This window comes from Dasypus novemcinctus, chromosome 8 (genome assembly GCF_030445035.2).
Source record: "Dasypus novemcinctus isolate mDasNov1 chromosome 8, mDasNov1.1.hap2, whole genome shotgun sequence".
NCBI classification, from domain to species: Eukaryota; Metazoa; Chordata; class Mammalia; order Cingulata; family Dasypodidae; genus Dasypus; species Dasypus novemcinctus.
Window position 1 is genome coordinate 78,620,412 of NC_080680.1, and position 235,698 is coordinate 78,856,109.

Here is a 235,698-nt window from a genome sequence, read left to right on the forward strand (position 1 = left end):
TATGTCCATATGAATTTTTCCATTTCATCTACATTGTCTAGTTTTTTTGGCATAAAGTTGTTGATAGTATCCTCTTATGATCTCTCCTATTTCTGCAGTGTCAGTAGTCATGTTTCCATTTTCATTTTTTAGTTCATCAATTCCTGGAGCAACATGGGCAGCTTCAGCCTCCAGAGCTTACAGCACCAATTACATCCTCGATTCCTACTATACAACAAGTAAGGGAGCAATATCATTCAGGACAACTCCAAGTCCTGAAAATGCCCCTACATCACACCTCTTCTTCCCTCTCTCTGTCCTCAGCAATTCCCATGGCCGCTGTCTCCACATTAATGATTCAATTTCTTCCATTGCTAGAGTCACAATAGTTCTATAGTAGAATACCAGTAAGTCCACTCTAATCCATATTTTATTCCTCCATCCTGTGGACCCTGGGATGGTAATTCTCACTCCACCTCTAAATCAAGAGGGGGCTTAGATTCCACATGGCTGATGTATGTGATGCTTCTGTTTTCACTTGTAGACACTCTTGGTTCACCGGTGTGGTGGTTGACCATCTTCACCTCCCTGTTAGCTGACCTGGGTAAGTCCAATGAACCAGAGAGTAGGTATTGCAACTCTGCTGAGGTTCAGGGCCCAGCTGGCATATGAATTTTCCAGAGATTCAAGTCTCCTAAGTATACACCAACCCCAAGGCCAACCACAGGTTCAGTAAAAGTGACAGAAGAGGCATATGTAGAAAGGTCTCATCTGAATCCAACTCTATCACACTCAGGAGCACAGATTCCAAAGTAGGGCCCACTGGCAAGGCACTGAACTCCAGAGCCATCTGCCATGACCGTAGAAACTGTGTGTCTCCATAGCCTTCAGGAGCACCAGTACCTGGAGTTGTATCTACTTTGACTGTCTCTGGGATCCTGCTGAGACATGAGTAAGCACAACCCCTCTGATGACCTCCCAACTCATTTTGAAGTCTCTTAGCCATATAAATTCATTTGTCTTTACCATTTCCCCCTTTTATTCAAGGTCTTTTTCTAGTTGCATCACCAGCTGGTGATTGGTAGTAATCCCTCAGCGCCAGGGAGCCTCATGCTCAGGAGTCATGTCTCATGCTGAGGGAAAGGTAATGCATTTATATGCTGAGTTTGGCTTATAGAGTGGCCACATTTGAGTAACATGGAGGCTCTCAGGAGGTAACTCTTAGGCACCCTGCAGCTGTAGGCCTAGTTGGAATTTCAAGCACACAGGCTCATAAGCATAGTCATCAGTATCAAAGGCCCATCATTGGACCATCCTTCTACACTGGTCTTTGCACTTGCACTTGGGGGATTGTTGCTGTTCCCTTGGGGAATGTGACAGAACTCCCCTAGCTAGGGGGAAAATCTGACCTCCACAGCATTCAGGGCTCTACTTCATGAATCCTCTCTGCAGATGGGCAATCTCCTCTTTCCATACTTTCAAGGATGTTGTAGGATGCTCTTCTGGTCTCCTGGGGCCCAAAAACAAGTGCTTTAGATAGCTAACTGCCCTACAGCAGGAGCCGACTCCAGGAGCTTCTTACTCGGCTGCCATCTTGGCTCCCCCTACACACTTTAATTTTTTTTTTTTTAAGATTTATTTATTTATTTAATTCCCCCCCCTCCCCGGTTGTCTGTTCTTGGTGCCTATTTGCTGCGTCTTGTTTCTTTGTCTGCTTCTGTTGTCGTCAGTGGCACGGGAAGTGTGGGCGGCGCCATTCCTGGGCAGGCTGCTCTTTCTTTTCACGCTGGGCGGCTTTCCTCACGGGCGCACTCCTTTGCGCGTGGGGCTCCCCCGACGCGGGGGACACCCTTGAGTGGCCCGGCACTCCTTGCGCGCATCAGCGCTGCACATGGCCAGCTCCACACGGGTCAAGGAGGCCCAGGGTTTGAACCACGGACTTCCCATATGGTAGACGGACGCCCTAACCACTGGGCCAAAGTCCGTTTCCCCACACTTTAATTTTTTAAAAATATTTATTTTATTTATTGTTGCCCCCTTGTTCTTTGTGCTTGCTGTCTGCTCTCTGTGTCCATTTGCTGTGTGCTCTCTTTGTCTACTTGTCTTCTTTTTTAGGAGGCGCCTAGAACCAAACCTGTAACTTCCCATGCAGGAGGGAGGCGTTCAATCACTTGAGCCAACTCAGTTCCCTGCTGTTGTGTCTCTCATTGTTTTTTCCTCTTTGTGTGTCCTTGTTGCATCATCTTGTTTTATCATCTTGCCATACCTGCCCATTACACCAGCTCACTGTCTTGTGAATCTTCTCCAGGAGGCACCAGTAACCAAACCTGGGACCTCCCATGTGGTAGGTAGGAGCTCAATTGCTTGAGCCACATCCACTTCCCTGCTTTTTTTAAAAAAAATTTCCTGCTTTAATTTTTGACAGATTTTTTTCTTGGAGGGTGGGTTTTAGAATTCTAAGTTGACAGCACTTTAACAATGTCATTCCACTGTCTGCTGGCTTGCAGAATTTTAAATGAGTCTGTCATTCTTTCTTGATTCCTGTTAATCCCATCATCTGTGCTTCTAATTAACTTTTTTCCTCCTGGTTCTGTTATAACATTCTTCTGCTTCTTTGTATTTTTTTTTTTTTTTTTAATTTACTTCATGTCAGACATTGTGAATCCTACATTGTTAACTTTCTGGACTTTTCTTTTTCCTTTAAATAATGTTGAATTTTGTTTTGGCTTGCAATTAAATACTTGAAGATAACATTTTTTCTTTTCAAGACTTGCTTTTAACTATTGCATCAGGTCTAGAGGAGCCTTTACTCTGGGGCTAATTCAGTCCAATTTCTAAGGTAAAACCCACTGGTGGCTTTTACTAAATTTAATGGGATCTCTCCATTCTGGCTGGTTGGAACTTGAACTTCTCATACCCCTGTGTGTTTTGGTAGCTTTCCAGCTTATAGCTCTCTTATAGCTCTCTGACCAGCCTCATGGAGTATCACAGTGTTCACATCAGACTCAAAAGGACCACTATGCATATTTCCAGTTCTCTATTTCCATGTAGATCTTCCTTCTCTGGAACTCTGCCCTGAAAATCCCAGCTGCCTCATTCTCCTTAATCTTGATCTCTCTTCTTTCAACTCACCAATACTGATGTGTTCTGCTTGGATTCTCCCACTCTTGAGCTGAAGTCTAGAAAGTGTCTCCAGGCAGAAAGCCAAGGTGGTTGTTAGGCTCACCTTATCTTTCTTCTCTTAGGGACCACAGTTTTGCACTCTTTGTTGCCTATCTTCTTAAAATAGTTCTTTCTTACACTTTGTCCAGTTTTTTGGTTATCACCAGAGGACAAGTCCAATTCCAATTATTATTTCTAGGTGGAAATGAGACTTTCATTTTTAATAAACTTTTTTTAAAGAGAAGTTGTAAGTTTACAGAAAAGTCATACAGAAAGTACAGAGTTCCTTTACAACTCCTCACATGTGCAGTTTGCCCTATTATTAACACTCTGTATTAGTGTGGTACTTTTTTTTTTTTTTTTTTACAATTGATGGAACAGTATTATTATAATTACACTATTAACTGTAGTCCATAGTTTACATTAGGGTTGACTGTGTTTTATAGTTCTATTTATTCTGGTAACATAAATACAACCTAAAATTTTAACCACTTTCAAATATACAATTCAGTCATGTGACAGTCTGAAGTTCTTTACTGAATCCCAGAATGTCATGTTCTTGGGACTAATCCACTCCTGTGGGTATGGGGCCCTTTGATTGCATTAAATTCAGTTGAGGGACCTTGATTAGATCACTTTAAAAAAATACTGGGACTGGGGATTGAACCTGGATCCTCATAAATAGGAAGCCAGCACTCAACCACTGAGCCACAATGGCTTTTTCTATTTTTTATTTTGTTTGTTTATTTTGTTTTTAGGAGGCATCAGCAACCAAACCTGGGACCTCCCTCGTGGGAAGCAGACGCTCAACAGCTTGAGCCACATCTGCTCCTGATTACATCACTTTTGATTAGATGGCTTTAGGGCCTTTGATTGGACTATTTCAGTGAGTCATGACCTAAGTTAAGTCTCTGCCCTCTTGATGGGGTCTTGTATAAACTGAGAACTGAATGCAGAAAAACACATAGAAAGACACCTGCCATTTTTACCTTCCATCTGATAGTGGACTCCAGGATCTCTTACAGCCAGAGAACCCCTGGGAGGCTGAGAGAGAGGCTGGAGGCTGGAATCAGCAAAGAAGGTGAAGCAATAAGTCCCCTGATCTGGGCCCCATTCAAAGCTGGGAGCCTTTTGTGACATCCAGTATATGAATCTGAGTGGTATTCCCAACTGGGGAATAATATGCTACCGTCAGAACAAAAAGACACCTACCAGCTGTTGTGCTTCCTTTTTAGTGGTGGAGGGTAAAAGATACAATAATTTGTCTTTTATTTTGGAGGGAATGACCCAGTATGCCTCAAACTACTGGACTTTCACAAAACTTACCTCTTGGTGGGACCATGAATGTTCAAAGGGTTTATCTCCCATCAACAATAGCATGTGTATCTTACAAAGACTTCCAATGTATTTGCTACTTTGTACACATCCAGTATAATTAGTATATGGTCCTCGATATAGGGACCAATGTAACATTCTGTGGCATGTAGATGGTCCAAGTCCCCTGATTATATTATGATAGAGTACAGGAAGGTTAACATAGCTCTGGGGCAAGACTATAAATGCATATTTTTATCTAATCCAAGTGATGGTAAACTGTTTTTGATCCTCCCTTTTGAGAAGGATGGAAAATAATGCATTCACCAGCTCACTGGTCACATACTATGTATTTGAGTCCATGTTAATTTGCTTTAGCAAAGATACTTAATCTGGTATAGCAGCAGTAATTGGGGTTGTTACTTTTTTTGTTTTTAGTTTGCCATAGCCCACTGTTATCCTCCAGAATCTGTCTAGGATTCTGGTGAATTAAATTACAATAGGAACCATTACCTCTGTATCCTTTAAATTTCTAAGAATATCAGTGATCTCTGCCATCCCTTCAAGATACAATATATTTTTAAAAAGTACTATCTTAACTAGAGTAGAAGATAGTTTCAGAGGCTTCTATATGGACTTCCCATTATGTTAGAGGTTGAATTGTGCCCCCCAAACTATATGTTGAAGTCCTAACCCTAGTGCCTCAGAATGTAACCTTCTTTGGAAACAGAAGATGTAATTGCAGATATAATGAGTTAAACTAAAAATGAGGTCAGATTGGCGTAGAGTGGGCCACTAATCCGATTTGACTAGTGTCCTTATAAAAAGAGAAGACACAGACAGAGAAGGAAGAGCCATGTGAAGATAGAGAAGGCAGAGATTGGAGTGATGCATCTACAAGCCAGGGAACATCAAGAATTGCTGAAAAAAAAAACCCCACCAGAAGTGAGATAGAAACAAGGAAGGATGCTCTCCTACAGGTTTCAAAGGAAGCATGGCCCTACCAACACCTTGATTTGGACTTCTAGCCTTCAGAACTGAGGTAATAAATTTCTGTTGTTTGAAATTGACAAGTTGTTAAAAAATATTAAAAACCTTTTAAAAATAAATAAAAAATATGTTTTTAAAAATTGCCAAGTTGTGGTACTTTATTATAGTAACTCTAGAAAACTAAGATGTATTATGATAGCTCTTATTCCACAGGCTATGGTACTAATGTAGTAGTTCTGCTAACTAGCAAGTATGTCCATTTCATTTACATTTTTGGGAATTACCATTGGGTGTGCCTGCACACAACGGGTTCACAGTGAACTGAACCCGGTCCATGACTCCATATATTATCAGTTCTTTGTATACCCCATTCTAAATGGGGGACCCTAATGATGTTTTGGGTTCCCTAGTATCAATTTCTTCCCAGACCCTGTGTCCAACAGTCACTGAATTGCTTGGATAATATTCCTCTTTCCACAGTGTATGACTGACCAACTAAATGGTAATAGATTCTTTGGGGAAGGACTGGGGTGTTACTGCCATATACAGTAGCCATGATGTTGTAGGATCCTTCCTCCTGGAAACCAGTTTTCAAGGTCTAAAAACTATCTCTGACCCAGAAACTGGGTAATGAGTCATCCTCAGCCTATCGATCTTCTACCCTTGATTTCTCTTGACTAGGTTGAGTAATATCCTTGTTGGTTATCTTACCTCTAGGAATACCATATACTATTAGCCATCTCCATATCTCTCTGCAGGTCAGGCCTCTCTGTTCCTCATTCATTTTTATAATTATATCTACATTGCTTCTGAAGGTTAAGAGTTGCCATCTCGCCTCATTGTTTAGGGACCCTCATTCCCATGGCTATCAAGGTGCCCAGTTCTAGGCCTTCATTTCCTACTGTTAGCTCTCTTATGCAAGGTCGGCCACCACTGAGCTTCTGAATGATGCCAATGACCTTTCACCAGCACATTGCTAATTGGTTTGGCAGTGGGATTTCTTCAGAGCTCTCCATGGAACAGTCATTTGTGGTTTTTCTCTGGTTTTAAATAGTATATCCACTCTAACTTTTCTCTTCTTTTAGCCTTTTCATCTTTTCTTTTACCATCTCCCATAGAAGCTGTGACTTTTGTTTAATTTGTCATGGCCCATCACTTTCTCCAAACTCTTACAAAAATCTTAGCAGCATGACAGCAACATCTCTCAGGGTCCTTGTTATGGTCTTAAGTCATTTGTCCCAGGGGAATGCTCCCATATTAATAAACTCTCCCTCATCTAATTTAAAATATATATTTTATTTATTTATGCCCTCCCCCCATTGTTTGTGTTCACTGTCGGCGATCCCTTGAGCCACCTCAGCTCCCTGCTTTGTGTCTCTCATTGTCTTTCCTCTTTGTGTCTCCTTGTTGTGTCATCTTATTGGGTCAGCTTGCTTGCTCATTGTGCCAGCTCGCTGTCTTGCTTGTCTTCTGTGGAAGGCACTGGGAACTGAACCTGGGATCTCCCATGTGGTAGGTGTGAGCTCATTCACTTGAGCCACATCTGCTTCACCCTCATTCAATTTTAGGTACTTCTCCTCATCTGTGACAGTTTGAGATTTTTGAGAACACTCCAAAAGAGAAAGATTATGTTTGTACACTAATCTATTCTTTTGGATATGATAGCCTTTGATTATATTGAATTCGGGTGAGGGGACTTGATTAAATTATCTATTAAGATTAGGGCTTTGATTCGACCATGTCATTAAGACATGACTCAGTTTGGGCCCCCGCCTCCTTGGTGGGCCAATATAAATACACTCACTCAAGAGACTCAAGAAAACACACAGAGGAGAGAACTTTGTCATTTTTGATCATGCCAACTGACAGAAAGAAGGCTCAAACAGCTAGAGCTCTGGGGAGAGATGGACCATTTGCCTGACAGATTACAGCTGACCTTCAGAAAAGAGCTGAGACTAATACAGTAAGCCCTGAGAGACAAGCCCTAACCAGGAGAGAGAGGACTGGACGCCCGGAGGGAAAGGAGAGACCAGGCAGAGATCAGCAACCATCTTGCTTTAACACACAGCAACTGACTTTGGTGAGAAAGCAACCTTGAGTTAGATTCTTTACGGTCTTGTAAATGTAAGCTTTTGCCCCCAGTAAGTACCCTTTGTAAAAGCCAACAGATTTCTAGTACTTTGCATTGGCACCCCTTTGGCAGACTAATACACCATCCATGTTACATGTTCTCAGAATCCAGTACCATTTATATTCTCCTGGCTTCTGTCAGTACCTGTTGGTTATGTTTATCAGCTCCTTTAGGTATAGTCCCCTTCCTCCCTTATCAGGCCCTGGCCTTTCATTTTGTTACTTAATCCTAGTTATTGGTCTAATGGCTAGATGGGGAGGTGGGGGTAGATCCAGGTGTGTGGAGGCACATATCTTGTAAGGCAGAGGTTTCTGCATCATTTTCAAACAAGGGGAGAGCTAGAATTCGAAAAGGAGAAATGGGCAACTTACGGTTGCCAAAAGGTATAGAATAGGGAAGTATGATTTTCAGGTACAGTGATTTAGATATCACATTCCATGTCTTCCCTTTCCATTCTTTCTCAATCAGGGTTCTAACCTTGGTGTAGCAGACCTGTTACAGTGGAGATTTCAACCTTCTCTGGAGCTCTGCAAATCTTACAATTAAATCCAGTGCCCTGATCCCCATGCTTTTCTGCCCACTGGCTGCAGATTATAGTTTCTTTATATACTGACAAGAAAGTTCACACTTAGCCTTTACTTCCTATTTTCAAAATATCTGTTATCCCAAAGAACAACTACCCTATTCTCAAATACCTGAAACATTTTGCTTCCCTCCCCATGCATTCTCTATTAGTCAGTCAAAGATATGCTGATTCAAAGTACCAGAAACCTGTTGGTTTTTATAAAGGGTATTTATTTGGAGAAAAAGCTTACAGTTACAAGGCTCTAAGGAATCCAACTCAAGGTACCATAAGAGGTATTTTCTTACCCAAGTCAGTTGCCCTGTGTAAAGTAAGATGGAGAGGCAGGTCTCTCTTTCCTTCTTCCTCTTAAGGCACCATGGGCCCAGCTTCTTCTGATCTCAGCTGTAGGCTGGCATAGAGTTTGTTTCTTTTTGGGTTTCCTCAGCTCAGTTGCGCTGTTCTCTTCAGCTGCAAACTATTAGGCAAATGGTTCATCTCTCTTTCCAGGACTGCAGGACCCAAATTCTCTTCTTTGTCCTATCTATTGAACTCTTTCTTCCTGGGCCTTCTTCTTTGTGTCTTCTTGAGGGAGTGTCTGTTTATATAGCCCCCCAAGGGGGCAGGGCCTTAAATTGAATTACATCCTACTAACTGGTTGAATCAAAGCCCTAATCTTAACATAATTTAATCAGACATCTCAGCTGAATCTAATATGATTACCGGGTATCATGCCCAGAGGCACAGAGCAGTTTAAAAACATATCTCTCTTTTTGAATTCATAAATAATTTCAAACAGCCACACTCCACCCTCTGAATTCCAAAAAGACATTACAATATTAAAAAAACCTTAAATCCTTTCAGTTAGCAATGCTAAGCACAAAATCACACCACAGTTTTAGAAATAGTTTTTCACTTTTTATTTCATTTTTAACTTAATTTAATCTATTTTCTTCTATTCTATTCATTCTCCACCTCTTGCTGCCTGAGCTCACTGTCTGCTCTGTACTCATTTGCTGTGTGTTTTTCTGTGTCTGCTTGTTATCTCTTCTCGTCTTCTCTTTAAGAGGCACTGGGAACCAATCCTGGGACCTCCAATGTGGGAGAGAGGCACTCATTTGCTTAATCCACCTCAGCTGCCTGATCTGCTGTGTCTCTCAATGTCTCTCCTCTGTGTCTCCCTTTGTTGTGTCATCTTGTTGCACCAGCTCTCTGTGGTGCAAGCTGTCAGCTCTCTGTGATGTGGACCATCAGCTCTCTGCAGCGCAGGCCAGCTTGCCTTCACCAGGAGGCTCTGGGAATCAAACCCCGGGTCTCCCACATGGGAGATGAAAGCCCAATCACTTGAGCCACATCTGCTTCCCCAAATACAGTTTTTCTTGGGGCAAAGTCCTCTCTGGCTGTAGACCTGTGAAACTTACAGAATAACTTATCTGCTTCCAATAAACAAAGGGACAGACATAGGATAAACATTTGCATTGCCATAAGAGTTCTGAAAACCTGCAGAGCATGGTTAATTAGATTTCAAAGTCTGAGAGTCATTCTCAGGATGATGGTTTCTTCTCCTCCTTGGGGCATCATGGGGGCCCACCCTTACTACAGGCTTGCACAATGGCCTTTTTCTTGGTTCCACCCTCATTAAGCATCTGAGTGGCAACTAAACTCCAGACCTCAAGGTCCAAAAATGCTGGGGTGATGGACACACTTTACCCAGTCTCTGAGGTAGAGTCTCAACCCTCTTAGTACAGTGAGGTGGTGGCAACATTCTCTCTAATATCTGGCATACAGGCCCAATGTCCTCAGAACATTGAGGTGGTGACCTGGCCTTCCCTAATCTATGGGGAACAGGTCCACCCTCTCATAGCCCTGGGGTGTTGACCTCACTCTTCCCAGCCCTTGGGAAATGTACTTCACTCTCTCTCTAGCCTGGGACAGCAAAACTCTCCTGAACAGGGAGCATTCACCCTCTTCAAATGCTGGGATAAACTTACGCTCTCCATATATATGGGTGAGGTCCTTCTCTTGGCCCAAGGAGATGTCTTAATTCCAATGGTTTTCCATGGTTTTCCTCTTAAAGCTGTTTTCCCTTTCATCTCTTTTTTCCATGTCCCTTCTAGTCCAGGCTGACAGTGGTTTTGTTCATACAGATCTCACAAAAAGCTTGTTGGTTTAGCATGCAGGAAGCAGGGGTCCAAGCCATCAGACAGTAATACTTCCCACAAGTCTTTCCTAGATAACTGCACTTTCAACCTTGGCTTACAAGTTCCAAGTTTAGTTAATTCTTTCAAAAAGGGCACTATCATCTAGGAGTTTGATTTCCAGAGGCTTGGAATTCTTAGAATCAGTTTCTGGTTTCTTTGTGCCCAACAATTCAGTTCTCAGCTTATCTCTTTTCTCTAGTATTTTGCTATAAGCTACAAAGAGAAACCAGGTTGCATTCTCCAAGTTTACTGTGGAAAGCTCTTCAACTAAATCTCCAGGATCACCATTTTCAAATTCTGCCTTCCATATAACATCAGGAGTCAATTTGCTAAGTTCTCTGCAACTTTAAAACACAGATCCTTACCTCAAGTTTTCAATAATTGTTTCATCATTTACTTCAAAGGCTTTATCAGAAGTCTCTTTAGCTTCCAAATTCTTACCAACAGTCTCTTCAAAGCAATCTAGGCCTTTTCTATCAAGCATCTCACAATTTCTCCAAAAAATACCCCCTACCCATTTATAAACCATTCCAGCATTTTTGGTAATTGTAAAAGCATGACCCACTTCTCAGTACCAAATTCTGGATTAGTCAGCCAAAAGGGTGCTGATGCAAAGTACCAGAAATCAGTTGGTTTTTATAAAGTGCATTTATTTGGGGTAAAAGCTTACAGTTAGAAGGCTGTAAAGAGTCCAATTCAAGGTTGGTTTCTCACCAAAGTCAGTTTCCACTGTGTCATAACAAAGTTCTCTCCTGTGCCATCTATGGAGTACTTTCTCTTGTGTATCTTCTTCTGTGTCTCCTTGAATAAGTCCATTTATATAGCTCCCCAAGAGGGCGGGGACTTAAAATGAGTTACACCCTACTGATGTGGTTGAAACAAAGCCCTAATCTTTTATTTTTTTTATTTTTTTAAAGATTTATTTTTATTTTTAAATTCCCCTCCCCTTCCCCGGTTGTCTGTTTTCTGTGTCTTTTTGCTGCATCTTGGTTCTTTGTCCGCTTCTGTTGTTGTCAGCGGCAAGGGAAGTGTGGGCGGCGCCATTCCTCGGCAGGCTGCACTTTCCTTCGCGCTGGGCGGCTCTCCTTACGGGGCGCACTCCTTGCGCGTGGGGCTCCCCTACGCGGGGGACACCCCTACGTGGCACGGCACTCCTTGCGCGCATCAGCACTGCACATGGGCCAGCTGCACACGGGTCAAGGAGGCCCGGGGTTTGAACCGCGGACCTCCCATGTGGTAGACGGACGCCCTAAGCACTGGGCCAAAGTCCGTTTCCCCAAAGCCCTAATCTTAACATAATTTAATCAAAGACTTCTCAGTTGAATCTAATAAAATCAAAGGGTATCACACCCAGAGGAAAAGAGCAGTTTACAAACAATCTCTCTTTTAGAAATTAATAAATCTCAGGCTGCCAAACATTCCTTTCCACATACAAAATGTCCCAACTCATAACAGTTGCATTATGGGTTAACACAGACACTACCTAACACTGTCACTTGAAGAGGTATTTCAGGCTGTCCAATGGCTGGTACTCAAATGTTTCATCGGGTGCTTCCAGTGAATTGGCACTTCCTAGGACAGTGGGCTTCACTTGGGATAAGTGCACCCAGCTGGCAATTCCTTTAACTTTAAAGGCTGTGGGAGTGATCAGAATCATAGAGCAAGGTCCCTTCCATTTTGGCTCTAATTGGGAATGCAATCTGTTCTCTTGCAGGTTTTGATCAGAACCTGGTTTCTATGTTTAACTTTAGGTAGAGGTAACTCATGCTGGGGATAGGGAGGATCTTGTTCCTGAGCCTTTGGACGATTTGCTGAGTTTTTTCTAGATTGACTAAATATTTGGTGAGTTCTTGGGTCTTCTGATCTAATACCAGGTACTGGGTGAGGAAAGGTCATCCATAGACAATTTTGAAGGGGCTAAACTGAAGCGGGTCTTTTGGAGCTACACACAGCCTCAGCAAAGCACCAGGTAGATTAGGGACCCAAGGAGATGTAGTTTCCTGGCAGAGTTTGGCCAGAATTTGTTTCAGGGTTCAGTTGGCCCTTCCTACTCTCCCTGAGGATGGGGGTCTACAGAAACTATGGATATTTAATTCTGGGGGCAGTTGATAGACCTTCGGTTATTTTGATATAAGTGCTAGCCCATTATCACTTTGGAGGGACTTAAGGCAGTCTGAACCTTGGGATAATTTCCTTTAGGAGGGTGTTTACCACCTTATTTGCTGTTTCCTTTCTAGTGGGAAACACTTTCACCCATCCACTAAAAGCATCAACCAATTCTAAGAGGTACTTACATTCCTGGCAAGATGACATGTGGATAAAGTCTATCTGCCAATCCTCCCCAGGGTATGATCCCCACAGCTGGACAGGGGTGTTTAAGGGAAGAGGTTTGTTAAGCCTCCTGTTGTTTGAGTCAATTACACACAAGGAGCAACTTTTGGTGACCTCTTTGTTTTTACTAGGGCCTGGTCCTCAAAAACCCTTTTGGGGGAGCAGATGTGGCTCAAGCAGTTGAGCTCCTGCCTCCCACATGGGAGGTCCCAGGTTCAGTCCTCAGTGACTATTGGAAAAAAAACCCAAAATCACAACAAGCAAAACAGATGAAAAAACCAACTGAGGGAAGCCAATGTAGCTCAGTGGTTGAGCGCTGGCTTCCCACATATGAGGTCCCAGGTTCAATTCCCAGATCCAGTACCTCAAAAAACAAAAAACAAAAAACCCCCAACAAAACTAACAAAAAAACCATTTGGCTAAGCTGGTCAGGGCATCCCTCCCTATGAGTGGCTTGGTGAATCTACAAAGCATCTTCCCCTGCACTGCTCTCAGCAGGAAGATCTGAGTTTCCTTAATAAGCTACCCACTAGCTTCCAGTGTGAACCCTAGGCTAGCCACTCTAGTTTGCTTGTCCTGGGTATACCCTGGAATAACCGGACTTTTTTTTTTTTTTTAACCTCTGCATCAATCAGTCATTGGATGTGGGTTGCTCTGAGGAAGACAGCGTGATTTTAAATGAGGCAGCTCTTCTCAGGTAAGATTGGTAGGGTGCTTAGCTGCAAGATGTCAGCCATCTACACTCTCAGTACCTGGGGAAATGAATGCTTCAGTCCTGAAGGCTAGAGATCTGGGAAATACACTACAGCATCACCAGAACATACTTCCTGTTGTTTGAATCATTTACAATGAGAAAGTGTTCATGTATTTACATAATTTAAAATAATGTTTTTAGAAAACACAACTATAAAGAAAAAAAAACACTCATAATCTTCCTAGTAAGAGTTAAGCACTGTAAATATTTTTGGTATATGCCCTTTCAGAATTTCAAATTCAAAATTACATGCACACCTTGATTGTATACTTTGGAAGAATTGTATGGTATGTGAATAAAACTGGTTTTATAAAAAACGTATACACACACAAACGCAATTATATATACACACATATAGGTCATTTTATAAAAATGAGACCACATTGTACATATTGTTTGTAGTTCTTGTTTGTGTGTGGGTTTTTTAGCAGTTTTATAAGCATCTTTCCGTATTTACATATTTCTATAACTTTATTTTTAAACTTTATTTTTTAGAACAGTTTTGGAGTTACAGAAAAAAATTGAGCAGATAGTACAGAGAATTCCCATATGCTCTCTTCCAATTTTCCCTATTATTAACATCTTGCATTAGTATGGTACATTTGTTACAATTCATGACCCAATATTGGTACATTATTACTTGTTAAAATCCATAGTTTCACTGTTTTGGTGTACAAGTCTATAGGTTTTGACAAATGTATAATGTCATGTATACGCAGTCATACAGAATAGTTTCACTGCCCTCAAAAAGCCCTTTAGGGAAGCAGATGTGGTTCGAGTGACAAGGCCTCCACCATACTATATGGTGAAAAAGAAGAGAAAGCATGCCTGTGTGGCGAGCCAGTGCCTGCATGGCAAGCTGAGTGCCTGTGCAGTGAGTCAAGTGCCCACGCGGTGAGCCAAGGCTCCATGCAGGTGCTTGTTTAATGAGCCGAGTGCCCATGTAGTGAGCCGAGTGCCATTGCATGGCGAGCTGAGTGCCTGCGCAGTGAGCCAAGTGCTGGTGTGAATGCCCACGTAGGTTAGCCAGTGCTTGCATGGTGAGCCGAGTGCCCATGCAAGTGCCCATGTAGGTGCCCGCGTGGTGAGCCAGTGCTTGTGTGGCAAGCTGAGTACCCACGCAGCAAGCCAAGTGCCTGTGTAGTGAGCCACTGCCCATGCTAGTGAGTCACACAGCAAGATGATGATGCAACAAAAGAGAGATGAAAAGGAAAGTCCAGGTGAAGTGCAGCAGAGACCAGGAACTGAGGTGGCGCAATTGACAGGGAACCTTTCTCCACAACAGAGGTCCCAGGATCAAATCCTGATGAATGCTAGAGAAGAAAGATGAGAAGAAGAAAGAGAAATAGATACAGGAGAGCACACAGCAAATGGACACAGACAGCAAAAACAGCAGGGTGGGGGAAGGGAAAGGGGAGGGGGAGGGGAAGAAGATAAAAAAGAGCCTATATAGGAAATGATTTGTTAAAAGGGAAATAAAAAATTAAAAAAGCCCTTTACTTTACCTATTCACCTCTCCTCCTCACCCCACCCCCTCTGAACTCCTGGCAGCCACTGATCTTTTTACTGTCTCAGTTGTTTTGCTTTTCATAACATCCTTTTGATGTCTTGCCTAATATTCTCTCAAGTACATTACCTAGCCAATCCTTTATTGGTGGACACGATGCTGTTACATGACTTAAAGAAAAGACTAGCATGACAACACCAAATCTTGGAAGCACACAGATCAAAGCTTTCTTGCTTGGCACAAGTTTCAATTGCTCATGTGTGTACTTAACTGTGTGTATTGAGATTTCACTTATCTTTGGACAAAGGATCCTTTTAGATCTAACATACTTTCTTTTTTAAAAAAAAGATTTATTTTATTTATTTCTCCTCCCCTACCCCCGTTGTCTGCTCTCTGTTTCCATTTGCTGTATGTTCTTCTGCATCCACTTGCATTATCAGGTGGCACTGGGAAACCATTTCTTTTTTGGTTGTGCCATCTTGCTGCATCAGTTCTTTGTGTGCAGTGCCTCTCCTGGGCAGGCTGTTCTTTTTTCATACAGGGTGGCTCTCCTTGTGGGGCACACACCTTGCGCCTGGCAGCTTACCACACGGGTCAGGAAGCCCTGGGGATTCAACCCTGGACCCTCCATATGGTAGACAGATGCTCTGTCAGTTGAGCCATGTCTGCTTCCCTAACATACTTTCTTGAAAGTCAGTCTGACATTCACCCCGATGGGATAACCAAAGCAAAGTCATTAAAATACCACCTGTCAATTTTTCCTTTCCAAAGGAGCCTTTCTAAATTCCTGGGGCTTTCCTGGTCAAATTGTTTCTCATGGTGTTCTGGGTTAGCAGGTTGGGCTCCCAGGACTCCCCCCCCCCCCTTTTTTTTTTTTTGAGATACCAGGGCTGGGGATTGAACCTGAGACCTCATATGTGAGAAGCCTGGTATTCAACTGCTGAGCCACATTAGCTCCCCTGAGTTGGGTTTTTGTTTTGTTTTGCTTGCTGTTTGCTTTTTGTTTTTAGGAGGTGCCAGGAACCAAACCCAGGACCTCCCATTTGGGCAGGAGGCACTCAATGGCTTGAGCCACATCTGCTTCCTCCCAGGACTTCTTTTTTTTTTAAGATTTATTTTTTATTTCTCTCCCCTCCCCCCACTGTCTGCTCTCTGTGTCCATTCGCTGTGTGTTCTTCTGTGTCCGCTTGGATTCTTGTCAGCAGCACCAGGAATCTGTGTCTCTTTTTGTTGCGTCACCTTGCTGCACAAGCTATGTATGTGTGCAGTGCCACTCCTGGGCAGGTTGTGCTTTTTTTGCGCAGGGTGGCTCTCCTTACGGGCACACTTCTTGCACGTGGGGCTCCCCTATGCTGGGGATGCCCCTGTGTGGCAGGGCACTCCTTGCGCGCATCAGCACTGCACATGGGCCAGCTCACCAGATGGGTCAGGAGGCCCTAGGTTTAAACCCTGGACCTCCCATATGGTAGGCAAATGCTCTATCCCTCGAGCCAAATCCACTTCCCCCTCCCAGGACTTCCTGATGTACAAGTGAATATCCTCATTAGCTACCTCTACTCTGCCTCCTGTAGGTGCCAGCCTCTATTTTCTCAAGCAGGACAACTTTCTATGGATGTGAACTTTGTGATTTGCACAAGGGTACCTGCCTGAAGGTCCAGAGAGAGTTAAAGTCCAGTTATACTCAGTTTGCCAAACTGTATGTCCCTGGGACTGTGTCAACTCAGAGATGGTCTCTTTTTCTATCTTGCACAAAAGCAGTTTAGTCTGATGGCAGGTCTTGTCTTCAGCTCCGAGATTATTTAACTCTATTGTAATTGTCTTCTTCCCTGAACTTTTTTTTTTTTAAAGATTTATTTATTTATTTAATTCCCCCCCTCCCCCGGTTGTCTGTTCTCTGTGTCTATTTGCTGCGTCTTGTTTCTTTGTCCGCTTTTGTTGTTGCCAGCGGCACGGGAAGTGTGGGCGGCGCCATTCCTGGGCAGGCTGCTCTTTCTTTCCCGCTGGGCGGCTCTCCTTCCGGGCGCACTCCTTGTGCGTGGGGCTCCCCTATGCGGGGGACACCCCTGCGTGGCAGGGCACTCCTTGCGCATGGCAGGGCACTCCTTGCGCGCATCAGCACTGCGCATGGGCCAGCTCCACACGGGTCAAGGAGGCCTGGGGTTTGAACTGCGGACCTCCCATGTGGTAGACGGACGCCCTAACCACTGGGCCAAGTCCGTTTCCCTTCCCTGAACTTCTTGATAGCTGAAACCTGGTCCTGTTTATCTTTGTTCCCACTGAAGCACTGGGCTTGGTGTACAGCAGACCACATTAGCTGAATGAATTACCATGGGCACGGCTCTTTAGGCCCAGTACTAGGACAGTCTTCCCACACCATTTAAAAATTTCTAATAAAATTAATTATATTTTACTCAGACTATTCTTACAAGATGACTTGTGCCATGTATCCTGCTGTTTACTCCTTTGTTTTTCCTATCAGGTTCTCCATCTCTCTCATTAATTCTGTGAACTACTCAAAAACTTTTGGGAGTCATCATTGCATCTTTGCTCTCAGACTCATTCTCTGCTCTTCTGAAAACTACATTTCTGAGCTCCCTTAAACTGGATTCTAGCTAGGTTCAGCTAATGGAACGTAATGTCAGGAGACTGGAGGGTGGGAGGAGGGTAGAAGCCAGGCTAGTTCCTCTCTCTGCTGCCTGGGCAGTTTCCAGCAGTGGCTACATCTCTTTCATTGTTCCAATTTCCCCTCCCTCTTTAGTCCCTGGTTCCACTGCCCAACCTCCTTCCAGTCACATTCTACTCTCCCCACAGCTGATAGTTTGATGTGTACCCTTTTAGCCTTTTATCTATGCTTATTTAAACATATATAACTCTCTCTATACTATTTTCTTTTGACAAAAATGGATACGATTTACATTCTGTAACTTGCTTTCTAAAAATTTAACAATATGTTGCGATAATTACTGCCAAATTACTTTAATCAATATTTTTAGATCTTGTCAATTTGTTAGATGAAAAATGGGACCCTGTGTCACTCAAAAAAATTTCAGTGATGTTGGCCATCTTTTCACATGTTTGCTGGCTATTTGTGTTTGTTCTTTGGTGAACTGCCTCAATAAGCTATACCAATTTTAAAGAGAATCATTATATTCTCACTGATTTGTAAGAGCTTTTTGTATATTAAAAATATTAACCCTTTTTCTGCTATATAGGTTAAAATATTTCCTTCCAATTTATCTTTTTGCTTTGGGTATGGGGTCTTTTGCCACTATCAAATCTGTCAACCATTTCCTCTCTGGTTTCTGAATTTGGAGTTATGATTAGAAAAGTTCTTTCCATGCCAGGATTCAAATATAATTCTTCTATATTCCTTTCTAATATTTTAAGTATTGTTAGAGGTTTCCAATAACTAGCAAGCTGTAGCTCAGTTTCCCCTAATACGCACTGGGGAAAGGCTAACCCCATTCTCCATAAGCCTATGTGTGTAAGGCCACAGCACTTTCTCACAGGTTAAATAAAGAAACCACAGAGATGGGAGTAAAGGGAAATGGAAACCTTTCCTACCTACATATCAGAGATAAAATTCCTACAGAACAAAGCAACATCTGCTCCTGCAGCATTCCAAGAAACCATAACTCCCTAACCCACTATCTTCTAGTCACTATCAGGGAAAGCTTTCACCTCTAGGGCTTTCTATTGGCTCCTGTACTTCACTCGGACCCTCAACCCCCTCCCACCAACTATCATTTCCCTGCCTAGGAAAGTTCTGTATAAATTCAAATCCCCCCCTTCCAGGAGTGGGCTGAAGTCTCTCTTCAGACCCCCACCATGCTGTTCTTCAGACCTCCTCCATTGGGGGAGCTTCTCAATAAACCTTTGTCTATAGTCATATCAATCTCCGTGTCCCAGTAAGGGCTGTATTTTCTCCAACAAGTATTTTGTCTGTTTATATGTTCATCCTTTTGAAGGCTACAATCACCTTTTTTTTTTAAGATTTATTTATTTCTCTCCTCTTCCCCTATCCCCCGGCCCCGGTTGTCTGTTCTCTGTGTCTATTTGCTGTGTCTTCTTTGTCCGCTTCTGTTGTTGTCAGCAGCACGGGAATCTGGGTTTCTTTTTGTTGCGTCATCTTGTTGTGTCAGCTCTCCGTTGCGGCACCAGTCCTGGGCAGGCTGCACTTTCTTTCGCGCTGGGTGGCTCTCCTTACGGGGTGCACTCCTTGTGCGTGGGGTTCCCCTATGCGGGGACACCCCTGTGTGGCAGGGCGCTCCTTGAGTGTATCAGCACTGTGCATGGGCCAGCTCCACATGTGTCGAGGAGGCCCAGGATTTGAACCGCGGACCTTCCATGTGGTAGACGGACGCCCTAACCACTGGGCCAAGTCCGCCGCCTACAGTCATCTTGATTCATTCATGGTCATCAGGATAATTGCATCTTTATGTTATATTTATTACATATGGTCTGAGAACTGGAAGGAACCTCAAAGGTAAACAAGAAACCCAAGTCCTTAATTGTAACTGCAAGCTTCTGCAGAAAGAGTTAATATCTGGCTTCAAGGCTCTATATATTCATCCCAACTCTTCTATTGGTTTTCTCAGGAGAAAAGGTCCTTTGTCAAGGGTGTCAGTGACTTTACAACATCAGAACTGTTGAACACAAGCCAAGTCTCTTCCCTTCTGGTCTTTTCATCTTTATCTCCTTCTGCTTTCTTTTCTCCCCTTAATTTACTAATTCTGATTTTTCCTGGAACTTTTCTGCATCCATGCCTCCGTTCAGATTGTTCTCACTGCTATGTGCATCCTTCATTCTACCTGACCTTTAAAGCCTAATTTAAATGTTTCAATTCTCATGAAATGTTCTTTGAGTTCTCAAGTCCACCTGAACTCTTTCTCCTTTCTACTCAGGCATGCAATATACTACCTAGGGAACTCAGGTGGCTTTCTGCCAGGTACCATCATTATCTGTATATCTATTTAATTCCCTCATTGGCCCTCCTTGAGAACATTTTTGTAGTCTCATGCCTGCACATGGTAGGATTTAATCAGTTCCATGGCTGGTGGTTATCTGTCTTTCTTGTTTCTGCTCTCAGACACCCCAAAGACCTGGAGTATGAAAGGAGGAAGAGAGAAGAGAGACAGAGCAGGAGGGGTGCAACCTGGCGCCCCTTCGGTTGGAGATTGCTGCAGGCTTGCAGATGTGCTGACTCCTGTCCAGGTGTACTGGGAAGGAAAGACAGCACAGGGACAGCAGAGGACTGGCATCCTGTTCGGTCTGTTCTGGTGCCTGGAATTCACATGTGGAAACTGACAAGTATGAGTCTCTCCTAGGAAGATGAGTAACTGTTGGCTTTTCCAGATAAATGTCCACACTTCTTTTCTGTTTCTCAGGAATGGGTGACCTCCTTGGGATTTGGGGGGCATGGCAGCTGGTCGAGGAGAAGGCCTCAGCAACCTGGGTGCCACTTAAAGCAAGAGGGCAAGGAAGAAAAAATACTTGGGATCAGGAGACAACTGATGGGGAATCTCAGAAGTCTCTGCCTGATGGGGGAGGCTTGTCCCTGGTCTCAGGGTATCTTATTCTGAAGGGAAAAAGGCCCAGTCCTCCTAGGGTTTTCCCTTCCTTATCCTCCATGGCACTGTAGTTTTCTGATTTCCTTCCTGCTTCTCTGCCCACTACTTTTTCATCTTTTTCTGCTTCCTCTTCCCATCCCCTATATGTCAGTGTTCTAAAGAGCACTAGCTTCAGAAATTTTGATAAATCTGCATTTCTATTCTTCCAGCCAATCTGGAAGAATTCGACAAGTCAAAAACCTTAAAGTCATCCTTGACTCCTCTCATTTCTTCACACCCTGCATCCAATCCGCGAGCAAATTCTTAGAGCTCTACCTTCAAAAATGTAGCCAGAACCTGACCATTTCTGATCATCTTTACTATTACCACTCTGGCCCAAGGCATTATCATCACTTGCCTGAATTACTGCACTGACCTCTTAAGTGATCTTTCTGCTCCTACCCTGCTTGCCTCTACTGTCTAGTGGCTTTCCAGTTCTCTCAGAGTTAAAGCCAAAGTCCTTAAAAAGATTTACAAGGGCCTAAAAGACTTAGCCCTCTTACCTCTCTGGTATCTTCTACTACACTCTTCTTTGCTCACTCCATTCCAGTCACACTGGGCTATTCACTGTTCCTAGAACAAAGGAGGTGAGCTTCCACCTCCTGATTCCCACGTAGGATCTGTTGCTAAGTCATTATACACCCCTTCGGGATCCACGCCTCTCGGATTGTCAGCCTCGGCGGCCTCTCCATCCCCTACGCCGTAGCGTGCTAGTAACCCCCTCCCCCGCCTCTCTCCGTGGGTCAGCAAGGTTCGTCCAATTCAAACGCAACGCCTTGCAGTTCACCGCGAGAGGGCAGTTACGCCACTGCCGACTCTTCCCGTTGGTCCGGGTGGCGCCATGACGTCAGACGCCCAAAGGGGCGGAGCGGTGGGGGGAGGGAGGAGGGAAGTAAGAATTCAACATGGCTGCCGCGGTACTGGCGGTGGTTACGGTGACGGCCTGGCCTGGGGCGGGCAGAGTTGGAGGTGGTGGCATTGGCTCTCCCTAGGGGTCGTCAGGCGCTCAGAGGGGACCGAGCCTGGGCGGCCGGCCGGCGCCAACACCCTTTGGCTTCTGGGACGGTGGCAGCCTCGGCGGTTCAGGTGAGAGGGCCTCTTCCTGTGGGAGGGGGTAGAGAGGGGCGGGGTTGGGGGAAGGGGCCTGTATTGGGAAACGCGTGGGGGAAGGAACCTGTAGAAGGGGCTGGAGGCCGCGCGGAATGAAAAGAGCCTGACCTAGCAGTGGAGAGTGGGAGGGAGAAGGGGCCGGAGATATGTGATTTGGGGTGGATTCTGGGAGAGAGTCGGAGTGAGAGGATCGGAGTTGAAAGGGCGGAGGGCAGATGGAATGTGGAATAATAAATACGGATTAAGGGGACTCATACTCTACAGAAGATAGGTACCGCAGACAAAGTCTGATTGGAGTGAGACAGACCGCAGTAGGAACTAGGTGAACGATAAAGGAGAAGGGTACTCGGATTTTAGTAGTGAAGGTGATGGGGAGTTGAGGGTGAGGTGGGGGCGTGAAAAGCCGATTTAGTTCTCCCTGAGGAGATGAGACTAGGAGAAAGAGAGAACTCCAGACCTGGACTCAGTGAGTTTTGGGAATGTCTTTGGCATTGTCTCGTCTTCTCCTGGTGTATTTATCTTACCTTTTTGGTTTGTTCTTGGGTGGAGATTTACCTGTAGAGTCAATCTGGGTCTCTAAAACAGTTTCCAGTTTTTCTTGTGGAACGTCGAGTATAGTGCGTTTATTTGGTCTGCTGTACCAGTGATCTGTGACCTTTTTGGTGTTTCCAGACAAGCCTTTTAAAAGTATGGCTGGGCATAAAAATACATTTTAAGTTAAACTGAAATAAAAATTTGAGAGTTTTTATACACCATAGAGTAGTGCAAAGCTATATTTGGCAATGGAGTTGACTATTAAATATATTCTGTTCTAAACTCACTAGTGCTTCTCTTTCCTCAGTTCTAATGATTAGTTTTGAGAGTTTGAACACATGTGATGGATAATTCCCTTTTGGATTGTGTTAGATTTGATGGTGGGAAAAACAGGGCACTTACTCTTTAGTGATAGATAACCCTTTCTAGTTAACTTCCTAATGTAGTTAAAGTGAAAGTTTCTGTGTTATCATAAATCACAGAACGTGAAATGTCCAACGTCTAAAGGAATTAAGTCTGCATTTATTTTTCTTTAAATGTAATTTTTAAATTAAATTTTTGTTTATAATCTTTCCTATTTATTCATTCATTCTACTTATTCAAAATTTATTGAATGCTTTCTGTGGGTTGCATCGATAAGATGCATTATGATAATTATGGAAATTAGAAAATTAATGTTTCTTCAGTATTTAGTCTTTAGTGAGGATCTCTATCACTTTACAGCAGTTGGCAAATAACTTACTGATCTATATAACTTATGGCCTCTTTGGAAAAAAAAATGTTATTTTAGAAATGAAGGCAAAGGAAGGAAGCTAAAGTGTGTGAATATAAAAACTTCCTGAATTTCTCTCGTTTAGTGTTTAATACTCGATACCTCATCATGACATATTTTTTGTGTATCTGACAGATTTTACTTTTCATTTTGATTTTGAAGAAGACAGTAACAGTACCCTGATGAGGTATTAGGTCTGTAGACAGTTCTTATTAATGTTGGTTGTTAATGCACCCTTCTTTGATAATGTCACTTTATCTTGTACTCCTTTTCTCTTATCCTTCTCTTGACTATGGTAAGATGCTTAAAATGAAGACCTCAGAACTTTAATAGTGATTAAAATTCTGAGTGTTTTCAGCATTATAACAGAGTGCAGATGCCAGTATTTTTCCTGTTCTATATATTGTTGAATGTGTTGAGGTTTTTAAGTGTAATGTAAACTTTTTCCAATGACTAACCAAAAAAAGAATTAGAATCATCAATTTGTCACTAATCAGGCAGTTCTCTTTAGATCATCTTTTTCAAGAAGTTCAAAGGGTATAATGCAGTGCCTTAAAACATTAGAGTTTTTCTTAGAATAAAAAAAAAAAATCATTGAATTGGAAAGGTTAGAAATTACCTAAGTTTAGTGACACAGTATTCGAAACCTGGCTTCTATACCAGGAAGACAAGTAAATCCATCCTCTTTTACAGTATCTTAATTTTTTATATGTTAGAGAAAGAAGCTTGGTATCACTCTTCTATAGGGTTCTTTTTAGTTCTTGTAATATGGGAAAATAATTTGAATGTAAGAGTAATAAATATTTTCCTTTTAATTGAAGGTTATAATTTCAGGTGAGGATAGCAAGATTTAGATAATGGACATTGTTAAGCGCATTGCGAAATCTCACTTAATCTTCAAAATTTGATTAGGTAGGTAGGTTGTGCTATGCATGCTTTTTATGTGTTGAGGAAATTGAAGATTAGAGAAGTTGAGTAATTTAACTAAGTTTACAGCTATTAAGGTAGAGCCTGGATTTGAATTTAGAGCTCTTCAACCTCGATACCCATACTGCCTCAGTGACACCATTTTGCCTCTCTTAAGTGGTCACAGGGCCATTCCAGTTCCTATAGAATAAGAAAGAAGCACTAGTTTTAATGTAATGCTATTTTAAACTATTCACTTTCATTGAAGTAGTAATATTAAACAGGTCATTAGGGAAGCGGACGTAGCTCAACTGATAGAGCATCTGCCTACCATATGGGAGGTCCAGGGTTCAAACCCAGGGTCTCCTGGCCCATGTGGCAAGCTGTTGCATGCAAGGAGTGCTGTGCCATGCAGGGATGTCCCCTGCATAGAGGAACTGCACGTGCAAGGAGTGTGCCCTGCATTGAGCCACCTGGCGCGAGAAAAGCACAGCCTGCCCAGGAGTGGAGCTGCCAAGAATACAAGTGGACACAGAAGAACACACAACAACCCGGCGGGGGGGGCGGGGCGGTTAAAAATAAATAAAAAAAATAAATCTTTAAAAAAAAAACCAGGTCATTAAAATTTTAGTCGCTTATGACATCATCAGCAATCCAGGAAGATATGAACACCTGAATGTTGTACTTCACAAAGTAAACTGGATCAACCAGACAAGGGACTAACAGGCTTCTGAGTCAGAGTGAACTCAGTTCACTGGGGGCCAAAATTTGTATTTGGCAGTAATCTGCGTGTGTTTTCAGAATGTTGGATTGGTCATCAATTACTTACTGATGACTAAACACTTCCCGTGTTTGAGTCATTGAGTTGGCTTGTGGTAATTGTGAAATTTGTGGTTTCTGTGTAAAGTGCCAGAAGAGTGTGTTTTGGTTGCTTCATTTCCTCCTCAACACTGTTATAGTCAGACTTTTATATAGTTTTTCAGTACAGTGGGTTTGAAAGGATATCTACTGTGTTTATTAGCATTTGCCTAATTTAAGCATCTTCTTATATGGTCATTGGCCATTTGTGCTGCTTCTGTGAAGTGTGTGTTCAAGTTCTTGGCCTAGTTTTATTTTGTGTTTATCTTTTTCTGATCAATTTTTAAGAGTTCTTTATATATTCTGGATACTAATTATTTGTTAATTTATGGGTTTCAAATACCTGCTCCCCAGTTAATGACTTGTCTTTTTACCTCTTCAAAATCTCTTGCTGAGAAAAGTCCTTACTTTTAATGAACTGAATTTTTCCAGTTTTTTTTCTTTTATGAAGTGTGTTTTTTAATATCATATTTAAGAAATCATTTTCTGTAGGTGTCTGTTTTAATAAATACATAGTATGTCTTCTAGACGGTGGCATCTAATCTGACATTTGGTTCCACTGTCTGCTTGAATAATCATTAGGTAAGCCATTTCTTGCAGTAGTTGCATTTCTGTTGTCTTTCAAGTTATAAGGCCAGAAGTTTGTTTTTGTTTTTCAAATTTTTATTGTGGTAACATATATGCAACAAAATTTCCCATTTTAACCAATTTAAACTACATAGTCATTGGTGTTAAAGTACATTTACAATGTTGTGCTATCATCACCACCTTCTACTTTTCCATCATCCCAAACAGAAACTCTGTACCTGTTAACCATTAACTCTCCAGAGGTTGTTTCTTTTTTTAAAGATGTATTTAATTTATTTCCTGCCCCTTCTCCCTTGTTGTTTTGCACTCACTCTCTGTTCTCTTTGTTGGTTGTACACTTATCTTCTTTTTAGGAGTCACTGTGAACCTAACCCTGGACCTCCCATGTGGGAGGGAGGCACCCAATGGCTTGAGCCACCTCCTCTCCTGCTTGTTATGTCTCTCATTGTGTTTGCTTATTGTATCTCTTCTTTGAGTCATCTTGTTGCATCAGCTCACCGCACCAGCCCTTTGTGTCAGTTCGCTATCTTGCTCATCTTCTTTAGGAAGCACCAGGAGCAGAACCTGAGACTCCCAAATGGTAGGTGGGTGTCCAGCTACTTGAGCCACATCCGCTTCCCTCAGGGTTTTCCAAAATTGACACAGCATTTATGAATGAGCTGTGGATTTTACTAACTGTTAATAATGTGGTAGACAATGAGAGGTCTTTCTTGGGCTGACAGTGGTAGATACAATTCATAATGAGTCAGTCTAAACTGTTAGCACTTACAGTATATTCAGAAAGATTTTTTTGATCTGCATTTCTTACAGTGTTGGTATTTATCAAGAGTAGTTGTGGATTGTGGAAGGGATGATGTGGAAGCATCTTGGATTTTTCGTATTATTTAGAAAACTAGTTCCTTGGAGAACTCTTACCTTATAAATTTCACTATAAACTTGGTAGCATTTGATTTTCTCTGTCGTGCAGTAAAGACTCACTCATTAGACTTTAAATAATCTGCAAATACTGTATAATGATGTACAGTATACCTTTTTTTAAAGTGTTTTTTCTTTCTCCTTCCCCCTTGTTGTTTGTGCTCGTGGTCTGCTGTCTGTCTCTATTTGGTCTGTGTTCTTCTGTGGTTGCCTGTCTTTTCTTCTCGTTTTTCTCTTTAGGAGGTACTGGGAACCAATCCTGGGACTTCCACTGTGGGAGAGAGGCACTCAATTGCTTTAGACACCTCATCGCCCTGGTCTGCTGTGTCTCTGACTGTCTCTCCACTGCGTCTCCCTTTGTTGCGTCGTCTTGCTGCACCAGCTCTCCACAGTGCTGGCTGTCAACTCTCTGCAGCACGGGCCATCAGCTCTCTGTGGTTTAGGCCAGCTTGTCTTCACCAGGAGGTCTTGCGGATCTCATATGGTAGATGGAATCCCAATCGCTTGAGCCATATGCACTTCCCCAGTATAACTTTTTTTAAAACATTTGTGAATGTATGTCCTTAGATCTTCTGGAACCTTGTACTACCATAGTATAGAATGTCCCTCATAAAATGCAGAAAAGTATAACTGAAAATTTTTAGTTTACCATCAGATTTTATGGGTAGAGTAGAAGGGGATGGCCAAGTTAGAGATTTGGATGCTAGACTAGTCTTCATCTGCATTTAACTCTCTACCTTTTCCTTTTACACTCACTGGCCTATCCTCTGCCCCTCCTTTAATAACCAGTTGGAGATTCAAGGTCATGCCAGCACGCTTCTCTTAATTTGCATCTTATCGTCTTGATCTTGGTACCAGGCAGAGTTTGCATCCTCCTCTCATTTCTCCCCTCATTGGTAAGAATGGGATCTTCCTAATCCTAACATCTTCCTAAAATTTGGGAGTATTCACATTTCCTTCTACAGTGTGGTGAGGGAGGGTATGGGTGGTAACTCCCAGCTCTCCTTCTGGTATATCATTATAACTTATTCAACATTCCCTCATAAGAGAGGTATCGCCTTCCATGGTGGAATTCAGATTCAGTTGTCAGCCAAATTACAAATTACTATATGGAGTGGATTTTAGGAGTAACTAGTAAATTCTGAAAATTGGATATGTTTAATTTTCTTCTGTCAGAAATGACTGAAGATACTAACTAAACACTGAAGGCCTTGAATTGTTTATATCCTATCCATCCATTTCCTGGAATAGAAAATTCTAGCTAGTTCTTGTAATTTAATAGGGAATCTGAGTTTATCCTTGTACTTTTTATAATAATACTTCACTTTTTTGGCATCTTTGGGGTCCAAGGTATTTTGCATAAGCAGAATTTCAAGGTAATTGACCCATTTGAGAGCTCATATTTAAATTATTTGTAATAATTAAATGAGGATCTTTCATAAATGTGCCTTCTATAATACAGTTCAGTAATAAGGTATGTAGGACTTACTTCAAATATCCATAGGCTGCAAATTTTTTTTTTTTTTAGTTACCAGGACTGGGCATTGACCCTGGGACTTTGTATGTAGGAGGCTGGCACTTAACCACTGAACCCCATCGACTCACCTGAGTTGGTTCCTTTGTCTGTTTTATTTGTTTTTTGCTCATTTGTTTTTGCTCATTGTCTACTTGTTTTGTCCTCACTGTCTGCTTGTTGTTTTTGCTTATTGTCTGTAGTTACCTGTTTTCTTTGGAGGCACTCAGACCAAACCTGGGACTTCCCATGTGGGAGGTGGGTGCTCAACTGCTTGAGCCACATCTACTTCCATTAAGGGTTTTGAATTGTTGGATGTTTGTAAAAAAGTTTTGATTTTGCTCTGGATATATTACAATATACTTTGTAGTAGAGTGTACTTACCGTAATGGAGGCTTATTAACTTAGCGTAGTGGAGGCTTATTAGTTACTAGTATTGTGAGGAATTATATTTAGGCACAGTCTAGTTTGAAATATTCTGGATTGGACTGTCTAATATTGTCCAACTCTAGTGGCTGCTGTATTGGACATTGTAGATATAAAACATTTTCCTCATTGTAGAAAGTTCTTTTGGACAACACTGTTCTAGAATAATGATCTCAAGTTTTAGGGTGTGTTTGGGTCATATGGAGATCTTGGTAAAAATGTAGATTCTGATTCAGTAGTTTCTGGAGTAGGCTTGAGTTTTTGCATTTCTATCAAGCTCTCATCTCCTGCTGATGGTACAAGGGACCATACTTTGAGGTAAGGAACTAGAGCAGGGGTTCTTAACAAGGGGTTGGTGAGCTTGAATTGAAATGAAAGAAAAAACATTCTTATGGGGACGTGTTGGTGCAGGTGTGATATATTTATTAAATAATACACAGTTTAGTAGACTTAGTAAGGGGTCTTTGGTTTTCACCTGACTGGCAAAGGGATCTGTGGAACAAAAAAGGTTAAGAATCCCTGAACTAGAGAGAAGTATTAGGTTGATGCAAAAGGAGTTGCAGTTTCGGGCCGCGAATTTTAAATCATTATAACTAGGCTCTAACACCTCTTTATTAATCAAAATAGGAACCATTACAATCAACACATTTTGCCAAGGAGAAATAAGTTTATTACTGTAGTGTAAAAAATCCGTGTTTCGTGATTCAGGGAACTCTTGGAAAGCATTTTCTGCATCCTGCTGGTTGTGGAAGCATTTTCCCTGCAAAAAGTTGTTGAGATGCTTCAAGAAGTGGTAGTCATGTTGGCAAGAGAGGTCAGGTGAATATGGCAGATGAGGCAAAACTTCATATCCCAATTTGTTCAACTTTCGAAGTGTTGGTTGTGTGATGTGCAGCCGGGCCTTGTTGTGCGGAAGAATTGGGCCTTTTTGGTTGACCAATGCTGGCTGCAGGTGTTGCAGTTTTTGGTGCATCTCGATTTGCTGTGCTTCTCAGTTGTAATGGTCTCACTGGGATTCAGAAAGCTGTAGTGGATCAGACCAGCAACATACCACCAAATAGCTATCAAGACCTTTTTTTGGTGCAAGTTTGGCTTTGGAAAGTGCTTTGGAGCTTCTTCTTGGTCCAACCACTGAGCTGGTCGTCACTTGTATGAAATTCACTTTTTGTTGCACATCACAATCCAATGGAGAAATGGTTTGTTGTTGTGTAGAATAGAGAAGACGACTCTTGAGAATGAGGATTTTTAAAATTTTCGGTCAGCTCATGAGGCACCCACTTATCAAGCTTTTTCACCTTTCCAATTTGCTTCAAATACTGAATGACTGTATAATAGTTGATATTGAGTTCTTCAGCAACCTCTTGTGTAGTTTAAGAGGATCAGCTTTGATGGTTGTTCTCAGATGGCCTTTGGCAACTTCCAATGGCTGGCCACTGTACTCCTCATCTTCAAGGCTCTCGTCTCCTTTGCAAAACTTCTCAAACTGCCACTGCACTGTACGTTAGTTCGCAGTTCCTGGGCCATATATCTTGTTGATTTTGTGATTTGCTCTGCTGCTTTATGGCCCATTTTGAACTCAAATAAGAAAATCACTCAAATTTGCTCTTTGTCTACCATCATTTCCATAGTCTAAGTAAATATAAAGTAAACAAGTGATAAGTCATTAGCGAAAAAACATAACGTGAGAAATGCACTTTAAAATGATGTATGGGAAACGGATGTGGCTCAACCACTTGGGCTCCCATCTACCATATAGGAGATTGAGGGTTCGATGCCCAGGTGAGGGTGAGCTGGCTCATGCCGAATGCCAGCCCACGCGGGAATGTGGCCCTGCGCAGGAGTGCCGCCCCGTGTGGGAAAGCTGCCCCGCGTGGGAAAACCGTCTGGTGCAGGAGTGCCAGCTGATGCAGAGAGCTGGCACAGCAAGATGACCCAACAAGAGACACAGAGAGAGAAAATAAGAAGACATAGCAAGAGGGAGATGAGGTGACGGCAAGAGAGTAATTGCTTCTCTCCCACTCTAGAAGGTTCCAGGATTGGTTCCCAGAGCTGCCTAAAGAGAATACAAGCAGACACAGAAGAACTCACAGCAAGTGGACACAGAGCAGATAACGGGGGGAATTGGGGGGAGATAAATAAAAATAAATCTTAAAAAAAAAAAGATGTATAACATAACCACATTTATTTAAGAATGTATGACAATATCAAATGGCAGATTTCAACAGTGTAAAACTGCAGTTACTTTTGCACCAACCTAATACTTTGGTCTGAATTTTCTGTAACATAAATTTGATTTGTAACATAAAGTTTGGAACTAATTATGAGATTCTTTTTTATTTTAACTTGTATTACAAGACAAAATGTCTTTTGCCATGAGAAGTTGTATTGGAATGGACAGAATTCTGGACAGTGAGTTGGAAGAGCTACAGTTTGGTTTAGGGGGGTGGGTATAGCTTAGTGGGTGAGTACCTGCTTCCCATGTATGAAGTCCCAGGTTCAGTCCCCGGTACCTCCTAAAAAAAATTCTAGTTTAGCTTTCCCACTTACTAATTAAAAACGAATCTTCTCTATGAGCCTTGAATTTTTAATTTATAACATGAGGATCGTAATACCTGATTATATCTTATATAGCCTTGTGTGACTAAGCCAGGGTGATATATGTGAAAGTATTTTGAAAAAAAGTCTTCAACATATAATTTTTGAAAACTATAAAGTTTTCAACTTATGCTTTTTTTTTTTCCCCAGATTTTATTTAATTTATTTCTCTCCCCCCCCACCCCCACCCCGGTTGTCTGTTCTCTGTGTCTGTTTGCTGCGTCGTCTTTGTCTGCTTCTATTGTTGTCAGCGGCACCGGAATCTTTGTTTCTTTTTGTTGCATCATCTTTTTGTGTCAGCTCTCCCTGTGTGCGGCACCATTCCTGGGCAGGCTGCAGTTTCTTTTGCGCTGGACGGCTCTCCTTATGGGGCCCTCTCCTTGCGCGTGGGGCTCCCCTACGTGGGGACACCCCTGGGTGGCACGGCACTCCTTGCGTGCATCAGCACTGTGCATGGGCCAGCTCCACACGGGTCGAGGAGGCCTGGGGTTTGAACATTGGACCTCCCATGTGGTAGACAGACGCCCTAACCACTGGGCCAAGTCCGCCGCCCAGATTTATTTTCTAATGCTAATGTACTGTATTTTGCTCACGAAATCTCAATGACTTTTATTTTTCCTTTATGCTTAATTCTCTCACCTTTAGAATTAATTTTAATGAGATTTTGTCCTGTTAAGGATGTATTCCCAGCACTCAGAGCAGTACTGGATGCATTAGATGAATGAGGCATGAAGCCTGAAAAGACGTCTTTTGCTGTGACCAGACCAGGTTTTCATAGGAACAGCAGAATTTGAGAACCTTTAGGGAGGTGGGAGAAAGAAGTAATTATTTAGTTACTTCTTTCATTGGGAAAAAACATACAAGTTCAATACAGAATTCGATTTATGTAGTTCTGTGTTTTCTTTATTTTTTTTTGACAGTGTTTTAGTAATTGTGTGCATTCTCTTTTGGAATATCATTTTGACATGGTTTAACAATGAAGGTTTAATTTAAGTTTTTTTGGCTGAAATATTTTAAAGTAAATTATAGACATTTAACCCTATGAAACCTTACAACTTTTAAAAAATAAGGACACTTCATAACCACAATATTATGTCACACCCAAACCATTAGTAGTAATTTATTAATATTGTTTTATACCAGTACTTAATTCAAATTTTCTTACTTGAGCCCTAAATGTTTTTTTACAGGTGGTTTGTTTGGTCCTGGATCCATTTAAGACTACTGGTTGATTTTGGTTGTTTTTATCTGTTAGGTTTCTCTTTTTTAGACATTTTATTATGGGAATTTTTAAACATACAAAAGTGTAGAGAGAGTATTGTAATGAATTCCCATGTACTTATCACTCATCTTTAACAAAGGTCAGCATTTGATCTTATTCTCCTTTTTTCCACTACTACTTTTTGTGGGACAGGCCAGGAAGGGGATTGGGAGTATTTTAAAGCAAATCCCAAACATTATTCCTGTAAATACATTGCTAAGCATCTCTAATTGATAAGGATAAAAAAACAACAACTGCAAACCATAACCATCATACTATTTTAACTGGCAAAAATATCGATAATACTTTAATTTAATCTAAACTGTCCATGTTAAAATTTCCCTGATTATCTTAAAAAGGTTATAGTTTGTTCCATTCAGTATTCAAATAAAGTTCATACTTATCACAATTTGTTTCTCATATCTTTTATTCTGTAATAATCACTCTCTTTTCATGTTATTAATTTACTGGAGGAACCAGGCCATTTGTCCTATAGTAGCCCGCATTCAGGTTTTGTCATTGCTTTCTTGTGGTGTCTTTTCACTTGTTGCTCTATTTTTTTAGTAAATTAATGGTTAAAAATTTGATTTTAATTTGTGTTCTTTTTTGAAGAAGGTACAGCATGCTTCAGTGTACTTTACATCACATAATAAGAGATTTATGATGAGTAGTTGTTCCTCTTTTAGTGATTCTGAAATCATTGTATTCAGATAGTGTCAGCCTGATTCTTCCATTATAAAATTTATTTATTAACCTTTCACCAAATAAATAATTTAACATCCATTAGTTATCCTTACTTGAACCAATTGTTTAATGAGAAGTTGTGAAATGGAATTATCTTGCTATTTCTGTTACTTTTATGTTTATTAGGTGTCATTCTTCTGTGAAGAAATGCTTTCCCTTATTAACAGGGTTTATCCTGAAGTTTATTTCCTACTGCTTTATTCTTTTATTTTATTTTTTATGCCCCCCCCCCCTTGTTGTTTTGCACTAGCTATCTGCTCTCTGTGTGTTCTTCTGTGTCTGCTTGTCTTCTTTTTAGGTGGCACCAGGAACTGATCCTGGGACCTTCTGGAGTGGGAGAGAGGTGCTCAATCTTTTGTGCCACCTGAGCTCCCTGGTCTGCTGTGTCTTATTGTCTCTCAGTGTCTCTTTTTGTTATGTCATCTTGCTGCACCAGCTCTCCTGCACGGGCCAGCTCTCCTGTGCTGGCCAGCCACTCCTGCATGGGTCAGCACTCCATGTGGGCCAGCTTGCCTTTCACCAGGAGGCCCCAGGAATCAAATCCTGGACCTCCTATATGGTAGGCAGGTGTCCAGTCACTTGAGCCACATCCATTTCCCTTTTATTCTTTTCTTGTAATTACGAATTTTCCAAGTAAAGAGTTGTTATAACAGTCATCTCTAATGATAGTAAATTTTTTGTTTTCTAAGGATCTAGAATTTTCCAAGGATTTTTTGTTTTTGTTTTTTGTTTTCGGTGAGTCAGCCACACTTGTTATTCTCGGCCTGCAGGTTGTGTGATGCCCACTGTTGGGTCTCACTTTGTCTCCCTCGTAACTCAGCAGCTGCCACCCTGAAGAGACCTTACCCCTCCCCTGAGGGTGGAAGGAAGAGCCATCTGCAGGCTGAGGGGCTTTCTTTGTTGGCCTTTCCTGACCTACCTTGGTCTGATTGAAAGCTCAGCCCCCAGTCTCTGCTGAGGCTGCTATCTATCCACCATGGAGGAGGATACTCTTTATCATCATAACTTGTGGCTTTATACTATGTGTTTGAAACAATTACAGTCATTCTTTTCTGTACACAAATTGTTGCAAATTTGGTTAGTGGGAGCCATTTCAAGCTGGTTGTTTTTTGACATCCATAAATAGTTGAAAGATTTCTTGCTTTAATGCACAAACAGTTGTCCCAGGCTCAATACCCTCCCTCTCCAGATGACTCCCCCATCTGTTTGCTTGTTGTTTTTGCTAGTTGTCTTTGCTTCACCAGGAGGCACCAGGAACTGAACCCCAGGCCTGGTCTATGTGAGAGGTGGGAGGTCAACAGCTTGAGCCACATCAGCTCCCCTCCAGTCTCATTTTATGAATTAATTCCCTCGGGTCCAAAACAGCCATATCTCTAAAAATTAATGCAGAATGGTATTGAGAGATCAAAATCTGGGCAGTGGGGATGCCCATTGCTACTGGGGTGGCTTTGTTTCTGCAGTATGTTTATTTTTTTAAAATCACAAGTTCATATTTGATTTTTACAATTTATTTATTTTTTTTAAAGATTATTTTTATTTATTTCTCTCTTCTACCCCCCCCCCCAGTTGTCTGCTCTCTCTTTCCATTTGCTGTGTGTTCTTCTGTGATTGCTTCTGTCCTTATCAGTGGCACCGGAAATATGTGTTTCTTTTTGTTGTGTCATCTTGCTGCATCAGCTCTCTGTGTGTGCAGTGCCATTCTTTGGCAGACTGCACTTTCTTTTGTGCTGGGTGGTTCTCCTTATGGGGCGCACTTCTTGTGTGGGGGGTTCCCCTACACGGGGGACACCCCTGCGTGGCACGGCACTCCTTGCGTGTATCAGCACTGCGCGTGGGCCAGCTCCACACAGGTCAAGGAGGCCTGGGATTTGAACCGTGGACCTCCCATGTGATAGGCGGATGCCCTATCCATTGGGCCAAGTCTGCTTCCCTTTTTTTTTTTTTTTTTGAGGTCCTGGTGGCTGGGGATTGAACCTGGGACCTCTTATGTGATAAGCTGGCATGCAACCACTGAGCCACATCAGTTTGCCTGAGTTGGCTTTTTCATTTGTTTTGCTTGTTTTTGTTTTTCAGGATGAACCAGGAACTGAATCCAGGACCGCCACCTTGGGAGGCGGATGCTCAACCACTTGAGCCATATCTGCTCCCTTCATGTGTTTTTTGATTATCTTTTTTGGAAAAGTGTCTATTCAGCACTTTGCCCATTTTTAAAAATGGATTGTCTTTTTGTTCTTGTGTTATGGGATTCCTTATGTATTCTAGATTTTGAATCCTCATGAAATATGATTTGCAAATAATTTCTATCATTCTCTGGGTTGATCTTTTCACTTTCTTGATAGTCTTTTTTTTTTTAATGATTTATTTCCTCCCCAGTTGTTGACATTTGTTTACTGCTCTGTGTGTGCTCATCTTATCTTTAGGAGGCACCAGGAACTGAACACCTGGTACCTGGTACCTCCCATGTGGGAGAAAGGCGCTCTCAATCACTTGAGCCATCTCCTTGCTTTGTTGTGTCTCTTACTGGCTTTCCTCTTTTTGTCTCCTTGTTGTGCCATCTTTCTGCATCAGTTTGCTGTGTCTGCTCTGTCGTGCCGGCTGGCTGTCTTCCTCATCTCCAGGAGGCACCAGAATTCAACCCGGGACCTCCCATGTGGTAGACCCAGTTGCTTGAGCCACACTCGCTTCCCAGATAGTGTCTTTTAGTAATACATATTAATAAAGCATACAATCTGTTGAAATGTAAACAGTCCATCTTAAGTGTACAATTAATGGTATTTGTTATATTCACATAATTGTGCTTCCTTCACCTCAGTCTTTAGAGCATTTTCATTATTACAATAATAATAATGAACAAAAGCCAGGAACAAAACAAAAAACCTCTACCCCTTAATAATCACCTCTCAGTTTCTCTCTGCCCCTGCCATATATAGCTGCTATACTATTTCCGTTTTTCTAATTTATTTGTATTTATATTTTGTGTAGACGGAGTCAATATGTTGTACCTTTTGTCTAGTTTCTTTCACTTAGTATATTTCCTTTTTAAAATTTTACTGTTAATGGAAGATTATTAATTTATTACTATACACGACTCCATGTTTTGCTTTCGTTGTATTTTAATTTTTGCCTGATGATAATATCTTCCAACAATGTCCATTTATTCAGTTTCAGAAAAAAATCAGTTCTTATATATGCAATATTATTCATATTTCACATGAGGATTTGCTCTGCTATACAGTCCCATGTTACATTTTTTAGCTTTCATTCTAGTAATATATATGATCTTAGACTTGCCCTTTCAACCACCATCATACCCATATATTAGCGCTGCTATTTAAAAACACTATGACACACTTTCATAGTTTCTATACATTTCCAAAGATTTATGAACATTTTTACCAATTTTGCACAGAATAACTGTCAACTTTCCATTCTCTAAACTTATTCTATTTTCTGGTGCCCCGTATTCAAGTTAGTAATTCCATGCGATTGCAAGATATATTTAGTTCATAGTAGCACAGTCATGTAGTATTTGTCCTTTTGTGTCTGACTTGCCTCACTCAACATAATGTCCTTCAGGTTCATCCATGTTGTCATATGTTTTATGACTTCATTTCTTCTTAAAGCTGTGTAATATTCCATTGTGTAAATGCACCACAGTTTATCACCTCATTGGTTGATGAACACCTGGGTTGTTTCTATCTTTTGGCAATTGTGATTAATGCTACTATGAACATCATTGTGCAGATATCTGTACGTGTCACTGCTCTTCATTCTTCTCAATATGTATCCAGTAGTGGTATTCCTGGGCCATGTGGCACATCTATATTCAACTTCTTTAGGAACTCCACAGTGGCTGAACCATTCTGCATTCCCACCAATGGTTAGTATTCCTATCTCTTTACATCCTCGCCAACCCTTGCAGTTTTCTGTCTTTTTCCCCCTTCCCCTTCCCCCATTCCCCTCTCCCTCACCAACTCTGCTTTTTTGCTGTCTCTGTCCATTAGCTGTGTGATCTTCTGTATCTGTGTCTCTTTTTGTCTTCTCTTTCTCCTCTAGAATTCACTGGGGTTTGTTCCTGGGGACCTCTGATATGGAGAGAGGTTCCCTGTCAGTTGTGCCACCTCAGTTCCTGGTCTCTGCTGTGCTTCACCTTGACTCTCCCCTTCATCTCTCTTTCGTTGCGTCATCTTGCTACGTGACTCACTTGCGCGGACACTGGATTGCCACACGGACACTTTGCTCTCCGAGAGGACACTCAGCTCGCCACTTGGGCTCTTGGCTCACCACGTGGTCACCCACATGGGCACTTGGCTCACCATGTGGGCACTGGTTTGCTGTGCAGGAATGCTTTTTCTTCTTTTTCACCAGGAGGCTCCAGGGACTGAACCCGGTGGTAGGCGGAGGCCTTATCACCTGAGCCACATCTATTTTCCTCTGTCTCTTTAATAGTGGCCTTTCAAATAGATGTGAAATGATATCGCATTATAGTTTTGATTTGCATTTCCCTAATCACTGGTGATGATGAACATTTTTTCGTGTTTTTTTTTGCCATGTGTATTTCTTCTTTGAACAAATGTCTGTTTGCCCATTTTTTAAAAATGCATTATTAATTTTTAAAAGATACATAGATCACACAAAATGTTATATTAAAAAATATAGGAGGTTCCCATATACCCCACTCCCCACACCCCCACTTTTCCCACACCAACAACTTCTTTCATTAGTGTGGTACATTCACTGCAATTAATGAATACATTTTGGAGCTCTGCTACACAGCATGGATTATAGTTTGCATTGTAGTTTACACTCTCTCCCAGTCCATTCAGTGGGTTTTGGCAGGGCATATAATGTCCTGCATCTGTCCCTGCAATATCATGCAGGACAACTCCAAGTCTTGAAAATGCCTCCATATCACACCTCCTTTTTCTCTCCCTGCCTTCAGCAACTCCTGTGGCTACGTCTCCATATCAGTGATCAAATTTCTTCCATTGTTAGAGTTGCAATAATTCTACAGTAGAATACCAGTAAGTCCAGTCTAATCCATATTTTATTCCTCCATCCTGACATCCTGAGGACCCTGGGGTGGCAATGCCCACTCTTACCTTTCAGTTGAGAGGATTTCCCATTTTTTAATTGGGTCGGTTGCTTTATTTTTGAGTTGTAGCATCTCTTTATATATCATGGATATTAAATCCTTATCGGACATGTGTTTTCCAAATAGTTTCTCACATTGAATCAGCTGCCTTTTCACCCTTTTGATAGAGTCCTTTGAGGTGCAAAAGTGTTTAATTTTGAGGGGGTCCCATTGATCTATTTTTTTTGTTGTTGCACAGTCTTTGAGTGTAAGATCCAAGAAACCACCACCTACCACAAGGTCTTTAAGATGTTTCCCTACATTTTCTTCTAGTAGTTTTATGGTCCTGGTTTTTATATATAGGTCTTTGATCCATTTTGAGTTGATACTTGTGTTGAGAGTGAAATAGGGGTCCTCTTTCATTGTTTCCGTTATAGATATCCAGCTCTCCCAGCACCATTTGTTGAAGAAACTTGCTTGTCAACATGAACTTGGTAGGTTTGTCAAAAACCAGTTGGCCATAGATTTGAGGTTTTATTTCTTGTCTCTCAATTCTGTTCCACAGATCAATGCGTCTATCTTTATGCCAATACCATGCTGTTGACCACTGTAGCTTTGTAATATGTTTCAAGGTCAGGCAGTGAAATTCTTCCCATGTTGCTCTTTTTTGGACTGCTTTTGGTTTTCAGGTATACTTTTCCTTCCAAATGAATTCGATAATTGCCTTTTCTATTTCTGTAAAGTAGACTGTTATAATTTTGATTGGTGTTGCACTGAATCTATAAATCAGTTTGGCTAAGATTGACATCTTCACGATATTTAGTCTTCCAGTACATGAACATGGAATGTCTTTCCATTTGTTTGATTTCTTTTACCATTGTGTTTTGTAGTTTTCTGCAGATCAGTCCTTGTAGCAGTTTGGCATTATTTATAAATTCCAACTGGTTTTTTCCTCTGGGCATGTTAGATTTTATTGAATTCAGAGGTTTCACTTTTACTTGGCTAAATAATGCTTAAGGTTTTGATTGGGCCACGTCAGTAGAAAAATTGTACTACAGAGAATGGAGTATGGAGTTTTTGAGCTGGCGCCTGGGACATGAACACACAGAAGAACATAGAGGAATAGAGATGACTCCTTAGACGTGGCAGAAGCCCCAGGGAGAGAAACAACTGGTTGCCTGGTAGTCTATAGCTGGCCTTGTGGAGAGAGCACAGCAGCTGAGCCTGGAAAGAAACCCAAGAAACCTGAACTCTTGGCAAATGTCTGGCAGCCATCTTGCACCAACGTGGTGCAATAGACTTGGTGAGGGAAGTAATTTATGCTTTATGGCCTGGTAGCTATAAGCTTCTCCCCCAAATACCCTGTATAAGAGCCGACAGATTTCTGGTATTTTTCATAAGCACCCCTTTGGCTGACTGATCTTTGGTTAAATTGATTTCTAGGTATTTGAGTCTTTTTTTTTTTTTTTTAAAGATTTATTTATTTCTCTCCCCTCCCCCCCACCCCGATTGTCTGTTCTCTGTGTTTATTTGCTGCGTCTTCTTTGTCTGCTTCTGTTGTTGTCTGCGGCACGGGAATCTGTGTTTCTTTTTTTTTTGTTGCATCATCTTGTTGTGTCAGTTCTACATGTGTGCGGCACCATTCCTGGGCAGGCTGCACTTTCTTTTGCGCTGGGCAGCTCTCCTTACGGGGCGCACTCCTTGTGCGTGGGGCTCCCCTATGCGGGGACACCCCTGTGGGGCAGGGCACTCCTTGCGCGCATCAGCACTGCACGTGGGCCAGCTCCACATGGGTCAGGGAGGCCCAGGGTTTGAACCGTGGACCTCCCATGTGGTAGACGGACGCCCTAACCCCTGGGCCAAGACCGCTGCCCTTGAGTCTTTTTGTTGCTATTGTAAATGCAATTTTTTCATTGATTTCCTCCTCAGATTGTTCAATACTAGTATACAGAGACATTAAGGATTTTTGTGTGTTGCCACTTTGCTGAACTTGTTTATTAGTTCAGGTAGCTTTTTTGTAGATGTTTCAGAATTTTCTAAATATAGGATCATGTAATCTGTGAATAGTGAGACTTTTACTTCCTCTTTTCCTATTTGGATGTCTTATATTTTATTTTTTTCTTATCTAATTGTTCTAGCTAGAACTTCTAGTACAATGTTGAATAACAGTGGTGACATTGGGGATCCTTGTCTTGCTCCTGATCTTAGAGGGAAAGCTTTCAAACTTTCCCCATTGAGAGTGATGTTGGCTGTGGGTTTTTCATATATTCCTTGTATCATATTGAGGAATTTTCTTTCTATTCCTATCTTTTGATATGTTTATCAAGAAAGGATGCTGGACTTTTTTGAAAGCCTTTTTTTTTTTTGCATCAATTGGGATGATCATGTATTTTTTTAATTTCAATTTGTTAATGTGTGTAGTACATTGAGTGGTTTTATGTTGAACCACCCTTGCATACCAGGAATAAATTGCTTTTGGTCATGGTGTATAATTCTTTTGATATGCTGTTGGATTTGATTTGCAAGTATTTTGTTGAGAATTTTTGCATCTCTGTTCATTAGAGAGATTGGGCTATAATTTTCAGTGTCTTTATCTGGCTTTCTTAGGGTGATGTTGGCTCATAAAATATGTTGGGGAATTTTCCCTACTCTTCAATATTTTGAAAGTTTAAACAAGATTGGTGTTATTTCTTAAAATGCTTGGTAGAATTCAGCTGTCATGCTGTCTGGTCCTAGACTTTTCTTTGGTGGAAGATTTTTTTTTCTTAATCCCCCTCCCCCAGATGGTTCTCTTATCTGCTCATTGTTTGCTTGCCTTCTCCACGAGGCACTGGGAACCGAACTCAGGACCTCCCACATGGGAAGTGAATGCCCAACAGCCTAAGTAATATCTGCTCTCCATGGGCTGTGGCGGTGTCTGGCTCATTGCAGTGGGGTGCAGTGTCTAGCTTGTTGCAGTGGGTGCTGGTGTCTGCTTGTCATCTTTAGGAGGCGCTAGGACCCGAATCTGGGACCTCCCATGTGGTAAGCAGGTGCCCAACTGGTTGAGCTACATCCACTTCCCTGTTGGGAGATTTTTGATGATTGATTCAGTCTCTTTAATGTGAGTGGTTTTGTTGAGTTCTTGTATTTCTTGTAGTGTCAGTGTAGGTTGTACATATTTAGGAATTTGTCCATTTCATCTAGGTTTTCTAGTTTGTTGGCATACAGTTTCACATAATATCTTTTTATTTTCTTTAAGATTTACTTATTTCTCTCCACCCCCTTGTTGTTTGCACTTGCTGTGTCTGTTTCTCTTCCCTGTTTCCTTAGGAGGTACCAGGAACCGAACCTGGTGTGGGAGGAAGGCGCCTCGTCACTTGGGCCGTGTCCATTCCCTGCTTTGTTGTATCTCTCATTATGTTTTTCTTCTTGTGTCTTGTCACGTCAGCTTGTTGTGCCTACCTTTCATGTCAACTTGCTGTCTTCTTTAGGAGGCACTGGGAATCAAGCCAGGGGCCACCCTTGTGGTAGGTGGGAGCTCAGTCACTTGAGCCACATCTATTTCCCTCATAATATCCTCTTACGATCCTCTTTATTTCTGTGGGGCCAGATGTAACTTCTTCCCTTTCATTTCTGATATTATTTGCATCTTCTTTTCTTCGTTAGTCTAGCTAAGGGTTTATCAGTTTTCTTGATCTTCTCAAAGAATCAGCTTTTGGTTCTGTTGATTTTCCCCTTCTGTTTTAAATTTCATTTATTTCTGCTCTAACCTTTATTTCTTCTGCTCTTTTGGATTGGTTTACTGTTCTCTCTTTTTTTTTTTTTAAATTTCCTTCCCTGTCTACCCGTTCCCCCAGTTGTCTGTTCTGTGTGTCCATTCGCTGTGTTCTTCTGTGTCCGCTTATTGTTGTCAGCGGCCCAGGAATCTGTGTCTCTTTTTGTTGCATCATCTTGCTGCATCAGCTCTCTGTGTGTGCGGCACCACACCTGGGCAGACTGGACTTCCTTTTGTGCTGGGCGGCTCTTCTTACAGGGCGCACTCCTTGTGCGTGGGACTCCCCTACGTGAGGGACACCCCTGCGTGGCACGGCACTCCTTGCTCGCATCAGAACTGTGCGTGGGTCAGCTCCACGTGCGTCAAGGAGGTCCTGGGTTTGAACCATGGATCTCCCATGTGGTAGGTGGATGCTCTATCCATTGAGCCAAGTCTTCTTCCCTGCTGTTCTTTTTCTAGTTCCTCCAGGTGTTCAGTTCTTTGATTTGAGCAGTTCTTCATTTTTTTCCTGGTTTGTAAAACCACTTTTTTTTTTTTAAACAAATCAATTTTATTTATATCCTTTTTTCGTCTACTGATGTGAGTGGTGTATTGAAGTCTCCAGGTATTGTTGTTGAGATGTCTCTTTCTCCTTTTAGGTTTGTATTTTGGGGCACCCTGATTAGGTGCATAGATGCTTGACTGTTACTTCTTCCTGGTGTATTGTCCCTTTTATTAATATTTAATGGTCTTCTGAATCTCTTACAACTTTTTTACATTTAAAGTCTCTTTTTTTTTATTTCTCTCCCCTTTCCCCCACCCCCCAGTTGTCTGTTCTCTGTGTCTATTTGCTGTGTGTTCTTCTTTGTCTGATTCAGTTGTTGTCAGCGGCATGGGAATCTGTGTTTCTTTTTGTTGCATCACTTGTTGTGTCAGCTCTCCGTGTGTTTGGCACCATTCCTGGGCAGGCTGAACTTACACGCTGGGTTGCTCTCCTTACGGGGCGCACTCCTTGCACGTGGGGCTCCCCTATGCGGGGGTCACCTCTGCGTGGCACAGCACTCCTTGCGCGCATCAGCACTGTGCATGGGCCAGCTCCACACGGGTCAAGGAGGCCTGGGGTTTGAACCGCGGACCTCCCATGTAGTAGACAGATGCCCTATCCACTGGGCCATGTCTGCTTCCCTGCATTTAAAGTCTTAATTGTTCAATGTTAGTATAACTACACCTGCTCTTTTTTTTTTAAGATTTATTTTTTATTTATTTCTCTCCCCATTGTCTGCTCTCTATGTCCATTTGCTGTGTGTTCTTCTGTGTCTGCTTGCATTCCTGTCAGTGGAATCTATGTCTCTTTTTCGATGCGTCATCTTGCTGCATCAGCTCTCCGTTTGTGCAACGCCACTCCTGGCAGGCTGTGCTTTTTTCGCACAGGGCGGCTCTCCTTGCAGGGTGCACTCCTTGTGCGTGAGGCTCCCCTATGTGGGAGACACCCCTGTATGGCACAGCCCTCCTTGCCTGCATCAGCACTGTGTGGGCCAGCTTGCCACATGGGTCAGGAGGCCCTGGGTTTGAACCCTAGACCTCCTATATGGTAGGTGGACGCTCTGTCAGTTGAGCCAAATCCGCTTCCCACCTGCTCTTTTTTGGTTACTATTTGTATGGGGTATCTTTTTCCAGCCTTTCACTTTCAGCTTGTTTGTATCCCTGGATCTGAGGTGTATCTCTTGTAGACAGCTTATGGATGGCTTATGTTTGTTTGTTTGTTTTTTAATTCATTCTGTCATTCTTTATCTTTTATTGCAGAGTTTAATCCATTCACATTAATGATATTATTGCCAGTGCCTTATTTGATTCCACCATTTTATTCTTTGTCTTTCTATATCTTATTTTTGTTTGTCTTTTTATGTTTTGAGTATCCTTTCTCACAAGTGTTCCCTTCAATACTCTTCTCCAAATCTCTTTTTCTGTTTTCTTTATGGCTAAAAGGCTCCCTTTAATTCCTGCAAAGCTGGATTCCTTTTTACAGTGCTTAGCTTCTGTTTCCGAACATTTTAAACTCATCTTCATATTTGATGGACAATTTTGCTGGGCAAAGAATTCTTGGCTGGTGGTTCTTCTCTTCAGTATCCTAATTATATCTTGCCACTGTCTTCTCACCTCCTTGGTTTCTGATGAGAACTCCATACTAAGTCTTAGTGAACATCCCTTATATGTGATGGTTTGATTCTTCCTTCCTGCTTTCAGAATTTTCTGTTTTCTTTGGCATTTGAGATTCTGAGTAGTATGTGTCTTGAAGTAGGTCTATTTAGGTTTATTCTGATTGGGGTACGCTGTGCTTCATGGACATGCAAATTAATTTCTTTAATAAGAATTGGGAAATTTTCCATCATTATTTCTTGAGATATTCTTTCTGTTCCCTTTCCCTTCTCTTCTTCTGGAACTTCCATGTCATGTATGTTGTTGCACTTTGTGTTATCATTCAACTCTCTGAGCCCCTGCTCACTTTTTTCTATTCTCTCTGCTCTCTGTTCTCTTGCTTCAATTTTAGCTGTTCTGTCTTCTACATCACTTATTTTCTATGACTTTGAGTATGGTGTTTTATACCTCTGATGTGTTTTTTAATCTCACTGTGTCTTTCATTCCTGTTAGCTCGTTATTTTTCTGTTTAGGTTTTCATATTCTTCCTTGTGTTTGTTCAGTGTCTTCTTGATGTCCTTTAGCTATATTGTCTTTCAGTTTGTTGATTTGATTTAGGAGATTTGTATGAAGTGCAAGTGAGGAAATTAAATAAATGAGAGGATTTTTTGGACCTTTACATCCTCCTTCCCCCAAGGCCCTAGGAATCAGGTCTGCAACCCATTACTGGGCCCATGGCCCGGATTTGAGCAACTAAGCAAGGACAATTATAAAGAGATAGAATAGGCTGAACCAAGAATCAAATAATGGCAGTTATCACACAGTCTCCTGCCACTAAATCTATATTCAAGGGAAAGAAAGTGAGCATCAGGGTAAACTCACCATCATAATGAGGAGGAAAATATCAGCAAATTACAAATCATACAAAGAAAATGGAAGATATGGCTAAAGCAAAGGAATATAACAAAGTCCCAGAAGAGACTGGACTGTGGGCCCAGTAATGGGTTGCAGACCTGCTTCCTAGGGCAGCCTCACTTGTGCTTCCGTGGTCCACAAGCAGATGGCGCTGTTCTACAGCCCTCTCAGTTCAAACCCCGGTTGGAATATGTTCACTGCACCATGGACTGCAACAAAATGACAGAAGATCCTGCCACAGGGCTGATCATATCCTGGCAAATCAGACTTTCTCAGAAGCTGTTCTCTCTTTGCAGGAAGCCTCCTCCCTCTTCCTGGGTAGGAAAGAATTCTTCCCTCACAGTCTCCTCAACCACCAGTCCTGACCAGTAGTGAGGGTGTCTGTAAGAGCTGGATCGCTTTAGTCCTGTGCTGGCTCCCAGGGCACACAATGGTATGGCCCTACCTGGCCTGGAAGGGCTGGTGGGACACAGCAGACCAAATTTGTTGGCCAAATGCTGAATCTGCCTTAGGCTGCGTTTCTCTGTCCTTTTTCCTGGGGAGGTGGACCCTAGTGGTCCTTTTTGTCTGAAGTCACAGGCCAGAGGCCAGAGAATTCAAAACTCTGCACTAAGGTTAGGGTCATGTGCCCTGGCAGCTACAGGTGAAGATTTTACTCACAGAGTTTTCCTATTGAGTATCTTTTCCTTTGTCCTCTCTCTTCTGGGTGGTGTCCAGAGTTTCCCTGGTGCCCTAAGCTCTGAAACACTTTTTTGCAGGCCTTTTCTGCCTGTCCTCTAGCTTTTTTTCTGGAAGAGAAGTGATTCCTGTGTCTCTCTAATCCTCTGTCTTCCTGGAATTCCCCCTTGATGGTGTCCTTTGATTCACAAAGATTTTAGTGTTGATGATGTCCAATTAATTTATTTTTCCTTTTGTTGCTTGTGATTTTGGTATCATATGTAAGAATCCATTGCTAAATCTGAATTCATGAAGATTTACCATGATGTTTTCTTCCAAGAGTTTTATAGTTTTAACTGATAATTTTTGAGTTACTCTTTGTAATTTCATTCTTTTGCATGTGGAAATCCCCTTGTCCTAGTTTTGTTTATTTAAGAGACTAGTCTTTCCTCCATTGACTTTCTTGTTGAGAATCTATTGGCTATAGATGCGTGATTTTATTTATGGGTTCTTTGTTCTGTTTCATTGGTCTGTACTTTTCTGTACCTAAGCCAGTACCACACTGTACAATTAATTTTTTATATTAATCTTGTATCTTCCTATCGTGCTAAACTTGTTAGTTCTAGTATTTTGTAGATTCCATCAGGTTTTAATAGATTATGTCATCTTGAATACAGTTTTACTTTTTTGAATCTGAATCCCTTTTCTTGTTTTGTCATGCTGACTAGAATCTCCAATACAGTGTTAAATAGAAGTAGTGTGAGTGGACATCCTTGCCTTATTTCCTGAATTCAAAAGGAAAATATTTCATCATTAGATGTTATATTAGTGTGCCAGGATGTTATTTAAAAAATTGCGAAGTACACTGGATGAATTGTATGCTTTGTTAATATGTATAACTAAAATTCATTTACTTAAAAAAAGGACACACACAACGGGTTGGTTTAAACCGTAGGCATTCATTGGTTCACAGTTTCAGAGGTCAAAAGTCTATCATCAGGATACCAGGAAGGCTTTTGCTCCCTATCCAAAGACGGTAGTGTTTTGGTGCTGGCTGCTGGTGATCCTTGGGCTTCCTTGGCTCTCATCGCTGCTTTATGGTGATGTCCTCTCCTTTCCTGTTTGTTCTTTTTGGTTTCCAGATGTGACTCTTCATAAGGCCTACAGTAATCCATATTAAGACCCACCCTGTTTCAGTAGAACCTTATTTGAACTAAAAATAACATCTTCAAAGAGGTCCTGATATAGGAATGTGAATTAAAAGGAAGAGCATATCTAAATTAGGTTATATAAATCAATCTACCACAGGTTTGATGGTAGTTGTAGGTTTTCTTTTTTTTATGCTCATTATGAACTTGAGGAAGTTCCCTTCTATTCCTGGTGTGCTGAGAGATTTTAATCAGGAATGGGTATTGGAGTTCGATAAATGCTGTGTCTATCATGTTGTTTTTCTTTTAGTTTGTTCAATTACTTTGATTTTTAAAATATATACTTTTATTACAGAAGTTGTGAGCTTACAGAACAATCATGCGTAACATGCAGAATTCCTTGACATTACCCCTCTATCTACACCTTGCATCGTTGTGAAATATTTGTTACTTGAAAAAATATCACCAAATATTACTGCTCAGCTATTATCCACTGCTCACATTTGGTATATTTTTTCCATACAGCTGTTTTTAAACACCGTGTGTTAGTATTGTACATTTGGTATAGTTCATGAGAGAACACTCTCATATTTGTACTGTTAACCACAGTCCATCATCCACCACATGGTTCACTTTGTTATACAGTCCCCTGCCTTGAATAATCCATCTAAAGTGTACACTCAGTGGCTCTCACTTTCATCACAGAGTTGTGCAGTCATCGCCTTAGTAAAGTTTTGAAAGTTTTCCATGTACAAATTTTGTTGTTGTTGTTAAACAGTGTTGTATTCCTGGTAAACACCCCACTTGGTCATGATGTGTTATATATTGTTGTATTTGGTTTTTTAAAATTTTGTTGAAAACTTTTGCATTTATGTTCATGAGCGATTTGTTCTGTAGTTTTCTTAAATGTTTCTTTCTGTTTTGGAAATAATGCTCTCATATGCTGAATTGGGAAGTATTTCTTCCTGTATATTTTCTGGAGAAGTTTTTGCACATTTGGTATTATTTCTTCCTTGAATGTTTGGTACATTTCACAGGTGAAGCTATTTGGGCCTACAGTTTTCTTTATGATAGGGTCTTAAATACAAATTAAATTCTGTAAAAGGTATAGACTAGCTAGGCTATGTATTTTTTTTCCTTCTTTTTAATGAGAACAGTTATAGGTTTACAGAAGAATCATGCAGAAAATACAGAGGTTTCATATACCTACCCCTCCCACACAGTTTTCCCTATTATTATCTGACAGTTTGACACTGGCGGATCCCGGAAAATCCTCTTCTTAAAGCTGATCCATTCCTGTGCATATAAATCTATTATAGACAGAACCTTTTGATTAAATTACTTCAGTTAAGGGCCTTTGTTTGGATTGGAGGACACAGAGTGGGTTTTAATTCTCTTACTTAAATCCTTTATAAATGGAGGAATAAAAAGCTGCAGAAAGAGTGGATGTGGCTCAAGCACTTGAGCGCCCGCCTCCCACATGGGAGGTCCCAGGTTTGGTTCCTGGTATGTCCTAAAGAAGACAAACAATGAGCAGAAAACGAGAAAAAACAAAACGAAACAATGAGCAGACAACGAGCAGAGTAGAAAAGACAATGAGGAAAAAAACCCAAGTAGACAGTGAGCAAAAAAAACCCCCGAAATAATAACACACTTCAGACACAGAAAAAAGGTGCAGAGATAGAGAAGAACCGAGGCGCTGAAAGAGAAGGGCCTGGGAGCCAGATACCTGATGGCTTGGAGCTGCAGCTCAAGGAGAAAGTGAGCTTGGAGGAGAAGGTGGAGACTGGCAGACACAGTGATTGTGCCCTGCCAGATGAGAGGAATCTAGGATGACCAACAACCAGTCCTTGGGAAGAAAAGCATTGCCTGATGAAGCCTTGATTTGGACATTTTGACAGCCTTTAACTGTAAGCTTTTAACCTAATAAATTGCTATTGTAAAAGCCAACCCATTTCTGGTATATTGCTCCCAGCAGCTTTTAGCAAACTAAAACATCATTTTGCATTAATATAGTTAACTTCTGTTAGAATTGGTGAAACAGCTTTATTAAGCTATTAATTATAGTCATATGTCATCCATATATCATGGGATCCTTGTATGATGTTATTCATGTTTGTTTTCTAAGTTCACAACTTTTATTATACGTTTGCTTATGTATAAATTCATGTATGAGTGATATATTTCAATAAGTTTTTAAAATGAAAAAAATATATAGTCCACATTAGGGTTCAGTCTTTGAATTGTACAGTTCTATGTGGGTTTGTTTTTTTTTTTTAAATTCTGGTAGCTGCGACAGCTTGAAATTCTTTTATGAATCCCTAAAGGATTATGTTCTTAAACTAATTATTCCTGTGGGTGTGGCACCCTTTGACGCATTAGATATACTTTAGATTGCTTTTGATTGGATTAAGTCAGTGAGGTGTGACTCCTCTTGAGTCTCTGCGTTTTTGCTGGGTCTGATATAAACAGTCACACAGGAAAAGGGAACTCTACCATTTTTGATCTTGACATATGAGAGAGGACTTGAGGATTGCTTAAGCATGAAATCCCCCAAGAGACTGGGCCCAAAGAATAGCTCAAGCCTGAAGAGATGAGCCATATGCCTGATAGCTCAAAGCTGAACTCAGGAAGAAAGCAGAGCTTTCTTTCCATGTTTAAGTTTTTGTAATGTACCATGAGAGGAGGCCTGGTAAGCGATAAGCCCTATGCCTGGTTGCCTGCACCTGAGCTTCAGGAGAAGGGAAGAAAGAGACCTTGGCAGAGATCTGTGACCATCTTCCTTCACTAAGAAAGCATCTCTGCTGATGCCTTGATTTTTTTTTTTTAATTATCTTTTTTCTTCTAAATATACATAGATCACACATAAAAAATATAAGAGATTCCCATATACCCCTACTTCACAACCTCCCTACTCCTCCCATCAACAGCCTCTTCATCAGGGTGGTACATTCATTACATACGATGACTACATTTTGGAGTACGGCTGCACCACATGGATAATAGTTTACATTGTAGTTTACACTCTCTCTCAGTCCATTCAGTGGCTTATCGAGGATATATAATGTCCTACATCTGTCCCTGCAATATCATTCAGGACAACTCTAAGTCCTGAAAATGCCCCCATATCATACCTCTTCTTCCCTCTCCCTGACCTCAGCAACTCCTGTGGCCATTGTCTCCACATCAGTGATACAGTTTCTTCCATTGCTAGAGTCACAATAATTTTACAGTAGAATACCAGTAAGTCCACTCTAATCCATATTTTATTCTTCCATCCTGAGGACCCTGGGATGGTGATGTCCACTCCACCTATAAATCAAGAGGGGGCTTAGATCCCACATGGCTGATGGATGAGATTCTCCTGCTTGCAGTTGTAGACACTCTCAGTTCCCCGGTGCAATGGTTGACTATCCTTACCTCCCTGTTAGCTAACCTGGGTAAGTCCCGCGAACTGGAGAGTAGGTGTTGCAACTCTGCTCAGGCTCAGGGCCCAGCTGGCACATGGACAGTTCAGAGATTCAAGTCTCCTGAGCATACACCAACCCCATTGCCAACCACAGGTTCAGGAAAAGTGTCAGAAGAGGCTGCATAGAGAAGTCACATCTGAGTCCAACTCCATCACACTCAGGAGCACAAACTCCAGAGTAGGGCCCACTGGCAAAGCACTGAACTCCAGAGCCATCTGTCATGTCTGTAGGACAGGGTGTCTCCATAGCCCTCAGGAGCACCCCTACCTGGGGTTGTATCTACTTTGGCTGTCTCTGAGATCCCAGTGAGATGTGTGTAAGTGCGACCCCTCTGATGACCTCCTGACTCATTTTGAAGTCTCTTAGCCATATAAGCTCATTTGTCTTTTACCATTTTCCCCTTTTATTCAAGGTCTTTTTTAGTTACTTTACCAGTTAGTGATTGGTAGTAATCCCTCGGTGCCAGGGAGCCTCATGCCTGGGAGTCATGTCCCATGCTGGAAGGAAGGTAATGCATTTACATGCTGAGTTTGGCTTAGAGAGTGGCCACATTTGAGCAACATGGAGGCTCTCAGGAGATAACTCTTAGGCACCCTGCAGCTCTAGGCCTAGTTGAAATTTCAAGCACACAGGCTCATAAGCATAGTCATCAGTTGATGCCTTGATTTTGATTTTGATTTTGTGACATTTCACAGCCTCAGAATTGTAAGCTTTTACCCTAAATAAAATTCTCATTATAAAAGCCGAACTATTTCTAGTACTTTGCATTGGCAGCCTTTGGTAAACTAAGTAACATATATAGAGCCTAAAATCTTGCGTTTTACCTACTTTGAAATACACAATTCAGTGTTGTTAATTACATTCACAATATTGTGCTTCCATTACCACAAATTTTCTGTCACCCCAAGCAGAAACTCTGTGTATTTATTTCCTCTTGAGTGAGCTTTGGTATTTTGTGTTTTTTAAGAAATTGGTTAATTTCATCTAAGATGTCAGATTTTTGGCATAAAATTTGTTTATAGTGTTCCCTTTTATTCTCTGTATATACATAGTGATATTTCATTTTTCATTCCTGATGTTAGTAGTACTTTTCCCCCCTGCCCCACCTAGCCTTGGTAGAAGTTTATCAATTTTATTTTGACTTTTGTGAAGAATCAGCTTTTGGTTTATTGATTTTTCTCTAGCTTTTTTTCCTTAGTTGGTATTAGAAATAATTGATACTTTTCTACTTAAAGTAACAATGTGCCCCTTGGTATTTTGCTTTTTAACATGTGGGTTGGCTGTCTAGGGTTTCATTGTGCTCTAGGCAGGTTTCCAAACTGCTCACCTTCCTTATACTGCCATGCTTTCTATTAGTTAACAGTTGGCTTGTAAACATTGTTGGATTATTTCTCCATTATGTTGGTAGAGTTCATAAAATTATATTAAGGAAGGAAGAATTTTAAGATTTATGTTTACATTTGTGTTAGAATTGGTTCTGTATTACATCACTTCCACATGTTAAACAAATCCTTTATGTTTGGAATTTCCTAAACACTTTGGCAGTTTCTGCTTCTGTGACAGAGCAAATCAGTGTGTCATATATATGACCTTGCTTTTGGTAAAATTATAGTTACATGCAGAATCACTATTTTTAAGTAATCTAATTCTGGTATTTCTGTTCAACAAGGATATGAAAGGTAATATTACAGTTTTGTTGATGGATATGGTCTACCGTGTTGAAGTTTTTGTAATGTGCTGTGATTTTCCTTTTTAGTGCAGTGGTTTTCCCTTTTTAGTCCAAAATAAAAGATAGAAACATCCTCACTCTTTTCTGCCCTTTATGTGATAGGGAGGTGAGAGAAGAGACTTAACTGGGATAATTTTTTTTCTTAAAGATTTATTTTATTTATTCACCCACCCCCATTGTTTGCTCTCGCTGTCTGCTCTCTCTGTCTGTCTTCTCTTTACGAGGCACCAGGAACTGAATCTGGCACCTCTCACGTGGGAGAGAGGCACTCAGTTGCTTGAGCCACCTCTGCTCCCTGCTTTGTTGTGTCTCTGATTGTCTTTCCTCTTCGTGACTCCTTGTTGCATCAGCTTGCTGGGCCTGTCCATCACGTCAGCTCGGTATCTTACTCATCTTCTCCAGGAGGCACTGTGAACCAAACTTTGGACCTCCCGTATGGTAGGTGGGAGCTCAGTTGCTTTAGCCACATCTGCTTCCCTGGGATAATTTTTTATTCTTTGAGAGGTGGTAGAGTTTTGGTGATTTTCTACTAGAGTTTAAAAAAAAAACTACCTATATATGCTGAAATAATATCTTTAACTATCATAGAGGGTTTTCTCTTGATTATCAGGAAGTGACTTGTAAATCAATATCAAAGTTAATGAGTTTGTTACCACTGGTTGTGGTCTTTTGGTATCAGGTTTATTTATTTATTTGTTTTTAGGTTTCTTTATTCTTTGGTGTAGTAAATACAAGCAGCTGAAATGTGGAATTCCTCTTACCAAAATAAGATTTAGGAAGATGGGGAGGTGCCAATAGAAACTGGCAAGTAAATACTCCTTGCATTGTCTTTTTATCCTGTATTAACCCCCTTTAGATGAGCTCCATACTAAGAGTTAGTTTATTTTTAGTCTGTTGTTATTGAGAAGACTAGGTCAAGTTTTAGTACCAGAGAGATAAATTACAACCCGTTTTATTAGATAACCTATGAAGTTATAAAGCAGTTTAGTCAAGAACCTGCCAGGTGATTTTTGTTACTTTGTTAGAAATTTTTTTTTTCAATTCAAAAATTTTTACTTGTCTTTTTCTTTTAAAGATACATAGGTGACAAAAAATGTTACATTAAAAAATGTGAGGTTCCCCCTCACATTTATACTCCCCCACACCCCCAGAACTCATTTTGTATTAAGATTTCTCTATTGTAAAATATAGAAGGAAAATTATTGCATTTATGCGTCTTACTGTGTTTACACTTCAGCTGCAGAGGTAGGGCTGTATCACAAGTGCCAGTAATCATATCATGTTTATTGCCACATATTAGAATCTAAAGCCAGATCTATTAGTTAGCTTTTCAGGGAGTGAGAAGGAGCTTTTGCTGCTTTCTACCCCCTCCCCCCTGGTCGTTAATAAATAATAGATATCTTGATATCTTTTCTATACTCTTTCTTATTCTAACATCCTGTTTTCCAAAAGGTTTGACTTTTATCCAGCTGTTTGTTTTTTTAACCCTGGCTACAAACTGGCCTTTGAACAGTGGGATTAAATCCTTTCATTGTGATTATAGTTATATTTGGATTTATTCCCTCTCTTATTTTATGTTTTCTATTTACGTTCCTTTTTTCTTACATGTTAAAAAATTTTTTTTATTCTCTCTTTTCTCCTTTTGTTTAATTGGCTGGATTTTCTTAGTTTTTTTTTGTTGTTGTTGTTCTAGTAACTTGGGAGTTAATTTATCTGATTACCTTTTTTCTCTTGGTTGCCCTTACATGTTTAAACATATACATACTTAATACATATTTAAACTTTATTACTTATATATGTGTGATCTCTAGTATATGTATTCCCTTTTCTCCTGTCAATAAGGTAAGTATATTTTACTTCCTTTTCTCTTTCCCTACCTTCTCCCATGTTTATGTTATCTGGGATTTTACTAGATCACTAATCTTTACTTTTACAATAGTATAAGTTAGCAGTTTGCTTGGATTAGATAGATTTCTTTGCTCATTGTGTTTTCTTATGTCCCATATTTTCCCCATCTTAGATTAATTTTATGCTTTGCTAGACAACATCTTTAAATTATTATTTCATGAAGGAATCAGTAGATAGGGAATTTTCAGAGGCCTTGCATATAGAAAGTGGTGTCATTTTGCTTCCTCACTTGAATACTGGGATTCTAGTTTTAAATTGTTACTCCTTTGATTTTTCAAAGATATTGTTCCATTAGTTTATGTTGAAAGTCTTGTTGCTAGTCTTACTCTTGTTCCTTTGTAGGTGCCCACTTTCTATCTGGAAGCTATTTGTTGTTTTGTTTTTTAATCTGATGATGATCTAGACTGTCATGATATGTCTAGATTTCAGTTTTTACCAGTGTATCCTGCTTCATATTGAGCTTTTTAACATTAATAAATGTTATTTATTCTTTTCTTAGAGATTTTCTTTTTCTCACAGTTCTCGCTTCAAAATTCTGTTTTGGGAACTGCTTGAGCCATTGATACTGGGCTTGAAACACTTTTAACCATAGCATCTGTTTTTATTTCCCTCTTTTTTATATTTCGTTTATAGCACATGTTTTTGTCTTATGTTGTCTTCTGTATTTAGGGCTAATTAACTTTTTGAGGAACTGCCACAGTTTTCCAGTGCAATTGCACCATTTTACACTCACCAGCAATGTATGAGAATTCTAGTTTCTTCACACCCTCACCAATATTTGATCTTTTCTTCCTTCTTCCTGTTTAAAAAATTTTAAATTAATAGCCATCCTGTGGGTGTGAAGTAGTATCTCATTGTGGCTTTCATTTGCATTTCCCTAATGACTAATGTTGTTGAATATCTTTTCATATACTTATTGGCCATTTGTATATTTTCTTTGGGGAAATGTTTATTCAAGTCCTTTGCCAATTTTTTAATTGTGTTCATCATTTTGTTAAAGAAGAAATTTCTTTGGAATAATTTTAGAGTTACAGAAAAGTTCAAAGATAGTACAGAGTTTCTGTAATGCCCCTCCCCCAGTTTTCCTAAATCTTAACATCTTACACTACCATGGTCCATGTGTCAAAACTAAGAAATCAACATTGGTACATTATTGTTAACTAAACTCCATACTTTATTCCAGTTTCCCTAGTTTTTTCACTAATGTATCTTTTTTCTAGGTTTTTACTTAACAGAATTTTAGCAGCCAGAGAGTATGCTTTAAACTTTATTGTATAATAAATAAACACTAGCAACTTTATTTGTCTGGATAACTAGAACATTACCAGTACTGTTTGTATACTTGCATGTTCCTTTCCTATCCTATCCCCTTACCTCTTCCATAGAGTTAATTACTCTCCTGAATTTTGTGTTTATCATTTCCCTCCTTTTATAAATCACACAGTATATATTCCTAAGCCGTATGTTGGGATTTATAAAATGTTAAAATATACATGATTTTGTGTGATTTCTCCTCATCCCAGCATTTTGTTTCTAAGATTTTCCTGTGTTATGTAGCTGTAGTTCATTTGTTTTCATTTTCTGCATATATTTCATTGTGTGAATATACCATGATTTATTTATTCATTCTTTTTTTTCAATAAATATTTGGGTTGTATCCAGTTTTTTGCTATTATGAATAATGCTGCTATGAACATTCTTATGTAAGTTTTTCCTTGTTCATATGTGCAAAAGTTTGGCTTTAAGATTTAGAAGTGGAATTGTAGGGTTAGAGGATATCCAGATGCTTAAATTTATGAGATAGTGCCAAATTCCTTTCCAAAATACCTTTACATGTTGTGATTTTTATCCTCTGGGTAAAAAATAATTTACCTCAAAAATAATTGTCTGTGGAGAAAAATAAAATATTTTTAAAGAAGTTATATTGAACACCACAAAGTTAGAATTAGACCTGTTTTGGGATGCAGAAATCATAGGTGCATAGACTTAGGATTATGGTTAAAAAAATGCAGCAGGAGAGAGTTCTGATCAGTGGACATACCAGATTTGAAAATGTACATTGCTTGTGCTTATTGTGATTTGTGACCAGGTGGCAAAATATCACTGGATAAATCAAAACTACTTAGAAAGGTTTGGTTGGCAAGAAATTTCATGCCTTGGGTATAGGAGTTAGAAAATCCAATTGAAAATGCTTTTGGCTGTTGGCCAATATTGTTTTCTCTTATCTCTAAAGAAGCTTTTTGTTGGAAGAAAATGAACCGTTGGTATGAACAATGTGTTGTGTGTGTTTCTGGAATGGAATTAACATTTTTTTGCAAGCCTAGTTTAGAAAGATAATGTTTTACTAGTCAATAAAAAACAGCAATTCTACCAGTCCACTGGTAATTAAATACACAGAGCTGGAAAGCATTTTATAGAAAGCAAAATACTTAGAGAATATAGATACACAAAATTATAAAATGCTTGTAATAAGTGCCTTTCAAAGAAAGCACAAACTCATTTTAATTTATAGAGCCAGTTAAAGCCTTTAAAACATTTAATTGAAAATTGAAATATGCAAAAATACATAAACAAATGATGGTTTCTTTTCCTGAGTATACTAAAGCTATGAAACATAAAGCGACAGGAGGTGACTTGCCTTGGGAGATGAGAAACACACGTGACTATCCTTTTACTTAGTCAATATATGGGGTCACTGGACTATAGTATTGGGTTAAGTCCTGTTAAAAATTAACCCAGTAGAGAGAGGGTGCAAGGATGCACAGCAGACCCCTATCTTGGGTTCCTGACCACCCAGCACAGGCTCCTGATTGCTCAGAATGAACCCTCTGACTGCCCAGCATGAGCCCCCTGCCTGCTTAGTTTGGGCTGCTCTGGGCTGGTCAGTGTCCACACCCTTTCTGACACCCCAGTGTCACGGTGACAGTGCCAGGCTCTTGTTTGACATCTTATAGCTCCATCATGCCCTTGTGTCCTGGCCCTTGCCCAGAGTGGGCAATGGAATGTACATCAGGGTACAGGTCTTCTACTGATTCAAACACACACCCCCTCACCCAGATGTCCTGGGATCTAATGACTCAGAAAATTAATCTCCACCCATACTCCTTAAATAAGATAGCAGGGAAAGAGAAATGGAAACAGTGGATAATATATATGAAATATAGCTAATATAGTCACTGGGTAATGGGCACACAACAGCAAAAAAAATGCAGAAGAAATAATGATTAAACAGTAGGATAGTATTCAGGTTTGAGCAGTGATGTTCTTTTTATTTTTATTTTTTTATTTTTTTAAGAGGTATGAGGGATTAAAACCCTGGACCTTGTACGAGGGAAGCAGGCTCTCAACCACTGATCTACATCTGCTCCTCTATTGTTACTCTTAAGACTTTAATCAGGAATGTAACTTGCCAAATTTGTAATTGATCACATAGAGAAATAGTTTCATAATTGCACTTAATACATATTAGATTAATTCATTCAACAAATATTTGAGCACTGTGGCGATGCCTACATAAAAATTTTGGAATTTTCTTGTAACTTGTGAAATCTTTATGAAATAATTTTATTTGAAAACTGTTTGTAGGGTAAGTAATTAGATTGGTGGTCATGTTGTTGACTTCATTAATTTTATGTACTTACTGTGAAAAATTTTTAAAGATTCCTTTTTATTGCTAGAATATAAATGCTAGCAGCTGACTCCTTGACTATTTCTCTTGTTGCAGAATTAGACCATCATTCTGATTAACAACACACATTTAGGGTAGAGCTGTGTGTCACTTTGGCTAGTGTATGTGAATGAATTAGACTTGTCCCTAGGGAAGGACTAGGGGTAACAAACTGTTGAAGGATAATTTTTAGGTATCAAATCTAAATGATTGGTAGGCTATACTATCCATCAGCATTAATTTTCTGTATCATCATGACTTGTTTTTTGCGTTTTTGTTTGAGAATGGTGCCATAGGACAAATTGACTTAATTTAATTTCACATTCATATTTGTAGATGAAGTAAGGCATAGAGGAATTCCAGGATATAATTTAGCTTTTTAGCAATGTTTTTAGGGAAGATTAGATAAAGCTAATGGGAAAAAAACACTGTGTAACTGTCTAAATTTTAATTTTTTAGAATACAGATTTCTTGTGTAGGGAATTACTTCATCAGCGTTAATCATTTTGTAAAACATTAAGATGGGAAGTTTTATGACAATAAAAACTTTATAGGCAGTCGTAATTCTAATTATTTGTGCTTAACATTTTTTCACTCAGCTAGCTTTTTATTTCTTTATTATTTAAAAAATAAACAATACCTGAATGAAGCATGCCACATTCTTAAAGTGATTACCATAAAAAATACAAAAACATCAAAAGTGTTCTCTAACAACTATAAACATCATTTCATGCCCTCTTCTTACTTGCCTTCTTTCTTACCATAGGTAATCACTTTTAATGTTTTAGCTGTTTATTTTGGTATTCGTGCCAACATTTAAAGATGTGGTCCTTATGCCTATTATTTCCAGATTTTAAATTTAGATATTATCTACCGAATTCCAAGTATAGATGACTGGGTTTTAGTTATTTTATACTCTGTACCTCCTTCCCCCTTTACTTATCTTCCATTATAGTTACTTCTAAATGTTTGATTAAATCAGAAGTTAATATTTAAAAACATTTTCTTTTAAATTTTATATTGTGAGGTGCTTTTTTTTTTTTGAGGCCATAGATTATTTTTTCCAGATGCCATATCACTTTATTTATTTATTTATTAATTTATCTATCTATCTATTTATTTAATTTCTCTCCCCTCCCCCCCCCAGTTGTCTGCTCTCTGTGCCCATTCGCTGTGTGTTTTTCTGTGACCGCTTCTGTCCTTATCAGTGGCTCTGGGAGTCTGTGTTTCTTTTTGTTCTGTCATCTTGCTGCATTAGCTTTCCGTGTGTGCGGCACCATTCCTGGGCAGGCTGCACTTTCTTTCGCGCTGGGCAGCTCTCCTTACGGAGTGCACTCCTTGTGTGTGGGGCTCCCCTACGCGGGGGACACTCCTGCATGGCAGGGCAATCCTTGCGTGCATCAGCAATGCCCATGGACCAGGTCCGCACGGGTCAAGGAGGCCTGGGGTTTGAACTGTGGACCTCCCATGTGGTAGGTGCATGCCCTATCCATTGGGCCAAGTATGCTTCCCCAGAGGGCATAGATCTTGATTGTTTTTCTTTCTCTTTCTCTCCTGCCACCCAAAAAGCTGGGCTTGCGTTAAATATTGAGTGGTGACAACTAACCAGTATGACTAGGCATAGGTAGTTCATAATTTAGGTAACTTATATTTTCATTATATTTTATTATATTTTGGCCAGTAATATCAATTTAAGACAGGTAGCCCACAAATTCATTTACATTATTCACTTGACTTATATGGTTTTAATTTACTAAATAATGACTAATGTGTATAAATTAGAGGAAAAAAAGGTAAACAAAAGAGGGGGGAAAAATCTCCTTTATTCCGCCTTCCAGAAATGATTGCAATGAATATTTTGTTACGTTTCTTCTCAGACTGTGTGTGTGTGTATGTATGTCTGTATATGCAGATACATACACTTTAAAATTGTAGAAATTGTGTAACCTGCCTTTAATATCTATCAGGAACACTTTTTACTGCAATAAAGGCATAAGTACGTAATTTTTAGTGGCTGCAATGCATAACATGTGGGTGTAATATTTATTTAGTTAGATTCTTATTGTAGGAATTTTAGGTTGCTTTTCAGCTTATTGATAATTGTAAATGACACTGTGGTAAGCATTCTTTATATAGACTACCATTCCAGAAGTGAAATTGTTGTGTCAAAAGGTATATATGTTTTTAATACTTTTTTTTTTTTTAAGGTACTGGGGCTGGGCATTGAACCCAGGACCACATATGTGTGAAACCGGAGCTCAACCACCCTTATAGGTGGCTCTTATTTGCTGTCTTTAGTCAATTACTTCTATTGGTTAAAGATGAAGGCTCTTCCAGGGGAGACCAGAGGTGCCAGATGCTGTCATGTATCCACACATCTGACAATCTGATTCATTGTAGGTTGTGCCACAGTAGTGGCCCAGTCAAGGAAGATATTAGACAAAGCCGTATGAATCAGGAAGAGAAGCCTAAGGATGTAAGCCCAAATGTCTTTAGCAGGTACCTGAAAGGGGAGGTCTTCTCTGGTAAGTAAAATAACAGTGGAGCTTTCTCCCATAGGCTCTAGGACATTAGCTGAGAGTGGGCAGGATCTGGGCTTACAATACCAATAGGAGCAGGCCGTATAATGCTGATTGTGTTTCTTTGGGTTTTACCGTCATTTTGGCAGTTATTGTCCCTCTTATTATGCCTTTTGTGCAGTTGACATACTATAGTTCCTTTGATCCACTTGAGAACAGGAAGGTTGGCTCCATTGTTTGACCAGCCTGTTACACAGTGCTTTCCGGCACTATGAAACAGAGCCAGTCTGGAAGCAGTGTCTACAGTAGTGATAAGGAGACTGAACTATCACCAGCTGGTAAAACTACAGGAGTCTTCAGCAGCAGCCTGTTTCCATCCACTTCAGGGGCATGGCCAGGTGATGTTACAGATACCTGTATTGTTTTAGGGGCCGTACTAACTGGCTTTCAAATGGAGAGATACCATATGTGATAGTCGGGGCCTGGTCTAAATGCATGAATCTATTTGAGAGTCCCTTAGGGTATGTTGATTTTATGCATATGCCTGCTACTTTAATGCACCAAATGCAGTCAGTCATAAACAGGCTTCACCGTCTTGTATAATATGAACCAGGCCAGAATATTTAATGGGGTTCATAGTGCCTTAGCCAGGCACCACCCTGTGGCAGCTCCTCTGCGGCTGTTCTTTCTATGTAGCCATAGGGCTGCTTCTTCAGCACCTTTAGAACTAGCTAACTTTATTTCTGCATTCCAGGTGTCATACAGGTACTTAAAAATTTTAGGGAGCTATTAGGTTCTACACAAAGAGTAAAGCGTCTCAGGATTTAGAAATAACAATTAGATATCAGAGCCCAAGAATAGATGTTACTGCTGCAGTAGCTTACAATCTAGGTCCTAATTTCCTTATGAGTATTTTAAATAAAGTTGTTTCCAGAGATCATTAACTACAGACTATGGAACTTTTGTTTCATTTTACTTTTACACTTTTACCAAGATTATGTTTATCAACAGGTAAAACATAACTTAGTTTAGACTTGCCTTGGTTCTCCTTTAAAGTCTCTTTTTGTCGAAGATGAGCTGACTGCATGGTCTTTTAAAGAAGCATCAGAGCTGCTGATTTTAGCCTCTTGGCCGAATTGAGATACAGGATTCTTCTCTACTTCAGTCTGCGGATTTCTCTGTTTTTCTTGAAACTGTCTGCTATAGCTAGCCGGACTGCCCATGACAATGGCCAGCTGATAGTGCACTTAATATCTTTGTTAAACTTCATAATTTTTTGTTTTTGGGATACGTGCTCTATTCCTTTTGTGTTTTGAGGGCATCCCTGTACTCATGGGGAGGGGTTCCACAATAGTCAAGCAATAGGTAACTCTTCCCCATATAGAAGAAGAAGGCCTCCCCAGGATTTCTCTGGATTCCCCAACCCTGGCTCATACTTTCGTCTGACAAATCCTGCCGACTTTGCCCGTTGTCCTGAGTATGGCGAGGAGCTTTGAAAATGACAGCTTCCCGCTCAACCGAGATGGATACGTTGGCCAAAGAAAGACTCGAACAAATCTAGCTTGGCAAGTAATGAACATTTATTTAGAGGGCTTATGTGGGGTCCTTGTCCTTGGCAGCGGAAAGGGAGACAGCGTTTGTGGGTCTTTTTATAATGGTTGCTCAAGGTTAAAGGTACCTACTTTAAAGATGTTTATCAAGACGTGGGGGTGCACATGACTTCTACAGAATGCTTTATGATCAAAGCAACAGATGTTCACAAGAAGAGAAAGATCATATAGTTATAATTTTGCTGGCTTTAAGATTTACTGATTCTCAGGCATTTGTCAGCTGAATCTGGCCTGCAGTTTAAGGAAAGGGCAATAAGAATTGGGGAATGCTAAGTTACCTATGCTTCTACAGAAGTATAGAAAGTAAAAAGTTAAGCCATCTTTTTACCCTGTTCTGGAGCTAATCATTACTAAGAGCTTGATATGGCTCCTTCCTGGTTTTTTGTGCATACACACACACACACACACGCTTTTTTTTTTTTAACTTATTATTTTGACAGTTTCAGACTTAACTAGAAAAGTTGCAGTAATAGTACAAAAAATCCCTCCTATATACCCTTCATCTATTTCCCTAATGTTCCACATTTGTATTTTCAGTCTCTCTGTCTTTATCTCTATTACCTATTTATCAAGTGTGTTGATATTTATATACATATTTTTCTTTCTTTCTTTTTTTTTTTTTGAGTTAGGCCAGTAATTTATTCAGGTAGGGAGGGAAGAGAAATGGGAGAAAACAAGAGAAAATAACAGAGCAGGGGTCCTAGGTAGTGAGGAAGGGGATGAAAAGGGGTGAAAAGGGCTAATTTACAAGTTACAGTTCCCCGTTATAGATTATAAGTCCCCAGGGTTACTTGCATGGCCACATGGCAGAAGAAAAATGGTGACAGCAGCGCACAGAGGACAGGACAGGTATGTCAGCAAGAGTATGGCGAGAGAGCTCCATATTTTTCTGAACTGCTTGAGTGTAAGTTGCAGATAGGATGTCCTCCTACCTCATGATAGTATGTGCTTCCTAAAGACAAGGTCATTAAAAAAATATATATCACTACAATACTAATATAAAAATCAGAAAATTAACTTACCTAGTCACCAGTTGTCCAGTAGTAGTATCCTTATAGCAAAAGAAATCCTGGATTACGCATTACATGCAGTTATTTTGTCTCTTTAATCTGGAATATTTCCTTAGTCTTTTTTGTCTCATGACTAACATTTTTAGAGTACAGGCTGTTTATTTTATACAGTATTCTTCAATATGGGTTAGTCTGCTATCTCTATGATTTAATTCAAGTTGTGCATTTTTGGCAGGTATACCACAGAAATAATGTGTTTTCAGTGTATCATGTTAGAGGTGCATGGTGTCAGTGTATCTGAATACTGGTGGTGTTAATTTTGATCATTTGCCAAGATAAAACTATTATTTTTTTCTATTGTAATTAATAATTATATTGTGGGGATTTATTTGAGACTGTGTAAATACCTTGTTATTCTCATGAAACTTTCACCTACTGGTTTTTAGCATCTACTGATAATTCTTGACATCAATTATTAATATGAATGTTGCAGATATTATATACAGTTTGTATACAATTAAAAAAACTAAAAAGTAATTATTCTGCAACCCCTTTCATTTTGTGGTATAATAGTAGCATCTTTTTGTTTTAGCTCACAGTTTTAGAAAATTCCATGCTCATAAGGTAGGTCCAGCCCCAAACAGCTATCAAGCTTATTCATCTATATACTGTCTCCCCAATTATTTTAAAGCAAACTTCAGATATAACACTCATCAATAAATATATTCTGGTGTCTCTGAAAGATAAGAACCTAAAAAATAAATCATAACCACAATACCATTATCCTGTCCAAAGAAAATTAAATGCTTTAAATTTTATCAAATCCAGTTGTTCATATTTGCCCAATTGTTTTTATCTTTTTACCCAGTTTGTTTGCATTGAGATTCAAATAAAGTCTAAATATTGTTATTGCTTGTAGTATATCTCTTATGCTCTTTTATAATCTATAGTAGGTTTGTTCGTTTTCTCCCTCCCTCCCTTATTTCCTTCCTCTTTAAAATTTTGTGTGGAAGGAACCTGGATCACTTTCTGAGTTTCCTACAGTCAGGATTTTGCTAACTGCTTAATTCAATTTGCTATTTTATTTACTATCTGGGTATGTATATATAAATATACATGTACATGGTTTTTTCCCCAGTTTTCCTATTTTCTGCTATCCTCATCAAGTTTTACTTTCCATATACTGATCTCATATAATAACTTGGATATTGAAGAGCATTCATTCAGTAGACATTTATGAGTCCTGCTGTGGTCAGGCACCAAGTTTGCTGTAGTCGTGAATGAAATAGACGTGATTCTTGTCCACAATAGGGCTCGAAGTCTAGTGGTGAAGACAAACAAGATAAATGTTGTATAAAATTACAAACTGCAAGGGCATTTGCATGTTTCCGTTTTATATATTGAAACAGGTTAAATAAAATGGCAGTAATCTTTTTCTTAAAATTTGGTAGAACTTTAAGTAAAGGTATCTGTTCTGGTTGTTCTGTTTTTTAAAAAGATTTATTTTATTTATTTATTTATTTAATTAATTATTTATTTTTTTAAATTACATTATGAAAAATATGAGGTCCCATTCAACCCCACCGCCCCCGCCCCCCACTCCCCCCACAGCAACACTCTCTCCCATCATCATGACACATCCATTGCACCTGGTAAGTTCATCTCTGAGCATCACTGCACCCCATAGTCAATGGTCCACATCATAGCCCAGACTCTCTCACGTTCCATCCAGTGGGCTCTGGGGGGATCTATAATGTCCCGTAATTGTCCGTGAAGCACTATCCAGGACAACTCCACGTCCCGAAAACGCCTCCACATCTCATCTCTTCCTCCCGTTCCCCACACCCAGCAGCCACCATGGCTACCGTTCCCACACCCATTCCACATTTTCTCTGTGGACATTGGATTGGTTGTGTCCATTGCACATCTATGTCAAGTGAGGGCTTAGATTCCATATGGGTACTGGATGCACTCCTCCCGCTTCCAGTTGTAGACACTCTAGGCTCCATGTTGTGGCGGTTGACCTTCTTCAACTCCATGTTAGCTGAGTGGAGTAAGTCCAATAAATCAAAGTGTAGGAGCTGAAGTCTGTTGAGGCTCTGGGCCTGGGTGTCATATTATCAGTCCAGAGATTCAAATCCCCTACATATATCTTAAACCCAGCACCGACTACAATTCCAATAAAGTAGCATGCAAGTCTTGTGAAAAGAGATCCCCTCTGAGTCCAATTCCATCACGCAGAACACCAGGTCCAAAGAAGGGCCATCTGTCATGGCAGTGAACCCCTTCTGCCATGACCATAGAACCCGTGGGTCTCTTTATCCCTCAAAAGAACCAATACCTGGGGTTGTATCTACCTTATCTGTCTCTTAGACTCTGTTCAGTTGTACATAGGGGTATTCCTTCTGACAACCTCCAGACTCTTTTTTAGAGACTCACAGCCTTATAATCTCATTTCTCCTTTCCATTTCCCCCTTACATTAGGTCAAACAGCTTCCCGAAGTATTTATTTATTTCTCTCCATTTCCCCCCCTCCCCCAAGTTGTCCGCTCTCTGTGTCCATTCTCTGTGTGTTCTTCTGTGACCACATCTATCCATATCAGTGGCACTGGGAATTTGTGTTTATTTTTGTTGCGTCTTCTTGCTGTGTCAGCTCTCCGTGTGGGTGGTGCCATTCTTAGGCAGGCTGCGCTTTCTTTCGCGCTGGGCCGCTCTCCTTACAGGGCGCACTCCTTGCGTGTGGGGCTCCCCTACACGGGGGACACCCCTGCGTGGCACGGCACTCCTTGCGCACATCAGCACTGCACATGGGCCAGTTCCACATGGGTCAAGGAGGCCCAGGGTTTGAACCGCAGACCTCATGTGGTAGACGGACGCCCTAACCACTGGGCCAAGTCCGCTTCCCTGTTCTGTTTTTTTTTTTAACATAAAAATATTTTATAGACTGTTGAAATTACTTAATAACCCTTCCATTCTCCCCCCAAGTCCTTGGCATTCCATGAACTTGTGCCACCTTTATATTGTTTACCTGTGTACTACAGTGTTCCTCTGGAGGTATGAGTTCTCAAGTTTGGTAAGCAGGGCCCTTTTACTTCACTTTTACTATGGGAAGAGTTTGTGATTTCACATGACTGGAATAGTCAGAATGATGTAATCCACGAAGTACGAAGGCTGCTTGAAGAGCGGAAAAATTGTTACTAATTCTTGTAGCTTTCTAAGGAAGAGCATAATTTATATACTTGCCTTGCTTATCATGTAAAGTTGTTTTTTTTTTCCTTTCCTGAAGATGAAGCTTTGACTTGTAATTGTCACATGTACTTTCAGAGAAGCCTCAGAGTAAAACAGTGTAACTGTCAAGTTTGGTTGTTTCTGGGACATGTCACATTTTTTTTTTAAAGATTTAATTTTTATTTATTATTCTCCCCTTTCCCCCCTCACCCAGTTGTCTGCTCTCTGTGTCCATTCGCTGTGTGTTCTTCTGTGTCCACTTGTATTCTTGTCAGTGGCACCCAGGAGCTGTGTCTCTTTTTGTTGGGTCATCTTGTTGTGTCAGCTCTCCGTGTGTGTGGCGCCACTCCCGGGCAGGCTGCACTTTCTTTCACGCTGGGCAACTCTCCTTACAGGGTGCACTCCTTGTGCGTGGGGCTCCCCTACGTGGGGGACACCCCTGCGTGGCATGGCACTCCTTTCGTGCATCAGTACTCTGTGTGGGCCAGCTCATCACATGGGTCAGGAGGCCCTGGGTTTGAACCCTGGACTTCCCATGTGGTAGGTGGACGCTCTATCCATTGAGCCAAATCCACTTCCACATTTTTCTAAGTATGAAAAATACAACATTCTAGTATACCACCCCCCCATTGTTGACACTTAACATTGATTTGGTATATTTGTTAGAGCTGATGCAAGAATGATAAAATATTACTGTTCATGTTCTTTTAAATGATCAGCCCATATTTTTAGGTTTATTTTGTTTTTAAAAATTCATTTCTACATACCCTCACCCCCTGCCATTGTTTGCACTGGCTGTCTGCTCATCTTCTTTTTTAGGAGTCATCAGGAACCAAACCTGGGACCTCGCATGTGGGAGGGAAGCACCCAATCCCTTGAGTTACCTCTGCTCCCTGTTTGTTGTGTCTCTCATTTTGTTTCCTCATTGGGTCATCTTGCTGTGTCAGCCTGCCTTACCAGCCTATTGTGTCAGCTTGCTGTCCTGCTCGTCTTTAGGAGGCATGGGGAACCAAACCTAGGACCTCTGCCTCCCCCCGTCCCCCCACTATGTGGTAGGTGGGTGCCCAACTGCTTGAGCCACATCTGCTTCCCATATAGTTCATATTTCGCTTTAGGTGTGTATTGCATGGTTTTACTTAATTACAACAAGTAAGCAAATTTATAGAGACAGAAAGTAGATTACAGGTTAACAGTACAGAAGGGGGATGGTGAGTGGGTATTGGCAGTTATTGCTTAATTGGTACTGAGTTTTTGTTTGTGGTCATGAAAAAATTTTGATGACAGTAATGATGGTAACACAACATTGTGAATGTAATTGATACCACAGAATTGTACACTTGAAACTAGTTAAAGTGGGAAATTTTGAATTGTATATATGTTACCACGATAGAAAGTTAAAAAAAAGAAAAAGGGAAAAGAAAAAATAACCAAGGTCCCAAAATACCTGAGACCTCAGAGAGAGGAAAGAACTCTTTTTTTTTTTTCCTTTTCATGACTATAGTATTGCCTCATATTGATGTATTAGTAGAGTTGCACATGTGATTTTTGTCCTATATATGTAGGTATGAGTGCCAGTTGTTTGGGTGTTAACTTTCTTAGGCCTGAAATTTGATGATTCCCAAAGTCATCTTGTTCTGTAATTTGGAGGATTTCCTGGACTAATTTGTATCTTGGGAAATTCCTAATTATAGCTATTATTGTATTGGAAGTATGACTGTTAAAGCTTTCTGAGATGACAGATTGTGTGATTGAAAGCTGTTTGTTGAGTGTAATTTCATAGTAATTTAATGATATGAGAAAAGGAAGAAAAAGAAAATGAGAACATTAAGGTAATTCCCTTGGATTTTCTCTTTACCTTATGAAAGATCCTGGACCTTGTCAAGATACTTGTTTTTCTTCTCCACCTTCCTTCCCTTACCTTCCTCACCTTTTCTTTTTTCCATTTATAATTTTAAACTGGGGGTAGATATATTTCTTTCAGTCTCGAGCATGAGTTTTACCTAGTTAAAATAATTGTCAACTTAAAAAATTTTTAAAGATATTATTTCCCATTTATTATATGCTTGTGATAAACATTCAGTTCTATTAACAATGTTCCTTCTAATTTTCCATAATTTAATCATTTTTCCAGATTTGAACATACAGATTTTAGGAAGTTACTATAAAATAAATGATTATAAAAAATAAAATATAGAAGTTTGTAAGGAAACATTACTTGATTTTGCTCAGATGTTCTAGGATAAAAATATTGTCCCTAAGTTAATTATATTGAAAAAAGACTAAAATGACTTTGTTCCTTAGAGACTAAAGTTTTGCTGTATAGAAGACATTAGAAAAATCTTTACTGTGAGGGTCCATATATGGATTTCTCAGATTCTTAAAGTTTATGAAGATATAATACGGGTTGCATTCACAGAATGAACTCTTTCAGTATTTAAAGAAACCTCAGAAATTTACATTTTTATCAGCTCTGTTGATGTAGAATTTTGCAAAATCTTACCCTATTTAGTAATAAGGGGTATTGTATTTTAACTTTCATTTACTATGCTTTGTTTAATAGAAAGTTTTTGCTTTGTTGCAGATAATATGCATGCTTTAAGGCCCACTCCCTGCCATAGTTGGTCTTCTCTCTAGTTGCACATTGCCTTTCTGATTTTCAAGCTTAGAGCTTTTTGACACTTGTCTCCCTGGTATTCTCCCTTGTTGACCTTCACTGCTGATTCTTTGTGTGTGTGTGTGTGTGTGTGTGTGTGAAAAAGTATTGTCTTTTTAAAAAATTGTGGTCACATATAAAACATAAACACTTTGAAGCATACAATTCGGTGGTGTTCACAATGTTGTACTATCATTACCACCATCTAATACCAAAACTTTTCAGTCATCCTAAACAGAAACTGTACACCATTAAGCAATAACTCCCCTCCCTCCCAAACTTGCAGTCTACTTTCTGTCTCTTATGAGTTTGCTTATTCTAGGTATTTCATATAAATGATGGCATACAATATTTGTTCTTTTGTGCCTGGCTTATTTCACTCAACACGATGTCTTCAATGCTTTGTGTAGTAGCATGTATCAGGACTTATGGGTGAGTGATAGTTCATTTTATGTATATACCATATTTTGTTTATCCGTTCATTGGTTGATGGGCACTTGGGTTGTTTGCACTTTTTGGCTATCATGAATAATGCTTCTGTGAACATTCATATACAAGATGTTATGTGGACATATGTTTTCACTTCTCTTGTGTATAGCCCCAGAAGTTGAATTTCTGGGTAGTGTGGTCATTCTGTGTTTAACATTTTTTTTTTTTTAAAGATTTATTTATTTATTTAATTTCCCCCCCTCCCCTGGTTGTCTGTTCTTGGTGTCTATTTGCTGCGTCTTGTTTCTTTGTCCGCTTCTGTTGTCGTCAGCGGCACGGGAAGTGTGGGCGGCGCCATTACTGGGCAGGCTGCTCTTTCTTTTCACGCTGGGCGCCTCTCCTCACGGGCGCACTCCTTGTGCGTGGGGCTCCCCCACGCGGGGGACACCCTTGCGTGGCAAGGCACTCCTTGCGCGCATCAGCGCTGCGCATGGCCAGCTCCACACGGGTCAAGGAGGCCCGGGGTTTGAACCGCGGACCTCCCATATGGTAGACGGACGCCCTAACCACTGGGCCAAAGTCCGTTTCCCTATAGACTGTTTTAATTTGCTAAAGGCTGCTGGGAGCAATATACAAGAAATAGGTATATTGCTTTTACAATGGAAATTTATTAGGTTAAAAGCTTATAGTTCTGAGGCCTTGAAAGTGTCCCAATTAAGGCAACATCAGTAGATCCTTTTTCCACTGAGCTGCAGCTGTGGATGATCAGGTACATGGTGGGCTCCACTCATCTCTCCCCTATTTTCCTGGCCTCATTGCTTTCTGCTTCAGGCAACTCTATCTGTGGCTTTTCTCTCTCCCACTAACTCCAGGAAGAGAATGATTAAGACCTGCCCGGAGTCCCACGATTCAATCAAAGGCCCTTAACATAAGCAGTTTAATCAAAAGGTCCCACCTATAGTAGGTTTACAGACACAGAAATGGATTAGCTTTAAGAACAGGATTTTCTGGGGTCCACAGAAGCTTTAAATTGCCACATAGCCCTCATAGGGGTGGCTCATTTTCACTTTTTTTTCCTCCTTAAACTTTTTATTTTGAAATAATTTCACACATAAGAGTTTGTTTCCTGCCCCCTCCAATTGAGTTGTGTTCCCCCTCAATAACATAAAATTAACCATTTTAAAGTGAACAATTCAGTGGCATTTAGTATATTCATAGCGTAGTATATGCATCTCTGTCTAATTCCAAATCTCTCATGGTTTTGATATGCATTTCCCTAATGACTGATGTTGGGTATATTCTCATGTGCTTTTTGGCCATTTGTGTATCTTCTTTGGAGAAGTGATTATTCATATCCTTTGCCCATTTTGTAATTGGGTTAGTTGTCTTTTTATTACTGAATTACAGAATTAATGTGTATATTCTAGATACAAGTCCTTTATCAGATACATGATTTGCAAACTGTTCTTCTGCTCTGTGAGTTGTATTTTTTGTTGAAACTTCTTTTGAAAGTCAGGAATTCATTTAGATTTAGGTGGAACTTTCTTGAAAGGTTCCTGATGTCAGTTTGTTTGGAGTGATGTGGGGTTGTTCAGAAAATTATTTATTAAAACACAGGCTTCTTTCAAGCCATTTGCCTTTCAAAAACAGCTGCTTCTTCACAAACAGTTGATAGTCCACAATATCAGTAGATATTAGCAATATAGAAATGAAAAACACCTATTTACTGCACCTGTCTGTGAGCATATTCACAGATCTCATTGCTGGGTGCTTAGGTTCTGCTTTTTTTTAACAAATCAGTTTTATAGATACATATTAATAAAGCATACAGTTCATCCAAAGTGTGCAAAAATGGTATTTGTTATAATCTCAGAGTTGTGCATTTATCACTTCAATCATGATTAGAGCATTTTCAGTATTTCAGTAATAGTAATAATAAATGAAAAACAAACAAGAAAATTCTTCACTTCTCAATCTGTCTGTACTTCCCCTATAGTACATAGCTCCTATTTCTGGCTTTTCTTGCACAATTACTTACTTGTTTATTAAGCAATTTTATTGAGATATATTCTTATACCATACAATCTATTCAAAGTATAGAATTAATGGCCTTTAGTATAATCACAGTGTTGTGCATTCATCACCACAAAAAATTTTAGAACAATTTCATTACTCTGGAAAAGAAGAACTCCACACCCCTTACTTCATCTTTATAAATTGATTTATATTTACATGTTATATGTGGCAGGTTGATATTATCTATGAGTTCCAAAAAATGTATTGGTTATGTTTGTAAACTAGTCTGTTCCTGTGGGCATGATACCCTTTGGTAATATTAAATTCAAAGGATTTACATTTACTTGATTATGTTAAGATTAGGGATTTGATTTGACCACGTCATTAGGGCGGACACTCACTCAAGGAGAACACAAAAGAAGATGGAGGAAGGGAGGTCCATAGACACAGAAGAGGAAAGAACTTTGATCCTGCCAGCCCCAGGAATAGAGATGAGCCATTCACCTGATACTTTGCAGCTGAAGAGAAGAGAGCAGCAGAGGCCTGTGCTAGCCTACAGCTGAGATCAGAAGAAGCTGGGCCCCAGCAGTCTCCCAAGTGCAATGCAAAGACCAACAAAGGTGGATGGTCCAATGATGAGCCCTTGGTACTGATGGCTCTGATTATGAACCTGTGTGCCTGAAATATGAACTAGGTCTAGAGCTGTGGGGTGCCTAAGAGTTACCTCCTAAGAGCCTCCATGTTGCTTAGATGTGGCCATTCTCTGAGCCAAACTCAGCATGTAGAGATGCATTGCCTTCCCCCCAGCATGGGACATGACTCCCGGGGATGAGCCTCCCTGGCACTGAGGGATTACTACCAAGCATCAGCTGATGATGTAACTAGAAAAAGACCTTGAATAAAGGGGTCAACTCAGACCAGCAGAATATCTCAGCCTACATGTACTATCAGGTGTTAAAAACTGAGTTTTGACTTTGGATATAAGGGGGAAATGGAAAGGACAAGTGAGTTTATATGGCTATGAGTCTCCAAAAAAGAGTCAGGAGGTCATTAGAGGGGTGATGCTTATGCATGCCTCAGCAGGGTATGAGAGACAGCCAAGATAGATGGAAACCCATGTGCTGGTTCTCCTGAGGGCTACAGAGACCTACAGGTTCTGTGGTCATGACAGATGGCTCTGGAGTTGAGGGGGTTACTTGGCCCTACTTTGGAGCTTGTATTCCTGAGTGTGATGGAGTTGGACTCAGATATGACCTTTCTACACATGCCTCTTCTGTTAGAACTTTTACCAGACCTGTGGTTGGCGTTTGGGTTGGTGTATACTCAGGAGACCTGAATCTCTGGACTGTCCATGTGATGGCCAGGCCCTGGGCCTCAGCAGACATGCGGCTCCTGCCCTCTGGTTTGTTGGACTTGCCCTGCCCAGCTGATGGGAGGTGAAGAGGGTGAACCACCATACCAGGGAGCCAAGAGTGCCTACAGCTGCCAGCAGTAGAATTGCATCCATCATCCATTTGGAATATAAGCCCCCTCTTGATGTAGAGGGGGACTGGACATAATCATCCTGGGGTCCACAGGATGAAGGAATAGAGTATGGATTAGAGTGGACTTTCTGGTGTTCTGCTGGGGAACTGTTGTGATTAGTAAGGGAAGAAGTTGTAGTAGTAATGTGAAGAGGGTGGCCACGGAGGCTGCTGATGGTAGGGAGACGGAAGAAGAGATATGGTGTGGGGACATTTTCAGGATTTGGAGTTGTCCTGGGTGGTGTTGCAGGGATGGACGATGGATGTTGTGTGTCCTGCCGTGGCCCACTGGTGGACTGGGGAAGAGTGTGGAGTACAATGTGAACTACTATCCATGTGGTGCAGTGGTGCTCCAGAATGTATTTGTCAGGTGCAGGGTATATGCCGTGATGATGGAAGAAGTTGTTGATATGGGAGGGGTGGTGTGGGTGGTATATGGAGACCTCATATTTTTTTAATGTAACATTGAAAAGAAAAAAAAAAGAATGCAAAAAAAAAAAAAAAAAGGAAGTTGGGTCCATGGAGCCTTAAGAGGAAGAAGGAAGAAGAGACCAGGCAGACATCACTTGCCATCTTGCTTCAACAGTGACAACTGACTTTGGGTGAGAAATCACCCTTGATTTGGACTCTTCAGGGGCTTATAACTGTAAACTTTTTGCCTCAAGTGAATACCTTTTATAAAAGCCAACAGATTTCTGGTACTTTGCATCAGCACCCCTTTTGGCTGACTAATACATTATATAAATAGAGCTATACAATAGGTAGTACTTTGTGTCTGGTTTCTTTCACTTAGCATAATTTTTTTTGTCTGATTTTGCTATCTTGAGTTGATTTTTATATAGGGAGTGAGGGAGGGTTCTGCTTTCATTCTTTTGGCTATGGATATCCAGTTTCAAGAGACTGTTTTGTCCCGTTAACATGGCTTTGGTAGGTTTGTTGAAAACCCGTTGGCCCATAGAGGTGAGGATTTATTTCTGGACTATTCTATCTGTTCTGTTTTGTTCTGTTCTGTTCTATTCATCAATGTGTCTATCCTTATGCTAATACCATGCTGGTTTTTTTTTGTTGTTGTTGTTGTTGTTGTTTTAGATACTGGGGCTGGGGCTAGGAACCTCATATGTGGGAAGCTGGTGCTTAACCACTGAGCCACAGCAGCTTCCTTGAATTTGTTTGTTTGTTTGCTTATTGTTTTTATTTTTTAGGAGGTACCGGGGACCGAACCCAGGACCTCCAATAAGCGAAGCAGGCAGGCACTCAACCACTTGAGCCACATCTGCTCCCCCATGCTGTTTTGTTTTGTTTTTTCCTAAAGACTTATTTTATTTATTCCCCCCGCCCCCATTGTCTGCTCTCTGTGTCCATTTGCTGTTTGTTCTTCTGTGTCCACTTGCATTCTTGTCAGATGGCGCAGGAATCTGTGTCTCTTTTTGTTGTGTCATTTTGCTGCTTCAGCTCTCTGTGTTTGCGGTGCCACTCCTGGGCGAGCTGCGTTTTTCATGCATCTGTCCTTGTCGGGCGCACTCCTTGCATGGGGGCACCCCTGCATGGCACGGCACTCCTTGTGCACAGCAGCACTGCATGTGGGCCAGCTCACCACACAGGCCAAGAAGCCCTGGGTACTGAACCCTGGACTTATATGGTAGGCAGACGCTCTCTCAGTTGAGCCACGTCTGCTTCCCACCCATGCTGTTTTTACTTCTGTAGCTTTGTAATATGGCAGTGAAATTGATTCCCTTGTCCCTTTTCTTTTTAGAATGCTTTTGGCTATTCAGGTACACTTTCCCTTCCAAATGAATTTGGTAATTGCCTTTTCTATTTCTGTAAAATAGACTTTTGAAATGTTGATTGGTATTGCATTGAATCTATAAATCAGTTTGGGTAGGATTGACATCTTCATGATATTTAATCTTCCATCCCATCACATGGAATGTCTTTCCATTTGTTTAGCTCTTCATTGATTTCTTTAGCATCGTTTTGTAGTTTTCTGCATATGGGTCCTATACTTCTTTGGTTGAATTGATTCTTAAATATTGGAGTCTTTTTGCCTAACTTGTTTATTAGCTTAAGTAGCATTGTTGTAGACATTTCAGAATTTTTAAAATATAAGATCATATCATCTGCAAATAGTGAGAGTTTTGCTTCCTCATTTTCTGTTTGGATGCCTTTTATTATTATTTTTTCTCGTCTAATTGCTCTAGCTAGAATTTCTCATAAAATGTTGAATAACAGTGGTTACAGTGGGCATCCTTGTCCCAATCTTAGAGGGAAAACTTTCAGCCTTTACCCATTGAGTATGATAATGGCTGTATTTTTTTCATATATGCTTTTTATCAAATTGAGGAATTTTCCTTCTATTCCTGTCTTTTTGAAGTGTTTTTGTCAAGAAAGGATACTGTAATTTGTCGAATGCTTTTTCTGCATTCATTGAGATGATCATGTAGTTTTTTTCCTTCAGTTTGTTACATTGAATGACTTTCTTATGTTGAACTATCCTTGTATACCAGGAATAAATCCTATTGGGTCTTTAAGTGTAAGTCTTTTGATATGCTGTTGGATTCAGTTTGCAGATACTTTGTTTAGAATTTTTGCATCTGTGTTCATTAGAGATTTGTCTGTAATTTTCTTTTGTTGCAGTGTCTTTATCTGGCCTTAGTTTTAGGGTAATGTTGGCTTCATAAAATGTGTTGGGTAATTTTTCCTCCTCTTCAATTTTTTGGAAGAGTTTAAGCAGGATTGCTATTAATTCTTCTCAAAAAGCTTGGTAGAATTCACCTTTAAAGCCATCTGGTCCTGGACTTTTCTTTGTTGGGAGCCTTTTTTTTTTTTTTTTTTTTAAAGATTTATTTATTTATTTCTCTCCCCTCCCCCCCCCCCCACCCCGGTTGTTTGTTCTCTGTGTCTATTTGCTGGGTCCTCTTCGTCTGCTTCTGTTGTCAGCGGCACGGGAATCCGTGTTTCCCCTTGCTGCGTCATCCTGTTGTGTTGGCGTTCCAAGTGTGCGGTGTCATTCCTGGGCAGGCTGCACTCTCTTTCGCGCTGGGTAGCTCTCCCTACAGGGCGCACTCCTTGCGCATGGGGCTCCCCCACACGGGGGCACCCCTGCGTGGCATGGCACCCCCCCCCCGTGCACATCAGCACTGCGCATGGACCAGCTCCACACGGGTCAGGGAGGCCTGGGGTTTGAACCACGGACTTCCCATGTGGTAGACAGACGCCCTAACTACTGGGCAAAGTCTGCCACCCTTTTTTTTTTTGTCTTTATTTTTTTAATGTTACATTAAAAAAATATGAGGTCCCCTTACCTCCCATCCCCCTCATCCCACTCCTCCCCCCATAACAACCTCCTCCATCATCATGAGACATTCACTGCACTTGGTGAATACATCTCTGAGTACTTCTGCACCTCATGGTCAGTGGTCCACACCATAGCCCACAGTGTCCCACAGTCCACCCAGTGGGCCATAGGAGGACATACAATGTCTGGTAACTGTCCCTGCAGCACCACCCAGGACAACTCCAACCCCTGAAAATGCCCCCACATCACATCTCTTCCTCCCACTCTGTTGGGAGCCTTTTGACGACTGATTCAGTCTCTTTAAATGTGATTGATTTGTTAAGTTCTTGTATTTCTTGTGGCATCAGTGTAGGTTTTTTGTGTGTTTCTAGGAATTTGTCCATTTAATCTAGATTAGTTAGTTGGCATATAGTTTCTCAAAATTTCCTTTTCTGATCCTTTTTATTTCTTTGGGGTCAGCGGTAATGTCCCCGCTCTCATTTCTGATTTTATTTCTTGCATCTTCTCTCTTTTTTTGTTAGTCTAGCTAGGGATTTGTCAATTTTATTGTTCTTCTCAAAGAACCAGCTTTTGGTTTTATTTATTTTCTCTATTGTTTCTTTGTTCTCTGTTTCATTTATTTCTGCTTTAGTCTTTATTATTAATTATTTTTTCCCCTCTGCTTGCTTTGGGAGAAGTTTGCTGTTCTTTTTCTAGTTTCTCCAGTTGTTCCATTAGATCTTTGACTTTCGCTCTTTCTTCTTTTTTAATTTAGGCATTTAGGGCTATAAATTTCCATCTCACGACTGCCATCACTATATCCCGTAAGTTTTGTTCTCATTTTCATTCGTTGCAATATATTTACTAATTTCACTTATGATTTCTTCTTTGACCCACTGATTATTTAGGAGTGTGTTGTTCACCCTCCACACATTTGCAAATTTACCTCTTTCCTGACTGTTACTGATTTCGTTTCATTCCCTTAGGATCTGACATGGTGCTTTCTCTGAATTCAGTCTTTTTATCTTGATCAAGACTTTCATTGTCACTAACAGTTGGTCTCTCATGGACAAAGATCCATGAACACTTTAGAAGAATGTATAACCATCTGAGTTGCGGTGCAGTGTTCTGTATATGTTTGTTAGGTCTAACTTGTTTATCATATTGTTCACATTCTCTGTTTCCTTGTTGATCTTCTGTCTAGTTCTATCTAATGATGTGAGTGGTGTGTTAAAGTCTCCAACTATTATTAAATTATTATTCTCCCTTCAGTTTTTCCAGAGTTGCCTTATGTGTTTTGGGGCACTATGGTTAGGTGCCTAAATATTATGGCTATTATTTCTTCCTGGTGGATTGTTCCTTTTATTAATTTATAATGGCCTTCTGTATTATCATGACTTCTTCGCATTTAAAGTCTGTTTGGTATAATGTTAGTATAGCTACCACTGCTCTCTTTTGGCTACTGTAAATAGAATAACAAAGTCTGGATGACAGCATATCTGTTTACAATATGGTTTATTGAATATTTTAAGCCCACTCTTCAGACCTATAGCTCAGAAAGATTCCTTTCAAAACATTACTGCTCATTGACAATGCACCTGATCACTAAAGAGCTCGTATGGAGATATATAACTAGATGAATATTGTTTTCATGCCCGCTAACACAATATCCATTTTTCAGGCCATGGATCAAGTAATAATTTCAACTTTCATGTCTTATTATTTAAGAAATACATGAATTTGGGCAAATTGAATTGAAAACCTTCTGGAAAGAATTCACCGTTCTAGGTGCTATTAAAAACATTTGTGGGAAGTGGATATGGCTCAACTGATAGAGTGTCCACCTACCATTATAGGAGGTACAGGGTTTGAACCCAGGGCCTCCTGGCCCATGTGGTAAGCTGGCCCATGTGCAGTGCTGCTGCGTGCAAGGAGTGCCATGCCATGCAGGGGTGTTCCTTACGTAGGGGAATCCCACGTACAAGGAGTATGTCCGCAAGAAGAGCTGCCTCGCGTGAAAAAAGCGCAACCCGTCCGGGAATGGCGCCGAGCACACGGAGAGCTGATGCAGCAAGATGACTCAACAAAAAGAAACACAGATTGCCGGTGCCCCCAGGGATGCAAGCGGACAAAGAAGAACACACAGTGAATGGACATGAGAGCAGACAAGGGGTGGGGAGGGGGGAGTAGGGGGAGGGGAGGGAAAGAAATAAAATAAATCTTTAAGAAACAAAGCAAAACATTTGTGATTCATGGGAGGAGGTTACGATATCAGCATTCACAGAAGTTTGGAAGAAGTTGATTCTAACCCTCATGACGACTTTGAGGGGTTTGTCTTCGTTTGCCACAGGGCTGCTGAAACAGAGTGCCAGTAAATGGGAAATTTATTAGGGGTGAAGCTTACAGTTCCAGTTCAAGACACCATCAGAGATGCTTTCTCACCAAAGTCAGCTACTGGTGATGCTGGCATCCTGCCTTCCCTTCAAGGCTCACCATCTCCTGGAGGTGAGATGTGTGGGTGATCAAACATATGGCTCATCTCTTCATCCTTTTTTTTTTTTTTTAAATCTCTTTATCCTTGAGCTGCTTCATGGGCCCAGCCTCTTGGGGGCTTTGTGCCTCAGCGTTGGCTGCTATTGATCCTTGAATCTTTTCTTTCAACATAGGTCAAAATGATAGAGCTCCTTTTTCTGTGTATCTTCTTTCTCTTTGTCTCTGTTTATATAAGGCTCCAGTAAGAGGGCAGAGACGCAACCTGAGTCATGTTTCACTGACTTTGTCCAATCAGAAGTGATCCAGTTAAGGTCTCCTAACCAAATCTAATACAATCAAAGGATCTCACACCCACAGGACTGGATTAGTTCAGAAGCAAAAAATATTTTTTTTAATTCATCAAATTCAAACTGTCACGGGGTTCAGCACTTGTGTCAGGGTTCAGCAGGGTTTGAAAGGGCTGACTCCAATTTTGAAAGACGTTTTGCTGTGGATAAAATGCTATTAAATAGCATTGCATGCTGCAGAGATACTCTTTGTGAAAGGAAGAATCAATCAATGTGGCAAACTTGATATGGTCTTCTTTTAAGAAATCGCCACAGCTACCCAGACCTTCAGCACCCACCACCTTGATCAGTCAGCAGTTGTCAGCATTGAGGCAAGACCAATAAAAAGATTACAACTCACCGAAAGCTCAGCTAATAGTGAGCATTTTTAGCAGTAAAGCATTTTTAAATTAAGGTATGTATATTTTAATAGACATAATGCTTTTGTACACTTCATAGACTACAGTATAATGTCAACATAACTTTTATATGCCCTGGGAAACCAAAATATTCATGTGACTGCCTTTATTGTGATGTTGACTTTACTTTGATTATCTGCAACTGAATCTGCAGTATCTCTGAGGTGTAAATGTTATGGAAATTACATGATAATCTTTTGCTGTTGACACTTTATAAATTGCCCTTAGTGACACTTGCTGGCCTAGTTGATCTTAATATAGGGAATCTACACTTCTGGGGTCATTGGACATCGGGACAAATAAATGGTTCTTGCTACTGTTATGGTATGAATTTCTGCCCAAAGTAGGATCAGTTGGGATATAAATTGAACTAGGGAATTGCCTCTTTGAAGTAAGCTTGGATAAGTAAGAATCAGGCATGAGCTGTTCATGGTAATTTGTTTTGTTTTGTGACTGCATTTTCCCCCCACCAAGGAGAGTACTGCAGAGTGTAAAAATGAATTATTAAACTTCTCCTTTTCTAAAGAGTAAAATTATTGTAAAGCCTATTTGGCATTATTATAAATAAAATTATTGTAAAGCTATTAGTGAAAAAATGTCACTCCTCTCTCCCCTTTCCCTCCCTTTGTAGCTAAGTAATCATTCTTAAGTTTGCATAGTTTAACAGTTTTGGAGTTACTTTTTAAAATAGCAGTTATATTGATATAATTCGCCCTTTTAAACTGTGCAGTTCAGTCAGTTCAGTGGTTTTTAGTAATTGACAGAGTTGTGCAACCATCGCCACAATTACTTTTAGAACATTTTTGTCAACCCAAAAAGAAACCCTGTATCCCTTAGTCATAATCTCCCCATCCTCCTGAGTTAATTTTTATATATAGTACAACATATGGATCCAGGTTTGTTATTTTTTACATGTCAATGTCTGGCACCATTTGTTAAAACTATCTTTTCTCCATTGAATTGCCTTTACACCCTTGTTGAAAATCAGTTGGCTATATGTGAATGGGTTTATTTCTGGATACTGTTTCATTGGTCTATTTGTCTATTTTATGCCATTGCCATATTGTCTTAATTATATAGCTTAATAGTCTCAAAAATTTAAGTAGTAACTTCTACCGTGTTTTTTCTTTTTCAAAATTGTTTCGGCTATTCTATTTCCTTTGCCTTTCCATGTAAATTTTAAGATCAGCTGATAAATTTCTTTTTTAAAAATTGTGGGAATTTTATTTTGTTTTGTTTTTTGTTTTTTTTTTTAAAGATTATTTATTTAATTCCCCCTCCCCCGGTTGTCTGTTTTCTGTGTCCATTTGCTGCGTCTTGTTTCTTTGTCTGCTTCTGTTGTCATCAGCTGCACAGGAAGCGTGGGCAGCGCCGTTCCTGGGCAGGCTGCACTTTCTTTCGCGCTGGGCGGTTCTCCTTACGGGGTGCGTACTCCTTGCGCGTGGGGCTCCCCTATGCGGGGGACACCCCTGCGTGGCAGGGCACTCCTTGCACGCATCAGCACTGCGCATGGGCCAGCTCCACACAGGTCAGGAAGGCCCGGGGTTTGAACTGTGGACCTCCCATGTGGTAGACGGACGCCCTAACTACTGGGCCAAGTCCGCTTCCCAATTGTGGGAATTTTAATTCCAGTTTGAGTAATTTTCACAAGATGGGTGCAAGTGTACTTGCATTTTGTTTTCAGGATGATTCCCTAACAATGTACTGTATATAGTCTAACATATACCTTACCATAAATTCATGTAGCTAGCCTTAATTTTCCCTCCACCTTTGTCTTAGGTAAATTAAAGATATAAACACCATATCAAGGGAGATCAACAAAGGTTCCAGAACTCAGATGGTTTTGTTTGTTTAGGAAAGGACTTTGTGCCTACTCATATAGCACCTGAAATTGCACAGATAAATGTTAAGCTAGATGTGTGGTTTTATGGTTATTGGTTTTTTAAATTGGAATTTAGTACAAAATTTGAAAGGTACAAAAAGTTGTATATTATTCATCCACATTTTAGAAATTTCAGTCTTAACAGTAACTGTCTGTACTTAACAGAAGAAAATGGGATGTTCTTTTTACTCTGATAATGAAATACTTGTAGTTTACATTAGAAGGATATAACTTAATTTTTTCCTTTTGATAGTATATAGTTTGATCAGTCGAATGGTATGCTGTTCTTCTGTTTTTCTTTCAGAATATGCCAGATTTCAGAAAAGCTTAATTTTTCTCTAAAAACTTTGTTTCCTTCCTTTTCTGTCTTTTTTGTTGGCTTTGGGACAGAAGTATGAGGACTATGTCAGATCTGGAACCATGGCCATTGATCAGAACCTTTGGTCTTAATGGTTTCTTTTTTGTAGTCTCAATTTTCTTATAATTGTTTTTTTTTTTTATATTCACTGATGACTTTATGTGCCTAAGAAATATTTCCTTGTTTTTCAGGTTCTAAATGGCTTCAAAGAAGTTGGGTGCAGATTTTCATGGTAAGTGTACTATTGAGACTTTGATGTTACTTAGCGTAGTTTAAATGCCCCTTTTTTGCCTCTCTTAATGAGCAGTTTGAGCAAAACAAAGTTGTACAACAGTGTGCATATGCATTCCAGAGAACTTCAGATAAAACTAACTTAATATTGAAGTATTTCTTCAAATGGATAAACTTTAGAGTCCCTCTGGTTATTGTATTTGGAACTGCTAGGGATAAAGAAGGGGCTGGCTTGTTTTAGTTGTTCTTCAGTAGTATTTTGAGGCATTTACCCCTCCTTTTCCTGTTACCCTGATCATACAGCTCTTCTCCATTTCAGTGTGTGAAAATTCTAAAACTTAATACTTTATAAGCATTTTTTATTTTGGTTTAGTGTTTCTTTACCCCCATATAAGGAAGTCATTTACTAAAATAAGCTATATTCGGCCGATCAATATATTACAGATGTATCGGTAGTGGTAATAAAAATTTTGCATTGAAACTAATAGTTTTGCTATCTTTTCCTAAGATAGGACCTTCCAAAATGGAATACAGTGATAAGCCTTATTATCTGCAGATTGGTGGAATGGAGGTATCTAAGATGTTAAAGTTAAAATAAATTTTGTACAGTAGAAGATAATTAAATCTCAGCAATAACCTTATAGTTGAGATTTTTAAAATCCTTTTAAAAGGATTTTAAAGCTGATTGTTCATTTAAAAAATCCCATCATCCTAGGAATGATTTGCTAGACTGACTGGCAGCATGTGTTAGAATGCTCCACTAAGCGACAGATAGTTTCTTTTCTTTAGTATTTTTTTTTGGAGGTACCAGGGATTGAACCTGGGCCTCATACATGCAGAGCAGGCACTCAGCCGCTGAACTATACCCACTCCCTTCAGAGAGTTGCTTGATAGTAGGTGATGCAGCAATTACTATGGTTTTAATTTGTTTATATGTTTTATACATCTTGTGAATTTCGAATTGCTATTGTGCTTATACTTATATATATAACGTGCATATGTTTTGTTTTGTTTTAAATCCTTTTGTAGTTAAGTCATTTGAACTCTGGAATTAGCATTCCAGAACTCAGGCATCAGGTCTTCCAGGTGAGCTATCTCCTTTTGTTTAAGGATTATTACAGGGTTCTTGCGAGTATTGAAATGATAATAAAAAGGCAGATCTGCAGTTGCCTCTGTATCACTTTGCCAGGGAAAAAGAGGATAGAGACAAAGACAGAAAAAAGGACTAGGGAGAGAAAACGGCAAAAATGAACATATTAAACTGAAAATTTTATCTCAGAAGATAAGCTTTTACCTTAAATCTTTGGAAACTCTGTTTTGATCTGAGTGAAAATAAGGTGGACTCAGGGTATGTGCTCTAGCTAAATAGTCCAGAGTGAAGATGACAAATCTGAAGTTACTTGATACGGAAGTGATTTTTTAGAACTCTCCTCCATTTCCGTACATTCCTAACCAAAATTTTGTTTAAATGAAACTTTCTACCTGAGTAAAAATTGGAATGTAATCTTTATCTCTTAGGCTTGTTCTGCTTTAACAGTGTTCTTTCTGTTTGCTGAGCTTAGTTATATTTCAGTGGCCTTAGTGGATTTTTAGAGTGAAGAATCTTTCATTAGAAATTATATAGTTTAAAGAATAGAAGTTACCGAGAATACCTGGAGACTATGTAATAGGCAGTCTTGCAGGCATCTGAATTTAGGAAATCTAGTTCAGCCAGACCTCGAGGGCTAAAACTAGAAAGCCAGAACTAAGGCTACTTATTCCTGCCATCTCTCAAGAAGCTATATGGCCTTTCCTCATTGCTTTTTTCTGTTGGTTTCCTTTGTTTTTATTCTTCTGTATATAGACTTGCTTTCTTGGCTTAATTAGCAGGGTACACAGGACCCAGTAAGGCCCACCTCAGTGATGGTGAAGCTTGCTACAGTTTAAGTGTCTAGGTCAGATGACTATCTGATTAACTTAGCCTAGCCAATGAGCCAATGGATCGGTTCCCCCTCAGTTAGCTATTATCTGATTGGTCCTTTGGGGGATTAGGGTATGTGCAGGTAGTTCTTATAGGGCAGCTGGGGTGTGGCCAGGGAGATAATAACTATTGACAAGATATTAAAGTGCTTTTTTTCCTATTTAAATGTTTAGGATTGGCTAGGTGTGCTGTATATACTGTCTTTTATGACTAGCATTTCATTTATCTTCAGTTCATTCTTTACAACTGAAGTTGAACTTCTTCCACTGTCACTAGTAATCACATATCCCTAAATAACAGAATAAGAGATGTGGTTATTTCTCAAAGACCATTAAAAATATTGTCCTTATTTTACATAAACTGCAAACCTTTGGCTTAGTGTAAATCAGGCATTTCTTAGAGTTTTGTTTTTACTAAAATGCCAATCTTTTAATTTTGAATTCATTCTCTACTCGTTTCATTTAAGAAAAAAGTTATTTTCTAGAAGTGACTTTTAAAGGATTTCAAAAATGTTTCAATAACAAAATAAATAAACTACTTTTTTAATAGCTGGAGAAATGCCTTGATTTCTAATTTAGGCAAAAATAGGTCTCTGTACTAAGACTTAATAAAACTCCCCCTTTAAAGGCCAAGCTGTCCCATTTATAGATCAGGTAGCTACCTTCTAGAGAGGTTAATTTTGCCCTTGGTTTAATTCCATCTGAGACTGAAGTCGTTTTTCTCCCGAGTGGTGGAAAAAGGCATTTTATTTTAGATTATTTTAAAAGTTGATCAGTAATTGCTTTAGTGTAACATAGAGAAGTCAGCCATCATTCTAATTATTGTTCTCTTGTATGTAATACATTCCTCCCACCCCCACTGCTTTTAAAATTTTTGTCTTATCTTTAATTGTAATGATTTTGGGTATGGTGTGTACATTGGAGTGGTTTTCTATGTAGTTAGCTAAGCTGCTTGGATCTGTGGGTTTATCAATCTTCTATCAATTTTGGAAAATTCTCAACCATTATTTCTTCATTTTTGGCCCATTCTCCCTCTCTCCTCCTTTTGAGATTTTAATTAACTTATATGTTAGACTGTTTGATATTGTCCCAGAAATCTCAACATAATTTTCTATTTTTTCTACTCTTTTTTTTCCCCTCTCTTTTATTTCAGTTTGGTTAATGTGTTTTGACCTAAGTTAAAATTCTCTGATTCTTTACTTTGCTGTGTCTTGTCTTTGGATTGGCATATCCTGATTTATGAGCCATTAAAAAAATTTGTCTGATACTGCATTTTTCATTCATAATATTTCCATTTGTCTCTTTTTAATATTTCCATCTCTTTGCTGAAATTCCCTATTCTTTAGTATATTTATTATATATATTTTAAAGCTCCCTGTCTGATAATTCCAGTATTTTGGTTTTCTCTGGGTTTGAGTATGATGACTATTTTATCTCTTAATGATGGATCACATTTTTTTTTTCTTCTTTGTATGTGTTAAAGTTTTTTATTGAATGTTAGGCATTGATTCTAAAAAGATGATTTGTAAGTTATTTGGCCTGGTCTTGTTCTTAGGGAGGAAGTGACACTTTCATGTGACTTCACAAGCAGATATCTGTATATTGTATATATTTATAATATTGCAAGCATTACCTGGTTTATGGTTTTAAGGTAGTGAGTGATACCCAATAACCAAGTAATTGGCAGTTTTCCACTTTAAATTTGGTCTGTCCTAGTCTTCTTTTTCAAAAACCTCAGCTTGAATCCTTTCACAGTAAAACCTGAATTAAGTAAGCATATCTATTTGCTACACTCTATTAGGAATTTCTCCCCCACCCTGTAATTTTACCTTTTTCAGAAAAATATGCAGGTCACAAGATCATAAGCATATCAACAGTTTAGAAAGAATGAAAACAGAATGAAGTCTTCCCAGAATTCATCCTGAGTCCTTAAGCATTTAGCCTAGTCTCTTCTACCTTGGTATTATGCAAAGTGATATGCAGAACCTTACTTCAGGGAAGTGCCACAGTCACGGTAATAAGAGAGAAACTTTCTTGAGTTGACTTTAGGAAAATGGGCTCAGACATTTTAGAAAGATTTTCAGAAATAAGGACTGAAACTAAAGGGTGTTTGGCATGAGCCAGAAAATTGTTAGCTCTAATGTTTAATTCCCTAGGCCTTGTGGTAATTGAGTTTTTATTAAAACTGTTTAAAAAATAACATATAATTGAGAGGCAAGATAAATTAACATCTTTAAATAGATGTTCTGATGTGTTGGATAAAAATTGATAATTCCTAAGACATACTTGGTTTTATTTAAAAAAAAAAAAGTTCTTTGTAGTCCTCTCATCGTCATTAGTTGTGCTTATATGGTTGTCTCTATCCATTATTTCCAAAGGTTGCTTTTTTTGTTCCCATCTTCAGAGTGCCTTTTTATCTCCTGCCCCCTTTCCCAGTCACACAACTGTTTGCTCATTCCCTGTTAACCATGAAAAAGAAGAAAAAACTGTGGAAATTTAGATGTGTTAATCACCTTGGTATTGGCTTTGTTAGTGAAAGGAAGCTGCTTTTTAAAGCAGATAGCTGTAATTGGTGCTATTGAAGGGAAACAGCAGTTGGTTAAATAAAGGCCTGTTTTACCTGATTTTGTCTGTTTGTCCCTAAGCTAGGCCCTAGCTGCATTTCTAGAATATAAATTGCCAGTATATACAACACTGTCATAGTTTCCTAACTGAAAGGTAGGCAAGGAAACCTTTTCTGAAAGATACTCTCATTTGGCTGAGTTATCTTTAGGATAGCACATTTTTATAGATATTTCCTCCCTTCCCCCTCAACTCCCTACCACCTGTATCTACAATAGACTTGCTCATTAAAAAATTTTAACTAAAATTAATACTAACTAGTGTTAATGTGGATAGATTTCCTTATATTTATATATATGCCTATTAGTGTTATTATAGATAGGATTTTTTTCTGTGTATCATGTAATTAACTTGCATATGAATAAAATTTTTTAATCCGCCCCTTGTGGCTTTTTGTGTGCTGTCTTCTCTCTGTGTCCATTTGCTGTGCATTTTTCTGTGTCTGTATTTATTGTATTTATCCTTCCCCTGCCCCGTGGCTTGCTTGCTGTCTGCTCTCTGGTCCATCGCTGTGGTATTCTGCGTTTTTTACTTATCTCCCTTTTCAAGTTGAGTTACCTTGCTGAGTCGGCCCTCCACGGGACTTGCAGGCGGGGCAGCGCAGCCTGCGGGCGAGCCTGCCTTCACAAGGAGGCCCTGGGACGCCAACCCAGGGCCTCCCATATGGTAGACGGGAGCCCAACTGATTGAGCCACAGCCACGTCCCCATATGAACAAATTTTGTTAAACGAAAGACTTAATTTTGTGATTTTTAACTTGACTTTAAAATCTTTCCAGTGATTCTTAGAAAATCCTGAAGTTTCAGTTTTGTTTCCAGTTAATCAGGGCATTAGCAGAAGTTAGAATCTAACTTTCAGTAATATTTGAGCACCTATTTTCAGTTAGACAGGAATTATTAAAATTTAAAAATATAAAGTATTTTATAACTGGCAGAAAATTTTAATGTAACTGCTTCTTAGTTCTGTTGAAAGCTGTGATGGCACATTTTTGTGACTTTGGCCACAATCTTAGAAATGTTCTTATATCTTGCATGACCAGTTAAAACATTTTCATGACTAAACTTTACATTTTAGGTAAAAACTATTTTGAATTATAATAAATATTAATTGAACATAAATTGGAGGAGGGGTGAGAATCAAATATAAAAGAAGTAGAAAACCATGTCTTCTTCATTTGTTTTTCATTCATTGAACAAATCTCATCTACCAGACATTGTGCTGGGCTTGGGGGATGTAGATTTAAAACACTTACCACTTGTTTAGAGTATTCAGAGCCTCATAGGGGGTGGATAAGGAAGCAAATGATTAACAATACAGAATGGTAAGTCATGAGGTGATATAAACTGGGTGTTCTGAGATTGGGAAGGGAGTTGTTCTTTAGCTAATTTTTAAAAGACTAGAAATAATCAAGTAAATAAGGATGGGGATGAAGTAGTCATTGCCAGTGGATAGATAACATAGCACATATAAAGGTGTTGACTACACATGCAAAGTTTCCTAAATTGTTAATAATTATGGTTATGTCCCAGAAGAATTATTAAATTGAACGTAATTATGGATTTATTTTGCTAGCTGAGTGATAATTAAAATGTTCTAGCTCTGGCTAGAAGTTAGATGAGAAAGAAGGACACTTTCCTCCCAAGGGTGGGAGCAGAGACGACCTTCTACATCGAGGGCTTTTAGTTATTAGGGTATACCTACTAAGGAAATAGGAAATGATGATAAGATTATAAATATACCCTGCCGTTGATAAATCTTGAGATCTATAGAGTTTTTTGAAGGGAGAGGAGTAATCTTCATGGATGAGGTGTAATTGTCTTATTCTGTGTCCATGGACACCCAAGAAAACACACTCGTGTTGAGGCCCAGAAGTAAGCCTTATTTTTCCTTATTCACTAGCTGCTATTATACAAAAAGCAAAATTTTTTTTATGAGCTATGCTTTATTGTCCTTGATGGTTTTGCCGGTAAGTTAGCTTTAAACCTCATCCAGAAAAGTAGCCATGATCCAGTTTGGAATGTATAGCTAGTAAGAGTCATATATAAGAGGCATCTCATTTTATCCAACTCTGTAAGTAGATAATAGATGCCTGAGTCTTTCTTTAATGTTCAGTTATAAAAGGCAGAGAACCTTTAGGAGGTTAAAGCAGTTCAGTTATGTATGGTTTGTGTGTCCTGATAATCCTGTTCAGATTACCATGGTCTTGTCTGTTTTCCTTTTTTCTTAAGCTCTGTGCTTCTTAAATATTTCCACATTTGCTCCAGAATGTGGTGGTATTTTTTCAAATCTGGAGTAATTCTTTGCATTAGGGAAATCCTAATTAAGAAGGTTCTTTTATGGGGAGTCTGTCATCTCTTTCAGCATTATTAATTACATGCCTAATATGTGCCAGCCAATGCCGTGGGTTTTGAGAATACATCATGGAACAAAATAGATTTAAATACTTGCCTGCAAGGAGCTTACATTCCATTAGGCAAGACTGACAAAAAAATATAATAAAAAATTAATTACATAATATGTTAGAAGGTGATAAGTGCTATGGGAAAAAATAGGAACTTGAGGGTACTGGAGTGGGGGTGGGTTTAGACATTTTAATTAGGGAGGTCAGGGTCAGCCTCATTGAGGTGAGCAAAGACTTGAAGGAGGTGGAGTGAGTCAGTCACATGGATATCTGAGGGAGGAACATTCCAGATAGAGGGAGCTGCCAGTACAGAATTTTTGATGTAGGAGTATACCTGGCATGTTTGAGGGACAGAGAAGAGGTCATTGTGACTGAGTGTGGAGAGCCAGGAGGCGAGTACTAGGAAATGAGAACAAACAGGTAACTGGCCATGGAGAGGCCTTTTAGGTCACTGTGAGTACTTTGGCTTTTACACTAAGTGAAGTTGAAAATAAACTTTAAGATCAAGTAGGCTCAAGTAGGATTTGCGTCTCAGAGGTGAAGAGTTCGAAGAAGGTAAGCAGTCAGAGGAGGAACTCTTGGTAACTTCTAGTCTTAGGATAGCATAAATTAATGTGTATCTACCAGGGATAAGATTATGACAAAACAAATAAAATACTTTGCTGATATTTTCTACTTTATTTTTGATTGTAGGGACTTTCAGTTACCTTGACGATGTCCCATTTAAGATAGGAGACAAATTCAAAATACCAGCTAAAGTTGGTCTACCTATTGGCTTCTCCTTGCCTGATTGTTTGCAGGTTGTCAGAGAAGTACAGGTAAGTGGTGATTTTTAGTTAAAGTTTAGTGCATTTTAACATTTAAAGAGTAAGGATTTGGTATATAGTGAAATAGAAAAAAACATTTTCGTTTCTCTTATTTGTGTATCTTATATCACATATTACTGCCTGGGTCTTGTTGTCACACACACACATACACACACACATACACACACAGATTTTGTATAATCAGTTAGATTGTATATTCCCAAGAGGTCTTGCCTTGCCCAAAACAAATCCCTGTTGCTCATCAGCTTGCTCCTCCACTTCCTAATGTCATTATCTTTTCAGTCTGCAAGGAGTTTACATTCCATTAGACAAGACTGACAATAAATATAATGAAAAATAAATTACATAATAGATTAGAAGGTAATAAGTGCTGTGGGAAAAAATAAAATTTTTCTCTCTGCTTTGTCTCTTATCTTTGCCTCTCTAATCAACATGTTTTTCACCTGGGCTATTCCAGTAGCCTCTTTAATTGACCCCTTTGCTTATAGCATTTTCCTTCTATTTTTCACATTGTTTACAGAATAATATCCCTGACGTTTTAAATTGTCACATCCCTGTTCAAAAACTTTCAGTGATTCACCAATCCTTGTTGAATCAAGTCCAGGCATAAGGTATAGCAAAACACCTTAGCTTATCATCTCCTTCATGTCCAAACCAGATTACTAGCAATTTCTAGAACTTACTTTATACATTACCTGTCTGTGCTTTTGATCATGAGCTGTTTTTGCCACCTGGAATACTCTTCTCTTGCTCTCTGTACTGAAAGTTGTCTGCCTGTTAAAATCTGTTTATTTTCCTAGACAGTGCTTAAATACTCCTTCCTCAGTGACTTCTTTCTCAACCCTCTGATCTTTAAGGCTCAGTTATATATAAATGAATAGAATTACTTCTTTGAATGCAGCAAATAGCCCTGCATTATTTAACTCTCCTTCTTTCTTCTGTACATGTTTATCAAATGCCTGATTTTCATATGCTCAGCTAGATGCTGAGGGTGGATAAATGCCATAATCCCTGTCCTTAAGGCACTTACAGTTTAGAGAAGGAGTCACATAGAAAAATAGAAAACTACATTACTCAAACACTCCTTGCTGTGACTTAAGATTTTTAAAAAATATAGCTTTCTGGAAAAGGAGTTTTGTTCTAGGGGATATTCACTAACATGTTTCTCTAAAACTATTCTGGGGGAGTGGGTGTAGCTCAGTGGTTGAGCACCTGCTTGCCATATTTGAGGTCCCAGGTTCAGTCCCCAGTACCTCCTAAAAAAAATAAAAATAAAAAAAATCTGTATTTTATCCTCTAGAGTTGATGTACTGTGAGTAATCCTGATAGATGAATGCCAGTTACATATTTTCTTAAGCAAAAGCTTTATTGAGATAGAATTTACCCTTTAAAATGGTTTCTAGTATTCACAGAGTTGTACAACTATAAGCACTATCTAATTCCAAAACATTTTTCATCACTGCACAATGAAGCCACATACCTTTTAGCAGTTACTTCCCATTTTCTCCCCTCCGTCCAACTCTTAGCAACCCCTTATCTGCTTTCTGTCTCTATGGATTTGTCTGTTCTGGCTGAATCATATAAATGGAATCATACAGTATGTGGCATTTTGTGAGTGGCTTATTTCACCTGGCATAAGGTTTTCAAGGCTCATTCATGTTGTAAGCATATTGGTATTTCATTCCCTTTTATGGCTGAATAATATTCCCTTATATGGATATACCCCATTTTGTATATCCATTCAGAGTTGGTGAACATTTGGGTTCTTTCCACTTTTGGGCTATTATGAATAATGCTGATATGAACATATGTATGCAGGTTTTGTGTGGACATATATTTTCAGCTTTCTTGGGGATATATGTAGGAGTAGAACTACTCGGTCATACAGTAACTTTGGTTTAACATTTTGCAGAACTACTAACCTGTTTACAAAGTGACTGCACCATTTTACAATCCTGCCAGCAGTGTAGGAGGGTTCCAGTTTCTTTACATACTTGTCAGTACTTGTTATTTTCTGTCATTTTGATTGTAGACATCCTAATAGATATGAATAGGTCATATTGTTTTTTCGATTTGCATTTCCCTAATGACAAATGATATTAAGTATCTTAAATATTTTTGAATACTGAATCAATATTCCTTTTTGTATATGGATACTTTAGTTAGTAGGCCTGAGAGATACAGATTTACATTATTAAGTTTTACCTTGTTCTGTTTGTCAGATAACACTTTTTTTTTTAAGTTTTATTTTTTATTTATTTCTCTCCCCTTCCCCCCACCCCCACCCCAGCTGTCTGCTCTCTGTGTCCATTCACTGTGTTTTCTTCTGTGCCCACTTCTATCCTTATCAGCGGCACCAGGAGTCTCTGTTTCTTTTTGTTTTGTCATCTTGCTGCACCAACTCTCTGTGTGTGCGGCGCCATTCCTGGGCAGGCTGCCCTTCCTTTCGCGCTGGGCAGCTCTCCTTATGGGGCGCACTCCTTGCGTGTGGGGCTCCCCCACGCGGGGGACACCCCTATGTGGCACGGCACTCCTTGTGTGCATCAGCACTGCCCATGGGCCAGCTCCACATGGGTCAGGGTGGCCCGGGGTTTGAACTGCGGACCTCCCAGTGTGGTAGGCCCTATCCACTGGGCCAAATCCGCTTCCCAGATAACACTTTTATTGGCAAAAACAAATATTCATTTAACTTTTCCCTTTGTGTAGGATGCTATTAGCAGTGTGTTTAAAAACATCTTCATCTTCTTTCATTGATTCTCATATTATTAACTGCTACTTTGATTCATGCAGAAAATTTCTTTTGAGTTCCAAATTTTTGCTGTTTCAAACTTTGCTGGGAATTTTCTTTTTATTTGATCAGTGTCTGAAGCACTGATAAGTACATAGTGTCCTGTGCTGACTCTATGCATAGTACCCACTAGTAGGAGATCAAAGGCTGGGAACCCCATTTTTGTATGGAGCAGTTCACAGATTTTATTCTCTAATTGCACATAGCACTCTTAAACTTTGGCTACCTTGGGGTCTCCCTGAGGGATTTGACTACGGTATTGGTGTTGACCCTCTCTCTACCCGCAGAGCAGTCAGGTCTAGAATACTACATGGGTAGCTTGAAGCTTCCTATGACTTTGTCATTTTTGCCCTTACACAACAATACGAACTTGATTTTTGAGTTAAAGTTCTAGTAAAGTAAGCCAGTAAAATGTACACAGCCCTGAGGAGGAAGTGAATGGGGTAGGGGAAGGCTGCCTACCTGGCTTCCTTTCAATGTGGTAGGGTTGGTGGCCATGGTAGATGGTGGCTTAGTGGTATATATTACTCATTTATGGGCTGGAATTGCCATCTAATAGCAGTGTAATTTTGGGCAGATTTCTTAAATTCTTCAAGTCTCTATTTCCTCTTCTTTATAATGGGGATAATCAGCTTTTAAGATTGTTATAAGGATTAAATAAAATAATACATTTATGGTGCTTACTGTGGTTTCCAGGTACTTCACAATGTTCAATGCTATTGTTTGTCATTGTACTCTCAAACCCCATTCTTATTTTTTAAAAATATTTCTGACTTTTACTTGTATATTTTTCCCTATGGTCCATGTGTTTTTTATCACTTTGATAATTAGAAAACAAAAGCTTAGTGAAGGTTTTAATAAAAGGGAAAGAAGTTTCCAGTTGAGCTTGGGACTAAACTTCAGAGACCTATTTATAGGCAGTGGAAATTTGGCTCCTGCTTCAGTTTTTGGTGGATGAGACCAGTTGCAGATTGGGTTTCCTCTTCAGTTAGAAGTAGCGCAGCCTTTGCCCAGTGTTGTATTTTCACTGATCTGTTTGATGGTAGAACGAAGCACAGTGATCCCCCATGTATCTTTCTGGGGCACAAACTGACTCAGGGATTTAAGTGAACTTCTTAACCTGTGCATTTCCTGACTTCTCTTGTATGATTTGAAGCTGAAAGACTATGTGTAGAGGCACTTAATTATGTATCTTCTACTCTAAAAATGCTTGTCTCAGCATAATATACCTCTAAACTCTACTCTCCCCCTCCTTTTTTTTTTGAATCCTCTGTGCATCTCTAACCTTGGACATGCACATAGACATTGTTTAGCTCTGGTCTTTAAGAATGAATGCCAAAGGTTTTGTTTTCTTCTGTGCTAGGTAAATTTTGCGTTATATATAGGGATATTTATTTTAAGTGTGTAAATAAAAATTTTTATAAATTGAGCTATACTTTAAAGGGACTGTTAAGGAATCATGAATCTTTATGCAGTTTGCTCTAAAATATTAATTCGAATATGCCTGGGTTTCTTACTAAGTAGTTTTCCTGCATTTTGAAGTATTACCTGTTTGTTATAATCTCATAGCTTTAGTTGTTTAAGAGCACAGAATCTGTTGTCAGACTGATTATGTTGAAATACAGACTTCTCCTTTAACCAGCATTATGACCTTTCAGCAAATTACTTACCCCTTCTCTATAAAGGGGGAATAACAATAGAACCTATTTAAAGAGTTTTTGAGAAAATCTAGAGAATACATAAAAAGTGCTTAGAATTATGCATTGTAAGTGCTTCATAAATATTAACTGCTGTCATGATCTGTTTAAGGCATTGTGCTAGATAGTCCAGAATTAAAGAGGATCTGTAGCTCAGGTTCTGCTCACAAGAGGCTGGGGAAATGGCTTATGGTTGGGGAAGTGTTTAGAAAAACGCTTGTGGGAAACGGACTTGGCCCTGTGGTTAGGGCGTCCGTCTACCACAAGGGAGGTCTGTGGTTCAAACCCCGGGCTTCCTTGACCCGTGTGGAGCTGGCCATGCGCAGCGCTGATGCGCACAAGGAGTGCTGTGCCACGCAGGGGTGTCCCTCGTGTGGAGGAGCCCCACGCGCAAGGAGTGCACCCGGTAGGGAGAGCCGCCCAGCATGAAATAAAGTTAGCCTGTCCAGGAATGGCACCGCACACACAGAGAGCTGACACAACAAGATGACACAACAAAAAGAAACAGATTCCCATGCCGCTGATGACAACAGAAGAGGACATAGAAGAACATGCAGCAAATAGACACAGAGAACACACAACTGGGAGGAGAGAGAAATAAATAAATCTTTAAAGAAAAAGAAAAACACTTGTGCTTGCCATCAAAAGATTGATAGAGAATTCTTTTAGAGTTCAGGGGAAGGAATGCACTGACCATCAGGAAAGCTTCATAGTGGTGTTGAGCTCACTTACCTGAGACTGGTGGCACATTCTGGGAAGAGAAATAGTCTGAGGGGAGAGAAGTAAGGGAAAGAAACAAGGGTTCATGTGGCCTGTATGTAAGACAAGAGTGGGAGCTTTTATTAGTTAAGCTCTAGAAATAATCCGGGGACACAGTTTGATTACATCGTATAGGGGAATGGGAAGCTTTAGTTTTCCTGAGTGGGGATCATTCCACACTCTTTAAATGCTGTCCTGCCCAGTTTCTCCCTTCTACAGAAGTGGATCGGAAGGAAGTGAGAAAGGGAAGGATGTGAATGGGGAAGGGAAAGGGTACCTAGCTGGTTCATACCTCCTTTTTCTGCTCTCTCTTTGCAGTATGACTTCTCCTTGGAAAAGAAAACCATTGAATGGGCTGAAGATATTAAGAAAATCCAAGAAGCCCAGCGGGAAGCCGAGTGCAAGGCTGAGGAAGCAGAAGCTCAAGTGAATTCTAAGAGTGGCCCTGAGGGTGATAGCAAAATGAGCTACTCCAGGACTCACAGTACATCCACAATGCCACCACCTATCAATCCCATCCTTGCCAGCTTACAGCACAACAGCATCCTCACCCCAACTCGGGTCAGCAGCAGTGCTATGAAGCAGAAAATTCTCAGTCCGCCCCACACAAAGGCAGATTTCAATCCTGCTGATTTCGAGTGTGAAGAGGACCCATTTGATAAACTGGAGTTAAAAACTATTGATGAGAAGGAAGAGCTGAGAAACATTCTGGTAGGAGCCACCGGACCCATTATGGCTCAGATTTTGGACAATAACTTGCCTAGAGGAGGCTCTGGGTCTGTGTTACAAGATGAGGAGGTCCTGGCCTCCTTGGAGCGGGCGACCCTAGATTTCAAGCCTCTTCACAAACCCAATGGCTTTATAACCTTACCACAGTTGGGCAACTGTGAAAAGATGTCGCTGTCTTCCAAAGTGTCCCTTCCCCCTATCCCTGCAGTAAGCAATATCAAATCTCTGTCCTTCCCCAAACTTGATTCTGATGACAGTAATCAGAAGACAGCCAAGCTGGTGAGCACTTTCCATAGCACAGCCTGCCTCCGCAATGGCACGTTCCGGAATTCCCTAAAGCCTTCCATCCAGAGCAGTGCCAGTGAGCTCAATGGGCATCATACTCTTGGGCTTTCAGCTTTGAACTTGGACAGTGGCACAGAGGTGCCAACCCTGTCCCCCTCCTCCCAGATGCCTTCCCTCTCTGTCTTGTCTGTGTGCACAGAAGAATCATCACCTCCAAATGCAGGTCCCATGGTAAGCCTTTCAAATCCTACCCCCAGATTAGATCTCCAAAGAATTCTAAATTCTGCCTAGCAGCTGCCACCCTGACATTCTTCTTTTCAAGGTTTAGGGCAAGATGGGGCCTGGCCAGGCATCCTTGCTTATGTAACTCTGTGCAATTCTGACCATTTTTCTGAGAACAAGTATTAGCTTTCAACCTGGCCCAGTACTATTTGTTCCTGCTTACATATTTTAGGTCTTTTCCTTCCCAAAGATAATGTATGTCATGTGACTGGTGTTTTCCTGCCTGTTCACATGGTTCTTTTCTATACTGTCTTGTCTCTAGTGGTTTTGTTTTTGTTTTAAATGACTTTCTTTGCACTTTACTTTTTCCCATTGCCTTCATTTTTTCAAGCTTGTGGGGCTCCTCCTTGCCCCTTTCCCATCCTTTCTGCCCTGAAGTATGGTTCTTTTGTGTACCATAGTTTGACTAGCTTGGGGGTTAACATTTCCTCAAATTGAATTGTGCCTTACTAACTGGGAGGTAGTTTGTATGGGAAGTCCAAGTATAACTTGTAATCATGCAGCTTGATTTTGAGGAGTTTTCTCAGTGTTAAGAATTGTGCAGTTTTCTCCAAAGGGAGGGCAAGAGCAAGATGGTATGTGGGAATTCAGATTTAGTATGGAGTAGATTGATGCAAAACTTGCTACTTTATATCATCCTGAAGAAAATCTGATTTTATCACACCCAATAAAGTTGTAGATACAGCAGGTTTCCTTTATTTGTCATAAAGTATAGGCTTAGTTCTTTTATTTTCTTTTTTTTTTTTTTAAGGCTTAGCTCTTGACATGGTTGTTTCAGTAGCAGATAACACATTATTGCATTCTAGAATAGAAATCCAAGAACATTTTGCTACCCCACCTCACAACTTTTTAAAATGACAGTATATCAAGAGTGTCTTTGGTAAGAAAAGGGCCTAATTGTATTGGTGAAATATCTAATCTAATTAAGTCCGCTATTTTAGCTGGCAAGGAGATGAAGCTCTCTGGTCTGCCTTCCAACAAATACAAGGTCTCCACAGTAGTATTCTTGATAAATGGTTATCTTTTATCTCTGTGTGTGCTTTTAGTGTGAGAACTCACTGTACTTGTAAGCTTCCATGGACTTTGGCCCAGATAAACTCAATAATTGAGTGCAGAATTCGAAGAGTAGGTTTCTTCCTACCTCCTCCTGGTCAGTTGTGGGGCTGCGGTCAGCATTATATTCTTCATGACTTGTATGCATTAGAGAAATTAAAAGATCTACCCTAGAAAAGATTGGGGATCCTCAGTCACCCCCACCCCTGATTTAAAGTTAGGTCAACCATTGAGAGACCAAAAGCCTGTTGAACTAATAGAAGAGATCTTTCTCAAATCAGAATACTCATTATTCTCTGACCTATCTGATTGTGGAATTTCTTTCTGTTCCATGTTGGTTTGGGAACTTGCAGCTTCAACAGGCAGATATAAATAGGTAAAAGTTTCAGTATTCTAGGAATTCATGACCCTGCCCCCAGTGAGTAAACTTTCCTATCACAAGTAATTTCCTGCCTTCCATCTTACTCTTGAGTCTTTGTGGCCCCTCCATGAGAACCTTTCTTGGAGAGAGAGGTTCTTCTTTCCAGGATGATGACTCGAGGCAGGTGGTGGTGATCATCTGGGCTGTGTATACCCCTCACTTAGGTCCTGGTTGTTGGCTCTTTTAAGCCTAGTGTTTGGGACTCATTTTTCACATTTTTATTTTATGTTTTACTGTTTATGTAAACTAATCTTAGAAGTTGAGGAAGCTGTGGGATCATCTTAAGAAGAGCAGTCTTATACTGTGCCCTTATTCTGGCATAGAACCGCGTAGAACAAACAGTCTGGCCTAGCCATGATCTCTTCTCACGGCCTCTCTGCCTTTTAGGGGCTTTACTTTGCTTGTGGGTCAGGCTGAGCCTGCCATTGGATTCTGTTTAGTTTGCTACAGCTGCCAATGCAAAATACCAGAAAGGGGTTGGCTTTTATAAAGGGAATTTTTTAGCGTTAAAGTTTATAGTTCCAAGGCCATCAAAATGTCCAGACCAAGGCATCATCAGAGATGCTATCTCAACAAGGCAAAATGGCAGCTCCCCGTCTGGGACTCTGCCTTTTCCTCCAGGCTTCTTTCTCCCGAAGCTCGGCTCTGTGCTCTGCTGATCCAGCCTCCACTCTGGGACCTCCTTCTCAGCCTCTTGGGGCTTCTTTGTCTTTCTGCAACTGTAGGTGATCCCAGAGTCCTTTCTCACTCTTTTGGTTCTTAGTATATAAGATTCCAGAGGAGGACAGAGACCTAACCTGTATTATGCCTCTTTGACATAGTCCAGTCAAAGACCCTTCAGCATTCTAATCAGAAGTGCTCTAATCAAGGCCTCTTAACTGAGTCTAATGCAATCATAAGGTCCCCTACCCACAAGAATGGATTAGGTCTAAGAACATGATCTTTTCTGGGATTCATAAAAAAACTTCATGGTTCTCTTTCTCCAGGTGTGGGTACATATCATACTCTTTCATAGTTATTTCAGGAAAATCTTTTTGCCTTTTCCCTTACATTCTAATTTCTGAATTTACTAATTGGTGGCCAATAATATGAATAAGAAGGTAACTGCTGTTTGCCTTTATATTGTATTTTTACAATTATTTTTGATGGAGGATCTTTCAGGTATTTAAAATGTTTTTATGTTGCCACTGCTTTAATACATACGAAGTCCATCTCCATCTCTAGGTTTTAAAAATGAATTAAGGGAGCAGATATATCTCAGTGTTGAGCTCCTGTTTCCCATGTATGAAATCATGGGTTCAGTTCTGTTACCTCCTTTGTACCTGTTGCTCATTTTGTCCAAATGCTCCAAGAGATCTTTGAAAGGCCTAGTAATAATTTTCCCAAACATGTAAACACATTTATTTTTACCAAAGTAATACAAGCACATTTTGATGAAATCAAATAGCAAATCTATTCAAAGACCTGGGAGTGGATGTGGCTCAGGTGGTTGAGCGCCCACACTCCCACATGGGAGGTTTCAGGTTTGGTTCTCGGTATCTCCTGAAAAAACAAACAGCAAGCAAAACAAGTGAAAAAACCAACTCAGGGAAGCTGATGTGGCTCTGTGGTTGAGCGCCGGCTTCCCATGTACAAGGTCTTGGGTTCATTTCCCGGCTCCCAGTACTGAAAAAACAAAAAAAACAAAAACAAAAAAATACCTATATTGAGAAACAGCAGCTCCTGGACATTACCTTTCCACATTCTCCAGTTTTGCTTCCCATAATTAAGCTCTTTCAGTTCTTTAAACTATTTCTGCTGGGATTTATCTCTATATTTCTAAATAAAATGCTTATATTTTTCTAAACTATCATTTTAGATAGTTTTCTATTTCCTGTTATAGTGGTTGAGGAGTTAGCACTTGTAATTGCTGCTTCCCCTAACCCCTTCTCTTATCCTCCATTTTATTACAATTTTGAGTAAATTAAGGTTACTGTTCACATTATGATTGGATAAATATTTATTGCTGAGGTCAGAGGATATACTGTTTATTATTTTCTTTTAAGGAACTTTTTATTTCTCATAGTTAAACTTAACTCATTTTTTGATATTGGCTTAGTTTCTTTGTACCTGTTGCTGCTCATTTTGTCCAAATGCTCCAAGAAATCTGTCAAGGGCCTAATGATAATTTTCCCAAACATTTAAACACATTGGTTAACCTACCAGTTTTTAAGTCCTTGTATATGTAAAAATGTTTTAATTTTACCGTCACATTTGAGTAATAGTTTGGCAGGATATAGGTTCTGTAATTGGAGATCATTTTCCTTTCAAGGAGTGCCTCCTTTTAAAAAAAAATCTTTTTAAACTTTTTTATTGAGTGTTAACTCCATTGATTTCTAACATTCCATTACTATTCTGCTTTCTATTTTGTTCCCTCCTTCCCTCTTGCTACTCACTGCCCCCACTTCCAGGAGCTTTTGGGATCTTTTCTTCTTCTCTGGGGATTTGAAAATTAACTAGGTATGCCTTATTTGTTTATTGTGCTTGGTCCTCATGGGTCCTTTAAAACTGAGGTTCAGCTCATTTATAAATTCTGGGAAATTTTTTTTTTTCTGTTTTTCTTTGATAATATTCTCCCTGTTTTCTTGGTTGGATGTTGGACGTTCTTGGCTGATACTTTTTCTGTTCTTTCCTATCATGTCTTTGTCTTTATGTTTTCCTCTCTGGAATATATCTGCCATATAACTTTAAATCTTAAAATCATTTAAATAAAATTTTTACTTTATCATATTTTAAATTTTCAAGTGTTTTGTATCTTCCCTCTTTTGGTTTGGTGTCATCTTTTGTGTTGGTGGATTTGGCGCTCAAATTCACGTGTAACAGTGAGGCAATTAAAACCAGTCAGAAGGGGGTGGTGTGCTGGGACCTACTTGCTAATCATTAGGCTTCACTATAGGTTGAAGGCTAGTTGTCCTTTCTGAGGGGAACTCCCTAAAATTTTGTCAGCATGTGAGGAGATCTTGGGGGCTGTTTAGTTTCTCCAGAGAATTCTGCTTGAGGGCTGGAGGAAAATTAGGGAAGGCTTGTATAGACTTAAATCCCTATTTTGGGTCTTGCCCTACACTGTGCCTGGTGTCGTTATTAGTCATTTTGGTCTCCGGGTCACATTTTCTAGAGATGAAACCTTTTGGTTCCTGTAGAGGATGAGAGGTGGGGAGGAGGTTTGGCTTGTGGGTTTCACTGCTCTGATCACTACCTTTCCTGCCTGTGCCTTATCCCAGCGATACCTGGTGCTTCCAAATGCTGAGTACCTCTCACTCCTGAGGGGCTGCTATACTCAACTCTCTTCTTTGTAACTTCATTGCTTCTGCCATTGCCATCCCTGTTAGCTTTCCACATTCTAAAAATTCATTGAGATGTATTGCCCACTATTGTCTTTTTTTTTTCCTTTGACTATAAAGGTTATTTTAATTATTTATTACCATTTTAGTGGGCTTGTGGGAAGAAAAGACGATAAAGACAATGGATCAGTATGTTGTATTAAATGAAAGTCCCCTTTTGAAAATCCTAATAGACTTCCATTTATTCAGCAACTGTTAACAAAGCTCACTAAATGCCAATCCCATATCCAAGCCTGGGGATTCAAAAATATGACACAGTTCGTCACCTAGGAGTTTACACTAATTTAGTGTGATGTGATGAGTATTGTGCCAGCACTGCCACCAAAACCCTGTGGGACCACAGGAGGAAATATACCTGCCACATATATGTGGCATGATGTGTGCATGCATGTGTTAATGATAGGCTGAAAAGGAGGCATTTGGGAGGACCTGGCAGAATATGTCTTGATTGAGGGGAATTCTTGAAGGCTGCCAAAGCATAAAAAGGGCTGCCACCTTCTGAAACCCAGAGTGTGCCCAAGAGGCTCTTTAGAAGCTTTGAAATATTAATATTTGTATCCTCTCACAAACTCTCCCTTTTCCTCAGACACTAATAATTGGAAAAAATATCTTCTCATTTTTATCTGCAGTTTCTACATTTTTGTTTATTACAAGTATACAGCATTTTAGTCATTGAATATGAAAACCCCATTTTATACTGGACTCATCCCCCAGGAATTAAATTTTGTCCTATAATTGGGCAAGGCTACTGGTTTTAAAAAAGTTGTATCTGTTTTAATCATATGGGCTTATATACACTTGAAAACAGTACCCTGGATTAAATAGCTTTGGTGAGTGACCTGAAAACTGAAACACTATTGTGTCATAATTTTGATGCAGGATCCATTTAAATATCCCATGTGGGGTCTTCCTGATTAGTCTAGTGTCTGTTTGATTCATATGTTTATGTGAAGGAAACATTTCATTTTGTTTGTCCCTATTCAAAGAGATCATCAGTCCTAACATTTAAAATCCCAGGCATTTTTAAAAAAATGTAGCTATACTCATAGAACATATACACTTATATATCCTATTTTTTCCACTTAATGTTTTTTTGTAAATGTCATTTAAAGTGGCTGTCCAGTAGTCATAGTGGTGTTCATTACTTATCCTGTAGCCTATGTTGGCTATTTAGGTTGATCTTACTTATTATAGATGATGCTGAGATTAATATTCTTATGCATAAATATTGTTTTGCATTTTATTTCCTTAGAATAGATCCCTAGAAATAAATAACTGGATCAGCAAAGTGAACATTTTTCAGGCTTTATGTGTGCCAGCTTTACATAGAGTACCAAGTAACATTTTCATCAGAGTATATTTCACCAACATTTTAAAAAATTAATATAATTTTATTGAGTTTTTGTAACATGTATTTTTTTTTAAGTGTACACATACATCCTACCAGACACAAAGCTTTATGAGAAAGGCAGGCATTTGAAGAGCAGGCCTCTCTCCTTCCTGGTGGAGGCACAGCATGTAAGAGCATTTGACTGTCTGTATCCTTGAGTCCAGGTGGAGCCTGCTCCTGAAGAAGTAGACACAATCTTGGGGCCTGCAGTGTGACCAGGCTGGTATGAACCAGCCTCCGGGCCTTGTCATGACTCCTGTGACCTCAACACTGAGGTCTGTGACTGGGCAGCTGGGAGTGTTGTAGGTGAGATGGTTAAGCAGGAGCAGAGTGGGCTTTCAGGCGTGTAGTCTTCCTGGCCTCCCAGCAGAATTTGAGAAGAGCCTCTGATTATATGTTTTTAATTCTGAACTTGCTTTTAGGACAGAAGGCTCCTTCCTCCCTTAATGTCCTCTCCCTCCCCTTCCCCCCATCCCCCCCACCATTAAAAAAAAAGGAAATAAAATTCTTTTGAAAGCTTTTTCTTGGTTCTTCAGAGCTGGGCCAAGTTACAGAACATTTAGTGACCTTGCTCCCATGGTGGATAAGTCCTTTGTCCTGGGATTGAGTTGCTTCATACCTTGGGCCTGATTCATTATTAGAAGTGGTGGATATCGTGGGAATCTGTACACCAGTCAGACAGGGGTAGGGAGGTAGGGTGGCAGGGAGCAGGTGCCTATAACCAGCAGAACTGTAGAGTGTGCATTCCAGTCTTTGAAGGCATAGCCTTCAGTTATGGGCTTTGTGGGACAGCAGTTTCAGGAGGGAAGTGAAGCACCGTACATGATATGGGGCAAAGGCTGAGTGCACTCACTCCTAGGGCCCTAGGCTGGCCAGCACTTGCAGTCTCTGCCCAGCTTAATGACAGAGTTAGGGTAGAGATTTGGGATAGTCAGCTCCAGAGTGGGGGTGTTGGAAATGAATGATCCCTTGAGGGCTCTTGAGATACTAAAGCCTAGGAAAAGGATAATGAAACTCTAGAGTGACAGTGTAGCAGCCAGCTTGGGCATCAGTCCTGTAGGCAGCCTCAGAACTTATTTCTCTAGCTCAGGCCCACAGGATTTAGGCATGGAAAGGGCACGTGGCTTTGGTCTTATTCTGCACGTGCCTTTCAGCATGTCTGGCCAGCAGCCTGGTCTTCCAAGCAGCCTCCTTAACTGGGGATTGATCATTGTGGGGAATGGCATGCCCCTGAACTGGGCACCTCAGGGCCATGTCTTCTGGGTCGCAGGGCTTCTTTCTTCTTGCTTTGATCACCGTTTTTCTCCACCACCAGGTCACCCCACCTAATTTTTCAGTGTCACAAGTGCCCAACACTCCCAGATGTCCCCAGGCCTATTCTGAACTGCAGACACTGTCTCCCAGTGAGCGGCAGTGTGTGGAAACAGTGGTCAACATGGGCTACTCATATGAGTGTGTCCTGAGAGCCATGAAGAAGAAAGGGGAAAATATTGAGCAGGTGAGCAGTTGGGGACAAGTTGGGTGATTAGCCAAGAGAGATGGCCCACATCTCTGAGTAGTGTCCTGCCTCTATCTTAGAGCCCCTCAGTCTCACAGCACCAGCCTCCTTTCCTGTGAGTTTGTGGGGGATGTAGGCAGGAGACTTTGTTGGGGAGAACAACAATCTCAGCATTAGAAGTACTTTGGGGGCTGTTCTGAGACCTAGGCTGAAGGAAAGCTGTGGGTGGACTGGAGCTGCTAGGACTTATCCAAATACCCCCTCCTGTGTCCCTCCAAAGAGGCAGAGGCGTGGACAGAAGTTTCCTTCTAGAAACTTCCATCCTGTCATAGCTACTCAGGGAATTTTAAACAGGGTACTGTTGTCCAAAACCTTGTAGACATTTTCTTACTTAGACTGCTTAGAGGCCTGCCCAGGCTGTGGAACTGGTGTTTCAGGAGACGGCAAGTCAGCCACAAGATCTTTGGAAAATGGCTGCTGAGGTTTAAAAGGACATGCCTGTCTAGTCCACAAATAGTCACTGAAATCTTGCTGTGCTAGACACAGTTTAAGGCACAAAACCAAGTCCTATCCATGATCTAATAGCATGGGTGGGGTGGGGTGGATGACCTCACACTAGCTGGTTTGTGTGAGACACTCTGGAAACAGAGAGGAGTGGCAGTAGGTGTTCAAACTTGTTTCTTTTTTAGATTCTCGACTATCTCTTTGCACACGGACAACTCTGTGAGAAGGGCTTCGACCCCCTTTTAGTGGAAGAGGCTCTGGAAATGCACCAGTGTTCAGAGGAAAAGGTGGGAACCTTCGTGTTTTGTGGAAACCCTCTGGGAAGGAGGTACAGAGTAATCTGTTCTGGGATTTCCCTGGCTCATAGCCCCCTTTCCCTGCCAGTGACTGCAGGCAGAAGCAATCCAAGGACAGAATCTTGAGAGATTGAGGCTTGTGTTTGGTGCAGATGAAGCATTGGGTTGAGGATGCTCTAGAATCCCCATGTATAGCACCCCGGAAGGGATAAATGACCTGGGCCAAAAGCCATGCTTCTGGATGACTGTGAAGATTGTTAGTCACTTTGTCCAGCCTGCTCCCTGGAGATCAGCTGTTTCTGGGTCCAATATCCTACCTTGGTGGAAGTGCGTATGTAGGTGGTGGGACAACAATGGGGTTCAGTAGAGTAAATTAGGACTGAACACGACTCCTGAGGATGATGCACTGTGGCATCAACATGTCTGCCCTGGCTTCCTCCCTAGCCCATCCTGCCTCTGCTTGTTAGGGGGCCCTCGTGAAGCAAGCAGATTCCCCTGAACACCCCCCCCCTATATATGCACTCCTCAGCTGTGCTGTGTGGCTGGGCTGGACCCCTTTTCTTTAATCTGTGTTCTCTTTTCTCCATTAGATGATGGAGTTTCTTCAGTTAATGAGCAAATTTAAGGAAATGGGCTTTGAACTGAAAGACATTAAGGAAGTTTTGGTATTACACAACAATGACCAGGACAATGCTTTGGAAGACCTCATGGCTCGGGCAGGAGCTAGCTGAGACCAGGCCCTGCCTTGGCCCTGCCACGGAACCACCACCCCCAGGAGGCCCTGCAGAGCCCACTTGTGGGCAAGGAGAAGGGGCACACTTCTGGATTTTCTTTTGGGAAAGGAAGATCAGGTGCTTGCCAGTCTCTCTGAGCCTAGGCTTTGAGCTGGGGAGAAAGCGGGGAAGAGTTGGGCAAGGCAAGTGCCACCAGAACAGTCCTGGCTGTTCCTTCCATATTAAATGTATTTGTATTTTGAGAAGTGTCCTTCCCCCCACCTTAGCCGACCAGTGACTGCCTTGGTCATTCTGGGTTCTGTACATCATCAGCCCAAACTTGGCCTGGCTGCCAAGTGGCATCAGGGAGAAGGGGTGGGAGAGCCAGACTGAGCTGCTTTGGGGCTAGATTACCCTCCCGCCCCTCCCCCAGGTAGACTGAACTTGAATCCATGTTCAGTGCAATTGCAAGGTTCTTCCAGGCTTTGTGTTTTTCCCCCCACCCTTTTAAACAAAGTCTCTTAGTGTTACACTGGTTCTACAATATCTGAGGTGTAAGAATGTCCTTTTCTGCGTGGGGCCCCGAGTTTGCCTCTTCTGCCAGGCAGTCACCATGCTTCCCTGCCCCAGCCTGTTTCTTTTGGCTTGGTTTGTACCACAGCCCTCTCTCTCCTACCCAGGGTTTGAGTGTCCCATGCTCTAGGAAACAGTTGTCAGTTTAAGAAATCATTGGCCCCTTCCCAGCACATTGAATGGGGGAGAAAACAGGCCATAATTTAGTTGCCTCGCACTAACTATCCCTTCTCCTTGGAGAACAGCCTCTCCCTCCATCCCACTGCTTTAGGATGACACAATGAGTAACACCTAGTCATAGAAATCAGTCTCTTTGGTTTGTTTTATATTATGTTGTACATCATTTAAGATTAAAAACAAAGGATATACAGTCTTGATGAATCTAAAGTAATTTGCTAACTATTTTGATTCAGAGAACTACTAATAAAAATCTAAAAGGTATGTGTCTTGCTGTGACAACTTCCTTGTTGCCAGTGGCTGTTTTACTGAGGAGATTGGGTGGTGAAGGGATTTCCTGCTTAGATTTGCTGGGGATAGAACAGGATCTAACTATGGTTTGTTTTTTTTTTTAGCACTTTCTTCTCTCTAGGCCTATGGGACCCAGGAGCTCACCCTCCAGTCTGCCCTGGTTTTTGGTTTGCCAAGGCTGCCTGGACCTAACAGGGGTCTGTTTGAACATGACCCAGCTCATTCTCTGGGCCTTTAAGGGGTCACCAGAATTGAGGAAGGAGTTTCTTTCTCTCTGAGTAGCTTCAGGCATTTGTGTGTTGTATACCACAAGGAGGACTGGATTTAAACTGCTTTACTAGTGTTCATCAGTGCTGTTATATTCTACAGAACTTGGATTCATCCCTCAGGTTTCTTGCCCATATTCTTAATTCTACCTTAATGCTGGGACTTTGGTTGGGGGGAGGGATGTCTTTGTAATTGTCCTGCGTGATCTTGGGAGAAGTGGCTCTGGAGCCTTGGGGCCAGGAAGCACCAAGCTGGAAGCACAGTGCCCCCTGCTGGCCAGAGGCTGCCAAAGGGTGGCAAGGCCAGGCTGCTTCAAGCTGATTTAGCCCCTCTGCTGGCCTTTTAAACCCTTAAAAATTATCCTCTTCTGAAGGAAATTAAAGTTTCACACCATAAGGAACACCGTGGCCAAGGCTGGGGTATGTGAATCTCACTGTGACCCAGGATACTCTCAGAAAGTCACAAGCACCTGGAGGTGGTTTTGTATTCCTTATCTTAGACTACTTCCTGCTAAAAGACACTTAGCAAGCGCTGAAGAGGTGTGTATGTGTGTAAATTCTGTTTTAGAAGTCTGAGACAGTGATTAGAACATCAGTACCAAGATTCTGAATACAGGTCCTTGAGTCAGGGAGTAGCCAGCCAGAGTGATGGTGGATAAAGGTGAGGCTAGGCCATGGAGTTGCCTAAGATCCTCCAGCTCTTCAGCTCTTCCACGAGGAGGAGTGGGAAGTGAGGAGACATAAGTCAGGAACTGCCACAGAAGCATGAAGGCTGTCAGGGCTCTTACACAGGCCTTTCATCCCAGCAAAAGTTAGACAAGAAAGAATGCCATGACACAAGCACCCTATCTTCTGTCTCAAGACCTGACTATTGGAAGGGAGGAAAACTGAGCGAGTGGATGTAGCTCAAGTGGTTGAGTGCCTGCTTCTCATGTATAATATCCTGGGTTCAACCACTGGTATTTCCTAAATACAAAAATGAACAAATGAAAAAACCAACTGTCATTGGGGAGTGGATATAGCTCAATGGTTGAGCACCTGGTTCCCACATATGAGGTCCTGGATTCAATCCTCAGTATTCCAAAAAAAAAAAGACAGCAAATCAAGGTTTAATCATTATACATTTTCAAAAGCTAATCTAAAGCCTCAAATTCAATCAAGGGCTTACTGGGGAGAGCACAGCCCTTGCCTCCCAGTACCATGTTAAAGGTGTTTTAGTTTTTGCCAAATCTTGTAAAATGAAAGGCAGAGTTCAGCTGGTAGAGTCCCTGGGCTCAGCATATTACCTCCTCAACCTGTGACTTTTGATCTCCAGGTTACCACCACCCCCTCTGACCCCCAAACTCAGTAAATATCTACAGTTACTAGATCCAAATCTTGTTCCCACAGAAAAGGGGTTAACATAAGTAAAGGCACAAATTCTCTTTCAGTCCCAGAGAAAAGGGAGGGGCATGAAGTTCTTCAGCTTGGTCCTTCCTTCTTTTCATTTGCTCCTGAACCTGAGGAGTTAAGGAGGTCTGGCCCTAAGGGAGGAGCCGGGGGCCCATCCAAGGCCATGTGGTATAGGCAGGTAGGACCTGGCAGGGGCCTCCTGCAGCCCCTGAGAGACCAGCACAGGCTCCTGTGCTGCTCCCCGCCCCTTCCTGTACAGGATCAGGCTCTAGGACATCACGGTCCTTTCAGGGGCCGCAGCTCGCCTATGACAGGCCAGGTACAGCTGCAGCTGGCTCCTCAGACTCTGGATGCACTTGGATTTCAGAGCCAGGATTTCATCTAACTGGGTCACAAAATCTTCAAAATCCTGAGGAAGGAAGCAGGAAACAAATGGAGATTTTGGTCTTGCTGGCCGTCTAGCCAGATGTGCCTTTTTGAGTCCCTCTGGAAGGAAATTTCAGAGCCCAGCCCCTCTTCTAGTTGGAAACTTGGAAATTTTGCTATGCCATAGGGTGAGGCTTGCTTCTCTGGGTTTGAGATTAGTAGTGGGGAGTTTTGCATGTGGCAGACAGCAGGCTAGCGGGCCACTGTTAATGTCATAGGGAGGGGCCCCAGCAAGCCCCTAGGATGGCAGAATGGTTAAGGTAGAGGCTGGAAACATTTCCCCGGGGGGCGGGTAGTATAGCATCATCTCCCACCTGTATGGCCTGGCCCATTTGATCTATCTTCACCCCCCCCCCCCCAGGCTATCTCAGAGGAAGCACAAGGTCTCAGCAATGGTGGTGTGTAACAGCAGAGCCCTTACCCTACACAATCACAGCAAACAAGGATCGCCATCGAACTATTGGATAATTCCAAACAGCCCCTGAGTGTCCAGCCAAGGCCACTTACATTAGAAGCCAGCTGGCTCATCAGGGTCTCCTCCTTGAAGCCCAGTTCAGCCATTTCATCCAGCTGCTCCTGGTGTGCTCGGATGACCACCTGTCTGGAACACCAGAGGGGAATACTGTGACCCTCTAGTCATTCGCTCCTGGGCAGCTTTCTGGACCTGAGCATCATCTCCAGGCCAGGAGCTGCTTCTGCCAAGGATTTGGCCAAGGCCAGCTTGGGCCTAGAGAGTAGTGAGGAGATACAGGTAAAAAGATGGGGATGGGCTTCTCAAGCTGCCCCTAAATCCCCAGCTGTACTGAGAGCTCCTGAGACAGGGCTGGGGGCTCCTACACATGTGCCCATTTCCCACAGATTCTATACACAAAAGGCCCTTAAGGCTGTGACCCCTGCTGCTGGCATTATCTGGCACTCAGTGAAGCCTGCTGTCTAGCCTGCCATCATTTCTATGTACTTTGGTCCAGGGACCAAAGCAGGAGGTGTGAGCTACAACCTTTGTCATGCTCTACTGATGGTAGAGACCATGGAGACAGCAAGATTGTCCGCCTGACAGAAGCAGACTCCTCACCTGTCATTCTTGCATGCCCTTCTCTCTGCCCATGCCCCTGGCCTGAGCCCCCCCCAAGCCACAGGTAGACAGCTGGCCTGAATATTAGGAGCCCCAGCCAAGGGCTGCTGCTTGATGGAAGCCCACCCTGCCCATTGCCCTTCCCCCTGCTAACCCACTCTGCCTCCTTTTTCCGCTTCTCCTAAGACTGCTTTCCCATCTCCCCTTTCTGCTGCTCCATCCTCAGCCTCCCTTGGAGAAAGCAGCCCAAATTGTCGGCTCTCCTGCTTTTTTATTCCCCATCTTGGGAGGTGCCCAGCCTGTCTTAGCTCTGGGGGTTGCAAGGCTGGGGCCACTGTTATCTCTGGGCCGCACTCCCCTGTACACAGACCCTCCAGAATGAAGAGGATTCCGAGCTCACCACAGGTCACAGGCTTGTTGAGGAGGCAGGTCTTCCCTTCTCTTGCTCACATCTCAGCTTGCCCAGGCTGAGGCTCCACCCACCCTGTGAGCCTGCACCAATACATTTTACTCCTGAGGCTCATGTCAGATGCCTCTAGGCAGGCTCCCTTGAGAAGATGGACAAAGCTGCTCTCCAGTGGCAGTACAGCTCTGGCACTAGCGGACCATAGCCAATCCCAGAAGAGACAAAACATTGTGCTGGGGTGGAGTGGGGGTGTCACGGCCTCAAGATTTGGGGAAACAGTCCAACTTACTGTGCTTGCCCTAGGGTGGGCTCATGGAAAGTCCCTGCAGTCTTGGGAGAGCAGCTGGGGACCAGAGGAGAGCCTGGCCTTGCTAAGCACCTTGGGATCGGCCTGTGTTTGAGCCATGTGATGTCCTCGTTGTAGCAGGACAATTTGATGGGGTCTGTGGGCAAACCCAGCTCCTGCTGACCAAGTCCTGCCAGGTGTTTTCTCTCCTGGCCCAGGTTGGCCACATCACTCCTTCCTGTGTGTGGGGTGAGTCCAGGCCCAGAGCAGGTTCCCCCAATATGTGTGGTAGGAAAGAGTTTTCCTGGGAAACTCCAGGACCTGGCCAGCTCTGTCTCTGCATCAGCATCATACTCCTCACTACCCGCACAGTTCTGGGAGGAGAAAGCAGTCTCTCTGCCCTGGCAGGTTTCTCCCAGGTTAGCCTCCCTGGCAGACACCTTGTCAGGTGGGTGCTGACGGATGGGTGATGGGGACAAAGCTGGAAGATCACCACTAGGCTTGTTGTCAGGGGGCGAGGAGGAGAGCCAGAGGTACCCAGTTGCCAAAGTCATTGGCAGGACTCCTTGATCACCAGAGGATATTGCATGGCCCACACCTGGCCCCAGCTGCCCCAAAGAAGGAAAGCCCTCATCTGGGCTCTCCAGCAGGGACATGGTGAGGGGAGCCATCAGCCCAGAAGCATATTCAGAGCACATGCCTAATTCCCTTCCAGAGTCCTCTTGGAAAGGGTTATTGTTTTTCACTGCACTCTTTGCTAGAGTTGGACTGTCTTTGCTGACTTCTCTTGGAGGTACAGTGACTGTGTCTCGTTGGTCTGGGGATCCTGGAACTGCAATGTGGGACAATGAGAAAATGAAACTGTTTTCCTCTGTTGATGGCGGGCTGCACTCGGCCTGCCCAGGAATCTCACTTCTGAAGGTATCCTGTCTGAGGTTAAAGGCTGGGCCCCCACCCCTTTTCTGGTTATATACAAAATCTACCTGTGAGCAGTAAGGTTTGTAGGTCTCAGTGTCCTTGGGAGAAGGCACTGAGGAGGAGGAGTCCTCTTCTCCGCTCCAGTCCAAGGGCACCATACTTGGGCTAGGGCTGTGATCGAGGGCTGCTGCTTTGTGGCTTGTGGGGTCCCTGGAGTACATCCAGTTCTCAGTTAGACCCTTCTCATCACCATCTGTCCTGGGACTAAAAAGCAGATTCTGCCGCCTGTCAGATGCCTGTTCCTCAGGACCTGGCTCCCTCTGATGAAGGAAGAAGGAGCCTTCGTTATTCTCTGGGATGTTTCTCTGCTTTATGCTACTCTGACTGGAGACATGGGAAAAAGAATCCTCACTGAAATCGCTGTCATCAAGGTCTTCAGCTTGGGCTCCATCCTGGCTCTTGGAACAGGAGTGCAACAGAGGAGGGGTCTCATTCTGGGGTTGACCCTCTGTGGGCCTGTAATGGCACAAAAACCTTTCCAGTGGTTGGTAATTTAACTTTTGTTGGAGGAGAGGTGGCTGCTGGAACTGCTGGTGATAGAAGCGCAAATGTTCCTCTCTCTCCTTCTGATGTGGAGGGATGTTTGTCCAAGCTTCTGAGGCAGGCCTGGCAAGCATGTCTTCCTTGCTGTCCTGAGTGGACTCTGATGAGTGATGGCTGTTGCCAGAGGGGAGCTCAGCGCGTGCCACAGGCTGCTTCTGCACTGGCTGCACGGTCTGCACTTTCTTGCACTTGGTGGGCAACTTACCAGGTACCAGGCTTTCTCCTGGGCCAGGGGCCCTGCCTCCCCACCCGAGGGCAGTTTTGTTGCTGATTTGACTTTTCTCAGAGCATGATGCTGCTGATTCTTCTGCCTTCTTTTTGGCCAAATGTCCAACCCTCAGGGTTTCTCTGACAGGGTTAGTCTGAATGACACAGCCTTGAAGAAGACTTCCTCTGGAGCTACTCCTTTTACCAGGGACTTTAGGTACAGAAGCAAAAGGGACGTTGGGTGAGTGGCCAGCCAGAGGATGGGCCTTCCCTTTCGTGGAGCCAGATGCCACTGTGAGTGACTGCTGAAGTCCCAGCTTCACTTTCTTGGGAGAACACTTGTCCCCTGTCAGGGCCACAGGGGGGCTCTGAATTCGTTTTGGAGAGGAGTTTCCAGGGGTCTGATTTCGACTGGTGGCTGAAGTACAACATTTAATGCCTTTCTTTAGTTCTTTCACCCTGTAAATGACCATTTTATGTTAAATGTGTATTCTCTCATGTTCTGTAGTTCACTTTCTTCTATAGTTTTCAGGAACAACAAAAACCAAAGAAAAGCATTACAAGCACTGGGAGTTATTTTTTTATCTGGGAAATAAGATGAGATTCTATTTCAGTGTGAAGATACCTCTAATTGAACAAAAAAAAGACTGGTGTCCTCTCTGAGGATATAAGTACAGAACTAACATCCCAGAAACAGAACAGTTTGGAAGACACCACAGCCGCATGTCTGGGATAGGCCAGGGAGCCAGTCTCAGAACTGCGCTACATTCCTGCAGGGCTCAGGCCTTGTCTCCTGGGGTTGGGCCAACCCTGGAGCCTCATGTTAACCACTTGTGCTATCCAACCACTGGAGCCCTCTTTCCTTGCAAACCACCCCTTTCCTCAGACTTCCTTAGTGAAAATGAGTTCCCTGAACCTGCTGGGCACTTCAGGAAGTACAACCCACCTCCACCCCCACCCACACAAATAAGCAGGTGGGTGCTAATTCCATGAAGGATAAAATGATTTGTCTATTTCAGGGTTTCTCAACCTCAGTACTCCTGACATCTTGAGCCAGATAATTCTTTGTTATGGGGACTGTCCTGTGCCTTGTGGAATATTTAGCAGCATCACTGGCCTCTACCCACTAGATGCCAGTAGCACTTCTCTCCAGTCACAACAATGTCTCCAGATATTGTGCAGTTGCACCTGCTTGAGAACTACTGCTCTATTACACAAGGGAAATTTAGGGAGCATGGAAAAACCCAGAATTAGGTCTCTTCTAGAATTCAGTTGGCCAAGATTAAAGAGTCTCTTACTCTATAATACTTAAAACAAAATAGACAGCACTAAGGATTTAGAATTATAAGAATATATCAGGCAAAAATATGACTGTCCAGGCTATGTTTATAGTTTCTGCATTAAAATCCTTTAGGAGAGGGTGCTACTTCTGCCTTTGGGGCCACTGAAAAACGCCTTTTCCATTGTTTTAGTTTCCATCTGCAGAGATAGCCTAATGACCCTTCTGGCCATTTCTGAAAACCAGACTTGATTTAAATCTTCCCTTTAGGTCTGAAAGGCAAGACACACTGGGCAAGTAACACAGCTGAGCAAAGTGATGGGATGTGTACAAAGACACATTCTTTCAGATGTTGCAGTAGGGCATACCTGAAAGCAATAGGCTGAGACGTGCCACAGCAAGTCCAGATGGTTCCAAATTACTTCTCATTACAAAAGTCTTAGCTTTTTAATTGTCATTGAGAAATACACATTTCCCACCTAGGAGTCATGGTAAATAATTCTAGAAACCTGAGTGCCAGAAGGAATCCTTTAGGTAATTTGGCCATTGATGCTAATGGCTTTTAATGTGCTTTATCCGTTACCAAACCACTCCTGTCAGTGACTGCATCAAACTCTCTTCTGACACCATTTAGGGTTCCAACTGGAACTTTACTTTGAGCTATTTAGCAACATTCTTCTAGTACATAAGGAGATGAGAATTTTTAATCGGGGAGAGAGGAAGAGGATTTGAAAATAAGCAAAATCATCCTCATCCTTGTGTGTGTAGAGATTTTTACCTAAAATTAATTTCACTAGGCCTCATTTAACTACATAAAACAAATGGCTTTCACTTTTTATTTTCAATAATTTATCAGGCTACTTCAAACTGTTTCTATTCCTTTAAAAAAAATTACCTCAAATAATTTCTCAATTATTCTCTAGGAGAATGGGTCATTTTCATCTTCCTTTATTGAGGCACCGAGAGGAGATGTCTTATTCTCTGGTCCTAATCATGAATGGTTAAGAACTTCAAGCAAATGATATGATATCTACGATTTAGGGAGTGGGTGGACCTATGAGATAAGACTGGCTTAAAGGCAATAATTGCTTGAGGTGGGTGATAGATACAAGGTAGTAAGAACTTCAAGTAAACTGCTTTTGGATCATCCTAAGGCTTCTATCTGATCTCAGTTCATTAAGGAGCCATCTCACTTTCTTCCAGCAGAGTTAGTATGCAATAAAAGAAATCTCTTTGAGGAAACTAATTTTTGGGGGCTATTCATTTTACTATTATTAATAAGTAACACTGAATGCTCACTATGGGCCAGGCATGGTGCTACGCCTTTCACACACATTACCTTAAAGTGTCCACATAACTGCTATGTGAGGTAGTTGCTATTATTCCCTTACAGATGAGGAAACTGAGGCCCAGCAAAGCAAAATTTCCCTAAGGCCACTCAGCTAGTTAGTGGCAAAGTCAGGATATTGACCCAGATAGTCTGATTCCAGAGCCCACTTCTGTAACCACTTTATGAACTATTAGCTCTCCTATAAAATGAGATATGATACCTGGTGTGCCTCACTCAAGACCTGACACCCAGAAAGTGCTTTCTTTCATAAATATTTGTTGAGCACCTACTAGGTAACAAGTATGAAGGTCTGGGCATGAAGGACATGGTAGAAAAAAAGATGTATAAATATAAAGTTCCCGTTCTCATGAACTTAAATGAAATTTAGGGATACTACAGATGCCTCAACAGTAATAAAAAGATGTTTCCCTCAAATAGTTTTTGTTAGTTTTGGAGACAGTTTTTGGGAGACCAAAGAGGAGAATGTGAGATGAGATCAGGCAGCAAAGCAACCAGAGGGATCTTCTCCCACCATAAGAGACACCTGAGACCACAAGGTAAGAGATGGGAGGGACCTGGTAGATCCCAGAGTCAGCCCTGAAAGAGCGCTGATATGCCAGCTCCACCAACTCCCAGTGAGCCCTTGGAAAATTCCTGCCCTGCTCTGAGCCTCAGTTTACCCTTCTATAACATGTTCTTTCTGAACCTACATGATTCTAAGTGATTCTGCCTTGACCATTAGTATATATTCTGTTCCTTACAATTAGGGCTGAGGCCAGCAGAAAGAAAACCTGAGAAAAATTTCTTCTCCTACTAGCCATGGAGTTGACACCTGAACAAGGGTATTTGTTGTCTTCATTTTGTCACACTTACAAAATGGCAGGGCCCACCTGGTCATCTTTTTCAAATGACCAACTACACAGTCTCCCAGTACCAGGATCACTGCCCAAAGAATGGGCTTGTGGAGTTCAAGGTCAGAACCCTATGTGTGAAGGAGACACACATGCACACGACCCGCCACTGGGAGCCGACTCACCGATCAGCATAGCGCAAGGTATTCAGAGTGTGTTCGGTGGCCATGTGGCTTGGTGAGACATTGGCAATCATGCAGGTTTTGGCATTGCCAATGAAAGAGTCCTTCAGGACCTGTCCAAATCAGAAGGCAGTGACATCAAAGAAAAAGTCAACTAACAAAAGGTGTATTGACTACTTACTATGTGCAGGACACCGGACCACAGTCCCCTCTGTCCACAAAATGGCGATTCAAGAAAGAAGAAAAATTCCAATGACAAACACAGAAAAAGGCACTAATCAAAGAGATGCAAACAAACCTAAAAAAACAAACCTAATATTTTCCACCCATAAGATTAGAAATGACTGATGATGGCCTACCTGGAGATGCAGTCTCATATACTGCCAAGTGCCAATGGTACAAGCTTTCTGGAGGGCAGTTTGGCAATATGCATGAGGATGTTAAAACATACATACTATTGGCAACTTTAACTCCAGGACTTTTTGAAAAAGCAAAATAAGTATACACAAGGATGTTTATCACACATGATTTATAGTAATAAAAAGTGGGCACTCTAAGAGTATATAAATAAGGAATAAACTAATAGTTGTCAATTGAATACAAAGCTACCAATAAAAATGATTATATATATATTTAGGTACATGGAAAGATATCGTTGAGTGAAAAAGAAAAAGGTGTATGACTCCATAAAACTCTTTAAGTGTAAAATTGTGCAGGACAAAGCATAATTCATAACGTAAACTAGAGACCATGGTTAATAGCAATGCTTCCATGTGTTCACCAGTTGTAACAAATGTACCAAACCAATGAAAAATGTTAATGGATAAGAATGTGGAGGGGAAGTGGGTGAGGTATATGGGAATCCCCTATAATAATAAAAAAAAAAAAAGGGAAAAAGCCCTCTGTAAGTGGATCTATATGTAGATATATGGGCAGAGAGATGCCTGGAAGGATGTTCACCAAAATGTAGCAGTGGTTATCCATGAGAAGTGGGATTTTAAGGTACTTTTTAGCCTTCTTTAAACTTGTATGTACTGTTTGAATTTTTAAAAAATTAATAGGAACTTATTTTCTGAAGATGGGAACTTGTTTTAAAAAAAGAGAGGGAACGGATGCAGCTCAAGCAGTTGGGCACCTGACTACCACATGGGAGGTCCCAGATTTGGTTCCCAGAGCCTCCTAAGGAAGATGAGCAGACAGATGAGGGAGCCATCTCAGGTGGGGGGAGCAAATGTAGCTCAAGTGGTTGAGCATCTGTTTCCCACATACGATGTCCTGGGATTGACAGAACAAACAAACATATGGAAAAAAACAATTCTTATTGGGGAGCAGATATAGCCCAGTGGTTGACTACCTGCTTCCCATGTGTGAGGTCCTGGGTTCAGTCCCTGGTACCTCCTTAAAATAATAATAATAATAATAGAGCCAATGTCAGAATCAGGACCAGCCACCTTGAGACAGGTCCCTAAGTCCCTAGGGGAAACCATGTTTGAGAAGACACACTAACCCATACAATCACTAATTCTACCTAGTAAGGAGCCATTACCTGTGTTACTACAGATTCTGCCTTAGGTCTGTGGAGCTGCTAGGCTAGCTGCACAAAGGGAAAACCATATCTAGGTGCTGGGCTGGCATCACTCTGCAGAATATAAAGATCTTCTAGACTTTCCTCTACCTAGTTTGTCCTCCACTGTGCTCAGGACATGGTGCAATATAATGCAAAACTGTCTCTGAAGCTGTTTGTGCCTAGGCAGACCTGTCCACATGCCACTCTTCTGCAGTCATTATGGAGGCTGACACAAATCTCTTAGTGTTTTCCATTACTAAAGAAGCACATTTTCTTGACAGAAAAACAAGAAAAAAATTGTTAGCTATATTTGGTTCTATAGTCAGAATTAATCAGTTAACATGAGTAATTTTTCTGTAGTTTTTTTCTTATTGCATACTTTAAAAAATTATAAACAAGTAAATGGTCACACCATACATAAAGGTATAAAGTGAAAAGTTAAAGTTCCACCTTTATCCCTATTCCCACTTATCAGATATATCTAGTGTTAGCTGTTATTCTGCATCTTTCCAGACATTTTTTTCCATGTGGCAATATATATAATAGAAAAAAAAGTTTTAAAATCACAAAGGTGATTATTACACTATTCTATAGCTTCCCTTTTAAAAATTAATATTATTTTGAAATTATTTCAAGCTTACAGGAGTTATAAAAATAACACAAAACCCATGCAGACAACTCCAACATATCCCCCACCCAGGTATGCAGATCCACAAACTTTTAACATTTTGACTCATTTGCTGTATCATTCTGTCTGTCCATCTGTCTATTTTCTAAACATCTGAGAGGAGACTGAAGAAGACTCACTAATGTTATGTACCTTAAAAACAGGTCAAATTCAAGAACTTTAACATTAACATAAAGCTTATTCTATATTCCATTTTTTCCATATGTCCCAATAGTGTACTTTGGGGCATTTTCACCTCAAATGTTAGATCCAATCCAGGATCATGTATTGTGTTTAATTGTCATTGTCTCTTTAGTCAATCTCATTTTTTTTAAATTGTAGGAACATATATACAACATCAAATTTCCTCTCCTGAGCATACAATTCAGGGGGATTAAACACATTCACAATGTTAGGCTACCCCCACCCCCATCCATTATCAGAAATTTCCCACACCCCAAACAGAAATTCTGTAACTCCCCATTTTCCCTCATCCTTGCCCCTGATAACCTGTACTTTACTTTCTGTCTCTGAATTTGCATACTGTAGTTTTTTCATGTAAATGGAGTCATACAGTATCTGTCACTTTTTGTCTAGCTTATTTCACTTAACTGACATCTTCAAAGTTCATCTATGTTCAGCATGTATACAGAACTTCATTCCTTTTATCGTTGAATAATACTCCATTGTTACGTATAAAACACATTTTGATCATCCATGCATCTGTTCTGTTTGGGGTGTGTTGTACTTCTTGGATATTGATACTTATCTTTTATATAAGTTAGGACATGTTTTATTATTATTTCCCCAAATATTCTTTCTGTTCTTCTTCCATTATCTTCTCCTTCTGGGACACTGATAAAGTGTATGTTTGTCCATTTCATGTTGTCATTCAATTCCCTGAGACTCCGTTCCATTTTTTCCATTCTTTTCTCTTTCTGTTCTCCTATCTTTTCAAATCCAGATGCTCTGTCCTCCAACTCACTTATTCTGTCCTAACCAATTTAAATCTATTATATGCCTCTCTTCCATTGTCTTATTCCCGTAAAAACTGTTACATTTCTTTGCAAACTTTCAAATTCTTCTTTGTGTTCAACCAGTGTTTTCTTAATATCCTTAATATCTTTAGCCATCTCATTGAATCTATTAAGATTTCTTTGGATATCTGATTAGTTGTCTCAAATACTGTGTTTTGCCTGAAGGTTTAATTTCTTCCTTTGGCTGAGGCTTATTTTCCTGTTTCTTAGTAGAGCTTGTAATTTTTTTGCTGATGTCTTGGTATCTGATTTTTTTAGTGTTTATTCTGTGCTCAGCGTCTCTCTTTAGCCTATGACTTTCTTATTGGTTGGCTTTTTGCTAAAGCTTTTCCTATTACTCCTCCGTGAATGTTAGTCTGTTTTGTTTTTATTTGCCTCTGTATATTTCTAATACTCCTTTTGTCTTTACTTGCTATTTCCTGGAGGGCTAATTTTGGTAGAAGTGTCCCCCTGCAGACAACCTTCCCAGCTCTGGTTTCCCAGTAAAAACAGGCTCACGGGACATATGAAGGCAGTACAGATTGAGTCCAACGTGCTCTGAAGAAGGGACCTTAAAGGCATCCAATATCCTCTTTGATGTCTTCCCCAATCTAGGCTTTCCTAAAGTATGCAGGAGGTAGCACTCTTTATCCAGTTGTTCTCTGCTACCCTTAATTCTTGTGCCTTTAATTCTCAGCTGACTTAGCTCCTGGTGGGGTGGTTGAGGCTGAGGTTGCCAGCCTACCTGGGATGAAACTGTTGCACAGCTCCCAGCCTGAGATATGAGTTCTCCCATCAACTGCCACCACCTGTGCTGCCCCACTCCCACCCCCCACCATGGAGGTGGGCAGGGTGACTCTGCCTGCACTGCCTGAGAGAGAGTGATCAGACAGCTCTTGGTTCCTCTCCTTTAGACACCTTGGGGATAAGAGTGCTGCAGCTATTCAAGGTGGACGGGGTCAATCTGCCTGCACTGCCCAAGAGAGTGCACTTCCTCTCTGTCCAGGGGCATACTGGGGCTAACTGCGCAGCAGCCCTTTTAAGGTGGGCAAGGTGAATCTGCCTGTCCTGCCTACTAGAGACTGTGCACTTCCTCTCCATCCAGGGGCACCAAGGGTGCAGCAGCCCTTCGAAGGTGGTGAGGTGATCTGCCCACTAGAGAATGCATGTTTTCTCTCTGTCTAGAAGCATGCTTAGGCCCAGTGTGCAGCAGCCCTTCAAGATGGGCAGGGTAAATCTATCCGAAACTGCCAGTGATAAACTGCGCACTTCCTCTCCTTCAAAACGATATGGGACTCAAACTGCACCCAATATCCACTCCTGCTAGGTGTGCGGGCCTAAGCAGTGGCTTTCCAAACTGGGCATGCTGGATCTGATCCCTCCTGTTCTGGGGGATGAGTGTGTTCTTCAGTCAACCCTGCTTCCTCTCCTGTCGGGTGGAGACAGCACAAATGTGTTGGCTTCTCTGTGGCTTGGGCAGGTTTAAACCTCAACAGTGCTCAAGACTGGAATCCAGCTGGCCATATTTGCCAAGCAACAGCTGTAGTTGGTGCCAGGCCACTTCCTCTCCGCTGCTTTTGGAAAAGAAAGCTTCTTCTAGCTGGGGAGTAGGTCCAGAGGTGGCCTGCCTCACCAGTGGGGGGTGGGCAACTGCCTCTGAAACATGGAGGAATCTACTCAAGAATATCATCACAGATGGTCAGTTTCCTCTTCCTTTTCTTCCCTGGATGGTGTGCTGTGTTCTTCAGGTCTCCAGAGTCCCCCAAACAGTTGATCCAGACAGATCCTGACTGATTATTAGTTGCCCTCTGGGACAAGCTGATTGTTAGAGCTTCCTACTCTGCTGCTATCTGGGGTCTTCTCCATCCATGCAACTGTGGACAGACATTTTGTTGCTTCTACCTTTTGGCTTCCTAATTTTGGTGAAGTCAAATTTACCTATTTTGTTGTTGCTTGTGCTTTTGGTATAAAAACTAAGAATTCATTGCCTAATACAAGGTCCTGAAGCTATTTCTGTTTTCCTCTAAGAGTTTTATAGTATTATCTTTTTTTTTTTTAACTTATTTATTTCTCTCCCCTTCCCGCCTGCCCCAGTTGTCTGTTCTCTGTGTCTATTTGCTGCATGTTCTTCTTTGTCCGCTTCTGTTGTTGTCAGCGGCACGGGAATCTGTGTTTCTTTTCATTGCGTCATCTTGTTGTGTCAGCTCTCCATGTGTGCTGTGCCATTCCTGGGCAGGCTGCACTTTCTTTCATGCTGGGCGGCTCTCCTTACGGGGTGCACTCCTTGTGCGTGGGGTTCCCCTACACAGAGACACCCCTGCGTGGCACGGCACTCCTTGCGCGCATCAGCACTGCGCATGGGCGAGCTCCACATGGGTCAAGGAGGCCCAGGGTTTGAACCGCGGACCTCCCATGTGGTAGACGGACGCCCTAATGAGTGGGCCAAGTCTGCTTTCCTATAGTATTATCTCTTAAATTTAGGTTGTTAATTTATTTTGACTTAATTTTTGAATATTGTGTGAGGTAGGGGTCCAGTTTCATTCTTTTGCATGAGGCTACCAAGTTTTCCTAGCACTGTTTGTTGAAGAAACTATTCTTTGCCTATTGAGTGGACCTGGCACCCCTATCAAAAACCAATTAGCTATAATCCTGTGTTGTAGAACAGAAGAGAGGGGCTGGCTATCCAGTAAAAACGATTCTAGAGCTCAGAAGACTCATGGAATGGTCACCTTTTTTACAATAGATATTAACTTTCCTCTCTATTCTATAAAATAGCAAATTAGGGAAACATTAAATTGAGGACTAAAAAAAAGATAAGTTCTATTCAACAAAAACGCTCTTACCATACTACTCAAAAAGCCAACAGCTCTGTTCTCTATTTTACATCTCCATTCCTTTCCTTTAACTGGTGATAGCTGCATTGTGTTCAGTTTTGTTTTTTGTATAAATTGTGCTAAGGTTTCATGTGTGGTAGTGAGGCTTGAAGTTTTTGCTCTGAGTTCATCAGATGCTTTTGTAATTTTGTGATTGCTGAGGAATATTTTGAGACATCTTTTTCATCTAGAAATAAAATTAAAATACTACTTATTGTACAATATATGGGAACCATATATGTATATATACTTAGAATTTTCTGTGTACAGAGAAAGTATGTAGACACATCTCTATGTAAATAAAAAGAATTTGCTAAATCTGAAAAAATCAACTGCCCATAGATATGTGGTTTAATGCCGTACTCTCAATTCTATTCCGTTGGTCTATATGTCTGTCCTTGTGTCACCACCATGCTGTTCAGTTAAATTTTTTTAAAAGATTTATTCACTTACTTATTTCTCCCCACTCCCTTGCTGTTCACACTTGCTATGTCTGTTCATCTTCTTGTTACTTTAGGAGGCCCTGGAAACTGAACCTGGGACCTCTGATGTGGGAGGGAGGTGCCTAATCACCTGAGCGATCTCCGTTTGCTGCTTTCGTTGTGTCTATCATGTTTTTCTTTCTTGTTGAATCAGCTTGCCACGCTTGCCCTTCTTGTTGCATCAGCTTGCTGCGCTTGCCCATTGTGTCAGCTCGCTGTCTTGCTTGTCGTCTTTGCGGCACCAGGACCCTCAGTGCCCTGCTTTGTTGTGTCTCATTATGTATTTCTTCCTGTGTCTCTTGTATCATCTTGTTGTGTCAACTTGCCACGCCTGCCGCACCACTTTGCTGTCATCTTTAGGAGGCACCAGGAACCAATATAAATATAGTAGTATATAAATATAAATATAGTAGTATACATTTCCTATATGGTAGGTGGGAGCTCAATTGCTTGAGTGGCATCCACTTCTCTGTATTAAGTTTTGAAATTGGGAGGTGTGAGTCCTCCAACTTTGTTCTTTTTAAAGATGTTTTTGACACTTCAAGGTCCTGTGCTGTTCCATATTAATATGATGACTAACTTCCCCCTTTCTGTGAAGAAGGCTATTACATTCCATCTATAAATTGCTTTGGGTAGTACTCAAATATGTCTTAGCTTGCCAAGGCTGCAAATTCCATACACTGATTGGCTTAAACAGGAATTTATTGACTCACAGTTTCAGAGGATAGAAGTCTGTCAAAGAGAATGATTCATGTGCACCTAACAAGAATGTATATTCTGTTGCTGTTGGGAGTATTTTATATATGTCTATTAAGTCTAGTTGGTGTATTGTTCAAATCCTCTATGTCTTCACTGATCTTCTGTTTAGATGTTTTATCTATTATTGAAAGTAGTATATTAAAATTTCCCTACCATTAATGTAGAACTATCTATGTATCCCTTCAAATCTGTCAATGTTTGCTTCATATATTTTGGGGTTCTCTTCTTAGGTACATAAAAGTTTATAAATATGATATCTTCTTGATGACCCTTTTAAAATCATTATATAGTGTCCTTCTTTGTCCTTTGCCAGTTTTTGACTTACAGTCTATTTTGTCTAATATTAGTATAGCCACCCTTGCTCTTTTGGGTTACAATTTTTATGGGGTATTTTTTCCATCCTTTCACGTTTGTTTTTTTTTTAAGGCAGTACCAGGGATTGAACCTGGGATCATATGTGGGAAGGTGCTCAACCTTTTTACTTTCAACCTATTCATGTCTTTGAATTTAAGGTGAGTCTCTTATAAACAGCAGATAGTTGGGTCATGCTTTTTATCCTTTCTTCCAATCTCTGCCTTTTGTCTGGAGAGTTTATGATGTTCCTCAGCTCCGCTTGCTGCCTTTTCATGATTTCTATCTCTTTATTAAAAATTCTCTTCAATTCATGATTTTCCTTGACCTATTGCAGCATATTTAGGAATACTTTATAAAAATCTTTGGTATATTCAAACTCTTATTTTCCTCATCGAGAGTTTCTAAGGCTATATTCTGTTCCTTTTCATGATTATTTCCAGTTTCTTCGTATGTTTTGGAAACTTTTATTGCAACCTGGATATTTTGATATTTTAATGTGTTATGTCTGGAATTTAGATATTAAATCATCTGTTCTTTAGCTTGTATCCAGCTAGTGTTGAGACAGATTTTCTTGAATGCCAGCAGGTAACCATAAAAAAACAAAAACAAAAACAAACAAACAAAAAAGCAAAAAACCAAGAAGAAAAATAGAAAGCACTTTTCCCACTCTTTGAAGATTGATTTATGTGCATACTTTGCTTCAAAGCTGGCTTCTCTAACAATAAGTTTACAGAAAAGCATGAGGCAAAAATAGAGAGTCCTTTCTGGTCTTTTCTAAGCATGTGTATGTGGTCCTAGAAATTCTCCATTTACATGGATCCAAATGTCCCTTTTCTTCTAAGAAACTGTGTTTCCTCACTGTCCCAGGCACTACACTGTTCGTATCACAGGTAGCAATCCTTTGCCCCAGGCAGCTGTGATTTAACTCTTCCTACAGCACTGTAAGAGAGCTTTATGAGGCACCTCTACACACAGGGCAAGTTCTGAGGCAGTAAGCCTGTGGTAAGTGTCCTGGTCTGCCCTTTAGGCTGCCACCAAACAATCTGGCACAGACTTATATACTCCAACTATGTGCACAACGGTTTCTCTGCTGCCTCCAGCACCAGTAACGGGACACACACTGGGAGTGCAAGTCAGCTCACTGCCAAGCTGGCAAGGGGATTGGGGAATGGCCAGCAAAGGCACTTTGCAATTTTTCAACATTTATAAGTTGCATTTTTCTTGATTCAGCACTTGACTTGTCACTGTAACCCTTTAACTGTTTCCCAGAGCTTTGAGAAGATGGTTCTGCCAGTTCTTGCTTATTTCTTACAACTTCTGTGTGTGTATATTGTGTGTGTGTATGTGGGGCGGGGGGAATGGTGGTGGTGGTGGTGAAGCCCTGAAGTGTCCTACTCTGTCACCTTGATGACATTCCTATAATTTACTTTTTCACATAACAGTAGATCTTGGCCATTTTTCCTATCTGTACATGTAGATATCTCATTGTTTTTAACTTCAACCATTAATATTTACCCTGAAACACTGGTTTAAGTTTTACAGCCAAGGAAGTACCAAGGACAGCTACACCATCTTCTTCAAAGGTTCAGAGATTCCACTAAATCAATTTTTTTTCACATTGGAAATAAATGGAAAGCTGTTGGGTGGTGACCAGAATAGAGCTGTTGATGGTTCTTCTGCCAGCAAGGCTGCTACCCACATCAGACCCCTCATACAACAGGTATCTCTGCCTGAGTATGCCCCTTTCTCCTACTAGACTAAAAGTTCCTGGAAGGAGTGTGACTCCTGTCTCTTTACCTCACTATGCCTAGCATCATGGCTTGCTGGCAGCAAATGCTCTGCTGAATAAACAAATGAACAGAAAAAGGAACAAATGAATAAACCAGAACAAACTCAAAGCCCACATTTAACTTTACCTGAGTTAATTTGCTTTGCCTGAATGGAGTGTGGGTGTGTTCTTGGTCCAGTGCTCGGATACATTCCTTCAGCTGCAAAGTGGGAGTATAACAACAAGCACATCAGAGAGTGGAATGGAGAAAGCGGATGTGGCTTAACTGATAGAGCGTCCGCCTACCATATGGACAGTTCACGGTTCGATTCCCAGGGCCTCCTGACCCGTGTGGTAAGCTGGCCCATGCGCAGTGCTGTGGTACACAAGCTGGCCCATGCGTGTAGGGGAGCCCCACATGCAAGGAGTGCACCCTGCAAGGAGAGCCACCCCGCATGAAAAATGCACAGCCCACACAGGAGTGGTGCTGCACACACGGAGACCTGACATAGCAAGATGATGCAACAAAAAAGGGACACAGTTTCCCAGTGCTGCTGGATAATGCAAGCAGATGCAGAAGAACACACAGCGAATGGATAGAGAGAACAGACAATGGGAGGGAAAGGGAAATAAATAAATAATAAATCTTAAAAAAAAAAAAGATAGTGGAATGGAAAGAGGGAGGGACAGAACAGATGCTACATCCATAAGAAGCTTATTTTTCCTTATAAGTGGTTTCTTAAATAAACCACATCCAGGCAATCCCTGCAAAGGAAAGTCAAAGGGTCCTTGTAATATGTTCACCTAGAAAAATCAAACTAGAATGGGAAACACTATCCTGTGCTATTTAGCTTGGGGTTCCCCAAAGAGGCTGTGGTCCTAGGATTAATTGTAAGTTGATGAAGGGGTACAGATGAACCCAGGAACTTAACCTTTGGGTCCCAGAGTCCAAGCTTTGTAGTGGGAAGATAACAGATAGTGCTGATTTGCCAGCTACCTTTCTGTCCTCTCCTCACACTCTTTCCAGCTACAGACATTAAGTGGAGAAAATATCTATACCCACTTTTCCCCTCTCCACCCACACACACACCTATAGGCTTAGATTCAAGTGTGGATTTAGATATAAATTGTCTCAGTGGGGCAGGAGTAATTCTACAAAGTCAGAACTAGGAGCGACCTGAAAAACCACCTAGGTCTACCGTCTCATTTCAGAAAAGCAGGGCATAGCCCCTCAGTGAGAAGTACTCATTGGATATCACTAGTGTCAGCAGAGGCCCAGATATATAGACCTCCAGGGGAAACCTACCCATTAGAAACAGCAGGAAGCGGGGTGGGGGAGGTAGGAGTTGAAGCGGGGAGATCTTTTCCTATTTCTTCTCCGGCTGAGTCATGCATCTAGTCTAAAAAGCAGTAAACGAAAAGTAAAAGAGAGAAGAGGATGGAAGGAATCCCTTGGAAGGGCCAGTAATGGGTGTTCACCAAAAACAGGTAATTAGCCTTGAGAGCTGTGGTTATTTTTAGCAGCAGCCCTAGAGGCATGCAGCTGGGACTCAAGGCACTTGTCTCTGCCCTGTGTACTTGAACAGAAGGTATAAAGCTCCAAGAAGCTTCAGGATATAAGAAGTTACAAGGGAATTTCTTCTTTTATTACAAATCAATCCAATATCCCCAACCTTTAGTATAGGGAATATCTTCCAGAAGGGATGAATACCTCAAAAAGCACATGGTTTTGATTCTACTCTAGAAAGCTTGTTCCCAGTCCTTTTTGCATGCCATAGTCCATCTGAGATATAGTCAAGTTCCAAAGGGCTGGTACAACTTCATAGGTATTTTTTTCCAGATTTCACAGTTGATTCCCAGACCATAGTTAAAAGTATCCAAATCACAGAAAACTGGCTAAGGTTATGGACCCTTGGCCAATTCACTTAACTCATCTGAGCCTTAGAATCTAATCTGTAAGGTGGGGATAAGAGAATTTGCCTAACTTACCTCATAGGATATATAGACAAGTATATAGTAAACACTCAAAATACGTTAGTTCCAGGCTTCCTTGGAGAAATGCTTGATTCCAGGGCTGGGGCAGGGGAAGATGAGTCTTAGATATCTGGTAGTGCTATAAAGTTAGGAGATGTCTAAAATATGATGGGGGCATGTGAAAAGGATACAAAGGCCAACTGGAAGGAACTCCCAATGGCCAATTCTGGGAAAATGTGAGCAGAAAAATAAATAATGATAGTAAGGGGGTATAATCCAGTGAATGAAATAAATATCCATTTACCAATACAAATAATATAATAAATAAAATAAAGAGAAAGGACAGATCCTCCTTAGAGCAGAATTCTAATTAATGTAGAAACCTTTTTTGTTCCATGGACCCCTTTGCCAGTCAGATGAAAACCACAGACCTCTACTAAGTCCACACTATACGGTGTATTATTTAATAAATATATCACACCTACACCAACACATCCTCACAAGAATAATGATTTTCTGAGTTTCAATTCAAGCTCATGGACCCCTTGTTAAGAACCCCTGTCTTCTGCCAGCAAGGCTGCTGCCCACATCAGACCCCTAAGGTAGGGATCTTGTTTACATCTTGATTGGAACAAACCAACTGTACAAAGATATTTATATACCGTGCACCAATCAAGCTGCCAGGGTAAGATGCTTCAGGGTTCTGACTCCCACAAAAGCTTGGAAGAACCAGCAAGAACCGGCAGAAACATCTTCCTCAAAGCTCCAACGAACAGTTAAAGGACAGGGCATCCTGTCTGATGGTGACCTGAGGGACTCACTATCCCAGAACTTGCCTTGTGTGTAGAATGTGGCTCACCAAACTCTCTTAGCGATCACTGTAGGAGAACAGTTCAGAAGTGCTGCTTGAGCAAGAGATTGCTAGCTGTAGAACATACAGCAGAATGCCCTGGACTGTGAGGAAACTGTTTCATAGTGAACAGGAGACATTTGAAACTGTGTAAATGAGGGAATTCCTAAAGCTACACATGCATACCCAAGAGAAGACATATGCGCAGAAAGGATCAGGGAGATCCCTATGCTTTCGTCTGGGACCATTCTCTAATCTCATTGCATTGATAAGCCCTGAAGGAGAACACCAGCTGCACAGGTCAACAAGCAAAGACTGTGAAAGGAGTTTTTTTTACCCCCTCCCCCACCTTTTTCTGGTTAGTTAGAGACATTCAAAGAAAGCTCTGTCATAACACTAGCTGGATACAAGCTTAAGGAACAGATGCCTCAGAGACTAAATTCCAGCAATAACACATTAAAATAGCAAAATGTCTAGGTTTGAACTAAATATTTAAAAAAATACAAAGAAACAGGAAGTGATAGCCCAGATGAAAGAGAAAATTAAAACATTAGAAACTATCAATGAGGAGTACCAGATATGGGACATAACAAAACTTAAAAAAAAAGGTCCTAAATATGGTGAGCTAAAGGAAAACATGCACGAAGAACTAAAGGAAATCAAGAAAACAATAGATGAACACAAAGAGAATATCAATACAGAGCTTGAAATTATGAAAAGGAAACAAAGAGCTCAAGACCACAGGAACAGAAATCTAAAATTTCCTAGATGGGTTTAACAGAAGATTGGAGCTGGTAGAAGAAAGAATCAGTGAACTTAAAGATAAGAAAATTGAAATCATTCAGTCTGAGGAGAAAGAAGAATGAATAAAGAAAAATGAACAGAGCCTGAGGAACCCATGGGACACCATCAAGTTTACAGATAAACGCATTGTGGGAGTTCCAGAAGGAGAAGAGAGAGAGAAAGAGGCAGAGAGAATATTCAAAGAAATAGTGGCTGAAAACTCCCCAAATTTAAAGACATGATGATCAATGAACTCCAAACAAGATAAACCCAAATAGATCTGTACCACAACATATTATAATCAAGCTGCCCAATGCCAAAGATAAAGAGTTCTGAAAGCCCCAAGAGAGAAGCAACATGTCATATACACGGTAGCCTCAATAAGATTAAGAGTCACTATCTCATTGGAAACCACCAAGACAAGATAGCAATGGATAACATGTAACTCCACTTTTAACTTCCTACAGGATCTAAAAGGCAAACGCATAAATGTAATGATAAATCAATTGTTGTAGACTCATAATGTATAAATATGTAATTTGTGGTAAGAGCTACATAAAGGTGTGGGGATAGAGGAGTATAGGAAAATAGTTTGTATATACTATTGAAGTTAAGATGGCATCAAAGCAAATGAGATTGTTACAGATTTAGGATGTTAAATTTTAGCCCCGTGTTAACTACAAAGAAAATATTGGAGAACATGAAAGCTCACAGAGACAGAAATTAGAATACAGTTTGCCAGGGGGCTGGGAACAGGGGGAATGGGAGTATGCATAATAGGTGTAGGATTTTTGTTGGGAAGGTAGGAAAGTTTTAATAATGGAAGGTGGTAAGGGCACTGTAATACTGTAAATGTGATCAATTCCATTGAATGGGAGTGGTTGATATGGGAGAGTTCATGTTGGATAAATGTATAAATGTTCCCACAATTAAAACAGAAAGACAGAGCAAATAAAGAGACAAGAGACAATGACAATTAAAGGCAATACAGAGGAGTAGATGTGCCTCAAGTGGTTGGGCACCCACCTCCCATATGGGAGGTCCCAGGTTTGGTTCCCGGTGCCTCCTAAAGAAGACAAAGAAATGACAAGCAGACAATGAGCAAAAACAAAGAGCAAACAACAAGCAAATCAATGAACCAACAAAACAAAACAAATAGGGAGTGGATGTGGCTCAAACAGTTGGGCACCCGCCTCCCACATAAGAAGTCCTGGGTTTGTATCCCAATGCTTCCTAAAGAGAAAAACAAACAGACACAATGGACAGACAAGGACTGTAAACAACAAGCACACAAACAAGGGAGCTATGGGGGGGAGATAAAAGTTTTTAAAAATTAAAAAATAAAATAAATAAAAGCAATACATGATCCTGGATGGGATCTAGCAAGGGAGGAAATAAGGCTTAAAGGGACATTATATTGGGACATTTGGGGAAAAATGGAATATAGATGTAAATTTTATATCATTGTTAAATATCCTGAACTTGATAACTGCACTTAAGGTGGTTATATAAGTGAATATCCTGTTCTTAAGTAATGTATGTGGCAGTATTAAGTGTTCATGGGGCATGAGGTATGCATGAGATATACAATCTACACTCAAGTTCTCAGAAAATGGATTGATAAATGGATAGGCAGATAGAAAGATAGAATGATACAGCAGATGTTATAAAATGTTAAAATTGGTACATCTGTGTATGGGGGAGTTAGGGCTACGCTGGAGTTCTCTGTATGGGATTTGTATAATATTTGTAACTATAAATATAACTAAGTTTGAAATTATTTCAAAATAAAAATGTTTTTAAGAAAAGAAAAAAATTATATTTATGGGACAACTAAAAAAATCTTAGCACTCATTGGATATCAGATAACACTAAAGAACTATTTTTTAAGTATGATAATAGTATTATAGTTATTTTTTTTTAAAGAGTCCTTATCTTTTTAAGATACATACTGAAGTATTTGTGGAAGAAATTACTTAATGACTAGGCTTTAAAATAATTCAGCAAGGGGGAAAGATGCAGCTGATAAGATTGTTCACATGTTGAAATCTGTTGAGGCTGGGTGACCATTATATGAAGGATCATAACACTATTAGTTCTACTTTTGTACATTTGAAAATTAGTAAAGTTTTAAAACTTGGAGAGGTTAAGAAACTTTTCCTGAGTTAATCATTCAGTAACTTTACCAATACTTATGTGACTAATTGGCAGGGGTTGACCAGAGGAAGAGAAGTGGGGGGAGAAGGGAAGAGTAGCCTAGAGTTGCCAGAGTCTAAATGGGCAGCCTCTACGTCCAGCCTTGGAATTCTACTTCCAGGTAAGAGCATGCCTTCTGCTCTCTGATTCTACCCCACCCTCATCCCCTCTAACTGCAGGTAAAAAAGGGCAAGGATTTCAGGGGTAAAGTTTTTTAACAACTTACAGCTAGAAGACTCTGGTTTATTTCTGCACCTTCCATCTTTGTCTGTTTGTCTGTGTCCCTGGCATCTGCTGCTCGTTCACTGCCAGCCAAGTCAATAAAAGAGATCCTAGAGAAAAAGACACAGCAGGGATGACTTCTTTAGAGCTTCAGTTTAGTTTTACATCAGTCAGCATTATGACGTAAAACCTTAGGAAGAAATTAACACTGGTCTAGCCTCAGGAAAGGAAAGACATTCCTGTTAGTTTTCCAAAATTTTCAAAAGATTCTGATCTGTCAGCTGCTGCTGGCACTGTTCACTCCGACATTTCATGGCTTTTAATCATTTGTGAGAAAGTATGACTGAAATTAATAAATTTCCATGAGGCTAAGTGACCACAATGTAAATCACTTAGGTGATCATTTAGATGATTAAATGGAAACACTTTTGTGTGCTACTTTCCAGCCAAAAAAAGAGTCATTACTCAGAAGTGTGATAGGCTCATCCGTCATTGCAGCAAGAGAGTTTGCTAAGATAGCAGCAGCAAAGCAATGAATGTACCCAATTGTCTTATGGCTTCTTTCAAGGATGGATTCATTTTCCTTTTTTTGGTCCGTAAGTTCTGTGATGCATTCCCCACTATTCCTCTGCTGATATGGAGTTTCAAGTTAGAAGCAATCAATGTCCCTTTTAATAAGTTAGGTTTGACCAACAATAGGTCATTACTTCACAGTTAATCAACTGATGGCACCTTAGTACAATGATTTATTTTAGGGCTAACGACTCTGCTCTGTATCCCTGAAATGAACAACTCCATGGTGGCAGGGTGTCCTGCTGTTGATAACACATATTTCAAAGTCATGTTAGGGAAAGGCAGTCAATCCAGTTCCCAGCGTATTTCCAGCTCACCTGCCAAATGTCCTCTTGGCTGAATCTTTGATTTGAATTTGGATGACAGCATGGGAACGGGAGGAGTCTGCATTAACTCCAGTGGCTCCAGTGCTGCGCTCCTTGCTGCCCTTTAATATCACCTGAAAATAAAATCCAGAGGGTGATTTCTCCAAACAGTAAACAAAGCCCTCTGATTCACGAGAGTTGGCCAGAAGCAGTAGATACAAAACTACAACTTCATCAGTATATTGCAGATTTATCCCTCCATGTGGAAATTTGCCCAAATACCAAATCATACAAAGTAAGTACCCAATGGCAATGAAAACAGTGTGGAATACTAACCTTGATGGAGAACATTCAATTGCTCAAGAGAGAATTTTCTTCCTGATCATGTGTTCTTTTTAATATCTTTGATAGATTTAGCCTAACATCCCCAGAGCACAGCTCAGCTCCAAAGCAAGGTCCCATGACAACCATCTATCTTAATAACTGAAACAAAGGACAGAAATGTACATCACAGAATAACTGATTGCATCCACTTCTGTTCTACCAGGATGCAGCCAGAAAAGAGGTCGGCCTGCTGTGTAGCAGGGTGAGGCCTTAGGATTGGCCTGCAGTCCCTGAAAACATAGTCATATATGAATATGCTGCCCTGATTTTGAACTGGGGAAGGAGTATTGATTACTGAGACTCAAAAAGCTGAGGAGCTTTAAAAACATTATTTGATAGAATTCTCACAACAGGTTAATATGAGGTAGGTACAAACTGAAAATGGGAGGATTGCATCCAGCATCCAGGTGGAATCTGACCCTCCTCTTGACATAGAGGTGCAATGGACACAACCAATCCAATGTCCACATAGAAGAGGTGGCATTGGAATGGGAAAAGTGGACATAGTGGACGAAGGGTATGGGGAAAGGCAGGAAGAGATGAGAGGTGGAGGCGTCTTTGGGACATGGAGCGGCCCTGGATGGTACTTCAGAGGCAATCACCGGACATTGTAAATCCTCACAGGGCCCACTGGATGGAATGGAGGAGAGTATGGGCTATGATGTGAACCAATGTATATGAGGTGCAGAGGTGCCCAAAGATGTACTTACAAAATCCAATGGATGTGTCATGATGATGGGAACGAGTGTTGTTGGGGGGGGGAGAGGGGGGGTGGGGGGATGGGGTTGAATGGGACCTCACATATATATTTTTAATGTAATATTATTACAAAGTCAATAAAAAATAAAAAAATCAAAAAAAAAAATATGAGGTAGGTACAATTATTATCTCCAATTTACAAATAAGGAACAAACTCAGAGGTTGATTTGCTCATGATCACATACTTGCATAGAAGAGCCAAATTCTACATCTAGTAGTCTGACTCCAAAAATCCCTGTGGTTTCTGCTCCACTGTAGGGCACTTAAGATAACCGTCATTTATTTTATAGTGAATTAAGGAAAGGAAGTCCTATCAAATTTTTTCTCAAGATTTCAAAATTTTAACTTATATCATGGTGAATATAGTCACAGTTTCCAAATTAGAGGTCAAAAGTTGACAGAGCAAAACTTTAACAATAGGCTATAAAATATCTTAAGCAGGCCAAGTGGTTTTTAAAGATTTAACTAACTAAAAGTAAGTTTCTCCACGGTCCAAGCAATGGTTATGTTCCTAAAGATTTTCTGCATTTGAGATTTAAGATCAAATTTTACAATATTTTAAATGTACTTACTTTTAAAATAGCTTGCCATTTAAAGAGACTACACGATAAATTCTTTTGTAAGAGAAGAACCTGCTAATTTATAAAACTAGATTATCAACTACACAGATAGCATGTTGCTGCTGATCAGAAAATAAGAGTTAGAGTGGTAATCCCTTATAAGGGATGAGGCAAGTGCTGAAAAAAAGGCAGCTCAGATGCCAGGAGGACAATTATGGCTATAGCTGTGATTGACCCATATAATGTAAATTTTCTTGCTTATCCTGGTCTTACCCTATTCCTTTTTGACCTCATGTGTAAATACACTGTAACACAATGATGATGGATCACCTTAGCTTTATGTTGTTTTTTTTTCAAACTTTATTTTTTTCTTTTAAAATAAAATATGTATCTTAAACAATCTCAGGGTTAAGATTCTGGTTCATTTCCTCCCAGAGTTTTAGCCAACTCTGGCTTTTTTTGTCTTTTACAAATGCCTTGATAGGAGACGAGAGATCTTTTTAAAGCTCTACATTTGTATAAGCAACATACTTGAAGGATGAGGGAAGGAACACAGAAAAGCTGCGACTTATCCAAGGCCACATAGGTAGAATATGGTCACACCAAAGACAGAAGCCAGATGCTCTAGGCCACATGTGTTGCTACTTCTACTGAGACCCAGATAGAACTTAGAGAGGCCTCAAGGACATACTGGGCAAGGAACTGTGGATAGTGACAGGAGGCTCAAAGGATGGCCCTGTGGTTCACCCTCAGGGAAGTCAAGAAAAGTTGGCTCCTAGGATTCTGTGGATAGTGACAGGAGGCTCAAAGGATGGCCCTGTGGTTCACCCTCAGGGAAGTCAAGAAAAGTTGGCTCCTAGGATTCTTTCATAGAGGTTTTTTGTTTTCTTTTTTTATTGGTGTTTTCTTTTTAGTTGTTTTTATTTATTTATTTTTTATTTTCATCCTCTTTCTCTCTCTGTTTGCAGCTAGGATTCCTGACAAAGTTTTACAGTTGGCTTTTCACCTTGTCCACCATAACGTATTGGGTAGCTGTGAGTATGTCTCAGTAAATCTAACGTGTTAAGGTGAACTTTCCTGGCCAAATTCTTTTTAGGGAAGGCATGAAGGAATTTCTGGTCCTTTGTACAGTTTCCTCGGCTTCAGTAACACACTGCACTTGAGGCAGGCTACATTGGTGAATAGAGATGAATCTGGGACCTGGCAGAAAAACATGGCTGTGAAACATGTGGCCATGGAGACACCACAAGATAACTGCTGGGAAAACCCCCCGAGAACCCCTATTCAGGACAGAATTTTGTCCTGGATCAAGGAAAAGCCCAGACATTATCAAGGGGCCTTGTCATTGGCCTCCTCCTCCCCAGGCCATTGACAGGTGGGGGAACCAATCAGAACAGCAAACAACTTGCATTCCTCCCCTGACATTAGCAATGGGGCGGAAAAATTAATGATTTAAAAAGCAAGTGCGAAAGCCAAATCGGCCCTGTATTGTCCTTTCTCTCCCTGTCTGGATTAGCACACAAGTACACCTGGGGACTTGTAATCTGTAATGGGGATTTGTAGTCTGTAAATCAACCCTTTTTACCCCTTTTTAGCCCTTTTCCTCTCTCTGCCTGGACCAACCTCCAACTATACCTGGGACCCATAATCTGTTATTTTCTCCCATTTCTCTTCTCTCATTTTCTTAATAAACTGCTAGGCTAACTAAACTGGCATGCACTTAAAATTCTTTTTTGTAACACAGCAAGAACCTAGAGGAAATCTGGCAACACTATTATCAAGCCTTTAGAAATTGTGGAATAAAGCAGCTGAGCTCTGAGGAATAAAAACAAGGCTGTTTGTAAACATCAAAGATCATCCAGATAAACATTTGTAAATGACATGTGTGCTGGTTGAGTCTTTTGAAGACCCCAGAAAAGTATGTTCTTAATGTTAACCCATTCTTGTGGGTGTGGACTTTTTGTAAAGTAGGATCTTTTGGTAAGTAGGATCTTAAGATGTGGCCCACCTCATTCAAGATGGGTCTTAATCCCCTTACTGTAGCCCTTTATAAACGGAGGACTAAAAAGCCACAGACACACAGAAAAAACTGCAGTAACAGAGAGAAGCCTGAGACAGGACAGTGCAAAGCAGAACAAGCCACAGGCCCAGAGAAGACTGGGCTGCCATTATGCCCTACCATGTGCCTGGCTGCCCACAGCTGCAACTTAGTAAGGCAGCATCTCTTGATGATGCCTTGATTTGGACATTTTCACAGCTTTGGAACCCTAATAAATTCCCATTATAAAAGCCAACCCATTTCTGCTATATTGCACTGGCAGCCTTAGCAAACTAAGACAACATGCAATTAAGTGTAATCGTTAAAGAGTGAAGTCTGAAGGAAGAAAGGAGGAAAGGAGGGAAGAAGGAAATAAGGAAAAGAGAAAAGGAAAAGGAAAAGAAAAGGAGAGAATCTCCTTGGGATAAATGCAAGTCATCAAAGGATGAGAAAAATTAACACAATCATCTGAAAAATCACTAGGCTTCTCTTTCCTCTCACTTCCTCCTTCTCAAACTAAAATCTATAGAGCATGTTTATAAATCTCAATTGTTCAGACAGACATATTATGTGAGTAGTGACTGAGGAGCTGCTACAGTAGGGAGTAGAGACAAGTGCTGAGTTCTGTGTGCTGGGAACATTCAGGGAATTAATAATAATAGTAGATGTGACATGAACCAGCATTGCTCTAAGCATTTTATATACATTATTTTAGTTCCTTCTCCATCATCCAACCCAACCATCTACTATCATCTGTATGTTTCAGGCTCAGAAAGGTAAAGGACATGCTCAAGGATATACAGCACTAGGACCCAGCCATGTTGAGTTAAAAGGCTTTATTCACTAAGCTCTCCTGCACAAATGCCAAAGCACTCTGAGTACTTAAGCAACATAAGCCCTGGGTATAGATATATAGACAAAGCCCCTATCATACACATACAAGTGAGGCCCATCTAGGGGAAGCCCTTGTTGTGTGGACCTCTGCCACCAATGACAGCCAGAGCAATGACAGACCTCACATCTGCACTGATAAAAACAGGTAAAAGAATATGACTGAAAGGAGAAATTTCCTGGATGAAGGAAGATCTTGTGTGAAAAATAAAGCTGCCAGTCGTGTAAGCAGGCAGTAAATGGCTATGTCTGAGTAAGCCTGAAGGTAATATGTGAGGGTGACACTTGATGACATCTGAGGTGACCCTTGAGCAAACACATGGGTGATACCTGAGAGTGCATGAGCAGTGATACCTGAGAGTGAGAGTGTAATACCTGAGGTAGCAAGTGCTGTTGTTTTGTGTCAATCAGTGTTTATGAGGGTAACCATGTCAGATATCCATAATTTATATCTGCTATCCACCTTGGTCTCGAGCTGAATGGCTTCTTGCACAATGCCACACATACTGCAGATTAAGGGTATCAATGGTCATACTTATTCTCTCAACCTGTATGTTGACTAAAAAGAAAGTTCTTTTTGCCTTTCTTAGGAATGATACTTTTAGGATAGGACAATACCATTAACTCTTCCAGAGTACAGGGGTTGACGCACCACCACCATGCCCAGTAGCACAGATATGGTCCATAGCCAAGGAAAAGGGACTGCCTCTTAGTCTTTGTTCCTTTTCCATTCAACTGGGCTAATATCCAGGGACAAAGGTATCCTGAGGTCCAGACTTAACTGAAACTCCTGGCCAAAGGAAGGAGTGGATAGAGGAGGTGAAGAAAAGAGACCACCGGGAATAGATGTGTAAGAAGCAATTTCCTTAAGACTCCACAGTGGAGGGAGCTCTGGGCAGGTTAGGAATGGTGACAGCCGTGGAGAAGCCCCTTCAACATGTCCCACACTCATTCTGTGCCTGCCTTCGCAATCACTAGAAAGGAGTCTTGGATTTTAGGTGCCCCTCTACAGCAGTCACATTTAGATACCATCCTTTGGTTTGGGATCCCAGGATTCAGGGATTGGAGAATAACATAAACATGAGGTTCCAGTCCATAATCAAAACTTACTTATTGCTCCAGGGAAAAGAAACTCTTAGGAAAAAAGGAAAAAAAAGACACCAATGGTGGGTCACCCTGTCATTTCATACACTCTTAGTTTTAAAAAAATAATTACAATCTTTCCTGCAAGTCCTGACATTTGAAGTTTACAGCCCTTTAAACACTTAATTTTAAGCAAACTATCTACCACACAAGATATTATCATAAAAGTATAAATTCATTCAATAATGCATCTTTTTTCTTATTTTCTTAAAAAAAACCTGATCTCTAATGATACACTACAGGTATATAATATAGTGAGAGGATATGTATAGGCTTCTGAGTGAGATCATCTGGGTTGGAATCCTGGTTCTGCCAGCCTTTAGCTATGTGATCCTCAGTTGTCACTATTCTCAGTTTTCTGCTATCTAAGATAAGATCTACAAAATTTACCTCATGATTTTGTGACGCTTAAATGGGATAACATTTACAAAAGCCCCTAGAAGAGTGTTTGGTAGATAGTAAGTGCTCAGTAAACATTTGCAATTATTAGAACAGAATGTAAAGAAAGGCAGTGGGTGGGGGGAGGGAGACAGACAGAATATAGGATTAACTAGGGAGGCTTTAACTTTAGTGCTCACTGGAGGCATTTCTACAATGCCAAACCTGATTGTCCTACCTTGTCCCTAGAGTTCGGGTGTAGGCTAAGACCCTTTTCGTTGGAGGAGTGCACTGTAGACCTGTCCTAAAGGTAGGTTTTGTCAAATACCCAGCCTGTCCTTCTAGTGTTCTCCCTTTACTCTAGTCAGGCCTGCTGGAAGAGAAAGCTATTAGAAGAATGACAACATGGCTACACGTTATGATCAACTGGGGAGATTTAAAAATAATACCTACCCTCATATATTTCCCATAAGAATGCAAAAGGGGACAGACACTTTGGAAAACAGTTGCTAAAAAAAGAAAGAAAGAAAGAAAGATGCTTTCTTGTTGAAAGAGAGATCCAGAGATATTTCCTCAACTAGCTCAGACATAAGTTATAAAAATTTGCATATCAATGAACAGCAAACCTATTTTACCTCATTTTTTAAAAAAGATTTATTTATCTATTTTCCCCCCGCCCCTGCGTTATCTGCTCTCTGTGTCCACTTGCTGTGTGTTCTTCTGTGTCTGCTTGTATTCTCATTAGATGGATCCAGAAACTGATCCTGAGATCTTCCAGAGTGGGAGAGAGGCTAGGATTCTCTTGCACTACTCAACTCCCTCTTCTGCTACATCTTATTGTCTCTCCTCTGTGTCTTTTGTTGTGTCATCTTGCTGCGCCAGTTCTCTATATCGGCTGGCACTCCTGCATGGGGTGGCGTTCCCATGCAGAGCAGTACTCTTACACAGGCCGGCACACTGCGTGGGCCTGCCTTCACCAGGAGGCCCTGGGCATTGAACCCTGGACCTCCTATATGGTAGATGGGAGCCCACCTGCTTGAGCCACATCTGTTTCCCTTACCTTATTTTTTAATTATTCAAATAACATGATAGCATTCTTACTAAAAAAAAAATTTTAATAGCTAAAGTCCCCTTGATTATCACCCCCATTGTTGGAATCAACCTACTCTCTCAAGTTAAGATCTGCTCTGAATTTGGTAAATAAGCTATCAATTGCTTTTACATCTTCATATGCAAATATGTATAGAAATAAAAAATCTAGAAAATTGAAAAAAAAAAGTACGATCCAACAATTGATATAGGTAACATATCAAAAAAAACCTGAAAACATATGGCCATGCAAAAACTTGCACACAAATGTTCATAGCAACATTATTCAAAATAGCCAAAAATGTGGAAACAACCCAAATATTTATCAACTTATGAATGGATAAATAAAATGTGGACTATGTATACAATATAATCTTATTTGGCCATTGAAAAGAATGAAATTCTAATACATGCCACAACATTGATGAACCATGAAAACATTATGCTAATGAAGTAAGCCAGTCATAAAATTATCAGTTGTGATCCATTTATACTACATGGACCAGAACAGGCAAATCCACAGAGAGAGAAAGTAAATTTGTGGTTGCCAGGGGCTAGGAGCAGGGAATAATGAGGAGTGACTGCTAATGGGTATCAGATTTCATTTTGGGTGATGAAAATGTTCTGGAATCAGATAATGGTGATGGTTGAACAACTCTGGCAATATACTAAAAAATCACCCAATTGTACATTAAAAAAAAAAAAAAGAATAGTATAAGAACTATATTTCAATTCAAAACAATAATACCCATACCTTAGCCCCACACTGAAAGTTTATGATTTAACTGATATGATGGTTAGGCTACTGTGTCAATTTGGTCAGGTAATGGTGCCCAGGTGTTTGGTCAAGCAAGTTGTATTAGTCAGGATTCTCTAGGGAAACAGAATCAACAAGAGATATCTGTCAATAGTATGTGATTCTATAAGAGTCTCTCATGCAGCCGTGGGGATGCACAAGTCCAGGTTTTACAGGCAGGCTGCAACCAGGGAGCTGCAATGAAAAGTCTAATGAAGGTTCTTGACAAGTTCTGGGAGATGCTGGCTATCCAAAGACGAGCTGGGAAATTCTCTCTCAATGCTGGAATCACTTCCCCTTTTAAGGCATTCAACTGACTGGGTTAAGCATCACTCACTGCTGATGGCAAGCTCCCTGATTGATATAATTAAAACCAGCTATCTATGATTTACCACTGCAGTAAAGCCAATGGTGACTAAAATCCATAAATGCCCCTGTATTACAATTAACCCAGTGCTTGCTTGACCAAACAACTGGGCACAATTACCTGGCTGAGTTGACACAATAGCCTAACCATCATACAAGTATTGGGCTAATTGTAATAAAAGGGAATTTCATGGACTTTAATAATCCATTAAATGATTCCTGGTTGAAAAAGAGATTGAATAAACAGCTGACTGCATCTACAATCAACTGAGGAGACTGCCCAGGCTGTTAGAGACAGAGGTTATGCACAGGCTCAGCAACATGGAATTCCCATCAAGGCTGACCTGGCTGCAACCATGCTGAGCACCCGATCTGCCAGCAGAGAGACCCACACTCAGCCCCCGATATGGCACCATTTCCTGAGGTGATCAGCCTGCTCCTACTGGCAGGTTGATTACATTAGACCACTTCCATCATGGAAGGGGCAGAGATTTGTTTTAAATGGAATAGACACATACTCCAGATAAGGGTTTGCCTTCCCTGAATGCAATACTTCTTCCAAAACTACCATCTGTGGACTTATTGAATGTCTTATCCACTCCATGGCATTCCACACAGTAGTGCTTCTGAACCCACTTCACAGTAAATGATGTGAGAATGGGCACATGATCATGGAATTCACTGGTCTTACTATTTTCCCCACCATTCTGAAGCAGCTGGATTGACAGAATGGAGGAATGGCCTTTTAAAGACTCAATTATAGCATGAACTAGGTGACAATAACTTGCAGGGCTGGGGCAATGTTCTCCAGGAGGCTGCGTATGATCTAAATTGGTGTCCACTCTACGGTGCTGTTCCTCTCATAGCCAGGATTCACAGATCCAGGAATCAAGGGGTGGAAATGGAAGTGGCATTATACTATTACACATAGTGATCAAGTAGGAAACTTTTTGCTTCCTATCCCTGCAACCTTAAGCTCTGCTGTTCTACAGGTCTTAGTTCCAAGAGGAGTACTTCTACCAAGAAACACAAAAATGATTCCATTCAATTGCCACAGTTAAGACCTCCACCTGGCCACTTTGGGCTCTTCATGCCTCTGAATCAACAGGCAAAAAAGGGAATTACTATACTGGTTGGGGTGACTGATCCTGATTACCACAGGAAATGGGACTGCACCTACACAGTGGAGGTAAAGAAGAGTTTGCCTGGATTACAGGAGATCGCATAGGGCATCTCATAGTACAAACATGCCCTGTGATTAAAGTCAACAGAAAACTGCAACAACCCAATTCAGGCAGGACTAACAATGGCCAAGAATCTTCAGGAATAAAGGTTTGGGTCATCTGCCAAGCAAAGAACCATGGCCAGCTGAGATGTTTGCTGAGAGTAAAGGGAATATGGGATGGGTAGTGGAAGAAGGTAGTGATAAATACTAACTTCGACCATGTGACCACTTAAAGAAATGAGAACTGTAATGGTCATGAATATTTCTTCCTTGTTTTGTTATTCATTTTATGTACATATGCAAACATACTCATATCTTCTTCTTCCCTATCCTTTCCCTTTATCATGACATAAGTTGTATTAGTTTCATGTCATAGTATTTAAAGATGTCAAGTTTAAGAGTAAATATTACCCCAGGATTTTCACCCTATTCTGGAGGAATTTTGGTGTTTCCAGTTATACACAGGACAGTTTAGTACTGTTAGGTGACAATATAAATATGTTATTGTTTTTATTAATATTTCAAGATTACTTGATTTAAGGTGATGTGTATGGCTGCCAAGGTGACAAAGGGTAGACTGTGATGGTTAGGCTAATGTGTCAACTCAGCCAGGTAATGGTGCCCAGTTGTTTGTCAAGCAAGCAATGGGCTAATTATAACACAAGGGCATTTCATGGACTTTAATCATTCATTAGTTGACTTTATATATGTCTGATTACATGTACAACCAACTGAAGAGATTGCTGTCAACAATAAGTGACGTCTCACCCAACTGGTTGAAGGCCTTAAAAGGAGAAGTAATTTCAGCATTCAAGGAGAGAACTACCATCTCTACTTCAGAGAGCCAGAACTCATCAAGGACCTTCATTGGAGTCCCTGGCTTGCAGCCTGCCCTACAGAATTTGGACTTGTGCAGCCCCATGGTTACAAGAAACAATTTTATAAAAGCATCATACTATTTACAGATATCTCCTGTTGGTTCTGTTTCCCTAGAGAACCTTGACCAATACAACTGATCTGTAGAAGACTTGAGCATTATAAGATATTATGAGGAAAATGGAAAGACAAGCCACAGAATGAGGCAATATTCCTGTGACATAATAACTGACAAAAAGTTTCATATTCAGAATACAAAAAGACCTTAGAAATCAGTAAGAAAAAAACAGGCAATCCAAAAATGAAATACTCAAGCTGACATTCCCCAAAGAAGAAAAATATGACGAGATATTCAATTTCAATCAGGGAAATACAAATTAAAACCTCAAGATATAATTTAACACCTCCAGACTGGCAAACATTTAAAAATGTATCAATACAAAGTGTGGGCAAGGAAGTTGAGTCATGGGATTGTTTATATACTGCTTGTGGGTATGTATACTGCTTTAGAAAACAGTTGGCAATATCTAGTAAAGGGAAGATATGCATGTCCTCTGACCCAGTAATTTCACAACTAAGTATGTATCCTAGAGAACTCATGTGCCTGTGTACTGAAATACAGGTATAAAGACACATAGCTGCACTGTCATAATAGCTCCTGTGGCAGAGGAAGCCCTAAGAGATAAGCCCTATGCCAGCTTGCAGCTGAAAGTGGGAAGAAAGCGATTAGCTGAACCTGAGAGAGGAAGCCCAGAGGGGAAGGCTGAAACCTCACAGAGATCGGAGGCTATCTTGCTTCACGGTGGTAACACACCGTGACCAACAGTAACTGACATTGGTGAAAAAGCATCTCTACTGATGCCTTCATTTGGCACTGGAACTGTAAGCTTTTACCCCCAAATAAATTCCCATTATAAAAGGCAAAAGCTTTCTGGTACTTTGCATCAGCATGCCTTTGTCAGATTAATACAGACATTGGTACCAAGAGAGTGAGATTGTGCTGCTTACAACTACCAAAAATGCTACAGCTTTATAAATGGATAAGGGGTATTTTTGATGACTTGTGAGACGCTTGATGGAAAAGGCCTAGATTGCTTTGAAGATATTGTTGGTAGTAATATGGAGCCTAAAGTTATTTCTGATAAGACCTGAGAAGGAAATGAAACTATTATTGGAAACTGGAAGAAAGGAAATCCATGTTTTAAAGTTGCAGAGAACTTAGCAAAATTGATTCCTAGGAAGAGATGTGGGTCAAGCAGCTGGGCCCCCGCCTCCCACATAAGAAGTCCCGGGTTTGGTTCCTGGTGCCTTCTTGTAGCAGTTTGATATTCCTTATGAATTCCAAAAAGAAATATAGATACTGTTTGTAAACTAGTCAGTTTTTCTGGCACAAGAACCCTTTGATTATATTAGATTCAGCTGAGATGTCTGATTAAATTATGTTAAAATTAGGGCTCTGATCCAACCCATCAATAAAGTATGACTCAGCATCAAGTCCCAGCCCCCTTGGGGATAAAACAGATGCTCACACAGAAGTGAATACACAGAGAAGAACAACACATAGGAAGAGAGACAGCTTATTAGACACAGCAGAGATCCCAGGAAGAGAGATGAGCCCGAAAGTCTACAGCTGACCTTGTGAAGGTAAATGAGAAGCTGAGTGCAGAAAGAAATGAGCCCTGGGGAGAGAGATGAGCCTTATACTAGCCTACAGCTGAGACTGGAAGAAGCTGGGACCACAGAGCCTTAAGAGGAAGAAGAAAGGCTGCACACTCACAGATATCACTCACCATCTTGCTCCAACATGTGGCCAATTACTTTGGGTAAGAAAGTACCTCTTACGGTACATTAAGTTGGATTCTTTAAAGCCTTGTGACTAAAGCTTCTACCCCAAATAAATATAGCAGATGCTATAATGAGCAGACACTGACACCAGCAGAGGCCACAAATGCCACAAAAAGCAGACACCACAGTGAGCAGATGCTGCAACCACTGCAATGAACAGACACTGCAACTAGCAGACGCCATAACCACCACCACAAGCAGATGATGCAATGAGCAGACTCCACAACCGCCACAATGAGCAGATGCTACAAATAGCAGACACTGCAACTGCCGCAATGAGCAGACATCGCATCCAGCAGACACCACAATCAGCAGACGACACAGCCAGCGGGGAACAGATGTGGCTCAGATGATTGGGCACTCACCTCCCACGTGGGAGGTCCCAGGTTCAGTTCTTAGTGCCTCCTAGAGAAGAAGAGCACACAAAGCAATCAGACACAGCAAGCAGACAATGAGCAGATAGATAAAGGAGGCATTTTGGGGGTGGATTAAATAGAAAGAGAGAGATCTTTAAAAAAATGCCAGGTCTTTAAAAAAAATTTTTTTGACTCCTGATATTAGATGGAAGGCAGAATTTGAAAAAGATGAGTTTGGACATTAAGCTGAGATTTCCGAAGTAAATGTAGAAAATGCAGCCTGGCTTCTCCTTGCAGCTTAAAGCAAAATGTGAGGAAAGTGGATATGACTCAAGCGACTGAGCTCCTGTCTACCACATGGGAGGTCTCAGGTTCAGTTCCCAGTACCTCCTAAAAAAGACGAGCAGGACAGCGAGCTGATGCAACAAGATGATGCAACAAGAGACACAACAAAGTAGGAAGCGGAGGTGGTTAAAGCGATTAGGTGCCTCCCTCCGATACGGGAGGCCCCGGGTTCAGTTCCTGGTGCTTCCTAAAAAGGAAGATGAGCACACAACAAACAGATAGTGAGGACAAACAGTGAAGCGGTGGGGAGAAATAAATAAAATAAATCTTAAAAAAAAAAAAAAAAAAGCAAAATGTGAGAGGAAAGAGATAAGCTGAGAACAGAACTGTGGGGCACAAAGAAACCAGAGACTGATTTAGGAAATTCCAAGCTTCTGGAAATCAAATTCCCAAAAGACAGTGCCCCATTTGAGGAAATAACTAAATTTGGAACTTGTAAGTCAGGATTGAAAATTCAGTTATCCAGGAAGGGTTTGTGGAAAGTCTTACTATCTGATGGCTTGGACCCCTTTTCCTGCATACTAAACCAATGAGCTTTTTGTAACATCTATATGAACAAAACCACTGTTGGCCTGGACTAAAATGAACAGACAAATGGAAGAGTGAGTTCTGTCATTTTTTATCCTGCCATGAGGCAGAAAAGAGAAGGCTCCAGGGAGGGATGAGCCATTTGCCTGATAGTTCACAGCTGACCTTGGGAAGAGAAAACAACTGAGACAGATATAGAAGGCCCAGAAAGAAACAAGCCCTATGCCAGGAGAGAGAGGACTACAGGCTCACTTAAGCATAAAGCCTCAAGAGGCTGGGCACACAGAACTCAAAAGGAAGAGGGAGTCCAGAGGGGAAGGAGAGGCCAAGCAGAGATTGCCCCCCATTTTGGCAACTGACTTTGGTGAGAAAGCACCTCTTATGGTGCCTTGAGTTGGACTTTCCATGGCCTTGGGACTACAAGCTTTTACCCCAAATAAATACCCTTTATAAAAGCTAACAGATTTCTGGTACTTTTTATAGACACACCTTTGGCAGACTAATAAAGCCTCTAAATGTAAACAACCCAAATCTCCATTTACAGTAAAATAAATAAATTGTGGCATAATCATATGATGAACGAATATACAGCAAAATTTATTTAAAAAGAACAAAACTACAGATATATACAAAAACATAAGAGTTTAAAAGCATTATGTTGAATAAAAGAAGACACAAAATAATACATGCGGTATGATTCTATTCATATAAAGTTTAAAAACTGGTGTTTTAGGGAAGCGAATGTGGCTCAACTGATAGAGCATCCACCTACCATATAGGAGGCCCAGGGTTCAAATCTAGGGTCTCCTGGCCCATGTGGTGAGCTGGCCCATGTTCATTGCTGCCACACGCAAGGAGTGCCATGCAGGGGTGTCTCCTGCATAGGGGAGCCCCACGCACAAGGAGTGCACCCCACAAGGACAGCTGCCCTGCGCAAAAAATGCGCAGCCCACCCAGGAGTGGCACCATGCACACATGGAGAGCTGATACAGCAAGATGATGCAACAAAAAGAGACACAGATTCCCAGTGCCGCCGAGAATGCAAGCAGGCACAGAAGAACATACAAGAATGGACACAAGAGAGCAGACAATAGGGGGGAGATGGGAGGGATGGGGAGAGAAGTAAATAAATCTTTAAAAACAAAAAACAAAAAAAGTGTTTTAAATACACACACACACACACACATATATTTAAGACACACTGGGGATTGAACCCAGGACCTTGTACATGGGAAGTAGGCGCTCAACCACTTAAACTACATCTACACCTCGAGTTCCCCAAGGTGTTATATGTTTTAAGGAGGAATATAAAAGGGGTAATACTGTAACAAAGAACAAGGATGTGATTAGCATAAAGTCACGTTAATGAGGGAGGTGTGTGATTGGGCAGGGTCACACAGGTTTGTGGGGTGCCACAATGTTATATATATTTTTAATTTGGGTAGTTGATTAGAAGGGTGTTTGTTTTGTGATTATTCCTTATACTGTACTCACTTTAAATTTTATGTACTTTTCTGTATTGTGCTGGTTTTTACAATTAAAAAAAGGTTAATTTTAAGTAAGGAAAAAGGCTCTCCAATAATCTAATGTACAGCCAGAGCTGAGAGTCACCACATTAAAAGACAGTACACCAGAAATATATTTGTATAGGAGTTAATGCCAAGACTGGAAAAAAATGTAAATACTCTAAACTTTCTACCATCTTATATTATTTCTGTAATGTTAGATTAAAAATAAGCATGAATTTTTTATCAGAATAAAAGGATAATTTTAAATAAAAGAAACAGATTTTAAAATATGTTTGGAAAGATACACAAACAACTAATAAAATTAGTTGCCTTAGGAAAAGGGAACTGGCTTGGAAGCATAAGTGGGATATTTTCATGCTACCTTTAAATTTTGAACCCATGTGAAAGTATTATCCACTAACATTTTTGTTTAAAGTAAGAAGCAGAATATTTCTCTCCAGTAGCTTTCTCAAAGCCCATTTCCATAGAAATACACATTAGCAGCCTGTGAAACCAACCCAAGAATATCCCTTCATGCATTAGGTTTTTGCACATGCCCTCTCTCCCACTACCATGACACTGGGACATCTACCATGTACAGAAGTGAGTTAACCTCTCAGAAGAGGACTCACATTTTACAAAAGTGAAGTGATGTGCCTGTCATTTGCCCTTTGCCTAAATCTGAGTCCACTATACTTGTCAGAAAACAAAATAAATTATTTCCCCATACTGAGGCTGCTACAAGGGGGTAGTAGAGAAGGGAAGAGTTACCTCTAAGAGGAGCTCCACACTATCCACCTGAAGCTCTTGCAGTCCCACTATCTGTACCACATGTTTGCTATCTTCTCTTGCGAAGAGCCTGCAGATGCAAAAACATGGTTGGTATGCTGGTACTGCTGTAAGGGACTTTGTTCTAGCCTCCCCAGAAACCATTCCAATTCTCACTAAGTAGCAGCTTGCTGTTTGGATAGGATTGATATGCATCCTTCCCCTTACAAACCTCCAGCTTCCAGCCCCTAGCTTCAGGGATGGGCCTTGATGGTTGCAAACAAATCAGCATATTTGGCTATAATGAAAAGAATTAGCATATGACCCAGACTATGCCAATCAGTAGATGGTAAACTTCTGGGTACAATGATTGGTTCATGGGTGGATATGGGATTTCTGTTGGTTCAATCAAAATGAAATCCTAGATTCTGACCATTAAGTGCCTAAGGGTGAGGTATTCTCCCTCACTCTCTGGAAGTGAAAGCATGTTGCCCTAAGCACAATGGCAGCCATTTTGCATCCACAAAGAGAGTGAGTTGCAGGATGAAGCTACTAACATTGTAGAAGGTACAGGAGAGAGATGAAAAGAAACTGGGTCCTTATGACATCTCTGAGCTGCTCGAGTAAACTGACCCTGAAGCCTGAGTGTTCTCTAGGCTTGGATACCTTTGCTGGAAAGCTAGTCTCTTAGAATGATTTGGCTTCTCCAACCTTCCACCATGAGCCAATGATTTCCTTAAATGCTTAAGCCAAGTAAGTGAGGTTTTCTCTTACTTGCAGTGCAAGGAATTCTGATACATCTGCTGAGGCAGCAAGGAACAGATGGTAATGCAACTGAATGCCTCAGGCCTTCACATAAAGTAATGAATGGTTATTCTTTCTTTGTGAGAGCATAAAAACAATTTATCACCTACTTTGAAGAATTAATTTGAAGATATTTAAGCTTTGGTTTCCATTTTAAGAGACAGTATGAGCTACACTCTATCCACCTCTGTCCAAGTCCCACTATTATTGTAGAAAATATATTTTATTTGTAAAAGCAACAGGATGAAAAAAAAAAAAAGCCTAAAAAAAAATAAGAAGAAAGAGTGTCATCAGTGGACCAGAACATTTCAGAAGTTTCAATAAGGAGGGAAACAAAGAGATCATATTAGCCAATTAACCATAGATATTTTTTTAAAAACCCAAAAAACAAGAAACACCAACAGCTCAAGACACTTATAGTATATGGGTCTTCCCTAGAGTGTTTCAGAGAAGCTTAAAACTCAGCAGTGAGCATATTCCCCTCCCCCTGGCTACAATTAAAGAATAGAAATATACATAGCATTATACAGTGCAATAATCAGGTGATTCATTAAAGAACTGCATTCAGAACAGCTTGATATTCTGACTGCCCCTTCCCCCAAACAAACAAAACATACACCCAGCCCAATGGTGGCTTTTGTCCTCATAACAACTGTTCTCTAAAGAAAATGGGCATTCTAACTAGAAAGGACTCCTAAGGAGGGCATTGGGGCTTGGAAGAGAAACGGTGATTGAGCTAACTCAGGCCTCAACACCAGCAGAGAGAGGGGGGAAAAAGAAAAGTAACTGCTCTAAAGCCTCCTCAGAGTAGTGCCCTCCTTTATTTGGCAGTTGTATCAGGACTGAACCCTGAACAGTCTCTGAACTGCGGCATACCTGAAGGCCCTGACGGTGGCCTAAGCCCACTCACTGGCTTCTCCAGTTACCCTTCCAGTACCCTTACATCCCTCTACGATGGGGGCCTGCCATATTATGTCTCCCCTGTGGAAGTGGACCTGTCTCCCACACTCCACCCCCATACCAATGCTTGCCTGGAGCATGTGGAGACTGCATGTCTTTTTGGACAGCTCCAAATAGGCTTGGATATCTTTCAAGGGAAGCTATAGTCTCTTAAGCTGACTTGGCTTCTCCAGCCTTCCGCCATGCTCAGCTTCAGTTCACTCCTTTCTACCTGGTGTGGCTGAGCTCCCACATTTCTCACATCTGGTTAATTCTGTTACAACCATTTATCTTTCCATTTCCCCTACTCCCTCTCTGTTCCCTATTCTCCCAGTCAGTTGATCCCTTCACAATTTTGTTGCCTCCTACTTAGTTTGTCATGTTCCAACCTAAAAAGAATATTAAGCCAAAAAAAGTGTAATAGGGATTTAAAAGCAGAGTTACTGAATACACTTTTAAATTACTGTATTTTATTGTAAGGGGAACTGAACCATTTAAGCCTTAAAAGGTTAAAGTCTAATGTGAAGAAAAGAGATTTTCTTATCTTTTTACTGATTTCTTAAAACTCTCATGCAGTTTACCCTAAGATTATTGAGAGGAAAAGGAAGAGAAAGTGGGAAACATTGATAGTTCTTCCAGTGTAATGATAGGTCAAAAGAAAGGACTTAAGTACATGTTGATTTGCTGATTCCCTGAAATTATCTTTTTCACAGACCAAAATAAAAGGCTCTTTTAATAGATATTAGGGTATTAATCTATTAAAAATTCATATTAATGGAAGGCAAATTTACATTTGTCTCTAGCAGAATAGACAGTTAAAAATATATGTATCTAATGTAGGAGACACATTTCACAAAAGGGCACTAATGTACCAAAGCCTTTTATGCAGTCCCATGATCCAGTTTACATTTCACAAAAGGGCACTAATGTACCAAAGCCTTTTATGCAGTCCCATGATCCAGTTTGGTGTTGAGGCCTGAGTTAGCTCAATCACCGTTTCTCTTCCAAGCCCCAATGCCCTCCTTAGGAGTCCTTTCTAGTTAGAATGCCCATTTTCTTTAGAGAACAGTTGTTATGAGGACAAAAGCCACCATTGGGCTGGGTGTATGTTTTGTTTGTTTGGGGGAAGGGGCAGTCAGAATATCAAGCTGTTCTGAATGCAGTTCTTTAATGAATCACCTGATTATTGCACTGGTTTAAAGCAATGATGAACAGATTTATAGGTTCCTATGCATAACCAGTACCTTTTTCTTCTATTCAGGAGGTCATAAAGCTGTCCACAGTAAATTTCATAAAAGCTGATCCACACAAAAAGGTGCCTTCTTGGCTGGGACACTTCTAGTTGTCTGAAGATGTCTTTGGCAGCCAGAGCATACAATCCTGGGTTCTGCTGAGTTCCTATCATGGTGTAGGTCTTTCCAGCACCTGTCTGTCCATATGCAAAGCAAGTGGCATTGCCTCTAGAGAAAAAAATCATTTGGATCATTTATGTGTAGTAAGAGAAGTGTTAATCTAACCAATCTATTGTCCTTTCTTTTCAACCTACAGTACTCTAGCATTTCTTGTAGGGCCAGTCTAGTGAGGTGATGAAGTACCTCAGCTTTTGTGTATCTCCCACATTTCTGAAAGATAATTTTGCTGGATAGAGAGTTTTTGGTAAGCAGTTTTTTGCTTTCAGCACTTTAAATATATCATTCCACTGCCTTCTTGCCTCCATGGTCTCTGATGAGAAATGGGCACTTAATCTTATTGAGGCTACCTTGTATGTGACATGTTGCTTCTCTCGGTTTTCACAACTCTCTCTTTATCTTTGGCATTCGACAGTTTGATTGTAATGTGCTACAGCATGGGTCTATTGGGTTTACGCTGTTTGGAGTTTGTTGAGTGCCTTGGATGTGTATATTCATTCTTTCGTTAAATCTGGGACATTGCCAGCTACTGTTTCTTTGAATATTTTCTCTGCCTCTCTCTCTCTCTCTTCCTTCTGGGACTCCCACAATGCATATATTGGTACTCTTGCTGATGTCCCACAGGTGCCTCAGGCTCTGTTTTCTTCATTCTCTCTTCTTTTTGCACCTCATACTCGATGATTTCAGTGTCTTATCTTAAGACATCTGACTCTGTTATGCCAGTTCTGATGTGCTGTTGAACCCATGTAGGGAATTTTTTATTTCTGCTACTGTGGTCTTCAGCTCTGTTTGGTTTCTTTTCATAATTTCCATCCCTTTTTTTGATACTCTTACTGTGTTCATCTATCATGTTCCTGTTCCTTTGTAAGTTTTGTGATCTTTTGTTGAAACCTGGCAAGTTTGATATCTTAATATGTTATTGGTGGAATTTAGACTCTGAAGCATCTGTTCCTTAAGCTTATATCCAGCTAGTATTACAATAGAGCTTTATTTGAATGCCAGGATATGTATATTAAAAAAAAAAGAAAAGAAAGAAAACAGTACTCTTACTGTATGTCTGGCCCAATCTGCCTGGTGTGGCCTGGGAGACTTGCTGTCCCAGAACTTGCCCTGCATATAGAAGGCAGCTCATGGAACTCTTTTATAGAATGCTGTGGGAGAGCAGTCAAGTCATACTGCTTGGGGCAAGGGATTGCTGACTGTAAGACATAGAGTGCATTGCCCAGAATCATGAAGAACTGGATCCTATGGGAGAGGGGACATTTTGAACTATGTAAATGGAGGAATTCCTAGGACTACACACAAGCACCTAAGGTAAGATGCATGCAGAAAGGATAAGGGAGGCGCAGATGCTATGGCCTGGAGCTATTTTTTAAATTCATTGTATAGATAAGCCCTGAAGATGAGCACTTGGCACTGCTCAATCTGCAAAGACTGGAAAAGGAGTTTTCCTTTTTTGTTGTTGTTGTTAGCTCCTGGCATTCAAGGAGACCTCTGTCATAACACTAGCTGGATACAAGCTGAACGAACAGATGCCTCAGACTAAATTCCAACAATAATTCTTAAGATATCTAAATATCCAGGTTTCAGTAAAAGATTACAAAACTAACAAAGAAACAGAATCACAGCCTAGGCAAAGGAGAAAACTGAAACATTAGAAACCATCAATGAGAAAGATCTGAACTGGGCCATTCCACACAAAGACTTTTAAAAAATGGTCTTAAGTATGCTCAAAGAGCTAAAGAAAACATACACAAAGAATTAAAGGAAATCAAGAACATAATAGATGAACACAATGAGAGTATCAAAAAAGAGATGGAAATAAACAAACAAACAAAAAGAGATGGAAATTATGAAAAGAAACCAAACAGAACTGAAGACCACAGCAGCAGAAATAAAAAATTCCCTATATGGGTTCAACAGCAGATCAGAACTGGTATAATTAAGAGTCAAATATCTTAAGATAAGACAATTGAAATCATCCAGTCTGAGGCGCAAAAAAAAAGAATTAAGAAAAGTAATAGAGCCTGAGGAACCTGTGGGACATCAGTAAGAGTATCAATATTGCATTGCGGGAGTCCCAGAAGGAGAAGAGAGAGAGAAAGAGGCAGAGAGAATATTCAAAGAAATAGTGGCTGACAATGTGCCAGATTTAACAAAAGAAGGAATATACACATCTAAGGCATTCAACAAACTCCAAATGGGGTAAACCCAATAGACCCATGCCGTAGCACATTATAATCAAACGGTCAAATGCCAAAGATAAAGAGAGTTGTGAAAGCTGCAAGAAAGAAGCAATATGTCACATACAAGGTAGTCTCAATAACATTAAATGCCCATTTCTCATCAGAGACCATGGAGGCAAGAAGGCAGTGGAATGACATATTTAAAGGACTGAAAGCATGGGAAGCAGATATGGCTCAACTGATAGAGCATCCACCTACCATATAGGAGGTCCAGGGTTCAAACCCAGGGCCTCCTGGCTGGTGTGGTGAGCTGGCCCATGCACAGTGCTGCTGTGCACAGGGAGTGCCATGCCACACAGGGGTGTCCCCTGGGTAGGGGAGCCCCATGCCCAAGGAGTGTACCCCACAAGGAGAGCCGCCCTGTGTGGAAAAAAAAAAAGTGCAACCTGCCCAGGAGTGGCACTGCACACACGGAGAGCTGACACACACACACAAAAAAGATACAGATTCCCAGTGCCGCCGAGAATGCAAGCAGACACAGAAGAACACACAGCAAACGGACACAGAACAGACAACGTGGGGGGGAGGGGAGAGAAATAAGTAAAAATAAAATTTAAAATAAATAAATAAATAAAAAATAAAGGACTGAAAGCAAAAAATTGCCAACCAAGAATTCTAAAGCTGGCAAAACTGTATTTCAAAAATGAGGGAGGAATTATGACCTTCCCAAATAAACAAAAGCTGAGGAAGCCACTAGACAGGCTCTACAAGAAATGATAAAGGGAGTTCTGCAGATTGAAAGGAAAGGACACTATACAATTTACCAAAGCCACATGAAGAAATAAAGACTTTCAGTTAATAAAATGACATGGGTAAATATAAATACCAGTAATATTGTATTTTTGATTTGTAACTCTACTTCTTACTCCCTACAGGATTGAAAAGGCAAATGAATAAAGTGTAATGCTAAATTAATGGTATTGGAGTCATACCATATAAATATGTAATTTGTGACAAGAACTACATAAAGATGGGGGATGGAGAGACACAGGAACACAGTTATGTATGTTACTGCAATTCAGTTAGTATCAAACCAAACAAGATTATTATAGATTTATGATGTTAAATTTAAGCCCCACAGCAATCACAAAAAAAATATCAAAGTATATGGAAACTCAGAGACAGAAGGTGGAGTGCAGGTTGTCAGGGGTCATAGGGAGTTAATGCAGAATGAATGTAGGGTTTCTGTTGGAGTGAAGGGAAAGATCTAGTAATGGATGGTAGAAAGGGTACTACAACATTGTGAATGGGATTAATATCATCGTGTGGTGTGCTTGGGACGGGTTGGGTGGGAACATATTTATGTTGCACATGTAAAGGAAGAGGAGGGAGGGAGGGTACTAAACCGATAATGAATTAAAGGCAGCACATGATCTTGGATGAGCTCTAAGAATGGAGAAGAAAAGGCTCAAAAGGATATTATTAGGACCTACAGAAAAACTGGAATATAGAATGTAAGCTTTATATAATGTTAAGTTTGTTGAACTTGATACTGCATTTAAGTATTTATGTAAGTGAATATCTTTGTTCTTAGGAAATGTACATGGAAGTATTATATGTTCAAGGAATGTGACGTACAACCTGCTCTAATGTTCAATGTTCAACAAATAGATATGATAGATAGACAGATAGACAGATAGATGGACTGATGATGGATAGGTTGGCAGGTAGATAAGTAGGAAGGTAATAATATACAGGCAAATGGGGCAAATGCCATCGTTGATGGATCTGGGTATCTGGAGGGAGGGAGTATAGAAGAATGCTAGAATTCCCTGTATGGAATTTGTATTATTTTTGCAATTGGCCTATAAGTTTGAAAGTATTTCAAAATAAAAGTTGAAAGAAAAACAATAAATATGGGCACAAAAAATCTTATTACAGTTTATAGATGGATAAACTTAACTTGCAACTCTTATTTATTCCTTAAGTCCTAATATGCAAATTTGAACTAATTTTAGAAACCTACTCTCTCAAAAAACATCCTACCTAGATGGATAAGAAATTCAGAACTGAAAGGTATTTCATTATTTTAGCCTGTTCAAACCATTTTTTAAACACTGAAAACCTTCTATAAAACAATAAGAAGACAATACAAAAAATGGGCAAATGAAGATAATCAAATGGCCAATCACATGAAAAGTTGCTCAAGTATCATTAGTCATTAGGGAAAATCAAAATAACACCACAATGAAATTGTATTTCACATCCATTAGACTGGCTAAAATAAAAAGCATATATATAACACCAATTGTTGGGGAGGATGCAGAGTAACTGTAATTCTTATACAATGGTGTTGGAAGTATAAAATCGTACAACCTCTTTGGAAAATTGTTTGACATTTTCTTATAAACATATACCTACCCTGTTACCCAGAATTCTACCTTTAGGTTTTTATCCCAAGATAAATGAAAACATATCCACAAAACTACTTGTAAAAGAATTTTCATACAGCTTTATTCATAACAGCCCCAAACTGGAAACAACCCAAATGTCCATCAACAAGAGAATGTATAAACAAATTATGGTATATTCATGCAAAGGAATATTATTCAGCAATAAAAACTACAGATACATGCAACAACATTACTGATACAAACACATAATGCTAAGCAAAAGAAGCAGGCATGAAAGAATATATATTGTAATAACTTCATTTCTATGACATTCTAGAACAGGTAAAACTAAATACAGTGACAAAACAAATCAGTGGTTATATTAAGATCTGTGGGTGAAGGTGAGGGACTAAAAAGGGACACAAGAGAACTTTCTGGGGGAAATGGGAATGTTTTAAACTTTTTGGGATAGGTTACTTGGATGCATAAAAGTATCAAAACTCAGCAAAATTAAATATTTAAGATCTGTGCATTTTATTACATGTAAATTATATCCCAATTAAGAAAATGTTACAAAAGTGATATATTTTTTTTAAAAGTCAAAATACCCCAGAATCAGTGACTGTAACAGGCTATTTGGCATTTCCTACTTATATATGCCTATATATACAATAGAAGTTTCCATTACCTATTACCTGTTTCTGTCCCATTTAATGTTTAAGTGTAAATAATAACTTCAAAATTAAGAAATACATGTATGAAAAATTGATAACTGATTTCACTTATCTATCCTATTCCAAAAAATAATAATTAACTGAATTATAGCCAGAATACATAATTCCTATTACCAAAAGTTTAGACTAACTCCAACCACTTAAACCTTTTTATTCTGAGGACACTAATAAATTCTTAAAGACATTACACAGTTCAAAAAAGTCTTATTTAAATTCACTTTAGATAAAAACACAAATTCTAGTTTAATTCAAAAGCACTGAAAAGCATAAGATATTTATAAAGAAATATGGTTTATGGAAAATAGAAAATAAAAAGCAAAGAAGCAAATAAACACTATCATACCCATTGAAAATATGCTGAATGAGTGGGTGAGTAGTCTTCATGTATACATCCTGATTGGTGCATGCCTCACCAAAGACTTCATCAAAATAAAAAACATGCTGAAAAATAAATCAGAATTTTATACAGAAAAAGACATCTTCTGGATTTTCTTTATCACTTTTCTAGTTAACACATGATAAAAGCACAAATACATTTTTAATTCAGAGTAATTAACCATGACAAACTTAGAGATAAATAAGCAATTAATAAATGTCAAAAGATAGGCCCTTTTTTGACTCACAATCTCTGTATACATGTTCTTATGATGTACAAATTAATGCATACAATTCTTGTTTTCTCTTATGGGAAGTAAACCGTTGAGTACAAAGGTGAGCCAATCCTTCTTAGGTCCAGAAGAAATGAATTCAATGGGACTTATCCTCATTGCCTAGCTAGGACCAGCATATTTGGACTTTTGGGGAATCCTAGGGAAAGATATCAATTCCCTAGGTTACATAGTCTAATTTTTTTTTTTAGGAGGTACCTGGGATTGAACTCAGGAGCTTGTACATGGAAAGCAGGCACTCAACCACTGAGCTACATATACGCCCAATGAGAGTTGGTTTGTATGTTCGTTTTTTTTGCCTTTAGGAGGTACCAGGGATCAAACCCAGAACCTTGTATATGGGAAGCAGGCACTCAACCACTTGAGCTACATCCGCTCCCCATAGCTTAATTTTTAATTCCATAAACAATTATTGCTCAGCTGGTAGCATGCATTAGGTACTTAAGCGTTAGGTACTTCAAAGAGCACAAAGATACATATGTTACGCTACATTACGCCACCATACCCACCTGAAGATGTTAACCTAGACAAGTACACAAATGACTAAAAGGTAGTAGAAGAACCTTAAGAGATAAAGCATATGTGGAATTTAAAGGAGAACGTATTTCCTCTGATTAGGAAAGATGTTATGAAAGAGACTGCACTGAGAATGGGCCATGGGAGAAGAGGAGGAATTTGAGACGTGGAGATGGAAAGAAGGAAGGTATCCCAGGCCTGAAGTAGAGGGGTGGAGCATGAACCAAGGGTCAGAACATGTAAGCATAAAGGGCATTTAGGGAACAGCAAGGATTCAATGTAGTTAAAATGTAGGATCTTATAGAATATATAGCTAGACTAACAAATTGGGACTATGTTGTAGCAGTCTTGGGACAACAGCCTTAAAAGGAGGGGGCAGAGCGTTCATATTTCAGTAAACAGTGGAGAGACTATAGAGGACTACAAAGAAGAGGGATGATCTGAGCCATGTTACTAGAAGGTTAATGGCTTCACCCTGTGGTTAGACTGGTAACAAGGATACTAATAATCCAATGGTAAAATTAAAAGTTCTAAATAAATGAGGGCAATGGAAATAAAGAGGATATGAGAAATTTGGCAATTGACCAGATATGAGGAGCTGAGTTAGACAAAGGAGTCTAAGATAACTCCCAAATGAAAAACCATCATAATATGGAAAATGAAATTAGGAACCCCTATCAAATTGGACCTGGAAGGCATTAATTCAGCAGCCATAATTATTTGCATAATTTAGAGGCTTACATTGTTGGTAGTCCAACTATACTTGAGTAAGAAATCTAATCATTTCAAGCCTAACTGTAGCATAATAATGGCAGCCATACACAATGAATGAGAGATGACTTTGCCACCTTTTGGGCCTGCTGTAAATATCCAATTAAGGAAAAATTGTATGGACAGACCCATAAAGCTGGACTTTGGCCAATTTATTATGCATCAGTCTATTCCAGGTTCAGTTCTGTTCTCCATTTCATACCATACCACTACACTGGAATGGGGACTTGTTAGGTCATCTGAGAAAAAACTAGGGTCACAATGACAAATTTGTCAGAAAAAAATCTCCAAGTTAGGAGGTGATAAAATAATGAATCTGTTCAAAACAATAAAGAAATTATAAACTTTTAGTGCTTTGAAAAATGTGATATGATCTTAAGAACAGTAAAATGTTAAATAACTGCTCAAGCTAGGTAATGAGTAGTACGCAGGGATTCCATATACTATTTTCCTACTTTTGATTCAGCTTGAAAAATGTCAATAATAAAGTGTTAAATATATTTGTAAAAACCTGACATTAATGAACATGATTTATATCTGATAACTGGTCTCTAAGCAAGGTAGCAAACTCATTCATTACTCAACTACCACAAGTTTTAATGGCTAAGTATGAGATCAAAAGCAATATATATAGTATTTGCTAAGAAAATCAGAAAAAAAACTGAACAGAAGTACACATGGGAGTATATTTTTTAGTTTTTCTGTTATTTCACTGAGTATATGGCAATTTTTCCTCTCCTTCTTTAAGTACTGAAGAATAACTTTAGTTCTGGGGTGAACACCTTAGAACGCACTTAGTGATTGAAGGAATTAGTAGCTTTCCTTCCAAAAGGATTTAGAAATTAGTTTTTAGTTTTTCTGAGTACTTCTTTAAAGTTTCTGAAATTTATGTAAATATGCAAGATTATTATAGTTAACATATTTTTACAGTTCACAAATCCCTTTCCATCCCGTACATTTTCATTTGATCATACTGTATTAATGAAGTTGAATTGTCTACTTTAAACCTCACTTTAGCCTTGATATGATCAGAGTTCCATAATTTATTTTTTAAATACGATTTTTTTCACATTATATCTATATTACTGGTAATATGTCTCTGGAAAGACATACTTGGAACAATTAACACTGGTTGCTTTCAAGGAGGAACTGAGATTAGAGGGAGACTATTCACTGCATACACTTTTGTACCTTTTGATTTTGAAATATGTGAATCTATTCTATTTAAATGTTCTGAATGTTTTATATAAAAGAAATAGCTTGTTGTAGAAAAATTTTAAATACGGAAAACACTAAGAAGAAAGTTAAATTTAAATTACCTATAAATCTCACTCTCCAGAGTCAGCCACTGTTAACTTTGATATATTTCAAAACAATCTTTTTTCTCTATTTTCTTTATTTGAAATGGTATGTAGCATAATACACTACATGTATATGATTATATTTACTAAGTAACAAAAGAAGATTTGAAAGGATAAGAAAACTTAATTAAACAGACACAAAAACCTATTGTTTTAAATCCCTGAATAAGTTTCAGAATAGAACCCAAAGAGGCTAGGATCAATATTTATTTAACACCCAGTTTGCTATGAACCTCCCTTTTCTTCTTTCTCTTTGAGGAAGGAAAAAGTAGGGGGAGGGGGGGAGAGGGAGCCTTCCCAACATTTTTATGTTATAGCAATGATAGGTAAGGACTTTGACCTATGAGAGCAAAGGTCCAAAGTTCAAACAGCAAAGAAAGTGCTATGGGAACTATGGGTATTCAATAAGTATTGATCAATTGTAGTGACAAAGAAGTAAGTGTTTGGGGACAATGGAAAAATAACAAAAGATAAGATGATGCCTCCTGGAGGGAATTACTGTGACAGAGGCATCATTAAGGAAGTCTTGGGTAGGGCTATGACTATTATAAGTAGTCACGGAATTAGATGCCATTACAACAAATTGGTCATTGAGCCCATCTTCAAAATAAATGTGTCCTGCTGAGACCTAATAGATTGTATATTGATTAGCAATCAATAAGGCTGTTAAAGTGATTGGGCTTGTTGTACAGTGATCTAATAATTTAGTGCCCATAGAAAGACTTAGTGGGTGACTTTGATTATCACTGTGAAATCCAATTTCTGTAACCAAAGACAAGAACAATGCAAGTCTGCACGGTGGGAATGTGTTAGCAATTTGACTTCAGTGTTAAAAGAATTTATTACATTAGAGTAAGATCTCAGTTGACTAAGGTGAATTGCTAGCACACCAGATTACTCAGTGGTTTTTCCTCTCTATCAGTCATTGGGTTTTGAGGCAAGAAAGCGAGCAAGAAAGAGGGAATGAGAATGAATACAATATGAACATTTAGGGAGACAGATTCAGAGTAACAGAAGTTGTAGATTTCCAAATCTTAACATCTGATGGATTATCTGCTGTTTTAGAGTATTCACAATTGCTTCACAATTTTAGGAATATCTAAATTATGTTATCTTCCATCTGAGGTTTTTGCTGCTTCCATGAGACTGAAGAGTTTTGCACAGGGTACTTATCAATCTGTAATAAGTTCCTTTCAATACCAAACCTTTTCTTCTTTGACTCCTCATGATCATTCTGGCAGGGGTGAACATTCTGTACACATCTGAGCTACTAGTGTTTTATTTAAACCCTTGTATGCTAGATATTAAATCTTATCCCTGAATTATATTTACCTACTATACATACGGGCCAGCTCAGAGACCAATTCCCACCAAATTCTGTCTAAGCTCAAGAGTGTTAAGAATTAGAATAAGTAGTTGGTTTATTCTGGGGCCTAGTTGCTCAAAAATATATCTTCCATCTTTAAACTCCAGACTCACACATTTAACAGAGTAAGAAATTCAGTCAGTGAGAGTCAGGTGTGAATTGAGACTGTGTGACCATCTCACAGACATTCTGGAGCATTTTCTAGTCCTGTCCACCAGTAACTCATTATTTAAATTCTTTCTCTCCCTTTATTCTCCCTTTTTTTTGCTGAATATGTAAAATTAACTTCACATAAAGCATGTTAAATGAATGTATGGTGCAACTTCATTGTATAAGAGTAGAGGCATTATATCTTTGAATCCCTATATTTTTTTAAAAATTAAGGACCAGAGATATCAATGTTTTAACACAATGTCACATTAGGAATAAATGTCAACACCCAAACCAGAAATTGGATTTTAGAATTTGTATGCAACCAACCAAACAAAAAGCAAAAGATTGACATACTTGATAATATTAGTTTCAAACACTTAAGGAAAGCATCATACCTGAAGGATATATTGTGTGAGGTCAACTGATTCTTTCTTCTCATGCACAAGTAGAGTTTCTTTGTCTTCCACATAAATAATATTAACTTCTCCACGACGTAACTCCCTCATGCCCAGAGGACGTTTCCGAACACAAACTCTGATTTTCTCTATCTCAGTCCAAGGATTATCCTTCTCTGAGGTATTCTGACTGATACGTGTTTAAAAATAGGTTTTACTTTTTAACAATAGGATAAGGTTACTTAAGCCAAAGCATGGGTACATTTTATTATTCGGGCATTACACACACACACACACACGTTACATGGTAATGTGCTGACACTGAGAAAATATTTTTATTAGCTGAATCTTCTCTATTACTTTCATCTCTATCCCTACCCCACTCTACCCCTTGCCCTGATAAAAAAGCAAAAACAAAAAACCCAAGAGTTGCTTTAGCTCTGAGATTCTATGTTTGGCTTCTAGATATGGTCTTCTGAAGGGCTTCTAACGATGGGTGCTCTTTATATCCCCAAAATTCAGGCTGGCTAATCCTCAAAATCTAGTACAATATGCTATCATTCCTCCAAGTTCTTCACAAGACCCAAATCCATCTCTTGCTCCCTTTCAATCCAATTGTTACTGCACATTCACTATTTTCTTTACCTTTGATCTGATTTTTTTTTTTAACCTACCTGGGTTTACTAAATATCTTGAATTGCATAATAGGTTTCAATATACTTTTCCTCCTGTTCCTTCCAGATACAGTGTGCCCCCTCCCTGGATCCTGTTTTCTAATTTCCTTTTTTTTTTTGCCACACCTTGACATGTATTTATTTGGTATGACATGGTCCTTATATTTCTTCTTCCCAGGACAACTTTATACCTGTTCCTGTCCACCTTCTTCCCAGACTCATTTCTTCTCCAGATGACTTCACTGAACCCATCAATCTTAAGCCTAGAACAACGAGGCAATATTCCTTGGGGTAGGGATAAAAAATTCATCAGTTTACTTCCTGATCCTAATGATAATATATGTACCTAAGAACTGACCATATCCCTATATAGGAACTACTCCAAAGCTAGGTAACAAGAAAATTGGGTTCTTGAAATCATGCGCTTTACCAGGATCAGTGTCTTCGGTCCAAGTACTCAGATTGTCTTAATACAAATTATTCCCTTCCTTTACACTTTAGAATGTGATAATCTCTAAAAGTCTTTTATCATAGCTTTTACACAGGATACTACAACTATATAATTATTGTATATCAATTCCAATTTTTTGAGCTCTCCAACAGACTGGAAAATAATTTAACAGGACCGAAACTAGTCAAAAATAACAAATAAAATTTCTAATATGCATAAAGGACTACCCAAGGCTTTTAATGCATTATCTAAAAACAACATATAGCAGACTTTTAACAGTGAATCATTTTGAGGTAAGTGGCAAAATTTTAGCAATTGTTAAAACTGGATGATGGGCTTAGGGGAATTTATTCTCCCTTCTGTTGCATGCTTGATTTTTCATAATAAAAAGAAAAGTTTAATGCATCATTTTAACATGGGTTTTGTGTCAAAATCCCTAGTTATTGTGAGTATTAATAACCTGATCATACAAAGAGGATAGAAAATGTTTAGTCTTTTTAAAATTGTACAGATTTCAGGATGAGAAATATGGACTAATGACCTATAGTTTTTAAGTCCACGGAACAAAGAAGAATGCATGTTTTTCTCTTAAAAGGCCCTGGTTTTAATGCCCAATTGTCTCCAGAAGCAATAAACTGAATAATAAATATGCAAACAGTTAAAACAGTAGGAATTAGGTCTATCCAAGATCTTAAAAAAATCAGGGCTTTCAGTTCTCTAAATGACTTTCACCTATCAAAATTATAAACCTAGCAGTTTGTGTTGAAATTTTGAAATATCTGAAAAGTAAAAAACCTGATTTTTAAAAATAGGATGACTCCCTAACCATAAGCCTTAAGTTGTTTAAGGGTTCTAAAACCCTGACTCCTATTTGAAGTTGGGGTGAGAAGACAAAATTGACAATTACACACGAAGAAATGTGCTTTCTTACCTCCATTTCTCTAAAACATAATAAAAATGGGAAGGTCAAAATATTGAGATAAAAGGTGAAAAGAACCTAATTCAATAGACTTAGCTCTAGGTTTGTCATGAATGAACCTCTGTAAGAGCAGTTATCTCACCATATGGTAATCACTTGTTAATATCTATATTTCTATTCACCCTACCCTGTAAGATTCTAAGAGCCTCCAGATATCCTAATTATCTTCATATCCCTAGCATCTAGAATCAGGTCTAGCAGAGGTGGTATATAAAGTTTACTAAATAAATGAAATGGCAATATTTAAACCAAAATATTCATTCTTTCCTTGATGTTTAATGACACAAAATGATATCTTTATTCTACTCATAAATAATTCTAATTTAAATTTCTATGTATTGTTCAATAAAGACTATTAATATTCAAAACAATATCTGCTCTTTCATCACTAAGCTAACCAATTCGAAAGCAAGAATCCTGGCATTCACAGTCATGGTGCAATCTAGTCCTTTCACAGTTTAGAAAAAAGTATTATATAGCAAAACAAACCAGAAAAAAAAGTTTTCAGAAACACTCTAAAATTCACTCAATATATTTCAACTTAGTAAAGGTATTTTTACTTTAAAATTGGGTCTTTTATTTTTAGAAATAAAAACCTGGTTATGAGAGCCTCTGAAACCTTAGCCAATGTAAGGACAGCCTTAGCCAATATAAGGACAGCAATAAAAACTTTGTCTTAAGGTATGAATAACAGTCTTTTTTTTAAAAAGAAAATATGGCTTAAGAATGTATTTTGTTTTCCCATAACTCACATCTATTGTTTTTTTTTGTTTTATTCCTTGCTTTTCTTTTAAAGATTTATTTATCCCTCCCCCCACCCACCATTGTTTGTGCTCACTGTCTGCTGTTTGTGTCCATTTGCTCTGTGCTCTCTTTGTCTGCTCAGTCTTCTCTTTAGGAGGCACTGGGAACCAAACCCAGGACCTTCCATGTAGAAGAGAGGTGTTTAATCACCTGAGCCACCTCAGCTCCTGGTTTGTTGTGTCTCTCATTGTCTTTCCTCTTTGTGTCTTTCGCTGTGTCAGCTCATCCTCTCCAGGAGGCCCTGGAAACTGAACCCAGGACCTCCCATGCGGTAGGCAAAAGCCCAATTGCCTGAGCCACATCTGCTTCTCTCATTTATTGTTTTTTTAAATAACAAAACAAGCAATATATATTTTTAAAAGAACATATTTTCTGTTATACCATTAAGTTGGCATTAGGGATTATTGATATTTCACCTCTTACAGACCTTATTTCAAATTCTAATTTGAGCAGCGGACTTGGCCCAGTGGTTAGGGCGTCTGTCTGCCACATGGGAGGTCCACGGTTCAAACCCCAGGCCTCCTTGACCCGTGTGGAGTTGGCCCATGCGCAGTGCTGATGCGCACAAGAAGTGCCCTGCCACGCACGGGTGTCCCCACGTAAGGGAGCCCCACGCTCAAGGAGTGCGCCCCATAAGGACTGCCGCCCAGCGCCAAAGAAAGCGCAGCCTGCCTAAGAATGGCAACGCCCACACGGAGAAATGACACAAGATGACACAGCAAAAAGAAACACAGATTTCCCTGCCGCTGACAACAGAAGCGGACAAAGACGCAGCAAAGAGACACAGAGAACAGACAACCGGGGTGGGGGGGGAGGGGAGAGAAATAAATAAATAAATAAATCTTTTTTAAAAACAATTCTAATTTGGAACACAAGGTGAAGATTTATTGTTACCCTGACTCTCAAAACTCTAAATTCTTGGGAAGCAGATGTGGCTCAAGCGATTGGGCTCCCATCTACCAAATGGAGGGTCCTAAGTTTGACGCCCAGGGCTTCCTGGTGAAAGTGAGCTGGCCTGTACAGTGCAGAGAGCTCGTGCAACAAGATGATGCAACAGAAAGAGACAGAGGAGAGACACAACAAACCAGGGACCTGAGGTGGCTCAGGTGATTGAGGTCCTCTCTCCCACATCAGAAGGTCCCAGGATCAGTTTCTGGTGCCTCCTAAAGAGAAGACGAGAAGAGAAGACAAGCAGACATAGAAGAACGTGCAGTGAATGGATACACAGAGAGCAAACAGCGAGCACAAGTGGCGGTGGGGGACAAATAAATAAATCTTTTAAAAAAGCCTCTAAATTCTTTGTAACCACTAAAAACATATGTTCTTCCAAGGCAGGAATTGTAGAAAGCCCTCAAAATTAGGATTATATACACTGTGTGCAGGTGAACTAACTTCCCAAAGACCTACTTAATTCAACTATATGTTCTTTGTTTTTAACTAAGCTTTAAGTCTATTGGTTGGTTGAGGTGAATTTTATAGCCTTAAAAAATCCTGTAATTTTTTTTCCCATTACAGAAGGTCAGTTAACTATTTACCTTCATGGATACACTGTAATAAATAATAGGAATAACTAGATCTGCCTAATCTTAGCATATCCTGGCATGTAGCAGCTGCTTAATGTACATGAACAATATCATCTTCCACCTGTCTAGAAAGTGCCAATTCCTCATTAATTTTCCCCAACAAAATATTTTTATTATGGATGCAGAAGCTGTTCACTACCATTTCTATGCTATTTTCATTTACTGTAAATAAGGAGTAGCTGCTCTCCTCTGGTCATGAAGGAAAAGCCTATCCTTGTCTGAGGCTACCTGTTACCCTCACCCCAAAAGAATAAGAATAAACTATTACCTGATACAAGAATGAGGGATTCCATAGTTATATGCTGAAACATGACAGACTCTTTGAACAATGGGAATATCACAATTCCCCAGTATTGAAGAAAAGTGATTTGATGAAAAGAGTGAAGTGTTCATCCCTGTTTGCACATAGGAAGCAGCAGCTGTGGCACTGAGAATTCTTGTTTTTGTCTGGTACTGGGAATCATCTGGTAGCATGTTCTCCAGCACTTTGAGATAACCTGGCTTCTGTTCATGCGCAGAGAAATCTGATAAATTGCAGATTTCAAACCCATCTTTTCTGGCAGTTCTGTCTTTGTTGTCAGTAGGAGACTCAAAATGCAGTTGCCTGCGAGGACCCGATCTGGATTCCCGAGGCTTGATGTAGAAGCTGCTTGTCTGAAGAAGATGCTCTGGACTACTAACTGCTTTCTCTTCTTCCTGCATAATCTTAATGATTTTGATAAGTTGGAAGAGACGTTTACGGTCATTCATGTCATGGACTCCCAATTTGGAGTAGTCCTTCATTGTAACTTTGGCTAATTCGTCTATTTTCTGAAGGCCAAGGGCAGTAAAATGAGGATAATACTGTGCAAGTTCAGCTTCACAAAGACATTCATACAACCAAGATGCCATTTTTGTGAACAAGTTTCTATAAACTCTGAAGAGAGAGAAAAAAAGTTATTCATTTGAAATATATGGAATACAATTGTTCCTTTAAACAATGAAAACTACAAAACAAATAAGCAGAAAACTGTTTAATCAGATCAAGTTTTCAATAAATATATTTCTCTTCTGAAACAACTGATTAAACATCATATTTAGTTTAGTATATAATTTTATCAAAAAACATCTTTTTTGTTAACCTGTTTAATAAAGAGAACTTCAATTTTATATATACATAGGTACAAAAACACACACACCACAAGTCACTTACTTCTAAAGAGTTTCCTTCAAACTTGCTCTGTCTACTTGACACATGCCACAAACTACTGAAACCTTGTTCCCAACCACTGATTGTAGCAGGACTAATTTTAGATGTTCAACTTAATGTCAAGGCATGTCACACAACTGTTTCCCATGATTAATGAATGAACAAAGGCTTTCAGAATGGAAAGCAGAATAGCAGACCACTGAGGATTAAAAACTCAGGATTGGTATCTGCTGAGTACTGGGAAGTTAGTTGAATAAAGGATAAAAACATCATGAATTCAGAATCTACTAATTCAGGATTTCAGATCATTCTAAAAGGTGGCTATAGATGTCTATCTTTACAGAATCTAAATTTAAAAATTCAACTAGGAAAATAAATACTATGGTCAATATTTTAAATGAAATGTAGATGGAAGTATTAAGTGTTCAAGGAGCATGATGTATATAACCTACACTAAAGGGTTCAGAGAATTAATTGATAGAGGGATAGATAGAATGAAACAGCAATGTGACAAAATGTTAAAATTGGTGAATCTGGGTATCTCAGGAGATATGGATATGCCGGAGTTCTCTGTATGGGGTTTGGATCATTTTTGTAAATGTCCTGAAAGTTTGAAATTATTTCAAAATAAGTTAAAAAAATTGTAACGGTTGTACATTAAAATGCTTACATTTTTTAACACCACAATATTTCATTAAAGACTAACAACTGATGTGGTAATAACATATAATTCTATTCTATTGATCCCCTGGGGATTTCTCTATGCCACTGTTAACCTAGGTCAAGTTCATGAGGATATTCAAATGTAAGTAAATTACATTTTCTTTTTAAAAATTGTTTTATAATTTAAAGTTTTCAAAATTCAATTAGTTAATTCTTGGTAAAGCTTTTCTGTTTTCCTTTTAATTTATATTTTCTCTCCATTCTAGGAAAAACAGAGAAAGACTTCAAGGTAGGGTAATAAAGATGATTAAAGCACCTTGTATAATTAACTTTGGAGGAAATACCACTTAGGCTAAAGAAAAGGCCAAAGGGGCTAAGTAATACATCCTAAACTTATCCTGTTCTTTTACATTTGTGGTAGATTAAAAGAAAGAAAAAAGAAAAAGGAAAAAAAAAGTCCACCAATTTTTTGCAGGTTCTTTGAAAGGAGGGGGTCTATTTCCTCCTCCCTTGAATCCAGGCTGGAATTGATTTGTTTTGGCAAATAGAATGTGTTGATAGTGATACTGTATGATTTCTATGCTTAGGCTTCAAGGGTCCTTGCAGCTGCTATTGTGGTTCTCTTGGAACTCTACTGCTGCCATGTGAGTAAGGCCAGCCAACAGCCATGACCAAAGCCAGACAAGAGGCCATGTTAGACCATTCAGCCCAGGGAAGCCCCCACATGACTGACTGCAGCCACTTCAGTGACCCCAGATGAGACCAGGAGAACTACCTAGCTAAGTCCAGCCCAAATATATGACTCATAGAGTTGTAAGTAAATGGCATTTAAGCCATTGTTTGTATTTTTTAATTAGAGAAGATAAAGGTTTACAGAAAAATCATACAGGAAGTACAGAGTTCCCATATACCACATCCCTCCTCACGCACGTTACTAATTTTTTTTTTTTTTTAAGATTTTATTTATTTCTCTCCCCCTCATTGTTTGTGCTTGCTGTCTGCTCTCTATATCTATTCATCTTCTTTTTAGGAGGCACCAGAAACTGAACCTAGGACCTCCCATGTGGTAGGCGGGGACCCAGCTGCTTGAGCTACCTCTGTTCCCTGCTTGTGTCTCTCATTTTGTCTCCTCATTGTGTTAGCCAGCTGCATCTACCTGTTGTGTCAGCTTGCAATATCATTCAGGACAACTCCAAGTTCTGAAAATGCCCCCATATCACACTTCTTCTTCCCTCTCCCTGCCCTCAGCAACTCCTGTGGCCACTATCTCCACATCAATGATATAATTTCTTTCATTGCTAGAGTCACAATAATTCTATAGTAGAATACCAGTAAGTCCACTCTAATCCATATATATTTTTTAATTTCTCTCCCCTTCCCCAACCCCCCCCAGCTGTCTCTTCTCTGTGTCCATTTGCTGCGTGTTCTTCTTTTTTTTTTTTTTTTTTTTTTAAAGATTTATTTATTTATTTCAATTTCCCCCCCTCCCCTGGTTGTCTGTTCTTGGTGTCTATTTGCTGTGTCTTGTTTCTTTGTCCGCTTCTGTTGTCGTTAGCGGCACGGGAAGTGTGGGCGGCGCCATTCCTGGGCAGGCTGCTCTTTCTTTTCACGCTGGGCGGCTTTCCTCATGGGCACACTCCTTGCGCGTGGGGCTCCCCCACGCGGGGGACACCCTTGCGTGGCACGGCACTCCTTGTGCGCATCAGCGCTGCGCATGGCCAGCTCCACACGGGTCAAGGAGGCCCGGGGTTTGAACCACGGACCTCCCATATGGTAGACGGACGCCCTAACCACTGGGCCAAAGTCCGTTTCCCTGCGTGTTCTTCTTTTGTCCGCTTCTGTTATTGTCAGCGGCACGGGAATCTGTGTTTCTTTTGGTTGTGTCATCTTGCTGCATCAGCTCTCTGTGTATGCGGCGCCATTCCTGGGCAGGCTGAACTTTCTTTCGTGCTGGGTGGCTCTCCTTATGGGGAACACTCCTTGCGCGTGGGGCTCTCCTACGCAGGGGGCACCCCTGCATGACACGGCACTCCTTGCGCGCATCAGCACTGGGCATGGGCCAGCTCCACATGGGTCAAGGAGGCCTGGGGTTTGAACCGTGGGCCTCCCATGTGGTAGATGGACACCCTAACCATTGGGCCAAGTCCACTTCCCTAATCCATATTTTATTCCTCCATTCTATGGACCCTGGGATGGCAATGTCCAATCCACCTCTGAATTGAGATGGGGTTTAGATCCCACATGGCTGAAGGATGGGATTCACCTGCTTGCAGTTATAGACTCTCTTGGTTCCCTGGTGTGGTGGTTGACCATCCTCACCTACCTATTAGCTGACCTGGGTAAGTCCAAAAAACCAGAGAGTAGGTGTTGCAACTCTGCTCAGGCTCAGAGCCCAGCTGGCACATGGACAATCCAGAGATTCAAGTCTCCTGAGCATACACCAACCCCAGTGCCAACCATAGGTTCAGTAAAAGCAACAGAAGAGGCATGTGTAGAGAAGTCACATCTGAGTCCAACTCCATCACACTCAGGAGCACAAATATCAAAGTAGGGCCCAATGGCAAGGCACTGAACTCCAGAGCCATCTACCATGACCATATGATCTGGGTGTCTCTGTAGCCCTCAGGAGCTGTCTTGCTCATCTTCTTTAGGAGGCACTGAGAACCGAACCCAGAACCTCATCTGCTTCCCTAAGCCATTAAGTTTTGAGTTACTTTGTTACACAACAGTAGATAATGGCAACACCACGTGTGTTGTGTCTCTCATTATGTTTTTCTCGTGTCTCGTGTCATCTTGTTGCGACAGCTTGCCGTGCCTACCTGTCATGTCATCTTGCTGTCCTGCTATCTTCTTTATGAGGCACTGAACCTGGGACTTCCCATGTGGTAGGTGGGAGCTCAGTCACTTGAGCCACATCTGCTTCCCCTCATGGGGCTTTTTTGTTGTGTTTTTTTTTTAAGATTTATTTCTCCCATCCCTGTGTTGCTTGCACTTGCTGTATCTGTTTGTTGTGTGCTAGTTGCTAGTATTCTTTTTTTTAGGAGGCACTGGAAACCAAACCCGAGGCCTCCGATATGGGAGAGAGGCACCCACTCCTTAGAGCCACCCTGCTCCCTGCTTTGTGTGTCTCTCATTATGTTTTCCTCATGTCTCTTGTTGTGTACCAGGCACTGGTCTAAGCACTTTGTTAGTTATAAACAATCCTATGAGGTAGATAAGTATGTGATGTTCAGCATTCACTTATTTAATATCTCTGAAACTCATTTTTCTCAACTGTAAAATGGGGATGTAATAGTCCCTACGGTTCCTAGGCTCCTAGCATTAGGATTCAATGAAAAAATACTTGTAAAACTCTCAGCACTATGCCTATTATATACATACTCAGTAAATACTTAGTGCCCAATAAGTGATGGTAGTTGTGATGGTTAATTTCATGTCAACTTGTCTAGGTTATAACATCTAGTTGTTTGGTCAAGCAAGCACTGGTCCAATTGATACTGTGAGGGTATTTCTTAGATGGATTTAGATCATTAGTCAGTTGATGGCATGTATGGCAGATTACATTTAGAATCAACAAAGGAGATTGCTTTCAGCAATAGGAGTCCTCTCCTCATCTAATCAGTTGGAGGCCTTAAAAGTGAGGAATGCGGATTTCAGCAGTCAGAGAAAAGAAATTCTATCTCTCCTTCAGCCAGCCAGCTTTTCCTGGCAAATTCATTGTCAGAGTTCCCAGAGTTTCTGCCCTAGAGGATTCAGACTTGCCAAACTCCACAGTCCCATGAGCCAAGTCCTATAATAAATCTCTTAATATTTACATATGTATCTATATATATAGATACATATATAAATATGTATAGATATATCCTGCTAATTCTGCTTCTCTGGAGAACCCTGACTAATACAGTAGTACTACTGCCATCCAACAGATATGTGCACAAGAACCAAATGGCATACTTTGAAAATTACTCACTTTAGTGCTGTTTGTAATTGCAAAAGAATGGAATAGGGGGAAGCAGATGTGGCTCAAGCAATTAGGCTCCTGTCTACCTTATGGGAGGTCCAGGGTTCGATTCCCAGGGTCTCCTGGTGAAGACAAGCTGACCTGCATGGTGAGCTGGCCCGAGCAGAGAGCTGGCTCATGCGAAGTCCTGGCCCATGAGGCGAGCTGGCCCGTGTGGGAGTGCTGGGCCATGTGGCAAGCTGGCCCAAACGGAATGCTGGCACAGCAAGATGATGCAACAAAAAGACACAGAGGAGAGACAATAAGAGACACAGCAGACCAGGGAACTGAGGTGGCACAAGAGATTGAGCAACTCTCTGCCACTCCGGAAGGTCCCAGGATCAGTTCTGGTGCTGCCTAAAGAGAAGACAAGCAGACACAGAAGAACGCACAGTTAATGGACAGAGAGAGCAGGGGAGGTGGGGATAAATAAATAAATAAATAAATCTTTAAAAAAAAAAGAAATAGGGACTATTAAATAATGAATCCATTAAATGGAATCACACTATGAAGCAATCGCGAAGAATAAATAAGCTCTCCAACATATTGTTACATGAATAAAGCAAATACAGAACAGCTTGTATAGTTAGGTGCCATTTGTTAGAGAGAAAAAATAGAAAGGGAAGGAAGAGGGAGAGAAAGAACTAGATCTATATATCTGCTTATCAGGCATAAAATATCCTTGACAGGATTCCCAAGAAAGTATTAATATTGGTCCAGGAAGAGAGAGAAACTGGGGAAGGAGGGCAAGTGTGGGAAGAATACTTTTCTTTGTATACCAATAAAAGGTAGTAGTTATTATTACTATTACCTCTTCTACTTCCAATCCTAGTCACTGCTAACTCTATCGCTCAGCACATGGCCTTGAGTGCTTACTTATTTTAAAAAAAAATTTTTAAGTCCACTTATCTTCTTCATCCCTCCTTGAGATAATTGTTACTATTTTGGTTTTTCCCTCCATTTTTTTTCTAAAGCACTTTTTACATTGTGTATAATACTATACTCATAACTATATTACAATCTACTCTTTATTTAACATAAGCATTTTCCCATGCTGTTTTGTTATAGCCATTAAAAACAATCCACACTGAATATCCCTGTTCTTAGAAAATGTAATGGAAATATTAAGTATTCAAGGAGCATGATGTAAGCAACCTACTCTCAAATGTTTAGAAAATAGGCAAAGAGATAAATCTGGGTGGGAGGTATAGAGCTTTCTGTATACATTTTGGATTATTTTTACAACTGTCCTTTAAGTTTGAAATTATTTCAAAACAAAAAGTTAAAAAAGGAAAGCGTAATTGGTTCAACTGACAGAGCATCTGCCTACCACATGGGAGGTCCAGGGTTCAAACCTCCTGATCCCCGTGATGAGCTGGCCCATGCACAGTGCTGATGTATGCCATGCCGTGCAGGGTGTCCCCGCGTAGGGGAGTCCCACGCGCAAGGAGTGTGCCCCATAAGGAGAGCTGCCCCACGCCAAAAAAGCACAGCCTGCCCAGGAGTGGCGCCGCACACATGGAGAGCTGATGCAGCAAAATGACGCAACAAAAAGAGACACAGAGGGAGCGGCAGACTTGGCCCAGTGGTTAGGGCATCTGTCCACCACGTGGGAGGTCCGCGGTTCATACCCCAGCGCCTCCTTGACCCATGTGGAGCTGACCCATGCGCAGTGCTGATGCGTGCAAGGAGTGCCCTGCCACGCAGGGGTGTCCCCGTGTAGGGGAGCCCCACGTGTAAGGAGTGCGCCCCATAAGGAGAGCCGCCCAGCACGAAAGAAAGTACAGCCTGCCCGGGAATGGTGCCACACACACAGAGAGCTGACACAACAAGATGATGCAACAAAAAGAAACACAGATTCCAGTGCCACTGACAACAACAGAAGCAGACAAAGAAGACGCAGCAAACAGACACAGAGAACAGACAACCAGGGCAGGGGGAGGGGGAGAGGGGAAAGAAATAACTAAATAAATAAATCTTTAAAAAAAAAGAGAGACACAGATTCCCGGTGTCGCTGACAAGAATGCAAGCGGACACAGAAGAACACACAGCAAATGGACAGAGAGCAGACAATGGGGCAGGGGGAGAAATAAAATCTTTAAAAAAAAACAACAATCCAAGAAATGGATGTGGCTCAAGCAGCTGAGCACCTGCTTCCCACATGGGAGGTTCTGGGTTCAGTTCCCAATGCCTCCTAAAAACAAAAAACAAGCAACAATCAGACAAACACAAAAACTTCTCAAGGGAGTCCTGGCTCAGTGGTTGAGTTGGCTTCCCAAGTATAAGGTCCCACCCCTCTACCAGGTACCTCAAAATAAATAAATAAATAAATAAATAAATAATCCATACTATGATAAATGTTTGTTAAATACATGAATTACCTCAGGGGATGTGATTCTCTTTTTAAACTGCTATAGTGTTTTGGTTGTAAAACTGATATGGTATTATTACATATTCACATTTTTTTATTCTTTATTTATTGCCAGCTTTGTTCCAGAGAAGATGTAAGGTGGCGATGCCTTATACTATAGTGTAAATTCTTAAAAACAAAATATGACCCCACTCAACCTAGCACTGTGCTAGATAAGTGTGTAACAAATATTTCTTAAAAAACAGAATCCCCTTAGATAGGTCAAAGGGACAAAATGACCCAAAATTTCTAACTTTTTTCTTAGGAGGCACTGGGAACCAAACACAGGACCTCCCACGTGGGAAGCAGGCACTCAACTGCTCAAGCCATATCCACTCCCTCTACTTCTTTTTTTTCAGATTTATTTTATTTATTTATCCCTCCCCTTGTTGCTTGTGCTTGCTGTCTGCTCTCTATTTACTGTGTGCTCTCTCGGTGTCTGCTCGTCTTCTTTTAGGAAGCACTGGGACCTGAACCTGGGACCTCCTGTGTGGGAGAGAGGCACCCAATTGCTTGAGCAACACCCACTCCCAGGTTGTTTTGTCATCTAGGTGCGTCGTCTAGTTGCATTATCTATTTGCATTAGCTCGCCATGCCAACCCATCACATCAGCTCGCTGTCTTGCTCATCTTCTTTAGGAGGCGACAGGAACTGAACCCAGGACCTCCCTTGTGGTAGGTGGGTGCCCAGCTGCTTGAGCCACATCAGCTTTCCTCTACTTTTTTTAGTATAAAATTTTACTGAAGTATATCATTCATATATGAACATAATACATAAACAGCAAATGTATATAATAAAAATTGTGAACTTACAAAATGAACATGCATACCAGCAAGCAGGGCTCTCGTACATCTTCCCACCAACACCTTACATTGTTGTGAAATATTTGTTACAAGCTATGAAAGAGCCTTGTCAAAATATTACTACTACTATAGACCATATCTTACATTTGGTGTATTTTCCCCCAACCCACCTGAGTATTAAAATCCTGTATTAGCATTATATATTTGTTATAGTTCCGGAGGGAACTGTGGCAATTTGGGATTACTTTATGAACCCCAAAAAGAGAAAGATTATGTTAGTAAACTAATCTATTTCTCTAGGTGTGATACTCTTTTGACTGCATTAAATTCAGCTGAGGTATCTTTGATTAGATTACTTGTTAAGATTAGGGCTTTTGATTCAATTACATCAGGAGGCATACCTCAGGTTGAATTTCTGCCCCCTTTCTAGATCCAATATAAATGGACACTCAGACAGAAAGACACACAAGAAGAGAGAGCTCTGTCATTTTTTTATCCTGCCATGTAACAGTAAGGAGAAGGCTCAAACAGCTAAAGCTCCGGGGAGAGATGAATCATTTTGCATGATAGCTTACAGCTGACCTTGGGAAGAGAGCCAAGACTGATACAGGAAGCTTTGAGAAACAAGCCCTATGCCAGCCTGCAGCTGAAATAGGGAAGAAGCGGAACAGCTGAGCCTGAGAGAGAACACCCAGAGAGAAAGGCTGAAACCTCGCAGAGGATATCTTCTTTTTATACTAAAAAAATTATCCCTTGTTTATTTGAAATTCACATTTAACTAGGTGTCCTTTAAGGATGTAACTGATGTTCCTCAAAGGTGATAGGATACAATAACCACTTAGAAGCAAAGCAATGGACTACAGGATAAACAATTTTTAGTAAATTGCTTCATATATTTTAGGAAATGTGTGCAATCTCAAATGCCCTCTACCACTACTAGTTTACAAAGAGTAAAAGGAAAGTGAGTGGTTGAGCTTGATGATTGTTGATTTTGTTTAGTGTTTGAGTATTCATATTAACTTAGCTATAATTTTACAGGACAATCTAGAGCAAAGAAGGCAAATACATAGCATTTGTGCTATTCTTCTTCCTCCTGAACCCTGGAATTTCAATGTTATTTCTCATTAAACCCTTGAAACAGCCACCAAACCCTCCCTTTTTTTTTTGGTGCATGCATGACACTGTACAATTCCATGAGTTTTGACTACAGTCTGCACCTGTGAAACCACCACCACAATCATCTATGCCTGTGAAGTCACCATCACAATCAAGATACAGAATATATCCACCACCCTCAAAAAGATTTCTCATAACTGCATTCTATCCTTCCCTCTGTCCCTGGTCCTAGACAACAAATAACCTGTTTTCTATTGTTATACATTAGTTTGCATTTTCTACAATTTTATATAAAGGAAATTATACAACATATTCTCTTTGTATCTGCCTTCTTTCATTTAGTACAATGCTTTTAAGATTTATTAACCATGCTGTATCACCCCCTCATTTTACTGAGGTAAAAGGTCCAGAATGAATCAGTGGGTTGCCCAAGGTAATATAGCTCTCAAGTGACAGTTCCAATATTAGAATTTAGGTCTTCTCATAGCTGGCCCCATGTTCTTTTCACTATTCCATACTGCCTACTTCAAAAGTGGCTACAAAAGCAGCCTGGTTGCCAATTCCCTGACAAGGCCCAGTATCAAAAGACAAACACTCGATCCAAATATGTCTTGTGTGTCTGGTCTTTTTTTTTTGGGTGGGGGGGGAGGGTTTATTTTTATATATCCGCCCCACCCCCACCCTGCCCTGTTGTCTGCGCTCATTGTCTGTTTGCTGTGTGCTCTGTGTCTACTCGTCTTCTCTTTAGGAGGCACAGGAAACTGAACCCGGGACCTCCCATGTGGGAGGGAGGTGCCGAATTGCTTGAGCCACCTCCACTTCCTGCTTGTTGTATCTCTCATTGTGTTTCCTCATTGTGTCTCCTTGTTACGTCAGTTCACTGTCTTGCTCGTCTTCTTTAGGAGGCACTGGGAACCTCCCATTTGGTAGGCAGGTGCCCAACTCTTTGAGCCATATCTGCTTCCCTGTGTCTGGTCTTAAATTATTTGCTGAGATATAATTTATATACAATAAGCTTTACAGATTTTAAGTGTGCAGTTCTATGTGTTTTAACAAATATATACCCCTTTAACCACCATCTCAATCAAAATACAATCAAGCAGGAAGCAGATGTGGCTCAAGCAGTTGGGTGCCTACCTACCACATGGGAAGTCCCAGGTTCAGTTACTGTGCCTCCTAAAAAAGATAAACAAGATAGCAAGCTGACGTAATGGGCTGGCAGGGTGAGCTGACGCACCAAGATGACACAATGATGAGACACAACGGGGAACACAATGAGAGACACAAAAAGCAGGAAGCAGATGTGGCTCAAGCAATTGGGAGTCTCCCTCCCACATGGGAAGTCCTGGGTTAAGTTTCTGGTGCCTCCTAAAAAGAGGGGATGGGTAGACACGCACGGAGAACACAATATGAACAGACACAGAGAGCAGGCAGAGAGGGCAGAACATGGTGGGGTGGAAAGAAATAAATCTTTAAAAAAATACAATCAAGCCAGTTCCATCAATCACCCCTAAAAGCTCCTGATGCCCCTTGGCAGTCAATTGTCTCCTCCAGCTCCTGCCCCAGGCAACCACTGATGACCTGCTTTGTCACTACAGATAAGTTTCCATTTTTTAGAATTTCAAATAAAATAAAATCATATAGTGTCTTTGTTATTTTAAATCTATATAACATTTGGAAACTGGAGATTTTCCACTATTTTGTGCAACTTTTCTTTTTTAAGACTTTGGAGAAAGTTAAAATGATTATATTGTTTTTATTAACTGATTCTTCACTGACCTAAATGGCATCTGCTAATAAAGGAAGAAACTTCTTAAAATTTAAATTGGCTAAACTATGAACTAGAGCAGACTTACTGGTATTCTACTACAGACTAATTTGTGATTCTAGCAATGGAAGAACTTATATCATTGATGTGAAGGCAATGGCCACTGGAGGTTCTGAGTTCCGAGGTCAGGGAGAAGGAAAACAGGTATAATACGGGGGCATTTTCAAGACTTGGGAATTGTCCTGAATGATATTGCAATGACAGATACAGGCCATTATATATCTTGCCATAATCTACAGAATTGTGTGGGAGAGAGTGTAAACTACAATGTAAACTATAATCTATGCTTACTGGCAATGCTCCAAAATGTATTCATCGATTACAATGAATGTACTGCACTAATGAAGGATGTTGTTAATGGGGGCAAATGTGCGCAGTGCGGGGAGCAGGGCATATGGTAATCCTTATGTTTTTTATGTAACATTTATGTAATCTAAATTTTTTAAAATTAAATATTAAAAAAAGAAAAGAAAAAAATTGGCCTAATTTTCAAAAATCAATTTGAGAAAAAAAATTGCTAAAACAAATGCTATTTTAAAAATAGCATTTCATAAGGTCATACTTGCCATAGATAGTGATTCCTCTGATGGATCTGGGCAAAGCCATTTGAAAGCCTTCTGGAGAGGATTCACCATTCTAAATGCCATTAAGAACATTCATGATTCATGGGAGGAGGTCAAAATATCACCATTCACAGGAATTTGGAATAAATTGATTCCAACTCTCATGGATGACTTTGAGGGATTCAAGCTTCAGTGGAGGAAGTCATTGCAAATATGGTAGAAATAGCAAAGGAACTAGAATCAGAAGTGGAACCTGAAGATATGACTGGATTGCTGCAATATCATGATAATACTTGAATGGACAAGGAATTGCTTCTAATGGATGAGCAAAGAAAGTGGTTTCTCGAGATGGAATCTACTCCTGGTGAAGTGTTATGAACATTGTTGACAAGACAACACAGGATTTAGAATACTACATAAACTTGGTGATAAAGCAGTGGCAGGGTTTGAGAGGACTAACTTCAATTTTGAAAGAAGTTCTACTGTGGGTAAAATGTTATCAAACAGCACCACATGCTACAGAGATATCTTTCACGAAAGGAAGTGTTAATTGATTTGGGAAACTTCATTGTGGTCCTCTTTTACGAAATTGCCTCAGCCACCCCAATCTTCAGCAACCACCATCCTGATCACTCAGCAGCCTTCAATATCGAGGCGAGACCCTCCACCAGCAAAAAGATTATAACTCAGGCAAGGTTCAAATGATGGTTAGCATTTTTTAGCAATAATATCTTTTAATTAAGGCACATATATTGATTTTTTAGACATAATGCCACTGCACAGTTTAAACAGTCTAGAGTATAATGTAAGCATAACTTTTATAGGCCTGGGAAACCAAAAAATTTGTGTGACTTCCTTTATTGCAGTGGTTTGGAACCAAACCCACACTATCTCTAAGGTATGTCTGTATTAGAGGAAGGGTTCTTAATGAATTAGCAGAGAGCATATAATTAGCACTAGAAAAAAGGGGGCAGTGAAGCAGAAGATTGTCTCTACCAAAGGAAGAAAGGTGTGGAAGAAGAGAATATAATAAATTAGAGAAGACAAAGAGAACAGAAAATATCCAGAGTAAAAGATCATGGGGCTAAGTCAGTAACACTTTGAGAAACAGTTTGTCATTATCTTAGGAAGTTCTACCTTCATATATCATATGTATAACCAGTAACTCTACTCCAAGGTATATATCCTAGAAAAACTCTTGAACATGGGCTTCAGGAGATACTTACAAGAATGATCATGGCAGCACAGTTCACAAGAAAAAAAATTGAAAATAACCTGAATGTCCATAGACCAGGAAAGAAAGAAATAAGTTATGGTATAGTCACATAATGAAATAGTATAAAATAGTGAAAAAATAAAATAATTTTTAAAATAAAAATAAAAACAAAAAAAATAGTGAAAAAAGAACTACAGTTACACTTAACTTATCAAATCTCAAACATTATGAATAAGCAAACCCAGACAACTATGCTCATTTTTATACAACTCAAAAGCAAGCATATCCGCTTCCCCGGACTTGGCCCAGTGGTTAGGGCATCCGTCTACCACATGGGAAGTCCGTGGTTCAAACCCCAGGCCTCCTTGACCCGTGTGGAGCTGGCCCTTGCGCAGTGCTGATATGCGCATGGAGTGCCCTGCCACGCAGGGGTGTCCCCCGTGTAGGGGAGCCCCACGCGCAAGGAGTGCGCCCCATAAGGAGAGCCACCCAGCGTGAAAAAAGGTGTAGCCTGCTTAAGAATGGCACTGCCCACAAGGAGAGCTGACACAACAAGATGACGCAACAAAAAGAAACACAGATTCCCGTGCTGCTGACAACAACAGAAGCAGACAAAGATGACGACACAGCAAATAGACACAGAGAACAGACAACTGGGGTGGGGGGATGGGGGGGATGGGGGGATGGGGGGGATGGGGGGATGGGAAGATAAATAAATAAATAATAAATCTTTAAAAAAAAAAAAGCAAGCATATATGAACAATGTATTACTGAGGCAACTAAAAATTTAGGATAGTAGGACCTCTGAGGGAGAGCAGTGAAATGGAAAAGGAGAGGAGCAGATATGTAGATTATATACCAAATCTGGGGTATTTATTCATTTTACACTATGCATTATAACTTACATATATGTTTCACACATATTCTTGGATATGTAACCCATTATATTCTGATAAGACAAAAAAAAAAAAAGACTCCTACAGCTACCTAGGTCAATAGAGATCATCTAGTCTACAGCTTGCAAACTGAGTACTATAGAACATATTTTGTCAATGAAGGATTTTCTTTGTTTCTTGCAGTTTGACATGCAGTGTTTAAAATTTTTTTTTAGTTACTTTCAATATTTAAAGATCAGGAGACCTCACTGTAAAATATCCAGTTCTGACTTTGCAGTAAGATGGTAGACCCAGAAAAAAATAGCTAGAGGACAGGCAGAAATGGCATTGAAAAAAAAAGCGTCTAGGGTTTAGGACATCAGGGGAAGGCTAGACATCACCCAGAAGAGAAAGGGACAAGGGAAAAGAATAGCATCAGTAAAACTGTGAGTTAAAAGCAGCAGCTGCTACTGCCAGCACCCTTCCCCAAACTAAAGACACTTTTGAATTCTCAGGCCTTGGAGCCAGCAGCTACAGACAAAGGGGGCCTCAGGGATCCATCCCTCCCCAGGAAAGAGGAGAGAGAGGGATACAGCCTAAGGCTGACTCAGCTTTTGATCCACAACTTTGGTCTGCTGGGTCCCAGGAGCCCTTCTAGTCAGGTGGAGCTGCATCATTGTTTGTCTTGGGATCCGGGACTAAAGAGATCCAAGTCTCAGGAAGTGGATGTGGCTCAAGCAGTTGGGCGCATACCTACCACATAGTAGGTCCTGGGTTCGGTTCCCAGTGCCTCCTAAAGGAGATGAACAAGACAGCAACATGGCACGGAGGACTGGCTTGGCGAGCTAATGCAACAAGATGACAAAAAGAGATGATACAACAAAGACACACAAGGAGGAAACACAATGAGAGATACAACAAGCAGGTAGGAGAGGTGGCTCAAGTGATTAAGCACCTTCCTCCCACATGGGAGGTCCTGGTTTGGTTCCTGGGGCCTCCTAAAAGAAGACGAACACACAATGAACAGACAGAGAGCAGACAGCAAGCCCAAACAATGGGGGGGGGAAGGGGTTAAAAACAAATAAAATAAAATAAAATAAATCTTAAAAAAAAAGAGATCCAACCCTCTCAGTCTCCCTCTCTACTAACCAGGACTGACTATTGAGGACAGAGAGGCGAGCGGAGTTATTTCCCACCTGGAAAAGGAAGGTGACCGCCAGCCCTGATTGGAGAGCTGTCTGAGAAAGTTTGAATTACAAGGCTCTTAGCCTCCAGGCAGGAACTGGTATCACATTGATCCACTCCCTGTTGCAGCACACAAGCTGCAATGAGGCATTAAACCGAGAGGGCTGCCAAAGAGCGCCATCTGCTGGCAGACCAAGGACGTGCACATGGGGAAATTAAAAGTAAATAAGTTAAAAAAAAAAAAAAAAGTAAATTAGAATGGCTTTTTCTGGCCTTTATAGCCTTACTTCCTAAGACCCATTACTGGGTCCAGGGCCCAGTTTGGAGCAACAAACAGTGATAATCCTAAAAACCCAGGTTGAACCAAGAATCAAAAAAAAGAAGTAACACAAAGCCCTCTGCCATGAAATCCTGAAAAGGAGACAGAAATTGAGCATCTGAATAAACTCTATCCTAATCAGATACCTAGACATTAACAAAAAATTATGAGAAATACCAAGAAAATGGAAGACATGCTCAAGAAAAGGAATATATCAAAGCCCCAGAAGAGATGCAAGATTTGAGAGAACTAATAAAACATGCAGACAAAGTTCCAAAATCTAATTAATGAGCTGAAAGACAATATGGCTAAAGAGATAAAGACACCAAGAAGACGTTGAATGAGCACAAAGAATTTGAAATCCTGAATAGAAAAGTAACAGAGCTCATGGTAATGAAAGACACAAGAGGTAAGATCAAAAACACATTAGAAGCATGCAATAGCAGACCTGAAATGACAGAAGAAAGAATAAGTGGGGAAGCAGATATGGCTCAACTGCTAGAGCGTTTGCCTACCAAATAGGAGGCCTAGGGTTCAAACCCAGGGCCTCTTGGCCCATGTGGTGAGCTGGCCCATGTGCAGTGCTGCCGCACACAAGGAGTGCCATGTCACGCAGGGGTGTCCCCTGTGTAGGGGAGCCCCATGCACAAGGAGTGCAACCTGCAAGGAGAGCCACCCCAGGAGAAAAAAGTGCAGCCTGTCCAGGAGTGGTGCTGCACACACGGAGAGCTGATGCAGCAAGATGACGCAATAAAAAAGAGACATAGATTCCCGGTGCCACTGAGAATGCAAGTGGACACAGAAGAATACACAGCAAATGGACACAAGAGAGCAGACAACAGGGGTGTTGGGGAATGGGAGAGAAATAAATAAAAAATAAAAATCTTAAAAAAAAAACAAACTAAATGATACCAAAGACAGAACAGCTGAAATTGAAGAGAGAAAAGAAGAGAAGAAGAAAAGAATGGGAAAATTTGAGCAGGGGCTCAAGGAATTGAATGAAAACACAAAACGCAACAACATACATATCATGGAAGTTCCAAAAGGAGAAGAGAAGTAAAAAGGGGCAGAAAAAGTATTTGAGGAAATTATAGCTGAAAATTTCCCAACTCTCATAAAAAAAAAATGAACTTACATGTGCAAGAAGCACAGCGTATCCCTATCAGAATAAATACAGGGAAGCAGTTGTGGCTCAATCAGATGAGCTCCCATCTACCATATGGGGGGCCTTCGGTTCGCCACCTGTGAAGGCAGGCTTGCCTGCATGCTACAGCATGCCACCTGGCCCGCAGACGCCATGGAGAGTGACTCAGCAAGGTGATGCAACAAAAAGAGGGAGACAAGCGAGAACACAGAAGAGCCCACAGCAAATAGACACAGAGAGCAGACAGCAAGCAAGCCACAAGGGGGGATGGGAAATTAAAAAATAAAATAAAAAGAATAAATACAAACAGACTTACTCTAAGATACATACTACTCAGAATGTCAAAAGTCAAAGATAAAGAGATAATTCTGACAGCAGCAAGGGAGAAGCAAGTCATCATATAAAAGAGATGCCCAGTAAGACTTAGTGTGGATTTCTCATCAGAAATCATGTAGACAAGAAGACCATGGTATGATACAATCAGCAAAGAATTCTTTATTCAGCAAAATTGTCCTTCAGATATGAAGGTGAGTTTAAAATATTCACAAACAAACAGAACCTAAGAGTTTTGTAAAAAAGAATCCACCTTTGCAGGAAATATTAAAGGAAGGCTTAGAGCCTGAAAGAAAAAGGAGAAAGAGGCTTGGAGGAGAGTATAGAAGAATAGCAGAAAGGATAACCAAAAGAGTAAAAAGACAGAAGACTTATGAAAACCAAAGAATAAAATGGTATAAGTAAATAATGCATTTACAGTAATATCATTGAATGTGAATGGATTAAACTCCCCAATCAAAAGATACAGGCTGACAGAATGGATAAAAGAACATGAGCCACCATATGCTACCTACAAGAAACTCACCTTAGACCCAGGGATACAAACTGGCTGAAAGTGAAATTTGGGAAAAGATTCTTGGTGCAAATAGTAACCAAAAAAGAGAAGGAGTAGCTATACCAATATCAGACAAAACAGACTCAATGCAAAAATGTTCTAAGAGAGAAGTGGATGTGGCTCAAGTAACTGGGCTCCTGTCTACCATATAGGAGGACTCAGGTTCGATCCCTGGGGCCTCCTGGTAAAAGGCATGCCCACGCAACAAGCCAGTGCCTGGGTAACGAGCCAGGCCCAAGCAGCGAGACACACAGAAAGATGATGCAACAAAAAGAGACAAAGGGGAGAGTCAAGGCAAGATGCAACAGAAACCAGGAACTGAGGTGGCACAAGTGACAGGGAACCTCTTTCTACATTGGAGGTCCCCAGGATTGAATCCTGGAGAATCTTAGAGGAGAACATGAGAAGAGAAGACAAAAAGAGAGAGAAATAGACACAGAAGATCACATAGCAAATGGACACGAGATAGCAAAACCAGCAGGGAGGGGAAGAAAAAAAGTTCTAAGAGATAAAGAAGGCCATTATATATTAATAAAAGGGACAAGCCACCAGGAAGATATAACAGTCATAAATATCTATGTACCTAACCAAATGTCTATGTCCCTAACCAAAATACATGAGACAAACTCTAGCAAAACTGAAGAAATAAACATTTCTACAATAACTGTTGGAGACTTCAACACACCACTCATATTGTTAGATAGAACAACTAAAGAGATGATCAACGAGGAAACAGAACTGGAACAATATGATAAACGAGTTAGACCTAACAGACATATATAGGACATTGTACCCAAACTCAGCGGGTTATACATTCTTCTGAATCTTTCTCCAGAATAGAACACATGTTAGGTCACAATGTAGCTCTCAATAAATATAAAAAGACTGAAATTATACAAGGCACCTTCTCAGATAATGGAATGAAAGCGAAAATTGATTATGGACAGGAAAGAGTTAAATTCGTAAAATGTGTAGAGGCAAAACAACACACTCCTAAGTAATCAGTGGGTCAAAGAAGAAATTGCAAGTGAAATCAGTAAATATATTGAAACAAATTAAAATGAGAACACAATTTATCAGAACATATGGGATACAGCAAAGTCAGTCTTGAGAGGGAAACTTATAGCCCTAAATGCCTATATTAAAAAAGAAGAGCTAAAATCAAAGATCAAACTGAACAACTGGAGAAAATAGAAAAAAAACAGCAAGCAGAAAGAAAGAATAAAGAGTAGAGTAGAAATAAATGAAATTGAGAGCAAAAAAAAGCAATAGAAAAATATCAACAAAACCAAAAGCTGGTTCTTTGAGAAGATGAATAAAATTGACAAACCCCTAGCTAGACTAAAAAAGAAAAAGAGAGAGAAAATGAAAATAAATACAATGAGAAATGAAAGGGGGGAATTTACAACTGACCCCACAGAAATAAAAAGGATCCTAAGAGGATATTATGAGAAGTTGTATGCCAACAAACTAGACAACCTAGATGAAATGGGCAATTTCCTAGAAATGGACAACCAACCAACACTGACGCTACAAGAAATACAAGAACGTGACAAAACAATCACATTTAAAGAGACTGAATACATAAATAAAGAGAAAATTACCCAGCACATTTTATAAAGTCAACATCACCCTAATACCAAAGCCATAAAAAGACATTACAAGAAAAGAAAATTACAGACCAATCTCTCTAATGAACATAGATGCAAAAAAAATTCAACAAAATACTTGCAATATCCAACAGTATATCAAAAGACTTATACATCATGACCAAATGGGATTTATTCCTGGTATGCCAAGCTGGTTCAATATAAGATATTCCAGGTTCATGGATTGGAAGACTAAATATCGTGAAGATGTCAATCCTACCCGAACTGATCTATAGATTCAAAGCAATGCCAATTAAAATTCCAACAGCCTACTTTACAGAAATAGAAAAGGCAATTACCAAATTCATCTGGAAGGAAAGTGCATCCAAATAGCCAAAAGCATTCTAAAAAGGAAGAGCAACATGAGAGGACTTTCACTGCTTGACCTTGAAACATACTACAAAGCTACAGTGGTCAAAATAGCTTGGTACTAATACCACTATTGGGTATATACCCGGAAGAACTGAGAGCAGTGACACAGACATCTTCACGCCTATGTTCATAGCAGTGTTATTCACCATAGCCAAACGTTGGAAACAACCCAGGTGTCCATCAACTGATGAATGGATAAACAAATTATGGTGTATTCACATAATGGAATATTATGCAGCTGTAAGAAGAAAGGAAGTCATAAGGAATATGACAACATGGATGAAACTGGAAGACATTATGTCGGGTGAAGCAAGCCAGACACAAAAGGACAAATACTGTATAATTGCACTACCATAAACCAGATATATTTTGTAACATATTGTATGATTTTTAAAAAATTATATGTATCCAGGACATTTAATTGAGAAATGTATGTTTTTATTCAACTGTATTTTCTTTTTATTTTTAAATTATTGTTTTATTTTCAATTATTAAATGTACAAAGAAAAGTTTTTAAAAAACTGGAAAAAAAATAGCCTGGTACTGGCATAAAGATAGACACATCAATTAGTGGAACAAAATTAAGAGTCCAGAAATAAACCCTCACCACTACGGCCAACTGGTTTTTGACAAACTTATCAAGTCTGTGTTAATGGGACAAAACAGTCTCTTCAACAAATGGTGCTGGGAGAACTGGATATCTATAACCAAAAGAATGAAAGAGGACCCCTATATCACTCCCTATAAAAGAATCAACTCAAAATGAATCAAAGGCCTAAATATAAAAACCAGGACCACAAAACTACTAGAAAACAATGTAGGGAACTATCTTCAAGACTTTATGGTAGGTGGTGGTTTCTTGGACCTTATATCCAAAGCATGCACAATAAAAGAAAAAAAGAGATCAATGGGACCTCCTCAAAATTAAACACTTTTGCACCTCACAGGACTTTGCCAAAGGGGTGAAAAGGCAGCCTACTCGATGGCAGAAAATATTTGGAAATCACATGTATGATAAGGGTTTAAATCCAAGATATAAAAAGAGATGTTACAACTCAACAATTAAAAGACAAACAACCCAATTAAAAACTTGGCAAAAGACTTGAATAGACATTTGTCCAAAGAAGAGATACAAATGGCAAAAAAAAAAAAAAAAAAAAAAAACACATGAAAAAATTTTCAACATCATTTGTGATTAGGGAAATGCAAATCAAAAACTACAATGAGATATCATTTCACACCTATCAGAATGGGCACTATTAAAAAGAGAACTACAAGTGTTGGAGACAATGTGAAGAAAAAGGAAAGCTTATTCACTGTTGATGGGTACGTAGAATGGTACAACCACTGTGGAGGACTGTTTCGCAGTTCCTAAAGAAATTGAATATAGATTTGCCACATAATCCTACAATACCACTACTAGGTATATACCCAGAAGAACTGAAAGCAGTGACACGAATAGACATCTGCACATCGATGTTCGTAGTGGCATTATTCACCATTGCCAAAGTTGGAAACAACACAGGTGTCCATCAAACAAGGAATGAATAAACAAACTATGGTGTATTCACACAATAGAATATTGCTCTACTGATAGAATGTCCGTCTACCATATGGAGGGTCCAGTGTTCAAACCCAGGGTCTCCTGACCTGTGTGGTGAGCTGGCCCACGCATAGTGCTGCCACGCACAAGGAGTGCCGAGCCACGCAGGGGCGCCCCCACGTAGGGGTGCCCCATGCGCAAGGAGAGCGCCCCGCAAGAAGAGCTGCTCCACATGAAAAAAGCACAGCCTGCCCAGGAGTGGCGCCACATACACAGAGAGCTGACGCAGCAAGATGACACAACAAAAAAGAGACGCAGTTTCCCAGTGCTGCCTGGTAATGCAAGCAGATGCAGAAGAACACACAGCGAATGGACACAGAGAGCAGAGAACGGGAGTGGGGATGGGGAATAAATAGAATAAAAGTCTTTTTTTTTAAAGTTCACAACTATTACTATATACTTATAAAAAAAAAATTACACAGCTGTAAGAAGAAATTAGGTCGTAAAGCATATGACAACATGGATCAACCAGAAGGACATTATGTTGAGTGAAGCAAGCTAGATATAAAAGGACAAATACTGGATGACTGTGCTACTATGAACTAAATATATTGTGTAGCATATTGCATGATTCAATTTATATAAAATTTAAATATAAATCAATTTATAAAGATGAAATTAAATTAGTGGTTATGTAGGGCTGTGGAAGGCATGCTAAGGGATGTAGAGTTTTTCTTTTTGGAGTTATGAAATGGTTCTAAAATTTTTTGTGGTGATGAATGCCCAACATTGTGATTATACTAAAAGTCATTTATTACACACTTTGGATAGATCATATGGTATGTGAATTGATCTCAATAAAACTGCTTAGTAAATAAATAAATATGCAAGAATAGTCAGAAATAGCAACTATGTACAGCAGAGGAAACAGAGAGACTGAAAGGTGAAGAATTTTCTTGTTTGTTTTTTGTTATTTACTATTATTATTATTGAAATAATGAAATTTCTCTAATAATGACTGAAGTAATGAATGCACAACTATGTGATTATACCAAATACCACTGACTATACACTTTGGATGAAATGTATGCTTAGTTAATATAAAATTGATTTGTTTAAAAAAATTCAGTTCCTGCCTTTCTTAAAAATTAAAAGACATATTAATAGTTACATCAGGTTCACAATAAGATAAAGCAACAATAGACCAAAACTTAGTGGCTGATCCCTTTAGAAAAGCATATACCTCCTATATGCCATGGTCCTCACTGCTCCTGGTTCCTTTATAACCAACCAACTTTACTCATTTACATTAACTGATTAGTCTGTAGGCATTTGAGACCCAGAATCAGATCCAACAGACTAATTTTAGGTAGTAATTAAGGCTTGAGATGATTGAATTGCCCAAGGTCACATGACTTTGGAAGGTTAAATGTCAATGACTTTTTCAAACATCTTCCTGTTTTCTACTCTCTACTTACTCAATTTTATATGTTTTAAATGAAAATGCTGTTCCTGAATATGAGGGGCTACATAGGAAGGTCAGCAGGCATTAGAGCATATCCTTCAAAATGTTTTATATAGGAAGACCAAAGGTAAAATGAAAATTTTGTTATTGTAAAGGTAGTATGAAACTACAAGGACTAAATACCTTCTGCTTGCCAAGAAATATTTCTTCACTTGAGATCCACTAAATTGTTTCAATGATCACTATTTAAAATATATAACATCTTTATTGAGATAATTCACATTCCATACAATTCACCCATTTAAAGTATACAATTCAATGGCTTTAGCATTCAGAGTTGTGCAATGGCTTTTAGCATTCAGAGTTCACTACAATAACTTTTAGAACATTTACATCAGCCCAAAAAGAAACCCCAAACCCATTAACAGTCACTGCCCATTTCCCCCCAACCCACCCCAGACACAGTCAACCAGTAATAATGATCACTGTTTAAAAGGTCACTAACAAAGTCACTGGGCCCACTACACTGCCTGAAGGGTTTTTTTTTTTCCCAAAATGAAAAAGTTAACCATTAGAAACAGATAAAATACAAATCCAACATCCTCAATAAATTTTCATTAAATGTTTCTGTACCCCATGTATCCAGTATTATCAGTGGAAGATTAAAAGGTGAATGATATAGTATACAAACAATTTTCTTCCCACAAGGGAATTAGTTATTTCAAACTCTAGAGATTATTCTAACTATAGACTACTGATCTCAACAGAAGACAAGTGATACTAGACAACTGCTAAAAGCAACAGCTGCAAAGGAATGAGAATATATAATACTTAATGGAATTCCTGAGGCTAGTTGTGGATTTTGGGTTACCAGTCATGTAAACTATCTCTAAGTGGTTTGTAAGAGTTTCTTTCTGTAATTGAAAAAAATTTTTTCAACTTTGTTTATAACTAATGTAGCTAATGCTTTGCAATTATTGCAATTCTCCCTTCAAAAGCTCCATAACAAGGTGAAAAGCATTGGAGCAATCACCTAAAAAACAAACATAACAAAATTGTTGAACCCAGTTATCTTAAAGCAATGCAAGTATTACTCTCTCTAAATATAGAGGTTTAATTTTGAAAGAATCCCTAGGAACAGGTGGTAACCAATGTTGGGTTTAAGCTCAGTGCTTTATTTTTAAAATATAGATCTAATCCAACTGCAGGAAGTTGCCATTTGCAGATTTCTCCCACTTTGCAGTCATAAAATACTTTCAACCAAATATATCTCATATGTTTAATTGGAAAATTAACAATTATAATCAGTTTTTATAAAATACCAGGATGATACCAATTCTTTGTCAGGTTTACATCCCTTTGGGAACTGTTGCCACAATGACAACAGGAATCTTTTCCTTCCTCTTTCTCAATCACAGATCTAATCAATGAGTTCATTTATTTAACCTCCTAAATATCTGTGAAATCTCTCCTCTTCTATCCCCATTCCTACATCACTGTCTTGATAGTTCTGCCCCAGGAGTTCTCACCTAAATCATTACATGTATCTCAACTGCTCTCCCTCCCTCCAGTTTTGCCCCTCCCAAACCATCATCTACTCTGCAGAGCCATATCACTCTTTCAAAAGCACAGTTATGACCATACTGCTTCCTTATTTAAAACCCTTCAATGCCATCCAATCACCTTTCTATAAGACAAAGTCCAGGCTACTTAGCATGCCCTACAAAACTTATTATCTAGCCTTTGCCCCTCTCCAATTTAGCCAACGTCTTGGACCACTTTATTCCTCTATGCATTTATTCACACTGTGCCCTTAATGGCTCCCTTCCACTCTCATCAAGCCTCTCTTATTGACTAAAACACAGGAACAGGTCAGCACCAGTTCAATCCCCCAAACCTTTAAAAACAAACAAACAAACAAACAAACAAAAAACACTGAGGTCTAGGGAAGCAGCTGTGGCTCAATCAGTTGGGCTCCTGTCTACCATATGGGAGGCCCTGGGTTTGCCACCGGGGCCTCCTTGTGAAGGCAGGCTCACCCACACACTATGGACTGCCATCTGACCACAAGTGCCATGGAGAGCCAACTCAGCAAAGTGATGCAACAAAAAAAGGGAGACAAGCAAAAACACAGAAGAGTGTACAATGAATGGACACAGAGAGTAGACAGCAAGCAAGCAGCAAGGGGGGAGGGGAAATAAAATAAATAAATACAGAACAGAAGAACGCAGTGAATTGTCACAGAAAGCAGACAGCACACAAATAGCCACGGGGGCAGGGGGGAGGGCGGTAAAAAAAAAAAAAAGCATTAAAAACATGTTTAAAAAAAACCACTGAGGTCTTTCTGATCTCCCCAGATATGGTCAGATGTCCCTTCTATGTTGTCTATTTCCCCCACTAGCATATGCCCTACTTGTGGTCAAGGAATGGGTCTTACTAATCTTTTGATCCTGCATATGTAAAACATAAATAATAAACAGTCAATAATTATTTAATGAGTAAATAATTGATATCCCTACACTATATTCAAAACTCTAAAAAGCATTTGAATACTATTTGTAGTGGTGTGTGGTAAAAACTTTTTTTGTCAGGGTAATTTGTGGCTGAGGAAAATTCTGGCAACATTGGTAGTGCCCCTACTCACTGAAATCAAACTATGTGATTCTGTATCATTCAAATGAATGGCTATAGGCATAGACATGGTCACAAGAACCTTTCATCCAGTCATTTAAGAACATTTTTGATGTCCTTTAATGAGGTAAGCTCTGTTCTAAGCATTGGGAATACAGCAGTGAATGAAACAGATAAGGTCACTGCCCTCATAGGGCTATTATTCTATTGTGAAGAAATAAACAACAATTGAATAAGCAAGATAATTTCAGATAATAAGTGTTATGAAGAAAATTAAGCAGGGAGAAGGGACTACTTTACAATGGGTTCACTCAGAAGTAAATATCTGAACTGAAACCTGAAGTAACATGAAGAGTAGTATGAGATGAGGACAGAAAGGATGGATTATGTAGGGCCATGTAAAGGGATCTGGATTTGATTTTTAAGTGAAATAGGAAGTCATTGGATGAAAAGGGAAAGGTCCTGTTCTGATAACACATCTTTAAAGATCACTCTCTCAGTTCTTGTGGGAACAGATAGAAGGTGGGTAAAAATGGAAGTCAGGAGATCATTTAGGAAGCTACTGCAGTTAAACAGGCAAAAAATGATAGAGACTTGGAAAACTTTGCTTTTGTGACGATAACTGGAATAATGGAAATAAAATGCTATGTTCAGCGAAGCAGATTTGGCTCAATGGATAGGGCCTCCTGACCCGTGTGGTGAAGATGGCCCACGCTCAGTACTGATGCATGCAAGGAGTGTTGTGCCATACAGGGGTGTCCCCCGCGTAGGGGAACCCCATGCACAAGGAGTGCACCCCATAAGGAGAGCCTCCTTCACAAAAAAAGTACAGCCTGCCCAGGAGTGGGGCTGCACACACGGAGAGCTGACACAACAAGATGGCACAACAAAAGGAGATGCAGATTCCCAGGGCTGCTGACAAGAATACAGGCAGACCCAGAAGAACACACAGTGAGTGGACACAAAGAGCAGACAACTGGGTGAGGGGGGGAAGGGGAGAGAAATAAAAAATAAATCTTTAAAAAAAAAAATTCAGTGTCTAATGCACAAGCACTCAATAATAAATGGGAGAAGCAGATGTGGCTCAAGTGATAAGGCCTCCGCCTACCATATGCGAGGACCCGGGTTTGATTCCTAGGGCCTCACGGTGAAAAAGAAGAAGAGAAAGCATGCCTGAGCGGTGAGCTAATGCCCATGTGGCGAGCCAAGCACCCATGTGGCAAGCCACATGTCCACACGGTGAACTGAGTGCCTATGCGGCAAGCTAAATGCCCATGTAGGTGCTCACATGGCAAGCCAAGTGCCCTCATAGTGAGGCAAGTGCCCGTGTGGTGAGGGTGAGTGCCTGTGCGGCAAGCCGAGTGCCCACATAAGTGCCCACGTGGTGAGCCATTGCCTGCGCAGCGAGCCAATGCCCGCGTGTTGAATGAAGTGTCTGCTCGAGTGCCCACATGGTGAGCCAGTGTCCATGCAAGTGAATCACACAGCAAGATGATGATGATGCAACAAAAGAGAGACAAAGGAGAGAGTCAAGGTGAAGCACAGCAGAGATCAGTAACTGATGTGGCACAATTATCAGGGAACCTCTCTCCACACCAGAGGTCCCCAAGATCAAATCCCAGTGAATCCTAGAGGAGAAAGATGAAAAGACAAAAAGAGAAATAATACAGAAGATCACAGAGTGAATGGACACAGACAGCAAAACCAGCAGGAAGGGGAGGGGGAGGGAAGAGAAAAACAAAAAAGAAGAAAAAATATAATAAAAATTTTTTTAAAAGAAGAAAAAATAATAAATGGTACAGATTAGTTTATGGCTGTAGAAAAGTTCTTGTGCAACAAGTTATGAACACCAAACTTAAGAAAGGAACTTGGAAGTACACAATGACTACAACACTCTCAAAGTTTAAGAAGTAGAACTCTATTACTCCTTTCACAAAATTTGTTGAGGATCTAGTCTGCATAAATTATGAAAAGATTCACTGAGTCAGCTTGGAAAACTAGATTAACAGATCAATCATAGAACACTAGATCTGGAAGGGATCTGAGAAGAGTTCAACTCTCACTATATAAACAATAAAATGACAGCCCAGCAAAACTGAATGCTGTTTCTCCTAAACTAGAAGGTGATAGGGTCATGCCCTAGTTTGCTCCAAGGACATACTATGAACAGCTAAAAATTATCATTAGCAACATAAAACCAAAAGTTTTTAATGAAGAGCGTCAGGGCAGCATATTAATGGACTATACTAAGAAAAATGCAATATTTATATAAAGCCTTTGATAAAGTGCTTTGCACAGGGTAAATGTTCAATAAATGGTGGTTGCTCCTTCCAGTTATTAAAAAAATCTGTCTTTGGAAGGCTGAGAGTGTGGTTTCTACCTAATTGACAGTAGAGCCACAGGAATTCTAATCTAGTTCAACCCTTTAATTTTACAGATGGAAAAAGTGAGATCTAAAGAAGCTAAAGCACTTGCAAGGCCACCAACAGTGAGTGAGTGAGAGGCAGCCAAGACCAAACCTTGAGTCCCAGGCCAGTTTCCATTACATGTCACAGAGCTACAGTTTAGCTGTAACAGTGTTCAAACTTTTATAAGAGGGTAATGAGAACACCGCTGTTATAGCTGGCTTTTCAATCCTTTTATGAAAATCACCATTGAACTAAGAATTTGATATAAGGTAGAATCATAAACAATGCAGATTAGAAATATATAATCCATGAGTTAACAATGAAACAGCCGACTTGGTAATGCAACTCTATCATAGACACCTGATTAATGCATAGGGGGATACCTGAGCAGCTGTTATATATGCTGAAGTACAGACACTACAGGGCATAAATTCAAAGGAGAAAATGCTTTAAAACATTCTCTAAAGCACATTAAATGTGACAATACTGCAGGGCAATAAGAAAGTAAACTCTCTAGGCCTACAACAACAACAGGATGGTTTGTTCTAAGCAAAGACATCAATCAAGTATTGGGGAACAAAGATTAAGCCACAACGTGGGACAGGTGGGAGCAACCAATCAAAAAAAAAGTTTCCCCCTTCACAAAGGGTGGAAAGACTAACCATGGACCTTTCAGGCCCTTTTGCATTAAAGATTTAGGTGCTCTCAGCCTACCCCCCCCCCACCGTCTTCCCTCCCCCCACAAATAATCTCTGAATGGGAAGCATAACAGGGCAGGGCATAGAGGGGAATCCAACTTATTTGTGGCCAATAAAGTTGAACTTAAATATTTCATGAAAATCTGCTGTGCATAAGATACTGTGAAAGACCCTGAGGTACCTCAAGGACCTCAGAATTACATGGGAGAAGGTAGGAGAATGGGATTCACAGAGGGGACACAAATAGCCCAAGCCCCAACAGAAGAGTTCTGCCTAAGAGAGGTTCCAGTCAGGGCTGTGGGTTCAAAGGCAAGAGGACTTTAGTAGTCAAAAAAGGCTTCGTGGGGGAGGTGACGTCCGAGATAATCGCTGATGAAAAAGGGAGACATGGAGATAAGGGTGTAGGAAAGTGGGTGAACGTTCGGAGAACCTAGAGAGACCAACACCTGGTACGCTCACAACCGCCCGCCTCCTGTCTCGCTTGGCGGGCGCCATGCTAACCCTCTCCAGTTGGTAGACGCCACGGTTCCCGCCCAGGCCTGCTCCGTCCAGTCCCGGGGCCTGGTTCCTCTCCGCCCTTTCTCACCTTGGGTGCTTCCAAACTCCTCCACGATTAATCCTGTGGAAGGACAGGAGAAGTCAACGCCGACAGCAGAGAGTCCCAAGGCCGGTGACCTGAGCGTTCTGTCAACTCGCGAGCCTGCTGCGGCTGCCAGGCCGCATCCCCATGGCAACGCCGCCAAGCACCGGTTCGAACGTCCGCGCCGACTCCCGCGCGCTGGCAAGGCCAGCACCGCTCACCAATCGGCATCTAAGGAACCCGCTGACGTTCACTGCCTTCTGCCCTGGGAAACCAATCCGGGATCGGAGGAAGCAGGGGGCGTAACTCTTATGTTCCGTCCTTTAACCAATCATTCTGTTTGAGTAAAGATCTCGCGACATTCAGGGAGAACGGTGCCTTTGGGGCGGGTCTAGGATCCTCTGCCAATTCTATTGGTTGCCCAAGGCTCAACCGAGTTTTCCTGATTGACCGATATTCTTCCAGTCTCTGTTCCTGGCCCGCCTCTTGACTCCCTGCTTCCGCTTGTTCGGGTGAGTTGTCCTGGAGGGGGCTGCCTGGGCCTTAGTTCTCCGAGGAGAAATTGAGGCTCGGAGGATGAGAGGCTGCAAGTGACTAATGTCCTGTCGCTGCAGGGTCAAAAGTGGACGCGCCCTCCTGCAGGCTGAGCAACGCGACATGGGCCTGCCAGGGCCCAGCCGATCGCACGGTCTCACTTTCCTCATCTGCACGGGCAGTAGGGAGGGTTGTGTGGTCCAGTGAGCCCTGCTCGCCCCCATACAAGTGGTGACGGGGTAGGTCGTTGGTATCTCAGAGTCAAGCAAGCCCAGGTGTAGGGCTCTGCGGCCCGGGCACCATCCCTTCCCCTCCCTGGGCCTCAGTTTAGTTTTGTTGTTACTTTTTAAACCCCGCCTGCTTTCCAAGAGATGTTATGTATTCTAACAGGTTTATATAATTAAATGGATAATTGTGTGGCAATTACAGCAGATTAAAAAAAATAGTCACACAACATTTCCTATGACCTCACTTGGTTTTTCTTTGTTCTGGCCTGATTTGGGCCCTGTGCATTTGTTTTATCTTTCATAGACAAGAAGAAAGGATGAGACAGTATAAAATAAACTGAATGCAAACTTGCAAGTCGAAACCCGTAGTAAAAATTGAGGTTAAGAGAACCGGGTTGGGGTCAGCCAGAATGCCTTTGAACCAGTCCTCCACCACTACTAGTTGTGGAACCTTGGGCAAGTCACTTAAGTGCTCCGAGCTATAGTTTCCTTTTTTTTTTTTTAAGAGGTACCGCAATCGAGCCACGACCTCATACATGAGAAGCAGGCACCCCACCACTTGAACTATATCCGCTCCTCTATCGGTTCCTTTTAAAGAATGGCAATAATGCCTCAGAGGGTTGTTGTGGAAAATTAAGTGAAATAATGGAGGTAAGACACTTGGAACAATGCCTGGCATGTAATAAGTCCTCAAAAACTTGTAGCTGTTATCCTCATAATAGGTACAAGCAAATACACTAACCAAGGATCCCATATACTTACTATAATTGAGCACTAAAAGTTAACAGTTAAGGTAAAAATGGAACAGTGAGTTACCTAATTCTCACTAACTAATAAGAAACAAACCAAATTTCTCTGTAAGGAGGGAATTTTTTTTCCCTAATAACTATATTAAAGGGAATGTATCTTGTGGGGCCTTATATATAAGTGATATCATGGCTTAATGACCAGTGTGATTACCAGAACTTTTGCAGAAAATATCAAAAGCCATCTCGATTAAACAGTCAAAGCTAAGAGCATGCCATTAAAACATAACATCAAGAAGCTTTCTGATGATCTTATACAGGATGAAGGGTGACATATTCAGCCCCTGATATGTCAGACCCTATATACATAATTTTATTTTTTTAAAAGATTTATTTATTTATTTATTTCTCTCCCCTCCCCCCCCTGCCGGCCTGCCCCGGCTGTCTGTTTTCTGTGTCTATTTGCTGCATCTTCTTCTTTGTCCACTTCTGTTGGTGTCAGGGGCACGGGAATCTGTGTTTCTTTTTTGTTGTTGTTGCGTCACATTGTTGTGTCAGCTCTCCATGTGTGCGGCACCATTCTTGGGCAGGCTACACTTTCTTTCGTGCTGAGCGGCTCTCTTTATGGGGTGCCCTCCTTGTGTGTGGGCTCCCCTACGCGGGGGACACTCCTGCATGGCACAGCACTCCTTGCGCGCATCAGCACTGCGCATGGGCCAGCTCCACACGGGTCAAGGAGGCCCGGGGTTTGAAGCGCGGACCTCCCATGTGGTAGACGGATGCCCTAACTACTGGGCCAAGTCCGCTTCCCATATAGATACATAATTTTAAACTCAACAACAACCGTGAAAGTAGGTGTTATCCTCATTTTACAAATGAGGTAAATGAGGGTCAGAGACATTAAATATGTTGCTCTAAGTAAAACAGTTGTTAAATCGGGGAGCTAGGTATTTTTTGTGTTGTGCCATGCAGTTTCTGCCTGAAAGAAGATAATGCTTGGAATACCAGCTGAACAGGCACAGGCAGATTGGATTGGTTGACTTCCCAAATGGAGGGATCCCACACTTCCAAAGGAGCTAGACTGCCAGAGTACCTATGGTGGGATCAAAATCTTTTTCTAATAGGAAATTTCCACCTTGGGAAATGAAGAGATGTAATGAGATGATCACTGAACTCTAGACATCTGTCTACTTAACCTGTGTGCAGTCTGTAACATTTCTGCTTGTCCCAAGCAGAAATCATTATTCAACCCCCTCCTTCACCTACTCTTGCATCCAGTAACCTAAACCAAATACCTGAGAGTTAATATCCACTTTCTTCCTTGAACAAGGAAACCTCAAATATTGTCAATTTTATCTTTGAAATATCTCTTAAATTCATCCCCCTCCTTTCTTTTCTCACTGCTCTGCCTTAATTTAGCTCCACATCATTTGTCATCAATTCTAGACTGTTGCAACAGGCTCTTAACTGTAACTGGTCTCCCTACTGCCAATCTTTCCTTCTAATTTGTTTTCTCCCTTGCCAGAATGTCTTTGTAAAATGTCAATCTGACCACATTACAGCCCTGCCTAAAACGAGTCAAAGACTCCTCCTTGCCTACAGAATATAAACTAAGCTGTTTAGCAATGGAATGTCTTCTTATGCTTGAGGGTCTTTGTCCACATGCCTCCCTTTGCCTGGAATGCCCCTTGCCTCCACCTTTATTCTACCTGTTTAAATCGAAGCCACCCTTCAATTCCTAATCGCTTTGATCTAAAGACGTAAAGATAACCATACCCTCTTCTTTGCTACTTTTCCATTTTCCATATGATACACATATCCCTGTGATACGTGTCTCATATAAACACACTGTAACTTGTTTGCATAAATGCCTTCTACTCCCCAATGGGCTGTGAACCCCTAGAAAGTAGAGACAGTGTATTTACCTTCATATCTACCCTTCAGTCCCATCACACTGCGTGCATGGGACGCTCTCAACTGTTAGGGAATGAACAAATCCCTTCACGCTCTAATATTAGAATTCCCTGTGTTTGCTCTCCAGAATTGTACAGCAGGTGGCACTAATAGGCTGCTTAAATGATCCCCCGTCACTAGAAAAGATTTTCATCCCAACCTTGTCTGACTTTGGCCACATACTAGAAGCCAATATTCATATCATTATAATTGAAATCTCCTGTTTCCTCTCTCAGCCAAAATAGCAAAGATAGCTGATGACTCAATACCTTGGTCTCTGAGAAGAAAGTCCCAGGTATCTAGGAAAGGCACAGTTGAGGGAACACTTTCCTTGTCTCAGTTTATTCAAGGTAGTTGGGGGCTTTTTTTCTTTTTCTTTTCTGTTGTCTTGTTCTACTTTTGTTACTATTGTTATTAATGTTGTTTCAAGAGAGAATTTTATTGCTGAGTGGGTGGTCTCATCTGTCCACTCCTCTAAAGCGAGAATTAGGGAAAGACCATTATGCTGTGGGAAGTGAGGGAAAGCTGAATAGTCATATAGAGCTCTACTGAAGAGACAGACTTGGACTTGGCCTTCCTCCTCACTGTGGAGTGGTCTGGGCAGGCTCCCTGGACCCTAAGTTAGGTTCTGTTTGTATGTCTAAGGGTAATAATCAAGGCTGTTCCCAACACCTGTGCTTGGGAATTCCCACGCCACTTGGGGGTGGCTTTGAAGATCGGATTTTGGGTTCCTACTTCCCAGAAAAGAGCAGAGAGGCATAGAAACTCTTATCAGATAGGCAAAGTTTAAGAGCCATAGAGGGAAGTGGACTTGGCCCAATGGATAGGGTATCCGCCTACCACATAGGAGGTCCGCGATTCAAACCCCGGGCCTCCTTGACCCCTGTGGAACTGGCCCATGCACAGCGCTGATGTGCGCAAGGAGTGCCCTGCCACACAGGGGTGCCCCCCACGGAAGGAGTGCGCCCCGTAAGGAGAGCTGCCCAGCCCGAAAGAAAGTGCAGCCTGCCCAAGAATGGCGCTGCACACACGGAGAGCTGACACAACAGGATGACACAACAACAAAAAGAAAGAAACACAGATTCCTGGTGCCGCTGATAAGGAGAAAAGCAGTCATGGAGGAACACGCAGCGAATGGACACAGAGAGCAGACAACTGGGGGGGAAGGGGAGAGAAATTAAATTTTAAAAAAATAAATCTTTAAAAAAAAAGAGCCATAGGTTACAGTTTACCCTTCCAGGGGTTCAGGAATCAGGATCTTCATCCACTGGCTCCCCTCTCCCCACACCACAAACAAACCTGTCCTGTGATAAGGACGTTAAAAACAAACAAAAATACCTGCAGGGAAGCGGCTGTGGCTCAAGCAATTGAGTTCCCTACCATATGGAGGACACGGGTTCATTCCCTGGGACCTCCTGGTAAAAAAAAAAAAAGCGTCCCAGACCTGCGCTGCGTGGAGGCGGTCCGTGGCTAAGCGACGCACCAAAAAGACGACAACACAACCAGATATAAAAAACAAAAACAACCTCTGTTTGCATACAGATCAAATAATGGAAATTTTAGAACTGGAAGTAATTTTGGAAATCGTTTATGTGTTCTTTCGGGTCCATTTGTGCTCTAAGCCCTAGTCCTTCATGATGAGCAGAGTTGTGTAAGGGGAACTCCTACTTTGGAGTGAGACATCCTTGGATTGAAATCCCAGCTCAGCTATTTACAGACCACCTATGCTTCTGGGTGACTGTTTTAACCTTTTTGAATCTCAGTTTCCTCTTCCTAAACTGGAGCTAATAAAGCTTATCTTGAAGGGTCATCGTGAGCAGTAGAGATGGTACATGTAAAGAACCTGGCACAATGTAGACATTCAATAATTGATAACGTGGGGGCATGGAACACTGTTCCTGCTAAAGTGATTTTAAACTATTGGGAATAAGCTTGGGGGAAGGATTTGGAGAGCTCTTTCTGTATCTAAGGGTATCTTTATGTGGATTTTGGGGGTTTGGCTTTCCTTTCAATAGCACTCTCATTAATTTGATGAAAATATTGAAGCACAGTACGTCAGTGTAGTCATTTATCTGTGAATTCTCTTTTGGCACCTAGGTCCTGAACCTCTTAGGCTGAGGGAATTGTATATAGAAAGAAAGCCAAGAGCACGTTTCCTTGGCTTCTGGAACCTTCTGATGACATTGAGGGTTTTTTTTGTTCAGGGTTTTTCTAACCATCTCAGGCACTTTGCCACTTTTCTGAAGTGCGAATTGCCTGCTGTCAGCCTGGAGTTCTCACCTCGGCAATCCTGGCTGCAGGCATATTTGCATATTGGATGCTGTGTTCTTTAACCCCCTGAGGTTTGAATCCACTTGGAATCCTTGTGTGAAAGCTGGCAAATTTCAAACCCCTGAACATTTTCAGCTGGAGGTCTCCAGAAAAACAAAATCCCCAACAATAGCTCCATTGACTTTTATGTGAATGGCACTCCTCAGGAAAACACTGGGCTTTTTCCCAGGGCCCCAGAACATACCCTGAACATTTGTTTGGGTAGGAGGTGGGGAGAGAGTTCTGTTGAATCAATGAACATCTGTTGAGACCTGCTGTGCTGGGCCCCAAGAGAACAGAGCTAGAGTCTGCCTCTTCCCTGACAGAGGTGCAGAGCTTTTCTGTTCTAGATATACGTGCTTGTGGTGGCTTTGTATGGTGTGGATTTAGTTAAGTGGGAACTAGTTTGCCCAGGATTCCCTTTCTGTATGGTTCTGGGTTAGGGCTGATACAAGGGAATTTTGAGCAAGATTTGGAAAGCTGAAATGCAGTGGTAGCCAGTTTTTACATGATGAAGGACTGAGCAGCGCGCTGGCACAGATCATGCTGGCTCACCTTGTTGACAAAGGATAGCACCCAGGACTGCAGCTCCCCAGCTCCTACCTAATATCCTCTTTCAGCTCCTTAGTCCTGGGCCATTTAGCTCTGTGCCCAAAGGCTCCAGCTTCTCCTGCAAGTGACCCATGTCATTGAGCTTGGAGGCAGGGAGAGGAAGTCACAGGTTTCCGTTTGTCTTCATGAGTTCTGTTTCTTCTTATGGGTTCCGGTTTGTTCTCACATGTTCCCCTTTATCCCTGCACTCTTCCACTTCACAACCAGCCCTTCTTTCCAAGGGCCGGCCTGGCAGACCTGTGGAGACTTCAGACCCAAAACCAGATGAAAAGACTTCTCCCCCAGTTTTCATAATTACATAGGGTCTTGTCCCTATAATAAGTCCTTAATTTTCCTTTTCTCATAGTGTTCTGCTTCTTTAATCAAACACTATGACAGAGGTTTGTTCAAACCATGTAAGGACCCAGAAGATGAGTGAATGGAGGCTAGGAAAGCTTCATATAGAGTTACTTCTGAAAAGAAGAGTAGAGGATTGCCAAATGTAGTGGGGGCCTGAGAGTAAGGGTGTAGGAGATGGTCTAGATAGAAAATGGCTGGTCCAAGCTATGCAACTGAAAGAGCAATTAGGAGTTCTAACTTTTTAGAATTGCTCTCTCCCTGAGTTCAAAGCAGAGGTAGAAAGTGAGCATCTGGTCCTGGCTCTTCAGGTCCCATTGATATGAACAGTTGGCTGGTCTTTTTCTTAGAAGTGGTCACCCCTGTACATTGGCATCCACTGAGATACATTTTTGCTAGAGTGCTCCTTTGTCACTACACTAAGCCCCATACGAAAGTATTGGCCTGCTCCCCTCTACCCAGTGGCTCCAAGAGGTCACTCCAGGTCTGTCTTTCTTGCCCTGCAACCCATGCAGGCACCTTTGCTCTCCCATGCTGTGGTAGTGGTGGTAGCGGTGTTGGGCCTTCCTGGGCTAGCTATGACACTGTGCCCCCTTGTCTTGGATCTGACAAGCTTGTTTAGAGGGGGACTCCACCCAAGGCAGGAGCAAGGTGTCTGACATCTCTCTACAACTTTCTAAGCATTTTTAAAGGGAGGGGGCATGGGATCAGGTACCTCTTTCTGCCTGAACCATGTATTAATTTGAAATTTTGTTCACCATTTCTGTAGTGAGTGCTTCCATCTGGCTTTCAGAATTGGGAAAGTTCTCGGCAAAAATAGGGAATACCGGGAAATAGAATACAGTGTTTAATAAAAGCTTGCTATACTTGACATATGCTTTTTTTAAAAAAACTCATACAGGATCATATTATACATACTGTTCTGAACCGTGCTTTTTTCACTTAATGTGTCTGAAAATCATTTCTTACAAACAGTACATTTGGCTCTATGTCATTTTTTTAAATGGCTTCAGAATATTCCATCATACAGATGATCTGTACTTTAACCATTCCCCTATTAATGGATATTTGTTTCTGCCTTTTTTTCTTTTTGCTATTGCAAGCAAGATTGTAGTAACCATTCTTATGTATACATCTTAAACATATATTTCTGTGTCTGAGAAGACCTAGAAGTGGAATTGCTAGAGCTAAGAGAATATGCATTTTACCTTTTGATAATAATTACCAAATTGCCCTCCTAAGAGGATATACTCATTTACTCTTCCACCAGCAGTGCATGAAAGCACAGGGCATTTTGAAAACCCTCTTTGAGATCATTTCCAAACATTGAACACTCTTGTTATGAGGCTCAGCCATTGGAAAGCTTGCAGTATTGGGTGTGTTTGGTTTTTTTGATGAGGAACAGCTCCTTCCCTAGAGTGACATTACCATCTGTTGGCAGTCCTGAGAATTGCCCTGGAATGGCAAATCAGTTTAAGGCTAATTTTATGCCTCTGACAGAAGCAAGTTCACCATGATTGAGTACCAACATGGAGAGCAGCAGCTCTAATTCCAGCAGCCCTCTCTCTATCAGTTCTGCTCTCCCTGAACACTATCTCCTTCCTTGATCCTGGAATTCTGAGAGGACAAGGCCCTGCCGACTCTGGTCTTGTCCAGCCTGGGCCACTCTCCCAAGCCTTTGCTGCATTTGAGACATCTGGCTCCTTTCAGGTCTGCCATCCCACCTCAGGACCTTTGCCCATGCAGTTCCCTCTGCCTAAACATGCTTTCTCCTCTCCTTCCCTTTGCCACCTTACCTCTTTTTTTTTTTCTTTCCCTTTAACACCTTACCTCTTATTCATCCTTTGCTTCTCTCTGCTCAAACATCCTTTCTTTTGGCAGACTTTCCTTGATTCCCTCAGACAGGTCACGTTACCTGTCATGCTCTTCCTTTGTAGAACATACGTTATTAGCAGTTTGGGTTGGTTTTGGTTATGGTTTTGGGTTTTTTTTTTTTCCTTCATTATTATTTGATTAAAGTCTGCCTCTCCCACTAGGATATAAGTTAAACAAAGGCAAGGGACTAGCACAGTATGTTGAACATAGTAGATGTTCAATAAATATTTGCTGAAGCAACAAATGACATGTTTTTCTTTAGCAGGGCCTTATATAAAATACCTTGAATATTTTTTGTTACCTTGATTATATGTCCCCTTCAGGTGACAACTTTTTTTTTTAAATAGTTGAATAAATATCTTATAAGGTCTCCTAGAAAAAGTGGTTACATTTCATTTTATAAGGAGTTGTGTTTTTTTCCTTCTTTATTTTCTCTTAAATGTTACATTTAAAAAATATGAGGGAAGCAGACTTGGCCCAGTGGATAGGGCATCTGCCTACCACATGGGAGGTCCACAGTTCAAACCCTGGGCCTCCTTGACCCGTGTGGAGCTGGCCCATGCACAGTGCTGATGCACGCAAGGAGTGCCCTGCCGTGCAAGGGTGTCCCCCACGTAGGGGAGCCCCATGCGCAAGGAGTGCTTCCAGTAAGAGGAGCCGCCCAGCGTGAAAGAAAGTGCAGCCTGCCCAAGAATGGCGCTGCACACGTGAAGAGCTGACAGCAAGATGACGCAACAAAAAGAAACACAGATTCCCAGTGCCACTGATAAGGATAGAAGCGATCACAGAAGAACACTGCAGCGAATGGACACAGAGAGCAGACAACTGGTGGGGGTGGGGAAGGGGAGAGAAATAAATAAAAAATAAATCTTAAAAAATATATATTTATATATGAGGTCCCCATATATCCCTCACCCTCCTAACCCCATTCCTCCCTCATCAACAACCTCTTCCATCATTGTGGCACATTCACTGGACCTTCTTCAGGTGACAACTTTTTTTCACTTGTGTAGTTACCCTTAATTTTCTCCCTTTTGTCTTTTTTTGTTGTTGTTGTTGACTTTGTTCTGAAATGGAAAAATCTTTATTGTATTACTGATTATAGAATTAATAAATGTTCTTTGTAAAATTCCAAACAATACAGAAATACATGGAGTAGAACATGAAAGTCTCCCTATAATCTCATCCTCCAGAAATCACTGTTAATGATGCATATCCTTCCAGACATTTTTCTATGCATGTAGAAATTTATTGAGTGCTTATTTTGTGCCAGTTGCTTTTCTAAGCACTTTAAAAAAATTAAACCATGTAATCCTTGCAGAAAGCCCATGAGGTAACACAGTTAATAAGTAGCAGAACCAAAGCGTGAACCCAAGCTCCAGATTCACACTTTTGAATACTGTGTGGGGTGGGAAAGAGACTTCCTACTGTCTGCTCTTTTGTACTTTGAATTTTGATCCATGTGACTATATAACATATTCAAAAGCATGGATAATTTTTTTTTGTTCTTTAATTCAGCAACAAAAAAGTTTTCAGTATACCAAACTAGTCTCCCTAGGGTGATCCCTTTGTGCTATTGGAAACCACATTGTTAGGGTCTCTTTGTTCCAAGAGCTCGGGCTGGAGACTAGGGGAAATGGGTTTGTGGGTTTGATGACAATACTTATACCCCATGTCTTCAATTCCTGGCATCCCCCCTGTTTCAGTGGATTTGCTTCTGAGAACCTCCAATCTCTTAACAAATACACCCTTTGTGAGATCTGGAGGAGACCCAGAGGAAATGGGATGGAGACCACACTGACTGAGGGTAGAGGCCAGGGTCTTCAGTTACATACAAAGGACATCTCTCATTCCTGGTTTCCCCCATTGGGTCTTGGCATGCTATCGGTTTTTGTGGATGATGAAGTCTCTGGTAGTCAGCCTGTGCTAAACTTAGCACTAGAGTACTGCCCCCCATTATGGACCTTACTGTTTTATGTAACTTTCCAATGTCCACATTTTCTTTGTTTAGTTCTTAGGTAGACCATGGCTCTGAGAGCATGTGGCTTGATCATCTTCCGAAGATGCCTCATTCCCAGTTTAGACAACAGTGCGGTTGAGTTTCTGCTGCTGCAGGCATCAGATGGCATTCATCACTGGACTCCTCCCAAAGGTGTGTGGCCAGAGGGACTGGATATTGGGAAAATACCAATCGTTGCTCGGAAATCCACCCTGCCAGGCTCCCCACAAGATTTGCTTCCCTGTGACTATGCTGTGAGGGAATGGAGGCTGAGGGTGGGGAGAAGCCCTTGATCCTTTCTAGATAAAAGGTCGCTATGCCAGGCCAGAGCTGGAAATAGAACCTGTGATTGAGTCCCAGGGCAGAAGCAGAAGTAGAAGCAGCACCTGGTTATTTTGAGAGTAACATTCACAGAGCATTAGCCTCTATAGTAAATGGCTGGGTAAGAGAAAAGGAACTGGACTGGGAATCAAACCTCTTGGGGCCAATTCCTGACTGTGCTGTATTCCCACCTGTCTGGGCTTTGAGGTTTTCATCTGTCAAACAAAGGGTTGAACTACAAAATCTTAAATTCTCTTTCACCTCTTACCATCTGTGACTACATTTGATTAGGTTTCTTTTGACGCCCAGTTCAGTGTCATTGCTAGGTTTTTCTATTGAACTTTTTGCTAAACACACAGAGTATGAGTTCTGTCTGCGGTATTTCTAAGTATAGTTATGTCTTGAGTTGTGAGCACAGAGAAGATGGGTTCCCTGATCATGAATTCATCTGTGAACTGTGGCAGGAGTGAAGGAGTGAGGAGATGGGAGGGTCCTGTTCAGACCAGGAAGCTGTGAAGATTATGGAGACCTTGATATTACAGCTGAACCAGCCACCCACGCCTTGGGGCCATCACTCAGCACCCAGGTTGGAGTCCACCAAGCCTCATTCTGGCAGAACTACTGGCCAAGGTCTGTTTGTAAGCTGGTCAAGATCTGTTTGTGGCTGATCCCACCTCTAAAAGTGAGAAAGCTGTGATCAAACTGTCTTGGAAGTGAAGCCAGGCTTTGTAAAGAGAAATGATTAAAAGCCATCTTTGGCTGAGGCCGTTAGGATGGTCCCAGTGGGCAGTGACAGGCTGTGGCTCTGGCCCCTGCTGGGATGAGGAGCCAGGGTGAACAGCCCCCAGACAGAAGAGACCAGGGAGTTTAAAAGGGAGTAGGATGAGGAAGGGCTGAACAAAAATCCAGGATTGGAGAAAAACAAGGAAATGGAAACAAGACATAAACACCTTTTTGCACATTTGCAGTGCACTGGGGAGAAACAAGGTGAGAAAAGGAAACAGCAGTGTCACAAATACTATGAATAGGAATAGTCACACTTGTCTCCTGATCAGTAAGTCACGCTACATGGTACCTCTCACTGAAAGATGTCAGCTGCTGGGAGAGGTGTGCTCAGAGACTCCCACCCTCATCTAAGGGGACATAGGGTATCCTCTATCATCACCAGCATCCCTACCACCTTCCTCCCCTATGCACTGCCTCCCTGTCTTTGTGTACATTGCTATACAAGGTACCGTACAGAGAAAATTCCCCAGAAGCTGTGAGCCACAAGCTGGAATGGGTTTTTAAGTGCTAAGTTTGTGCATGTTTTCAGTGGGAGCTGTGCAGCAGCAGCTGACTCAAGGCACTGCTATGAGGATCTCTGGAAGGGGGAGGGCTGGGGTTTAGCCCTGTCTCTGAACCAAGAAGGGAACAGCTAAAAGTTTCTGCTCCCCATGAGCTCCTGAACTAGGAGTTCCCCCAGAAACTTCCTGAGACCACGTGTAGGCAGAAGCTGCAGATGAGCTGCAGTGCACCCCTTCCTGAGGAAACGACATGTGCAGGGGGTCATGGCCTGACCTGTCCATACCCCTCACAGTCTTTTTGGCCCCTCTGGGTAAGCTGAGAATGTGCGGGGTGGGCCTAGAGGCAAAGCTGAGGGCTGCTCCTAGTCTGCAGAGCTTCAAGTTCTCCTACAACAGTTTCTTGGCAGCTCTCTGCATGGGTTCGGGTCTTGCCAACATATTTTCTTAGAACTGGCTCTCAGCTTGTCCGTAGTTCCCATCAGGACTTTCCCTATGAAACTACTCTGCCCTTGCTTAGTTAGAAAGATGAAAACAATTGGGGAGAAGCCCTTGACAGCTTCTTGGAAACAGTGTATGGTGCAGCAGTACAGAGTTTTGAGCCTGTCTGTCGATTTGGGACTTCTGGGTCCAATTGTAGCGGGTGTTAAGTTCTCACTGTGGATTATAGATGAAGTATTCCCTCTTCAGCTAGCTCCCACCTGCCAAGAAAGGACTGCCTCTCCTTGGGAAAATGTCTTTAAAGTCCCCAAGGGAAAAGTGGTCCCTGAGGACATGGAATGAGGAGAGCAGCAAAGGATAAGAAAGCAAAGTCTCAGGGAATACATCTCTCTTGCCATCAAAGAGCAGTACTCTAAACTAGACTTGCCAAACACTGTTCGACTATCTGCAGAGAAAATGGGGTAAGGAAGAGGGATTGCCCAGACCTTGCAGAGCCAGGCATTACCTGAGCTGCACCCACTTCCCAGGCATTTTAGAATGTTGCAAATCTCCAGGCTTCCTTTAACCTAGAAACACCTAGAAAAGTCACTGAAAACCCCATCTCAAAATCATCAGACCTGGGAAATACAGCACTGGGGACTGTTGAAGAATTTCTTCCTCTCTTTTCCTCTTCTTCCCTAACCAGGCCATGTGGAACCAGGAGAGAATGACTTGGAAGCAGCCCTGAGGGAAACTCGGGAGGAAGCGGGCATAGAAGCAGGCCAACTGACCATCCTTGAGGGGTTCAGAAGGGAACTCAATTATGTGGCCAGGGAGAAGCCAAAAACAGTCATCTACTGGCTGGCAGAGGCGAAAGACTACGATGTGGAGATCCGCCTCTCCCACGAGCACCAAGCCTACCGTTGGCTGAGGCTGGATGAGGCCTGCCAGTTGGCTCAGTTCAAGGACATGAAGGAAGCACTCCAAGAAGGACACCGGTTTCTCTGTTCCACAGCCTCCTGAGCTGACAGGAGCAGAGCCATTTAGTTTGCCCTGGTTTGGCCTTAGGAGAACCTTGAGGGCTTTCTAAGATGAGCCCAATCTCCAGCATAGGGGAAAGTTGTGCTGGTCTTTGGTTCATCACAACAAAGAATAGACAGGTTAGTGAAATCAGCTGTGGACTTTCAGATGAGAACAAATAAAAATCTCAGCTGGTTGGAAAGGAAGGCAAAGGAAGAGCTTAAATTTTGAAGAAAGGCCGGGTCCAATAAATCATCCTTGTACATTACAAATAAACATCAAGCAGCTTATCTGTCCTTCTAATCTGTTGTTTGTTTATTTCTTAGAAAGCTAAAGTGAATCCAAACTCTGAACTTAACCAGAGGGAATCCTGTGTCCATATACCCCAGGGAAGCTACAGGCTCGGGAGTCAGAATGGGAAAGACCCAGCACTACCGTCAGGGCTCTTCCTGCCCCTGGAGCCCCAGGCACTCTCACCCCACCCTCACCAGTGTCCCTGAGACTGTGTGACCTGTAGGCAGACAAGATTTCCAAGCAAGTGGGACTAAAGGGCAGGACTCAGGTCTCCTTTACTCACTAATGCATCTCCCTGGTGCCACACACATGCAGAGCATGTAGGTGTCCAACAAAATTACTTTAAATAATTTATTAGAGACTGAATGGCTCAGGTCACAGAGGGATGAAGAAGGACAGGCAATCCTAGACCACACTCTCAGCCCAGTCCTCCCTGCAATGAGTGATGGGCCTTGTCAGCATGACTGAGGTCCCTGGGAAGGAGGCAGGTCCAGGTCTTGGGGACATTGCCTGGGCCACCCAGCAGTGATGTTGCCTCACCTGCAGCTGCCTTCCCCACCTTCAGCAAACCCTCACCTTTGGTGTGTGTTCCTTCCCACTTATTCCCTCTTTCCACAACTTTACTGTAAGTTCCACAGGCGCAAGAGTGCTGTCTCAGCCCTCTTTTCCCCAGCTACTAGGGCTCAGGGAATGCAGGGGCAGGTGTTAGATCCTATGGCCCTTCCAGAAGCTGTTAGCAGCTGGGTTCATCTGGATTTCATTAAAGAGTTGTTACAGAATGAAGTGCAGAAGATTGGATGGGAAGGGGCATTGGCAAAGGTTAACCAGGATTACTAGAGTCAGGCAAAGCCACCCCCAGAAGAAGGAGAGAGAATTCACCCAGGTCTTAAGCAGGCTTCCAGATGTTTTCAGTCACTGGTTCTCTGTGCAGACAGGGCAAAAGTACTAGTGAACGGGATCTTGGAGCACAGCCAGGGACCTGAATGGTTTTGTTCCTTGCCCTTCTGAGTAGCACTTTCCGAAGGAGGCCTGCTGCAGGAAGTTTTGGAGCTTAATGTTCTCTTTCCAGGCCAACAGGGACCACATCCTACTGATTTAATAAATGCCTGCTGGGCAGTGGTGCCAAACCACAGACTAACTGCCTCCTAACAAGAGTTGGCTGGCGCTGTGCTCTCAGAAGGAGAGAGTGGAATCTCAAGACGCTAAAATCTCATATGTCAAAGTTGGAAGAGACCTGGAAAATGATCTGATTTTGCTGTTCATTTTTATGCCTGGGGGAACTAAGGCTTAAAAAGGTAGTTTCCTAAATGTGGGCAGTTTGAAGGTGAGATGCCATGGGAAGACTCTGCTTCAGAATATCTTACATAGTTTTGGAGTCATTCCTGGGCCTCATAGAGTGTTCCATTAAAACAGAGTTACTTTGATGAAGGGGATCCCCTTAGGTTATATTCAGCTGCTCATTTTGCAGGAAGAAGGGGGGGTGGGTGCAGCCGGAGCATGTCATGGGAAGCAGATAAGGGTGGGAGAGAGCAGGAGAGAGTGGGACTAAGATTGGGATATGGGAGGTGGGCAGGTCTTGCCATCATCACCGCTTTGCTTCTGGCTGGCTGGGTTTGTTCAACCTAAACTCAACCTGCAAAGTCCACCTCCTTCATCCCCACCACACCCTTCCAACTGGCAAAACAGCACTCTGCTGATGATTGCGCTTTGGGTCGGGCCAGGCCTCAGAGAGACCTCAGCAGGTTTTCTTCCAGAGAATGGGTCCTGTCAGTTGTGATCTGAAGTAGGAGGAGAGCTCTGCCCCAGCGCCTCTGAGGGAGCCCTGGCTTGGGATCCTAGACAGTGCCAGCACTTGTGGCTTTCAGAGTCCCAGAATTCTGTAGTTCGACCCTTCCCAGGTACTGTGTATAGAGATCCAGTGGGTAATGTGACTGGGGCAAGCAAAGGGATTGCTCATGTGGTCATCCTTCTACTCCTCAGTGATCTCCCCAGGGGAGAAACTTAGGGAATAGGGAACTGAGATAGGCTCTGCAGGGCAGAGAATGGTGCCTCTCACTTCTTCCTGCAGAAGAAAGTGGAGGAAAACGAACTTAGTAGACATTGGCCTGGGGAAGGGGTCTAGACAGGGCCAGGATTTGAAGAGGAACTGTCTCTAGCTTGAGATGCCTTTGTTTAAATGTTTTTCTTGTCACTTCTATGCCTCCCAGAGTCCTGACTCCTTCAAAGGGCCTTCCCAGGATACTCAGAGAGAAAATTCTGGTTTCTCTTCCCCCTATGGCTACTTCCCCTCCCTCAAGACTCATCAGGCACTTCTGTATCCCATATTATTGTTTTTCCCTTAGCTCAGGGACCCCATCCAGCCTTCTCTTCAAAATAACCAGTGCCCTTGTCCCTCTGACTCCAGGCCTTTTCCTCCTTTTCTCATGTGTACTGTGTCCCATACATACTCTAAAAAACCATCTTCTCAGACATCAGAGCAAGAGCAGAAGCCCAGGGGAGGTAGTGTGGTGCATTGTCTGGACGTTATGCCTGGCTCCATTTCTACCTTGATATGTGATCTTGGGCAGGCGCTGACCTCTTTTTGCCTCAGTTTCCTTGTTAAAACCATGGATTTGGATCAGATGATCTCTATGGTCCCTTCTAGATGTGACAGACTGTAGGGTTAGATTCCAATTGTGTTCAAATGTCCTGTTATTCCAAGATACTCTAGTTTTTTAAATTCTAAGTTCAAAATGCAATGTGTGAAGTTATTCATTGTGTGGATTATAATAGATGATTAAAAATAGTTTGAAAATAAAATAAAATAGGGAAGCAGACTTGGCCCAATGGATGGAGCATCCCCCTACCACATGTGAGGTCCACGGTTCAAACCCCGGGCCTCCTTGACCGGTATGGAGCTGGCCCATGCGCAGTGCTGATGCACACAAGGAGTGCCATGCCACGCAGGGGTGTCCCCCCGCGTAGGGAAGCCCCACGCACAAGGAGTGCACCCTGTAAGGAGAGCCGTCCAGTGCAAAAGAAAGTGCAGCCTGCCCAAGAATGGTGCCGCACACACAGAAAGCTGACACAACAAAACATAGATTCCTGGTGCCGCTGATAAGGATAGAAGTGATCACAGAAGAACACACAGCAAATGGACACAGAGAGCAGACAACTGGGTGGGGGGGGAAGAGGAGAGAAATAAATAAAAAATAATAATAAATAAATAAAATAAAATTTAAAAAATAGCTTGAATGTCCATTAATAAGGGGACTGATTAATAAACTTTGGTACACACATGATATGGAATATTATGCAACTGTAAGAAAAAATAGGATGATCTTTACGCACCTTTTGTACCTATTAAAAATTTAAATTTAAATAAAAACGAAAGCAAAATGCCATATGAGGGGTTTTCTGGAAGCCAGTGGAATCAACGAATCTGACCCTGAGAGTGGTGGCCAGGCAGGGCAGGATAGAGAATGGAAATAAGCAGCCATGTTGATCCTTGATGTACCTTTGCTTCCTTGAGCAGATGTTGAGGGTGACTATGATGCCTCCCAAGACAAAGTCCTGAGGGCCAACGACATCATGGCTGACTCTGAAATTCGGTGCCAATATAGGAAGAGAATGAAGTGGCATCCCCTTCCCTAAGCCTCACTCCCAGTGGAGCTAGTACTCCTGGTTGGAAGTGGGAAGAGAATAAATATCACCCCTCCAAAATGTCTCCTTCACATTTATTCTATAACCTCTATCCCAGAAGCAGCGGTACCAAGCAACACTTATTCCAGCAGATGGATGGGGACTTGTCTTACCCTTGTTTGTTGAATGCCTTTTCAAATGTCGTAGCTTCTCTGCTGGGAGCAGAGAGTCACAAACCGGAGAATTACTGTGAAGCTCTGTTTAAAAGTTAGGTATAAGAACTGGGGTAATTTTAATATGCACTGGATTTTAGATAGTAAGGAATGATTCATTTTCTTGGGCAAGATAAATAGTTACATAGAAAAATACGCTTTGCTTAGGAGATGAATATTGACGTATCTAGGATAAAGTGTCACAGTACAGTTTACTTTTCAGTGGTTCAGGAAAAAACCACCACATAAATAGATAAAGCAAATTTAGCAAAACTTTGACAACTGTTGGCTCAATATTTCATAAGAATTTAAAACTTTTGTGTCTCAAAGGACTTTATCATGAAAGTAAAATGACAATTTACACAATAGGACAAAATATTTGAATACCACATATCCAATAAAGGTCTAATATCCAGAATATATAAAGAAATCCTTCAACTTAACAATGAAAAGACAAAAACCCGATTAAAAAATGGGCAAGAGAATTGAATAGACATCTCTCCAAAGGAGACATACAAATGGTCAGAAAGCACAAGAAAAAACGCTCATCGTTATTAGCCATCAGGCACTCATTAGACTGGCTGCTTTTTTTTTTTTTAAATATTTATTTATTATTATTTTTAATTACATTAAAAAATATATATGAGGTCCCATTCAACCCAACCGCCCCCGCCCCCCACTCCCCCCACAGCAACACTCTCTCCCATCATCGTGATACATCCATTGCACCTGGTAAGTTCATCTCTGAGCATCACTGCACCCCATAGTCAATGGTCCACATCATAGCCCAGACTCTCTCACGTTCCATCCAGTGGGCCCTGGGGGGATCTACAGTGTCCCGTAATTGTCCGTGAAGCACTATCCAGGACAACTCCACGTCCCGAAAACGCCTCCACATCTCATCTCTTCCTCCCGTTCCCCACACCCAGCAGCCCCCATGGCTACCGTTCCCACACCCATTCCACATTTTCTCTGTGGACATTGGATTGGTTGTGTCCATTGCACACCTATGTCAAGTGAGGGCTTAGATTGCACATGGGTACTGGATGCACTCTTCCCGCTTCTAGTTGTAGACACTCTAGGCTCCATGTTGTGGTGGTTGACCTTCTTCAACTCCATGTTAGCTGAGTGGAGTAAGTCCAATAAGTCAAAGTGTAGGAGCTGAAGTCTGTTGAGGCTCTGGGCCTGGGTGTCATATTATCAGTCCAGAGATTCAAATCCCCTACATATGTCTTAAACCCAGCACCAACTACAATTCCAATAAAGTAGCATGCAAGTCTTGTGAAAAGAGATCCCCTCTGAGTCCATTTCCATCACGCAGAAACACCAGCTCCAAAGAAGGGCCATCTGTCATGGCAGTGAACCCCTTCTGCCATGACCATAGAACCCGTGGGTCTCTTTATCCCTCAAAAGAACCAATACCTGGGGTTGTATCTACCTTATCTGTCTCTTAGACTCTGTTCAGTTGTACATAGGGGTATTCCTTCTGACAACCTCCAGACTCTTTTTTAGAGACTCACAGCCTTATAATCTCATTTCTCCTTTCCATTTCCCCCTTACATTAGGTCAAACCGCTTCCCGAAGTCATGTTATTATATGTAGACAGGTATATTCTGCTGTTCCGCATTGAATCTTTAATTCAAGGTCATTTTCTAGTTGCTTCTTCAGCTGGTATGTGGTAGTGATCCCTCGGTGCCAGGGAGGCTCATCCCCGGGTGTCGTGTCCCACGCTGGGGGGAATGCATCACATCTACACGCTGAGTTTGGCTGTGAGAGTGGCCACATTTGAGTAACATGAAGGCTGTCAGGAGGAAACCCCCAGGCACAATGCTACTCTAGGCCTTGTTCTTATTGCAGGTGCATAGGCTCAAAAGTGTAGCCATTAGTATCAAGAGCCCACTGTTGGGCCCTCCTTCCTTCCTGGTTCTTGCCGTTGCACCTGGAGGATTGCCGCTGCTCTCCCAGGGCCCACAACAGTGACCCCCCGGCCAGGAGCCCAGTACCCCCCCAGCTGTTGTTTTTAATTGTTTCCACTATGAGTATATATAGACATTACCATATACCCTGGGCATATGCCCTGTATAACTCCCTGTCAACCATATATATCCTGTCAATAACATCCCATATCAGTATTCCTCCGCTGCCATTGTTGAACCACTCTGTGATCCAAAACTTCCCGTAAAGTGAATCCCAACATAATGTCAGCTTCAGAAGAGTCTTAGATCACCAAAATTCATATATACAATATACAGTATTTCCCCAGATCCACCATAAAACCTTTTCCCTTCCACAGCAATAATCTTTTAACTTATTCATATCATATTTCCTGAAACTGATGTACAGATTCCGAAACTATAGTTTTCAAACAAGGTAACATTTGTGCTTACTATGTGGTCCATACTTTAGGTTGTACAGTTTTCTAAATTTTTTAGTTATCCTATGTTTTGTCTTATGGTTTTCATTATTAGTCTGTCGTCCTCTATATGTTTTTGGTGTAATATTAGCTGTTTTATATTCATCCTCATGTACTCTCACATAACTCCTCTTTTGCCCCTTATTTACCTTTGTTCCATCCATTGCACGTCCATTTTCCCCTCCCCTTAGGGCCCACAACGCCTGCCAATCTAATGCCCTGGGAGCCGTCCTTTCTCACGAGAGATACAGTTCTCTCTATTCGACGGCGTTAGTCTTCCCCAGGATATGGGTCCACCCCACCCAATGGTAGAACCCACCTTGGCAAAATGAGCCTTCAGCTATTCCCTCCGGAGTCCGTCCCGCATCAGACCATACCCCCTGAGCGTCCTAACCAGGTAACCCTCCTACTTATACTTTGATACGTTTTACTCAACATTTAGTTCTCAATGAACTTCTGGCACTCTCCCATGTTTGTATGTTGCCCCTCCCTCCCACCTGGCTGCTTTTTAAAAAATGAAAAATAGCAAGTGTTGGAGAGGATGCAGAGGAATAGGAAAACTCATTCATTGTCAATGGCAATGTAAAATGTTGCAGCTTCTATGGAAGACAGATTTGGCGCTTCCTTAGAAAGCTAAGTATGCAGGCGGCGGACTTGGCCCAGTGGTTAGGGTGTCGGTCTACCACATGGGCGGTTCAAACCCCGGGCCTCCTTGACCCATGTAGAACTGGCCCACGTGCAGTGCTGATGCGCACAAGGAGTGCCCTGCCCCGCAGAGGTGTCCCCCACGTAGGGGAGCCCCATGCGAAAGGAGTGCACCCTGTAAGGAGAGCCGCCCAGCGCAAAAGAAAAGTGCAGCCTGTCCAGGAATGGTGCCGCACACACGGAGAGCTGACACAAGATGATGCAGCAAAAGGAAACACAGATTCCTGTGCCACTGACAACAACAGAAGCGGACAAAGAAGACGCAGCAAATAGACACAGAGAACAGACAACCTGGGTGTGTGTGGGGGGAGATAAATAAATAAATAAAATCTTAAAAAAAAAAAAAAAGAAAGCTAAGTATACAATTACCATATGACCCAGCAATCCTACTACTAGGTATGTACCCAACAGACCTGAAAGCAGGAACTCGAACAGACTTTGCACACCAATGTTCATAGCAGCATTATTCACAATTGCCAAAAGATGGAAGCAACCCAAGCGTCCATCAACCTATGAATGGATACATAATATGTGGTAAATACATGTACTGGAATATTACTCAGCCATAAAAAGGAATGAAGTCCTGATAAATGTGACAACATGGATAAATCTTGAAGACATCATGCTGAGTGAATAAACCAGACACAAAGAGACAAATATTGTATGATCTCACTGATTTGAAACAATTAAATAAGCAAACTCATGGAGTCAGAATCTAGAATATAGATTACCAGGGGATGGGGTTTGGGGATAGTGAATAGGAAATTAAGGCATAACTATTTGGAACAACGGAAATGTTTTGGTAATGGATGATAGTGATGGTAGCACAACATTGTGAACAATGCTAACAATGTATACCTGAATGTGATAAAGAGAGGAAATGTTAGATTGTATATATGGTAACAGAATAAGAATTTTTTTTTTAATCCATGAACTGCACTACACAATCTGTGAACCCGAAGTTAAACCATGGACTATAGTTAAGAATATAATTATAAAAATGTGCTGTCATCAATTGTAACCAATATTCCAACCAATGCAAAGTGTTAATAATAGAATGGTACATGGGAATCCTGTATTTATGCATGATTAATCTATAAGCCCACAACCTCTCTAATAAAGAAAAAAAAAAGATGTCATAAGAAAATTTGGGAAAAAGTGAGTATGGGTATGATCTGAACCAGACATAAAACTCTGTGTAGAACTGAGAGCTGTTAAAATGCACAATTTAGATTCACTAGGTTTGGGGTGGTACCCAAGATTGGCATTTCTAAAAAGCTCCCAGGTGATACGGATGTTACTGGTTCATGGGCCACACTTGAGTGCAAGGATATAGCAAACATACATTTATAGCTTGCTGAAATTTACCATCTAGTGGGGAAAACACAAGTAAAAATGTTATTATTATAGTTTGTACAATTCCTACCCACTGATTATTCAATATGGTTGTAATAAATTTTGATTTTGATTTTTTCTGCGGCTCAACATTGTTTTCAATATTTGAAAAACATAATGAAAAACATAAAATGACCCTATAGAAAGAGATACAAATAACAAATCTGTTACAATCAGTATCATTTTAAAAAAAGAATCAAGAAAATCAGTCATGAGAAAACAAAAATCGAACATTACAAGTTTCCTTACTGAAATAAATTAAAATATTTAATTAAATAAAAAGGAAATTAGTTTTCATTACCCCCATCCAATTAGTTATTTGACTAATACTTCTTGGATGAAGTCAGAATTAACCAGCAATACTTGCCCAATTTATGTCTCCTATTTTAAACATTTGACTGATTTAGAAGATAAGGGTTTCCTATTCATTCAATAAATATTTATTGAGCATTAAAAATGTGTTAGATTGCCTAACTGGTACAGAGTTTCTTTGTGGGGTGCTGGAAAAGTTTTGGTAATGGATTGAGATGAAGGCAGCACAGCATTGTAAATGTAATTAACATCACTGAATTGTATACTTGAGAGTGGTTAAAATGGGAAATTTTAGGATATACATGTTACAGAATAAAAATTTTAAAAGAACAACCATAGAACTGTACAAAAGGGTGAACCTTAATGTAAATATGGACTACAGTTAATATTTTTCATTAATTATAACGAAGGTACCACACTAATGCAAAATGTTAATAATAAGGAAAACAGTGTGGCAGGGTGTAGCAGTTTGATATTATTTATGAATTCCAAAAACAGATATTGAATTATGTTTGTAAACTGGTCTGTTCCTCTGGGCATATTGGATTCAGAGGTTTCACTTTTACTTGATTAAATAATGATTAGGGCTTTGATTGGGCCACGTCAGTAGGACATTGAGAGGGTGGCAACTCACAGAGAAGGGAGGTTGGAGTTTTGATATTGGATTTTTGAACGCTGGAACCCCAGGAAGTAAATACACAGGAGAAGAACACAGAAGAATAGAGATGGCTCCACAGACATGGCAGAAGCCCTAGGAAAAGAGAGAGTCTGATTGTCTACAGCTGGCCTTGTGGATAGACCAGAGCAGCTGAGCCCAGAGAGGAGCCAGGCCCGGGAGAGAGACAAGACTTATCTCAGCCTACAGCTGATATTGGAAGAAGCTGGGACCATGGAGCCTGAAGAGGAAGAGGACCCTTGCAGGTATCAGCAGCCATCTTGCTCCAACATGTGGCAACAGACTTTGGTGAGGGAAGTAATTTACACTTTATGGCCTTGTGACTGTAAGCTTTTACCCCAGATAAATACCCTTTGTAAATGCCAACAAATTGCTGGTACTTTGCATCAGCACCCCTTTGGCTGACTAATACAAGGGGTATATGGGAACTCTGTACCTTCTGCATTATTTTTCTGTAAACCTAAAACCACTGCTCTAATTAAAAAAAAAATTTTAAGTAAAAAAAATAAACCTTCTGTGTAGAAAAAACTCCAGAAGGAAATTAAGAGTGGTTGTCCCACTTTCTTTCCTCTTTTCTGAATTTTCCAAGTTTTCTATAATGATAATATGTCACCTTTGTCCAAATGATGGCTTTTAAAACCATTTGTTTCTACTTAAATATGATAAAAGGAATATTTTGAAAAGAGGCATCTGTCTCTTTAAAAACAAAAACAAAGCTGGTTTGGACTTGAGCAGAAAACATTCAAAGGCCAGCAAAGTTCTTTGTGAGCAGATATAATTTTTAACAGGACTTAAGCTTCAGAAGGCTAGAAGATAGGAAAGGAGGAGCCATGGAGAAGGAAAGTCTGTTATTACTTGGAAAAGGATATTCAGATCATAGTCATTCCTTCCTCACAGAATAAACAACGGTAGAATAGTTGATTATCAGGGTGAAACAATTAAAGGTGCCCGCGGTCACCCAGTAAGCACTATAGCCAGAATCAGAATTCTCTGTTTTTCCTGGAAGGCTTTTAAAAAATTTTTAAATTAAGATATAATTCACATATATTCATAATCTTGTCCAACCATTACCACCACTTTTAAGTCCAGAACATTCTCATCACCCTAAAAAGAAACCTCATATCCATTAGCAGTCACTTCCCATCTTCCCGTCCCCCAAATTCTGTGGCCTTGGCTACCACTAAGCTACTTTCTGTCTTTGGATTTGTCTATTCTGGAAATTTCATATAAATAGAATCTTATAATATATAGCCTTTGTGCCTGACTTCTTTCAGTTAGCATGATGTTTTCAAGCCTTATCCATGTTGTAGCCTGTATCAGTATTTTACTTTTTTATTATTATAATAACTCTGTTGAGGTATGTAATTCATATACCGTACAATACACTTTTTTAAAGTGTAGGACTCAGTGGTTTTTAGTATATTCACCAAGTGTGCAACTGTTATCACAATCAATTTTAGAACATTTTCATATAGAAAAGGTTAAAAAAAAAAGAACATTTCATTACCCCAAAAAGAAACTGATTCCCATTAGGAGCCACTCCCCATTTCCCCAGCCCTGAAAATTATGAATCTACTGTCTGTCTCTATGGATTTGCCTATACTGAAGTTTTCATATAAATGGTATCAAGCAATATGTGGTCTTTTGTGACTGGCCTATTTCACTTAGCATAATCTTTTCAAGGCTGTTGTGTTGATATGTACTTAAATACAGGAAGCGGATTTGGCCCAATGGATAGGGCATCCACCTACCACATGGAAGGTCCAAGGTTCCAACCCAGGGCCTCCTGACCCGTGTGATGAACTGGCCCACGCGCAGTGCTGATGCGCACAAGGAGTGCCGTGCCATGTGGGGGTGTCCCCCCTCGTGGGGAAGCCCCACGTGCAAGGAGTGCGCCCCGTAAGGAGAGCCGCCCAGCACAAAAAAAAGAGCAGCCTGCCCAGGAATAGCGCTGTACACATGGGGAGAGCTGACGCAGCAAGATGACGCAACAAAATGAGACACAGATTCCAGGTGCTGCTGACAAGCGTACAGGCGGACACAGAAAAGCACACAGCGAATGGACACAAGCAGAAAACTGCGGGGGCAGGGTGCAGGGAAGGGGCGAGAAATAAATAAATAAATAAATAATCTTTAAAAAGTAAAAAACTTAAAAAAAATACTTCTTTCTGACTGAATAATAGTCTGTTCTATGGATATACTGTATTTTATATATCCATTCATCAGTTAATGGACATTCGGGTTGTTTTTACTTTTTGACTATTATGAACAATGCTGCTATGAACATTGTGTACAAGTTTTTGTGTGAACATGTTTTTATTTCCTTGGATATATACCTGGATGTGGAATTTCTGGCTTATGTGGCAACAATATGTTTAAGCTTTTGAGGAAATGCCAGACTGTTTTCTAAAATGACTGTACCATTAACATTCCCACCAGTGATGTATGAGAGTTTCAATTTCTTCGTATCCTTACCAAAATCTGTTATTTGCTGTCTTTTTTTATTACATGTATCCTAGTGGATATGAAGTGGCAGCTCATTGTGGTTTTTATTTGTTTTTCTGTGATGGCTGATGATGGCTAATGGCCATGTGCTTATTGGCCGTTTGTATATATTATTTAGGAAAATATCCATTCAGATCCTTGCCCTATTTTTTTTTTTTGGTGGTACAGTTGTAACAATTGATGAGCACATATTAAAGCATGACCACTAACCATGGTCTATAGTTTACCTTATAATTTACTCTTTGCACAGCACAATTTTATAGGTTTTTAAAAAATGTATAATGGCCTGTATCCATCATTACAATGTCATGCAGGACAATTCCAATATCCAAAAACTGCCTCATGTTATACCTATTCTTCCCTCTCCCTCCCCTCACAACCTCTGGTGGCCACTGTCTTTATATCAATGTTTCAAGTTCTTCCATTGCTAGAATAATGTTTGTTCATTCCTTAATCTTGAGGATTTGGGGATGGTGGTGCCCACTGTTTCTGATTGAGAGGGGGCTTAGATCCCATGGGGCAGTTGCATGGAACTGTCTTGCTTGCAGTCATAGATATTCTGTTTTTTGGGATGGGCATTGTCCAGCATCATCCTTTTGTTAATTGTCCTGGAAAGGCCTGTGAACTGGAGAGTAGGTGTTGCAACTCTGCTGAGATTCAGGGCTCAACCAGCATGTGAACAGACTGAAGATTTAAGTCTCTGGGATATATATTTAATGAGTATAGTGCTAATTGTAGGTTCAAATAAAAGGATTTTGCCCATTTTCAAATTGGGTTATTTATCCATTCATTACTGAATTGTAAGAATACTTTATATATATTGTAGCTACAAGTCCTTTCAGATATATATGATTTGCAAATATTTTCTGCCATTCTGTAAGTTGTCTTTTCACTTTCTTGATTGTATTCTTTGAAGCTCAAAAGATTTTAATTTTGGTGAAATACAATTTAGCTATTTTTCTTTCTTTTGTTGATTATGCTTTTGGTGTCATATCTAAGAATTCCTTGCCAAATCCAAGGTCATTAAGATTTACCCCTATGTATTCCTCTAAGAGTATTTACTAATTTCCTTTGTGATTTCTTCTTTGACCCATTGTTTATTTAGGAGTGGGTTAATTTCCATATATTTGTTAATTCTCCAAATTTCTCCCTGTTATTGGTTTCTAATGCTATTGCATTGTGGTCAGAGAGCATACTTTCTGTGATTTCAATCTTTTAAAAATTTTTTTTGAGGTTTGTTTTATGGTTTATCTTGGAGATGCATTTCAGAAGAAACTGTATTCTGCCAGGTTTGGGTGGAATGTTCTATATATGTCTGTTAGGTCTAGTTTGTTTTTTGTTTTGATTTTGAGCTATGGGGGTCTGGGATTGAACCCAGTACCTTGTGTGTGAGAAGTTGGCACTTAAGCCCTGTGCCACGTCAGCTCCCCTGAGTTGGTTTTTTCGTTTGTTTTGCTTGTTTGTTTGCTTTTTAGGAGGCACCAGAACTGACCCAGGAACCTCTTGTGTGGGAAGAAGGCGCTCAGCCACTTGAGCCACATGCACTCCCTTGTTGGTTTTTAGAGTTTGACAAGTATTCTATTTCCTTGCTGAACTGTCTTGTTTTTCTATCCATTATAGCAAGTGGGATAGTGAAACTTCCAACTATTATTGCTGAATTACTATTTCTTTCTTCAATTCTACCAGTCTGTGCTTCATGTAGTTTGAGGGCTATTGTGTTATATACGTATGTGTTTATAATTTTATATCTTCTTAATGGATTGGGGGTTTTTTCATTACAAAATGTCCTCCTTTGTATCTAAAGCTTTTTTCTTAGAATCTTATTTTGTCTGATATTTGCGTGATTTACCAGAACTGTAGTTGGTGCTGGGGTTTAATGTATAATGATAGCCAGGCCCTGAGCCTCAACAGACTTGCAACTCCTACACTCTGGTTTATTGGACTTACCCCACTCAGCTAACATGGAGGTGAAGAAGGTCAAGCACCACACCTGGGAGCCAAGAGGGCCTACAACTGAAAGCAGGAGAATTGCATCCAGCATCCATGTGGAATCTAAGCCCCCTCTTGATATAGATGTGGAGTGGGCACAACCATTCTAAGGTCCACAGGATGGAGGAATAGAGTATGGATTAGAGTGGACTTACTGATATTCTATTCATGAACTATTGTGATTAGTAATTTTGAAGAAAATGTGGACTTTGGAGGGAGGGAAAGAAGAAGGAAGGAAGGGAGGGAGGGAGGGAGGGAGGGAGGAAGGAAGGAAGGAAGGAAGGAAGGAAGGAAGGAAGGAAGGAAGGAAGGAAGGAAGGAATCCTAAAAAAAAAAATAAAAAGTCCTATTTACAAGACTTTACACCCACAGGAATGGATTAAGTTTAAGACATGCTTTTCTGAGGGACATAGTACCAAGCCACCACAGTTTCTGATAAGAAATCAGCTGTTAATCTCATTGACAATTGTTTGCTTATGATGAGTCACTTCTCTCCTTTTATTATTTTTAGGAGATACCAGGGAATGAACCCAGGACCTCATACATGGGAAGCAGGCACTCAACCACTGAGGTACATCTGTTCCCCAATGAAAGTTGGTTATCATTTTTTTGTTTGTTTTTGTTTTGTTTTTAGGAGATACCAGGGATCAAGCCTGGGGCCTCATACTTGAGAAGCAGGTGCTCAACCACTTGAGCTACATCTGATCCCCCCCATTATTTTTAATATTCTTTCTATGTCTTTGACTTTTTTTAAGATTTATTTTTTATTTATTTCTCTCCCTTTCCCCCCCTCCCCCAGTTGTCTGCTCTCTGTGTCCATTTGCTGCATGTTCTTCTGTGACCACTTCTATCCTTATCAGCGGCACCAGGAATCTGTGTTTCTTTTTGTTGCATCATCTTGTTGTGTCAGCTCTCCGTGTGTGCGGTGCCATTCCTGGGCAGGCTGCACTTTCTTTTGTGCTGGGTGGCTCTCCTTATGGGGCGCACTCCTTGCGTGTGGGGCTCCCCTATGTGGGGGACACCCCTGCATGGCACGGCACTCCTTGCGTGCATCAGCAATGCACGTGAGCCAGCTCCACATGGATCAAGGAGGCCCGGGGTTTGAACCACAGACCTCCCATGTGGTAGGCGGACGCCCTAACCACTGGGCCAAGTCCACTTCCCTACTATTGTATTTTTTAACTCCAGAATTTCTATTTGGTAATTTTTAATATTTTCTCTCTCCTTATTGATATTCTTTATTGGTGGGACACCATTCTCATAAGTTCTTTGGCCATTTTTTCCTTTAGTTCTTTGAATGTATTTAAAATAGCTAATCAACCTTTGTCTAGTAAGTCCAAATTCTGGGCTTCCTTAAAGACAGTGTTGGAGTTTTTCAGAGCACCTGTGACTATCTCATTCTCCAGCTTTTCCTTTTAAGCTTTTTTGGTTTGACTATTATTTGTCCCATCTGTTACCCACCACCTCAGACAGCTGTGAAGTTAGTCAATTGCCTCTAATTATGTTTGATACCTGCCAATGGGGAAAAGGCCTTTCATATTGGTGAGAGCTCCAAGTTAGTCAAATAAAACAGTCTTGCAAGTGTGTCTTTTTTTTTTTTAAAGATTTATTTATTTATTTAATTCCCCCCCCTCCCCTGGTTGTCTGTTCTTGGTGTCTATTTGCTGCGTCTTGTTTCTTTGTCCGCTTCTGTTGTCCGCTTCTGTTGTTATCAGCGGTACGGGAAGTGTGGGTGGCGCCATTCCTGGGCAGGCTGCACTTTCTTTTCACGCTGGGCGGCTTTCCCCCACGCGGGGGACACCCTTGTGTGGCACGGCACTCCTTGCATGCATCAGCGCTGCGCATGGCCAGCTCCACACGGTCAAGGAGGCCCGGGGTTTGAACCGTGGACCTCCCATATGGTAGACGGACGCCCTAACCACTGGGCCAAAGTCCGTTTCCCTGCAAGTGTGTCTTGCACAGACCCACCAAACAGGTCAAATAATAACACTTTTCTGGGAATGAATTTTCAAAAGAACTCCAACCTCATCTTCCCCCTATGATGGCAGCCAGGCTGCTGATTTTCACCATGATTATGGACTGGGTTTTTGTGGGGGGGTTTTTCCTTTTTTTTAAACTTTATTTTGTACATTTAATAATTGAAAATATAAACAATTAAAAAGAAAAAAACATTTGAATAAAAACATACATTTCTCAATTAAATGTACTGGATACATATAATTTTTTAAAATCATACAATATGTTACACAATATATTTGGTTCACAGTAACACAATCATACAGTATCTGTCCTTTTGTGTCTGGCAGGCTGTTTGTTTTTGAGGTTAATATGTAGCTGGAAAGGGGAGGATGGGGCTAGGGCAAGTTAAAACACCACAAAAGGGTACCAAGTCCATTCAATGGAGAAAGAATGATCTCTTCAACACATAGTGCTACAAAAACTGTATAGCCACATAAAAAAGAATGAAAGTGGACCTCTACCTTATACTATATACAAGGATTAACTCAAAATAGATCAATGACTAAATACAACAGCTAAAACTATAAAAACCCTTGGCGAAAACATAGGGATATATCTTCAAGACTTTGTATTAGGCAGTGGATTCTTAGCTTTACATCAAATGCACAAGAAACAAAAGAAAAAGTAGATAAAAAAAGGGCTTCATCAAAATTTAAAGGGAAGCAGATGTGGGCTCAAGCAGTTGGGTTCCCGCCTACTACATGGGAGGTCCTGGATTTGGTTCCTGGTGCCTCCTAAATAAGATGAGCAGGACAGCAAGCTGACATGACAGGCTGATGCAGAGAGATGACACAATGAAGAGACACAACAAGGAAACACAAGAGATTCAACAAGCAGGAATGGAGGTGACTCAAGACATTGGGCACCTACCTCCCACATAGGAGGTCCTGGGTTTGATTCCCAGCCCCTTCTAAAAAAAAGAAGATAAGGAAGCGGATGTGGCTCAAGGGATTGGGCTCCATCTACCAGGAGCCCAATCTATAGGGGATCTGTCTACCAGAAGCCTGAAGTAGGGGATCCTGGGTTCAGTTCCTCGTGCCTCCTGGTGAAGGCAAAGCTGGTCCACACTGTGGAAAGCTGGCCTGCAACACAAACTGATGCAACAAGATGATGCAACAAAAAAGCGACACAAAGGAAAGACAACGAGAGACACAACAAACTAGGGAGTTGAGGTGGTTCAAGTGATTGGGTGCCTCTCTCCCATGTCAGAGGTCCCAGGATCTGTTCCCAGTTCTTCCTGAAGAGAAGACAAGCAGGCACAGAAGAACATTCAGCAAATGGACACAGAACAGACAGCAAGCACAGGCGGCAGGACAGTGGAATAAATTAGAATAGAATAGAATAGAATAGAATAGAATAGAATAGAATAGAATAGAATAGAATAGAATAGAATAGAATAGAATAGAATAGAATAGAAAATGAAATAGAAGATGAGCACATAACAAACAGACTGAGAGAGCAGACAGTGGCTGAAAATAACAAGGAGAGGAAAAATAAAAAATTTGAAACTTTTGTGCATCAAAGGACATTATCAAGAAATTGAAAAGACAACCCACAGAATAGGAGAAAATATTTGGAAGCCATATATAGCAGTTTGATATAGCTATGGATTAAAAAAATAGATATTAGATTATGTTTGTAAACTGGTCTATACCTGGGTCTTATTAAACTATGATTAGGGCTTTGATTGGGTCACGTCAGTAGGGTATTGAGTTGCTGCCCCTTGGTGGGTGGAAACTCACAGAGAAAAGGCATAGCAAAGGACAGAGTTGGAGGGTTTTTAGGGTTGGAGTTTGATGCTGAAGTCTTAAGCTGGAGCCCCAAGAGGTAAGCACACAGAGGAAAGAGAAGCAAGGTCCGGGAAGAGAGGAACCCTGAGCCCAGATAGAAGCAAGCCCTGGGAAGAGAGGACCCCTGAGCCCAGAGAGAAGCAAGAACTGGGAAAAGAGGAACCCAGGAAGCCTGAACCCTGGCAGACATTGGCAGCCATCTTGCTCCAACATGTGGAAATAGACTTTGGTGAGGGAAGTAACCTATGCTTTATGGCCTGGTATCTGTAAGCTCCTACCCCAAATAAATACCCTTTATAAAAGTCAACAGGCTTCTGGTATTTTGCATCAGCACCCCTTTGACTGACTAACACAGAATTTGGTATCGAGGAGTGGGGAAGTGCTTTTGCAATTACCAAAATGCAGGAATGGTTTTAAAAATGGGTAAGGGGTATTTTTTGGAGGAATTGTGAAATGCTTGATGGACAAGGCCTAGATCACTTTGAAGAGACTGTTGATAATATGGATGCTAAAGAGACTTTTTATGATGCCTTAGAAGTTAATGATGAATTCATTATTAGAAACTGGAGGAAAGGAAGTCCATGTTTTAAAGTTGCAGAGAACTTAGCAAGATAAACTTCTGGGAAACGGACTTTGGCCCAGTGGTTAGGGCGTCCGTCTACCATATGGGAGGTCCGCGGTTCAAACCCCGGGCCTCCTTGACCCGTGTGGAGCTGGCCATGCGCAGTGCTGATGCATGCAAGGAGTGCCTTGCCACGCAAGGGTGTCCCCCGCGTGGGGGAGCCCCACGCGCAAGGAGTGCGCCCATGAGGAAAGCCGCCCAGCGTGAAAAGAAAGAGCAGCCTGCCCAGGAATGGCGCCGCCCACACTTTCCGTGCCGCTGACGACAACAGAAGCGGACAAAGAAACAAGACGCAGCAAAAAGACACCAAGAACAGACAACCAGGGGAGGGGGGGAATTAAATAAATAAATAAATCTTTAAAAAAAAAAAAAAAAAAAAGATAAACTTCTGGTGTTTTATGGAAGGCAGAATTTGAAAATGGTGAGCCTGAGCATTTAGCTGAAGAAATTTCCAAAGTAAGCCCGGAGAATGCAGCATAGTTTCTGCTTGTAGCTTATACCAAAATGCTAGAAGAGAGAGATATATTGAGGACTGAACTGTCAGGCAAACAGAAAACAGAACTGATTCTGGAAATCCCAAGCTGCTGGAAATCAAGCTCCCAGATGAAAGTGCCCCATTGGAGGACTTAACTAGACTTGGAACTTGTAAATCAGGATTGAAGATGCAGTTGTCTTGGAAAGACTTGTGGAAAGTCTTACTGTCTGATGGCTTGGACTCCTGCTTCTTGCATGCTAACCTAACAGGGTTTTTAAGAGAACTGTATGAACTGTATGAACAAAACCACTGTCATCTTGGACTAAAAGGGACATGAAAAGGAGAGATTTGAGTAGAAACCGCTTTAAGAGGAAAATCATGGAAGCTGAGTTCTAGAATTAAGAGATCACCTTGGGCCAAGGGGAACCCCACCCATGTGTACAGAGAGGGTGCGTTTGCCCCACCAGTTGAAGAGGGTGGATGTTCTGACCCAATGTTCGGGGAGGATTTTGCCACCCAGGGTACAGAGAAGGTGGAGCAAATTGCTCAAAGATGGTTAAGGTCAGCACCCCATAGGTCTGAGAGAGGTGTGCCTATCCCCCTCATGCATTAAGGAAGGCCAGGTGGTCAACTCATTGCTCTGAGGGGGTTGAGCCTGTATACCAAAGGTTAGGGATGATATTACCCTCACCTCACTGCACTAGGGGGGTTAAGTCTCTAACCCAAAGATTGGGTAAGGTGTGTCAAACACCCCAATGCTCTTTGAGGATGAGGTCTGGAGCTTGGTTGACACCCAGATGCTTGATGAGGTTGGAACCAAGAAAATGGCCATTGGGCAAGTCTCTGAAAAGGGTGGGTTCCCATAAGGTCCCAAGGAGAAGAAACCATCCTCTTAAGAATGATTCTCAGACTTGGAAATCGAAGAGAGGATGCCCTGCAGGTTCACTGAACTGTAGAGAAACCATGACTCATGTTTCCCTCCCAATTTCTCCTTATTGTAATGAAAATGTTTATTCTTTGTCTGTCCATTTGTGTATTGGAAGTAGATGAATTGTTTTGTAAGTTTCAGAGATCTATAGCAGACGGGACTTTGTCCCATAACAAACTGTATTTCTTTAAATTGATTGTGATGTGATTTAGTACTTGCATTGTTACTGATTTAAGGTTTGTTTTAATATTGTAATTCTTTTGGGAATTCAGAGGATGGAGTGTAGCAGCTTGATATAGTTGTGGATTCCAAAAATAGATTTTGGATTATGTTTGTAAACTGGTCTGTACCTGGAAGTTATTAAATTAAAATTAAGGGAAGCAGACGTGGCTCACCTGATAGAGCGTCTGCCTACCATATGGGAGGGTACAGGGTTCAATACCCAGGGCCTCCTGGCCCATGTGGTGAGCTAGCCCATGCACGGTGCTGCCATGTGCAAGGAGTGCTGTGCCACGCAGGGGTGTTCCCCACGTGAAAAAAGTGCAGCCCACCCAGGAGTGGTGCCGCACACACAGAGAGCTGATGCAGCAAGATGACACAAAAAAAGAGACACAGATTCCCGGTGCCTCTGAGAATACAAGCAGACACAGAATAACACATAGCAAATCAACACAGAGAGCAGACAATGGGGGGATGAGGGGGGAAGGGGAGAGAAATAAATAATAAAATAAATCTTTAAAAATATATATATATTTTTATATACACCCCACCCCCCACCCCACTCCTCCCACATCAACAACCTCTTTCATTATTGTGGCACATTCATTGCATTTGTAATGTTGGAGTTCTGGTGTTGGAGTTTGGATGCTGAAGTCTTAAGCTGGAGCCCTGGGAAGTAAACACACAGAAGAAAGAGAAGCAGGCCCTGGGAAAAGAGGAACCCAGGAAGCCTGAACCCTGGCAGACACTGGCAGCCATCTTGCTCCATCTTTTCCAACATGTGGAAATAGACTTTGGTGAGGAAAGTATGGCATGGTATCTGTAAGTTCCTACCCCAAATAAATACCCTTTATAAAAGCCAACAGGCTTGTGATATTTTACATCAGCACCCCTTTGGCTGACTAATACACCATGTATCAGATAATGATTTAATATCTAGATTATGTTAAGAACTCCTACAATTCAACAAGAAGACAACTAACCCAATTTAAATATGGGCAAAGGGCTTGAATAGACATTTCTCCAAAGAAGATATGCAAATGACCAATAGGAACATGAAAAGATGCTTCACATCATTAGCCTTTAGGGAAATGCAAACCCAAGCCACAATGAGATATCAACTTACACCTATTAGAATGCCTATTATTAAAAAAAAAGGAAAAGAACAAGTATTGGTGAGGATGCAGAGAAATAGGAACCTTAGTATATTGTTGGTATAAATGTAAAATGGTGTAGCCACTATAGTTTGGCAGTGCCTCAAAATTTAAACATAGGGGAAACAGATGTGGCTCAAGCCCTTGGGTACTACCTACCACATGGGAGGTCTCAGGTTTGCTTCCTGATGCCTCCTAAAGAAGATAAGCAAGACAGCGAGCTGACATGAAGGACTGGCATAGAGAGTTGATGCAAGAAGATGACGATACAAGATGACAAGGCAACAAGATGATGACACAACTAGGAAACACAATGAGAGACACAATAAGCAGGGAGTGGAGGTGGCTCAAGTGATTAGGCGCCTCCTTTCCACATGGAGGTCCTGGGTTTGGTTCCCAGTGCCTCCTTAAAAAAAATGGTGATAAGCAGACAGCGAGCACAAAACAACGAAGGGGAGAAAAATAAATAAAAATAAAATAAATCTTTTTTTTTTTAAACTTAAACATGGAACTACCATATAACCTGGCAATCCCACTTCTGGGTATATACTCAAAAAAATTGAAAATAGGGACTCAAATCAATATTTGTACACCAATGTCCAGAGTTACATTATTTACAATAATCAAAAGGTAGAAGCAACCCAAATCAACAGATGAATGGATAAATAGTATGTCATATATACATACAATGGAATATTATTCAGTCATAAAAAGGAATGAAGTTCTGATACATACTACAACATGGATCAACCTTGAAGACACCTTGTTTTGCATATTTTGATGATTCCACTTATAGGAAATGACTAGGATATGCAAATTCATAGAAAGTAGAGTATAGGCTATCAGGGGTGGGGGGGAGAATGGGGAGTTAATGAATAACAGGTGCATTGTTTCTATTGGTGATGGAAAAGTTTTGGTAATGGATGGTGGTAATCATAGCACAATGTTGTGAATGTGATTAATTGCATGGAATGAGATGCTTGTAAGTGGTTAAGATGGGATATTTTATGTTATATACAAGTACGTGTTACCATAATTTTTAAAAAAGAGACAATGACAATGAAATGTAATACGTGATCCTGATCTGTATCTAATTATGGAGGAGAAAATGCTCAGAAGAATATTACAGAGATGATTGAAAAAGTGGCAATATGGACTGTATGCTTTCTATCAAGATTAAATTCCTCAAAGTTGGTCATTGTACTTAGTGTGGTTATATAAGTGAATATCCTTATTCTTAAGAAATACATATGTAAGTATTACAAGTTCAAAGAACATGAAAGAATAACAGAATGATATAACAAAGGTGTCAAAATGTTACAAGTTAGTAAATCTGGGTATCTGAGTAGGGCACATATCAACATTCTCTGTATTGGTTTTGCATTATTTTTGTAACTATTTTGTATGTTTGAAATTATTTTAAAATAAAAAGCTTTTTAAAAAGGTACAGCGATCACTGTCTTTACTGAGATTCAACCATATTTTCTCGAATAAACATTCCCTGGATTGCTACAATCTTTGGTTAATTTCCACAATTCTGAATAAGTTGATTCTGATAATTTCTGTCAGTTATCTTTTTACTTTTATGGAGGAGAGAATTTTTGAAGATTCTTGCTCTACCATTTTTGCCAATGTCTCCCTTGGAAGGTTTTTGTCTCTAAGAGAAAGGGTAAAGGGTGATTGTTTCACCGAATTTTATGCCAAAACTTGAGTTAGACAAAATCATCATAATAATTGAAGTCCATTAGTAGTGTATCAAATTGTATATAGGTGGGAAGCGGATGTGGCTCAACAGATAGAGCGCCTGCCTACCATATAGGAAGTCCAAGGGTTCGATACCCAGGGCCTCCTGGCTCATGTGGTGAGCTGGCCCATGTGCAGTGCTGCTGCGTGCAAGGAGTGCCAGCCCATGCAGGGATGCCCCACATAAGGATGCCCCCCGTGTCAGGAGTAGCCCCTGCACAAGGAGAGCCACCCCCCACGCGAAACCACAGCCCACCCAGGAGTGGTGCCACACACACGGAGAGCTGACACAGCAAGACAACGCAACAAAAATAGACACAGATTCCCAGTGCTGCCTGATGAGAATACAAGTGGACACAGAAGAACACACACAGTGAATGGACAGAGAGAGCAGACAATGGCAGGTGGGGAGGAATAAATAAATCTTTTTTTAAAAATTGTATATAGGTATTTACATTTTTAAACACATTCGCTTATTGTGGTATATCTCTTTTTTCTATTAGTAAAGAGAAAGTAATTTATTTTGTACTTTCTATTTTTCTAAGAAACATGTTTTAAAAAGCACTATTTAGTAGAATTATATTTTAATACAGACTAAAAGTTTCTGAGCCATTGAAGAAAGGCTATAAAATCCTAGCATAGCTTTCATGCTCTGCTATGCCTGGATGATGTGGGGTCCAGACAGAATTGGTCAAGGGTCAGTAGTATTAGGTCTTAACCCGGTGGCTCTTCTTGAGAAGCTCAGGGATATAGCTGAGAATGGAGTTTGAGCAAAGCACAACCGAGAAGCCAGCTGTGGGCTGGGAAGGGAAGAGGAAGCAAGTGGCCTAAGTGGGACAGGCTATGTCCCTGGGCCAGAAAGAACTGGGCCCAGCCAGCGTCCAGACCCCAGGGGCTGTAAGGTTTAGAAAGTGGCCAGTACTTCTTGTAATATCCCAGGCATAGAGGTGGGTGAGCAGGGAATTGTTCGCGTCTCCATGGCCGCAGGGGCGTGGGCTCTGGTTGGGTGGTTGGGGCGGCAGCTGGGTCAGTATTGCGGGAGGCGGTGAGGGTGGATGATTCACTTCTTTCCGTTTGGATGTGGTTTCACTTACGAAGGGACAGAGATTGCCGGTGGGGATGACGCCTTCATTTCCCCTCCAGAATGGCGCCCTCCCAGCTCCAGAGTGTCCCCTCCTGGAAGTGTTCCCCAGTGACTGCCCAAACATGTTCCTCCCTCATCCTATCAGCTTCATCCTGTTCACTCACTCCCACCAGAAGAGGCTCCCTGGGAGCCCCCTATTCTCCCCGCTACCATCTCAGTGTGAAAAAGCAGCGAATGGACTTAATCTGTCTCCTCCTAGGGGCATTTAATGGAGGCTCTGGAAAACTAAAATACCCTCTTGGCCACCATCACCCCTCCTCAAATGCCTTAACCCCTACAGTAGGCACTCATTGGCTGGATTAAAGACACAAAGGAATGAAGTTATAATGGTGGAATTTCAATTGTGATCAGGAGACTTTTGGGGAGTTTCCTCCAATATTCCAAGGTTCAGAAAACCCCACAGTCTCCCAGGTAGGCTGGACCCCACCTCTGTGCATGTATGAGATCCTCGTGTTTGAGAACCAAAGGATGACCTCTTCAGCAGCTCAACCCTTGGCCCAAGCTGACCTTTGCTAAAGGAGGGCACAAAGGGTGGTACCAGCCCCCAATCCTGCCCCTTGAGGCTCTGCTATAGGTGGCCAGTGAGACCTGCTCCTTACCCATTCCCCCAAATCACCCACTCTGCCATACCCCGTCCCTACCTCCGGTCTGGTATTATGTAACAGGAAGTTCTCATTTGGGTTCCCTGGAAGGGTAAGGGGGCTGCAGAGTTAAAAATATGACAAGGATACAGAGCACAGGTCAGCCTCTTCCTGTACTCCAGACTGGAATCTCCCAGAGATGGGAGCTCCTCCTCTTCTGTCTTGCCCATACAGCCCCCCAACACACCCCACTTCCACTCCCAGCCAAACTCAGGGCTTGCCACAAAAGGCCAAGCATTCTCCCCTTCCCTCAAGCTGCTGGAAAGATCCCTGGGCGCGATGAAGTAAGCGGCTAGCCTTGAGATAAAAACCAGGTTCTTCCTAGTAGCTGGAGTGTGAGCGAGAGAAGGTAGGGTGTCAGCAGAAGTCCCACTGAGCTGGACAATGACAGGAAAGGAAACCACCCAGCGCCACTGTGTTCTCCTTCAAGGCTGGAACTGGGCAGGCCTCCCCTAGCTGGGATGTGCTCTGCGAATGTTCCCCAAAACAGAAGGTGGTATTATCTTCAAGGCTTTTCAGAATTTACTCAGCTATATGTGTGTGTGTGTGAGTGAAACAGAGACAGGTGCAAGAGTTCCAGATCTCAGAGACCTTGAATTCCAGAGCTGGGGTTTCTCCCTGAGTGACATGCCTAGCTTTTAGAAAGATTTCCTTGGCTCTTGTGTGAATTGGATGGAAGGGTCCAAGAGTGTGGAGAGTTAGGAGGCCTCTGCGGTAGTCCAGGCTAGAACTGTTAAGTTCTGCCATGGGGCAGGGGCCAGGGCACAGAGAGGTAGGATTCTGGCCTCAGATTTGGGGAGGCGAGAAGGGACCAGAGAACTTGGTGAGGGGAACCAGTGGAAGAAGGCATGTTGGGCATGCCAGAACCAGGATCAGAGACACTTTCCCCAGGGCTGGGGAACAGGAGAAAAGACCCTTCCAGAAAACCTGTTACTTGGGCTCAGGGAGAGGGGTTGGCCAGGGTTCAGCCTATTAATATGGTGCTGGAAGGGAGCTGAGGCAAACTCTCAAGGAGCACAGGGTCACAGAATGGGAGCTCAGTCCCAGTGCCAGGTTTCCTGCAGTGACCATTCAGTCCCTCCCCATCCCCTAAGTCCTTCCCCATGATCTCTGGAGAAAGGGGTTCCCTATTCCTGATATCACTGCCCCCAGCCCAGGGGTACAGAGGAGACCGATGAGGAATTCTGGTCATGACAAAGCTGCTGGAAACTCCATGCAAGACGGAAAGGTCCCCAGATCCAGATGTGCAGAAAGAGAGAAACTTGGAATGCACAAGAGAGCTGGCAAGGATGGAGGAGTGGACAAGGCTGGAAGGGTCCAGAGTCCCTGGTAGCCCGGGGAGAAGGAGTAGAGGTGCTTTCCAGCCCGGCGCCCTCCCCTCCTTCTCTCCAAGGCCCAGGGCTTTCTTGCAGTTCCTGTCATCCCAGTGCACACCAACACCACCCCACCCACCCCTTGCCGCCCCTCTGCCCTGAGGACCTCTGTGCTGGTATCCTTGGAGGGGGGGAAATCGGGAGTGGAACACTTCTTGGCTTGGGACCACAGGGTGGCAGCTTCGGAAAAGCACATTTCAGCCAGTTCCCCACCCTTGGAGGCCAGCAGGCCAGGGCTGGTCCATGACTCTGACAGGTGGGCAAATGTCTGAGATCCTAGGCCTCTGGAAGCAGGACACCAAGGTGCCAGTCCAGCCTTGGTTACCGAGTTTCTGTGTGACCTCAGGTTAAAGCCCTCCCTTCTCAGGACTTGGGTTTGCTCACCTGTGCTTTTGGGAATAACAGAGTCAATGGCAGAGGCCAGGCTAGAAACCAGGTCCTTAATCGAGGACCAGTTTGCTGGAATTTGGTGAGACAGAAGCACCCTATGGGTTGACCCTGCCCCAACACACAGTGAGCGCTCAGTGGTCATGTTGTGCTGTGCACCCCCTCCCACACCTAGGCTGTTAAGCCAACCCTGCCCCTCAATGCCCTTCTACAGGTCTTTCTCCTCCAGGAGGCCCTCCCAGATTGCTTTCTCTCTCCCTTTGCCATCTCAGGCAGCACACAATTCCTGGCCCAAGCCTCCCCAATAGAACTTTCTGCAACTGTGGACATGTTCTATAATCTTCACTGTCCAGTGTTAACCACTAGTCACTTATGGTTTTGGGACACTAGAAATGTGGCTAGTGAGTGCAAGGAACTGAATTTTTTAAAAATTT

General features: G+C 40.9%; 3 protein-coding genes and 1 long non-coding RNA gene across 9 annotated transcripts; 2 read left to right on the forward strand and 2 right to left on the reverse strand.

Annotated features, from left to right (window-relative positions):
* Positions 1 to 10,969: 10,969 nt before the first annotated feature.
* On the reverse strand, positions 10,970 to 21,296 carry LOC131279464 (uncharacterized). Its single transcript, XR_009186832.1, has 2 exons — positions 21,044 to 21,296; positions 10,970 to 20,392 (listed from the first exon to the last, which is right to left on the reverse strand). It is a non-coding gene; the product is annotated as an uncharacterized lncRNA (long non-coding RNA).
* Positions 21,297 to 21,397: 101 nt separating this feature from the next.
* On the forward strand, positions 21,398 to 105,788 carry UBAP1 (ubiquitin associated protein 1). 4 transcript variants are annotated; one of them, XM_004471892.5, is made up of 7 exons: positions 21,398 to 21,626; positions 81,134 to 81,174; positions 88,848 to 88,972; positions 94,544 to 95,470; positions 103,081 to 103,263; positions 103,953 to 104,054; positions 104,654 to 105,788. In XM_004471892.5, the coding sequence occupies exons 2-7, from the start codon at positions 81,141 to 81,143 to the stop codon at positions 104,792 to 104,794; spliced, it is 1,512 nt and encodes a 503-aa protein (XP_004471949.1). In that variant the 5' UTR covers positions 21,398 to 21,626; positions 81,134 to 81,140; the 3' UTR covers positions 104,795 to 105,788. The 4 variants fall into 4 exon arrangements, with proteins under 4 accessions (XP_004471949.1, XP_071072925.1, XP_058157980.1 ...); XM_058301997.2 differs by lacking the exon at positions 21,398 to 21,626 and adding an exon at positions 21,804 to 22,116; XM_071216824.1 differs by lacking the exon at positions 88,848 to 88,972 and having other exon boundaries at positions 21,409 to 21,626.
* Positions 105,653 to 195,211, reverse strand: KIF24 (kinesin family member 24). Of its 2 annotated transcripts, XM_004471891.3 has the most exons (13): positions 195,018 to 195,211; positions 165,734 to 166,381; positions 160,975 to 161,164; positions 156,088 to 156,185; positions 150,267 to 150,482; positions 147,283 to 147,370; positions 131,437 to 131,558; positions 130,551 to 130,656; positions 124,670 to 124,741; positions 115,039 to 115,148; positions 109,669 to 111,852; positions 108,409 to 108,502; positions 105,653 to 107,884 (listed from the first exon to the last, which is right to left on the reverse strand). In XM_004471891.3, the coding sequence occupies exons 2-13, from the start codon at positions 166,354 to 166,356 to the stop codon at positions 107,744 to 107,746; spliced, it is 4,044 nt and encodes a 1,347-aa protein (XP_004471948.2). In that variant the 5' UTR covers positions 166,357 to 166,381; positions 195,018 to 195,211; the 3' UTR covers positions 105,653 to 107,743. The 2 variants fall into 2 exon arrangements, with proteins under 2 accessions (XP_004471948.2, XP_023438408.2); XM_023582640.2 differs by lacking the exon at positions 124,670 to 124,741.
* A 210-nt stretch (positions 195,212 to 195,421) lies between these two features.
* Positions 195,422 to 208,950, forward strand: NUDT2 (nudix hydrolase 2). Of its 2 annotated transcripts, XM_071216823.1 has the most exons (4): positions 195,505 to 195,523; positions 196,279 to 196,423; positions 205,616 to 205,756; positions 208,334 to 208,950. In XM_071216823.1, the coding sequence occupies exons 3-4, from the start codon at positions 205,630 to 205,632 to the stop codon at positions 208,648 to 208,650; spliced, it is 444 nt and encodes a 147-aa protein (XP_071072924.1). In that variant the 5' UTR covers positions 195,505 to 195,523; positions 196,279 to 196,423; positions 205,616 to 205,629; the 3' UTR covers positions 208,651 to 208,950. The 2 variants fall into 2 exon arrangements, with proteins under 2 accessions (XP_004471951.2, XP_071072924.1); XM_004471894.5 differs by lacking the exon at positions 196,279 to 196,423 and having other exon boundaries at positions 195,422 to 195,523.
* The last annotated feature ends 26,748 nt before the right edge of the window (positions 208,951 to 235,698 follow it).

Coding starts and splice junctions, on each gene's coding strand:
- NUDT2 (XM_004471894.5), top strand. CDS start 205,630: ATGGCTCTGAGAGCATGTGGCTTGATCATCTTCCGAAGATGCCTCATT. Junction 205,757..208,333: donor TCACTGGACTCCTCCCAAAG/GTGTGTGGCCAG, acceptor TTCCCTAACCAG/GCCATGTGGAACCAGGAGAG.
- UBAP1 (XM_004471892.5), top strand. CDS start 81,141: ATGGCTTCAAAGAAGTTGGGTGCAGATTTTCATG. Junction 88,973..94,543: donor AGGTTGTCAGAGAAGTACAG/GTAAGTGGTGAT, acceptor CTCTCTTTGCAG/TATGACTTCTCCTTGGAAAA. Junction 104,055..104,653: donor ACCAGTGTTCAGAGGAAAAG/GTGGGAACCTTC, acceptor TTTCTCCATTAG/ATGATGGAGTTTCTTCAGTT.
- KIF24 (XM_004471891.3), bottom strand. CDS start 166,356: ATGGCATCTTGGTTGTATGAATGTCTTTGTGAAGCTGAACTTGCACAG. Junction 161,165..165,733: donor ATCCCTCATTCTTGTATCAG/GTAATAGTTTAT, acceptor AACACGTATCAG/TCAGAATACCTCAGAGAAGG. Junction 107,885..108,408: donor TGAGCCAGCTGGCTTCTAAT/GTAAGTGGCCTT, acceptor TTCCTTCCTCAG/GATTTTGAAGATTTTGTGAC.